The 241,152-nt window shown below is 31.2% G+C and overlaps 13 protein-coding genes and 1 long non-coding RNA gene across 27 annotated transcripts; 8 read left to right on the top strand and 6 right to left on the bottom strand.

Annotated features, from left to right (window-relative positions):
- Nucleotides 1-5,501: 5,501 nt before the first annotated feature.
- LOC126780291 (peptide transporter family 1) lies at nucleotides 5,502-34,258 on the bottom strand. Of its 2 annotated transcripts, none has more exons than XM_050504618.1 (13): nucleotides 34,010-34,258; nucleotides 15,716-15,794; nucleotides 13,626-13,767; nucleotides 13,058-13,144; nucleotides 12,710-12,984; nucleotides 11,606-11,688; nucleotides 11,249-11,413; nucleotides 10,481-10,606; nucleotides 10,238-10,360; nucleotides 9,821-10,155; nucleotides 7,682-7,901; nucleotides 6,437-6,673; nucleotides 5,502-5,744 (listed from the first exon to the last, which is right to left on the bottom strand). In XM_050504618.1, the coding sequence occupies exons 1-13, from the start codon at nucleotides 34,073-34,075 to the stop codon at nucleotides 5,586-5,588; spliced, it is 2,097 nt and encodes a 698-aa protein (XP_050360575.1). In that variant the 5' UTR covers nucleotides 34,076-34,258; the 3' UTR covers nucleotides 5,502-5,585. The 2 variants fall into 2 exon arrangements, with proteins under 2 accessions (XP_050360575.1, XP_050360576.1); XM_050504619.1 differs by lacking the exon at nucleotides 34,010-34,258 and adding an exon at nucleotides 28,671-28,822.
- On the top strand, nucleotides 7,956-9,830 carry LOC126780292 (esterase E4-like). The gene has a single exon (XM_050504620.1). The coding sequence runs from the start codon at nucleotides 8,034-8,036 to the stop codon at nucleotides 9,738-9,740; it is 1,707 nt and encodes a 568-aa protein (XP_050360577.1). The 5' UTR covers nucleotides 7,956-8,033; the 3' UTR covers nucleotides 9,741-9,830.
- LOC126780296 (odorant receptor 10a-like) lies at nucleotides 34,211-46,477 on the top strand. Of its 10 annotated transcripts, none has more exons than XM_050504631.1 (9): nucleotides 38,698-38,789; nucleotides 39,382-39,398; nucleotides 42,279-42,534; nucleotides 42,639-42,746; nucleotides 43,746-44,212; nucleotides 44,323-44,425; nucleotides 44,505-44,600; nucleotides 45,950-46,105; nucleotides 46,298-46,477. In XM_050504631.1, exons 2-9 carry the CDS (start codon nucleotides 39,394-39,396, stop codon nucleotides 46,346-46,348), a joined length of 1,242 nt encoding a protein of 413 aa, XP_050360588.1. In that variant the 5' UTR covers nucleotides 38,698-38,789; nucleotides 39,382-39,393; the 3' UTR covers nucleotides 46,349-46,477. The 10 variants fall into 10 exon arrangements, with proteins under 10 accessions (XP_050360587.1, XP_050360589.1, XP_050360588.1 ...); XM_050504638.1 differs by having other exon boundaries at nucleotides 38,699-38,789; nucleotides 42,279-42,305; nucleotides 42,722-42,746; XM_050504630.1 differs by lacking the exons at nucleotides 38,698-38,789; nucleotides 39,382-39,398 and adding an exon at nucleotides 34,211-34,243.
- Nucleotides 37,605-38,662, bottom strand: LOC126780311 (uncharacterized). Its single transcript, XR_007670475.1, has 2 exons — nucleotides 38,535-38,662; nucleotides 37,605-38,185 (listed from the first exon to the last, which is right to left on the bottom strand). It is a non-coding gene; the product is annotated as an uncharacterized LOC126780311 (long non-coding RNA).
- On the bottom strand, nucleotides 46,421-48,448 carry LOC126780305 (tissue factor pathway inhibitor-like). Of its 2 annotated transcripts, none has more exons than XM_050504654.1 (4): nucleotides 48,380-48,448; nucleotides 47,670-47,902; nucleotides 47,450-47,537; nucleotides 46,421-46,677 (listed from the first exon to the last, which is right to left on the bottom strand). In XM_050504654.1, the coding sequence occupies exons 1-4, from the start codon at nucleotides 48,412-48,414 to the stop codon at nucleotides 46,515-46,517; spliced, it is 519 nt and encodes a 172-aa protein (XP_050360611.1). In that variant the 5' UTR covers nucleotides 48,415-48,448; the 3' UTR covers nucleotides 46,421-46,514. The 2 variants fall into 2 exon arrangements, with proteins under 2 accessions (XP_050360611.1, XP_050360610.1); XM_050504653.1 differs by lacking the exon at nucleotides 48,380-48,448 and adding an exon at nucleotides 47,937-48,124 and having other exon boundaries at nucleotides 47,670-47,861.
- Nucleotides 48,449-48,740: 292 nt separating this feature from the next.
- Nucleotides 48,741-76,420, top strand: LOC126780293 (SPARC-related modular calcium-binding protein 1). The gene is made up of 12 exons (XM_050504622.1): nucleotides 48,741-49,125; nucleotides 51,267-51,444; nucleotides 52,045-52,263; nucleotides 68,151-68,204; nucleotides 69,135-69,337; nucleotides 71,248-71,374; nucleotides 71,835-71,903; nucleotides 72,799-72,905; nucleotides 73,522-73,714; nucleotides 74,937-75,030; nucleotides 75,271-75,527; nucleotides 75,663-76,420. The coding sequence occupies exons 1-12, from the start codon at nucleotides 49,045-49,047 to the stop codon at nucleotides 75,740-75,742; spliced, it is 1,662 nt and encodes a 553-aa protein (XP_050360579.1). The 5' UTR covers nucleotides 48,741-49,044; the 3' UTR covers nucleotides 75,743-76,420.
- A 101-nt stretch (nucleotides 76,421-76,521) lies between these two features.
- Nucleotides 76,522-86,560, bottom strand: LOC126780284 (uncharacterized). Of its 2 annotated transcripts, none has more exons than XM_050504605.1 (9): nucleotides 86,297-86,560; nucleotides 83,303-83,500; nucleotides 83,109-83,225; nucleotides 82,850-82,990; nucleotides 81,130-82,373; nucleotides 79,690-80,905; nucleotides 79,415-79,527; nucleotides 78,093-78,480; nucleotides 76,522-76,726 (listed from the first exon to the last, which is right to left on the bottom strand). In XM_050504605.1, the coding sequence occupies exons 1-9, from the start codon at nucleotides 86,454-86,456 to the stop codon at nucleotides 76,524-76,526; spliced, it is 3,780 nt and encodes a 1,259-aa protein (XP_050360562.1). In that variant the 5' UTR covers nucleotides 86,457-86,560; the 3' UTR covers nucleotides 76,522-76,523. The 2 variants fall into 2 exon arrangements, with proteins under 2 accessions (XP_050360562.1, XP_050360563.1); XM_050504606.1 differs by having other exon boundaries at nucleotides 86,490-86,539.
- Nucleotides 86,561-87,546: 986 nt separating this feature from the next.
- On the top strand, nucleotides 87,547-127,916 carry LOC126780288 (ubiquitin carboxyl-terminal hydrolase 35). The gene is made up of 12 exons (XM_050504615.1): nucleotides 87,547-87,985; nucleotides 89,751-89,914; nucleotides 90,690-90,842; nucleotides 104,588-104,811; nucleotides 105,170-105,328; nucleotides 107,569-107,739; nucleotides 109,747-109,934; nucleotides 114,368-114,547; nucleotides 124,544-124,681; nucleotides 125,055-125,122; nucleotides 125,344-125,743; nucleotides 125,833-127,916. The coding sequence occupies exons 2-12, from the start codon at nucleotides 89,758-89,760 to the stop codon at nucleotides 126,242-126,244; spliced, it is 2,250 nt and encodes a 749-aa protein (XP_050360572.1). The 5' UTR covers nucleotides 87,547-87,985; nucleotides 89,751-89,757; the 3' UTR covers nucleotides 126,245-127,916.
- Nucleotides 127,917-129,583: 1,667 nt separating this feature from the next.
- LOC126780304 (uncharacterized) lies at nucleotides 129,584-133,007 on the bottom strand. The gene is made up of 5 exons (XM_050504651.1): nucleotides 132,920-133,007; nucleotides 130,350-130,605; nucleotides 130,031-130,171; nucleotides 129,829-129,960; nucleotides 129,584-129,699 (listed from the first exon to the last, which is right to left on the bottom strand). Exons 2-5 carry the CDS (start codon nucleotides 130,602-130,604, stop codon nucleotides 129,616-129,618), a joined length of 612 nt encoding a protein of 203 aa, XP_050360608.1. The 5' UTR covers nucleotide 130,605; nucleotides 132,920-133,007; the 3' UTR covers nucleotides 129,584-129,615.
- Nucleotides 131,223-131,784, top strand: LOC126780308 (uncharacterized). Its single transcript, XM_050504657.1, has one exon. The coding sequence runs from the start codon at nucleotides 131,260-131,262 to the stop codon at nucleotides 131,758-131,760; it is 501 nt and encodes a 166-aa protein (XP_050360614.1). The 5' UTR covers nucleotides 131,223-131,259; the 3' UTR covers nucleotides 131,761-131,784.
- A 2,064-nt stretch (nucleotides 133,008-135,071) lies between the features above and the next one.
- On the top strand, nucleotides 135,072-135,913 carry LOC126780303 (cytochrome b-c1 complex subunit Rieske, mitochondrial-like). Its single transcript, XM_050504650.1, has one exon. It carries the CDS (start codon nucleotides 135,250-135,252, stop codon nucleotides 135,883-135,885), a length of 636 nt encoding a protein of 211 aa, XP_050360607.1. The 5' UTR covers nucleotides 135,072-135,249; the 3' UTR covers nucleotides 135,886-135,913.
- A 1,990-nt stretch (nucleotides 135,914-137,903) lies between these two features.
- Nucleotides 137,904-150,285, top strand: LOC126780289 (polypeptide N-acetylgalactosaminyltransferase 35A). 2 transcript variants are annotated; one of them, XM_050504617.1, is made up of 11 exons: nucleotides 137,904-138,184; nucleotides 138,612-138,791; nucleotides 139,310-139,445; nucleotides 139,559-139,991; nucleotides 140,185-140,425; nucleotides 140,995-141,140; nucleotides 143,302-143,454; nucleotides 144,845-145,062; nucleotides 146,217-146,346; nucleotides 147,131-147,265; nucleotides 149,488-150,285. In XM_050504617.1, exons 1-11 carry the CDS (start codon nucleotides 138,088-138,090, stop codon nucleotides 149,617-149,619), a joined length of 2,001 nt encoding a protein of 666 aa, XP_050360574.1. In that variant the 5' UTR covers nucleotides 137,904-138,087; the 3' UTR covers nucleotides 149,620-150,285. The 2 variants fall into 2 exon arrangements, with proteins under 2 accessions (XP_050360574.1, XP_050360573.1); XM_050504616.1 differs by having other exon boundaries at nucleotides 138,513-138,791.
- A 10,829-nt stretch (nucleotides 150,286-161,114) lies between these two features.
- Nucleotides 161,115-208,483, bottom strand: LOC126780294 (discoidin domain-containing receptor 2-like). Its single transcript, XM_050504623.1, has 16 exons — nucleotides 208,377-208,483; nucleotides 205,796-206,027; nucleotides 205,121-205,268; nucleotides 204,746-204,934; nucleotides 204,543-204,676; nucleotides 204,258-204,465; nucleotides 199,533-199,845; nucleotides 198,887-198,990; nucleotides 193,649-193,743; nucleotides 169,344-169,511; nucleotides 162,715-162,833; nucleotides 162,209-162,367; nucleotides 161,967-162,059; nucleotides 161,721-161,862; nucleotides 161,533-161,637; nucleotides 161,115-161,318 (listed from the first exon to the last, which is right to left on the bottom strand). The coding sequence occupies exons 1-16, from the start codon at nucleotides 208,481-208,483 to the stop codon at nucleotides 161,115-161,117; spliced, it is 2,520 nt and encodes an 839-aa protein (XP_050360580.1).
- Nucleotides 208,484-227,037: 18,554 nt separating this feature from the next.
- On the top strand, nucleotides 227,038-227,964 carry LOC126780299 (succinate dehydrogenase [ubiquinone] iron-sulfur subunit-like). Its single transcript, XM_050504646.1, has one exon. The coding sequence runs from the start codon at nucleotides 227,058-227,060 to the stop codon at nucleotides 227,934-227,936; it is 879 nt and encodes a 292-aa protein (XP_050360603.1). The 5' UTR covers nucleotides 227,038-227,057; the 3' UTR covers nucleotides 227,937-227,964.
- The last annotated feature ends 13,188 nt before the right edge of the window (nucleotides 227,965-241,152 follow it).

The raw sequence follows: 241,152 nt of genomic DNA, 5'->3' as shown, positions 1-241,152 counted from the left end.
GAAGGGAGAGTGTGCTTGACAGAAACCATAAAACGCCTAGCCAACATTGAATAGGTTCAAAGTAGGCGATGCTTATAATATTATTCTATAGCATACATACACTAATCGAGCTAAAAAATACTTAGTAATATTTAATATTACCTTTTATTACGAATATATAATATCATTATGGAATGTACAAATAACAAAATATAAATATGATTATATATATCATATATTAATATTAATAACTAGAAGCAGAATAAAAACAAAAAAAAATCAAACAAAGGTTATTTAATTCAAATTATAATTCGTAGAGTTAATATATAAATGGGTACTATTTAATAAACTAATAAGCAAGGATTTACTTTAAATTTCGAACTTACTCTTTTTTTATAAAATTGGTAGGCAGATTGGCAATAGCCGCCAAATACAATTGAATAGGTAAATAGTCACCACCACCTATAGAATAAAGAAAGTCTTAATAAAGTATTTGTAAAGAATATAAACCATCCATTACATCTCCAATGAACCACTAACCTTGGGAACCAAGTAGATTTTTAATACCTAAATTACCTACGTAATATATCGAAGTAAGATCAACAACTTTTATTTTTTACAGTTAATATTACAATAATACTCATGTTATTATTATTTTTAATTATAAGAGGTGAGACTTGAATTTATGAACTTGACTATGTTTTAGAGGATAAAGAGTGTAACAAAATAAAAAAGATTTGATAATCATTTAATTTGTGTGTATAGTTAATACTTTATATTACCTTACAAAATAAATATGCGAAAATAGAAACTTATTTATTTAGCTAGATGACTTTTATAATACGTTTTTCCATAAATATATTTTATATAATATAATTTTCATTAGTTTTTTATTTTACTTAAATAAAATAATGGGAGAGTCATTAATGAAAGGTTCTGCCTTTCACAAAGAATCGCCAGTTAGCATTGCTGACAAGAGCGTCAAAAGAGGTAAATTTTACGGTTGAACGTTGAACATTCCTACCTATTATCCGTAGCCTCTAAAATATTTTTTATTAATTTTAGTATAAAATTGTTATTATTATTACAGGATTTATCAATTGAAATTTAACCCTTATTTTTTATTTTATGGTTGATATTATGTTTAAATACAAACTGAATACAATTATGTACATAATAATTATATTAATGTATATTGAGAACTTAATTAACTATATACAAATAGAACTTAAATTATCATAACTAAAATAAATATTTTGAATACATTAAAAGAGTTCCCATGGCGTGCAGTTAACATTCGAATATATAAATTAGCATCCCTCGAGTACAAACAAGTAATTTTTGCAACGACTATAATTTGGTGCTAATTCCCATTCGGAAGTTGTGCCCTAGTCGACCCTGTAATTGATTTGTCGCGGCGAGGGTAGATGCTTTATATCTGCAAGTGGCGCGACACGCGACCACCATGCGACCCGACCACGCCCAGCGCCATCCGTTTCACGACCCTTCAGATTCTAGCTTCCATATCTTGTGCTATTAAACTAACCGAAGCATAAATTTCAACGGGATCATAAAATACATCGGCTTCTTTGAGCTGTTATTGTTTTCAATAGGAAATTTGTTTAAGAAGAAAAAGTAGGAAGTACAAATACAAAGATTTAGTTTTGAGTTGGAAGGCAAATGTTCAATAGGAGTGCTAAAAAAAGGGTTGCTACTTTACAAATACTATAATTAAAATGGATAAAATCTCAATTAAAATTCAGTATTATTAACAGATTCCTTTTTTTTCGAAATCAGATTGAATTATATACAAGGGATACTTGTTATTCAAATTTAAAAAACGCTCAAAATTTTTGTAGTCCCATGCGATTTATTAGAATTTATTTAGACCATTGATTTTGTAGAATAAGTTTAATTTAATTACGACAACAGTTTGAAATGTGGAATTGACTGGAATTATTTGATTAAAACTACAATAATTTAATTAATTTTTTAATATTTATTTAAAACATGCTACCCGTCCCGCCTTTGTACGAGTAGAATAAATGTTATAGGACAGACATGCAAAGAAGAAATCTTGTTTTTTGCACGCAGAACAACTGAATTTCAAAGTTTCATCACATGCGGATGTATAGTACATAGACGACAAACATACAAACATTTATATTCATATATAGATAGAAGAATAGGTATAGTTTAAGGAGTCATTTGATTATATCACTTTTATTACGAACATATTGCGCTCTTGTTGGTGCATAGGATCTCTATGGAACGTATTTTATTTATAAATTTAATTATTTAAAATTTATAAAACACTAAATGTGTAATCATGGATGTAGGAAAGAAATTGAATGTTAAATAATAAAACATAAGGGACTAATTAGTTTTTATAATTATCCTCCTGTGAAGTATAAAATCCCTGAGAAAAACGCAATTTTTCCTGCGCTTTAAAATAATATTATCTATGGCTGTCGAATCATCCTTCCGAAACGCTATTGTAAAGATAGTTGTGATTCTTTAGCGTTTACTTGGTGGTAGGGCTTTGTGCAAGCCCGTCTGGGTAGGTATAACCCACTCATCAGATACTCTACTACCAAACAAAAATACTTGGCATTGTTGTATTCCGGTTTGAAGAGTGAGTGAGCCAGTGTAACTATACGCTCAAGGGATATAACATCTTAGTTTCCGAATTTGGTGGCGCATTGGCAATGTAATGAACGGTTAAAATTTCTTATAGCACCAACGTCTATAGGCGTCGGTGACCACTTCGATCAGTTGAGCTAACCTGACCGTCCGCCGATTTATTGTATAATACCTGCAATACTGAAAGATTTACCAGATTATTTAAAGACCTTTAATAGGTGTTTCTTTAATTTTCTCTACTCAATTTTTTACTTTGCATTGACAGTAGATAATGATTTTTTTGAATCTAATTTTACTGAAATAGAGGCAGTTTAAACCGTCTCAGTCACCTATGACACAATTATTTTACTGCCTGGTGAGTGGGGGGGGGATCTATAGGCTCCAAGACCCTTTGAATAATCCGGAGCTTAAACAAAATCTAATTTTCTCATGACTATTAATTTTAATCCAACGATTAAAAAGAAATGCGTCATGCGTCTTTGGATATCGGCTCCAGTTAATTTATTTATTTGGCCGCATATGCTTGGTGGAGATCATCCGGTGAGTGCGTGCACGTGGGTTAGCTGTGCTTTGTGCCTTGCCGAGCGCACGGGCGCGCGGGTGGCGAGCTCGCCCGACACGTGACCTCACACGTGTCGCTCCAAGTGCTCGGAACATGTACTGACGCCTTCTTCCACAATGTTCCAAGCTCCACTTAATTAATCCGTGTCGAGTATTTCCACAACAAGTTTGTGAATGTCATATTCAACTATGTCAATAGATAGATGTATGTGTATGTGCTGTATTTGTGGTTATATATATATATTTTCTACCTAAACCTTTCTGAATTTTTACTTCATACGGTCTTTCATTCTTTCTTATCTGAATGTAGCAATCCTTTTTAAAAAACAAATAAACAATTATTATAAAATTTTAAATCGATACTATATATATATATATATATATATATATATATATATAAACACATACATATATATATAATATATGTATGTGTTTGCATGTGAGTTGTAACCGCAATTTATGGCTGTTAGTTTTAAGTGCTATGATAAGAAAATACCGAGATTAAAAGCGATTACAATATTTATTAGATTAATATAGATTATTTAAGATAACGTACTCGTAAAATAAACAGAAAATGTTCGAAAAAGTGTTTTGTCGAACTCCACCCAAAGTCACAGGCAAAAGCTACTGCAAATACCGTCTTATAAGGAACCACCCCTTACGCAGCAGGGGTTACTCTTTGAATAAACAAAACGAGAATATTTTTTTTAATACTAATCAGAAAATGTGAATAAATGTTTTTTTATAAGCAATCAGTAAAGTTTTAAGAAAAAGGATTTCATTTTTTAATGTTTTTGTCAGATTGCAAATCTCGATTTGTTTAGTGCTTGAAAACCATTATTGTCAATAGCCCAGAAACCAAATAGTCCCCTTTATTTAAACACCCCAACCCGTATTTGTCTGTCTGTTTGTTGTATTTAAGCATTTATTATACGCAATTATTAACAAGTCGCCTGCAGACTCGTGCGCTACGATGGCACCAGCATGTGCCTCTCAAACTCTAGTTACTTAATTTTTTTAAAACACACAAAATTAAATAAAAGGTCATATGAATTTTTAAAATTCACCAAAAAAAATAAATTTAGATTTAGCACTAAATAAATATTACTTGTTTATTTAATGCTTACACTTGATTTCATAATCATTTTTTTTTACTAAATACAAATTCTATATTTTTATATTGCTTCAATACTATATTAAAGAACTTTATTACAACGTTTTCAATATCAATTTAAGTAAAAATGAACACTAAAATTAATAATAAAAAGCAATATTTCCGAAAGTTTGGCACGGGCTGGCGCACAATTGAAAATAAAGCGGAACATGGAGGGTTAACCGACGTCACACGGCTCATCCCCACAGAGCTCCTACTACGCGATCCTATGGGAATAACACACAAATTATCCAAAACTAATTGTGTAATATGTTCACGCCATTTAACTAAACAGATTGGACATTATGGGTACATTTTTTTTAAAACAATATGATAAATTATTTATTTAGTATCGATTTAAAATTTTTATAATAATTGTTTATTTGTTTTTTAAAAAGGATTGCTACATTCAGATAAGAAAGAATGAAAGACCGTATGAAGTAAAAATTCAGAAAGGTTTAGGTAGAAAATATACAAATAGAAAGTTAGGTGTAACCATCGATCGAGCGATATAGAATCATTTATAATATATTAGAATGGCGTAGTATAATGGACATAGTTTATTGTGAGATCATGTCATTACCATTCGGTTAATTGCCTCGTGTAATTAGCTACATACCTAATTATTTGCCAATCGACTATTATGCGACCCTAATGTTATATGACAATGAAAGCGTATATACGTATATATACGAAAGTGTATTCAATTAATAACCCTCTGATATATCAGGGAAACTGAGATTGTAGGATACGATTTACACGATTGTTATTATCTAGAAAGCATGAAATAGATAAACTCCATCTATAAACAATTATGACTTTTTTCGTACTAAAAGAATATTTTATAGGGTTTTCGGAATTGAATAATCTAGTCCAAAAGAATAAAAAAAATTAAAATCATAATAAATCTGAGAATACAATTTATCTGAAGGTATTTCAAATTAGACTTCTGTTTATTTCTCCATCGTTTTAATTAACTCTTAAGAGCCGCTCAATCAGTCTTACGAGTTTACAGTAATTAATTTTTTCATTCTTAGAACGAATAAGCAATCCGATTTATTATACTTATTTAACTGTATTTGTGAATTTAGACCGACTGTCTTTTAGACCAATTGTCTTCTAAAATTATAATCATGGAGTTAAAATGTAAATTAAAATAGCCATATTTAATAACCTGATTTGTTCATTTTATTATATTAATAATTTATATAATTAAAATAATATTTATTTAACAATATATTATATAAACCTAGTTTTCTTTGCATATTTTATCCGGTAACTTTATTTCTTCGACGGTTAGGTCCTCAGTACTTGATTTCAGTTCCACGTATTTGTATTTTAAGGCCATAGTCATAAATATTAACATATCAAGTAACATAAGACCCGCAAATAAGAAAAATTCCTTCCACTGAAAAATAAACATGATTAATTGATGCAATATTTATATGAAAAAAATATTTATGCGATTATTGCTAATCGCAATTTATTTAGACACATAAAAATACAAAATAATTATGAATATATGAGGGTAGGTATTATGCATATTTTTTTATGTTATGTCATAGTAAAGGTGTTATGTACCTATATAAATATTTTGTTATAATTGTCATAAAAAATGTATTATTTTTAATTCGTAAATTTACGGATTACATGAACCGACGGGGTGGTGTTACGTTCCTATTTTTATTAATAAACACAATCTTTCTCACAACATAGTATTTGTAACGCTCTAAATCACGCTTAGGTTCAAATATCTATTCGCATAATAAGAGTTTTGATGCTGATTTCTATAAAATTACAATTTTGTAAATTAATAATATCCTGGGACATTATTCACATACGGCCATCTGATCCCAAACGAAGCAGAGCTTGTACTATGGAAACCAGATAACTGATATACTACATATATTACTTTTCTTTTGTAAATACATACTTATATAGACAATTAAACCCAGACTCAGGACAAACAGTCATGTTCATGCACACAAATGTTTGACCTGGGTGGGAATCGAACCCACAACCTTTAATAATTTATTAATTAACCACGCAAACCGGCTCGTTTAATCAAATCATGTCTTTAATTATAAAGTCTATATTTACCTGAGCGTTTAAAAAGTTTCCTTCAACAATTAAGACTACGATAAGATTGCCGAAAGCAACCGTAAGTAGCCAGACAGATTGTAGGACAGACTTCATACTAGCTGGTGCCTGCGTGAACGAGAACTGGAGCCCGGTCACCGAAAACATCACCTCGCCCATCGTCATTACCACGTATTGAGGAACTAACCACAATATGTGTACGCTGTTCGGAGGCGTTATGATCACCGCTTCGGCCATCTGTAATAGATTTCTTTTATAAATTGTAATTACAATATTTAGACAGATATATTCATATAGAACCTTAGATTATATGTAATACTTACATAAATAATATAACATAATTACGCAGTATTTGCATTTACACAAGTGGAAATTAAATCTTTATACATGGTTTATATTATTTTATTTAGTAGACGGCCAATCTCAAAGACTGGCTTAAGATATAATATCGCGTAAGTGGTTAAGTGGCGCAATCGTTGTTATGGACCCGAACCACTTTGTATTTCAGGATCTCCAGCCATTGAGATTGGCCAGCTTGGCCAAAATTTGGCCAGGATGACATTATTATTTAATTAAGATATTTTATTTTATTAATTTTATTCCGTTCTCTGTTTAGATATAATGACGGCTACAATCAGCGATTTATATTAATAAAATTATAATGTACAGGACGCAGAAGCCGAGATGGCCTAGTGGTTAGAATGCGTGAATCTTAGCCGATGATCGTGGGTTCAAACCCGGGCAAGCACTACTAAATATTCATGTGCTTAATTTGTGTTTATAATTCATCTCGTGCTTAACGGTGAAGGAAAACATCGTGAGAAACCTGCTTGTGTCTAATTTCATTGAAATTCTGTCACATGTGTATTCTACCAACCCGCATTGGAGTAGCGTGATGGAATAAGCTCCAAACCTTCTCCTCAAAATGGAAAGAAGGCCTTAGCCCAGCAGTGGGACATTAACAGGCTGTTAGTACTGTACAGGACGCGTTTATGTGTATACATATATAGCCTTAGTAAAAATTCAAAATATCAAATGCAGTGGGTTTCATAGAAAGGTTTGTATAATATTAAAAACTTCCAATATATCATTTTTAAAGTACTGAACGAGTTTCGAGTATACATATATGGTTTTATGAACAGACTTATTCAAATTTGATTGCGTCTTATTACGGAATGTAAGAATGAGATGGATAGCATTTTTGTTAATTAAATAAAATCATTATTCTAAAATTTTAACACTCACGTAAGACCCATTTCCTGTTTGGTAAAGAATAATAGTATACACAGCTCCTGCTTTAAATTGGAAGTCTGGTAACACCACAACACCATCTACCATAACGTCGTAAGTTCCTTTTTCTATAGATTTTTGTGTTCTGTCTTCGCTGTTTATAATTAATGACGTTCTATTCTTTTTATTGTTTTGGACGTTAATAGTCACGGGCGTATTAACGTTCGATAAAAATCTGTAATAAACAATTTGTGATTAATTTAATCTCAGCGATTCCAGGGCATTTCATAAACAAAAAATGTAAACATTGCATTTTAGTATATTTATTAAACGATAAGATTTTCAATTAAAAATATAACCCATAAAAATGTTGCAAGGATACTTTTTCTTACTTTTATTATTAGAAATAAGAACATTAAATGTAAAAGTACATGTAAAGCAAGGTACTTTAATAGGAAATAGGGAAATAACTGTTTTTGGTGAAAAGTTGTATTATGCATTTTATGGTGTGCCTTACGCTCAAGCCCCCGTTGGAAAATTGAGATTTGTAGATCCAAAGCCAATTAAACAATGGACAAAACAACTAGACGCCACTACGGAATACCGCGGAGCGTGTGCCCAAGGTCACATTGTACACAAACAAGGACAATATGGATTTGAAAATTGTTTATATCTGAATATTTATACACCAATTTTACCTAAATCTAAAAATGAAACTTTAAAGGCTGTAATCGTTTGGATTCATGGTTACGCATTCACTTCGAGCTTCAGTCACATACACGGACCCGATTTTTTAATTGAAAATGACGTATTATTCATTACTTTAACGCACAGAATAGGTGCATTCGGATTTTTGAAAGTTAACGAATCGGATTCTAATGCGAACATGGGGCTAAAAGATATTGTCATGGGTCTTAAATGGATCAAGAGAAATGTTGAACAATTTGGTGGCGATAGTAAGAACATAACGGTCATGGGAAGTGGCTCTGCGAGTACATTTCTGTCATTATTATTGACAACAAAACACAGAAATATATTTTCAAAAATGATTTTACAAAGCGGTTCGATATTCTCTCCTTCATTGTACCAAATCAATCGTGATTTAGAGAGGTCTAAATTAGAAAACGAAATAAAGAAAGCTGGGTTTAAGAATTTGAAATCTGTTCCAACAAATAATATTATTCAAGCGTATAGAAAAATATACAGTAGTATGGACTTGATAAATTCCCAAAGGCCTCTTATTCCCTTCATGCCCACCGTAGAAAAAGAATCCAATAGAGCATTAATTAAAATAAATGTTAATCAATTATACAATACTATTAAAAATTTAGATGTAAAAATCCCAATTCTTATTGGATTTACGAGTCAGGAAAGTATAACAGAATTAATACCGTTCATTCATAATCCACATCATTTAAATTTTTTTAAGTCGTTTTTCAAGTTTATGGTACCATATTCAATTGGTTGCAAGTACGAATACTCAACAAAGACGTACAGAGCAATTTCCCACGAAATAAGAAATCAATACTTCAGGCGTGGCATTTCAGAACACTCCATTAAAGACTTTTTAAAGTTTTCATCCGATCTTCAAAAATATCCGATATATAAATATATAAAATCAAGATTAAACTCTGAAAGTAAAATCTACGTTTATAAATTCAATTATGTTGGAAAATTTAATGTGGCTAAGGCAACTTCGTTATCTGGTTCGACTTTAAAAATAAATGGTGCAGCACACGGAGATGAAATTTGTTACATTCTAAAGTGCGACCCTCAATGGGAATCATATGTAAAATTGAAAAATGTCAGCTTTGATAAAGATAGAGAATTTATAAATCAGATTTCTAAAATGTGGGCAAATTTCGCAAAAACAGGGGATCCAACGCCTTTAAACGCTTATTCTAATTTCACTTGGCTACCGATGACATTAAAAGACGATAATGTTTTTCTTTTTGATAAAGTGAGCAGATTAACAGATTCTGTTCCAGAACAAAAAATGTATAATTTTTGGAACGAACTTTTTAATAAATATTATGCACCAGATAAATGTAAAACATTCAAAGAGGAACTGTAAGAATATTATATTAAATCATTTTTATTATAGTCGATTATAATTGCACAAAATTAATTAATAAATAATATTTTTGTTCTTACCTTACACTCACACCATCTATGGCTTTGTTATTGTTATCAGTGAAATTGTAGAACTCATCGGTAATGAAAAAGGAATTTGCTGTTTTCTCCTTCAAAGAGAAGGTTTTACTGAACGTTATGTTTTCACATTCAGTATTTTGCATTCCTCGAAGTGAGTATGGCAGTTGAATAATTTCATTGGCTTCAAAGTCAAGTTTTTCATACAATCCTAAAGCTCCAATTGTAGCGTGATGCGATGTATTACCATTAGTTATGTTTAATGCGAATTCACAATTATATCCGTTATAAATTCTTAGTTGTGCAAGACCTTCTGATACCGGAGTTCCATAAGTAGGCTGAAAAATTAATAACTTGTACATGGGATTTTTTGTAAATATTTAAACTTCAAAATATACCGCAAAATATAACGATACTAACCAGCAGGTTAAGTTCGACGACACCGGATATAATGAAAGCACAAGCAGCAAGAACTCCTCCCCAAATCATTTTGTGTAATGGTTTTCGTACTAATTTACACCATGTTAAAAAGGGGTATATTGCCTAAAAAATTACACATACATGATGTATATACATATACATTGTAAAAACACAATATTTTTTATTGTTCAAGTTTAATTATTGAATGATGTATTTAGTAAGACAATAAAATTCTATACTCACCACTTCGAAAAGCGGGATGAAGATTAAAATTAGCAGAGGATTGAGTACTTGCATTTGATCAGCCTTTAAAGTCCACCCAGCGATATCCTGTTCCATTCTGTCAGCTTGGAATGTCCATCTCGAACCCTAAATTTTTTAGATTAGAAATGTTGTTTAAAAGTCTTATTCTATTCAACGTTTTTTGATAATTAATTTAAGCGGAATATTAATAACTTCACATGTTTAAACTTGTTCCCAACGCTATTTGTATGGGTGAATTTGTAAAGCACCGTGTGAGGTGTAGGTATTTGAGAGTTATTTAGAGTGTTTGCTATATTCGCCGACCTAAGAACGTAATATTAAAAATGTGTGTTAATTTAACCACTTATATTACAAATATTAACTTTCATATAATTAAAATAAAATTAATTTTTCAAACAATTTATGTTAATTATTTATTATAGTTAATTTCAGTGAAAACTATTGAGGCCACCATTCAAAACTCCAAATGTTTTATACGAAATAAAATTTTGACGTATATCCCATAAAGCGTTTAATTGCTTTCCCTGTTTTTTTTAAATGAATATTCACGTCCAACGTGGCTTATGGCAAAAACATCAGAACAGTGTTTCAGACTGCGCTATTCATTGGGATATAACCCTGACATTTGGGCAACCAATGAAGCCGGAATAAAAAGCACTTATTGGCCACTATATACATTAATATATATATACATATTTATAACTCATAATACATTTTTTTAGTTAATTAACAATAATGTTAACTTACTTGTTGATCAAATAGTGCCCAAAACACTGGTAGTGGTATAAACAATACAAGTACTCGAAGTAGGGATTTGACGTCTTCGATGAGGTTTGAATCGTATTTGTCGTCAGCGTGGTCCAGCCAGTGCTCCCTCTTTTCTTTGCTCTTGTAGGACCTTACCACGCCGTGCTATGATAACAATTTTATACTGATATATAAATCTTAACTCTATACATAAAACAAACAAAAGAACATTTAGGTTTGTGAAGGTAGATAACATATTAGTAATATAATGACGTTAATTACTGATCAAATGTGACAGTGTTTCTGTATATTTTAGAGATTTCATATACTATGTGAACAAAATTTCTCAATTCTTACACCGATGCAAGACGAAACCTTCGCCAGAACGTTTCCTGTGGGAGTTTTCATGACGTACAATCTTTTACCGGCCACGAAAAATACTGAAAAATATATGAACTATATTATTAATTTATACAGGTAAATAAAAAACATGTATTACGTTAAACGATGACGATAACATTAAATAAACAAATATTAAACATATTTTAGCAACATTAATAATATTGTATGGTTTAGGTAAATTTCAATAAACCTAAAATAAAAATGAATAAACAATGTTGTTAAAGGTTATATTAAAAAGGACCACTTATGATAAATTTGCGAAATGAGATGTGAGTATATTTTATTTTGAGGCAACAGAATTAACGAATACATCAACATCGAATCTCATGTTATTAGAAGAGGAACTTAGTCGGTCTTATAAGTAAGTATACTGCTTAGTCGTGGTAGAATTGTATTCGTTCTAGAATTTCAGGACAGCAAACTTGTCTATGTATTAACTTGAATACAATTAATATACAGGGAAAACAACACGCGAAAACCTATTAATGCGACTTGATGTGCTTACTAATTTGTATCTGAAGTTATGCAATTATGTCTCTTTATTATTTTTTTCAACAGTTTTTTGATATGACGCGTAACCTGCTATTTTATATTGATAATACATACAATGCCCGCAACCTTAACGAAAGTGTCAACAACAGCTGTACAAAGTTTGAATTCAGTCGGATAAGCACCGCATAAGGACCAATATAATGTTTATAAATTAAATATTTTTTCATTTGCGGATTCTGGAATTTACTAATTTATCATATTTTGGCAAAAGCAACCAAAGAATGTTTCTTTATTATGTCAATGTATTCATTTGTAATTTGTAGTTATAAAGAAATGTGTTACAGAATAAAATTTTGAATTACTCGTTATTTTAAAGGATATCTAATTACTGTTTCATATCTCAAGTTGTAACTGACACTGATATTTTTGTTATTTTTTTCATATGCACTTTTTATATCATGATCATTACTTACATTTGACTAGCACAAATAGCTGTTTCATTTTTTATGAATATTTACATTAGTATATTAGTATATTAATATATTAGTATTGAAAATATATACTTACTTATAGAAACAATCATGAGAATACCAGGAACACCAAATGCCAATGAATAACAATCGTTATCGCCGAAGCAGTGTACATCTGCTCTTAGAATAGGCGTGAGGAAGGTGGATATCAAACTCCCCGCGTTGATGGCAAAATAGAATAGCGAGAAGAAATATCCCAAATATCTCTCTTGTTCTGGCAATTTGAATTGGTCTCCGCCGAAGGCCGATACACAGGGCTTAATACCGCCAGTGCCAAATGCTATTAGTAATAGAGCTATAATTGTGAATTCCCTAAAAAGATAAAATCATTGTATTATAAAAAATATTTTCAAATGATAGATTGATCAAAAGATAGATAACTCACAATTGCGGCAAATTTACTGGCGGCATGGCTGAGAGTGATATAAGGACGCTTCCCGTCGCGTACACCAAAGATAGATAAAATATTGTCCTAAAATAAAGGCATTTTATGTGTTATTTAAACGGAAAAACCTTTGATATTAACCAGTTACTATCTTTAGAATGCAAAATTAACAACCTAGTTAGGACAAGTTAGCCAATATAACAGGGCCTTGTAATAATACTATAACTAGCTATTAAAATATTCAAGAATAAACAACATTTATACATACATATAAATATTTAATGATTTTTTTTTTCTTTCCTTTTATGCGAATCTAAAAAAAAGCATAAAAGGTCTAACACGTATGAAAATATAATTATATATTGAAAATATATTGAAAATTTATTGAAAATTAACATATAACATCCCATCTTATGGCCTCCAATGGTAACATGACGGCTGATAGATTTTTCGCCGGGAGGTTTATCCTTGCCCCCATTCCACGCGGTCATGATATGTACAGTAGTAACTTATAATTTCGATTTGTGTATAATTATTTAAGTTCTTAAAAATATAGTTAATGGTTTACCTGAATCTTCCTAACCAACCGTCAGCAATCATGGCGCCGATTAGAGGAAAGAAGTATGCAAACATCGTGAATACATGGTATATGACAGTAGCACTGTCATCTCCGTACCCGAGTTTGTCCCGTAGATATAAGGACAAAATTGCTGCAAAAAATAATAATTTAATGAAATTGGGAAAGATTTACACTTTTAAGTCACTTTAAATATTCGTTTATATAAAAAGATTAAAAAGATACATTCTAGACGTTTAAATGAGGTTAAGTGCAAGGACAAAAAACAGATAAAGCAAGCTGCTTTGAATTTCATTTTGAAATTGAGAAGTCAGTTATCAGGTAACATATTCGAGTAGGTACATTGTTAATCCACGTGTAGAACACACGTATACACACATACTCATACGCCAATTTCACGTGGTATTTTAATAATCATCAGTTATTTCACTATACTGGTCTTAAATGTCGTAAAAATCTTTGAATAAATCTTTATATAAATTTATGTTGTTATTTGTAAATAAAATAATCAATTAAAATAAAACAGTCATCTTATCTTGGGATAAATTATCTCAATGATCATCGACGTGATTCGACAGAAAGTGTATTTATATAAAGCTTACATAGTTATCTTAAAAACCCGGATATTTGTTGAGTAATTGTCACATTCCGGCTAAAATGCATTCGTAGTTAAAATATATTAGACAATTTTGACCTTCGGTATGTAACTTTTTAAAACAAATTGGAATCACCAATAAATTGGATTACAATTAAAAACTTATGTATTCGTTTAATAATCAATCATATTCATAGAATATTAATCATTTTATTGTTTATGCTGCGAAGTATGAATAAAATTTAAAACAACTGTTTGAATATTTAGATCTCTTAAATAGTCTTAACGTAATTGTTTCGATATTCTGTAACGATTGTCGAAGTGCAAGAGAAATAGTTTACTTAATGAGTACATGTGTCTAAGTGAATGATTACTTCATTGTATTCTTGAAGATATATAATACATTTTTATACAAGTATCTTATGTCAAGATATTATTATTTATATAAATTCTATTGTCATTGTAATGACTACATTTCATTAGATAAACAAATCTTAGATCAGCAGTGCTATTCTGTAAGAAATCATTTTATTGCTCATCCGTGAAACGTAGACAATCGACTTATGGCGATATATTATTTTGATTGATATATTTTTGAAATGTAATTATTATGGTCTATTTCTCATAACACTTTTTGAAATTTCACGAACGTTTTCTGCGGTGAGTCTTGAGTTTGCTTTAATAGAATAGCCTACTGATTAAAATCATCAATTTTAGAATGTTTATAAACAATGACTGTTGAAAATAATGCTATATTTAATCTTTTTGTAATTATCGCAATTATCGCATTACTACACACTAACAATATATACTTTATATGTATATAACGACAATATGGCCTCACTATGAATCTTGCAATGATATTTGTCTGTTTTATGCACTTGAAGCGACGTGACTGACCGATAATATTAGGTCCTTACATATGAAATTGGCGTTTTGTACGGGAGAAATATAAAGTAAAAATTTTTTTTGTACCCGTACTCGTACTCTTAAATATACTGATATTTCATGTTTTCTAATTCTAACGCTAATTTCATATGTAAGGACCTAATATATAGTATATATATACTCTATAATATATTATAAATTGATAGCATTCCTTACGCTATTCAAACACCATATTTAAAATATTGTTATGATATGATCGGAATGTGAATAATATATTATTAACTGCGCACTGAAAAGCATTAGTTCATGTAGCATCTTTCTTTATTCTAGTATTAATTGAATTTATAAATACGTATACTTATTTATACAGTTCACAATATAGATGGTAGATTAGATAACAATAACAAAGCCAAAATGTTATACGACTTCTTAATTTTAAATCTATAAAACATTCTTGTTTTAAATTTTATTAAATTATTTTATTATGAACAAATAGAAATCTCGGAAACTAACTTAGTATATTTTGAAATTAATTTAGTTAATTATGCTATCTCTTATAAATTATGAAAATTTGTAAATGATATGATAAGCTACTTACTTCGCATTCCATAGTAAGAAAATCTCTCGCAAAACTCATTTGTGACGATGAACCCAACTGCCTTCGGATAGGGTAGATTCTGGAAAAAAGAAATACATTTAAACACACAATTTATAATGTAGCAAATTCTTATAATTTTTACGGTGTTTATTAGTTCGCCTGCTAATTTTGTATAAAAAGTATTTGAACTAAGAACATTTGTAAACTTATTATGTATGAAATAAAAAATACTGCGAAAAGCCAAGCCTCAAAATAGTATTTTAATCATAAATTGTCATATTCGGATAAATGAAGCCTGTTCCTCTGGCGTCGGGCAATATCTGCGGTGTTGGAACTCTTAATATGTTGATTCTGATCAATTTGGTCGTATTAAGCAATCTTCGAGCCCAGATAATATAATTGATTAACAAAGTCAAGTCATTAAGCCTATTGAGAAAATTATAAATATTCCTTTTACTCTCCAGATATCTTATACTTTTCTATTATGCACTTTCTATAGCTCTAAATAAAACTAATAATTTAAATACGAATTAAATAATGTAACTCTGGCTGTTTGTTACATTTATTCGCGTATTTAAATAGATAAGCGTGGAAGTAACCTGGGGTCAAGATGACCGCCGCAATGACATATTTATATTATATGATAAATGATTTATGGGAAAAATAAATTTGAGGCTGATGAAGTCGCGTGGAATATTATATAAGTGTACGACATAAATGTGAGAGGAGTAAAGAAGTATTCGTAAGGTTTTTTCGTTTTTATAAACATAGATTGTAAAGAAAACTGGTTACATTCAAATGACCAGAATGTTTTACAACTTTTTTACAGGTTTGTTGATTAAATTGTTGACCCATTCCGTTAAAATTATATTAAAGTTTTATTTATTCTTATGTTATACACTTACAATGCTATTCAAGAGTACGGATACGGTCACAATTTCATTATAAGTTTTCATTGTATAACAACGAGATATTGGTATTCTTAAACGTATCAAGTCGGAGAAAACTATTAACATTATCTAGGTGTTAGTTATTAGTATGATAATAAAACTCTCCAGTAAAACAAATATTCAAATTGGGATTTAAGCTATATTTCGAGGTGGTTATGATGTATGTATGCTATATTTAAAAATAAACATTTTTTGTAATTTTCTTTTGTTTTGGAAACATACAATTTTTGTTTTAATTATAAATAATAGTTACCTACTTACTTTAATTATATATCAATTAAGATTCTACTTCAAAAGTGATGCTTTCAATATTCGGTTACTACTCCGGTGTTCTATATATTCGACCAATTTTTTAATTCGCAATTCGAACAAATAGTAATCAATATTCGATCGAATCCCTAAACTTGTACAATCCATTAGATTTGAGTTAGTGATTATCTTTATTAAATTATAAAATTCTATGCTCTATATTTTTTGGTTTATACTGTTATTATTTTCTAATTATTAAAATAAGAAGGTTTTTTTTCAAATAAAACGATTATAAAAGTCTCCGCCTGTAAGCTCACTAGTAAGATAATAATATTTTATGGTAAATTTATTTGGTTATATTATTGTTAAGACTTCACCAAACAGGTACAACGTTCTTAAATTAATTCAAGGACTACTCTTACTATACTTACTATTATTTAGATATATGTATTTAATTGAAATCGTAACGTGGCCATAGAGTGCAATATAAATAAACCGCAACCGTAACCGTAACAGCCTGTGAATGTCCCACTGCTGGGCTAAAGGCCTCCTCTCCTCTTTTTGAGGAGAAGGTTTGGAGCTTATTCCACCACGCTGCTCCAATGCGGTTTGGTAGAATTCACATGTGGCAGAACTTCAGTGAAATTAGACACATGCAGGTTTCCTCACGATGTTTTCCTTCACCGTAAAGCACGAGATGAATTATAATCACAAATTAAGCACGTGAAAATTCAGTGGTGCTTGCCCGGGTTTGAACCAACGATCATCGGTTAAGATTCACGCGTTCTTACCACAGGGCCATCTCGGCTTATATATATAAATAAAACTCGTTAAAATTAACTAAGCTAGATGCATATTGCCATTACTATCTTATCTTCATCTTCAGATGACTGAATAAAATCAGATGGAATAATTTGACTTTAATCTGAACGGTCATTAGTCGACTATAATTGCGTCACATCGTCAGCAGTGATGAACATTAGATTATAGATTAAAGCCAAATTAATCAATTTGTCTTTGATCAGCCCTTCAGAGACCTGAGATAATACGTTTCTCTTTAAAAATTATGTTATCCGTCACATTTTCCCGCTTAAAATTATGTTTTTGTGTTTATTTTATTTACCGATAATGCGCACGTGTTTTTTTAATATGAAATAATGTATGTCAGATTGACTAAAAACTGTAAGAGTTCCGTGATCGGCTACGGAACCCTTAAATAGTAGACCCACAGTTAACGACAAAATAATAATGTTCAATTTAAACTAAGTACTTCAATGATTGAGTTATATATAGGCCATGTCTCAAATTCCTTAACTAATGCAAGCGATGTCTTTAACCGCTTCAAACTGGATCATAGTAAATGTGCCACTTGCCATGTATTAACTAAAAGTTTTTTTTATCTTACTGTGATAAATCATCTCGATTTAGACCATATCAATTTCGTCCATTACAAAATAAATTTGTCATTACTTACCAACTTATTTTGTATTTAAAGACATAATTATATTTAAATAATTATTTAATAAAAATATATATATTATATTATTAGCTTACCTTTAACTAAAATAATATATATATATATATATATATATATATATATATATATATAGGTATATAAATCTATTTGACAGTTTGAAGAAATAGCAGTAATCTCATAATTATTGATATTGTCACAGGTAATTATTATTAGGTTTTAAAAGTTGGCAACTATAGTGTCCTTACGTCTCACGGCATCACTGATTGCCGTTTCTTTGCGTTTCTTGTTCTGTTTCGATTTTTATATTCTCTTTTTGTATCGTTCATGGAACAAAAATAATCACTTAATTTGTTTCTTCATGTTTAATAGAACATTTAGGACGTCTGTCAAATTTATGCAATATCAAAAAAAACTGCGTCATTATAAAAAAAAATACACTTTGATATATTTTTAATAATGTGATACAAATGAAGACATAAATGGAAAATTAATCAAAGAGATGATTTTAAGTAATTGGTAGTTTTAAGTTTTTTTAAGCTGTAGATTTTTTTTTAAATCGGATTCGGATCTATTTTTGGAAACCATAAACTTAATGCTAAAGCATTAAGTTTATGGTTTAATTATAAAACGGCACATATTATTTTTATGCAGAAATAAAATACGGTATTTGCTAAAATACAAGTTTTGTAAGAATATAAAAATTGAGATATAACCAAAACATTATATAACAACAACTCGAATGAGGTCCTCATGAATTATTTATGTTCAAGTTGAACGATACGATAGTATTTAAATAATAATCAATGTATCGATCTTCAACTGAATTAGTACAGCTAATATTAATTATCGTTTGATATTAATTACGCAGAAACCTTAATGCATATTTATTTATAGGTCGAGTAGGTCATTCTCTTAGCATTTAATCCTCATATTTTAAAAGTATTCTAGGACAATTTAAGTGTTTTTGAGTGATGTGAAATTTTAAAAAGTAAATTGTTTTGTTTTTTATACCTCGTTTGAATGTGATAATAGTGTAAAAATATATTTAACTCATCGGATAAAAAGCGATAGCTATTGATACGATATCTACTTTTTTTAAAGTTAGTGTGGCAATACTTTGTATTTCTATGTTTGACCCAGATACATCGACTATTGCACAACTTATCCTTAAATGTTTTTACCAAATTGTTACAAATGGTACATAACTGAATGACAATTTCAACATTTTATCCTATAGAAGGCACAAACTTGGCGATGATCCGTTTGTGAATTTCCATTTTTATTCGTATGACGAAATTTTGACCATTTTAAGATAAAAACATAAAAACTTTTGCTTCATTAGTTTATGCAATATTATTCTCTTGAGCAATACCTTAATTTAGATTTTTTTTTTAATATTAATTCCGTTTCTATTTTTTGTTCTAATTTTTTTTAAGTTTTATTTGTGTTATATTTTAATATGTAATCGCTCGATTGTCATTTTATATGTTATAGAAGAATATTAATTAAAAAAAAAAAAAAACAATATATATTGTAGAAACAGGAAAAACTTTCATGGCATGTTATGTAGATTTTTAGTTTTTATTCATTAGGTTTAGTATTCAAATTTAATTATTATCATAAATAAAAAACGGTTACGCTGATGTAAATGAGTCGTAATTATGAACATCATTTTAAAATCAGAACGAACATTTATATAAATTAAGAAACCAAATATAACCTAAGCCACGGACTCAAATGTCTGTGAAAAAAATTGTAATTGAAATAATAAAAAAGAAACGTATAGTGAATAGAAAATAGCACGAGTCACAAAAAACGCGTATAATTAGTGTTTAAGAGGAAAACAAATTTTTTAAATTAAATTATCTTTATCTCGACATCAATAACACGTCTATGAAAAAGATCAACAACATCCTTCTTTACTTAAACGTTTTTACGTTTATTTACTAATCCCACTCCTATTTTACGTTATTTATTTTGAATAAGCTGTTATTATAACCGCAGTTATTTTTAAATATCAATTAATTTTTTATTACTAATATGTCTGCATTTAAAAAAAATCTGATCTTGTTTCTATGAGCACTCCAGATATCGATATACATTACATGCAAAAATAAACATTTTGAAACTTATAACCTCGGCAATTCTACGCTGATTCGTCTGTTAGAAGGAAAACAGAAATGAAGTTCCATTCGATCAAGTCGTTTTCACTGTCTCGACCGAGTAGGTATGTCAAGGCGAACTGATTCGTACAAAATGAGATTCTGTGAAGGTAATCACTGCAATGAGCAATCACTGTTAGGCATACAGCGTTTACTATGCATGACAACCGCTACGTTAGTGTTGCATTATTTTGATTTAGCTACACAACATTAAACTGCAAACTTAAGACCTAATTTAACAAAATTTGATTTGTTTTTTTCTTAGATTCATGCAAAACTTCTAATCCTATTGATACTGCATAGACATTATAATAGGTTTTAAAGTGAATATTTTTTGAGATGTAGATCTAGTACATACTTTATTATGTCAACGAGTAGGAGCAAAATGTCGGTCCTGCCGCGTTTTGGTTGCATACTTTTACTTAAACGTGAAAATTCCATTAATTCTGGCAGAATTATTGGTATATATTATGTTCATGTTTATCTAAAACAATAAATCCAGCAAACTGTTGATTATTTTTCTATCTATAAAATGTACTTAAAATAATTTTCATAGATAAAAATCAGTGCAGTACGAAAAATTTCTCAGTAGTATAATTGCTTTAAAAATTGCTTTGCTGTTTAATATTTTCACAATATTAAGAGTTCACTTGCAAATAAACTGTTAGCTAACTTAACTATTACTTGAATTAATTTTTAATTAACTTCACTAACTAAGATTGTTATAATAATACAGAACTTTGATTTTATGTTATGGGCAAAATTGCTTTTTTAAGCCCCACTACTGCGGACTTCACTGTAGGTCTTACTGTAGGTACGGTATTAAACTTTAAAATAGAAAACCCAATTGAGTTTGTTGCATGTATTTATGTTATTTTTGGAAGAAATAATGCGTTATTTATATAATATTTCGATATTCCTTGCGGTATTGGATTTGATCAACGCACTGTTGAAAGATTGATTGACAGATTGGTGCAATCGGTTGGCATGGGATTCAAGTATTAAGAATAATAATATTAATGTCTCATATTAAAATCCATAATATGAAGTCGTGGTTTGAAATAATAATTCCTAAACCTTCCTAAACGGAATATAGTAATCAGGGGCTCAATTAATAAATCAAACAGAATAAAACCAATCAATAAGAATAAAACCAGACCAGAGATTAACTGGTGGTAGGGCTTTGTGCAAGCTCGTCTGGGTAGATACCACTAATTCATCACATATTCTACCGCAAAACAGCAGTACTTGGTATTGTTGTGTTCCGGTTTGAAGGGTGAGTGAGCCAGTGTAATTACATGCACAAGAAACATAACATTTTAGTTCTCAAGGTTGGTGGCGCATTGGCGATGTAGGCAATGGTTAACATTTCGTACAATTTCAATGTCAATGGGCGTTGGTGACCACTTACCATCAGGTGGCCCATATCCGCCTACCTAAACTATAAAAAAAAAGATAGTGGGGGTCTTTTACCTATATCTTACAATCAAACACACTTGATAATATGAAAATAGCTAAGTATGACATAAATCCCAAAAATTGACTATTCATTTTACAAAAAATGAATAAAAAGTATAAATATTTTAAGCAAGAAACATTTTAAAATAGGTACTCACTCTTATTGATATTTGGATGTTGAACGCTCTCGAGATAAACATAACAACTCAATTTTTATCATCATATTTCAAGAGCTGTCATTGTACTTTCGGCCTTGAGACGAAGGAATTTACGGGAACCTCTTGTGAACTGATTGCCTTGTCTGTATTTCTTATTTTTTTATAAAATAATTGAATTACGTTCAATCAATAGAACAACTACATTTCATTTAATTGTAATTATTTTAATAGGTCACCAATCATTACTATTACTTTTTTTATAGTTACCACAGACGAAACACGTATATTTATGATATTACGAATACTTGAAAAGATTTTGCGTTAAGATAAATTTTGATTTTGAGTTTCTTATGTTCAAAATCAAAATTTATTTAAATAAGTTATTTAGAATCGTCATTTCACAAAATAAATTAAATTTAATACTACCTTCAGTTCGGAATATAGATTCTACCAAGAGATTTACTAAGATTCTATCTATCTGGCAAGAATCTTAGTTACTCTTATTCATAAAAATAATGTACGTAATATACATGGTTATAATCACATTCATCTTAAAAAAATCAACGAATACTATCTCCAAGCTGTTTTGTAATCTTAAACGGAATAATATGGCCTATTTGTTTTTTTCTAAACCGGAGCTTGAAGTGATCGTAGATGCAGGTGAAAATTCTTAGGAAGTTAAATTGTAATAAAAGTTTATCTGTAATAGTTTTTTATCTCTGTGTCTGCATCTATGAAAATGTCTTGATTTTCGGTTAATAAATTCATGCGTAACGTCAGTAGGTACATAGTAGTACGTCTTGTAGAATAGATGCATCAAACCAGTATGATTATATATGTATGTAAAGGTATATACGATATATATACGTGTTTTATTTTCTTTCCTCTACCCTAAGGTTGTCTGATGGAAGAGATCGCTGCCTTAGTGATAGTTGATAAGGCCGCCTTTTGTACATTTTCCTTGTCTGTATTCTATTCTGAGCCTCATTTGTGTACAAAAGAATTTGTATTGTATTGTATGATTATTATAATCGTATAATATAATATATTAGTATTGTAATATGTAAATCGTAGTAAGCAATAACATAAGAAAAATAACAGTTCGTATATGTAACTGAGCAAAGTGCGTATTTGTTACATCAATTGAATACTAGAAATAAAAATAAAAGAATCATTCCAAGCTTCCGTCTTAATAAAGTTAGTCAATAGTTTTCAGGGCTAGGTAAACGCAATTATAATAAAATTCCACAATCTTTACTTTGGTTGCCACAAAGCAGGCTTCAATTAGTTATAAGAAATAATCTTATTAGTAAAGACTGTTACTCTGTTACTAAATATGTGTGACAAAAATGCGTGGATTGAATGATCGCTGGATCTCGTGCAGGAACTAAGTCGAATAAATGTAATTGATACAAATTTGTATTTTTGTAAAAAAAGAGTAACTATTGAATTTATTTCTTATTTTGTAGAATAGGTAGGTAGACGAGCAAATGCGCCACCTGAAGGTAAGAAATGTTAACCATCGCTTACATCGCCAATGCGCCACCAACAATGGGAACCAAGATTTTATGTCCCTTGTGCCTGCTTTAAAGCTGGCTCACTCACCCTTCAAACCGGAATACAGCAATACCAAGTACTGCTGTTTTGCGGTAGAATATCTGATGAGTGGGTGGTATCTACCCAGACGAGCTTGCACATAGCCCTACCACCGAGAAGAACTGAGGTTCTTCTCAGTAGAATACACATTTCGAACCGGTGATAACGCTTGACGATTCATGAGTACTTGTAAAAGTCTATTTGAATACAAAATATTTTGATTTTTAAAGATCTCATATCCTCTTAGGGCCGACACACGTAAATGAATGTTGGTCAATTTAGTATTGCGATACGATTTACGACCGTACTGTGAGACAACTAGTTTCCTATGATCGTGAACATTGGTCGAATGTCTTGACTTGTCCGCTACAGAACGTAATAAATACATTGCTTTTAAGTTCCTATGAAAATTATATTATTATATGAAAAATACTAAACGCAGAAGATTCTGGAATGATCCAATTGAAAATGTAATGCATTTAAAAATAGTTGGATTACGATTATGAGCCTTTTTGTTTATTAAGTGCTTTAAATGCAATAAAGCATCATAAGGGATGAACATGCTGTGAGCTGTGTGAAAACGCAATGTAATGTGTGTTACGCGCTAAGATTGAAGTACCACCGCCAATACAAACGACGTTCTTATGACACGACCGGCAGCGTTGCTGATTTTGCCGTCGCGATGTTACACGTTGCATGGCCTTTACGTATGTCAGATCTTAAGGGAAAAGTTTGTAGCTTAATCTAACCACGCTTTAGAACTGCGTCTGTGTTGGACAAAGGAAATCAACAAAATATTGTCAGTAGAGTTTTCGATCACATTTGATATTAAATAATATCTAATATATTAGAATGTATCTTTCTTAATTTTTTCAATTACAACCGCAAGACAAGTGCCACATATGGTACTTCTTCTTTGTCCAAACCTTCTTCCCAGTTCAGCTCGGGTCGGGTATCTTTGTACGTCGGCGCCAGAGAGCTCTGTTTTGTGTGCCACATATGGCACAGTGTCGCGTTGAAACTTTTTTACAATAAATATATATATTGTAAAAAAGTAATATAAATATAATTTATTGTAAAAGTTTCAACGCAATCTAATGAACAATGCGTAAAAGCAAAGACGACGAACAAAAACAAGCATTCATTTTTATATAAGATATAACAATTATCCATAACAACGTCTTAGGAATTTGTGGAGTTCGCAGTCTGTTATCAACTTCACTATAAAGACTGCTTTTGTACGAAGTTATATTCGAAGTAGAAGCATAATTAAAATTCATGCAGCCATTACGCACCTCTACACTAATGATAATTAATCAGTGAATATCTTAATTTATGCCAGACCTCTGATATCGTAATAAATCATTTTTGTCATGCATATATTTTTTAAAGCGATACTCAACTACATTCTGGTATCAAATGTAAGTTTTATTAACTTTGAATTTTGATATTATAATACATGACAGATGACAAAGTAGTTGACTGCTTGTGATTGTTATTATCTCAGATAAAGACAAAAAGATAAAGTTACAAGAGTATTTCGTAAGGCTAGCAGTGAAAGATGATGATAATACATACGATAGATAATTCCACTTATCACAGAATCTTTGACACTCTATTTTATTTTTTAAGATTTATGTATTTATACCATTGCATTTATAAAAAAATATTCGAAAATCGGTTTCTTATAGAAATTAAAAAAATATATATATTTTATATATCCTTTGAAAGTACTATTCTATTTTCTAATTTGGTGTACAAATAATATTTCATACAAATTCTATTATGTAGTGAAACTTTGAAATGTATATCCGTAAAGGCGCTTCTCCAACTAGTCGATTGGTTTCGGGTATGACCGCTATGCCAATTTAGTGTCGCCCATAATCGATACGTGTTTTAATGTTACACAAACAACGAGCGCCACCAACAAGACGCTCGAGGCCGATCGATGCCTCGTTCGTTTAACTGTTCTCCAGTTTTATACAAAAACTACAACTACAATAAGTCAATATAATTGACAAATGCCGCTATTTATTTTCTGTGCGGAGCCAAATAATTTTCCCTCTTAAATTTTTTACTTAAGGGTAATTTGTTTTTGTAAATGTCTCGGTACATTTAAATATACAGTTGAATAAGGATTTCGTTCACAAAACGAAATAAACCGCAGGTTGAACTATTAAAAAATTTGAGATATCCATAGATTACAGAAGTTGCATATTTTTTGTTCAAAATTTTGTTATATATGTATATATTGAATGCAAAGTAGTATTCTTTATAAAGGGAAACTTGATTTTCGACCGTACCGTTACTTGCATCGTGACAACAAGTATTGTGTATTTTAAGTCAGCTACCGAATTTCCTTAAATTTAAAGTATGTATGTAAGTTATGTAAGTGTATATTGTACTCATCTTCGAACAATAGATATATATGCGTTATAATGTCATCGTTTGCCTGAAAATCGGCCGGCTCGACGTATATTTTTCTATAACTAACGATTTTCTTTTTCGTTTCGTACATTGACTTACTTATGATATCTCATTTATATATCTACATTATATATCTATCGCCTTCTACTCGCATCCAGCCAGCTTCGTAGACTATGGCCTAACAATTCTAATATTGAGGAGGCCCGTGACCAGCAGTGCTGATATAATATATATATAAGGCCATATGTACAACGTACTACAATTGCTATTCCAGTCTACAATTTTTCAATAAGAGTTTCTCTTTGTGATATTTGAATGATTTGCTAAGATTTCCTATAATTTGCGTCTTACGTTCTTTGTCAACATATCATATTTTATTTGAAGCATAAGAATAGAGCTAAAATTATAAAAAATGCATAGGTGAAATAAATTATATAATTAATTATAATTTTATTTTGCATATGCTCAAATACACATTTGAAATCTTACATCCGTAATAAAACCGTATATACATTGAGATGTTCCTGCGATACATATCTAACTTCCTTTGTTTCACAGTTTTGCAGAATTAATGTTCATTAGTAGTTTATTTATAAGTTATTAAATAAAAGAAATATTCATACACAAAAATAGTGAATCCAGTATGAAGAAGAATTATTTAAGAAATGTACTTTTGATTGTTTTTGATATTTCTGAATGATACAGTGACTGTAAGAGAGAGCGCACTGATTGACACATTCACTTCTAATCTAGATCAAAGTACGTTACGTAAGGTACATACATAATATTGTATTTTTATTAAGCTAAGCCGTAAAATTAGTACGACAAATAAAATTTCGTACCTTCACACTATCCCAGGATATCAGTATAAAAAAGTAAGTTGTAAATGTAACAGCCTGTAAATGTCCCACTGCTGGGCTAAGGCCTCCTCTTCCCTTTTTGAGGAGAAGGTTTGGAGCTTATTCCACCACGCTGCTCCATTGCGGGTTGGTGGAATACACATGTGGCAGAATTTCGATGAAATTAGACACATGCAGGTTTCCTCACGATGTGTTCCTTCACCGAAAAGCACAAGAAAAATTATAAACAGAAATTAAGCACATGATAATTCAGAGGTGCTTGCCCGGGTTTGAACCTACGTTTATCGGTTAAGATTCAGACATTCTTACCACGGGGCCATCTCGACTTTTAGATCAGTATTACAAAATTATAATTAATTTTATTTTCCCAAATGATAATACGTACCCAATATGTACGTATATTAGTAAGGTACGACATTAAGATAATTTATATTTTATATCTTTAGGAATTATGTACATTTCAAAATGTAAGTTTAACTATTCAAGTATGTATGTACCTATGTTGTTAAGATAAGTTAGAGAAGTAACTTTTTATTTAGAAGAAAAAAATATCGGGATCCTTAAGTTTTTATTGGATCACTGTATTTTTCCTTATCGAAATAAATAGCTTATTAAAATGTCCAAAATAAAATATTTTAATTTTAGCTTTACAAAGCAATAACATATAAATATTATGTAGCATTTGTGTTTGTTTGTATCAAATTAAGAATTATGATTATATTAAAATTAATTATTATTATTGTAAGTATTCGATTTAGTTTTTTTTACATATTAATGTATTTTATTTAAAGATTTCGTATTTCGCAAATTGCTTAAAACCTTTTCGCAAAGCAATGAAGTCTAAATAATTGACCTAGAAATCTCTTTAGGCACTAATAAACACCAAAAAATAAGAAGAACGTACCATAAATAAACTATTATCATGTTTTATAAGAATTATTTGAGCAAAATAATTTGCTTTTGAATTCAATTTATATTTATAATAAGTGTATTGATGTTGTTGTAATTCACAGGTACCTAAGAGATAAATGAGTATACGTTATATAAAATTCGTACAAGGACGTAATAAAATACTTTCGCCTGAGCTTGGTATATTAAATTTAATAACATTAAGTTAATTTTAAAGTAATTTAACATACAGAAAAATAATACAAGCTTTAAACGTGATCTCTTCTGTATATCTGGTACACGTAGGTAATAAATATATAAAATAATAAAAATTCGCATATTCTTAAAAATATAATAAATAACATACGAGTGTAGCAGTATTGCGTAGTATATTTAAATGTATTGATTTAAAATTAATAAAAAATGAATAAAATCTTACTAAGCAACTTTAAAAAATATAAAAACATGGCTACCTCCTTATTGTAGGTATTTTAATTTAATATTTTATTTTTTTAATTTATCTGTTTCGAACGATAATAAGGTAAGATTTGTAATGTGAACTTTAATAAATAAGTAAAAGATTAACTTTAATAAACGATGATAGATAGCGATGCATAAAAATAATAAATATCAGTACAAATATTCGAAAATGCATGAATGTTCTACTACAATCGTAACATTACAATGGACTAAGTATACAAAACGAAAGTTAATAAAATTTTATACGAACCCCGGACGTTTTATCAGCCATTATATCTTATTGTAAATTTCATAGAAACAAAAAACCTTTCACCGTTTATTTTGTAATGTCAGTTTATCAGGCGCGAAATATTATTGAACGTCACGTCTGCGACTGCGCAGACGAGCGCGCGAATAGTAGCCGCGAACACAACTAACTGACAGGTTACCATAATCATTATCGCGTGTCAATCGTACTCTGCGTTGAAGTTGGTCATTTGAAAACGATGGCTTACGTTTTATGAATCATGATATTCTTTAATGACGTGGTAAGAATTATTTCGACTTAGGATTTAACACACGAACAAACCAACGCTGACTTTTATTACGTCATTAATTACTGGGATTCCCCAATTTGAATTGTAACCTGAATTAAGTATGTATAAAAAGAGTTTCTTGATTTTGACGTTAATAGAAAAATATATTCGTATGTTATGGGATGTAATGAGTCCTTCTGACCGATTACGGCCACAGCGCGCGGCTTTGTCGAGGGAGTCTATAGCTAACTGCGCAGAACGTTGTATAATACACAAGTGTTTGCGCAGTACACAAATGCACTCTCTATTCCATCACTCTAATAATACGATAGACCGGCAATTTGACGTGAGCGCAAAGAGTTCAGGCGCAAATCCAACAGCTTTACAGTTAACATGCTTACCGAAGGATGGGAATATAAACACTGCGTTACTGTAATGTGATGATGCTGATGATTTTATTTCTAATTGATCCTCAATCACGTAAAAAAGGTAAAATTACGTGATCTCATTTTAACTCTAAAATAAAAAAAGGAATTTAGGTATCTAGGTATCTCAGGTAATAGTCCAACTGCTAGGGCGTCTCCTTAAAAGAAGAAAGGTTTTAAATTCCACCGCACTGTGCCAAGGCGGGTCCGGATATACATGTGGCTGAATATCATACGACATATGCAGGTTTCCTCACGATGTTCATGACTAGTGAGTAATGCGAGATGAATTATGAACTTTGATGAACACTCCCGGGTTTGAGCCAACGATCGTCAGTTAAGAATCATGTATTTTAACTACTAGACCATCTCGGTGCAGTCAATACATAATATAGTTCATTATGTCAAGACATTACTATTTTAAGTCAGGCACTCGCAAGCTGGCCGAATTTTTATATTTTTATTTTAATATATAATGTGATATATCATATGATTTAATAATATTATAATGTAATGTAATTAGTTTTATCAACAATTTTATTTATTTCCGTTTGGAGAATATATATTAAAATGCACTCAATTTGATTATGCTATGATGTGCATTAACCATAATTATGCTTTTGGAATATATTAAACAATTTTTTTAATAATATAAACATTATACGTACGTATATTGCATAAAAATGTTGTATATAATTAGTTTAATTAAATTGTGTTTTTATACCATCAGTATCACCGGAATAATAGTTAAAATTGGAGGAAATACATAAATGTTTCTAATGATATACCCTAACTTACTATAAATGAGGAAGAGAATTCGTTTTTTTTTATAGAATAGGAAGGCGGACGAGCATATGGGCCACCTGATGGTAAGTGGTCACCAAACGCCCTTAGACATTGGCATTGTAAGAAATGTTAACCATCGCTTACATCACCAAGGCGCCACCAACCTTGGGAACTAAGATGTTATGTCCCTTGAGCCTGTAATTACACTGGCTCACTCACCCTTCAAACCGGAACACAACAATACCAAGTACTGCTGTTTTGCGGTAGAATATCTGATGAATGGGTGGTACCTACCCAGACGAGCTTGCACAAAGCTCTACCACCAGTGAGTGAGTTTGTTTGTTATGCCTTCACCTTATAACTACTTAACCGATCATCGTGAAAATTTTGCATACACGTAACAAGAAAAGAAAAGCAGTTCATGTTACGAAAAACGGTAACATTAGCTTAATAACTATACGATCGTTTCATGTCAATTAAATTTGTGTAAATTCAGACAAAATAAGCAGGTGGCAGTTGGTGGTAGGTGATAGGTACCACCATTGGATATTATAATAGCGGGAGACCACTAAACAGTAATATTTAGTATTGTTGTGTTCAAGCTTGAAAGGTGAGTGAGCCAGTGTACCTCACACACATTCACAAGGGACATAACTTCTCAGTTACGAAGGCTGGTGTCGCATTGGCGATGTAAGGAAAATTATTAAGTTATTTGAACATCCAACTTATTATAATTTTAACATTTAATACTCAGTCACGAGAATTGGCATAGGTGAATTAAAATAACTAACTCTATTTATTTCGAAACGTTCCAAGTATAATTAGATGATCAACTTGTAAGTTTTATTATTTTATAAGTATGAGAATGTTCGTTTGTTCGTTTGAAAGTTTGTTCGTTTGAAAGTTCCAATAGCACACAAAGTACTAATCAAATACACAAAGAACTTTCACAACTCGGAGTTTCCGGATGACAATAACGCTATTTACAGTGTACGTGATACTAACGCACCGACTTCGCTCGCGATGAAAAATTATCCAAATTAGTAGATTTATTTTCCCGTTACCTACTTGTAACAGAAGACCTAAGAAATGCGTATCACCACCGCTTAAAGGGGGATCTTATGTTTGTTCTTAAAGGGATTGATTAGACAGAGTTCCATAAATGAGACAACATTAAGCAGACTTTAAGTATTTGCACGCGTCCCTCAAAGGACCACTGGAAGTTTTTAACGAAGGTCACCGGCAGTGAAGTTAAAGCCTCCCATAATTTTGTCTGAATATCTTAGGTTTCTTATAGTTCTGACTTGTGTATATCTGTGCTGGATCATCTTACATTCGTGCCACATTATAAGAGAAAAGGTCTTGAAAGACTACATTGGCTAATAAACTTCGCAAATACTTCATTATTTTTTAAAGATAAAAATAGATACTTGAGTTTTATTGAGTTAAAAATAGATACGCTATCGCAAACTTTTTTTGGACTTTTTATGAGGAGTAATACAGCTGTACGTTATTTTCGTGCAACTTAATTTATTCATGCAACGCACGCTGTGGAAACTTTCAAGGAGCCTAATTTTTTTAGACTCAGTAGACGATTACTATCATGACTTTTGCCGTTTTATATATATAATATGTAGTCTATGTCCATTTGAAAAAATAGGTTCGGTGATTACTCTCTATATAATATTAAAATCTATTAAAGACAAGCGAGTACAGCGAGTAGCTTGCACCGGCAGCCCCGACAGTAGAAGAGACTGTAGGGGTTTTCAAGCTGCTCTGTTAATGGGAGAATAAAATCCTCACGATAGTTTCTTAGATAAGCTGGGTTACTTTAGGTTATGACATAAAATATTTTCTGAGATAATAATACAATTAATTTTGTCAACGTAATCAAGATAATGCGACTTAACATATAAATAAACTACATTTACCTTTATAATAAAAAATAAATGCCAAAAAATATATTTTATAAAAAAATGTTACATTTGATTTGTATCGCTTATTCGGAAGGTAACGCATTTTAAATAGTGATTTTACGCCGACTGATTGCCATCATTTTCAATAGAACTCGAATGACTTATAAGTGAACCAAGTGTCAGCTGACGCACCCGTGGTGGGTTTGGCTGAGTGAGGATGGGAAATTGGTTGAAAAAAAAACAAAAAAAATAGTAATAGTACGTCGCCTGAAACTTTTTTCACGAATAGTTAACATCATACAGAGGTGAAAAAAAACGTCGTACTTTCAAATATTTAAGCAATCATATATATTAATTTTATATTTAAATATATGATTGAGATATGAAAAATAAATTGTATAATTAAATATGATATATAATTTCATTAAAATTATGATATATATTTAAATATACAATTTATCTTTCATATTTTTATAAAAGTTCATGCGACCAGCTGACGCATAAGCAATATGCAGCTGACGCTTTTGACGCTCTGTATGATGTTAACTATTCGTGAAAAAAGTTTCAATCGGCGTACTATTACTTTTTTTACCACTTTCACAACCTCCCACAGCCAAAACTACCGCTTCTTAGGCAGCTGTCAATTGGTTTATTTATTAGTTATATAAGATCAACTATCTATGTCAACATTAGCCGGTATACTGTGACTTTTGTATTTGCAACGCTCCTCCTGCAAACGCAACCTCCCGGACCATTATAGTAATGACTAGCACTTAACCCGCGTCTTTGCTCGCGTCCTATTCGAAAATCCAGTCAAACAGTATAAAAAGCCAAAATATGATAATTATGTCACATTTTAGCTGTAATAAAGTTTGAAGAATTAACTAATATTCACAACACACACAACCTTTCGTATTTATGATATTAGTGCGGTTATTATTATTCTCATCAGTATCAATCAAAACAATCAGACGAAAAGAAGACAGAACAACGACAGTTTTTTTTTTATATAGAATAGGAATGCGGACGAGCATATTCCACCTGATGGTAAGTGGTCACCAACGCCCATAGACAGTGGCATTGTAAGAAATGTTAACCATCGCTTACATCACCAATGCGCCACCAACCTTGGAAACTAAGATATTATGTCCCTTGTGCATGTAATTACACTGGCTCACTCACCCTTCAAACTATTGTGCTAGGATGCTATTAAGTATAATAGAAGGTCCACTCCGGAAAATCCGGACACTGTGATTCAAAAATTGACGTATTTAGCACACCGCATCTACGGAGTTATGACCGCAATATATATTATACCAAAAAACAAGACAAGTTTTTATAACAATACACAACCGATTTTTATTGAAATAAGAACTAAACGGCACCTTGAGAAACTTCTTTATCTTGTAATAATTCAGTTATTTCATTTTGTAATTTTTAGCCGTTTCAAAGTTTAGCCCGGACAAAGAGACAGAAAGACAGACAAAAATGAAAAAAAAATGATTGTTTTAGTTTCGGTAACCCGCAAATAGCATTATTAACTTTAAATGAAGCAGTTAGTTTGAAATTACAGATAGACACTTCAATTTTATTTATTTGTATAGATTTCATCGTGAACTCTACATTTTAATAAAAACAGTAAACCTGATTTATTATTTTTTATTTATATACAAACCATCGTTTATATATTTTTTTAATATTCATTATTTCAATTAAAAATTATTATCACGGGTACATTTTCTAAAAATTGCGCTTAAGTGATTGAGGTTAGGACGTTTTCGTGTTTTCAATGCAAAACTTCTTATCAAATTGATTATTTCCTATGTTATTATGTATATACAATTTTCTATAACATTTCTGTATAAAAAATATTTAAGATAAAAATCTTAAATATAAGTTAAGCAATATAATGCGAATATATAAAAATTAAAAACTATATGTACATACTTTTATTATTTTTCCTTGTTTCAGTAGACTGCACTCTGGCGATTCAAGGATATCGTCACACTTCATATTAACTGTTAATCAAAAACACTTTTAAAATCAGGACATAGTAAGTGTTGTAATGAGTTAGCGTAAGGTTAGATAAAGCCGTAATTTTAATGATAACTCTATTAATATATCGCCTCTCGTGTACACAGCCTGGAACGTAAGAATTCTTTCACGCAAAATGGCACGTAGGTATGTCTATTTAGAGCTGCAACTAATAATTATCCTATCGCGTTGTTCACTTAAAGTCATTCAGTTTTCATTGCCATGCGAAGTGTGTATTGCGTAATTGATCAATAAAAATGACTTATAGCTATTTTGTTAATTTGCGGGCAAAGGTTAAATGCATTCTGAAACTATTCATTTGCCATTTCTCCGAAATTCATTGTAAGACGTTTTAAGAAAGTGTACAAAAAAGTGATTATTTTCCATGTGTATATTCTTGTTTATAAATCTTATCAGCATTAAATGCATACAATGCATGTCATTGTATTCATGCAACGTGTCATGCATTTTTACAGTATAGTATGTTGACACTGAAAATAATATTTTATCATTTAAATATTTATTAGATATATCGGTACTTTTGAGCTAAATAGTAATAAGCAAAAATTTAAAACTAGCAACACTATCTATCACTCTGAAGTCTGAATCGTTCCTTTAGACTTAGAATGATTACTTAGACAATGGTTTCTGGTGAACCAGAAACAATTTAATTGTTTTTTCATATCTAAGATACATTATGTACATTCTCTATAAAACAATAAAAACACAGGGGCAAAAAATCGGACGTATTAAAACGTTTTACTAAGAAATTAATCATAAAAAATGTCTTTCGGAGGAATGATGTTTTTGAAAAATTTCCAAGATTTCTCTGTCTTGTTGTATTCTAGTGTCTCCGTTCCGTACAATTATATTACTATTACCATTTTCGCAGAGGAATTTGTAATAATATATTTCAATAATACATCTTATAATTAACTTCCCAGTGCGAGTTTTTGTAATGGCGGACCCATTTTCGGTGGATTCATTTTGTGAATACCGAATTTTGATATTTCAAGGTCACTAAAACTAAAGTCCATTGCTAAAATTTTTAAGAGGATGTGTTTTTAAGACGAGAAGGCGGACATCCTCGTTGGTGCATAGGTGCGATCGGAATTTTTTTTCGCCACGATTATCCCGAGAACCAAAAATTACATCGAGATGGGACCAATTACATTCGACGCAGAATTACATATCTAGCGGTAATTAGACTTAAGTATAATTGAGTCATTTTTTGTTGAGACTAAAAAAAGGTAAATTAGATGAATAGGCGATGTATTATGGTAAGGATAAATGAATATGACAGGAAAAATAGTTTTTACGAATAGCTAACAGAAAAAACACTTATGAGCAAGTAAAAAAATACGTGAATTGTTTATAATAAATCAAATTGTTATAAATAATTGAAAATTGAGTCAAAATAAATAAGTTTTTTGTCAGAAATCAATTATTCAGTGGCTATGAGGCTACAAACTATTTAAACTTAATATTGTTTATAACAAATCAAATTGTTATAAACAATTATAATTGAAAATGGAGTCAAAATATAAAATTGGGTTTCTTTTTGGCGGAAATCCAGTATTTAATGATAATGAGGCTGAAAGCTAATTCAATTAAATATTGTTTTAAAAATTAATTCATTCATTCATTTCCATTCTTACCACTGGGAAGTGTCGTGTGGACCACCTACGTCGTCATCGTGTCGCACCCAGACTACTTTTACTTAAAAATACATTTACCTTATAAAATAACACCGATTAAAAGTAAAATATAAAATTCATTTAATTAATAAAAAATATACTTTTAAAAAACTAGATTTCATTTATTCTATGAAAAAAATTGTACTTAGATTGATTCGAATATCGAGAAAAACAAATGTGTATGCAAAGATACAATTTGGCAAGTTGGAAAATGCGGATTTCTACCTAGGCCAGTGCCTTGTCACTGGCCTAGGGTCCCCACTAGCCGAGGAGCTCCGCCAAGCCAAAAATAATATAATTTTCCTCTAACCGCTTCGGAATGGGTGGCCTAAAATGTCAAAAGTCCTAAGGTCTTCGGATCTCTAAGTCACGGCATGTCGGTTGGGTGTAATTGGCCTAAAATGCAGATGTAATATAATAAGATATGATATGACAATCAGATAAAGTTAAATGCCTCTTAAAAAAAACTAACAAATGAGTTTCATGTTTATTCAATTACAAAATTCCAATTTTTGATCCAAAGATGCTTTAGAATCCTTATGAAGAATAATAAGGGTTTTTAAGTCCGAAAAACCATAAGTTAAATATTCTGTCAAATGCATAAGAGATTGTAATAAAAAAATGTACAAATTTGAAGACATCTTGTGGCAAAACATTAATTTTATTGATGATCCTAAAATATTTCCTAAGGATCTGGCAAGCATTGTACTAAGCAAATGTACCAATGGCCTACTTTTTCTAGTCGGGGAATCTTCTGAGCGATTTTGCATGATATTCGCAGACTGTGTTTTTATGAACAATAGTAACAACAGGCTCTTCTTGGTGCGGCCGGTATTAACTTTGTTGGATACGTTTGAGTGTAAACAGTTTTCTTCGTAAATGGATTAATAGTCTCTGATATAGCTTGATGTTTCACTTCCATATTAATTCGAGCAAATCTGTCTCCCTTTTCTTCTTCTTTCCTAATAAGAATGTAATAAGGACGAAAGTCATTTGAATACATATTTGTGAGGATTATTTGTGATTTTTTTATTTTTTTTCATTAATATAAATTCGAAATTTTATTACCTGACTTAAATGATGATACTTATCATGTGGTGTCTTTTTACTTTTTGAAACATACACATGAAAGAAAAGAGGTAGTATATTATACATCATACATAAAAGTTACTGAAATATATCTGAGATCTTATATAAATTAAATAAAACGTACTTAAATAAATAAATATTAAATTAAATAATCAAGCTTAATTTTAAAGAAATATAAGAAAGTTCCAAATTAATTATTTAGCGCTTGTAAATAAAACGAAACAATAAGCACGTTGTATGAATGAAAACCTTTTTAAAAAGAAATTTGTTTTTAATACATTGTTACATTATTCCAGACTGATTTCATAACAATACTAACCCTTATGTACTTTTATTTAAGACGATTTACATGACAATATAATAAGGCACGTGGAGGCTCAGTCCACGAGACGCAAATGAAACATTTTGCGTCAGAAGCGTTTAACTTCACCGCTATACCTAAGGTCATATTGTTGGCACCGATTTTCATTATTTCCACATAATATGTTGTTTATTAAACATAAGTTAGGACTCTAATAGTCATTTGTAGTTTTCATTTTGTGTATTTTTTTTTCGTTTGAATTTAATAATTAATATAAAATTGAAATAGGGCTGTATTTGAGGCCTATACAATCCTATTTCATACATGCCTTGAACTGGATAAGTAAATAAAATATATTTACGTTATACACAAATTGGATTTGCAAAACTAACATAAAACCCAGGATATTAAGTACACAAAATAAATTAAAGATATTTTTATAATAAATTAATGATTATATATAAATTATAAACACTCATGAATGAATAATATTTTTTCTGCAACGAGGGCGTAGGGTCGTAGATGAAGTATGAAAGATCAGCTTCAACTGGTGTAGAATTGTTTCGCGATAAGTCTTGTTATAAATCGAACTGTCGTTGATTTGCTGAAATATTTCTTGTATTTGAGGGGCCAATGTAGTTTTTGGTCTATCTAATGTCTTTTGAACTTTTCCAGGTATTTTATTTTGTGAAAACTTGCGATAGGCCTGTCAGGTAACAAATGACGTCCAATTAGTTATTTGTCGCGCTCAACTAGTGTAAACACACACCCCAAAAAGAAGAAAAAAAAACTTTGTGCACAATAGTCTGTTTATATGCTTTAGTCAAATGTGATGTAGTATATAAATGAAACAAAACCTAAATGGTTCCAAATTTTATAGTAATATTAATAAGGGGACGTGCTATTTATCAGTCGAACAATATATTTTCTTCTAGGAATGGGAACTTTAACGTATTTTCCTGAACCATCTTCTCCCATATCACGTGCATTGCATATAGAGCACTGTAAAAAATTTGTTTGAATATTTACATACGATTTTATCCGGCTTAATGCAGTAAATTAATTGTATAAGGCCATAATACGAGAAATTTCGATGTAAAGACAATCTCTCACTAAAACTTCCTTTTTAAATGATTTTTTCGTTAGTTTTGATTTTTAACAGCATACTTTAAATAGTTACATTAATTCTTTCAAGTTTTTTTAAACATTTATTATATTATAATTTTTGAATGAAAAGTTTTAAAACGCGAGTTTTCTATGCATATGGCCTACAACCAAAAAACAATATGTGTTATATTTTAATTTAATAGCAAACAAAATTTACGACTTTTTCAAGTGTAATAATACTTACAGCATCGGTGAAACAAAAGATTAAAAAAATAAGACCCCAATAATATATTCCAAATATCTTCATGCTGAATTGTAAATTAATACAAAAATACTTGTTATTTGTATTACACACGAAGTTTTATATTTTATTTTATGGGCAATAAAATATAAAAAAAAACATATTGTATTTTAGTACTAAAAATGTTTTACCTCTTTAAATATTTATATCAAAATCACTATTATTCAACTCGAAGGATAGGACAAAACGAATAAGTAGGTAGGTATTTTAGCCCACGATACGGTGATGATAATACGTAGCACGAAGTGCACTTTCTTCTTTGGTTTCTTCATAAGACTCGTTTGAGTAAAATCGACCAATTTTCCTTAGTCTATTTTGTGTGTTACATCACAATATCAGGATAACGAAAAAGATGATGAAGCAGGGCCCAGACTTAGATATCCAAGGCCGCTAGACACATTGACATTTGAAGACCCCCTATTCAAAACTGTTACATTAAAATTATATTATTTTTGGCTGATGGGGCTCCTAGGCCGACGGTTTACCAACATACTTTACTTTTGAATACTAAACAATTGTCCATTATATTTATTTTTAATTGTTCTCTATATTCTTAAATGAAAACCTTAATATTCTAGTATTACAATGTTTTGTTTTGAATTGTCAATAAGATAAAATAATTAACAAGTACTTAATTACAATTTTCGGAAGTATTCATATTGAGTATGAATTGTTAAAATATCGTCAAAACACAAATACAACGATATTGATGCGCGTTTTTATTAAATCGAATAGTCCAATTTGAGAAGCATTCGCAATCGCAATTTCATCATTTATTTTCTTATGCAAGACGCGGTTTCGCATGCGGTAAGTTAATAAAACATATAGTGCGTTTTCAACGCGTTTATTCAATCCCTAAAACGATATACTCATTTGTATAGGTAAGTTTGTTAAAAATAACAACACTTTTTAGACGACGAGTTTATTAGATGAAGTTGAAAATGAAGGGGTAGACGTGCGACATTTTAATTAAAGGGTCTCAAAATGATTTCACGTGCGTCTCTATAATAAGAATTGAAGGTATACTCCATGTTTGAAGTTTCTCCGTGTTATATTTTAAGCTGTGCGTGCGTGTCAATTATTCAGGACAAAGCTTTTTATACGTATTTACGGTTAAGGCGTTTATTGTTGTATTTTATTGAAATTATTGCTATTCACATTTTGGATATATATATTTAATAAGTATACATTTAATTTCAATAAATAACCAATAGTTAATTGTTATCTGTATTTTTATAAAAAAAAAATTAGTCAATTAAAAAAATATATTACTGATCACACCGGTTTTTTAAAAACAGTTCACATGATTATCATAGAATATGCAATATAAAATATACGTACGGTATAATATAAAAATGTTTCCGTTTGAATTGTCAGGGCTATCAACATTTTTTAAGTTTCGTATTATGTAATCATAATAATATAATCAACCAAAGTTTAATGGTATCATAATTTAATTAATATAATATTAATTATTAATACATATTCTAGTTTTTTTGAAAAAAAAAGACCACATCTTTTATTTAACAAACAGATTACTTCGCTATGTAAAGTCTTTCAAAAGAAAAACATATTCATTTTGATAAAAGTTCAAATGCAAAGATCGATTTATTTGTTAAAAAAACTACCGAACAAAGCTTGCGCTATTAAAAACAAACGTAAGTAGCTTTTTCTTTTGTTTACAATAGTAACTTTTATGTTGTATAAAATATTGCTATATAGAAGATAATGGCATATAGAATAAAAATTTACTATAACAGAAACTCAATTTGTTGTCATAAATTTCAGAAGGGTAGGTAAATAGTTTTTCCAATAAAAACTGTCAACTACAGTAAAATTGCATTAACATACTTAGTGGACTACGAAAATAATAAATAAATAATTTTGGTTGATGAAGGATTTCCCTGAGTCCTCTTTCCGCAAAACTATAAGTGATTTTATTTTTTAATTAAATATTAAAATATATATATTTTGTTTCGCTAACGTATCTCACAATCCTTTGGAAATATAACATTGAAGCTTATCGATAGTTAAGAACACATAAAACCAATTTAGTCTACCTTAATTCACTTGTCATTCGTAATAACATGCTTTTCTTCAATTTTCTGCTATTACTCCATCAAAAGAAAATAAACTGAAGTAATTTCAAATATAATAGGATAAATAGACCTCATATATTATATATATTCGGTGTGTATGTTAAGTACTTTTACTTTTAACGTTTTACTGACTTGTTTATTTAAAGAGAAAAAAAGGTATTAGGACAAAAACGTTTTTTGAATTGAAAAATCACTTAATATTAAAGCATTTTTTTTTTAAGTTGAAATAAATGTTTCTTTAACGTTATTATAATATAAATATATTATACTGATGAACAAACATTTGTTTTAAGTGGATTTTTTTTATATTTATGAAAAAAAAAATACGTTGAGGGTAAATATTGCTTGTTGAGTCAAAAGCTGTCTAAGGTTTGTCTAGTGAACGTTCTCAATCTAAAGAGGCGCACGGTAGAGTCTAAAATAAGATGGGGCATTTTTTTAGCGATGGAAGCGATCTTATGTAAGTTGATAACTTCTTAAGCTTTTATCAGTTAAATAAATAACTTTCAGAATCAGTTTTTCAGAATGACTTCAAAATAATCTCTATTAATTTATCTTAAAATATGATATGAATATTCAGAAAATACTGTTTTTTAAGCTGAACTAAATGTTTTAATTTATTTTCCATATAAGTATTGTATTGTATTTGTATAAAAAAGCTTATTAGACTAAATTTATTTCATATATTCGACAATTTTTAACCAATTTTAGTTTTTCTTTTTTTTATTAGATGTATTGATGATAGTAGATGTTAATTAAAATAATAATCTATTTTTAAGAAAAATACAGTCTAAAATCTTTTCATCGACATTTTTAAGCTTAAGTGTATATAATTTTTTGAATGTAATTTTTTGAAGAGTTTGTAATTATACACCTATAGACTTTCCTATACATTTTTATTTTTTGATATAATAATAATAATAATAATATCCTGGGACATTTTTCACACACGGCCATCTGATCCCAAATTAAGCTTGTACAAAGCTTGTGCTATGGAAACCAGACAACTGATATACTACATATACTACTTTTCTTTTGTAAATACTTACTTATATAGATAATTACACCCAGACTCAGGACAAACAGACATGTTCATGCACACAAATGTCTGTCCTGGGTGGGAATCGAACCCACAACCTTCGGCGTGAAACCAACCACGCCAACCGGCTCGCCATGATATAAATGATAATATTTAAATAAAGAATATTCTAAAATTATATTTTCTATGTGGTTAAATTATATTTCTTTGTGCAAATCTGGGTATCTATCATTCACTCATCAGATATTCTACCGCTAAACAGCAAAATTTAGTATTGTTGCGTTCCGGTTTAAAGGATGAGTGAGGCAGTGTAACTACAGGCACAAGGGACATAACATAACATCTTCGTTCCCAAGGTTGGTGGCACATTGGAGATGTAAGGAATGGTTAATTCTTCTTACATCGTCAATGTATGTGGGCGGTGGTGACCACTTAACATTAGGTGGCCATTTTGCCCGTCCGCCTACCTATAACATAAATATATTCATATACTGAAATATACTCATATACTATACACATGCAATTGCTTAATTAATTATCATATTTCAGCGGAGTTCAGAGAGTCCTGGATATAAGGTACATGAAAATATTACGACGTTGTCTAAAAACTCTTAGTGCATGGCCCAGTAAAGAAGTGGGAGAAAAAGGATCTAAGTATGATTATATAGCAAAATGGTATATAATCATATTAAACTTAATTTGTTTACCCCCTGGCTTGCTTTACATAAAAAAGCATTTCGGGGTAATCGACTTTCTTGAATTGGGTCACACTTATGTAACTGTTTTTATAAACATAACATCTTTGGTAAGTATCTGACGAAAGCATTAATTTAATAATTAAAGCATAAGCTGATTAATTTGTAATTGATTTGTACGTTACAATTGAACAATATGTAAATTTTTTTCTAGTTTCGTCTTTTATTGATATTTATGAAAAGCTACAATGATCTCGTGGGCGATTTCATTAATAAAATTCATTTATTTAACCACAGACACCGTTCTAAATTCGCAATGCTGGTAAGTTAAACTATTTATTTCATATACTTATGGATTTCATATGATTATTTCATATCATAAACATAATTTCGGTTAAATATTTTGATGCGAATTAAGTTTGAAAGGTCAGGTTCGCTTTGATAGTACAATCAATATTTTCTATAATAATTCTAAATGGTGACATTGTTTGGCGGTAAGGCTTTGTATAGGCCCGAATTCGAGGGTACCGCCTAATTTTCAATTATGATAACCGCCAAGCCAATAATTTCTTCTACTGGGTTCGAATTTTGAAGGGCGAGTCAACCAGCATAATAATGGCAGTCACGAGGAACATAACATCTTAGATCTTGTGGTTAGAGAGTTATTGACGTCGTGCCAGAAGTAGTTATAGTATGTTACTTACGTTTTTAGTGCACTTGCACTAAGGTATAGGAAGTTTCTAGCGTTCTATAAAAGAAAAATGCATAAAAATTTTTCAGAGTTTTGCATTCATTACATTTAGATTTAAGCATAATTAATAACTTTGATATACCTAATTATGACTAATAATTTTTTTAAACTCACTAGTTTTTCGAATATCCATAAATTTTAGTTAGTAGTTAGTTTTAGTTTATAAATATACGTTCAGTATATTTGTAAACTATAAACGTTCTCATATTATATATATTTACACATCTACATGTGGTAGATACAGGTGGAGGTAGGTACAGTAGAGTTTCGCAAAATTGTGTATATATTATGATAATATATACAAGAATTATTCATATTACATTATAAGATCTGTTTTACTATATAGACAATTTTAACCAAGGTCACTAACTGCTTCTGTCACTTAGAACAGTGTAATTTTATAAAGACAAATTTTTCGTCTGGGAATTGGGAAATATGATTTACTGGGGAAATGCTGCTAGCATTTTGTCACCATTCCACGCGGTAATGATTTGTATAGTAGCTTAATTTTAATTTATTGCTTACATAGTATAAACATATATGACATTGTTTAATTCGTTTATTTTTCAGACTCACATAAAAGTCCACAAAGCGTCCCAATTTTTTACGATGTACTTAAATACTATGGTATTAATTGGCATACTCCTATTCAACATTACACCGATATATAAAAACATATCGTCTGGTGCATTCGCCAATTACAAAACCGAAAATGTGTCATTCGAACACTCTGTCTATTTTGAACTTCCCTTTGATTATAAGCATAATATTAAAGGATACTTGGTTATATTCATTTTTGATTGGTATATGTCATTCGTTTGTTCCTCCTGCTTCTCAAACTTTGATCTTTTAATGTCATTAATGGTTTTCCATATCTGTGGGCATTTGTTGATACTAATTGACAGTCTCAAGAATTTTCGGAAACCTACTAAGATAGTGGTAAACAATATAGAATACGAATGGTATTCTGAAGAAGAAATGAAGCTTGTTTCTCGCGATTTGCGAAACATTACTATACATCATAATCTTATAGTTGAGTAAGTTTATACGGAAATTTTAATAGTATAGAAACACTAATGAATATGTACATAAACTAAATAAACCATAAATATGATTATATTTAAATAATATATAAATATTTTTTTAGATTTATAGAAAAAGTTTCGAAAACTTTTGGACCTATATTATATCTTTATTATATGTTTCATATTATAAATGGATGTGTATTGCTCTTGGAATGTTCTCAAATGGTAAGTAGATAACCTACCATGTACCTTATAACAAAATTGTGATATTGTAAGTTCATTATTTGCTCGCGCTTTGTTTCAGAGTGCGGAAGCTTTAGCTCGTTACGGTACTCTGACTTTCGTTGTTTTTCAACAATTAATTCAAATTTCAATTGTATTTGAGCTACTGGGAATATCGGTAAGAATTAATAACGATATTCTTTTATATGTATGTAACACAAAGAGACGAACTACTTAGCAATCCATGGCTTAACCGTGCGGATACCGAGTCCATCGTATTGCAGGGGAAGAAATACCGAGTAGTTCACGGGACTTGCGACCTAGATATTTGTTGAAAGCCAAATTTGGTAGATACCTTTTAGACACAAACACATCAGAGATTTTATATGGCGTTTCATTCGTATTCATTAAAAGAGTCCCATCAGATGAAGGGTCAAGTATTAAGTAAAGCTTGTTTTAAAAATTAACAGTCGAGCCTTCTTTTATAACGTTAATTTATCACTTGGCATTTTTAAATTAATCGCGTGCTCTATAGACTGCACTGGCTAGATAGCTGTAATTTTCGTTTTGTTGTAGAAAATATTTTAATATATATCGGTCCTCCTTTTTATTTCTCGAACCCAAACCGACTCTATTTACCTGTGCACCTGCCATACATTGTTTATGGATTTGGAGTCTTGAATCAAATTCAGTGGCACATTTGTCTTTTGGGAATTATGTGGATTTGCATTTTGGATTTTCCCAAGACAACATTTTGGTGACTCTAGGTTGTTTATAGACGACGGATTCTTTAACTACATCCCAGGACTATTTTTATCCCTAGAAACAATTTAGGGGTTATTTGAATGTCCCAAGCCAGAACTTCATTATTAACTTAAAGTATTAATATTTTTATTCAGCCTTATCAGCTTGTTTGGATTCTGCACAATCTACGGATACTGTCTTTGAATACATGAAATATTTTTATGTCATTGGCATTTACCTTTGTTAGTTATTTTTTCCGACGTCATATACAAGAAAAGGCCAAGTCAGGCGTGATGTACAATAGCTGTCGTATACCCACGTTTCTTTTTATATTGCTTAGTGGCTCTTGGTCACATTGAGGACATATTGCAAATTATTGATAACTACCACGAGGGATATGTAATATATACCCGATATTTTTATTTTTTATTAGTTTCACGATCGACATTCTTACTATTAAATCATATAAAGACCTACTTAAAATTAAAATTAGAATATTAATAGAACAAAATCTGATAGATATTTTGCTTTGTCTAATGATACACAGCAATGGACCTACTGCGCCCGCGCTCTTAATTTGATGCGATGGCAATTCGACACGACTGGATTCAGATCAGGCGCAGCACAGAAAGCACTGTTTGTTATAAATTCCGCGCTCCTGCTAAGAATTTCTTAGCAGATAAACCCATATTGGCATATTATTAATTAAAGAAATATATAAATATTAATTAAATATATTTATCTAGTAAATTGTTTACCTAATCAAAAAGTTCATAATTTTAGAGTGATAAGTTAATGAATGCTGTATACTCCGTACCTTGGGAATCTATGGACAATCCAAACAGAAAGAAAGTTTATATAATTCTTATGAGAAGTCAAAGATCACTCGCAATTAAAGCAGTAGACATGGTTGATGTTGGAGTACAAACTATGGCCTTGGTATGTTGTATATAAAAACTTCTTTTTAATCATCATTTTTTTAATTCTTTTACCAAAATTGATAAATAAATACATTATGGTTATTGCTTAACTAAAATAAAACGTTTTTTTTTTTGTTTTTAAATATATAATTTTTAATTATTTATGTCGTGTCAGTTGTGAGGTACCTACAAAATACATTTTTTTTACCAGATAATAAGAACATCGCTATCTTATTTTATAATGTTACGCACATTCGCTTGAGCTGACCCAAAGTGAAGATCGCAATCTAAAGGTGACAATTATCTTTCATCTTTAAACTGTAACATTTAACACTTTCTTCAATCTACATCACAATCACAATAAATATGTAATAAAATTTTAGAACACTTTTATATTGTTTTATTACTCAACATTAATATTGTATTGTTTAATGAATATCCTGAATAACTATTGGAATACAAGTTGTAAGCATATGACTTTTTTCATAGGTATTATTTGGAGGATTTAAACATGTTGAAATACATTCAATTCGACTCTGGAAGTTATTTTGGTTTCCTCCACACCCTGAATACAGCCGTCTCCTACAGGTTCTGTAAAACATTGTATCGATTACAATAGGACTGTATTATTTTGTATGCACTAAATGTACACACAGAATAATTATTTATTTTATATAAATGACACAACAAATAGAAACCAATGACTTTAATTAAAATAAATATATATTTCTTGTTTTTATTATAATGTATAGCAATGAAGTACGTAGTATAACACCAAATATATACAAGTTAGTAAAGAGCTACGGCGGAGAGGGGGCATGATGGTAAATGAGTAGTCAGCCTTCGTGTTGCCTCCCTAGGGATGCCAAAGCTAAATGTATAGCAACATTTTATTAATAATATTGTTAATATGAGAAAAATTAAAAGTAGCATAGTGTTATTCTCAGTATAATAGCAGCAGCTGAACCTAATGAGTGTTGTAGTTGTCTGTTTATTTTGCCATTTATTTTTGAGTAAAATGTCAACAATAAAATTAACCATGTAAACAGACACAGGTTTAACATTACTAATACCAACAAAATTACACAAAAAGGCCTATGTTATATGAAACAACTAATGCCTATTCATTGTTTCTATTCTGATTACCAAAAGTAAGTAAATAATTATTAATTTTAACCCTTTTAGCACGAAATACATACTGATTGCTATATATTATAATAAAAATAAGAAATATATATTTGTTTTAATTAAAGTCATCGGTTTCCATTTGTTGTGTCATACTAAATAGAAATAATTAAGTAGATGTGATTAAATTAAGGTGTAACATGTAATTGATATAATGCTACCTAACAGCACACCTTACTTAGTTAAGGGATCCCAAGACCAACGATTAAAGTACCCAAAGCAGCTTCCATATTCAAATGCGAGTGAACAAAAGTGTGGAATTACACCTGAAAAAATAAAATTACAAATATATAAACATACAACAAAAAATATAAAATTATCAAAATTGTAATATTTTAAATGATTTTTATATTCAGCTCTTACTGTTCAAGACTTTTCAAATAAGTATGTGGACTTACTATGAGAATTTGTTTTATTCAAATAGCAATAATTTTCGCAATCTTGTTTGGACTCAAATCTGTTACCATTACCCTGACAGCCTCCCCAGAAAAAACGGTAACATTTTGATTGACGCACATCAAAATACCATTGAATAATATCAGCTCTACATGGCCCGGTATCAGGACGAAGGAAACATGTTTTGTGACGAGCTAGAAAATTATTTATTCTTAGCTTATATGACCTTTTATTCCTGTAATAAAAAATAGTAATGTTATAACAACCACCTTTTAATGTTTGATCAAGTGTCAAGCAAATTTTTCTTTGATGAGGGTTTAGAGTAGATTGAAACTTGTAATATTTTGCCTTTCTCTGACATTTTATGAATGTGGTTAAAAGTATATAAGTAATCATTAATGAAAACAATAATTTACAACTTTCTCTAAATTTCATGATAAATAAAAAAACTTAAGTCTTATAAGTTTTCTTATTCACTAAAAATTTTTATTGCAAGCTATAAAGATTTTATTTATATTAAAAACCAAAGCGGTAAGATATAAGTATTTGAAATTTAGCTGTTTATTATTTGAGCTATCGAATATCAATTCAAACTTTGTTTGGTTAAAATAACCATTTATATATTTTTTTAAATAAATATTTTGTAACTGTAAATGCATAAGTATTTATAAATTCATGTTCAAAGTTCATTTCATTTGTCACTAAAACTAACCTTTGTTTAAAAAATAATTGTAAGTAAAAATACATAAGTATTCAGTGTTCGGTTATGTATAGATTAGTACTGAGGTGAGATGAATGATACTAGAATCTGGATCACTTAACTTAAGTTTGACATTGACAGTGTCACTTCTTAACGTTTAGAATTATTGTTTTGACGTTCTTATCTAATTTAGAGAAAAAAAAGTGTAAAATATTTTTTGATAAATATAGAAACATTACAGAAATATATTAAATTTTAAAATATTTATTTAAAAATATATTTAAAATATAATGATATAAATATAATGTTAAAAACTTAAGTCTTAAGGATAATTTATAAACGAAACGCTGTTCAGATATACGTTGGGTGGGGTGCGTGTGCGCTTTTTGCTCATGGTTAAGCGACCCGGCACCGGGATTTATCCTTATTGTACTTTATTCCGTTCGTAACTCTCTCTTTCACCTAACGCCTTTGCGACAGTTTTTTCCTTAAGCATTTGGTGCAAGAAATTTGTAGTTTTATTAAAATACTATGCCAAAATGAAAATAAAAAGGATTTTAACAGTTTTTTTCACTATTGAATCTTTAATATTGTTAAGTGAATGAGTGCTGTATATAAACATTAAAGCAAGATCATAACTTAAAATTGTTTAATAATATTATCACTAAATTGGCATTATGATTATCAATGATTTAGTTGTTCATATTATCTGTATTAATTATATTTATTATGTTACCGGCGCTGGCACCGAGGAGAAGGTAATAAACTTTTATACATTATTTAAATAATCTGAAATTATAAATATAAAAAAATATAATTACAATAAACTCAGCACATGCTGTGTATAACACGAACAATCAAGGCACCATTATCTTTATTATTGTTAATTTAAATTTAACTGCTTGATCTTGCTCTACGTGCAATTGATTGATGTGACAGGTTGCTCTACAATTATTGTACCTACTTATTCTTAGATATAATAATATATTTAATCATTCATATTTTATTTGATAAAATATGAATGAACTACCAATGTTGTACTGAACTGGTAGATCAATCATTTAAAATCACTATTACATAAGTCGATCAATTGTATCGATCTCGTAAAAAAAAACTGGATTTTTTTTATTAAAAAGATGATATTTTTGCATTTTAAATGTGTATTTCCTATGCAAGTTTATCTAGTATTCTGTAAAAGTTATTATCGGACACATTAGTACAATGTTATTTTTTCGAACAAATATTAATTTTCTTATAATTTTATATTATATAACATTTTAATGGTTCTTCATATAATTCGACTTTGATGATTATATAAATATAAATGTGTCCAATTATGCTCCAAAAGTAATGTTTTAAATTACAATAAGCTCGTCGCGAATTTTAATTATGTAATGTGAAATTCCTACCTTAACTACTCGAGTTATATTCCTTAAAGTTAGTTTAAAAATCAAAGTAATTACAGATAGTAATGTTTTTTCGAAGTCTTTCATCGATTGTTTAGCATAAAAATTAATTAAAATAAACATTAAAAAATACCTATAAATAATTGAAAATCTGAAAGATAAAATGAATACAGGCACAGACACATAGGAAATATCTTACAATAAAACAAATGCTTGCAGAATTCCTAATGAAGAGTCGAGGAATAAATACTGTATACTGGTTCAATACTTTATAGATACTTCTTGTTACACACACTTACCATTACAAATAGTGCCATTGCTTGTGCAATAACTTTTTTTATAATAACGAAAAAATATACGATAGCTGAAATTAAGTAGCTCTTTGTTAGATAACCATGTAACTATATCGCAACCTGCAGTTACAGTTAAGCAAAAATGGTTTAACCTCTGTTGCATCATCGTAAATTTAGTTCCTTTAAATATATATTATTAAATAATCTAAATATTAATTAAAAGCAAATATTCTTTCAAGACTGGTACTTTTTGTTTGCTAGATTAATTAATTATCTGCAAGTAAACTTCACGTCAAAAGTTAATTTGCATAAGTCAATATTTGTATTCACTGACATATGAATTTAATAATCATCTAATTATTTTAATGCCAATCTATTTACACAAGCGACATAAAACATACACAAATTAAAATCGATTCAAAGTATTGATTTAAACTTTTGTAGGGATGAAAACATAGTTATCGAATATTATAATTCCAATAATTATATATCCGATTACCTGCCAAGCAAAATTGGCAGCTAGCGATACATTCACTCAGGGGCTTTTGTTGTGAACGGAATATAAATGTTTATTTAATACAACCGTTATTTATTTAAGAGGAAAAATAAATATGAATTTATTCAATAATCCCTCTATCGAATATTGATTTCTATCATTTTTGACGTATGTACTTTACGTACCTACGTGCTTTTATAGTATATATGTAGAGTAAAATAACATTCATAATATTGTCAATAAAACTAACCAAATGCTCTTTACCGCGTTTGTAGTCTAGAATTTTATAGACTTTTCATAAAATTCCACGGTTCCCTCGTATATCGTCATCAACGTCCCTTAATTTGAAAAGAATAAACAAATGTTTCATTGCACAAAACGTTCGAAGGCGAAACAAGACATCATTAAATCACTTACATCTTTGGAGCGTTAACGTTGCTTGTTTATTTTTACACTTATCGAATGTTCTATTTAGAGCAACACTTTCACGAGTATTGTTTTTATCTAACTCCCGCTTACCTGGTAACTGTAAACCGCTTTAACAATACCTGTCCGACGGCCTATTATTATAAAAACCTTTGTAGCCAATGACTATAGTCGTATAGTTTCTGTGTGACAATGATATGTGCTTCGTTTTTAATATAAAAAATAAAAATCGAATATAGGTCTTATACAGGTTACGTAAGTCAATATGTATCTTATAGACAATCACCCAGAGCAGCGAAGCTTGTTATCACAGAGTTGCTGCATGTGAGGCGAACACAGGCAATAATCGAGCAGTCTGTGGAACCGACGGTCGAAATTACCCATCTAAATGTCATCTTATGAAAGCTCAATGTACTGGAGAAACGGTAACAATAGCACGTAGAGGCCCTTGTTCAGGTAAGTGATAAATTATCTACCCGTACATCTTCATACATCTTATATAAAAATTGTACGATTAGGTTACGGTTGTCGAAGCAAAAATATAAACATAAATACCATATTTAATGAATTTGCTTTATTATATGACTATACATACATATAAATAAACAATAACCCAGGAAAAGGTAGTGCTCTGTGTCTACTCGAATGGACAGGTAGCACGCACCACTTGTACATCATGTTATTAGTGTAGTGTATATTATAAATGTCAAGTGCAGACGAAATTTACGAGCACATGACCACTTTGTTACGATAATATCTACAACCAAAAAGCTATTATAGTATTTACAACACTTTCCAGCTTAAAAAAAACATACTTATAGTCTTATTGCAACATAATCATAAAGAAGACAAATGTGTTTCAAGCCCCCGAAAAAATAAGGCTAAAATTTATTTTATTAAAAAATGGAATCAAAATATACTTTACTTAAATAGTAATTTTATAATGTTAAATTAAATGTATCGCCCTATTTAAATGTAGCTACATAGTTAAGTACATAGTGCAGTTCTATCATTATTTAGTATATAATTTAATGATTATATATTTTTTCTTGCCAGAGGGACAATCTTCCTGCTTAACGGTGTTGCGTTACGCATTAAACGCGCAAGGAGGACGTCGGGCGGCGTTCGTGCCGCGGTGCCGCGCCGACGGCACATACGCGGCGGTGCAGTGCGCTGCCGCCGGTGCCGCTGCTGGATGCTGGTGCGTCACTCCTGATGGCAAACCTTTACCAGACACCTCCGTTAGAAACGGCAGGCCAGATTGCACCAGGACCGGTAAGTATATTTCGAAACGCTTTCAGGAACATAGCGAGAGAACTCCTCACATTGCCGATATTACTTTATTGTATACTATACACCCATATATAGTTCAAGACAGGGACTAATAGAGATCTTTTTTTTAATACTCAATGGTGCGGATCTAATACTTCATTATCGACATGACCAAAATCGCAATTTTTGCAGCACAATACTTCAGAATGTTTTTTTATTAAAATCGGAGAAGCTAACAAAACAAAAAAACTATAAGTCCGTAATTCTTAAGCTTTCACCCGACCGGAGTCGTTTTCAAACCTCGTAGAAAATATGTTTCGGTTTACTACCGTTCGAGACATGTTATAATAGTTTATGCTTATTAATATACACATAAACTTTCAAGTTTATTCTTTTTAACAGTAAATATGCCGACATTTGTAGTCGCTTATTCGTTATATGAATCTAACCTAATGCGCTGGTCGTGATCGAGGGGTGATTGCTACTCGCGTGTCCTCTAGAATAGACCCAGCCTGTTTGATACGATTAGTTGATTGAACAGATGAATGAATGCGAATAAAGATATTTGAACGATACAATTGTTCGGTATATTGTAATAAGTATAAAAACATACTGATGTTGTTTGTATTACAGTGACACTCCGACCGACCTCCGTTGCGAACTCAACCGCGCTATCTAATTTAACATTTTCTGCTTTACATTGAAAAATACAATAGATATTTTTGTCTGAAGTGCTTAAAGTTTTAACTAGTTACTTAACGATTTATTCTATCGAAAAAACTTGAACAAAATTTGTTTTGAATACAATAACTTTCTCGGATATACGATCAGACGCGGCAACTACTAACTGAATAGTTTTAACAAAAACTAATGCTAACTAAACTAAATTATTTACATTCGAATTATTCGATAGTTACAAGCAAGGATAAATAGTTTATGTTGTTTGAAATAATGGCAGAAAAAAAAAATGATATTGGACCCACATTTTATGTTGTTATTTAAAAATTATCGTTTTTTATCATATTATATTATTTTTTTACTTATAATAAAAATACATTTTATAATGTTTGATATAGAGTATACTATGTTATATGTAAGTACGTACGTAGTACGTTGCCTTGCAGCTAATGCTTATAAAACTTTCTATAACAGATTTGCGGAATAAATAAAATAAGAGAGAATATCAAAATAGCTTATTTAACAAAGATATTAATATATAATTGATATAGCGTGATATATTTTATAATATTTTTTTAAACAATTTTATTACCATAAACAAGCTTTCCTGAAATTTTACTATAATATTATATAATAGTAATCAATAGTACTCTAATAATTATAAAAATCAACATCAAAATTGCATGACAGAGTTTTTAACCTATTCATATATATAACGTATACTATTCTGTAATAAAAACAAGAATTCCTTAATTTTCATACGTAATACAAAAACATTATATGATTATTACATGGATATGATTGATGATAAAGTATATATCTGTAGTATCTTGAATTTACATTCAATTATCCTGTTACACGAAGATTACAAAGGTTCATAAGAACCTACTTGAATAAAGATCATTTTGATATTGATTTAAAAAAAAGTATCTGCTACGTTGGGGTAGCTAGCGAACAGCGTAGTAAGTAGCAGTGTAGTAATAAGTTCGTGGCACATTACACAGGTGAGCAATACTTTACCTAACTCTTATATTGCGACGGGACGCAAACTCATCACGTGCGGAGAGAGTTAGGTCCCAAGTCGGTTTTACTTTTCAAAGAACGGTAATTTTTCAATGTGAACGTCTTAACTTCGTAATATCACACTCGTGATTAGCTTTACAAGTTAATCACTAATACTTTAATTGGTATACAGTCCGAAACATTAGCGAATTTAAATATTTTCCAAGAATAGGCTTTTCGCCCTTATTTAGATTGCACAAAAAATAGTTTATATAGGTCTCATGTACAATGCAAAGGATGCAGGAAAAATTATTGGTAAGATTGATTTTTTATGGTCACGCTGCCTCAGTTGTAATAAACATAATTAAAAAAAAAATGGACCTTGAATTAACCGCCCCACAAATCTCAATCTCATCTCGGCTTAAGCCTCCTCAGTCTGATAAATCCACTAATTGCAAATGAAATACAAAGCTAATCTATAATATAATGAGTCAGTTTTATAGTTTAAAACAATGAAAATAATCAATCGATGTACAAAATAAAGTTTGTTTCCTAATATAAGTAAATTATTCTTAACATGTTTTTGTAAAAAGGTGAAAAAAAAGTTTAATCCACATTACTAAAATCTATTATTCTAGCCAAGTTTAAAAACATCTGTTCTTTTCAATACAAATTATAAATAATGTGCTCTCTTGCTTATAAACATTATTCCAGATGAAAGCCAATTGTTTATTTTATAAGAACATTTCCTTTGAACGTTTAAAATCGAAAAATTTCAATACGTTTCTTTTTAATGATATGATATATTAGATTATATACGCAATAATAAAGTGGTGAAAAGAACACTATTTGTGCATTACATTTTGTACGAAGTTAACCATTGGGTTAAAGATAATCTTGCGATGCGTTCGTTGCTTCTAATTTATTATCGTACATTCATAGACGAGAGCGCCAAATTTCTGCTTAGTATCTTTACACTGAAAAGTATTACCTGTTTATCCTATTTGAAATGAAGCAGATCCTATTTCTAATGTACATTATCTAGAAATAGCTTGTTAATGTATTATATATCACAAATGTATTAATTCCATTTACTCGCAAACAATGTAAATTGTTAACACTTATTAACTTTTAACAGCTTTGGTTAGTATATACTTAATTTTCTTCGTTTTTATATAGTATTATTATTTAATGTAATATTATTATTTAGTTGAACAATTCATGTTAGTAAATATATACTTCATTGCCATATTTGGCAAAAAATAAACTAAAATGAAAAACAAGCTATAAATTATATTATTTACATTTATATACACCATTAACCTGATTAATTTTACATTTATTTTATTAAATGAATTTAGAATAAAGGACTAACATTATAAAAACAAGAACATAGCTCATGTAGAACCCAAGAATATATATTTTTTTATATAAATTACACTTCAGTAGTCATAATAGAGCATTCATATAAAAATCTCCATTATAATTAATTACCTTTAAAAAATGTTCAACTTAACGGTTTTGGCTTTTTAATATTCGGATTTACATTAAAATTTATCAATCATTTCTTAAAACAACAAATTTACTCGCTGTGTTTTTTTATTATTTTATAAGGCGCGAGCTAGTGAGCAACATGATGCAAAGTGGTTAAATTCACCCATATACACTGGATCTTCGAGAAGTATATACCCTTACAATTTTTATGCGCAGCCAACCATAAGACCTAAGATGGTACACCCATGTGCCTATAATTAACTGACTCCACTCACCCTTCAAACGGAACGCAGAAGATAGTATTGATGTTAGGCGGTAGAATAATTGACATGAGGCACATGAGTGAGCCTCAACACGTGTGCATTATGAATTAAACTCAATTGTTATTATTTTAAACTATCTACCATTATTTATCAGATTAACCATCGAACTACAAATAATTCAACGCGTAATTCATTTATGAATTTTGATATAATAGGTACATTTGTGTTTAGCATTTATATAAAAAACTTCATTTGTTTTTATCATGAAAACCAATTAATTATAATGATGTTTAGACGGAGTTTGAAATAATTTTCATATTTTTACTAGATGTTCTAGAAATATACTATCAACCACCGAGTTAGACGACGAAGTCGCTTCACATCGAATGAATGCCTATTATTCAATCTTCTAGATCACTTGTCAATGTTAATAAAATAAGAAAACTCTCGAATTACAGTACATGATCTCTTTGAGTTCATGATATATCTAAATAAAAAATGCTCACCTTTTGTTTTTGGCTTGATTATTTTAAGTATAGATGTCAATGATAGCAGGAAGGTAATGTCATAATTCTGTATCACCGTGTATTTTTAGTTTTTAATAATCGGTAATGATCCTATAATAAATTAATGAATTAGATAAAAAATATATGGTGTATAAATTAATTTAATATTTTATCAATATTTGGAAAGTTTGTCGCATGGACCTAATATATATAATAGCTATTTAATAGCAGCTATGAAAATTGGCGCACAAAGTTCAAATCAATAACGGATTGAGGATTCTTAAAATGCCCGATCTCAAATAATTCTGTAAACGATATTATTTATAGGGACAAAAAGAATAATCCTTAATCAAAATTCTTTGATAGAATTGAGTGCAAATTTTAATCGCCACAGGTCTCAACTTATTGACCCACGCCAGTTTTTACCTGAGTTTATTTTTATAACAAACAATGTTTTTTTTTTTCATACTCTACGTTAAATAAAATGAGACTCGAATCACTTTATGCGAAGTTCCGACGATTTTTATCTTGAAATACGGAATGTTAGTTTGTGTTAAATAATAATTAAGCTTTTTGGATGTTCCATTATAAAGATAACCACAGATTTATACAGCCTTTTAAACTAACATTTTATTGAATTTTAGTATAAAATTTTATAACGATTTTCCAACATGTGCTGTCCATGTGAAATTTAGAACGTAATAAGTACGAATAATTTTCTTTAAGCTGTTCAAATTTGTCGAATCATAATAAAAGGTGCGGGTATAAGGAAGCTAGCTATTAGAGTAATCTGAAGACGTCGCGACGCCCTGTGTAGGCAGTAGTATCCTTTATATATGCTGTGTATATCATAATAGTAGCGCCCAAATAAAGTAAACATAACACATTTTCTCTGATATAAATACAAAACAAAGATAAAATAGTTAACAATGAAAGAATTATCTCTACAAATAGAGCTTCTGTCTTAATACAGAAATAAAAAAAAAAACTTTTATTTTAAATTTATGTATATGTACTAATAAGTGTCTAATTTCATCGAAATTCTGCCACATGTGTATTCCACCAACCCGCATTGGAGCAGCGTGGTGGAATAAGCTCCAAAACCTTCTCCTCAAAAAGGGAGAGGAGGCCTTAGCCCAGCAGTGGGACATTATAGGCTGTTACTAATACTAATAATATGTACTTTACTTGTGTAAAAAAGTAAATATAGAGTAATAATATTTATAATATTGGAATGTTACATTCTTAATGTTAATTATGGAATCTCGGTTTATATTTTTTTTACATTCCTGTTTATGGCAAAAACTAGAGTGCAAAGATCGGTTAGCTATAATAAAATTCTTCTTCTGGTTTCTACTTGTAGAAGCTTTATGCATTTTGGAAAATTACATTACAGGTCTGTGAAACGATCACAACGTTAATTGTACTTTAAAATAATTATTCGACTATATCTCGCTTAGTTACGAACATTTACTAAAAAGCTGTACGCAAATGTTAAGCTTAGAGGAAATAATTGTTTTTTAAATAATATTTCTTCTATTACTTCTCCTCTCTTCTTAAATATTTAAAATTTCAGAATACGCCACTACAAAAAAAAAAAAAGAATAAGTGACTAAGTATTTGTTAAAAAAAAAAACCGGAATTCTAAAAAAACAATTAAAAAACGATTGCAGTTCCGTACATTTGAAAGTTATTTTATTTGATATTAAATCCGTGTGTAGTAATAGTGATATTCCTATCAGTTCAATAAACCACGATATTATTACTCATATTCTTGACAAATTGTTTGAACTCACTCAAGAAATAACTAAATGGCATTATGTTGTTTGGCATTCTCGGCACGAGGGCGATGGTATCGAAGCGCATCCGTAATAAATAGCTTGACAGCGAGGAATATGAAACAACTTGATAAATAAATACTGCAAAGCATCCATAGATATCGTGTATTATACATGTTTTCGAATTAGATCATTCGATTGCCTATAAGTAAACAAATATATCTCCATAACAGATTAAATTAATAAAACAGAATAAGATCTTTTATTATCTAAACGACGTCAGACATTTTAAAACGAAATCAATTTCATATCGACAGAAAAGTGAAGAAGACAATAATCTACCTACATACAAAGCTTTGATAAAAGACAATGTTTGTGTTTGTATATATTTGATATTTAATTGTAATTTCTTAAAACTTATATTTAAAACGTTAAATGATATATAATAAAGTTATTCGTACTAGATTATTTATTCATGTATTATAAAAAGCAGGCGATATATTTAAGTTGAAAATTTGAAAGAACTTTATTTTCGTAATGTAGAGATCACAGGTAGAGGCGCCCATATAGGATTTAGTTTTATTTTAATTTTAAGGGTAATAGCCCCCTTAATTTTCAACTTTTTCCAATGATATCCTTCAAAATTCCTTAAAGATCATCAAGGTCACTTGCATTTTTGAAATTAGATAGCCGTAACTCATTAAACGTATATATACATACATATCATATGATATAACAGAATCCGACACAGTGGTTCGCACAATTTTTTACGACGGTGAGAAAGCGACTGCGCTTTAATATAATGTTAGACGTTAGTATTATATAAATGAATCGATTAAACATATAATATTCCTATCCATAGTTCGTTTTTAATATTGTTTTTAGTATAATTTTATTCGCGGCTAATAAATCCACTACTCGGATTCCTTAACCGCCAGTATCCCTTCTTACTATTATTTTGTTTCTTAAAAACAAACATGCTGTATTTATATAATTAAATTGTCTGAATCGAATTTGTATAATAGAAATAGGAATAAAAACGACATGCAATTTTAAAGTATAATAATTTTGATTTGAAGAAAGAGGAGAAACTAAATGACTCTAAACATTGCAATAGGCTTATTTAAATAAGGGTATCGCCTCTTAGTAACTTGTTGTGCAACTGGAATATTTCGAACAGTCAATATAAAGTCGTTAGGTAAATTAGTGATTATATTTAACTGGTGTAAAACACAATATATGTATCAGGTATAATATATACTGTTAAGCGATAGAACTTCCTTTAAACTCCCTCTTTGGAAACGTGAGTGCAGTCACTACGTTAGTAATATATATAAAGCTTTTTATTTCCGTCTTTGAGTATTTTTATTTAATTAATATTTATGATTCTTTTCTAGTTTCCTTTATAAATTAAAATGATGCCAATTTTGCGTGTAATTTGATAGTAGATATTTTTTATTTGTGTCTTTTATTATATATTTTTCAAACTTAGAGACAATTAATTTCTTTAATAAATTAAATTTTATTAATCATTTAAAATTACCTGTTTAATATTTAGTTATTATAATATACGGGTTTTGTCTTTATAATTTTACGCAATAATTTTAAACTGACATGACCTCATTAAAGTCGAACTATATTGATATAGTAAATAGTAATGTTACTTTAATATTTAATAATAAATTTAATCAATAAAACGATATTTAGTATACTTAGCTACACATAAAGCTTTATTCTCATTGAGAAGTTCTCTTGACCGATTTCGGCCATATACTAGCTTTCCCGTAAGAACTCTCAATGTTAAATACATTGATATCTCAATGTTTAATACATACATTGGACTCACACTCCTGTGATATTAAAAGCCGACTCACGTGTATCCTTAAAGTGTACACTTAACGTGTATCATTTAAATGTTTTTAATATTATGTCGTTACATATGAAATTAAGTGATTACAACAGAACGCTAATTTCATATGTAAGGACCTAATATTATCATAGTCAATGTCGCATATCGTTTCTGATATTTTAAGTTTCGAATTTGTTTTATAGTTCCATTGAACATTTGTTTCAACTTGTTTTGAAATGTCCCTGTGCAGTGTTAATGTATATTGACACCGTAATTCCGGTACGAAGGGTGAGCGAATGTTATTACAGGCACTCATGTAACAACAATTTTATTTTGCATTTGATGACGTATCTATTGGAATAATACACGAAGATGATACCTATGAAGTTTTGTGACGAAATATTAAATTAAATATTTATTTTTCTTAAGATCCATATAAGGACTTTTATTTCGATTCGATTGAAACGTTTAAATTTTATTATAATGAAACTAGTTCTTTTAAATTTATAAAGTAATATAATATATATAATAAATTAATACAGGAACTAATAAAAATGTTAATTTACATAACGCAATGCGCGTAAATAATATTCGCTGTAGTGTTTTAACGATGCAATACCGTTACGCAATATTGTACAAATGAATTAGACGAAGTTAAGTTCAAATATAGATTTGACTAAGGCTTAAAAATACCGGAACTTACCTATAAGTAGCAGTATTTTGATTAGACTAGATTACATTTTTCTAATTGGATTGTAAGTCTAGTAGGTACTATTTTGTAATCCTATTTTGGACCTTTTAATGAAGGTAGTACCTGATCCTGCTACTCTCGAAATTAGTAATTTAACCAAAGCAGATTTTTTACGGGGACTGTGTGATAACTTTGGAATATCGAAATAACGAAAAAAAAAATACTAGCTAACCATTTCGACAAAGATGAGAACAGATGTACTCGTAATAATGGTTTTATACTAAACAAAATATTGAAGCAATCATTGACATTTTACCATTTATTAAATTTAAAAAAAATTACCGTGTTTTTTTTATAAAATATATACTTATGACGTTATGGACTTTGTTAGAGATACTTAAAAGATCAACGAAAATGACATATAAAGTTTTCGTATATTTACTTGTAGTTGGCAACGTCCGCTTGAAAAGCGAATATTAATTTTCTCCTAAATTACTTATATAATAACCTATATCTTCAAAATAAAAACATTTTGTATAACCTATGTGACCATACCATATATACCGTGTCCGTTCTAAAACAGCAATCTTTCATAATGTGAAAATTCTAAATCAATCGTATTGTTTTCTTTGTGTAATCGAAAAAACAAACAAACAAAACTACCTGTCTGTATACATTTTATGTTCTTAGGAAGTCAACTAAACATAATGAGCACATTTTATGATGAAATTTAAATTAATAATATATTATTAAGATTGTGTACACACTTACGGGCCAAATCACCATGCAGTAATTTATAAAATTACTTGGATTTATTTCCCTTTAAATATTATAATATTAGGTCCTTACATATGAAATTGGCGTTTTGTACGGGAGGAATATAAAGTCATTTTTTTTTTTGTAAAATATATTTAATTAATCAAAGCTTGCACCTTTGTTATATATGCACTTTTGCCATCTCATAGGTACTTCACTGATCCCTTCACTAAAAAAACCATGGGGGCGAGAATCAATAAACTCTTTGAAGGCGGTTTGGACTGCCGCATCGGAGTTGAATTTTTTTCCTTGTTGTGCAAATTCCGGAAAAAATGGTAATCTGTTGAGCAAGGTTCGGGGAGTACGGTGGATGTCGCAGACATTCCAATTGTAGCTCATCTAACTTAGTGTTTGTTTGTTGTGCAGTGTGTGGTCTTGCGTTGTTGTGAAGCAGCAGTGGCCTAGAGCGATTGACCAATCTCGGTTGCTTAGCAGCTAGTTCTTCCTTCATGGTTTGCAGTTGCTGACAATAGATATCTGCCGTAAGCGTTTGGCTAGATTTTAGAAAGCTGTAGTGAACGACACCGGCGCTAGACCACCAAACACTCACAAGTAACTTTTTCTGAGTCAATTTTCGTTAAGGGCAGGATTTGGCTGGGTCTCCAGGGTTCAGCCATTGCGACGAGCGCTTCCGATTACCGTACAGTATCCACTTTTCATCACAAGTAATGATTCGATTTAAAATCCCTTCATTATTGTGTCGGTTGAGCAAAGTAACACAGCAGTCGACGCATGTTTGCAAGTTCGATTCGCTCAATTCATGAGGTAGCCATCGTTCAAGTTTTTTTACTTTCCCGATTAGCTTCAAGTGGATTAATATAGTTTTATCACTTACCCCGAAGCCTGCAGCTATCTCTGGAGTGCTTTGTGATGATGGATCCGCTTCAACCAAAAACGTACCGTATTTTTGATTTATTTCATTTCTGTTTATTTCACCACTCATAAAATTGAATTCAAATAAACAACCGTTATTTATTATAATTTATTTACAATTGTATATCGAATTATTTTTTACATTTTAACCAGTTATATGCCGGCACGATAGCCGTTTATATTATTACCCCAGTCGCATTAGGGCCAGACGTTTGTTCACAAGCAATTACACGTTGATTAGCACTTATTTACTGGAATGTGCAGATTCTGATTTTAGGAGTTTAGCTTTTCTATAAATAGAAGTAAAGACGTAAGTAGCTTGCAGATTTTAAAGCTACTACAGTTACTGGATGTATAAAATTAATAAATAGGGAAAATTATCACTATTGTCTATTCATAAAGAAAATTTAAAATCGTTTTAACGTGTGATTTTTTTTAAAGTTTTGATTTACTGAGTAATTTGTGTTGATGCCTGAAGTGCCTTCATCTGCCCTGACATACTTTTGATAAAATCATCAATAAAACTTTGAGTCATGAGATTTCATTCTTTTTTGCAAGTTTAAGGTATATTAAGTATGGTAGTACTAGATTCCTTTGTTTAATTTGTCTTCAGAGTTGTCGAGTGCGATCAATTTAAGGTCTGGGGCTCGCTGGTCACTGCTTCTCGATTTCTTCATCTTTATATGTATTCTTAATCTATCTTTGTTGTTTGGGGCCGACGCCAACAGACATAAAAATACAGTTAGTACTAATTATTATGAGGCATAAAATATTCAAACAGTCTGTTCTAGAACTATCTACATACCGTTATGCGGTTCTGATCCTTAATCGTAATAACTGCTGGGCTACTATGATTAAGGATCAATAATTGTATGGGGGGCATGAGAGCACGCACGGAACTGCATACCACAGCACATGGATAACCGCAGAACGATACGTAGATAGTTCTAGAATAGACTGTGATCCCTTACGATTATTGATCCTTAATCATAAGTCTCTCTTTTAACAATCTCTGCCTGAGCTTTTTCCCTTGACCCTTCCAAAGTTCGACTTCTAGATACAAAATTTACTAGCAAGATTAGATATAGATCGATGTACTCGATTACCAAGAGTAAGTTAAGGTAAGACCCAGGGTAAAGTCGGAAGTTATGAATGTCTCCTTTCTAATGGCATTCACTTTTACGTCTTACTCGTCACATCATAAGAAGTGGAACTAGGATTTCTTTGCGTAGAGTTCACAATAAACCTGTCGTCTTCGTCGTTGTTATTTAGCGACCTTGCCCTTTGAGTCTCGTATATTATTTAGTCTACCGGTGTCATTTTATTAGTTATATCAAATTGAGTCAAGTGATATCAATGTAACACGACAAAAAAAAATTTCAATTAATTTTCTATAATAACAGCTAAACGGTCACTGTTTTGTTCTAATACGCACTAATTAAATTAACACACTCGAAAAAAATACAAATTGCTTAATTGTTAAACAGGCTGGAATAAATGACCAGTTCGTAATAAGAACATAATTGTCAGATACTATTCTAATTTGATTCTGTAATGTCTGTTCGATAATATCTTAACCAATGAACCGATTTCAATAATTCTTTCACCATTAGAAGCCTTCTTTATTCAGAAGTTGCATAGGCTATATTTTATTATATATAATATATAATTACACCACTACCAACACATACAATTTACATTTATAATCTCACCTTAAACAGTTTCTATAGTATACTGGTGGTAGGGCTTTGTGCAAGCTCGCCTGGGTAGGTACCACCCACTCATCAGATATTCTACCGCAAAACAGCAGTACTAGTTATTGTTGTGTTCCGGTTTGGAGGGTAAGTGAGCCAGTGTAATTACAGGCACAAGGGACATAAAATCTTAGTTCCCAAGGTTGGTGGCGCATTGGCTATGTAAGCGATGGTTGACATTTCTTACAATGCCAATGTTTATAGGCGTTTGGTGACCACTTACCATCAGGTGGCCCATATGCTCGTCCGCCTTCCTATTCTATAAAAAAAAAGTATGAGCACAGGTAATATAGTACTATGCTAGGTATGAGTATAATCCTAATCACCTAATACTGTAGGGATAATATTTAATAATAATTAACATTGTATGTCTGTTCGTTGATACATACTTACAATATTAAATAAGCTCTGTTTTGCTTTGTTTACTGAGAGCTGGCCTGTGTATTATTTTGTTTTACTATGTTTAAGCAGCACCCAAACAAGCTAGCTGACAAGGCTTACGGGTGTCACGAATAAAAATAAATATTAATATTTTGTTGTTATCAATAAATATTTATTAGCAAATCTTATTTCAGATATAATTATCTGTATTGCACAAACTGCATACATATATACATGTTCAAAGATTGTGAGTTTTGCTTGCAAAGAAAAAAAAAGTTTTAGACATTTTTGGTAACAAACCTGTAAGTTATATATGAAGAACACTCAGACATACCAGTGGAACTGACACTAAAAACAAAAAAAAAATTATAATTGTTTCCTGACTCAAATGAAGGCGCTGACAGAAGTGGACAGTAGAGCATAAAATGATTTTATTATTTCACAAGATCTTAATATTCGTAAACGTTAGTTTATTTATGAATGTTATTTATTCAAATAGGTCGCTCGGCATTTACGATTCAATTACATTTATAACATGTAATTCTGTTACTTCCAGAGAAAATACATTAGCTATGTAATAAATAAGTGTAATGTTATTTATAGTAAAACAATTGTTATTCTTAGTAGAGTATATTATTATTTTAGTCTCTTTGTTTCAAACGTTACTTCACAGGCGTTTTATTATGAACTATTACGTTTAAAACTACTCATATTAATAACATGTCCATTTGAGAATTCACAAGAACCAATTAAAATGTAATCTTAACTCAGCAGAGTGAATAAAACTTAGGTTAATATCATAACCAGAGAGGGGGATTCAAATTCTATTTGACACATACATTATAAGTGCGTCTGTGTTAGAGCAGGTTTCTTAGAAACGACGGTCCGTGTCAGACAGCTCGACGCCGTATCACAATGGAGTCAGGTTTTTTGCTCCCGTAAAGGCAAAGTGTCTCTTCCATAAGGTTAAAGAAAAAAACTACCCAGACATCGTTTAATAGGTCTGTTCGGTCATCTTGCGCTTCTTTGATGTTTTATATTTAGCTAAGTCATCTACCTGCCCTTCGTTAACTAATCCAGATAACACATAACGTAGCTTGTGACGACACATGCTTACAACATTGTAAGCATGGCGTTAATTAAAGCTAACTTGTACAACAGCAAAACGAATATAAAATGTAAATGTGACTTAAGCATAGGGACCGACATAAAGTTTTAGTTTATACAGCAAAACATATTAGGTATCAAATAAGTATTGTAATTGAAAGATATATTAATAATTCAAGAAACTGTTACTAACAAAATGTTTCGAAGGGACATAAGCAAGCTCCCGGTGGTTTATATTAAAGAATCCTGACGCCGGGATGTCTGGGCGTTAGCTGTACACACACTATTCGGTTTTTACCCTTACATTCAAACACAATACCTTTTGTTGATTTAACGGACAAGATAAAACAATATATTTTGAACGTTAGTAGGAAGTTTTAAAATTAAAAAAAAGACAAAAGACTATAAATTTTTGGGATCGTCTTATTAAACTACGATTTACTTTTAATATTTATTATAAAAGGTAGATATTGTCAATACCTTTCCTTATCAAATGTCGATTGATAACAATATATCAAAAAGTATATAAAAAAATTTATTGTATAATGTATATATTATATATATATATATTATAATTACGTCTATTTCAATTCAGAAATTGGTAAATATATATTTTATATAATATATACCTGAATCATTCCTTAGGTTTTAAACACTAGGTTACTATATTAAAAAATAATATATTAGATAATTAATACAATGAATCGAGATAAACATCATGACCAGGCGGATGGAATGGATAAAAAAATCAAATTCTTACTATTTCATTTTAAATGTTGTTACAAAGTCAAAAAATATGTAATCGACTGTATACCAAACATTGCTATAGTATTTACAACAAAACTTAAATTATTGTTTATCATCTCTTTAATATATAACAAATTCTCCGCACAATCGAAATATCGTTTGTTGTAATTGATTTAAAGTATTAAGGTCTTAGGAAATAAAGTACACAATTACAATCATGTTAAGCACTGCCTTATTTGGGTTATAGTTCATCCACGATATATACAATTTATTAGAAAAATTACAATTCATATAATTATTAATCCTATAATTTTAAATGTACCATATCACTCCAAATGGTTTTGCTTAAACAATATTACTTATCTTTTATTAATTCGAAAACTACAGAAAGCACACACAAATAAAGCTATTTGGCCATCGTTCAATTAAAAATTTATGGAGACAGCATAGGCATTCGCAGGGAGCTCGTTCGTTACCGGTTTTCGTATTGACTAATGCTGTACATCACTGCCATTTGGACCGGTTGTGTAGACGGTGCTCCCCCGCCTCTCCCCTGCAGGATACCGCACACTTGCGTCAAGTATCGGTACAGAGTCTATACCACACGCGAGCCACATGTTGCTAGATGCTGATGCACGCCACTTTCGGTCAGTCACGAAATCTAAAGTTCCCACAACGAATGCCATTTTAACGGCATCATCAATCGTGCTTCAATTTTTTTTTACATTTAAAATACTGATATTTAAAGTTTGGATACAAGACGTTAAAATGATTTTTCTAATCTAATCTTAATTTCTTTTTAATATAGAACTAAAATGTCTCCGACAAATTGAGTAACTAAAGTAGCAACTATCCAATTCCTGTTGCTACGACTCGCGCGGTTCCAAGTCGGCTCAATTGCACCATAAGGATGGAATAATTTAAAATTTAAAAGGGCCACACACTAACGAAGATTAATTTTGAAGCAATTTTAAGACAATTTTAGGTCACGTAGTACGTGCGACACTCTCATCCTTTTTAAACTTTGACGCTAATATTTTTATATTCATGAAAAATATTTATAAGTAGGTAATCATTATTTTTTTGGTATTTTATATATTTGCTTGTTAAAGCTGCGATTAGAAAATTTTGTATGTGGTTATTATGAAATAATTTCTTCTAGTTCTGCTATTTTACGTCAAAGTTGATATATTGAATTGATATTATGATGAATTTTGATATCCTAACGATTGTTGACAAGCGTTTTAGAGACATACTAAATATGGTAGAGTTGTAGAGATAAGAGCGGTAGTAACTACTCCTAGCCTACTCAACTGTAATTATTGGCGGTAAGGACATAATAACATAGTTGATAGCACATCAACAAGGTCAGAAAATGTATTATTTAAGTCTAGAATCTTATAAATGCGAAAGTCTATTTGTTGCCTCATCACGACTAAGGCACTGAACCGATCGTAATCAAATTAAAAGCGGAAAAAGCTGAAAACCTTTAACTTTTGTCTAAGCAGTGGCAAAACAAATGAAGACATGTGTTGATGAAGTTGATAAGTCACGCATTTGTAATTTTATAAAATGAGCTTCAAAGTTTCAATTATTATTTTGCGAATATTTAAATTTATGTGTGATAGATTGTGTTGTAGTGATTTATATTCTCGGTGAAAACTTTGAAAACTTACAAAAAAATATTTATTAATAAAAAATATAAAAAACACCTTATTATGTCGGTTCATGTAATCAGTAAAGGCACAAATAGAAAACTAACGAAACTAATACTATACGAAGAAAAAATGTTTCATATCACTTTTATCCTGTCTTTAAATATTTTATGGTTCTATTTATTACTACTATATCTTAACCAAATATACGTTAAAAATTTAAGTCAAGTCAGTGCGTTTCGTCTATTGTTTCGTCATAATCAGTAACTAGATGTTGATATTTTTTTTTCTTACAGGAAAATCTCAAACAAAACGAAGGTCATCAGTTCGGGGGCAGCGAAACAAAAGGAGTAAGTTCTCGTACTACCGACATATTTACATAAGTTTAGGGCATAACAAGCTATAGAGCTAAGATAAGCATAATTCGTGTTTTTGTCATTTTATGTACGCACATATAACACAAGGAAAATGTTTGATTACATTTCGTAAATCGCATTCATGTTTTAAATTATGCATATGTATAAAAATGCCACACGAACGTTAACGTAAATCTCTAAGTATATTGAATAGATCACGTTCAATCTTGAAATGCAGAATTACCATTGACTTTCATCGCATTTTTAGGAATCCTGTTATAAATGCACATATATTAAAAATATCGATGGCACGATCGGCACGCGATGTATTTCTATTATCACGCTCCAGCGGCATTAGGACCGTGCTTGTTCTACATCACCTTCCTATTTAAATACATATGTACTGGTAAATAAAGCAACAATTGTCCAAACAATTGTCCACTAGACATTGTCCTATGTGTAGTTAGACGACGATCGGTAGCCTAGAATCTAAATGGTTATTTTAGATGAGGATACCGTTAGTGTTCTGAAAACCTTAATTCACACCTAAAGAATTATACTCAGACATCGGTTCTTAGTATTATTTTTATTTCCGGTCCTATTTTATCGAAGATAGAGGATTGATTGTTAATTAATCTCTTAAAAGAAAATTTCTAATATAATATTGGAAGATTTTATTCGCGTCCATTTGAGGTCAAACGTCGCATAAATTATAAAATATGTGTAATATTAAAAATTAAACGATCTCGAAAAATAAAAATACTGTTTATCTTCTACGTTTATAAAGACCTGGATAAATAATGACTATGCGTTGTTTTTTATAAATTTACTTATGTATATACATAAGTAAATTTATAAAAAACTATTCGGACTATATAAGTAGTAGACGACAGTAGTAGAGTGATTATTGAAAACGTATTTTAGGTTGCACTAGAATTGACCGTGCTCAGTTCAATGGGAATCTGATAAAAATATTCAGTGGAGAATATGACCGGGCGCGGTCTGATCAAGGGGCCGTCGCGGATCCCCGAACTGTTGCTGACTGGAAATTCAAGGAACTCGATCGGGATAGGGGTGGCACACTACAGAAGTCCGAATATCGAGGGTTACGGCGACTTATTAAAAAGGTAAATATTTACAAATACACTTAAGTACAAATGTAACTTAATTAATATGATATTTAGAATAAATAATACAAATATATACAAATAAATAAAATAGACGTGTGTAGGTTAACATGCATATTTGCGAGTTACCAGCCATAATTTTTTTTGGGTATAATTCCATATAATTATAGGCTAATACAAATTTTTAAGGATTTTTGTCACAAACTAATTAATATTCACCCTATGTGTAGGTTTTTCTAAGTTAAATGACTTTTAGGTTGTTAACAAAATAATATCATATTAATAATATTGATGTATATTTGGGTTCAACATAGACGCGAAGTCAATTACACACGCTCCTAAAATATCAACAAAATCTAAGCGTTCAATTCGACAGTTCGATTTACTTTTTACGAACTTGACAGAAGCATATTTCGAAATTTTCGATAAAAATAAAATATAGTTTAAACCGCGTTGTGATGTATGTTCATACATATTAAATAGAAACCTAAATGTATGTAAAAATCATTAAGGCAAAGTTGCAAATGAAACATTTTTTAAATTCGAATTTTAATAACTTGTGTGCACGAATGAGCACCAATCCATTGAAAGATGAAATTAGTCTAAATATATTGAAATAATGCTAATGTACATAATCACAAAGCCGTGTAAGCAATGATGTTAACAAGGACCGCTATTGTTTGTTGTTTCATAAATAAAACGGTTTTCTGTCTATTAATGTCGTTTTAAGTGGTCTACTGTTTTTACGATGCTAAAATAGAACACAAGTATGAATGGTTCAAGATAAAAACTAGTCGGACATATTATCGTATTCGCTATTAACAAATATTATACGTATGTGTGGTAAAAAGGGGTAACGGTTATTATGCGGATACTAATATTCTATATTATAAATGCATAAATTTTTGAAATAGCCGTGACTCCTCATTGGTTAGAAGACTTAGAGAATCTTAACCAATGTTTCCGAGTTCAAATCTCGGCTAGCACTACTGAATTTTCATGTGCATACACTGTGTTTATAATTATCAATCTCGTGCTCGGCGGTGGAGGTAAACATCGTGAGGTAACCTGCAGATATGGCAGATGAAAATCTGCCACGTTTATCAATCCGCATTGGAGTATACCATGTGGAATAAACCAAAGTCCTTCTCTTCAAATGAATGTCTCAATAATTATAAAATTATTGAAAAAAGGCTAAACTATAAAGAAAATTTGTACCTAAAATATAAGACACTTCGCTATCTAACTGGTATTAGAATGTCACCATTACAGAACATAATTTATAATTAAATCAAATCGGGTAGCTATTTAAACATTGTAACGAGCGTAACTGCCGAGTTTATTCTATATAGTCTAATTGATATTACCTAGACACCTAATATTATATATTTAGAAATACCGTGCCGAGTCGTTCCCAACAGAGTAAAATATTCAAAACATGGGCGTTGAAAGATAATAAACGATTTTTGTGTTGGGAACGCATCTGTCTAAACCATCAGTATATTTAGTTCAACAAACCGTAATGACGGGAAATGAAACAAGGATATCAATCGGTGGGCTATAAAAGTGTGCCAAATCCATTGGAAGATCTTGCAATGAAATAAAACATACTACACCGATCCCCGAAATGTAATACGGCAAATGATACAATCAGAAATACGATATTAGTATTGTACTACTGACTATAGTTCTACAGCTTCGAATACTTGTCTAGCTACTGCAGCTGAGTAGATATAATATGTAGGTACTTGTCTGTGTTTTTACCAAAGCATAAAATATTCATAATGAAACCCGACTTAATGATGGAAGGTTTATAATCAAATATATTTCAGGAAATAATCATAATGAACGCACTTGGCTCTCGGGACACGGCAACTTGTCTATTGTATGTGATTTATTTTGATTGTAAGGTGGTAAAGCCGAAGAGATGCGCTCGGGCGTGGACACGCGGTTGTGACGCGGACGGCGACAGCGAGATAGCGCGCGCGGAGTGGACCGCCTGCCTGCTGGCCAATCCCGAACCACCCGCACCGGACTGTAAGTTCCTTTACACGAAAAACAAGACAATAAACTAAATTTTAGTCTAGTCTAGTTTGAAAATTAAGTCTAAGCTATAATTAGCTAAAAGGCTTTATCAATATACCTATGCATGATTTTGAAATGCCTTGCTTATGATAAGCCGGTTGGCGTGGTTGGTAGATACTTGCCTTTCATGCCGAAGGTTTTGGGTTCGATTTTGTGAGCATGAACATGTCTGTTTGTCCTGAGTCTGGGTGTAATTATATATAAGTATGTATTTACAAAAAGAAGAGTAGTATATGTAGTATATCAGTTGTCTGGTTTCCATAGTAGAAGCTCTGCTTAATTTGCGATCAGATGGCCGTGTGTGAATAATGTCCCAGGATATTATTATTATTATATAAATATATGCGAATATGTGCGCAAACATAATAATAATATATAGTCTCTCTCCGTTTCTTCATGTCGTTGAATGCAGACGACGATAGCGGACCAGAGCCGGAGCCAGACTATAACGAAGAGGAGCCGCCGCCGGACCCGAGTTCTGGTAATTGTGACTTTTAATCGATAAACTGCAGAACTACTGTATCTACATCATACTACTAAATCATTTAGGCATAGAGTAGAATAAAAGTAAACCGGCAGATTATAATGGAGCCTTTACCGTGGACCTACAAAAAGCGTCAGGCTTAATTTTTTTATCGTCAGACTCCAAATAGGTGGACCCATTGGTGATCCAATTCCCGAAAAAATTATAACCAATAAAGAAAAAGCATAATACTTTTCCTAGAAATTATATTACTTTAATATTATTATATATATTTTTAAACTCTGAGCTAAGAATACGCGATAAGGGAATCCAATCAACATTTTATGAATAATTAATATTGACCTAAAATGAACACTTGAAAAGATGATTCGATGAGAACTTAATTTACAACACAATGATTAAAATTCTTAGACATATTACTCACGAATAAATTTCATTGGAATTATGAGTCAGTACTCCGCTAATAAAACTTACAGGATTCATACAATATCTTAGAATAAAAATCGGTTTGTTTTGTTTGCCTAAATTTCACATCACACAACTTTCTTTTTAACCACCACAATGTGGGTGTTGGATATATATTATACATGTCACAACGATAAAAGTTGGGTTTGACGGAAATGAACCCGGGATCTTTGGTCATGTTTCATTTGTCTTACCGACAGTTCAGGATTTATGTCTAGGCCTAGAAGACACCGACCTAGGGCTCCCACAACGCCAAAAATGATATAATTTTACTTTAACCGCTTCGGAATGGGAGGACCTCAAATGTCAAAGTGCCGAAGCGCCTTGTTGTCCGGGCTGCTTTCCGACTGAGCCATTTCGTCTATAACTAAATGAAACCCAGTTTAAGTTGAGCACATAGCGTAACGACTATCCGGTATGTCGACAGTGCTACCGGGCATTATGAGGAACTCGTTTGCACCGGACGGCTCCGTCGCCAGGGAAGACGAAGCGAACGACTGCCTCACGGACCGCCAGGCCGTGTTAGATGAACAGGTAAGCAGACCTCGTGATTGAACGCGCTTTATAATTAATTCATTGTTTTTAACCGGTCGTTGCCTCCATTTTGCAGATCTCGAGACACTCCAGCATATTTGCAGAATTATTTTAATATTTATAATTTAAGGCTAAGCGATAATTTATTGAAGCAATTGCGATGGTAATTTTATGACCTAAAGCGATTTTTAATCTGTATTGTGCTGCTTATACTTTATGATTTCTAAATATACATTTATAAGTCGGTCACATGTGTGGCCACTGCTTTTTATTAATATCGACATACAGATAATTGCATAGCCTTATAAATACATGTTATGATTTTATGCATTTTCCTGCAAGTTGTATTTTATTACTTCTATGTCAATCATATGTTCATACATATCTTAATAATGCTGGCCTTGTTTATGTAGTTAAGATTACTTTATTTGATGAACAAATTTATTATGTTAGTTAATTCATTTTCAATTGTTTTCTTGGCAACGAAAAAGTTATTAAAAATATATAAAAGCGAACCATATAAAACAACAATTTTTTGTGATAAATTATAACATGTAATCGTATTTTTTGTAGGTTAACTCTCAGACAGTTCATAGTTGGTGTTTATTTCGTATAGAAAGCGGGTAGTGCTGTGCTCTATGTACCAGAGTGCATGGGCGACGGTCGGTACGCCAGGGCGCAATGCTACCGCTCTACCGGGTACTGCTGGTGCGTACATCAGGATACCGGAAAGCCTATACCGGGTTCCTCTGTTAAAGACAAGAAACCCGACTGCGATGCAGCGCCACAACACGCTAGCCCTATGAGAGGTTCGCCATGAAATATTACTTAACTTTGTAGCAACGTAATGTTTTTCCGTCAAGATATTCTCAGTAGCAGCCTGGACCGTAAAGCCGTTGGACCTGCGCCTGAATTATATTTTAAATATACATACATATTACATATTTCAAAACGCTTTGCGTTATCATACATTATATAATGGGTAAATAGGAAGATTTTATCTAACACATTCGAGGTAGTTTTGACACCATTTCAGGTACGTATTCAAAGACACCATTAACAAGTAAGTGTGTAAGAAAGACTTGATTAGGTTTCGTAAAAGCCGACAAATGGTATTTTTTATGATGAGCACATTGACCAGTACCATCACCACTAGGGTAGGAATTAAACAGTAAAAAAGAGTTTTACAGCGGCCGTAAAAATGTGTATAATATGTCATTAATGCATATAGGAAGAGAGGTGCTGATGACTGAAATGAAACTAAGACATAAGAAAAAAAACACATGTTTTTTTATGAATTCCAATTAAAGTTTTGCACTAAACTAGTAAAATATATATAAAGCGATAACATTTTTTTTCTCTCAACAATGTCAACTTTACCAATAAAAGTTGTTTAGCGGGCGATTAGTTAAACAATGTCGTTTCTTCTTTCATATGTCAAATCAATACAGAAAGAGAATCCATTGTCTAACTAAACAGCCATTCATAAACGTTTGCAAGCCATGTCGCGAATCTACTTTTATATAATCGATGGTAAAATACGCGTGTATTGCGTTTACAAATGACAATATTGCGTGACAACTGTTAACGTTTAAAACATTCTATCTAACATCAAAAGCTACTTAAACTATTACAATGAAGGGACTCTAGCTTATTATACTAATGAATAATAAATATTTCTAAATACAAAATGTATGATTCACTAAAGAAACATATTACACTATAAAAATGTACTATCTAGTAAATTGTATAAAATCAGACTTTTGTTTAATATATACCCCTATTGAGAAGTAAAGTACTGAAATATGGCTGTTAAAACAATTTAAAACTTAAAACATAATCATCATCGTTAAATCTGTTATTCATTCAAACTATCCGTTTGAAATATTCCTTCATCCAGCAGTATTGTAAAACAATTTACTATACACAATTAACTAATTGCAATGTTTCTATAACTACAAATGATAAACAACTATATTCACAATCAACATACAACATTTGTATATATTTTATTAAGTATGTCGTTTTAAGGTTGCCCTGAACCTATGAAAAGCAATTTTCTGCGCGATCTGTTGGGCTTCTTCACATCGAAAATGACAACATCGATCAACGGTACTGGACCGGGGTGAGATATAATCCACTATGCGATTCGGTTACAGATTAAAAAAAATACCAATAATATATTTAACTAACTAGTATTTAAAACATTAAGTAAATATTGCACAACATCTAACATCATTTTCCAAAACACAATATGGTATAAATGCTTGTTATATAAAACAAAACGTATCAATATTATAATAATAACAAAGTACATAATTATCCTAATGGACAGTTTCTAATATTTAAGTCTGAATTTTAATAGAGATATGGTGAAATGGGGAGCCTCGAAAGAGGAACAGGCGGCAACTTGGACCTACGTAATGTTAGACAAGGATAAAAATAAAGCTCTGGAAAGACGAGAGTGGAAGGCTTTCCATCAGCTCATATCGAACGTCGAGCCTCTGAGGAGATGCGGGCGTAAACTACCACGATACTGCGATGTAAACCACGATTCAAAAATCAGTATTACCGAATGGATGGCTTGCTTGGAAGTCAATCAAGTATCTCATGGACATACGAGTAAGCGATTTAGCTATATATATATATATTCGAATTTTGAAAGTCACATTTAGAACAGCATCTCTTAATATTAAACACACTATATATAGCACAACAACGAATTAGCTAGATTAAATATTAACTTCTTTTTTTCAGCTGAAGCCACGAAAATGCCGCCTAATCCGAGGAGAAAAGGACCAAATCCTTTAGAATCGATTCTCAAAGCGGACGACTAGAGAAGGGGAATTTTATAAAAGAAATTCTCTTTGTTTCTTTCAGATTACGTTTTTCAGTTCATGAAACTGTTATACGTGGGGGGGGGGAGGGGTGTTAATCTCCGACAAACCCAGTGAAGTGCATATAGAGTTTGTGCAGAAATTTAAGGAGCCTGGTCAGTGACTGAACTATAAAAAGATTATTAAACTAATTTATTATACAATTTTATGTTATGTCTCATAGTCTTGCAACTCGTATTGTTCCAAGATGTGATCATGTTAACGTCGGCTCGACTGCCTTCACAGCAGTGACTTGCTTTCAAGTCGCCTTACGTTAAATTGTGTAATTAGTTTTATCATTAAATACTTGGTATTATATATGTAATTATTTTATCGCACCGTGTTCGGTTATACTTGGTTTATTATTAATGTGTCTATTTTACATTTCAATATTATGTCGAACGATCTTTCATTATGTTTAATGCTATATTTGCAAGATTGAACGACGGATATAATAGTCTTATTTGTATTTAAAAATGTATGACTAACTTTAATATTAACATTCCTCCTTATGAGGACCTGTATTAAGTTTAATATTTATAAAACATTTAGTCAGTATAAATTGTAAGAGCTATGTGATATTTTTTTTTCATTTCTATTACTATTGCTAAATAAATATTTAGTATTTGATGTGTCGTTTTATCGTCTGCTCGATGACAACTGTTTTTGTTATATTAATAACTTATTATAAAAAAAGCACAGCGATTGGTTAACAACCATATTTTGCAAAGTATAATTATTCTTATTTGGAAGGTGTGTTGGCTATAATTATGTTTTTCTTGTATTCATCGATGGTTTCTGTAAGAATTCTCTGAAAGATGCTTTCAAACACCTGGTTCTTGACGATCACTTCATCGTTGTGTAGAGAGGTCCACTCGGGTTCACACCGCCGCCACTCCGCGAATAATATATCATCGATATGATCCGAACGCCTTGCCCCTACGCCTGTAAATAGAAAGAAAAACGATTAATCGATGATTATAGAAATATACATGAAAACTTGTTGTCTCTGTACAAACGTAAATTTATGTATGTTTGAATGAATAAAAAAGCCTATTTCTTAATTTATAAAACAGACTTATTTTATTGTAAATGAGAATGTTGTGATCTAACATACATAAAAAACATAAATATATAATATAAAGCTTTTAAAATTATTTTAGTTCAAAAGTAGTAGTCACAATAATTTGTCACAAAAAAAGAATTATAAATATCATTTGTTTAATATTGTGATGACGCACTTCCATAACTACTATGCATTTTTATTTATTTTAAAAGTATTATATAATAAAACATATATATATAGTAACAGCCTGTTAATGTCCCACTGCTGGGCTAAGGCCTCCCCTCCCTTTTGAGAAGAAGGTTTGGAGCTTATTCCACCACGCTGCTCCAATGCGGGTTGGTAGAATACACATGTGGCATAATTTCAATGAAATTAGGCACATGCAGGTTTCCTCACGATGTTTTCCTTCACCGTCAAGCACGAGATGAATTATAAACACAAATTAAGCACATGAAAATTCAGTGGTGCTTGCCCGGGTTTGAACCCACGATCATCGGTTAAGATGCACGCGTTCTAACCACTAGGCCATCTCGGCTAAAACATACAAATATTATATTTAATTTTTAACGACCCTATTATCATTGCTCTAAATCATTTGGATAATGGAGGAATATGAAGTAGTTTTAATTATATTTAAAAGAAATAGCTAAATAAATTTTATAATATTGTTACGGCCGTGGTATCTTTAGAGTTCAATATGTAATTTGTAAAAACGTATAGTTTTAATATTGTGGCGGCATTTCATTGCCCACAAGTTCGTAATATAAAAAAAATATTAATGGGTCATCATTAGAAAAATAAACAGCAGTGAAATAGTATTAGCAAATACATACCCCCCCACCTCATGTGGGGGAAACACATAAATGTGTTTTTCCAGCGAGAGAAAAAAAAAAATGTGGACAAACTTGATGTTAACTCTGGTGGTCATTTTAATTGAAATATGCCAAGCAATATTAGTAAAATAACCGTTAAAGTATACTATGTACGTATGATAAATGTATGACGTAGATTTCAAGCCATGGTGGGAGCCATTGTAAAACAACAAAAGAGATATCTAAAGACTATACATCATTTTGCATTGTTTTATAAAGTATATCTATGACATCTGCGTGAAGTCTTACAGTTGATTTCACAGAAATATATTAATAGGCATGTAGTCACAAATATGCTTACTTAATATATTAAACAATCAAAACAGCTGATGTTGGAATATTTTACTTCTAATACAATATGCATAGTTATTACCTGATACAACAGTCGGGGCCACACTTGACAACACTTCTTTGAGATCTTGAGCCGTCTTTTGAGCTAATTTTTCTGGATCAGGCTGCGGTTTTACCGACATAAAGTTATTTGTGTCCCAATATTTTTCACTCTTTTGCAGTTTCTGTTGTTGTACCGACTCTCGACAATAGTCTCTTAAGAATATTTCATAGGGATCCGGACCGATCGTTGCGCTTTCAGATTTTGTAACCAGCTCGTTTACTTTTTGTTCGGTTTCTTCATCAAAAACAAACTTTCGTGGATGTTTCGGTGCTCGAGGTTCGATAGGGGGCGTGTATGGCGGAGGAGGTTTGTCAGGTATCTCGCGGACCGCAAGTAGCTGGCATTGTTGTTGTTCTAACGCTTTTATCTAAAAAAAAATATAACAAGTATTTCAAACGAAACATTTTGAAAGTCATATTATATATAGAATTTACGATACCTTTTAAATATATTTAAGTTACATTTGTAAAACTAAAATAACAAATAGCCTGTAAATGTCCTACTGCTGGACCAATGCCTCCTCCCTTCCTTTTTGAGAAGGCTTGGAGATTATTCTACCAGCATACTTCAAATTGGATCGGTAGATACATACATTCTTATCCAAAACATACAAATTTCGTCACGACGTTTTCCTTCACCGCCAGCACGAGGTGAATTATAAGCGTAAATTACTCATGATAAAATTCAATGGTGCTTGCCCGGGTTAAAAACAATTATATACGGTTAAGATTCAGTTGTTACCATTGCGCCATCTCGGCTCACATCCGTCAACTTATCAATATATTTGATACAGCAATCATCAATAAATAAAATCCACCGTTCGTTTTTATTAATCAATTTTACATTTTAATAAATGTAAAATAAATAAATAAATGGTCCACTTTTATACATTCATGAAAATAAGCGTAAAATAAGTTGCTAAAATCGGTGTAGTATTTCTTAAGAACTAACCACTTTGAACAATTTACAATGCGAGCGTGTAATTCAGAACCTCAAACACATCATGATGATTGTTAATTTTGCCGTGTAGATTGTCTATGTGACATGAACAAAAGAACATATATCTGCTAAGATCACCAACAAATAGTGTCAGAATACCACATTTTTAGATAGAACACTGACCGTATTGGCAGATTATTCGACTTATGCAGCAGCTCTTTTCTAGGAGAAAATTACGATGAAAACAAGTCAACTGATCTTTATTCTCATTACATACCGAAGCTACTTATCCTTACGGAAAAATGACGTCGCATTTTATTTATGTAAGTTATAGCGTTATTTAAATAATAAATTAGTCTTGCCTCTCTTTCAATGGCCAACTGTTGACGACGCAATTCTTCGGCTTCATACAGGACGGGAGAATTGAGAGAAGAGATACTCGTGCTCAAAGACTGGCTGCTGGAACTGCTCTCACCTTTAAACAATCCAAATGTAGAATATTAAAGATATTATATATATATTATTGTAATAAATGCACAATGTAAACCAATATATTAGCCAGGCTCTATTGGATAATATAATTCGATAAATTATATTCTATATATATTTAAGAAAAAAAATAAGAAATAGTACATACCATTATCAACAGTAGCCGTAATCGATGACTTCTGTGATACCCAATTCGCCACTTCTGGGGCAACATCTTCGCTGACATCCGCGGCTCCAGCGGGTACGGGCAAGGGACCTGAGACACTCACATTCACCTCTTCTCGTTCCTTTGGTGATTGTGTCCCAACAGAGACCATAATCGGCTCACATGTGCACGACTCGTCCACCAATGAAATTTTACTCGATACCTCTACTACGACTTCACCACTTTGGTCGTTGTACGTTTTTTCGTCAGATTCGCTTTCCTCCGTTTTCGATACATTAATTTCAACGACCGCATCTTTGTTCCCTTCAATCGCGTTAATAAAATTGCAATCCAAGCAATTCTCTATTGATTTATCGTCCTCTGCGAGATCTTTGTATATCTGATCGAATTCTTCTACAAGGCTCCGAGCCGTTGACGGTGTATACGGCCTGTCTAAATCATGATTTTTAATTTGCTCGATAAGATGTCCAATTACGCTATCGTCGCTTAAATTCAAATGAGGTATGTTGTTAGTGTGTACCATATTATTTAACGCTTCCTTATTTACTTCGTACTGTTTTCCACTACTGAAGATTTGTGGAAGGAAATCACGAAAGAGAATGTTAAGATAGCCACCGTCGACTATGACAAAATTATCATCTGCCGCATCAATCGACTGGTCGACTTGAAGCAGTGTTGGTATTACTTCTCCTGTTTGGACGCATTTTTCAACGCTCGTGGTGTTTGTTGCCATGTTCGATAACAGCACTGGTGTGTATGACTTCGTTCGAGATGTTGTGCTGTCGTCACATCCGCTGCTAGACAGTTCGAAACATTTCAATGGAGCCAAGTTACGATCGGCTGAGATGCTTCGTTTTACTTTCTTCTTACCCAATATAATTTGTTCTACCTCGACAGTGTTCCTCAATTTGAGTTTGATATTCTTTTTAGTCTTCATAAGTGCCAATTTTCGTTTCTCTGATAATGTCAGCAGAGCTTTGCGCATCCGTTGCATTTCACCACACTCATGTTGCAACTTTAGTAAGGCACCACGTTGCTTCTTCTTTAATGTCGATATATCTATATTATCTTGCTTCTTTTTATTTTCCAGCCATATAATTTGAGATTTTGTAAAGTCTTTCAAAGCATCCTCTCGCTTCTTTAAAACAGATAAGAGATTTTTGGCTCGCCTTTGCTCATCACGAATGAGTAAATTGAGCTGTAATGTACAAATATATTCATTTTAAAGATAATATTCCGGACAATTACTAAAATAAATTGTAACAATTAGTTAATGGCTATTAAATTACATTACACAGTACAGTTACTAGACATAAACTAGAAACCGACTCGTCTCGCAAGGAAGACAATAGTATTCTCATTAGCTGATAACAAATGATGGTCATTCCATAATTGTTTACAGATAAAAAGAGTAACACTTACCAAACAAAGACTCCTTGATGCCATTGTTTCGGTATCGTCGACGTCATTTTCAAACTCTGTTAGAAATGATCCATACTCGAAGTTTTTTAATTCATGGCTAGTGTTTATCCAATTTTCGACTTCCTTGTCGGTAATGCATTTATCGGAAAGCGAACAACTCTCTAAATACTGTAAGGACTCAAAAAATGAATCGATGAAATTGAGCTCCCGTTGGAACTGCTCACATATAAAGTCACTTCGTAATAAGCTGTCACTAACTTTTATTGTGCTAATTATGTCGGACGGTTTCACTAATTTATCGTTGTCAAAGATGTATGAACTATTAATTGAGGTCATATCGTTTGAATATTCTACGTCATCGTGTGATTTGTTCTCCGCCCAGCTGTGACCAAGTTCCTCACAATTATCACTATGATCCTTATTTTTTATTTCATTCTTGTATACCGAAACGACATTCAGAGGAAAAGGACTACAGGATAGATGTGATTGTAATACTGCATTATTCCCAACAACATGAAAATCTATTTTCTGCCTTGTTGTACATGTTAATGTTGCTCTACTAATTATATAAGAGGTACTTTTGTGAAAGCAAGAATCATTAATTTCTTGTTCGCTTTTATGCGAATTCGTATCAATAAAGGATACCTCAGACGCATTTGTGTTAATCATATCATATATTTTCTTATTGTCTTCTTTGGGTATATCGGTTTTAGTATAAGTTAAACTAACATTTGGTATGTCAAGACTATCAAATGTTTTATTTTCTTTAAAACAGTGGTTCACAAAGTCTTCATACGTTTCGGTAACTCGGTCTATCTTGTTTGTTACTATATCAGTTCCGACGCTAATGTCTTTATATGTAGTATTATTTAGTGCTTGGATAGAAGAATGTATATTGTTTAATGTTTTTTCAGTGTTATTTATTGACTCTTGAGAAATTTCAGTGGCTACATCTAGTCTCACTATATTTTCGTCGAGTGGCACTTGAATTATTGTTACCGGTTTACTTTTTCCTTTTTTATCGTTTAAAAGTGTAATACGATTGTGATATAATTTAGTTGAGGATCGACTTGATCTAGTTCTGTCAGAAACCGTTTTTTTGGGTGGTACTTTGTGTACATTATCATCTTTATATTTGTTCTTCATAATAGATACTTCTTTTTCGTTTTCGTGTGAGGTTACCATCTTTTTACTTAAACTTAATTTAGGTGATAAAATGGCATTTTTGTTACTTCGTGCCGGTTCTGGAAATAAAAATATTATGTATTCATTATAATAACCAATACATTTACAGGCACCATCGATTTAAATTAAAAAATAATAATAACGAAAATAATTATAAACTCTTTATGTAAATTTATTTTATAATGACGGTAGCATGGCATCCACTTTATTTTTTTTTTCATTTCGAACTACAATTATATGTTTATACAAAATATATTTTATACATATAAGATTTTTTTGGTAGAGGTCCTCTGTCAATTTTTTTTTTTTTTAGAGTATGAAGGGGGACGAGCATATGGGCCACCTGATGGTAAGTGGTCACCAAACGCCCTTAGACATTGGCATTGTAAGAAATGTCAACCATCGCTTACATAGCCAATGCGCCACCAACCTTGGGAACTAAGATTTTATGTCCCTTGTGCCTGTAATTAATATTTTTTTTAAATAATGTGTAATAAATGCACACAATTATAATCCCAACTTTACCGTTACATACCAAAACATTTATTCTTAACATAATCTTGGATTTCACTATCTCCTTTTGAGTATTTATATTTGTTCCCCAGTTTAGAGTCCACTGTTCCTTTTTTATTAATGACTATATTGTTTTTAATTGTAGACTTATTATCTTTAGGATCTGAAAACAAATAAAAGAAGTAACATATTCTCTTTGTAACCATATAAACTTATTTAGCTGCTTTTGAAAAAAATATTACATATACAATAAGCAGCACCTAAAGTTAGCGTTTTCATACTTTTAGCACTAGGAGTTAATCTTGATACTTTTCTCTGAGACAATTGCTTCTCTTCCATAATATCAGTTTCAACTGCTCTATGTATATAATTTTTAAAAGATTTTCTTATTTCTTGAGCTGTAAGAATATAAAAAAATGTCATTACATTATATATATATTAATCCATGTAATATTTCAAAATTACAAATACATACAAAATTTTGGGTGAAGGCTATTGTCATCATCTTCTTTTATAGTGATTATTTTTCGTTTACACATGTCAGATGTCATCGTCCTCGGCACCACTGCAACTTCTGATCTTAAAGATCTCCGTGTATCAACCCTTGGTTCTTCAATTGTAATAATACGGCGAAACCTTGGATGCGATGTGTATTGTGGAGGAGAACATGATGCTACAAATGAGATAACCTTTTAATAACCTTTAAAATTAAAAATATAAATAGTTATACAAATAACAAAGAAAAAATGGTAAAAGATTTTAAAAATAGGTTATTATACATATTGGGTATATTCCTAAATGCACCTTAATGTCGCTCCTGTGAATTCAAATACTAACTGTAAGGTAGAAATAAAAACCTTTTAAGCTCTAAGAGTCACATACACTAGCTAACTATCAAGTGAAGTAGTGAATCTCATCCTTACCGCTATTATAAATTTTATAGACTAACATTCAATGAAATTTATTAAAACATTGTTTTTATATTATATTTTTTGCAAGTCATGCTCAGAAATAGGATAGAACAATAAACTTAAAACCAAAAAGGGTTCAGTAATAATTTTTATGAACCTAAAATATAATATATATTAGCAAGATTTTCTACTCTTCGTGTTGAATGACCAATTTTACTTTCCATATTAATAGTTTAATTTAATTTATCATATTCAAAGCTTAATTAAAGTTGAAAAAATATACTGCCTATTCTATCAAATCCAACTTAGAGGTTTTCCCCCAAATTTGGGAGGGAACAAGGTGTCCAGGGGTTTTTAGGGGGTACATATAAGCCTCCAACACAACCAACAAACTAAACCAAATATAAACTGGAAGTGTGGCTAGAACTGAAACATAAACAACTATAATATACTGAGATTGAAATAATAGCTCAACGGTTAGCATGCTTGTACAACATGTAAGGCTTCGATTTCTGGTCACTGAATGAAGAATAAAAATCATTTAATTTCACTGTTATCATTATTAATATTATTAGGTCATTTATTAATGTATGTAAATGTGTAAAATGCACCCGCATAAATACTACAGCTATTTTATACTACTTGAATGCATTTTTAATTTCTATTTGAAATTACCTCCCAAACCGAGTGTACATCAAAAAAATTTGCAGTTCTTAATCAATATTTAGGGGAATTTGAAGTTGGTCTTATGGGGAATATTCTGTAGGAGTTGGCATCATTGATTGGTATTGGCGGGGCATAGCGAGCTGATATATAAAATATAATATGTATTATTTAATTTGTAATACTGATATTACGACTTGAGTTATAGCACGGTTAAAGAGTGAACATTACACATATGATTCGTTAAATGAAATTAACATAAAAAAAATATCTTCTTGCCAAGTAAATTGTTTATAATATTAAATAAAAGTTGCTTTAGGTCACATAATGTTTCTTAATACACATCTCAAAGGTTATAGTCACCATAATGCTATTCTATATATTCAAATAATTATTAAATTGAAGCCAATACTATGCTATGTTTGGTTTAGGCTAATGAGGTAATTTACAAAACAGACTGGGGGACATTGCTATTATGAAGCAAATAATTCTTGATTTTCGGTTGATTCTAGTCAACAATTCAGTTTTAGTAGAATGTAATATCTTAGATTTGACAGATCAAAGTTTTACTGTTCCGGGTATATATTGATGGCATAAAACTTAAGCTTGTTTTTGACTGTTTATTATTATTACTGTTATTCCCTTTCCCATAAAGGTAAATAGGTCTTTGTGTGATGCGAACTAAAGAATCTGGAGAGTCTTGTTGGATAGATACACATAATGATGATAATTTACAAAATCTAATGAGCATCCTTACTCAGGGTCAAAATGAGCAAGTGGTCTAACAAATCTTAAATATTTATTTTGTTCAGATCTTTGAACAAAAGCAACGCACATTGGAACCAACCATTTTTGGGTAAAAAGACGAGTTTTCATAACTTTAGTTATTGGGTAGGATGTAAGCATTGACAGGTTTATTTATTATGTTTCTGAGGTGACTATATCTAAGCGCACTGTCCTTTCAAATATAGTTAGAATAAACAATTCTTGCTGTTTAAGAAAAAGTTTCTATGCTAAATATATTATGTACACTTTAGTTTTATCAATAAGGTTGGAGCAATTCTAACCCTCTCGAAAACAAGTTTTTTTTTTTTTTTTTCATTTTAACCAGCTTGAAACAATTTCTATATCACTATTTTGCATTGATTGCCTCGTTGGTCTAGTGGCTGCATGTAAGGCCCCAGACCTGGAGGTCCTGGGTTCAAATCACAGGTTGTGCCGATAAGATAAGTTATTGACCTTGTCGGCCGAAAATTTCCAGTAGCAGCCGGGTGTCTAAAAGTTAGAAATGTGTACACTACTGTTTCTCTGAAAGCAGGTACAGTCTAATGACTGAATTCCATCAGGTTGTGCCCATAAATCTTAAGGTTATAGACTATATAACATAACACTGACCTACAGTAGAGGAGCTGTAATATTTAACATGAGTAAAACTGGGCAGATCAGCTAATAACAATTATTATCAAACACTTTTAAAGTCTGTCAAAGCAAAGTAATATCTTGCAATCACTTTTTTTTAAATTGTGCAACATTTATTAAGTCATTTATTTTAATAAACAAACTTATATTCATTATAATACTGTAATAAGGTACTTCGCTTACTATGAATATAATTTATGAGAAATATAAAATATATGTTAGTTCCTTTGTTTAATGAAGTGTATTTGTACACATTTCACTCTCTTTTATAAACATCAATAATTAATAGTTTTTGTAAGTTTAATTATTGTATCTTATTTTAAGACAATAGTTTGTTTGTTCTTTTAAATAATTTATTATTACATATTTAATACCAAACAGCTACATGTCAAAACGCTGTTTTTAAAACCAAACTGTCTGGAGCTTTCTAATAGTATTTGTGATACATAAACAATATTATTTACAAATAATCTTACCGTTAGTACTTTTGGCGGCGTCTGGTAGTCGCGCGTATTTAATGACTGATTTTTTCGGTTTCTTTTGGGTTAAAGGAAATGCGAGACTTTCAATTTTTAAATAAAGATCAAACAATTTATCGACTTCGACATTACTTCTTTTAGATGTGGAATCGTCCATTATCCTTTAAATTGTTATATTTGATCTACTTACCATGTTAATTTTTAGATTAGGGAAAATTAATATTGATACGGTATTTAAAAAACTTTTAATTTTTTTTATAATAAATTGTTTCGATCCATACTAAAAAATTTCAATTTTTTTGCTGTCAGATTTTTATTTTTTAATACCTACACTTATCTATATTGTCTACGTCTGCTGTCTTATTATACATAGCTTAAAAAACCCATCATAGAGTAATACCGACAAGATTATTTTCTTCCAATTTAAGCTATGGTGATTTATTTTTGACTAAAAAAATACAAATTTTAGATTCATTGGCTTAATATTGCCTAAGTTAGAATATTATTCACACCAAGCCATACTGATAATTGCTTGTCGATTATAAAAGTTTCCTTAGAAAATATGAGTGAACTATCAGAGCGTGCGGTGCTTGTGTTAAGCATGAAAAATTAATATAAGTTTAAAATAGCTAAAAATCGCTTGTAATCCTAAACTACATCAGAGGAATGAAATCGTTTTCTAAATCACCATGTGTAGAGACAAATCAGCTTTTTGCAATAATTAAATATGGATAATATTTAATTGTTGCAAAAAGCTGATCCTCCTGCTAACTTGAACTATTACAAAATATACTGATACGATTCAGATCATTATTTTTTAGCACGTTGGCCTGTATATTATAAATTATTCAATTTAAAAATAGAATTCTATATTGTAAATTTTAACACAGAATGAAAACTACATAGATAATCAGGTCTTGAATATATTTTGTTTGTTTAATAGCGTTACTGCCTATGTTCTTAAAATAAGTTATTCTAAGGAAATAATAAGTATTTATGATCTTTTAGTAAAATATAAAATCAGTTAAATTATTGGGGATTTAAGCTATTTATTACGGCATTTTATTATATCGTAAGAACTTAGAATTACCGGGATATTAATATTAAAATAAAGTATAAGCAGATCCTGCGTTCTTATTTTCTCAGCTTCATTTTAATATTTGACCATAGCCAATAAGGAATAAGCGTCAGAGACAACAAAAGATTGAAGTGTAATTAAGTGCGAAGTCAGACGAAGTTATGACATTTAGTTTCCAAGAAAGATTTTGAGACGTTCTTAAAACATATTTTTTTCATTGAAATATTAATACCCTGGTGCGTAACTTAGTTCGGGGTTAAAGTTGTTTATATTACCTATCTTATTTTTAACATTAATGTCTTGATCTATGTTCTTAACCGCATATAATATGTAACTAATCTATATTGTTATACATATAGTACAACGAAGTCACTAAGTGGTTAGTTGTCGGATCTTTTGTTGTCGAAATAAAAGGTTTTGTTTTTGTAAAAGTAAACCAGTGGTTAATTAATGTCGGATACTTTATATATGTGTAAAATGTTATCCTTGGGACATAAATATAAAAGATAGTGGTGAATAAAGACTGTGAAGTACTTTTTTTTCTATATTGACTGGAATGTGATACGTGCGTAGCTATTTTATTTTTTCCTTGGTGTATTCAATAAAATGTAAGTATTTATTGATGTTTTGTAAAATTTAATAGTTTTTACGATGTGTATGCTTTGAGGTAGCCATTTTATGTCCTGTAATGGAATCTGGAATATATATACATAGTTATAAATAGTAACGACCTAGATGGCAAATGCGCATGTTATGAAGACTCGGTGCAGTCGCTACCTGTATGTCAGCGCGTACACATTCCTTTTTTGCTTCTCCCCAGAAGTGTTTTTATTTTGAATTGTTTACTTATTTTAAATATTGAAAAAATATTTTGAAATTGAAAAGCTTTGTTAAGCTTAAAAAAGACTTGTGTTTTAATAAAATCTATTAAGAAAAGTGGAAGATGGTGAGAGCAAGGCGTTCAAAGTAAGATTATAATTTATTTAAAAGTTTTCTTTAGATTTGTGTGTTTTTTAAATACCCAATGTGTTTCTTATACATTTTTTTATTATTAATTTCATAGAATATTCATATTTCAAGATATAAAAGCAGTTTTATAAAAAAGTTCTAAGTTTTCAATATCAGAATAACACATATTTTTCCATCTTTTCAGAAAAGAATAAGTGCTATGATTTGTACTATATGACAATATTTTTCAAATTCTAAAGGTTTGCTTACAATAAGTAGTAAACATTATTTTTTGATACTTTTTGCTAATAGTTGATGAAAGATTAGGAATTGAACTTGTAGAAGCTAATTCATTGACTTTTCATCTTATACATTTTATATAAAATAGTGATTGAATGCTGCTTTAATTACAAAAAGTTCATAGATTTTGTATTACCGTTTTCATAAAGCTTGCTATTTCAATTTATTCTAGTCGTTTTAAAACCACAAGTGAATATTTTAAACTTACTAAAACATTTTTATTTATTATTTTTATTTTCCATCTTTACCATCAAATACTTTACATGTGTTATTCATTTTACACATTACATATATTTAATTTTAAGCTGCAAAAATTCCTTTTTTATTTAGCTTAATTAAATTATTTACAAATTAAAACTGCTGTCTCTTATTTTTATAATACAAGGTGTGAAATAGTAATAGAATGTATAATGCCTTTTTTGTCCTTCGATGGTTATGTTAAACTACAATGAGCATATACTTAATCTAATTTAGACTTTGTGTCTAATATATGAAGTTAGGTGTAGGTATTTTTCTTCAAAAATCCAGCATTACAATTCAAACTAAATGAAATCTGTGCACTTAATTATTGCATTAAACAAGTACAATTAATATATGTGGAAATAATATTAATATTAATTTGAATAGTTTTTTTATTCTTTTTATTTCTTATTCTTCTTGGTCTGATTATGTAATACTTATTAGTTTTATACATTTAAATATTCATGTTTTAGTAAAACATCATTCTTTTAACTCAACTTTTTTATTGTAGGTACATTAATAGTTATTTACATTTTTATTTTTGATAACTTTAATTTAAAGTGCTCTTTTTTAATGTTTTATCAAAGTAAAGAAACTTTTACAGCTATTTAAAAAAAAATACCAATGAGATTGCTTCAAAATAAAGCTTGAACCTTCATCTACAATATTAGGCAAAATATTGACTATGAGCATATATGTTAGTGTTTTGTAGATATATCATTAATAAATAAGTATGAATGCCTGATTAGATTGTTTTTTTTTTTTATAAAAAATATAAATATATAACATTTTGTAATATTTAATGTCAAACTATACCTACATATAAAATTTATTATGTATTTGTGATAATTGCTTATATAATATCTCTTTAATGTTTGTATACAGAAAAAAGATGGCCGTCAAAAAACATGAGTTAGTTGCTGACAACCGAAATCAACCAGATTTGGCTGCACTAGCGCAGTACTTTCAAATGATGAATGAACAACCTAATTACTTGCCTCCACCACAAGAACTTGTAAAACATTGTCAAGATATTGTAAAATGCCTCTGTAAGTATTTTTTCTTTGTAATATTATATCATATAAATGTTATTGACGACATCGGCCTCGAAATTATTTTTTAAGTGTACAACTATTGGAATTTGTTTTAGTTTACTTTAGGAAAAGACAAATTTATAAAATCTGAAGCAATAATATTATATTAAAGTAATATCAACAATTATTCATCTTTTCTTCTATAAAACAGCTTAGACTAGTTATTTTACAAATCTGTCATGTCCGTTCGTTGTGAAGCTACAATCAAGTTATTATCTTTAATTATTGTTTATGCTTATTTCATTCAGCAATTCACTTGATAGCATAGCGGTGGTAAATTTTAATTATAGTAAAAACAGTTGAAATAGTTTTAGTATTGAATATATTTTTTTCATGACTTCAAGATAAGTAGGTGTACACTCAAATTATTGAGAGTATTAAAAATGATGGTTTGATGGAAATTGTGAGTATTGTTCTTAGTGTAAATAGTTTCTAACTCAACATCTTTAATTCTATCTTTGAAATAGTAATATCATAGACATTTTTGATGTATATTTAAAGTTAATAATATAACGATAAACATATGCATGCACTTATCCTTAATATATCAATTAATAATCTATGCATTTCATTATAGTTTTCAAAGAGTGCATTAATACAGTTTTATAAAACAGCCAATACATTTTTCTATTGCTTAAAATATCATTTAGTTTGATGGCTGTGATCCATTTTCTTTATTGTAACGAGGTAAAGCTAGTGTAGATTAATGTATTATAAAATTTTTAAACAGCGCGCACCGCGGGCTCCGTGGAACAACTGTGGCAAATGCTTCAGCCAGTAGAACAGTTCTTACTTCGCGTTGTAACGACGGTGCACGGTGATGTTCGTCACGAGATTTTCACAGCTATCCTCGACAAGTTCTACTCGTACATTTCTGATCCACGTGAGTATTACTTCTGTTTACAATGGTTCTTTAAACCAACATAAACTGAACAGACAAATATATATTTATTTTAAATTTCTTTGATGCTCATTATTTAAAAAACAGGATTTAAATACAATCCATACAAAAATATTGAGATATTTAATTTATATATGTTTATTAATATTTTGGTCTATCATTACGATAAAATTAATTACCTATAAAACGAATTTTCATATAATAATAGACGTTGTTACAAGTTGGATTTTGCTATTTGACCTGTGGTATATATTTATTGTAGTTTTTGTGGGTTATTTTGGTTTATATCTTCAGCGTATCGGTTTCGGAGAGATTTATTTTTGTTATTTTCAAACAGCTTAAAACATTTCACATCTTTCAGTCCAACTAACGTTACAATATTTTTGATAGTTTATTATATATATTATAGTTGAAAAAGGGTACCTCCAACTTTGCACATAAATAATTCGAATTTGAATTGGAGTAGCGTTCTATTTCAGCACGGTTCTCACCTTCTCCTCGAACGGAGAGGAGGCCTTAGCCCAGCATTGGGACATTTACAGGCTGTTACTTTACCTTTAATTTATTACAATGACGCTAATACATGAAAGTGCAATGATAACGAGAACTATTGGATAAACATTCACAACCGTTATATGAGATTTTAATTTTAAGGGAATCTAATAGGATCATTATCTATGCTGGAACAAACGAGAACGAAGAATGGTATAGTTAGTATAACTAGGCTTTGTAAATTATTACTAAAATATATCAAGCTTGTGCTTGAAAACAGAAGAGATTATGGATACGTATTTTATCCGAAGAGAGAGTAGAAGAAAATAACTATTCCAGGGATACAAGATCCAGGCAAAGAAAAAGTGTAAACGACCACCTAGACTACGTAGCAACTCAAATATAAAGTAATACTTTCAAAGCAGTGTGATAGACCAAGTTGGAACGAGGTCACCTCAAGCTGAACCAGCGCAGATTTTTAAGAAAAAAAAATACACGAAAATATAACAAAAATCTTTATATGTTCATACTAATTTAGATATTTATAGTATATATAGTATAGTTATAATATTATTGTAAGAAACAAAACTGCATGCAATATAAATAAACGCAATAACATATTTAATAACATTGGAAAACACGTCGTCCGAAGAGGCTGATCAAATGTTCGAAGATGTCATCAAAATATACACCAAAAAGTATAAGTCTTTTGTAGTTTTTTTTTTCATATGGACGGACTAAATAAAGGGACAAACTATGAAACTTTCCAAACGAAGATTACAACTTTTACAAAAAAAAAGATCTTTTCGAAAAGGAATAACTGAGTAGTTTTTGTAAAAAATACACAGAAGTATAAGAGTGGTTTATAATTAATATAACAGACAATGAAATAACATCTCAAGACATCAGGCCGCACGCAACAGGCATTTATGGAACCTTGTTACTAATTAAATGTATAAATTTTAATCCATAATTTGAAAAAAGGGACCGTCCGCTACTTCTTAGCGGACAAAATTCATTTATCGACATATTTTTAACAAGACTTATACGGCGAGCAAGTCCAGCGTACAGTTCACACACGACAAAGTTTTACAAAAAGCTCGTATAACTAAAGTATGAAAAGCGTATTTAGTTTCGTAGAATGCGAAATACAACAATAAAAAATGTAGTATCTGGGAAAAGTCCTTGCACGGATCGGATACCTAATGAAGGCATTGTCTACGCTGCACGTTTATTTTAAACAACCCTTCACTGCTATTCAATAAAATTTCATAGGAATAAAGCGTACCTTAACAAAAGAAGAAATCTAAAATAATAATTTTATTAAACCAGACAATTCAACCGACGATTCAAACTATATACCACTAAGCTTCGTACTCTGTTCTACGAGATTTTCCGCATATTTTATAAGAAGTAGAACCGCCTTAATTCAACTAAATCCAAACAATGAAATATGCAGGTTTTTACAGCAGATTTGACACTATTGATCATATATGCCTTTGAGAACAACAATAGAAAAGAAATGTAATTTGTTTTATTGGCATTCGTTGATATCAACAAAGTTGTTGACTTCCTGCATCATAAAGCGATTTAAAGCGATTTTGGCAGAATAAATCACAATCTTAGCACATGCTAATTATGCTCACAAAAAATAAGTCAAAAATAAGTGAGGTGTCAGTTAACCTCAGACAGCATGTAAAGTCTTTTACCTGATCTTCCTCCGAATATATTATATTGCAGTGTCGTCGCAAAGTTAGCAAACACAGATACAGAGTGCATCTGATGATAATTAAAATGAATGATAAAGACGTTCAAATAATTTTTGCCGCGGTCCTGTCTGAAAAGAAGTTTTTAATTGCTTACTTAAAATTGCATTCTGCATTTGTTAGATGTATAATGAATTGATTAGACAAATAAGTTAGTTTTTTTTTAATAAAATATTTGACAAATATTATTATATTATTATTTTATTGCTGAAATCATTATTTGTTGTTAAAATATGTGGTTAGGAAGCTGGCGAGCATTTTTGCATATGATTTGCTCATGTTTCATATCGATATTAATTAAAGATCAGATCAATACGAACTGATTTTGTCCAGTTAATCAATGTCCAACGTCATTGCGTTTATGAATTATAGCACTTCAATTTGTGAAAATAAAAAAGGGTACTAAATTATTAGGCCTCCTCTCCTCAAAAAGGGAGAGGAGGCCTTAGCCCAGCAGCGGGACATTTACATGCTGTTACTTATACTAAATTATTTGCATTCATACATGCTCTCTGAGGCCAGTCAACATAATCTTGGAAACAATATGAGGCTAACATTCACAATTCTGCTCTGACCAAAACATAAGCTCTAAGTCATTTGCTGGTTCAAGTTGCGTCCATTCGATTTAGATTCCTCCACCATTTTTTGTGAAGCGATGTAAATTGACAACTCGAACGCAACATACTGGCAGGCCATTTTTCTGTGATATTTCACAATGTCTATAAACGAATAATTCAAGTCAGTACGTATGCATATCATATATATTTTTTTAATCTTGAGAAATAGATTACTAAAAAAGTCAGAGCTTCTCCGATTTTCGTAGTTTTTATAAATTGTGTTTACGTCACTTTTTCTAGAAATTGCTGTTATGTTTAGCGTACATACATACATTATCCAATATATATAGAGAAGTGTCATCCAATATTTAAATATCTTCAAATTTACATAGTAAATAATCTTGGGTCCAATTTATAAATTGCATGAATAGGCTTCTTCTGCAGATCAAAAATCGTATTAATATCGGCTTCATTGCCTCAGAGTAGAATGCTTTAAGATATTAAAGTACAGTGTATGTACACTGTAATATTTCTGTAATATTTCTGATGTCAGTTCTGATGTCAGAATGACTGTACGAAGTGACAGATCAGCGTTAAAATTTTACCAAGATTCGGTATCTATTGTACCATTTAAGTAGTTCTGCTTAAATAATTGGTACCGATGATGTTATAAAATAAATTTAATTTAAAAATGTAAATCAAAATACGAAATCAAGAAAATATAAAAGACAACATTTAGTATTCCGATTATCGATAGTAAAATAAAGAACTACATTTGACTGATTAAAAAAATATGAATCCGTGCGTTTAGTAAAAAAAAAAATGTTATTTTCCAAAATAATTAAACCTGGATTTCTGCGAATGAAATCACAATTTTTTGAGTTCGTGATTTCATTTTAACATTTTTTATTATTATTATTAGTACATTGGTACTAAGATGGGACTATAGTCACTGGGGTCCGAAGAACTAATTGATTTAAAAATAATAAGTGTTTTAGTATACTTAATTAGGTCAGGAAAAACGTCACTAAAATACAATTATTCGGGTTAAAGAAACTTTATTCTCATCAAGAAACACATTCACTAACATGATAACACAATATTACTACAACAATTGTATAGCGGCACGGCAAAGCAGCATGTATACATAATATTATTAAATGATTAAAAAAAAATACAATTTCGAAGAGGGTATCTGGGAAAACCTGGCATTATTGTCGATACACTGGTCTTATTGCAAATACACGGATTAGGTACAGCTAGGAAGTGGTATGAGTGAGTGAGAATTTATGTATTTATTATTAATTTTATTTTATTTATTGATTTTTTATTGCTACTTTTTATACTATTAAATTTAATAAATTATTTTACATTATTATACAATTTATTCCATATTATGTATTTGTGTTATTTTATATTGCTTTGAATATATATTTTTAATAGTCTCTTAAACTGGAAGCATTCTTTTTGCTTCTTTAATATTTTTTGGTAAATTATTAAATCGTTTTGCTCCGTCAAACATAATATTTTTCTTCCCATAGTTAGGAGTACGAGGTTTTGATAGTTTTATGTTGTATGTATGTAGCGTTTCTTAATTTTATTCTTTGTGATTGATGGTTTTTTCCAAATTTTTTTTGATTAGTATGCAAATAAAGTAATTGTAAGTTTGAGCGACATTCATTGTTTTTGTATCTTTGTAATTCTTTTAAGTTGATGTAAAAAAGTCGTAATTAAAAAGTTTTTTTACTAATTTCTTCTGTTTAACTTGTAATTGCGCTAAGGTTGTTGGGGCAGATGTACCCCAGATTTCTATTAAATAGTCTAAATGTGGTTTGATTAGGGAGTTATAAATCGTATACTTTATTTGGCGTGGAAGACATCTAGTAATATTTCTTATAATTCCGTTTAATGATGTTAATCTGCTTTTAATTTTGGCAAGGTGTGGTTTCCAAGTTAGGTGGCTATCTAAAATAATCCTAAGTACTTTTCTTCTCCTACTTTATTTATAACTTGATTATTTATTATTAATGGCTTGTGGTGTGCTATTTTCTTATTTTTTGCTGAAAAAAATTATATAATTTGTTTTAGTAGTCTTTATTGTTAGTAAGTTATATCGGAACCAGATATTTAAATTATTAAAAGTGTTTTTTTTTTTTAATTGGAGGATACGTGATCATCGTGATAATGGTATTGGTAGTGGCTGTTTCTCTAGTACAGTAATCTGGATTGATATTCAAAATGTTATATCCATTTTCTTGTAAGATTTCTTTATAGGACATAGTCAAGTTATCTGAGCTTAAAAGGTTAAAGTTGAAGTCTCCAATGACGATACCTCTCTCCCTGTGATTCAGCTGGTAACTGTAAGTATCGAGAAAGTTTTTAGCAATTGTCAATATTGGTTTTCTGTATATAACTCCGATATCCAGAGAATAATTCTTAAGATGTACCCAGAGGTAATGATTGACATCCAAGCATTTTTTTTGATTAAATAATGATTTATGTTCTTCTGTATCAAAAGAGAAATCTCACCACCTCGTGCATTACACCGGTGATTACAAATAGTGTATATAACCAGCTATTTGGAGTCTTTTAGCTTAATTGTTTGATTTGATCCACGTTTCTGTCACAACAATTACATCGAAAGGATTTCTAAATGACTAAATTACATATTTTAATTCATCTAATTTGGTTGAAATCTTGGAAGAAATCTAATAGGTTATTTGCTACTTAGGACATTTTCATAAGAATCAGTAATCTGGTAGGACATAGTGTTATCTAAAGGTGAAATATATTTATTGTTTTTGTTAGCTTCTAATTTTCTTAGTTTTTTGGTGCAGAATTAATGATTTTAGGAACTTTATATATTTTATAATAAGATGCTTATTGCCTTTGTCGTGTTCGTATTTTAGTTTCTTTTGTAAGTCTTTTAATTGTTTTTGCTGTAAAGGTGTCTGATCAGAAAATATATTTTTAAATCAGTTGGACTTTTCTTATTGCGTAATAGGGTTAATGTTGTTTCTTTTGATGTAAATTTTATTTTAATAGGACGGTTATATTTTATATCACTTACTTGTGTTTCAATTACAGTAATATCATCCGTGATTTTTTCGATTAAGTCTTTTTGACTGTTACTTATAGATGTTAATGTTGACATAACATTAGACATTTGTTGCCGTATTTCACTCAATTCATCTCTTATATGGTCATTGTGTTCATAATGCTTCCGTTTGCTGCGAAATGTTGTTTATTTTTGAATACAGTTACTAGATAAAGTGTAATTACATCAATTATTAAATTAACTTATTATATATATAATAAGACCAGTTGTATATTTTATTAGCGCTTTACCCGCGGTTTCGCTCGCGTCATAATTCGAAATAGCTAAATATCCATTTCCGTAGTCTTTCTACAAAAATATAGGATTCTTATACAAACTTTCATGCACTGAATATATTTATTCGTGTTATTATGTTATTTTTTTAAAAATTCTTCCTTATTGCTAACCTCCTGTCTGAAAGGAACCACCACCGGGTATGCAAATTTTCATAGCGCTAGCCCCATCAGCTTGAGCTATTTGTTGATATGTCAGTCAGTTATTCTTTTATATGTATGGATAAGTTCATACAACCTCGATCGCACACAATCCTTAAAAAATCTTATTCTTAAAGTTCCGTCCAAGCAGATTGCCTATAGAACTTGTTACTTGAGGTTTAAAATTCAAATTTCGTTTCGTTTATACATTTGTATTTTCTTATATATTTGTCTTTTAATTTTGACCATCTGTATCCCCCTTACCGCATTTTTAATCTCATATCCTTTATCCAGAGGCTTTCTGGACGAGATCGCTCTTTTAACGATGTTCTCATCGTTTATAAATATGTTTTTAGGTTACTATTTTATTAAGCATTAAATATTCTCTATTATATCCTACAACTTTTAATTTCATAATAATAATGCTGTTATTATCTTACTTTTAAATTTATATAAATTATAAATATTTTTAAAATAACCAGAATATACTCATTTGGCGCTAATTTATTCAATATTTTTTTAATTAATGGACGATGTCACCTAAAAGCCTGTCCTTTAATAAAATACATTTTTCAAAGTCTGGTAATAACTATACGATTTCAATAGATAGTTGATGTTGTTAAAATTGTGAACGACGCTCTCTCTTCGTCAATAACTAAAGGTCAATTGATTTTTGCCAAATATAAGCTTTTAAGTTATTTCTAACTTTTTCACTATTAGCTCATGATGCTAGATCCAAAGCCATTTTCATGAGAGGTCATGAAAATGCCTTTGAATCTATTACAAATCGATTTGTTCGCCTTCCGATTCGAATAAATCTATGCCAAGCTCTTGCGACGAATGATGATTAATTTAAATGATTATTTATTAATTTAATTGATTAACATAAAATATTTTCATCAAATTTCAATTAGATTATTTTTTAAAGTTACGTGATTTCCGATGTCCCAAAAAGATTTTGTATTGTCGATCATTAACTATAGTACCAAATTATAAATTTAACGTTAATATATATTTTTTTTGCATTGATCCTGTTAACTTGATAGATTGTTGATTTGGTGGTAACGCTTTGTGCAAGCATGTGGTTAGGTAACACCCACTCATCATATATTCTACCGCCAAACAGTATTGTTATTTTTTCGGAAATTCACCATTTGTTTGTGTCTACTATTTGTATTTTGGCGATACATTACAGATTGAAGTTGGTTATGTAAACTAGAAGAAAAAAGTGTGAGCTCTATATTTGAAAACCGAAACTTATTTTTTATAAATAATGAAAAACCATATTTAGTTTAAAAGCTTACATCTTACATAAATAATATTGAAATAAATCTAAATTAATTAAATGTAAAAAATAATACTAAGCTTTATATGTTAAATCTTAATTTTGAATTTTTTTCGTTAAATATGTAAGTTCTCATCCTTAAAAACCTTTTCATAATATTAACGATTAGAATATTGATAAATAAAAAAAATAATGAATAAAATAAAGGCGTTTTCTCTGCCACTACTATTATTTGAAAACAGGAATTTCTGATGAACCATTTAAAATTGCTACGAATTTTTTTTTATTGTTATTGAATCTATGTTATTTTTTTCAATTTCTTTTCTCTAGCAACAATTTAATGTTTACTTACAAAAAAAACTAGGGACCTAAACTGTATTTATTTTATTCTAACAATTATATAGATCAATACTATATCAATTATAAATTTAAATGTTGAAACAAAACGTTTGCTTTAAATGATCACGAACACAACATAGGTTCACAGGTAACGATTATTTAATAAAAAAAGGTAATATTTTTAAATCTGAACTAGCTATTTATCCGCATTCAACAGTAATTTGAAATTGACTCCGAATGCTTTACGTTTTGATTACGCTTTAAATAAATATTGCAACATCAATACGATGGCTTACGCAAACATAACTAAAACTGTATTGAAAATCATGCCAAATGAATAAAATCACATTTCGGCATATTTCATAAAAACGAAGAAATGAATATGATAATTTTGGTCATTATGCAGTTTCACAATTGGACGTAGGGAAATATGAGATTTCGCTGGGACAGGAATTATTGAATAATAGCCGATGACCGATGACGTAGGTACTTAGCCAATTTCAGAAATAAAGGTAGCAGATTCAGATTTGAAAAATTATTTATTAAATTAATTAATGTTTGTATGGTATATGCCACGTATTCATCAGTTCTTCGATTACCAATCAGCAATAGTTTGTATTGCTGTATTTCTTATTGAGTTTCTTAATATAATTAAATAAGGATATAACATTTTTGACCCCATTGCGGCGCATATACGGAATAAGGAATAATTAATATTTTGTGTCTGTGTGTGGGTTTTGGCCACTTATTATAAGGAAATAATACATTTCTATCTTTAAAACCTAAATTTCAATCATAACCTTAACTACTGATTTCAAGCCCGGGTTTACGCGTATTTCGTACAAAATAACATCAAAATGGTTTGACTTAAAAGTGTAATAGATATATAGACAGAGTTACTTACTATTTACATTTATAAAATTAGCATGCATTATTGTGGATAATACAAAGATAAAACATATTTTTAATAGCACTCCATCAAAACCTAAATGATGATAATAATATACACATAACAACAGCACGGCACGGGTCTCTTCTCATTATGGGAACAGTTAGCCGATAGGCCGGTCTCTTCTCTAAATTATCGCCGTTTCCTAATAAATAAATTTGTTATATATATATATATATATATATATATATATATATATATACTAAAGATAAACATAACCATTGAAAAATAATAATACCTAAAAGTTATCGTATACGTTAAAAGCAGTTTCGATTAAACGATGGCAGGTGGTCATAGAATGACACGCCGTTGCAGCCACGGCTCCAGCTAGTATCAGTATATATAAATTTATATTCCTATATTTTTTTAGTGTTTATGTATATATATAAAGATATCGTATATTATATATGCAGAATATTCGGGATTTCGGCAAAATAAAAAACCGAGCGAAATTCGATCACACGTGATACTAGTCCAAACTGATTTGGAATAGGATAACTATCGAATTTTTATTAAAATGTATGAATACCGATCGTGTCATTTTTTCCGACGCGGCGTACAATGACGTCAGGCAATGCTTTAGTGGTGTGCACAAAGAAGATAACATATTTTATAAAATTTCATTATTATTTATAAATTAATTAATAAATAATTATAATATATTTCCTGATTTGATTTCCTAATATTTACATTACAAATGTAAAAGTCCAAAATAACATATTTATTGAATGATACTTTTGTTTGAAAATGCATTTACACATTCCTCCCATTGTAATCAGGAAGATGCGTTAAGTACCAGAATACCCATTAAAAACCGCTTTAAGCCATGGTGAGATGTCATGGGATCGCTTGTTTGACAACGTTGTCAGGGTTTTCAAGGCATACAGAGCTATTACCGTGGACCGATTCGCTCTGAATCCGAATAGCGCCTCAGATATACCTAACCCTGCATCCTCGAGGTGTCAAATATGACGAGTTTCGATTTTTTTCGAAGAGCTTGTCAGTCTTATTTATCAGTACCCAAGTTCAGCAAGACCATTAGCCCTCTTTCCACGACTTATAGAACTGTCGGATTTGAAAACTCATATCAAAGAAGTTCTGTTCAGAGTCATGGTCATAAAACTTATGATTTGTAATTTTCCATTCAGGCTAAATAAATGAATATTCAATCCTTTACTGTCAGCGCTATGATCATTTCGTTTTTGAAATTTACATCATTAATACAATTACTGCTCAGCCAGTGATTTTAAAATCAATTAATAAGTATTTTTTTAATCTATGACTAAATATTAAATAAATAAACTATTTGTAAAAATATATTACACTATACTTAAGTAATAGGTTGTTGAATAGAATGAGTGGGTGAACTGTCTGGAACTGTTAATTGAATTAGATTTATAGAATATGAAACTAGAAATGAATTGGAAAAAATAATTATTATATTTTATTTGATTGATACCTATCGGCGACTTATATTGATAAATATTAATATTGTGAATTAAAATACCGATTTCTCTTTTCAATTACAGGAATATATAAATATAGAATAAAAGCCCATTCAAGTAAGTTTAACTTTTAACCAATGTTGATTATATATATAAATATAATAAAGTATATTTTTGTTTGGTAAATTATCTATGATAGACGGATATATTTTATAGACAATAAACGATACCTGTCTGTATAAAAAAAAATATCAGAATAATTTATGAGGTTTTCTGTTAATGAAAATAAAACGATTTTTGAATAAACGCAGGAAAAATAAGGCCCATAGCGAGTGGTGAGACTTATTAGAGCAATGTTGATTCATAGACCGTTTTGCCTTGATTTCATTTTCAATATTTATGTAATTGGCCACCAGACGGTGGAGAGTACACCTTCACTCAAATACACTGGTGCTGCAAGAAGTAAAAATCTCGAAGTAATCAAATAGTATTAAATTTTGAAATTTATTCTTTCGTGTACAACACTATATGACTAGTGAGACATCGCCATAGATCGGAAAAATTACACGCTCAGTTTTCATAAATTTTAATAAGTTGGCTTCTATTTAACCTATTCCAAAATTGTATCATGCTCAATTCATATTCTACAGTTAAGCAATATTGTGTCTGTTTCTGAATTAGGAAAATAGGAATATATGTACTATATGAATAATTTGTGATTATCCTTAATCATCGATCTTTCGTCAATTTTCATTTTTAAGAGGTCTTCCATTTTTGTTTATGAATATATAAAATAATAATGGACGGTTTTATTTTTGTTATTCCTTGGTTGCGATTTTCATATGCTGTTTACAAAAGAGAAAAGATGTTCTAACACCTTGATGACAGCATAAACTGCGGTAGGTTTGCGGTAGCTTTGTCATGATCAAGAACCAGAATGTTGTGTCCTCATAAGATATGTCTTGACGTGTTTCGTGTATAAGTACAAACATGTACCATTACATTTTGGCCGTTTTTTCTTATAGTCGTCATATGTTGGCTTTAGTATAAGGTACCCTGGATATTTTATATATTATATCAATATATAGGACCCAAATCTTCGCCAATCACGACTCTTTTTCAACTGGTATCAGATACTAAAAATTTATTCCTCGACATAAACAAAATATTTTGTTTTATTCTTAAATAAAACTTTTAATCTGAGTTGGTTATATATATTTTTTAATTCGTATTATTTAATTCGTTTTTATAATATTAAAGAAATTTTAACGCGATTAATTACAATTGCAATTACATATTTGTACCATTATTTGTAGTAGATCTCCGTTTGTAAATCATTTATCATAAATTTGTACTAATCTGGCTCGGCGAGAAAAATTAAACATCATCAATGCGCCACCAACCTAGAGAACTGATATGGTGTCTCCTTTGTGCTTGTCACTGTGTCACTAACTCTTCAAATCGAAACACAAAAATATTATGTAATGCTACTAATAGAAAATGTGATTTGTGGATAGTGCTAAATATAATAATAGAATAACTCATATAAGTATGGGGTACTGCAGCTAAAACACACTTAAAACAAATTGAAACGTGTCAAAACAAAATAGTCAAACGACTGTTCCATTACCACCACCTAACTCCGACGGAAAAGACAAGTAAACTAAAGTAATGACGCTATCACAAATATATAAATATAAAACTTGCATATTAATAAATAAATTATTAAATAAAAATATTCAATCCAAATTAAAACTTACAAGAAAAGGACCGAAACACAAAAACGTATAACTAGACGTAAGAACAATATTTGCTTAAGACTGTCCCTACTATGGAACTACGGAAGAAAAAATATATTATACGAAGGAGTTGAACTATTTAACAAATTACCTAACGATATTAAAGGAATTCAGTCCTTTACTTTATATAAAAAAGCAATAAAACACTACATATCGGAAATTTCTCTGAGTTTTAAATAAATAAATAATTATTTAAGAATAAAATGTGTATGTATATATATATATATATATATATATATATATATATATATATATATATATATATATTTAGTCACGTCACTAATAGAGGAACCTGAAATGGCGATCCTCAAAAAACACAGCTTATCTGAAAGATCATCAATTTCTGTGTAAGAAGAACCACTGCAGCATTTTCCAAACAGTGGAGAAAGTGGTTGCTGCAGCGATTCAGTTTTGTCAGCGATCACCCGGTTCCTCTCGATTTGTACTGACTGAATACGCGTGCTACGGTCACGTACGAATAATTTTACGTGTCGTTGATTGTTTAAACAAATATTGATACTAAAAAGTTTTAAATAGTTAATTCATATAAAAATACATTATACAATATACCGTGGAATGGTAATGAAATAGGGATGAGGGTAATTAAGAAAGAAGATTGGTTATTCAAGTAACTTGACCATTTTATCAATATATAACTTTTACTCCAGAAGTATGACAACATGATGTATCAACAACATGAGGTGTAAAAAAACTACTAATTAAAATATTACTCTTAATTAAAATTCTTATTTTTAGAAGCTATTCACGCCAACTATAAACGTCAGATGCGTTCTAACGCACTTTTCTTTGTTCCTATGCATACTTCTGGTTCCGTTTTTAACTCTTACTCCGTTATTCTTATTTGTTTTTTTGAGGAGTTCTTTTTTTTTTTTTATAGAATAGGAAGGCAGACGAGCATATGGGCCACCTGATGGTAAGTGGTCACCAACGCTCTTAGACATTGGCATTGTAAGAAATGTCAACCATCGCTTACATATCCAATGCGCCACCAACCTTGGGAACTAAGATTTTATGTCCCTTGTGCCTGTAATTACACTGGCTCACTCACCCTTCAAACCGGAACACAACTATATCAAGTATTGCTGTTTTGCGGTAGAATATCTGATGAGTGGGTGGTACCTACCCAGACGAGCTTGCACAAAGCCCTACCACCAGTATTTCAGTACAGTTCGATCATATTAGAAACCTAGGTAAGCAGCGTCGCTTATAATATTGCTGCCACTGATAAGGCCAATGAGGGGGTTCGCAGCACTGCATTTTCGTATACCTATTACGAGGAATAGACAAAACTTGGGAGTCTTATCATTTTAGAAATCGGATTTTTTAAAGTGTTGCCAGGTTTTTCGCATCGCAGCATCACCATTTCCTGTTCTCCCATTAATGACGTGACTACTTATATGTAATATATCATCTGTGAATCTTATCGAACTAGGTTAAGTTTCGTGGGCTCTTAGACTATATTATGTGTGTTAATTATTCTATGAAAAGTGTTTGCTCATGGAGCATAGTTGTACCTATACCTTCGTAACTTTTTTTATCGTAGAATCAGACGCTTGCCCAGCTACTGCAGCTGTTCTTATAGTTATCGATGAATCTGATGAAGAATCAGCTTTGTCCGCTGCTCGTTGGTTGGTTCAGCAACGTGAAAACGGACCAGCCGGAGCTGGTCTCCGGGCCGCATTATCGTGCCTCTTCCGCTGGCTGTATGAATGGCACGGTACACCCGCTCTTGGAAACTGGTTGATTGCATACATCAAGGCTTTAGAGGTAAGTGCCTATATCATACAATAATATAATAATAGTATTTATAAATAAAATGCTTTAAATAAGGCTCGGGAGTTTAATGTAGTAGATATTAGTTTACTACACTATAACGATCCGCTTTTTCTACTTGTTGCTTCACTCTTCTTCTCGCACAAATTGTTAAAACGATGGAATCGTTTTAAAATTGTTCAAATATTATTTCCCCTTTGTAAAGCACTCGAGTTTCTTATACCGTGTATTTTAATAATGCAAACCTCTTGAAAAAAAATCCTTTTGTAATTTATTTTATATTAAGTTTAAAATTTGCTATTCTTAGAAAATCGAAGTAGAACTAATGTATTATATTTTCCTTCCTAATTAGGAGAATGAGCGATTCGACGTTCTTATAGAGACGAGCGTAGATAATGTCGCTAAACTGTTTTCATCAATGGCGAACCCTGCGCCACTACAGCAGAAGGCGGCAGACGCTATTTTTCACGTCCTCGCTTCATTACGCGAATCAACAGAGGCTTTTGATAGGGTAAGTCTTAATTAAGTCGCATCACTACACGTTTCATAAATAAAATGCAGACATTTTACAATTAAGATCATAGAAACTCACAGGGTTAATTCCATTGTATGTGTATAATAAAAAAAATAATGAAGCATGTATACAGGAGAGAATTTCACTTTTTTTTGTAAAACCTGTTTTATTTTTCTGTCATTGTATTTATCTGCAATCCAGTAATTTTAGTTAATTTCTATATATTAGATGGGGCTCATGCTTCTGTATTTTACGAGTAGCATTTAACAAGTTGTGACGACTGCTTGATTTTTATAAATAAACGGCCATTATAAATAATTTCGCTTCAATTTTTTATCGTTCTGCTGAAATTTAGTGTGATTGCGGGTGCAGGTGTTTTCCTTCACTGCCGAGCATGTCAGAACAAAGATTTGCTATCTTAGCTCTGTCAAGCAGTGGATCTTACACAAAGTTCAGTCAAATACGGACAGAGGTGCTGCACTTTTCATGTGGTATATTCGTTTTTATATATATTGTATTTTGTGACATACCTTTGTCGTGATTGACGATAAGTATATTATTAGCCATGTCCTATTTTAAATGCATAATAAACAAAAAAAATAACATTTTGTTTCGTGAACGTGAATCTATAAGTCTAAGTCAAATCTAATAATCAATCACGACCAAAAAGTTGACGAAATCGCACAATGTAAATCGCAACGGAACGTGTCACAATTGAAAAGAAACGTAGCACAATGAAATTATTAGTTGTGTAAGTAGACGAATTTTTGTGTATGTACTTTACGAGGAAAAATAAATATTAAGCAAAAAAAAAAATCCAAATCTATTAAATAATTTTTCGTATTTTAGGTTTCCCTTTTTACTTTTCATTTCTTCAAAATTTTCTAGATTTTCTTTTTTTAATCCTGCAATATTCTGCAAAATATTAATAACTATATATTTAAAAAGTTTTTTGGAAACATAACTTTAGAAATATCCATTGTGACACGTCGCACAATTTAGTGCCACTAATCGCACAACTGGACAAAAATCTCCACGACCATAACATGAAAATTGATACAGTGTAAAAATTTAACCATTATTCGAATACTTCTTACATACCTTTGAATATAACATTAAATAAGGATGGAATATAGTTTATTTTTTTTTAGAAAATCGTTATAATATGCTAAAAAAATTACCTGAAGTTTTGAAAAATTAACGACGCCAACAAAATACACTGAGGAAATACTGAAGTGTCAAAAAAAAGTCCGCGTTGCTACACTAAACAGTCAAGAAAATTCTATCATAAGTTTAGAGGTTTTTAAATTATCCTTTCGCGCAACAGGAATGTTACAACGGATTTTTTTTTTTGGGACGTATTGTAATAACTGGTAAAAACTATTAATAACGAATATTATTACGGCTTTATTGTTATAAAATAACAGGTTCTAGCATATTTAAAAAAAAAAAAACAGGAGCAAAAATATTCCCTATGCAGTCCGCATAGGCCATTCGTTTACTAAGTGACCTAAATAGATACCAAGTTTATGTTTATATTTTTTAAGAAGAATTAAAGCAATTAAGTCGGTAATTTGGTGAATTACATCGTAAATAATGTATTTTTACAGTATCAAGATATGTCGAAAACTACTTTTTGAAATGTTTTATACTCTATTTTTTGTTAATAAACAGGCGGACACTGCTGTATGTGTGTAATGTGTGTATTTGTCGAAATTTTGGTCCTCACCCTTACTTACCCCTTCATCGCTTAAACTAAAGAGAACATAAAATAAAATTCTACAACTCTTGTATTTATTACAATACAAGAAGTTATGTCAAAGCGATTATGGAAAGCTGCTTTGTAACAAGTGTTGAAAGGAAAAGATTTAAACGACCAGAGCATACTGTATTTTATTTAGAAAAGATTTCCGTCTGTTATATAAATACGACATTTCGTATGTCTTTCATACGTCTTATATTGAACAACCAGTGAAAAGAATTCAGAGTCAAGGAGGGCAGGCAAATGGCCGACTTTATGCTAAGCTATGACCTCCGCCTGTATGGCTTGTAACATATGAACATATATAACATATGAGTATCGATCGTCAATACAAAGTATCGATGTTTGGAATAATGGATGAGCGGGTGGTTACTACCATCCGGGCTGACTTGTTTGTACTTACCCGTCGCGTTTGCTACTATGATGAGATGATGATTTTTATCGTTAATATTTTCTTTACATTTTAATCCATTAGATTTCATCCCATGTTGGTGACGTCCTTGTTAACCTCGCCGCGGACAGTGGTCAATGGAGTCGACAGCTCCTTCAAAATTTGGTCGACATTCTAACTGCTATGGTCGACGGTATTATGGAATCTCTCAAGGGTGACGCACAAGATCTGTTTCGCGACAAGTACGCCGACGTGGTAAGTTATATTAAGTTGTGTCATTCATATTACTACCCGTCTCGATATTGCAAGCGCAAAATAAATATCCCGTGATTCGCCAACTGGTGTATTCAACCCGTAAAGTGCTAATGCATCTTATATGCCCACGTATTTTTTCATATGGTGTATTTAAATATCTCGAATTGCAAAGTGTAAAAGGCATTACTTACCGACATAAAATGTTATTTATTTTATATGTTATATGTTTTGATAAGGATTGATACTTTGTGACACTCGAATAAAACTAAATATCTCGTATATTTTTTCCACATTTCTAATATAAAAACAGTTACTGGCATTTATAACATAATCTCCGTGATTAGATAAATAGTTTGAGCAGTATTCGCCTCAAAAGTTGAAAGAAAGAAACCGTCAATTTTCTTTTCGACTACGTAGTCGTAATGAGTAAGTCTTGAAAAGCTTACAACATAAAAACTAGCTTTATAGTTTACAATGATGAAATGAAATAAGAAGATTTTTATCAAGTGGATTAGTACAGCTCACTAACCAAAACAACAAACAAAACCTACATATATATATAATTGTTATATGTAATTGTAGAATAGATTTATATATTACTACTAGTAAATAGTACTTTTTTACAAAAAAAGGAAAAAATAATTATTTTAAATATTGGTAATGTAATTTTATTTTGGGATAAAATCAATTATAATTCAATGTAGGCGGAAATAAAATCTTTCATTTACATCAGGGTACTTTTCATGTAAAATGCTGACAAAACTGTAGAAGTTTAAACAAAGAAGTATAAATTGCTATTCAAATTTTCTAATTAAAAGCAGACGTTACTCGTTACGAAAATATAAAAGAAAATGTTTTAAAAAAATAGTTTGTCGTGTGCAGTAAGATGTATTAAGCACTCGGTAGAATGGCTAGGTACGAATCGAGTGATCAATTAACTTTAGACCTGCTAATCGTATTATAATATTTGATTAAAATATATTAATATATCTTGAGTTAAACCTCAATAATGCCCGAGCGCAATTGATGCGGGTGGCTAACTTGATGAAATAACAAAATATATACTTTGAATAGTTACATATATTAACTAAAGGAATAATTTCAAGCTCTCGAAGAGGTTTGGAAAATAGGTCAAGCTCTGTTCCTAACAGGATTTTTGTCATGAACAGCTTCGTTACTATTCTTATTATAAATAATCGTTCGACGAAAATATACAATATTTTTTCGATTCATTTACCATTTTACTCTAAAGAAACAAAAGTATTAAATGTATCATTAAACTAACGCGTCATGTAATTTAGTATTTCGTACAAAATAAATATTCATTAAATTTCCAATATGTTAAAAATAAAATACTCTTACATAAAAAAAAGTCCCCTTGCATATAACAGGCACGACGAACTCGTTAATGAATTTGTGGTTTGGTTGAAAATATTCGGTATAAACAGAAGGATGCAATACATACACAAAATAGAAAAACGTGTTGTACTTGTTTGTCGAATATTAATTAATGTTCTATGTCAAATATTTGCTATTGTAACTGTTAAATGGTTTCTATGGTCCGGTTGGTTTAGTATAGCAGAGTTATTAAATCGGGAGTAATTCGAGAGTTCAATTATTACCACTCGCGCTGAATTATCCTCGCGTTTTCAATGTCCAGTCTATACATCTAAAGCACTCTAATGAAAATTACATTTAGTGATTTTACATTTGGAAGATTAAAATGATTTGATACTAGTTGCTGCGCCCGTGACTTCGCTTGCCGCGAACGGCGATTGTCGGAGATAATGTATCTATTATCCAATAGGAATAAACCGTTACAGCGGCAATTTTCATTTAAATCCATCAAGTGATTTCCGTGTTGTGCATGCAAAGACAAATGGTGACATCTAAACGAATTGATAATTCTGTATTTAGCTTTGTGTTGACTGCGCAGACTAAGCTTAATCTGCGGTGAAATAATTTGATTTAGTACACCAGACGTAGTAATAGATTCGTTTTTCGTAGATTCTTTGCTTGGAACGGCATATGGCGTCTCGCGCGAGCAGCTTTTTGCAACTATCGCCTTGGCGCACTCGTAACGTGTGTCTCCCGGCTGTAAATCCCCATATACCGATGAGGAAGGTGGGCCTTCTCAACCTTGGCAACACATGCTACATGAACAGCGTGATGCAAGCTCTACTTGTCGCTAGGCAGTAAGTAATATACTTTTATAATTATTTTCTATTTTTATCATCGTGCAGAGAGTCGACATTTTTATTTTTATATGTACAGGATACAGGATTTCAAGCTTCCGTCCGTTCCGTTTTTGCGACTTAAGTTGCGTGGATGGTTATTTATATATAGCATTATTGGTACAAAAATATAAATGTACCAATGTACGTGCGAACGTTAAAAAGGGGAGCGCATTTTTTTAAAATGACGTTATTATGTTGTTGTTAATGTTATCAAAATAAACAAAATAATGTGTTAATTCGAATGGTACTAGTACTAGATACGTCTTCAAAGTATTTTATTACATTGTATGTAGTTTCTTCCCGCAACACAACGCAACGCTATTGTAACCATTACGTTCAATTACAACAGACAATTACAAACATTACAAAAACTATATTTAATAATTCATTTGAAATGAGACGTGTATGCAAACTAATAAAAGTAGCAACCTGTGAATATCCTACTGCTGAACCAAGGCGTCCACTTCTTTGAGTAAAATTTTTAGACGTAATTTCTCAATTGAATACACATTCAACAGAATTTTTAGGGAAATTAGACATATATGTTTCCTCATGACGTTTTTCTTCACCGCAGGCAACGAGAAGAATCATAAAAATAAATTGAATCACATGAAAATTCAGTAGTGCTTGCCTGGATTTGAACCCGCAATCATCATTTATGACTCACCTTTTCTGACCACTGGGCCATCTCGGCCTTTTAACAGCAATAGAAATTCAAATTTATTTATGACCGTGAACCTAAAAGGTGCAACCGATCTCCTTTATTGTGTGCGAGTGATATTGCATGAGTTCAGCCGCCGTTGATAATAATCTTTTCTCAATTGGCACGGGTTCATGTAAGTGACATTAACATGAAAACAATCAAATAATACAACTGTAAAACATAGGACTATGTATGCGCATATATAGATATGCGCATACATAGTCCTATGTTTTTAAATAGTTGTTTATATATTTTAAATTTCCTATCCATTTAGGAGAACAGCTCTAGGAAATTAAGCTAAAAATATATCTCTATTTGCATAAAATGTCAAAGGAAATGATTTTTCTATTTTTATTAACTGTAGTTGATATTGATTTCTCTCTTCACCTCGTTCATCCATTATATTGTTAACCTTAGCATACTACGAAATGTTATTGAAATTAATGAATTTATATGATTTGAACTACTTTATTTGATCCGTAGAACATATTCTACGCGTTTAAAAATATGCTAGTCTAATTTTTTTATGTTACTCTATGAAATCCTGCTACCTTAAAGCTACTACAATTATTGTCTAAGTTATTAAAAACCTGTCAGAAACACTTAACCGCAGCTATGTTCCTACTGAACTTTACTTTTTTACACGATTCTTTTCTCATTCTCTCGGTGATATTTGTCAAGCTGCGGTAATGTAATTTTATTTTATGGTTGCGTCTGCGTCAAAATGAAATTATTTTCGACGGCGCCATTTTAATAACTTGCCGTTGTATGAGTGCAACCGGATGCGAATAAAACTGTGTAAACGCTATGGTGATCGATTTAGTCAATGTTTCGTACGAATATATTGGAGGTAAATGCCTGAGGCTTAGCTTTGTTTCTCTGTATGTTGCCGTATAAAATAAACGTTTCATTAATTTAACCGAAATTGCAATTGCCCTTTGTGATATGTCAATATAGTGTGCATTTCTATTGACACTAACTTTTTTGTAACTTCTATTGAATTATTTTACTAGGAAGCAAGATTATATATTGAGCAAGGTATTTTATTGGAGCAAGAATAAAAGTTATAATTCCATTATAAAAAGTATTTTTTTAATAAATGGTGTGGGTTGAATCTAGTGAAGCTTCCATATACTAACACATTTGTATCTAGAGATTTATGTATTCAGAGCAAAATAGAAGTAAATAGGTAAACATTTAAAAATTAACAAAATCTTGTATAGGTATAAATTTTCTTTAAATTGAATTTGTTGTTTCATAAGGTGTTACCATAAACGTAGAAACAAAAATAAATTAAAAAAAAAAAAACATATTTAATAAAATATTGATATTTTAAAATATATGTAGAGGAACAATACGAAATATTGTTATCTTCTATTATTCGTTGATTTTAATGTGAAAGATAATTATTATATATTTAATTATTAAATATATAACTTGACATTTGAAAACCTATCTTATCTCAATAATAGAAGATCGGTTTATAAAACAACTAAAAGTTTAATAAGACGATTTAGTTTCTTGTAAATACGCTGCGTAACTTGACAAGCCTCGAATCTTTCAATATTACACCGGTATAGTGTTTGATCATAGACTGTTGCTTAGGAAACCTCATGAGCGATTATTAACCAGTTATATGGTAATCTGGTAAATAAAATTTTTGTTCTATTTGCCTGGGATTGTTAATATACATTGATACATAAAAACTTTATTATTATAGAAATTATTTTAATAGATATGAATCTACTAACAAGCAGTTAATGTTTAACGAGACAATATATTGTTGAGAAAAGCTATCTGAGCTATAACTAAATTCGATTTACTCGAGTCAAGGAACAGAAACGGAGAGGATAAAAACGCCTTTTTAAATATAACTTAAAATGGTCATCATGGTATTAAGTTTCTATTCCATTCACTGAGAATTTCAAATATTAATAAAAATTATATATATAAAAAAAAACAATTTATAATATAAGATAAATAAAATTGGCAATAAGTGTAATTGCATCCGATCAAAGTCGGACTGAGACGCTATTAAATAAATAAGGAGTATTGGAATGAAGTGAAACGTTGAAGTATCTTGTTAATAGCTTTGCCATGACATATAGCTTTAGTAATTACTTTCACAATTATTATGACAAAATTAAAGCATATTTTAATTGTATTTTATTTCTGAAATGATATTGCATATATATAATTGCATCAAAGCGTCTATGATCGTATAAATAAATACCGTGTTACATACATCGATCGATGATTCAATACTAGTGCAGTCGTTATATACGAATAGTTACCTTGCCACTGAAATTATTGTGCGAATATAAGCGAATTGTTATTTCATTTTCAATTTCTAATTTTAACTTTGCTCACATTATGTTCCCATTTTTATAATTAATTGATTTATAAAATCGCAATCTAATTTTTGTAATAAAAATGGCGTAGACAGAAATTAGAATTGCTATCATCACACTGAAATCGTACAATTGCAATACAGTCCACAAACTGCATACAAAGCAGCAATCCATTCAAATGCCCTTTTAAACTTTCATCTCAGCGGCATTCGATTTTATTATATCCTGAAGCCATTCAATGGATCCCTGAGTTCTATGCTTTCTGATGAATTAATTGTTGAAGTTGCTTTGCGACTTAGTCTATGATCTATTTCCTCCGTTATATTGTAAATGAAACTCGACTTTTATTATATTGCTTATAATTTTATTGCATGCGATATTTTTTTATAATATTATATTCTTTTTTTATGTTGCTCCGTGATGTTTTGCTTTGCGATTTTCATTTATTGATTTAAGATTTGCTTAAATTGAGCGAAATTTAATTTTTGTGTTATTTGCTTTGGAAATCAATCAAATTATTATTATTATTATTAAATCATGTGAAGACAGAGCCAGTAAATATTTTATTGGGTGGAAACCCTTCCTGTAACCTGTCATGAACTAGTCGAAACATGTTCATTGCATTGCTTCACTGCGTATTGACAGATTTTATATGTCTCAGAATTACTTGCGACGTGAGATTTTTCTCACTGTTAGGTATTTCATAAATCCCGAGACCACGAGATTAATCGTTAAATATAATAATTGAGGCTTAATCGTAATACGTTTGTGTTCTGTTTATACGTGCTACTTATATTGATTGACTTTTTAATTATATTGTCTTATAATACAAGCGAAAACTATTTGAGATATGAAATAATATTATTTCCTAATCCCAACGTTGTCTATTTTGAATAAATATAATATATAACTTGTATTATGTAGATTTGTTATACTAGTCATCTCAGTAGCTCAACAGTGACAAGAAAAGTGGACAACGAACATGTAAGCATTGACTGCCTTCGACTGTGCAACAAAAGTATTTTAGAGTAAATAATGCACAAGGAATAGCGGAAGTGGGCTGAATGTAAATGTGCATACCGCTTCGCGATCGAAAAACAAGATTGTAATTGTGTTTCGTCTTTTATCTTCACCGTTTACTTTGAATTTAATTTAAATATCTTTTTGTGCGAATGAAAATGTATCGTGTTCATTTTCATAGTTATATAAAGGGCCTTCGTTAAATCAATGTGATGTTCAACGGCATGTTTTTCAGTATTATTTAGTAATTTAAATACCTACGAATAAGCTAATCTTAGCTAGATCAGCTACTATAATCGAATTCATTCTCCATTCAGGTTTAGTACTCACGTTGTGCTAAAGATGACAGCGGTGCCGTACTGGGCGAAGATGAGCGTTCTCTTTGCTGAGATGATGCACTCCATCTCGACTAAGCTGAATCCGTCTGATTTCTTCAGTGTCGTAAAACCTCCCTTCTTCACCAGGGACAATCAACACGACAGCTCGGAATTCTTGGGGTAAGTATCTCTATTCATTCTGTTACTTTGAAATTGAGTTTGTTTTTTTTTTGTTTTGAGACTTTTGGTTTTTCTTTTAGATAATTTGAAGGTTTTTTGCTTGAAAACAAAATATAGTAAATAAGGTATAGCATCTCTACAGTCAGCGTGCGACGTCGGGACTCACAAGCAATTCCTAGCATGTAACGTATTTTTAGTTCAGCCTATTATTTAATTTATTATTATTTTTTAAATATTGTTTTTATAATAAACGATTCAATAATTAGGGAAGGCCGGCAGATATCTCAAAATCTAACAAAACATTTTTTTTTTTGTGTGAATATTTTGCACTGTGTGATTTGAGTGTGTTCAGTGATTGAGTTTTAATGCATTCGAGTCACTAGCTATCCACCCGCGGGTGGCCTCGTGTACATTATTATACTATTTTTTTAGAATAATAGTAATCCCCATTTTAAGGAATTTACTAATATTAGAAATTTTAGTATTTTACCTCTCCAATTAAACACGTAGCTTGTGCAATTTCTGGGAATTGTGACTATAGCCCAAGGTTCGAACCTGGGGCTTGTTTGCGGTTCGTAAGCCGTAGCGCTATTGGTCCTTATATGGTTCTGTTTTACCTTTATATTTTTGTTTTTGTATTTTTAAGAACGTTAGATAAGTATTTTAATTAAAATTAATTCTTATGCTTGCTTGCTTGAGCTTGCTTATATTTAATTATTTACCTTAATTTAAAAAATAAATAAATGATCTAGTATCTACAATAGAAGGCGCACTATACAGCTCACGCTCTATCGTTTGGCGTGTGGTCCGGGAGGTAGCGTTGCATTTTAGGCAGTGATTTTAAGCCGATCGATTGTCATCATTTTTAATAGAACTCGAGTGACTAATAAGTGATCAGCTGACGCACCAACGGTGGACTTTATTTTTGCTATTTTTTTTACAAGTTCATGCGACCAGCCGATGCATAACGCCCCCTCCACGACGCAGCTGACGATTATTTTCCAGCTTAGTATTATGTTAACTATTCATGAGAAAAGTTTCAGGCGGCGTCTTATTACTTTTTTTTAATTTTTTTTTCACCACTTTCGCACCCTCCCACAACCAAACCCACCGCTACTTGGGCAGCTGACGATCGGTTCGCTTATTAGCTATATAAGATCAACTATCGTTGTCAACATCAGCCGGCATACTACGACTTTTGTAAATGCAATGCTTTCTTTCGGACCAGTGGTTTGGCGCTCAAAAATTTGGCATAGGTCCTACCTCCAGAAGTGCTCGCGCAGTACTGAATTCGAACGCCTAACGCATCGCATTTTGTAGATTTTAGACGTTGTAATAACCCTTTTTTAAATTAATTAGAATTTTTTTCAATAATTAAAAAATATATATTCTTTATGAAGTAAGTGTCTTTATAATGTCAATTTTTTAAGTAAGTGTCTTTTAATGTGTTTTTTATAGTTAAATCATACAAATATCAAAATTTTGAGGCCGCTATGGACTAAATCTCAGTTTAAAATATAGTATCGTATTTTCTATTCAAATGGGTCAGCACTGTAGTTCAATTTACGAACTCAAAAAAGTGCATTTGCGTATTTTACGTAAAACTTGCTTTGGACTTTTGAGTTTGTATAAATAGCTAAACCCATTGATAAAATAGAGGCCACTATGATCTATTCTAATAACTGTTCTTCATTATTCAATAAGTTCAAAATTTCAGTCTTTTAGTTTCTCAGAATAAGAACAGTAAAGTTAACCGTTAATTGAAAAATAGCGGTTGAAATGTAAATGTGCCCTTTTAAGTTGTTATCGATTCAAAGGACAATGCCTGGTTTCTAGCATTAGTCATCCTCTGTATAAAAGGAATCTAAGGAATTTCATGTATTAGGAGCAGTCATAAATGCCATTGGTAGTTAAGTTAGGCCTTGAAAGTCAGTACTTTTGTGGAAAATTAACCCACCAGCATTCTCTAGGAGGGTTGCCTTCAGGACGATGGTCTGCCTGAAAAAGTCTCAATGTTGTTTTTCTTGTTATATGTTATGGTAATATACTGCGGCAACCTCAAACGTATGGTAAATGCCAGGGAATTAATGATGAAAGAGGCCGAGAGGGCTATATTTAAAATGCATTTATTTTATTTTATTAAATATTACAAAAGAATTAAGAGGTATATATAACACGTGAATTTGAGATAAAGAATAATATTAACTGATATATCGATTAAACGAATGTGAAAAATTTATGCTATGTAAAAATTATTATCATGATATTGAATATACACTTCCGTTAGAGCTGGGATGACATGTTTCACGGTAGCATGCGCAAGCGATCCCGTGGCGCTCCTCGTTAAGACGGAAAGAGTACCGCTGGTTTTTTAGTGGGTGTTCCGATGTTCGGAGCGCACTCGGCGCCTTGGACACCGGCGAGCTCCACATGCGCCCCCATTGTTGCCGTGGGGTAAACGTGTAATGCGTTTTTCCAACGATACAAATAAAAATAAAAATAGGTGACATGTTGAAGGCATTATCCCATGTAAAAAAATCATTTTTAAGATTATGAATATATTAAATTCAATAATAATCTTTAATTTTCATTAAACAGTTATAAAAACATTTTATAAAAAATAACTTTAACTCCTTTAATGCAAGTTTATATTTTTATCGTATATTCTTTTCATTTTTCGATATAAATATAAGGAACTTTATTAATTTCCGTAACAATTGTATTAAATTCATTGTCTTCTACTCGACCTGACAGCCCTAAGATAAAGAAATAAAAAAATGCCCTAAAAACCCCCTTTTACTATCGAACGGCCAAGCAACCGCGACCAAAGCGCCATAGGTACACAGTGGATTCTCTGCCTACGTACGAAGCGCTTTGAATCTACAATCATCGTTCGCACTGCGAAACAGTGGAATGCTTTGCCCGAGTCTGTATTTCCTGATAGGTACAATGTTGGTGTCTTCAAATCCAAAATTAACAGGTTTCTTCCAGGCAAGTTACATCCTAGACTGTGTCGATGCTTAACATCAGGCAAGTCAACGATCAAACGCTGGCCTATTAAGTGTAAAAATAAAATAAAAAAATGCCTTGACCAATTAGAAGACTTTTCTTCTTCTTCTTTTCTTCTTCAGAGTACTAGAGTACTTTTGTAGTTACCGTTGTTAAAAATTACATATTCTTAACACTAGTATGTATTTCCACCAATTATCAATTTGTATTACTCGCGAATAACAGTGTGCTATTTATCATTATCTGATTGCGCGATATAAATATTTTTGCTTTGATAATAGTGAATACAAATTTCTAACTCAAAATTAGCTTGACTGAAGTGTTCATTTAATAAATAAAAGAAGGTAATTTAGAAATTTAAGACTAGTGCAATTACTGAAATCTTGATGAAACATTTATTATTTTAAAATAGATCATGACTTTAAGACGGGAGGACTTCACTAAGCTAATTGATATTGATAACTGGCCCGAGTTCAAAAACTAATATATAGGATTTCTACGATTTAACTGATATTGATATGTGTGATGAGTACAACGAGTTTAAAAACTAATTTAGATTACTTGATGCGTACTACTTGGAAAGGCAATTAATTGAACCGTAACAGCCTGTGAATGTCCCACTGCTGGGCTAAAGGCCTCCCCTCCTCTTTTTGAGGAGAAGGTTTGGAGCTTATTCCACCACGCTGCTCTAATGCGGGTTGTAATAACGGATGCTCCAATAACGGATCAAAATTGAAACAGACTATAGTTAGTCTATAAGTTAATTTCAATAAGAACATATTTTTTGATTATGTATGTTGATAGATAGACGACGCTTGCATGACCGACCAAAACTAGACCGTGACTCATCTGACGTGATATCTAGATCATTATTTTTGAAACTGATTATATAATATTCAAACAAAATAACTTTATCATCACTTATACTTCTTTCGCTATCGGTTCCATAGCTATTGTGTTTTATTGCACATTATTAAAGGAAGTCACGTTAAAGTTAATTTTCGTCAAATAGATATTTTTAACTTATATGATGAAATTTGTTAAATCTGGAATGATTTCAACGCAGGATAAGTTAAAAAATTTGGATTTTGTAATATTAGATTTTCATTTGTCAAAAAGGCAGATGCTAAATGTTTCAATCCCAATGCAATATCTCCCAACGGTTTTAACGTATAATGTAAAAGTTGCACGTCAAAACAACTGATCGATGTTGTCGAAAATGTTACTGTTAGCTTTTATATCCGATATGAAATACAATTGAATTTAAAGGCTTATTATTTCGAATGAACCGAGTAATATAATTAGTTCCATGTATTCATTCGTTAATTAGTTGCATCATTCGGGTTCTCTATTTAACATACGATCTTTCTTTAAACATGTCATTAAATGTTGAATAAATAAATAATATTACATATTTTCATTTCAAGAGAAATATAGGTTTCCTAAGGCATAGCTTTTCCTTCTTAAACTGTGGAATTGCCAGCCAGTCAGTCAATTCTTGTCATACTAGAGCATCTTTTTTATTTAGTCATGCATAAAACTTTGAAACATGAGCTTCCATTCTTCGACAAATGCAATATTGAGCCCTCTTATATCGCTAGTACTAGATTTCTGTTTAACTTGACTTCCGAATTTACGAGGGGAGGCTTAGACGAATGTAAGGGTCGGGTAAGGTATAGGAATACTTATTTGTTACCATCGTCATTGGATACTTATAATACATTAAAATCATATTAATATCATATTTTAATCCTATGATGTATTTCGTTTACTCAGTACTTTTTTGAGCTGCCGCTGCATAATTGGTTAAACATTGATATAGCAACGGATTATAACTGGAAATAAGCCAAGTCCTCCACTTTCTTCATTGACTCGAAGCAAGAGTCCACGTAATGGTTAAAAGTGTACACTAACCTCAGAGTTAGGTGGGGTTAGAGAGAAGTCTACACCGGAGGGCTCTTGCGACGTGGCGCGACCGTATCTGTGAAGAACGGTACACACGCAAACGCGTCGTTGGAGCGATCCTGCCAGCATTCGAAGCCTGGATGAGACGAAAGCGACGAGCCACCTTCCGACTTACGCAGGTAATGACCGGTCACGGTTGTTTTGGAGAATACCTGTGTAAGATCGGACGCGAATCGACGGCGATGTGTCACCACTGTGGCTCAGACGGGGACACCGCTCAGCATACGTTGGAAGTGTGCCCCGCGTGGAGTGCGGAAAGAGAGATCCTGGTCCGTGAAGTCGGACAAGACCTGTCCCTGCGAGCAATCGTGTCGGCGATGCTTCGCAGGGAATCGGCGTGGAGGGCCGTAGCCTCCTTCTGTGAGACCGTCATGGTTCAAAAGGAGACGGCGGAGCGGGAACGGGAAAGGGCCGATCCTGCTTGGCGGAGACGACGACGGCGTCGTCTCGGCCCTCCCATAGCCCAGACGCCCGGGGTTTAAAAGATAGGGCGTAACTCACCTCACGTGTCCTATTTCAGACGGCCCTGTGGAGGACGGCAGCCGTGATGGCCTCGCGCTGCCGTACGCACTAGCGAGGAGTGCGAGGGGGCGAAATTCGCCCCCTGATGAGAGCTCCGCCGAGCCACGAGTGGAGCAAAGCACGGGAGAGGCCGCGGATGCGTTATATCAACACGATCCCGCAGCCTCTCCGATCCGTGCTGAGGACGGCCATCGCAGTGGTTGTAGTGGGTAAGAATCCCACATAACCCGGTTCCACCCCCATAGGACCCGGGTACCTTTCTGAAGGTTTCCACTGCGAGAAAAAAAAAGAGAGAAATCTAAGGTATCAAAATTGGCTGGAAAGGATTTTTAGGACTATAAATAAAATTTAATTAGTTTTAATAAAAAAGGGTACTGCAATAACCAGAGAATACTATGCTTGAATATAATAAACACTAAACAGGGCATCAAAGGCGAAAGATGTTTTGCTTTTGTAAGAAAACGCGCTCGTTTACAAGTGTAAAGTTACAATGGCTGCTACAAATATAACCCGTATTCGTTCTCCTGAACTATTTGTTCTTTAGCAAGGAAGTATGCTGGATGCCTATTTCAGTCGCATTAAACATTTTTCTTATTATTTGTTGGTCACCATTACTTTTCGAACTACTCCGAGAAGACTTCCTAAGTAATTAAGAACTCAAGTTACTCAAGAAGGAAGGTAAAGTGCGATTTCTTAGACCAGTGCTCACAATAAATCTGTTGTCCTTTGGCGTTGTTACATATTAACAGCTTTGTTCTTTAAGCTTCGTAAAATCTCTGGTTAAGTATTCAGTACGTCATACATAGAAATTCTGAACGAATTTAGTTTCTTGATGAAAAAAAAAATACTTGCCTGGAATTTGCAAAACAACAAATATCAATCAACACATACGAAGCTTATAAATAACTAACGACTGAATGAAATTTGATTAGTTAATTATTAAATCAATAATAAAATATTACAAGTAATATGATAACTATTACCTGAATTAAATCTCTAAAAATTCAAATCTACCAATATACATGTAATTGTTTATTTTTTTTTTAAATATTTATACTTAATCATTTAATGCAGGTATTTATTACTAGTACCGAATGATTCCAAAATATAAATTATAAACTAGTTTCGGTTCCTAAAAAGGTTTTTAAATAACTGTTACCAGCTTACAAAGTTTTACAGCGAAATATTTTATGCCATTCGCGAAGTAATAATGTTAAATCATATTACGCAGAAATACACATAGACATCTTTTAAAATACGTTCAAAGAAATCTTGATAAAAGAATCGTTCACGGGTAAAAATGACATAGCTATGAGCACATAGCTTCATTCTGTAATATAAATCCTACTTAAATGTATAAATTACAAGTGTAGGCTTAAGAAAGACAGAGAGTTCAGTTGGGTTCTCACGAAACTTTTCAAGTAAAAGTTTGACAGGCGATGTCAAAAAAATATCGGATGTCTTTACTATGTCTTAATAGCGTCATATATTATATTAGATATATTATACCTAGTGAGGATGCGGGGGGGGGGGGGCGAGATTACTTTCGGCCCACGAGGAGAACGGCCCACCGCCGCGTCACGAGCGGAGCACTGTACGGGAAAGGCCGCGGATGCGTTATATCAACACGATCTCGCAGTCTCTCCGATCCGTGTCGAGGACGGCCATCGCAGTGGTTTTAGTGGGTAAGAATCCCACATAACGCGGTTCACCCCATGAGAGTCCGGTATCTTTATGAAGTCTACCAATGCGTGAAAAAAAGTGGCTAGCTTGGTATGGTCAGACAGCGAGTGGGATGGGACAGTAACGCGATGTGACAAGTTGTAATATACTAGTTCGTATGGAAGACATCACCAGCACTAGCACCGTCGCACTCACGTCAATTCGCGCTGCGCTCCGGTTGTATTGTACACGCAAGCAAAACCGCTTCCACATTAGAATCACTTGACATTTTGTTTCGAAATGCTCCAGAAGTCACGCCATGACCGGCGGGGCAGCCGAAGCGATGCTGACGCTACCGTCACGTCAGCAGTGTGACATCCACGCCGCGCTGCAGTCACGCGAACGTCGCGTCACCGCCCCGCCTGGTCCGATCTCTAACCAGGCCTTAAGGCCGCAGACCTAGATAGCCCAGACAAGACTGAAACAGACAGACAGAGAAAAAAAAGAGAAAATATATATTATACAGGGATATCTTAAATATCTTATTTTTGCTGCAATTACTTTCATAATTTACTTACTAACACAGTTTGACACAAAAAAAGTAACCGTTAAATTTATCTTGAATGTGGAAAGTAAATCCTTAAAATTAAATAAATCTACACTAAAACTAAACATCTAAATTAAAATGTCTACCAGAATTGAAATATTAATGATTGCACGATGTTTCCTATGTCGTTATAGTTTATATCAACGCAACACAGTGCAAGTTGACCGTTAATTTCAAAATTATTGTAAAACTGCAGCAATTTAAAAAAAAGCTTCTTAAATCACCATGTCTCGTTCTTCCATTAAAACTAAAATTGTGAACTAAGTGAACCTCGATAAAGGTCCACGTGTTGTTTCCACTGAACCATCTCTTATATTTACATTTAACACTTTAGTTGATGTTAGTAACTAATGTAGCCTGTAATAGTAGATTCGAATGAAAATTCATAACTATACATATATAAATGTAAGTTTAAGATAATAAAACATTATCACAGCATATTTATTTATAATTATTAATTATATATTATTAAAAGCTGAGATGGCCTAGTGGTTAGAACGCGTGAATCTTAACCGACGATCGTGGGTTCAAACCCGGGCAAGCACCACTGAATTTTCATGCGCTTAATTTGTGATTATAATTCATATCGTGCTTGCCGGTGAAGGAAAACATCGTGAGGAAACCTGCATGTGTCTAATTTCATTGAAATTATGCCAGATGTGTATTCTACCAACCCGCATTGGAGCAGCGTGGTGGAATAAGCCCCAAAACCTTCTTTTCAAAGAAGGGAGAGGAGGCCTTAGCCCAGCGGTGGGACATTAACAGGCTGTTACTGTACTGTATATTATATAAGAGAATGGGCTTCCACTAGTGAAATTAAAAATGCGATATATAAGTTAAGCAACAGCAAAACATTGCGGTGCATCGTACACTGCACTGTGGCCGGTGCCGCACCGTAGACTAGGGTCCCCGCCCTTAGCCTTTGAATGATTGTGTATTGAAGATTATTGTTCGTAATTAAAAAAATCAAAGAAAGTTATATTAGTAAATATTATAGTAAAGACTTAAAAACACAGGGATCATTTTCGGTATCTGGCCTAAAAAATATATTTGATATTGTGTGTCATATGTACGGCATTAGCGCCAATTAACGCATATATTTCCTCGTCATAAACAAAAGAAGAAAAAAAGTAAATTTTATTTTAAGACATAGTTAAATTTGAACAGTAAAAATATTGATGGTCATACTAAATGATTACATTTCAAAATTTGTTTTCTAAACGTTTGTTTGTGTATATTTTGTTTGTTGTTAACAAAGTTTTTTAATTTCTAAAAATTAAATGAATATCCATTTTGTAAGTAAATTATAAATAATTTATTAATATAATGAATGAAACATAAAGGTAATCTAAATTAAAACTCTTTTTAAGATAATTTCATAGGTTAAATATGAGAGTTTAAAATATTAAATATCGACCACCATTCTAAGTTCATTCATAATAAATATTCTTGTTATGAAGTCATTATCGAGCGATGTTTAGTGAATTACTTATATCTAATGTGGCTGTTTCTAAATGTTTTCTATTACGTGCACCTAATTAAATTTTCATTTTATATGATGGATTGTGCCAATAATATAACAGCCTCTACTAGGTAACATAAATAACATTACTATTGATTAATGTTTATTAAAGTCGCAACTTCTAAATGATAAGACTTATGAATTTATTTCTTTATTTTTATTTGCAAGCCTCGTGGCTAAATAAAACCCATTCGGGAACAATAGAAACGGATACATATACATTTTTCATATGTATTGCTTAAATATACTCATTCAACTTTCTTATTTTATTACTAGGTTTAAACGATAACAGTTTTATTGGTGGTATTTCATATATTACTGATACGCCATAAAACTTACTGATTAGAACGGAAAAAAAACTAAACTATTTAAAACTACGTTATAAAAATTTGATTTGATCAAGCCGGTTGGCGTGGTTGGTAGATTGCCTTTTCACGCCGAAGGTTGTGGGTTCGATTCCCACCCAGGACAGGCATTTGTGTGCATGAACATGTCTGTTTGTCCTGAGTCTGGGTGTAATTATCTATATAGGTATGTATTTACAAAAGAAAAGTAGTATATGTAGTATATCAGTTGTCTGGTTTCCATAGCACAAGCTTTGTACAAGCTTAATTTGAGATCAGATGGCCGTGTGTGAAAAATGTCCCAGGATATTATTATTATTATTATAAAAATATAGATTAAAAAATGAGATTCCTATTCATTACAGATATTTGTTCGAGTTGCTGCAGTCCTACGAGCATTGCTCCGACCGAAATTACGATTACACCCGGCCGCCCGTGCTCAACGGTGCCAGCCGCCTGCGCATGATTCATCCGCATGTTCAGCAACACTCCCAAAATTCTGGGTATATGTTCTGTTATTCTGTAGATAAAAATATCCTCGTGCACGCGCTCGTTTTCGTCATGCATACTGCAATTCTTGAAGACAAAAGTCTTCAACGAGTGCGTCTTATCGGTTATGATCTACGATGCCGCGACATGGAAACTGACTGATGAATGTGAAGTGTTTCTAAAGGTGTGTTGTTTTTTTTACGATACAACGAGTCTAAATATATTAAAGTTGATGATACGATTATACTTGATTCCAAAAAAGCCTATTTTATATAATTTATAACAATTTCTCTTAATATATTTGTTCAAAGATAGGCGTCGAGGTAAATTAAAAAGTTTTCAATGTAACTCTCAACTGAGTACTGAATTGAATTTTATTTATTTCAGCGATGATCTTGCTGAATCAAGCCATAGTCGTCGGTCTCTTTCGCCGAGGCCCGGTAGTAGCGCTGCTGGTATGTTTAATTATTTATAGTTATTTTTTAAACCGGAAGTTTGGGCTATGTGAACTTGGCACCCGACTTTTGAAAATCGATTTTTTTATTTTTGATTCTTATAGATATTCGTATGTAGTTGATTGTAGTAAATTTTTCGATATATTTAATCGATTTTCAAAAGTCGGGTGCCAAGTTCACACAGCCGGAAATTTGGATCCAAACGTGTTTCTTGTTCTCAGGATCTAGTTCAAGTGGCTACAAGCGCAGCTCTGGCGACCTAGAGGTGTTGGTTCCACCAAAGAAACGTTTTCGTATGAGCGATGCTACGTTTCTACGCCGTGACTCCTTCATTGATAACATGTTTGGAGGCGTCCTGCTGACACGTGTCGAATGTACCGTGTGCCACGCATCATCTCTGTCACGTGACGTGTTTAGAGACCTCCAATTAGCTTTTCCCGAAAAACCAGAAGGCTGGCAACACAGTGTCCAGAGTCTATTGGAGTATTATTGCTCTAAGGAAAGCCTCTCCGGTGATAACAAATATGAATGTCGCGATTGTGGTGGTCATCAGGATGCAGAGAGGAGCGTGCTTATTGAGACCACGCCAAAATATCTCATTCTGGTTCTCAAGAACTTCAAGTAAGTTATTCCTTAACAGCTATCGGTAATGCCCGTGCATACCATCAATCAACCCACAACTCCAATTTAAAATGTTTATAAATCCACAGATTCGATTCAAAGCTGCAAGTGCAGACGAAACTGATGCACACCATGTATCACAACCAATCGGTAACCTTGCCGACGGTCCGTTCACAGGCGGTACATTCCGTATACAACCTATTCGCCGCCGTGATCCACGCTGGAACCACTCTGGATTCTGGTCATTACTTCACTCTCGCTAAAGATAACGATCAATGGCACAAGTACAATGATGACGAGGTTACATTTGCTGATGAGGGCCAATTGAACGGTCTTAATCGTTCTAGTACGCCCTACATACTTTTCTATAGGCGCACTGATATCGAGGAAGGCACGGCTCCTTCTCTAGAAGAGATGCCGCCTAAACTTCAGGAATTGGTCATGGCTAATAATAAGCATTATGTTGATAGTGTGCGCAAAATACGTCTTACGCGTCCATGACGGTTAAGATCCGATAAATTCATCGACTTTTCGGTGCTGGATTACGTAGAATCTGAATAAAGACCAAGGTCTTTTAGAGTTATTAGATATATTATTTTGCATTATATTTGAAAGCTATGCCGTATTGTTTATTTATAATATATTTACTGTTATTTTTTGTTATTTATATGAAGTAGTCTAGTATTTAACGAAAACATCATTTACAAAGCTGGTACTATAACTGTCACAAAGTATTACGAATCATTCAAGATAATTAATTCGTTTATGATATAGCTACGACAAAGCATTTTTTAAATGATGCTTCGAATGATGTTATACAATGAGAATTTTATATATTAATTGATTTAATTAATCTACAAATTAACTTTCTTTCGTACAAGCGAACGTTATACGATATTTATGAATATTCACGTTTGTAACTTAACTGTAATAGCTATTGTTAACTCATTTCCGTATGCACTATTACTTATTATATAATATATTAACAATTTTGAATATCTACTCGTTGAAAAGTATTAATTGTCACTTTCTTTGAAATTTAATAATGTAAATGTGTGACGTTTGTAGGTTTTGATTCCCGGGCAAGTGTGATTTTGTAATTCATAAGTATGAAATAAGTTTTATCAGCATCATGTATGACAGCAACAATTATTGCCTTTATATAAGTTGATTTTTTTTTGCAATTAGTTAATTATTAGTTATAAATTAATATTTTATTCTCCTCATTCATATATATAATTTATTATGGAATGATATATAATTCCAAAAATGAACTAAAAAGAACGACCGTAATTTGCATTCTCGAAATAATAAGTATACAAAATATGTTATATATGGATTTTAACTGTAAAATGTTTTTTATACACAATTTTTGTCTTGTATTTTAATATGTATCCATTGATGAGTTGAAAGATGTAAATATGTAAATATATATTATACCACACACAACCTGATAACAGACAAGGGCTGTATATTTATATATGATTATATATATCGTATATCATAATTATTACAAAATATGATTTTGGATTTTATTTTTAATTTAAAGCTTTAATTTAAAAAAATATATAATATTTGATTTTAAGGATGTTTGTATGTGTGTAGTAGCATATATTTATTAAAAAAAAAAAACTTAAAATTTGATGAGAATCTTAATCTAGCAGATAACTCTATATGTCTGACTCTTATGTATTAATCATTCTAAATTTTATTGATTGAATAATCTAAATAATATATAATCATTAATTCTGTGGCAAGTTTTTGTGTTGATAAAGTATAAGGTAATGTAACCTTTGTAGAATAGAAGTTAATGAAATATTAGAGAATGAAAATTTAAAATTAACTTTTATTTTTTAATCCTTGTCATTAATAAAATGCGTGATCAATATATCACTCTCTCTGTCATACTCGTTTCAAATTCAATCTATTGTCGTATATGACAAAGTTACAAATTTACGCCATGTACGCAGATTTAAAAATTTTCAAAAATATATTTTCTTCAATATTGGAATTGAAAAATTTGAATATCAGATTTTTATCTTTTTCTTCATATTATAAAATATTAAAGTAGGTATTAATAATGATAGTATAAGTAATTATATGTTATCACTGCTTATAGAAAGTTAAGTACGTATTTAATGTATATAACACGTAACATCAAGTTTAAAAAAAAAACTTAATATGCATTTTATTTTAAAGTAACTTAATATATATATATATATATATATATATATATATATATATATATATTGTATGTATTAACTTATTAATATATCGTAAGTATTTCACATACTGAAAAGAGTCATATTAACCTATGTAAGGCGGTTTAAAATAAAATATGGTGCAAATAGACATTATTTACAAGCGATGAGATATTTTCACATTTTAATTAGTAAGATAATTTCATTGTCTTGTGAATTTCGTTTATAATAATTTTATTTAACGCCTTGGTATAATGACTAAAAAGTTACTACTAGTTTCATACATATTATAAATGCATATAAACTGAAGCATACATATAATTTGATAAGTGGTCAAACGTTATATATATTGACTATTGTTTATACCTTTATTTATACTTTATGTATGTATTTGTTTTTGTATATGTTATAAAGTATATAAAGTATTCAGATTTAAAATACTATACATTCTGCTTTTAACTTTGATTTATTTGCAAAGGAAAAAATAATTGAATATTATTTCAAAGTGATTAATATAGACACGATTTGTATCAAAAATGATGTTTATATAAAAAGTTAAAAGAACCTTTTTTTTATTAACCTATTCGCTAATCACAGCAGCTCGCCGTGTCTAAGCACTTTAAAATCTCTCATTTACGGGCAAGATACGGGTATGTACAGGCGGACGGACGGACTATCGGTCTCTGTATTGATTGAAAAATGTTCAAATCTATTAAGTTACATGAAGTATTTCGTGAATACTTTTATTTTTTGTATAGATTTGCATAGTATGCATAAATATACATATGTAATAACGATGTTTTAATTTTTTTTTTCTGTAAATCTACTTATTTCATATTTAATTCTAGTATATGAAAAGGGTTACGATATTATTTAGAGTTCTATGTAATTAGATAATAAATCTCTGTGTTATTCTAAATGTTATTAAAATATGTTTTATCGTGAATAAATAAAATTATCCCAAAAAAACATATATATTTGTACATTTTTCGGTTTACCTGCTTGTTCCGTTTCAACGATGCATCCCAACTATTGTTAACTGGCTGACGCGCATCCACGTGATGAGTCACAAAATATAAATGTGTAAGTACCCACTTAAACATAGATTTCTTAAGATAATTCAAATACAATGGCGACATTTACCAATGTGTTATTAATTTTGAGCAAATTTTGTTTAGTTTTTTAGTAAATTGAACTTATAACTTTTAGTCATTTTGATACATTTGTATCATTTTTTATCCCTTTGTAAATTAAATTTTGAATATTGCGGAAACCCATATCTATAGATTTAGAATAATTTTTCAGATTTCGTTGTACACGCATTAAATAATTGATTAATTATCTTTCTTTTACGTTTTTTTTTCAATCTGACATACACGGTCTGTGGTCATAAATTAACAATAGATTAATATGAATATATTTAGGTGATGGGTCTCGTTATTCATTGAATATATTTAAAATAATACATGTCATTACTAAAATCGCATTAAAAGAAATACTAGAACTCACAGAAAAATAGGTCTACGACATCACAACGGATCGTGTTGGCACAAGTTTTTCGTATTTCATATAAGAAATATGTACTCTTGCTAATATTTACGTGGCCCATAATAGGTATGTAAAAAAAAAACGATGTATCTAATTTATATACATTTTACTTTAAAACTTATTCTATAAACCTATCAATTTACCACCAAGATTGTTTAACTTCTCTGAAGCAGCGCGTGTGATGCTTCTTATTATTTTACTAGGAACCTGCAGACGAAGATAATATGATATTAATTTTATTTATTTATTACATCAAGCGCAAACAAGAGCAGTAACCGATATTTTAAATATTAACATAAAATGATATAGTCTAAGTATTGATACGTAAAAACTGACCTCCAGAATGGAATTGAAAAAATTCGAAATTCCTTCAGCACCTCCAACAATAGCTCGACCAGCGTTACGAAATTTATCTCCATCGTTTCCATACTTGTCTTCTTCCCTGATCGTATCCACTATGGGCTTAGGCTGTAAAAATATATACATTATGTAGACATTTTATAATTACAACGCTCTAACATTATTTCCTAAACCAAACCTGAAGAAAGCCGGCTACAATATTCTGTGCATTTTCTTTAATCGACAATGTTTTGCTACCATAACCTTCAGTTTCTAACAAGGCGCTTTCCAGTTTTGTAACAGGAGGTGAAAAAAATCCGGCGTCATTTACAGATCCAACCTGAAATCGTATTTTAATTTTTATATCATTATAATTAAAAATGAGAAATTGAAAGAAATAAGGTTTAATGTCTATTACGAGATAGTAAGAAATATTTTTTACTGCAATTTCCACTAAGGATTTTACGTATCATTTTTAATTAAAAAAATCTTAATTATTTCGTCCAATAAATACTCACGACTGGATATTCTGGGCTAATTTTGTTACCCAATATGTTGAACACCGGTCCTTTTGTTAAAAGATTTCCAGCAGATGATTTGTCATTGTTTGTATTGGAAACAGGGTGATTCTCTGGTTCTAAAGGTTGTGTTAATGGAACATTTGAAGCTGATCGCGGTTGGTCGTAAACTGGCAAGTCGATTCGAATTGGTTCATCCACAGGTATCGACATGACCCCTGCTAGGCCCAGTAATACATATAGAATTCTTGACATCCTTAAATTAATGCAACGTAATAAAATTAAAAAACATTTGTCTGAGACTAAAAATTGTGATATTATTGTTATATTTATGTTTTAATATCGAGCCGAGATGGTAGCCCAGTAGTTAGAATGCGTGTATCTTAACAGATGATCGCGGGCTCTAATCCGGCAAGGACAGCAAATATTTATGTGCGTGAAGGTAAACATCGTGAGCAAACCTGCATGTGTCTAATTTCATAGAAATTTTGCCACTTTGTATGCAGCAACCCGTATTGGAGCAACGTGGTAGAATAGCTCCAAACCCTGTCATCAATAGGAGCGTAAGCATCAGCCCAGTGGAACATTGAGGCTGTTACTTTACTTTTATGAATTTATTGTTTATTACGATAAAATTACTTAATAATATGTAGGTACCCACAGGATTAAGTATGTACTGTGGACTGATGTCATCTGTCCTAAGCTTATATTAATATAATCAACTAATCGAATGCAAATATTTATAAACCAAAATAACACTATTGTTTATTATTATAATTTCCTAAAAGAGTTATTATATGTGGAAATATTGTCAGCAAATAGTTAATATTTTTTTATTACCTGTCTGTCAAAAAATAACGAAACGTACTTTAAACCAGCATATTTTTTTTTAAATTAAAATCAAACCAAAATGAATATGCCCGAAGTGACTAGATGTTTCGGTACTTTTCCTCCAAAATACGCAACTTATTTGATCGCCCTATTTGGCCTAGGTTCCGGAGGGGTCGGTTTGGCAGGAATAATACTCTACGGTATAATAGAAAATGCGTTATTAGTTTACATACTAGGACGCCGACCGAGAGTGGATGAAACTTTAAAAAAAGCTGTATTATTAACGATTGGCTTGTCATCTTTACTACTGACGGTAGGGAATGCCCTTTTATTTGTGGGTGCAACTTCTCAATCCCGAGGAGCGTTATCTGTAGGCGTCTGGACTTTATTGGCAATGTGTTTACTTCTCATATTTGGGGCTATAAGTGCCCCTGTATCATGTTTCTTCATTAAAAACGCATGTATAATAAAGAAAATATCTACTGTCACCATGGTTCTAACTTCCATTGTTTTGACAATATTTATCGAGGTATGGCTTTACTTTTTGGTGGTCGCCCATAACTATTTAATTCAATTATGAAGTGCCTTAGTATGAGAAATTTATACAGTGACATATTAAATGTAAATTATATAATACAAATTTAAGAGACAGATTATTAAATTATACTTATTTATATAACCACTTTGTATTCATTTGATTATTGAATAATAAACTAGCTGACCCCGGCAGTTTGTCTACTCTCGTACTAACCACGGGAACACCGTACTATTTTTCATCCTCTATTACTACTACTATTATGAAAGAAATTTTGCAAAAACTCTAATAATCTACATCTCAATCTTAATATTATCTACATTTCCAACTTAAATATTGAAGAAGTTGCACACAAAGCTTTATCCCATTTTTTATAAAAAGTAGCCTTGTCCTTCCTTTCTTGGGGTTCAAGCATACTGTACCGAATTTAATCAAGATTTATTATTATTATATATTAATATTAATTTATTCAAGAATTATTTTATCAGTGGAAGTGTAACAGACATACATGAATATATATAATATAAATATGACAGAATTACTGTCACATTTATAATACTAGTATAGATTATTATAGGTCCTTTTGTTTAGGATGCCGACTAATTTTTGGATAAATAAAAACAAATATTATTAAGGTCATGCATAATTTAACATCCTGTGCAGATATTCCGAAAGATAACGATTAAGTAATCTGACAAGAAATTGCAACTCAGATGAGTAGTTATGAGTATTTATATTTAAAAGAATACTTCAATATTGCAGTCAATAGGGATATTAATAATGATTATTACAATTTAGATAATATATAGATAACTACGTAGCTAGGTATTACGATCGTATTTTAATATGGGTTATTAATATTTTTTTAATTACATTATAAATATTACAAATAAAAAAATATTAAATTTGTAACAATTGATAAAATATTATAGTACATATTCAATACGGATAATTTAGGAATTAAAGTAATAAATCTTTCTATATTTACATGAATACTAAGATTTTATAGTACGATACCTTTTTAGTTTTAATCACACAAAATCGCGGTCTTAACCTAATTTTATGTACTGTGAATTAAAACAGTTACACTTCATAAAGATATAAACTTATAAAATATGCCAAAACTTATAAAGAAGACTAAGAAAAAAGAATACAAAACAAATCGCACGTCCAATTAATTATTAAATAATAACTCAGCACTCACTTGCTTGCCGCGGCTTGTTAGACACTTACTACAAACACGTCGAGCTCTATTAAGACATCTACTTTCACGAGTTACGTCAGAGAGCCTTGGCACCGCCGAATGCAGTATGTGTTTACGGGTCGCACATAAGCTTAAACTTGATTATGAAACTGTTTTGTTGAATATTTATTCAAATTTATAATTGTTAATTGTAATCTACCACATTATTACCATACCCTAAGTTTAAATAGTATGACTTAATAAACTGCCAAATAATTCGTTGCGCTCGCGAATTCGTCTAAAGTGTACATTCATTATTGTGTTGTAAGTGTACATTCATTCATTAACTTAAGTATGTTATGAAAATTAAGCTTCCGTGATAGTGTTTGTGCACAAAGGTGTGCACAAAGGTGTGCACAAACACTAGTACACTCTCATAACTGAAAAGCCGGCTAATCCAACACATCCATGAGAGCCGAGGCATAGCACCTTTGGCTTTACAAGCTCTCTGAGGTCTAGGTACTAGACATTTCCGGTCTGCGACTGAGACTTTGTCAACAAAAAAAAACAATAAGTTTTTGTTGTCCGACACTGGAATCTAACCCAGTAAGGGCTCAAATTCCAGAGTCTGTCTCAGGGTCTGCGGCCTTAAGACCTGGTTAGAGATCGGACCAGGCGGGGCGGTGACGAGACGTTCGCGTGACTGCAGCGCGGCGTGGATGTCACACTGTGGGCGTGACGCTAGCGTCAGCATCGCTTCGGCTGCCCCGCTAGTCATGGCGTGATTTCTGGAGCATTTTGACACAAAAGATTAAGTGATTCTAATGTGGAAGCGGTTGTTTTTGCGCTGCGCTCCGGTTGTATTGTACGACAGGGCTTTGTGATGTCTTCCATATGACTAGTATATTATAACTGTTCACGTCGCGTTAGCGTCCCATTCCACTGTCCGACCATTTTAAGCTAACCACTAGACACGAGGCTAATTTTATTACAATTGAGTCAACTTACAGTTATTCTAAACAGTTTTTAAAGTAGCCAAACAAGTTAAGACATTTTTTTGTAGAATAAAAAATCAGTGTCATCTATTTCTTATACTGAACATTATTTTATTGAATTTTTCTTATCGAATTAGTTTTTTTTTTTTTTATATGCCCCGGGATGGCAAATGACTCTACTCCACCTGATGGTAAATGGTAGTAGAGTCCAAACGCGACGACGGCCAGTACTGTCGGGAAGAATGTTCTGTACTAGCCGTCCCCGCCTTGCCGGCCCGCAAGATGCCTCCTCACGCCTCGTTTGAAGGAACCCGGGTTGTAAGAGGAGGGGAACACGTGAGCTGGTAAGGAATTCCATTTTTTGGTAGTGCGACAAAGAAAGGAGTTGCCAAATTTCTTTGTGCGCGATGGAATTGATGTCACAGTTAGGCGGTGACATCGAGAACCAGCTCGCGTGGACTTAAGAAGGAAGGGGGAAGCAGGAATTAGAGAGAATAATTCCTCAGAGCACTCGCCGTGATACAGTCGATAGAAAGCGCTCAGTGCTGCTATCTCGCGACGCAATTGTAAAGGTTCAAGGGTGTTTGTGACCTTTACGTCGCCAATAATGCGTACTGCACGTTGCTGCAACCGGTCCAAGGCCTCCAGTAGGTACTTAGCGGAGCCATCCCAAAGGTGCGAGCAATATTCAACGCAAGACCGTACCTGTGTTTTGTATAACAGGCCCAGTTATTGTGGCGTGAAAACACGCCGCACCTTGTTCAGAACTCCGAGTTTCCGTGAAGCTGTTTTTATAATAGCCTATTTAATAATTAATTAATTTTAATTAGTTAAGAAAATATAGTTTATTTCGATTAAATTATTGGAATTATTTTAGATGACTCAAACAAATGTTTGTTTGATGATACTATCTATCTATTTTATCTATGTTTTAACTATAAGTCGCAGTTACACTATACTAACAGTACGTAAAAAACTTATCAAAGAGAGTAAAAAGTTTCACGTAGGGACCCCTACATGAAACTTTTTATGATGACATTATAAAAATGACAATGTAAAAAAAACATGACATTACTGAAATGGTCAAAGTTATTTTGTTATGTTATGGCGCTGTTAGAGTTCAATTAATAAAATATCGTATATATTTTAAAGAAAATGAACTTTATGAATAGTTGCAGTATAGCAAAATGTAGAAGAGTTTTTTGGAAATATTCATGTAACGGCGATTCTCAATTCAAACATTTATATTTGTTAAAGACTTTGGTTAATAAAAAAGAAGTATTCTTAAACAATTCATCTCCGATAATACAGAGAACAGATTTTCAGTTACAATTGGTTCCTTTTCCTACTAGATTAATGTTTTGGAATCAGGTTCGATTTCAAAAAGATTGTCCCAAGCTACACCGTGATATTCAGTATCCTAGTTTCGATGACTATAGAAAAGAAAAGTTTAAGGATCTGAAACACACAAAATGGCATTCTGGTGATGAAAAACATGGATACACCTATGTTACTGGTTTATTTGGTTTACTATGTGGAATGTATGGATTAAAGTCGGAATTAGTGCACTTTTTATCAAGTATGTCAGCACCAGCCGATGTTTTGGCTATGGCTACAATAGAAGTAGACATTAAAAATATCGCACCAGGCATGTGTTCTTCTTATAAGTGGCGTGGGAAACCTCTCTTTATTAAACATAGAACTGAGGGTGAAATATTAGCAGAAGCGAATACACCTTTTTCAGCTTTAAAAGATCCTGAGAGTCCTGAACAGCGTACCATAAAACCAGAATGGTTAGTAGTTATTGGAATTTGTACACACTTGGGTTGTGTTCCCGTGCCTAACTCGGGTGACTGGGCCGGTGGATTTTATTGCCCTTGTCATGGAAGCCATTATGATAATGTTGGAAGAGCACGAAAGGGACCAGCTCCTCTTAATTTAGAAGTGCCTCCTTATATATTTCTTTCTGATACTGTTGTGTTGGTAGGTTAGTTATTTTAATACATTACCAATGTTAACATTTTCTATAACCCTTTTTGAATGATATGATTATGTTCGAACATATCTCAGGCGAATGTCATACCTAAGTTGAAAATAGAAGAAAAATATATGCATATTTTTCAGAACTCAACATTTTATTTACAGATAAAAGGTAATTTTGTAAAATATAACAAAATGATATTTTTGTGTTTTACTACCTTAATATTGACTATTAATAACATAGGCTAAGCACAAAAACTTCATTTTGTCATTTTAAAATTTAAATTTTTGTACGTTACAATATCTCAAAAATAAAATAATGACATTGTATTTCGAGAACTGTTACGCAAAACACAACCAATTGGAAGCACCATACGAGATCTTTCTCATCGCCCTTATTTCTTGTCAGTTTAAGTCCAACTATTATATAATACAATATATAATAGTTGCGTAGTATTATAACGTAGCTGACAAAAAGGACATAATAATTATGTCCCATATATTATGTTTATCAGGGTAAGGTAAAAATGTTTTAGTTATTGAGAGAATCGAAGCAAAAAAGCGGTCTATTTATTACATTACGTATAACATAAGTATGATATAAGTAGTATTACGTCGATGGTTATTTATTTTTAAACAATTGATTCGATGGCTTATGTAGCAATTAGCCAGTACTAGGTTAAAAACACTAAGAAACGTCTAATACATGTGGAGCAAGTGTCTCATTTTCATTTTTTTCAATGTAAGCTAAAGTTAAGCAAATAATTAACCGAAGACATCAATGATTAATACAATCTTTGGCGAGGCCTAAAACTCATTATTTAACAAAAATACTGTATGAATGTCCGCATTTGGGAATGATGGTCCAAATCAAACTAGGAATGAATAAGATCCATGCAGCTTACATTTACGGCTCTGCATTATCGTGAGACGCAGTTGTGAAAATTAAAAAAAAACCTATCATATCCATTGTTCATGGTTCTAGATGTGTGCATTTGATTTATCACGACTACCTGAAAACGAAAAAATTGGCAGACATTTTGCTCATTGATTATGGATTTGGAAAACAGATTAAAATCCAAATATTTGAAATAGTTTCCATCGATTGCTTATATTTAACATTAATTGTTTCCATACATTTTTGTATTGTTGACAAAGCAGAGGTTTATTTATAAATAAACTCGGAATAATAAAGTATGCTAATCTAAGAAATTAGAATTATCCTAGAAGGCAGAACAAGCCAGGACTGGACTTAAACATATAGCATTTTCAACCCGTTGATTGTATAGATCAAAATTAAAGCATTTTGTGTTTAAATAATACGTTTAAGTTCTCAGTTAATAAAAAACATATTTAATTAATTAATATAAAAAAGTTAAAAAAAAAACGATTTTATCTTTTTCCTAAGAGGGCTCAATAGAGAGGGCACGAGATGTGAAATCTTAGAGACGTTTTTGACTGTTCAAAATAGGTCCTGCAAAGCTAAGAGCAAGTTATGTTAACAGGAGGAATGTCGCAATCAATCTATATTTTGAACGATAATTATTATTTACAATGAACGTGATATTTTCAATCTATGGATATCTGTATAATAAAAAATATATATTTATTGTACAGAACACAGAAATCAATTATTTATACACAGCGCTGAAACAGTATCATATTTCACGCGTGTATAGTTTATACTATTATATATACTGAAATGATGTGTATAGAATCGTATTATACTCAATATACCTTGGTAATTGGTTTAAGTAAATAATAAAGCAGTGCATTGCCAACCATACGCGTTGCTCATATTACACATATTGTTTACGGCAGCGTGTCTTAATATATTAATTAATTTAATTTCTGCTGAATTGTCGTTAATATGATTTAAGATTTATGATTTCTTTGAAATTATTGATAGTGTGAACTGTGACTATAATAGACTATAAATATGACAAATTTAAATGTCATCTGTCAGGTGCTTAAACTTCAATTGTCAAATTTATTAAAAGAGACAAAACGGCTTGCCAACAACCAACAAGTGTTGTTTTATTGAGTGATTAAAATATTGTAACTCTAACTAAACTAATTACGTACGACATTGAGAGAAAATATTTAAAAATCTTCAAAAAATGTAATATTGAAATGAAATAAACTTTTATTTTCATATTAAGTTTAAAATAAAATACAAAATTAATAATTTTACGTCTTAAAAAAAGCAAAAAAATGAGTAAAATGAATAATTCATTTTTATGGGGGATAATTTTTGCGTCTGCAACATGGAGTGTATCATTATATTTATATTGGTTACTTAATATGAGTGGTAAGTAGTAGTTTTTTTTTTAATTACGTTACAATTTAAATTTTTGGAGACATGGATCCGTATCTATGTAGTTAATTATTCAACATACATTTAAGAAACTAAAAAATGCTAGTTAAAATATGTCTATCACCTAATAATATTTGTTACTGATTAAAATAATATATACATTATATTGTAATATAATGTATTTATGAAAATATTCATATAATTTGAATAACAAAAATATATACAACATATAGTAATTTTAGAAAAATACATAATATTTTAACTCATTCTTAATTCAACTCATTAATTAGGACTTAAATTCTACTATACCTAATGGTTTTAGGTGAAAATGTTGTTAATCTTAAAAAGGACAGGTTACATTATCATCTTGTTAACAAAGAAGAGAAGGATCGTATAAAAAACAATGATAAATCTATTGCAGCTTTGGAGGGCAAGAATCTATTGTATGATAGCCCTAAAGAGAACATTGCTAACTATATGGATAAAAAGTGGAAACATCAAAAGGAGATGTCTGATTATTATAGAAGGAAGGTAATGTTGAAAGAGAAATTTACAAAACAGCTTGGATTAAAAAATAAGGCATTACCAGATAAAAGCTTAGGTAAGTTATTATATAAATTATATAATTGTTGATATTCATGCAAATACATTTTGGTGAACTATGTTTGAACTTAAAAAAGTAATAGTCTGTAAATATCCCTCTGTCGGGTAAAGGGGTCCTCTTTCTTGGAGAGTGTTATGAGCTTGTTACACCATATTGCTCTAATGCAGTTTGGGCAGTGGGTATTTGAACTTGAAACATAAAATAATGTTTATGATTGTATTCAAAGTTTTCACACACTGTTAACCAGTTGAAACTTTGTAATTGTTGTGGAACCTGTGATAATGTTTCTGGTGTAATATTGTCAACAGCTCTAGTGGTGTGAAAGTCCCCCTGGATGATTGTCTATAAAAATATTTATAGAGCATTGCAAAGTATTTTTTTTCATATTTTCTTGTTACATTTATTACTTAAAGTTACAGATTATATACTTAAGTATTGTAAAGATTGTAATCAATTTTAATGATATGAATAAGCTGTACAAAATACTACCAAAAATAATTGTGTTTCTGTTTTAGAAAATCAATTTGGGTTGATACATAATGCGGATGATGTTAAAATTCGAGAAAATGGTTACAATTTGCATGCATTTAACACTCTCGTCTCACAAAGAATTGGGAATCATAGAGGATTACCAGATACAAGAAATAAATTGTACGATTTTAGTGTAAACTTTATTATTTGCAATGAATATTGTCCTGATTGCTATTTCTTTTCATAGTTTTATTGTTAAACTACTTTTAAACTTTGTATTCTACTTATTTTAGATGCCGATTACAAAAACATCCTTCAAAATTACCTAAAGCATCCATAATTATTTGTTTTTATAATGAACATTTTGAAACACTCATAAGATCCGTCCACTCCATCTTAGATCGCACTGATCAGAAGCTCCTCAAGGAAATAATATTAGTTGATGATTATAGTGATATAGTAGGTCTACATGATGAAGTAAAAAAAGCAGTTGATGAATTAAACAGCAAGGTAAAGAAAGAAGAAGAATTCCTGGACACGAATAACCTTGATGGCGACAATATTATAGACTACATCAATGACGACAATAATAATATTTTGGATTTAAAGAAATCTACAGATTCAAATAAAAAGTTGAAAGGTTTGAATATACAGTTACTTAAAACTAGTAAAAGAGAAGGTCTCATCCGAGCTAGACTATATGGAGCCGATAATAGTATTGGAGATGTAAGTATTTATACTAACATTATAGAAAGTTTGCCATTATATACCTCATATTTATTAACTGTTATCAAATAATTTTAAAATTATATATAATTATATAATATATATAATATAATATATATAATTTATAGTTTAGTGTAAAACTGTATGGTTTATCATGTAAATAATGTATAAGAAAACAAATGTATGTTTATAGGTTTTGGTATTCTTGGATTCACATATTGAAGTGAACGTAGACTGGTTGCCTCCTCTTCTAACAAGATTGTCAGAAGGTGTTGATGGTGTTAATGTAAGGTATTCACCACGGGCTGTTACTCCAGTCATTGATGTTATTAATGCTGATACGTTTGAATATACCTCAAGTCCATTAGTCAGAGGAGGTTTCAATTGGGGATTACATTTCAAATGGGATAACCTACCTAAAGGAACCTTAAAAAGTAAGGACTAAAAACGACACTTTATGCTTGTTAATAAAAATCACCTTTGATAAAATATTATGTTAGTAAAATGTAACTGCCTCTAAACACGCCCATGTCTAATAAAGGTGACCACTTTCCAGTGGCTCATTTACTAATCTACTTTCTCACTATGAATAATAGTTATTGTGTTCCGCTTGGCTCTAATTATACCTCATAATTATTTTTGTTTGAAAAAGTGCGTCTTTTAGATACATAAACTGCTGAAATAAACTCACTATTATTTACAATATTATTGCTATGAAGAAAGGTATATATTGATATTAAAAAATTGTTGTTTATTTTTCAATTCAATTATTTTCTGATAAAAAATATAATCACTTAATTAAAGAAACAAATTATATATTATTAATCACAAGTGCTAATGTGAACTTTATAATTACATGTCTTACGTATATAATTTTATAAATAATATGTCATTGAGTCATCACTTTATCACTTTAAACATGTATTTCAAGAACGATAACCAGTTTAATTTATTGTTATTTATATTTGTCACATACTCATAACTAAGAATTTATTGATTTCAGATGAAGAAGATTTTGTAAAGCCAATACGATCTCCAACGATGGCAGGTGGTCTGTTCGCTATATATCGGGAATATTTCAATAACATTGGCAAATATGACTCTGGCATGAATATTTGGGGAGGTGAAAACTTAGAGATATCTTTTCGTGTATGTATAATTTTATTATATGTTTTTATTACAAATATCAATTTGAAAATAAGAATTCTATTTTCAAACTATATTTGTTAGTCGAGAAATTTCTGTTCAGTAACATATGAAGGATTATTTTCTTATTAAGCTTTAACCTCTTAGCATAGGGGTCAGTAGTGGTTGATTGCTTAAGAGGACGCAATTTACTGTCACTTAGGTTTGTTGATTGTAGTCTTAAACAACTTTGGATGGCTATCAATAAAGTAAGTCCATATGCTGTTAAACTAAACATTTATTCTATTGTTAATGTCGAGAACTTTTAGTGCAAATAATGTTATAAAATAATCTGTAAAGTGTTATAAATTCGAAACAAAGTATAATGCTTTGCTTGTTATCTTATTTCGACTAAACCACTGTAGAGATTGTATGAAAAAGTACATATTGTGTATTTGATTGTGAAATCTAGTCAAGTCACTTAAATACGGAGGGTGTATAAATAACGGAAATAACGAATCTATAAGAAATATAAATTTGACACGGATGGAGTATAATATAATAAATAAATATTGGGTCAGTAATTTCGAAAACAAGTTAAACTATATTCTTAAGTACTCAGTAAAAAAAATCTTCAATGTATTCTTAAACCCGTAAAATTTAGGCGTGTAAATGTCTAGAGTTGGATTTTTATGAGCAAACGTATCGATATAGTTTTTTTTTGTAAGAGGGTCCAACAACACCTGATGAAAAGTCACTACCACCACCCATGGACATCTACAACATCCGAGGTCTTGTAGGTGCGTTCCCTTTAAGGAATGAGTACGTTCTTTTCTTGAACGTTGATATATCATATCGATTCGGATAAGTCGCCGGCGAAAGGTGGTCCCATATAATGATAGTGTGAGGCAGGAAATGCCTTAAAAATCGCGCTCTTGTGGATTTCCAGACATTGAGGTGGTGAGGATGGAATTTTGAGTTCTGGCGCAATGTCCGGTAGTGAAATTCAGCAGCTGGGACTAATCCAAACAATTCCTCAGAACATTCCCCGTGATATATGCGATAGAGGATGAGAGAGATGATAGAGTGGCTCAACGTCTCCACACTGTTCCAAAGGATCGAGCCGGTCCGTTTCTTGATTGTCGACAATTCGAACTGGTCTACGTTGAATACAGTCAAAACAAGAAGCTAGTACTGGGGAGCTCCCGCCCAGAGATGAGAGCAGTACTCTTTATGAGGCCGAATTTGCGCCTTGTAGAGTTTTAGGCGATGAGCCGACGTTAAGTTCTGCCTCGCCTTGTTAAGAATATCAAGCTTATTAGAGGCCAATTTGGCTTTACCTTCCAATTGACCGCGGAACTGAATAACGTTCGAAATCTTGACTTCAAGTATCGCGATACTGGCTGTGGCAGCGAGGGGAGTATTCACAAATGAGGAGAAATGACAAAAGGTGACTTTTTAGCAGTCAACGCGCCCAACTCGAGTCTTATTAGGGTTGAATTGGACTAAGATAAGTTGGCCCAGTCTGAGACTTTGGCAGCAGTGAATGTTGCTGATTTGGAACATGTCATTGATATATAGAAGAAACGGAGTAGCACGCAGCCTTGTAAACACCAGAATTGACAAATTTTAAGTGAGAGCATGCGCCGTCGACAACGACCTTGATGCTCCGATCTGTTTAAAACTGGTGATCCAGATGCATAATTTTATGGAAGGACTGTAGGAAGGAAGCTTCGAAAGAAGCGCTTTATGCTATACCCGATCAAAGGCTTTTGCTATGTCCAGACTGACTGCTAATGCTCCCCCCTTGGACTCAACTGCTTCAGCCCCTCTGTGAGTCAGGTAAACTAGAAGATCACCGGCTGAGCGACCCCGATGGAAATCGTACTGGCGGTTCCTAATTAGCTGGTGCTCCTAGGTACCGCAGGAACAGGCAGTTTATTACTGACTCCATTATCTTAAAGAACAAGGAGGTGATGGCAATAGGCCAATAGTTTGTGAGATCAGAGCGATTGCCTTTTTAGAAATCGGGTGAAGTGTTTTACGAACTGCACTTTGTCAGAATTTAATTTAAGGAATTGTGGTATCACACCGCAAAATTGTCGGGGGTGACTTTTCAGTCTATAGGTGATTGATCAGATATCATTCCGGATATTTTTATTGGGAAATTTTAATTTGTTTTCAGATATGGATGTGCGGTGGTATCTTGGAATTAATACCGTGTAGTCGAGTTGGTCACGTGTTTCGTAAACGGAGACCTTATGGCTTTGGCGAAAAGGAAGACTTTATGTTGCATAACTCGATGCGTATGGCCCGAGTTTGGATGGACGACTATGTGGTAAGACATTGAATCATTTTTATACCGATAATTTAATCAGCGGTAATCGTAGGTTTTTTTTTTAGAAAATTCCCATAAATATTTAGCAACATGTACAATGTGTCAAATTAACTTTGTTCAACACAATTACAAAAAGAAAAGAAAAACAATTATATTTAAATGAAGACTATATTCATAGTGACTAGTATTTCTCTAGCAAGAAGTGTAAACGATTACTTCCTAACTGGCCTGGCTGGCAACGAAATCTATGTGCTACGTCCCTTGCACCAGTAATTTTAATGACTTACGCACTCTTTAAATCGAAACACAAGTTTTGATCTTTACTACCTTATAATGTAGACATTACTTCTTATATAGTTATAAAGATAGATGATTAATCAATTATTTATTGATTTTGCATAATTTCAAAGGTAAATGGACCAACTGAAATGTAGTGCTGAGTTTTCTACCCCGCTATATGTGATGTGGCTCCTCTAAGAATTCCTTTAACAAGTTGGTTTGACATTTTGCCCCACCCGGTGCTTTGTTGTTTTATACGTATTAGAGAGCTAATCTAATCTCTCAAAGACTAATATCCAAATGGGTCAATTTCATATAGGCGGGTGCTTGTTTTCGCGAAGAGTTACATTGATGTCCGTAGTACTTCCCAATATAACTTTCCCTAAAGTCTCAACGATCTTTTTGGATAGGGCTCATATAACTTCAGCGTAGTTGGTTAGTTGGGTCTCCATCGGGAACGACTGTCGTGGTCGGAACGGTCAGGGCGATATCATCAGTTAGCATAGCTTCTGTTATTATTTGCACATTACTTCGTGTCATTATAATTTTTATTTTCTTCTATATAAGAACAATGTACAGTGTCATAATGTTTAATTGCGTTTTTTTAATGTTTCTTTTATGTTTTTTAGTTTTTACTTAACTATTTCAACTTCTATTGTTGCTAATGTTTTTAGTGAGCATTGGATACAAGCAATCATTAAATTTTCTTTAATAATAATTGATTATGAAGCCAGTACCCGTTTGCTTTCCTTTATCCAGACTCGAATGGTGCAGGGAAAATGTAGATGTAATCAAAAACTTTCATTTTAACTTGTGTTTGAGATTTAAAGTATTTAAACATAATCATTATTTGAACATAACATAATGTGAATATATTAATATTCAGATTTCTTCTACATCGATTACAATGGTATCTTTCATGAGAGCTAATCATATTGGAAGGAAATAATCCTACACGTCTGAGCTGTTTTTCGGCTCATGGACAACTCCGTGATCGTACACATTGTTTTCAAATTTATAAAATATAGTATGAATATTAGGTCGATCATATAAGCGTATAGGTACATATAGGTACTTTTATACTTAAAAAGAACTAATTTACTTTTTTCAGAATAAAGTAATTGAGCAAAACCCGTCAGCCGCGCATGTGTCTATAGGCGATATATCCGAACGAATTGCACTACGAAAGAATCTCGGATGCAAATCCTTCAAATGGTATCTCGATAATGTGTACCCGGAACTTGAAATTGGTGAAAATTCTGCATCTAGAAAGAAGATAGCCGCGTTGAACGATCCAGAGAAGAATAAATTTCAACCCTGGCACTCTAGGTAAATAGTCAGCACATATTTACATAGCTGATTAGTAAAAAGGAAGTTATTTTTTTTTTAATTTATAATATAGGTAGGCAAATGGACAGATGCGCCACATGACGGAAAGTTGTCACCACAACTCGTAGGCATTGTCGCCGTGATATTAAATATTCCGACTATGTTAAAATTAAGTATTTAAATATGTTACAAATACATAAACTGAACACAGTAATCAGTATCAGTAACAGCCTGTGAATGTCCCACTGCTGGGCTAAGGCCTCCTCTCCCTTTTTTGAGGAGAAGGTTTAGAGCTTATTCCACCACGCTGCTCTAATGCGGGTCAGTGGAATACACATGTGGCAGAGTTTCAGTGAAATTAGACACATGTAGGTTTCCTCACGATGTTTTCCTTCACCGTCAAGCAAGAGATGAATTATAAACATAAATTAAGCACATGAAAATTCAGTGGTGCTTGCCCGGGTTTGAACCCACGATCATCAGTTAAGATTCATGCGTTCTTACCACTGGGCCAAACACTAAAGTTGTCTTGACCATATTTTCATACGATCCGGAACTTACGCCGTTTACTGATTCAGCGCTCGGCACGGTACTGGTTGACCATCGTTTGATTATTATTTTTTCACTACTATGACTGGTTCACATATTCCAGTACAGTAATCCAGCGAAATAATCCAGCCCAGTGCTGAACTGGCTAATGTCGAGCATATTATTCCAAGCTTTAAAGCTCTTGAAGCGGTAACATTACAAACAAGGATTACAAGAGAAAGTTAAAAAAAAGTTTAGTGTGAATAAGATGAAACTTGCGATTGAAGTGCGAAAGCGATTTTGTTACCCTTCACGTCTTAACTACTTAACCGATCACCATGAAATTTTGCATACACGCTGTCCGGGGTATAAAAACAAAAAAAGGAGCCTTCACAGGCGGGCAAAGCCACACGCGGAAAATATTTAGTCGTAATAAAACAGAGCTTGATATAATTTATATTGTTTCTTCACCAATGCAAACATTATTTTTTTCATAAGAAGATAATGAACTAGATCATAAATAGATTTATTTATGATTTTTTTTGTTTAGTTGTTTGTATTTTCATTAGATATTAACATTAACATTACAGTGTTTTAAATTATTATTATTTTTTTGTAACTTTCAGAAAACGTAATTACACGGATTCGTTTCAAATTCGTTTAAAGAATACTTCTCTATGCATACAAAGTGCAAAGGATATCAAAAGCAGAGGCAGCGGATTAGTTCTTGCTAATTGTATAAGGACCCTCAACCAGGTAATAATTTAATATTCAGAAATCGACATTGTAACACAAACTCTTAATTTAAATGTTTAAATTTCATAGAGGAAAGATTATCTTCTTTTATATTTAAGATTATTAAGGCTTATTTATAACATCATAGAAATCGTTATACTTCGGAAAATGTAATAATATCTATCGGAAAATAAATACCTATTTGTTTAGTAACTAAGTAATTTCGAAGAGTCTCCAGCAAAAACATCTTAGCTATATACTAGCGTTCGTCCAGTATTCGAATTTAATCCATAAAATCATTATTAGGACATTATCATTATTTTATTATTTGATAACACTAAAGCTCATCAATATCTACTAAAAATCGATTTTTCAGAGGTTCATATTAAAAATAGAAGAGAAAAAGTTTCTAAAAGAAGAGGAGAAAAACAGTTGTTTTGTTTCTGCCTATTTATATATAGATCTTACGATGAATTTGTAAGTTGCTGCTTAGTGCTCGGCATTATTGGCAATGCCACTTCAAACACTTAACGCTTTCCTTATGTGTACATTGATAGTTATATGCAACGACATACGATCTTACTTAAATCGGACAAATGGTATATAAGAATACATACGGGAAAAATAAGGAGATTTATATATATATATATATATATATATATATATATATATATATATATATATATATATATATATATATATATATATATATATATATATATATATATTTCCTGATATAATCTGTATAAAAAAGCAATTCTATGCAACATTTCTAATTTCTCATTATATTTTTGCGTTCTTACAGATTTGGTTCGAGACCGACCGCAATGAGCTGATTCTAGGCCGCTTCCTGTGTCTTGATGCTGTTAGCAATGTGTCACCTGTCATTGGTAAATGTCACGAACTTGGAGGTACACAAGAGTGGAAACACAAGGGAACGGTAAGAGATGTTATATCATAAATGTATATATTTATAGAATAGGTAGGCGGACGATCTTATGGGTCACCTGATGGTGTGTGGTCCATCGCTTACATCGTCAATGCGCCACCAACTTTGGGAACTAAGATGTTATGTCCCTTGTTTATGTAATTACACTGGCTCACTCACCCTTCCACCCGGAACACAACAATACCAAGTACTGCTGTTTTGCGCTAGAATATCCGATGAGCGGGTGGTACCTACTCAGACGAGATTGCAAAAAGCCCTACCACCAGTAATACCACCAGTGAAATATATTTATTATATACCTTGTAATTACATTGTATCACAATTTTACAATTTAAACGGAAAACAACAATAATAAGTGTAGTTAAAATAGTAAGTTACAACACGATAAACAACAATAGTAAGTTACAACACGATAGCATCAACACCCAAATAATATGAATATCAGCACTCTTTATACTTTATGTTATATCAGAACTGCTAGGCGTGCGCCCTTTCTCAGTATGAGAAAGTTGGCTAACGTAAACTTCTCACTCTTCTCTCATACTTCGATAACTCTCAGACATACAAGTTTCCTTACAATGTATTCTTTCTTCGTTAAATACAGCGAAAACACTAATTAATCTAGTCATGTCAACTTCGAAAAGTCAGAAGTGGGTGCCGTAGTTTCGAACTATCGTAGTAGTCCAATAGTCTTATCACCAGACTACCACTGCTTCCTAATAATTTAAATATTCTATATCTACAATTCATGCAGTTGTTATATGGTTTCAATACTAATAATTTGCGTAAAAAACTGAACCCCAAACTGGTGAAGCCGCAGAAAAAACAGGAAAATGACACAAAAAAATAACAAGCGAAATATTTATCAAAATATAATCCCGGCAATGATGATTTAGTTGCAAGTACAATAATGTTAGTTAGTTGTTAGGAATTCTGAATAGAGATCGACTGCCTCGTTGGGCTAGTGGCTATATGTAAGGCGGCAGACTCAGAGGTCCTGGGTTTAATACCCAGGTCGGGCAACTAAAAAGTTATTGGGTTTTTCTGTCAGAAAATTCTCAGTAGCAGCCTGGAGTCTGGAAGTTGCAAGTGTGTACACTCCCGTGCCTCGGAAAGCACGTAAACCCGTTGGTCCAGCGCCTGTCGTGTCGGATTGCTGTCCCATCGGGTTATAAGATTTAGGGAATAGAGAGTGCACCTGTGTTTGCGCACACACTTGTGCACTATAATATTTCCTGCGTAGTTGGCTAATCTCTCTTGAGATTGGCCGCCGTAGCCGTAATCGGTCTGGAATAGAAATGGCGTTTGTGCTTCGAATCTAAAGTAGTTTCGAAATAGCTGCAGTATCACTGCCGCTAACATTTTTCCTGTCTTAAATTAGCTCTAAGTAAAAGAAATACAATATAGATATATTTCGATGATTCTTTCTTTCCTCATCAATGTTTATCGGCGGTTGTGACCACTTAACGTTAGGTGACCCATGTGCCCATCTTCTTCTCTTCTGACGAAGACATATTCACTTCTTTGATCTGTTCCATACCCTTGTAACTAGCTTATATTTTCTATTGGTGTCTCTAATAATTTAAGGTTCTAATTATTTAAGGTCTAAATACTTAATGTTCAAGGATCACATCCCATTCGCTCGATATTTTTGTCAAAAATTCTTCCGGTAATCATAAAGTTTGACAATTAGCCTTTTTATGTTGAAAATAAAAACAATCGGATTGTTACAATAAATAGATTTGCTAATCGGGAATTAAAATAAGAACAATCTTTTTATAAACTATTTTTACGCAATTGTAAAGTATCATGGAATATCGTCCAAACATCAGCTTTTTTTTATATTCGCCGGGAGGGCAAATGACTCTACTCCACCTGATGGTAAGTGGTAGTAGAGTCCACTAGCCGCCTTCGCCTTGCCGGCCCGCAAGATGCCTCTTCACGCCTCGTTTGAAGGAACCCGGGTTGTAAGAGGAGGGGAACACGTGAGCTGGAGAATTGAATTTCTATCAAGAGAAATCTGTTTCCGACTTATAATATATATCAAATATATTGCTATTTTGGCAAAAGTTGATTATCAAAAATTTACTTGATCAAGCTACACATACGTCTCTCTCGTGACGACAACGATTGACTTATGCACACATTCGCTTATAAACTCTTTTCTATGAAAGAAATTTTAGTATTAACACTGAATTTTACATTATTTACAGGCTGGAAGTCCGATTTACAATACAGCGGCTGGAATGTGTCTTGGTGTGGAAGGGGCGTATCGCAACGAACCCATACTCTTAGTGATCTGCGACAACCAGCCAACAAATCAATGGGACTTCGTCAGATCATAAAGCATAACAAGGGGAGCAAATGAGAAACATGTCATCGACTGGATTCAAAATAATTCTAATTCTTTCACTTATATAAACTAAAATAGCTTAAAATATTTGTGAAACAGACCACTCTATGAGTTTAAATCAACATTTCTATAAGAACATATTTTTTATTCAAATTTTACTTATTATCTAAGATGTTGTAAATTTTGTCTAACAGTGAAAAAAAAACATTTAGAGTTATTCGGTGATTTATATATAATTGTGTGTAACAAGTACAAACTATATTCATCTGTACTACGCAGGGAATAAGGCTTCAATTGCTATTTATATAATTAAAATGGTAATATTAATTACAATAACATACGAATCTTACGAATAAACGTTGTACGGCGGTCGTTAGTTACAGAATACTTTGTCTTAGTGATTCATCATTATATACAAGGTTTATTAGTAAGGCCGTAAATAATATTAATAAGTAGCGATAGAGTCCAGTACAGATTATTCAAATAAGACTAAAAAGCTGGAAAGATTATTTCTCTAAGGTTGTATGCAGTTTTTTTTATTTTTGTCTCGTATATTTATATTGTTAACTACTACGCTTAAAAAGTGGCAACTGAATTTTTAAACTTGTCGATCTTAGTGAGTTCATAAATTTATAATATAGTTATATATTATAAGACTAAAAAAAAATTGAGCCAATTATAAATCTTTTTTCCTGAGATTTTTAACAATTAAGTGTAAAGATTTTGTGTACTATTAGGTATTTTTGTTTATTATATTTTTAGTGTTAACTAATACGTTTAAAAAATGGCAACTGATCCTATTTTATTTTCGTTAAATTATATTTATAAAAAAAAAAAACTTTATGTAATCTTATTCTAAGTGAATAATGTTTAATAATTAAAAATCAAACGTAATAGGTTTCATATGTTGTCATTTAAACTCAAGTATGATATGATTTTCGAAGTTATCCGTTATAATGAAAGTAAGTACTTTTAAGAAACGAATGATATTTTCCGGTCGCCGTTTCACCGGCGTGTATGCAAAATTTGATGATCGGTTTAGTAGTTAACGTGTGGAAGTGTAACAAACAAACGAATAAACAAACTCACTTTCGCATTTATATTAGTTAAGATCTACGTAATTTGCCCTTTAAGCAGCTAAGTTTCTTCGCTTAAAATGCAACTATAAGAGACAGATGTTGTTTTGTTATGGTTTAAGTACATAGTTTGCTATTAAGCTATGGTTAGATGCTCAAATAATTTCAAAAGTAATAGTTAGACACTGCAGCTACTTTAAACTAAAATATATATGCATTTTTAGTTATTATTATATATTATTTTAAAAATTTCTAATGGGAATCAAAATACTTCATCAATCAATCAAAATACTTTCATATGAATTCCCTAGTTAAGTTTCTAGTTTCCAAGTGCTATATGTTTGTTTTAAATCTTATTCATAATTTTAAACTCTAATTAAAAATAGTCAAAGATAGAGTAATAACTTCCCGTACTTTTATTTTAATACGATAATTATTTCGTATGACATCGTTTTTGAGGCATCCTTGTTGGTCTAGTGGCTAGACCACTATGGGCGCAGATCCCGAGGTCCTGGGTTCAAATCACAGTGTGGTCCAATAAAATATTATTGGGTTTTTCTGTCGAAGAATATCAGTAGCAGTCCGGAGTTTGAAAAGTTGGAAGTGTATGCACTCCCGTATCTCCCGTATATGCGTGTCCCTTCCTTCGTTGGAGTGCACCTGTGTCTGCGCCCCACCCCCTTGTTCATTATATTATACCTGTGCAGTTGGCTAAACTCTATAACGATAACGTTTTTTTCCAATGATTTACCTCACTGTATGGCATCTAAAAGACATTTTAAAAATTAACCAAGATATTTGTTTCAATTCTGAAATTAAAATTTTAATTAGCATTTATGTATTGCTAAATATTGAAAACTGTTCTTTCGATTTAATCTCTTGTCCCTAGTCATCATTTATATTATTAAATAATTTACAAAAAAAACTAATGCAAATTTTAGTAAGTAAAAACATTTTTATATACTTCAGTTTCTACATGTAGGATTCTCATGCGTTGTTGATTTTATAAAACAAGTTAAAAGTGATTATAGCGTAATGGCAAAGTTTTGTAACAATATACTCTATCTAGATTTAATTAAATTTAATTTCTATAAAGGCAAAGTATGCAACTATATATTATGAACCTCAAACCGGTAATAACTTATTCCAATCTCAAAAGTATGTGTAGGGATAAAGAAATCTTGGGTTTACATATTCCATGTTATTTGCGAATATATAAATCTACTTATGTTTATATCCACTTTAATTTTACTCCCAAAGCTACGATAACGGCTACGACGATTTTCTACGACGATTTAAGATTTTTATTAGAAATAGATACCAGTGTTTTTTTTTAGTAAGTAGGAAAATGAAAAAATGATTTCCGTTACGTCACGTTATGTCACGCATACCCTTTTAATATAAAACTTAATAATATTATATAAAACTTTTAATATATAATATTATAAAGTAATCTTTGCAGTTTCACCCTCTTTAAATTAGGCGATTGACGAGAAAAGCATAAATTTCATACTGCAAACAAAAAATAAGGTAAAGGATAAACTAAATTGCAAATACCATTTATTAAGATTTTTAAAGATTACTTCATAAATTTTTTTTTTTTTTATATAAGAAATATTTTTAATGATAAATGATATCGTCCAGCAATACAGTGCCATATGTGATATATAGACGAATCTCTCATTAAAACGTAGAATGTTATGTCTCAAGTACTTAAGGTGCATGTTTAGGGCCTTAAGCGAAGTCGTATGTCACTAGAAATAACGAGGGCTCTTTTAATTCTTACTGAAAATTTTCCTTTACGACTCATATATACTTTTTTCTTTTGTTACACTGAACATAATATTTTTTAATATGATATTTTTCATTATTACGTTATAGCCCAATAAGTATAATTTCGTCACGTTAATAAAACGCAAAAGCAATAATTTTTAAATTAAAAAATAATTCTATATATTATATTGTCTAACCTTTTGTAATATACTTGTCAATTTATTAATATTTTATGGTTATAAGAACCATTAGAAAGGACATTATTCTGTAACAAGTTCCGAAACAATATATGTTTCCAATTAGATTAAGTAAAGGAGTAATTAGGACAAGAATTCTCGTATAGATTATTATGTTGCTGTAGAATTTTATTTTATCAAACACTATTGTTCGAAAGAAATTTAAAGACTGTAAAAGGTTTATGGTAAAATCCGTATGGTAGGATGATAATGCTCGTACGGCTGATTTGGTCGAGTGGTTAGTTAGTTAAATCCTTGGTCTGAATCTCTTGATCTGCCCGGAGTTTGGCAGCGTTATTCGTGCCGTCCTTCGGAATTATTGTAGGGAAGGGAGAGTGCTTTATTGGTGCACATACTTGAACATTATTAAATTTTCCGCGCAGTATGCAGTCAGTACGCAGTAATGAATAATTTTGTAAGAACAAACTCGAAACTCACTTCAGAAAACGGTCGTGAAATGTCAAATACTGATATTCGATATTGATCGTTATAATCGTAACATTTCAAGAATAGAACATAAAAAAAGTATATCACCAGAAGATAGTTGTCAATATTTCACGGGTGAGTTATGAAGTGAGTCTTTACAGCCAAGCACTGCAGGTGAATATTCTCGGTTAAGAGAAAAACAATATTACATAAAAACCGGTGATGGCTTTCATTTTGTAGTATTATAAGTATTGACTATCTATAATAAATTACTTAAGTATATTACTAATATCTATAAAGTATATTTTTAAAACATACTTTTAACAATGTTTTTTTTTTATTAATTTGTATACAATTTATTTTTTGATCATTTATTTTATAGTATTGTTTTTGTAATATAAGGATATTTTTGTTATATTATTTTCATATATTTTCACTACTCTATGAAAATAATTCAATTTTCTCAGTAATTAAACAGATGTGCTTTTCAAGTGTAGTTTTGTTTTCGTTACATTAAATGCAATATATTTTAATAAATGGAAACAAAAATATGTATATTATGTAATTTAAATAAAGAAATATATTTGATAAGGAATTTGATTGTGCTTAGATTTATTTATTAATTTTACTGAAAAACGAAACTTTTTTTTATAACGAATATTTCAGCATTCTCGTTTTTCAGATATTTGACTCAGTAAACTTTTGAATTGTCTTTAAAAATCTGCTAATATAATTGCTAGCCCGTAATAAAGTGAATAAGTTATACTTGGAGGGGTAGACGAATGATAATTATTTAAAATTATACTAGCACTTTCTACCGGTTTTACCCGCGTTTTATTTGATTATACACACGATAAGGACGTGAACATACACATAATAATGAAGAAGAAAATATGTTAGAGACTATACAAGATCTAGCAACGATCCACAATTACGGAACAGACACGCATAATTTTATGTTTTTTTTTCCGAAATTATTTGTCTATGGATATACTGAAATTTTAGGTGTTCTATTTAAAATGTAGATTAAAAAACAAAATGTTTAATGTTGTTTATGACTTTACTTCTAAATGCAATTTTTTCATTAAAAAATTTAATTTTTTTATTTCTTTGTTCATCATTTTCATAAAATATTTATTCATAAAATATCATGGGATCGGTCATCTAAAAATAGTAAAAAATCGCTTTAATGATTGTCTATTATTTTTTTAAAGACATTCTAGATAACTTATAAAATTGATACATTATGTAATAAATACAAAAGGTGTAAAGTTTGATTACTTTAAAAGTACTTGTATCAATGTCATCTCGAAGATGATTAAACAATATAATTATATTATATAAATATTTTTTTTATCATATTTTAGTGATTGCAACATACAGTGCGAGTTATCTTTATTATCTATGCTGTATTTCATAGTTTTAAATAATTATATAATGATTAATATTTTTAGTATCCGTCCTTGTGGCAGGGTCAATTTCTTCAGTATCTACCATTAATTAGAATTTTGATTCAGTTTTAAAAGGAGTTTGCTTTCATCGAATTGATAACATTTTATTTTAATTAAAACTCGTTTTTCATTGTACCATTTAGATACTGATAATAGATACTGTGGAATGGCCTTCGTTTGTCTTATAATTATACGCACAATATACGCACATAATTTAAGTGTAGAGATTTGTTTATAATTAAAATGAAATATACACTATATTACTGGTAAGTGTACGGATTTGATTATATTTAGAATAAAATATACATTGTATGTTATTCGCCAGGGCAATCATTATATTTAATAAAGATTTAGTCGAATATATTTTTCATTTTTATTCCCTCGAGGTTTCATTCATCATGAAATAAATAATAAAACAACCATATTTTGATATGTTATTCAACATTTATTAACATTTAAAATGACATAAAAAGAAGGCATTCCGCCTAAAAGTCTTTGATTAATTATGATGTACCTACAGAATTGATTTCATTTATAGAGTGACAAAATGTAGACGATGAAATGATTTATATTCTCTTCGTGTTAAAAATCAATTTCGAATATAATGTTAAGTTTAATTGTACAATAAATATGTATGTTTTTCTTAAAATAAATATTATGCTCTAAATGTACAATTTTATATATAGAATGAAAAGATAGATTCACAAGCAGTATAGTTATTTCGTAGTGCAATAATTCTATGCTGATTTTCAAGCTGTTCAACGGCAGTGTTTGCTGTCTTGTAGTAATTCACATTTTACAGGATGTACTTATACGTACACCTCACTTAAGGTAACTTTGAATGCATTGGAAGGTTCGAGAATACATAGCATTGAACACTGCATCTCACTTCGTCAAAATGATTATGAGTTACATTAAATATTATTTTTTCAAGTGACGTATCGCCTGTTGTGAAAACATCTTTGTACAATAGAAAATAGATTAGAATAAATATGACGATATGTATTGAAGGTATGATATATATCATGATTATGATCATGTTCTAAAACTTTTATATACCTATAAATATGCAAAATTATATTATAATTTTCCCAATAATTATCATTATAATGTTTAAATGGAAATGATAAAAAGAAAAAGTAATTAAAAACAGATAAATTTTATCGACCGTAAGATGTATATATATCTTTAACACGAACCAAGAATACAAAGTAATAATTTATTCAGGCTAAACGCCGCAAACGCGCGTGTATGTATCATTGCACCGCACGGGCGGCTGTGGGGGCTGGAAGGGATGACGATTGTGATATTCCATTTATTATAAGTTAAATTTCAATTTCTATAATATGATAAGGGCTTTTTCCTACTCTTTACTTTCCTCGCCACGTTCAGTTTGCTTAACAACCAAAATTCTTTAGCGCGCATTTTGGTTGTGAGAGGAGGCCGTAGCAGGGCTCGCGGCCCGGTCTGTGCTGTATTTATAATTTTTTGAATTATTTGCACGTTCCTTTTTAGGTATATTTAATTAAATATAAAACGCGTAGTGATGGCTACATTTCAGATGATATCCGACTATATTTAAACTGAGCAAATTGGGCGATTATATAATCCGTGTATGCGAATTGGTCCCAACGCTGTAAAGGAGTCATCGCATATGCCCCGGCCTGTCTCATGTTGCATTAAATACATGACCGTATTTTGATATCACATACTCTTCTTTGAAAACTCCTCTACATTTACACACCAAAATTTCATAATTTTATAACTTGAACAAATTTTAATCTAATCTGGGGAGAAAAGTGACGAATCGTAAGTTATGATGATATGACAATAAAGTGATCTTATTATCAATTCATTATAAATATGTTGATTATTTAAATTCCGCATGGTCCTACAATATATAAGTACGTTCGTGGGATGACTAGGAAACATAGATAATCAACTGCGGTACAACTAGTTTCAGAAACTACAGCAAGAAATATTCAGTAATATTAAAATTTAGTTTGAATTAAATTTAACACTTTAGTAGTGCCAATAATGCACGTCAAAGTTACAATTCATTATTAATAATATCATGAAAATGAACATCGAACATTTACATGCAATATAATATACGTTCAAAAACTGGTCGGTTGTTAAATATAAGCATTTACAGCTATAAATACAGACAAACATATATATTATTGGATGAAATTTAGAGAATACGACATCGAAATCCAGTTTCTAAACGGTCAGTAACCGAATTATTAATTAAATTATTAGATTTTTTTTTTAACATTCGTTGTTGACAACCCACATAACTCCGATCCGACACGTCTGATCAAATACGATAGATAAACATTTATTATTATAATTTTAACTCTATCAAATGAAATACACTTTTGCAGGACGCTCTTACACTAAAGATTCCTTAGCTTACCTGTTTTCTTTAATTAAAAAACATGGTAAGACATTAAGTGGGTAGAGCCAGCAATGACCAAGAGGCGACTAAATACTATCAGGATATACAATGTTTAGGGTAACGAACGATCAAGCCAGCAACTAAGCTCAACATTGAATATCATATTATGTTTCTTAAATAATAATATTTTCACATAAGTATAATAAAAACACATATAATTATATCAGGATATACAATGTTTAGGGTAACGAACGATCAAGCCAGCAACTAAGCTCAACATTGAATATCATATTATGTTTCTTAAATAATGATATTTTCACATAAGTATAATAAAAACACATATAATTATATCTGTTTTAAAACATGACATTATACTAATTATTGTTATCTATAGTTTATATATCATTTTTCAGTTTAATATCTCTTATTTATCTAAAGGAATAAATTAGACATCAATCATAATAATGAATATGGAGTATTGACAACTATGATACCATGCAATAAATATCCATATGCAATTAATTATCCTAATTATTTCGTATACGCAATAATATCTTAAGGTACTTATGTTTCCGAATCATTAAATTATTATCATTAAAAAGCATTTTTGCAGTGCATACGTATCTATGTATACCCTATTCCAATCGGAGTGGGAATAAGGGTAAACAAACCTTAGATTTACAAATTGCATGAGATTGTCTAATTGTTCTGCTGTATTATGCACTATAAAGAATTTTTGATTAATTTACCTTTATTTGTAATACAACACTATTCCGCTTAACTAGTTAGAATCACATTAATTTAACTTTAGAAGTTCCGATTACAACTTCAAGGACAATGATTCCACCAATGATTTCGCGTCAATTGATATCGGTGTCTAATGATATCGATGTCAAAGTTGTTAATTAGGTTTATTCCTGTTGTGGTTGGAATAGGCTATAAATTTATATTTCTTCTTAAAGTAAAGAGGCCATCATTGTAGCTGTCATTCTTGTGCACTTGGCCTATCTAGATTTATATATCTGGATGCACTTCATAGCTTATTACTAAGACAATTATTTTAATATTCTTTATTTTTATGATAAAGAATAAATATCCTAATAGTTAATATATTTTACTAAATATCTTTTCATAAAAACATTGTAATGTTACCTTTAACAATATTTTTATAATGACTATTACCGATATCTTTTTATTTAACTATTTTTTCTATATTGCAAGCACATGAGTATAAGCATCGAGACAACGCTCCGATTCTACTAGTATGCTTGCATTTTCTTAGCGAAGTAATATCTATGAATCATTAACTAAATTGGACACTTAACGCAAAAAGTGCCTAACCATGATGAATCTAAATATGACAACTAATGGGAAGAATTAAGGTGATCCGCAATATTGATGCTGCCAATTCACATTAACCTTCCATTTCTTAATAACTAGGTATTACGAATACGTATGGGCACTACAGATTAAATTTTCATTGTTTTCTTATAAATATCAGACAGTCTTAACTTGTCTAATAATATCCTGGTCAGTAATCAAAATTTTTAAAATTAGACCGAACGCATCGTTTTAAATTTGCTTCCAATATCAATTATGTTTTGATTTTTATTTCTATTAACTAATACCAAGAAAATTCAAAGTGCCCATTTTGGAAAGTTCACATTTGCGTTAAATGTTCTTCTAGGCAAACCAAACAAACAACACAGTAATATAAAAAAAATTGTTGCAGGATTTCCTCAACTGCAATCTTATTTACAAATTTCCAATGATTAATGTCTTTAATATTATGCAGCCTTCTTTATTAAGAGGATCTTTCCTCTTAATAAAGATATATAGAATATAGAAATATAAAAACATAAAAATACGCAATCGTGAAAGTTGAACATTAGATAATTAAAAAATAAGTAAATAAATATCCTGTCAAAGAAGAATTTCATTCTCTCAATTATTACCTATTCGTATAATCTAAAATCTCATTATTTTTAAGATCTCATTATTTATATGTATGTATATTATATTTTAAACATTCTAAATGTAGTTTTAAGACTAGTATCTACATAAATCGCCATTCGTAAGAATAAACGAAAATTTAAAGTAAACAGATAAAAACATAAAATAAATAACCAATTTAGAAGTAGAGACTGCAACATATCAATGACTTATATTACTGTATTAATTGCTAAAGTTTAAAACTTACTTTTATTGTACAGCTAATCAGGGATATTGCTTCCTACGAGAATCTCACGTAATCGTCCTCCGATCCGTCTTCATAATGACGAATATAAATATAAATAAAAATATAATAAAACCTAATATAACTAATGAGCACATTTAAAGCTTTAAAATATGTATATCCTGTAGTTTCTGGGATCGGTTGTCGATGTTTGTTAGTTGTACCTAATGCCAATGAGACAGTATAATTTATCGATCAATTTCTATCAGATACCGATCCCTTCCGATAGTAAATGCGTTTATACCTCTTGTCACGTGTCTGGCTCTCAATAATCAAAGGGATACATTATTATTATAAACTTTTTATTAAATTTAAACAGTAATCACTCCGTTTCGTCGTGCCTTTATTTATTAAGAACAACTTCGAACGCATTAGTTTCTAAACGACAAATAGGCTGTTGTGCGCCTTATCTTCTGGTCAAATGCACGTAAGAACGATGTAATTTCTCGATGAATTGGAGTTAATGACTTATAATACTGACGACATTCATTTATGTATTAGTAATGTATCCTTAAAACTATGACACATTTATTATCTATTTAATAAGACCAGGGGCTGGTTTTAAGAAATTCGGTTTGTATCAATTACAAGTCGATCACACAGACTCCGCATATATGGACAAGTATACGATCCCATCATAAATCGCAGAGCTTGTAAGTATAAACCATTAGTGCCTGGTCGAAGAAAACAAGAAGCATAGGAGCCTCTAGGGCATATGTATATTGCCCTTGAAGCTTTTTAGCTTCATGAAGTATATAGGTAACCTTAACATATAAAACAGATTAAAAAAATAGGAGTTAGATTTGGATATAGATACTATAGAGCATAGACTGATTTTATATTGGATTTATATTATTCACGTGGAATATGTTTTAAATATAACTAGAAAATATTCCTAAAACATGAGGTAAACTGATGTTTGAAAATTTGACGACATAAATCCATATAAAACCAGTTTATGAACTAGATCACTTTTGTAATGTACGCTAATGAAAAAAGTCACTCATTTAAAGGCTTGAGAAAAGGTAAATAGTTTAGCGTGCATTACAACAATGTTCTCAATTAAAGGGTTGCCATAAAGGCGGTGATAGTGGAAGATCGTGGGAACACGAGGCAAAGGGCGCTAGGGATAGTCTGGAATGGAAAGCGATACCGATGTTCTGACAACACGTATTTTGTGTACTTTGAGTATCTTTTGAAGATATTATCAGTACCACCGATATCTTCACAGTATGTGGTTTCTCGAACTTCAATTTCTTAATTATTTATCTATCTACGGCATATGCCATCATTGCATACTATCATTCAATATATCTATTTTATACAACTTTCTTTGCAAGCCACAACATGCCTAAAAATATCGACAGACCGGTTAAATTACGGGGTCTATCGATATTTTATGAGATCCATTACAATCTATCCCAAGAGAATATACTTAATATTAAATATATCTGTTTACTTGCTAATGCTACGCAATATAAGAAAGGTGACCAAAAAAAGATGTAGCATATGCAAGTTAACATTTAAAATTTATGCTAAAGTGGTTTCACACCAGACTATAAGGTGTACATGTAAGATTAAGTGACTTATAATGTAAATATTACTATTAATACTGCCCGAATTCCTATCACATTATTTACGCAGTCTGTTATCAATTTCTTGGATTTGACGATCCCTTGGGCTCAAAATTAAATAACTCTAGAGTAAGATTTTAAATCTAAACACCTTAACACTAGGGAAATTTTCAAAGCTCATACGAAACTGTACGTTAGTCCATCAAACTTCACAATACAAATAATTATTAAGTCTATTAATGTCTTTGAACGCACTACCCGCAATATTCTGTCAAAATACAGCTTTCCGTTTTATTGTAACAGTTATAGAAGAGCTAACGATGTGTAGGAGGCTTATGGCCGTAAGTCATACGATCGAGGAATCTATGCAGGTCATGGAAGCGTGGCCGTTGGTTCGGCTCACGTCGCCAACACTCGTGCATCAGGTCATAGAGTTCGCGGCGACAGCGTGGTAACGGCGCTGCCGGCACGCGAGCTCCACGGGCTCCATAACGCCAATCACTGGCGTTAGTCACCACCTATAGATCGTAGAGTATACGTGTTTCATTACAAGTAGTCGTTAGGATCCTTACTATTATCGTAACCTATAGCAAGACCTTTAATCAAATATAAATATTAGTAATTACTAAAAAGTGTGTTATATAATTATGTTAGTTAATGCTTGTCGAGTAAAATGAAAAAAATACGATGTAAACAGAACTAAAATGGTACATATTATTTCTGAGTAAAAACCTGATCGTCGTTCATTTCCTCGAAGGGTTTTGCTAAGCAATAAGTAAGCACCTCCCATACTGTTACACCAAATGACCAAACATCACTAGCTGGTGAGTAGATACCCTAAAAATATATATATTTATTTACCATTACATAATTAAAAAGAAAATGTATACGTTTAAAATATGAAGTAAAATATAATTTACCATCAGCAAACTTTCCCAAGCCATCCAACGTAACGGTATGCGCGATCCATCAGCCATTAAGTGGTAGTCGCCAATAAATTCTTCGCAAAACATGGCGTAGTCTGCTACTTTAATGCGCAGACCGTCGCTTACTGTTACGTTTCTAGAAGAAAGAATAACTTTTAGTTTATATTTCTCAGGTATGTTTTTCGATTAAGGTTAAAAATTTTGATATTTTTTTTTATGTTGATTGTAATTTTTTATTACCTTGCTGCGAGGTCTCGGTGTACTAGTTCGAACGATTCTAGATACTTCATGCCGCTCGCAATCTGGCAGCATACGCGGATTAAGCTCCCGTAACTGTGTTCAGCAAACAAATTGAAATATTGTACCAAAAGTAGATATAACATTATTTTTATGAGCAAATATATTTTATAGTTTGGTAGACGCAAATAATCTGCAAAATATTGTAATATTAATAAATGTTGGTGTTAGAAGAAATTTGTAACCTCAATCTGCGTTCCATCTTCAAGATCGTTGGTAGTGGTATTGCGTCCCCGCGGTCGAGTGCCGCGCATGGAGGTTCTAGCAGGCTCAATCCAAGCACGCGTGCGAGTTGTGGATGCTTCAGGCCTGCCCCCCATGTAGCTTCGCGGGCAAACGCAGCCCTAAAACAACAATACATTTATTCTGGATAATATATTTAAAAACTTATATATATATATATATAAGTTTTTATTTAACTATATATAACTGATATATATATATATATATATATATATATATATATATATATATATATATATATTTAACTTTATATATTTATAAACATTTATATTTAACTTTATGTATTTATTACATGGATATTTTGAGTTTTTTTAGTTTGAGACGACTAATTTCGAGATCGATTTTATAGAATAATACCTGATTAGATTTTTATTTTAATGAACTCAAATATTTATCATAAATATGATTGAGTAATAATGAAGTATTATGTGACAAATTTTATTCGTACTTGACATCGCTATGGCACCCGCGCCACAAAGTCTTCACCACAACAAGACGCCGGCGATTGCCAGTGGGCAATTCCTCGTCGGTCAGTTCGTCGATGCCGTCCGTCTCGCAAATCTGGAGCTGCATAATTAAAAACGCTAAAGGCATCCGCATAGATTTTTACTTTTCGCCACATTTAGACAACATTGATACATCGAAAGCAATATATAAATACATACACACATACATACATACATACATACATACATACATACATTCATACATACATATATACATAATGTATTCATATAAAAAAACAATAAAAACATTGAATAGACAGACATAACAACCCCTGCCTAACAACAAATAATAATTTTTTTTTTTTTATAGAATAGGAAGGCGGACGAGCATATGGGCCACCTGATGGTAAGTGGTCACCAACGCTCTTAGACATTGGCATTGTAAGAAATGTCAACCATCGCTTACATATCCAATGCGCCACCAACCTTGGGAACTAAGATTTTATGTCCCTTGTGCCTGTAATTACACTGGCTCACTCACCCTTCAAACCGGAACACAACAATATCAAGTATTGCTGTTTTGCGGTAGAATATCTGATGAGTGGGTGGTACCTACCCAGACGAGCTTGCACAAAGCCCTACCACCAGTAAAAATATCTACCAAATAATCAACACTTATAAGCTAAAATATAAAGAAAACAAAATTAAATAACCACTATAAAATTAAAGAGAAAGGATTAAAAATTTACATTCTTATTCCACGTCACGATGGGAGTTCTCGAGGAAATAGTTCGTGAGAATTTCCTGTATATTTCACAAAAGCCTACTTTGGCCCAGTTTCTAAGTTTACCGAGCATGGAAAATGGCTTTGCGTTTAACGGATTTGCAGATCTTGAGAAAAATCTTGCTTAAAATCAAGGTGTTAAGGCTTCGATAGAGCTGGACCCGGAGTAGATCACTCAGCTCATTATTTACTAAAAGTAAAGCAATTTATAAGCACACAACATTTTATACTTATCATATATTATAAGGGATGAATAGAATATAGGTATGTAGAATATGTAGGCTCTTAAAAGCACGTTAGAATTGTCATCTTACAAGATAATTTAAATGTACTACCGGTTAAAATGCATTAAAGTGTAAAATAACTGTAAGAATGTGATTTCCTAGTGAAAATAATAGGTACGAATCTTAAACAATAATTTTAAGCAAAGTTATAAATTAAAGTTTATTCCATCACGCCACTGCACTGTACACACTGAACTATTTCGTCTCTAGAAAATCATTATGATTAGTCTGCCTGACCTTTCTTAGTTAGTATTTTCTCCTTTCTTACTAATATGCAATTAAATTTAAATTTCCTGCATGAAAATAAATGATTACGAAGAACACGATTTTTATTATCGAATCTTGCATTATCTTATATAGAAATAAATATATGTTATTTATAATATTTTTTATAGAAGCTATGTTAATTAATTGTTATTTTTGCAAATTTATGATTTTATGTATTTTCTATTCATCCCCTAAGACACATTTAAAGCATGGAACATAATATCATGCAGGCATTTGAAAAACATATTCTGTCCAATTGGTTATTCACCATTTGACAGATTGTGAATAATAAACGGCGCGGCTTGTGTTTCTTATTAAATAAAAAATAATTTTCCCGCTTTGTTAGCTTTTATTACAGTTTTGCAGGTTTTTATTGGAAGTAATAGCGTTGGGGTTAATACATATTAAGACCGTTTTTTGTATATTATTATATGAAAGTTTTAAAATATCGAAACAAAATATTGTCAAGTACAGTGGATAGGACTATACGATTAATATCGGATTTGGAAAAAGTTTCGGCTCGTTATCAGACAGAAGTTTCATGTCGAAAGACTCAAATAGAACTTGTAAATGTTTATTTAGTATTTGATGTACAAAACCCTCAATGTAAATCTATTGGCTTATTTTCAAAATAGGTATAAATTATTTAATTGGTATTTGACATGCGAGGTTTTGTCTATACTGATTTATTTATGCATAAAACGTTTATTTTCGATTTATTTATTTTCACCGAATGCACTCGATCGCGTCATTATATGCCATAGAATGTAACTATACCTATTAAGCAGGACAATTATCTTGTTTTGTTTTGTAAAAACTGATAAATTTACGGTAAGATAAGGCTTTTACATATTTCTCTTAATACGCGTTTTATAGTTAAAGTTTCCGTAATTTGAAACAGCTACCTTTTAAGGTAGATGTCAAATAGTGATTAACCAAGTGCACAAAATTATATAATTTATTATGAAAAATGCACTTACGTTCGGGAATATTGAGAGGAATATGATTATGTGATTCATTCATTATAGGAAAGTTTTGTTTAAAAGTTAATAGTTTTTCTTGTGTGGACGGCGGACCGCAGACCTATAAAAAAGGAAAAACATTTGATAGAATTTAATTCGTTTACAATTCTAATAAATTATTACAACATTGTTAATTTGTGGTACAATTATATAATTATTTAGACGTAAAAATTGCCACATATTATGCAAACGTACAAAAAGAGAATCGATATACTCTTTACTCTTTTTGTTTCTATTCAATTTGTAGTTTTTCATATTAAATATGTTTGTTCTGTCAACTATGATTGTTTTTAGCAAAACCTTCTTATTTTAATTGATTAATGCATTTACTTAAATTAAATGAGCGTTTATTGTATTAACAGTACCACAATTTATTTGTATAGAAATATTTATTTCCCATTTTGTGATCGATAAACAATTACAAAATGTCGAGTCACCAAAAGTTACTAGATTAATTAGTCAAAATGATATGTGATGTGGTTCACATTCATAATTTACTATTGTTTGATGTATTCTACACTTTTACGTAACGCGTTTAGTGCAAGAGTATTTTTGGCTTTTGTTTGCTATGAGTGATTATTACAAGATGAGTACACAATCAACAATTATAAATTATATATACTTTATAGCTTAACATTTGCATTTTTATTTTGAACAGTTACCGCTAATATTTGTTATTTTTATAAATCGCTAGAATTATGTAAGAAATAAAATGAATGAAGTTCATAATCTTAAACCTTTTACTTTTTAAACAGATTCCTTTTAATATGATGAGAAATGAGATTGACGCGATCTTTAATTAATTATCTGTGTGGCGAACAAATATTAGATATATCGTAAATAATATGGTAAAAATATAAAATAAACGTCCATGGCTATTAAGGCGAGGGAGAATCGGGTGGTCGGTGGCGGGCGCCCGAGTGTGAGCAGATTGCATTTTCTTGCTACGGCCAGTAATCAATTTTTATGAGCATTTTTGTAGCCCCGTGCTCTCCGTTCCCCTCCTTCCAGCGAAGCTGATGTGCAAACTTTCCCCTCGCAACACGCCACGGGCGTAAACTAACTCGCCTTCACAATTATTACCTCTCCGGAATTTAATCTAGTGAAATTTAATTTAGTTTACAGAAGTTTCGACGGAATCCCGCTTTACAAGTATTGTTTTAAGCCTCGACTATCATACAGGATGACAAATATCTATGGAACACATAAATACGCGGTACCCCTAAGTTTGTAAGAACTTTGAAGCCGTGTTTCTGAGTTTAATTAATTTTGCTCTAGACGGAGATCTCTTGGCTGGACGGTACCTGTGATAGTTTCAGAATACGATTTTAGATTTACTAAATTAAATGAATTTTATTATTATTGTATAATAAGTTTTTATTTTACTTTAACACCAAAAATATAAGTTATAATTGTTTCGTAGTTACAACTTTTTTATTTAGTAATTATTTTTAAGTAGTTTTTAATATTGAAAAGCCTTAACTTACCGATTTTATTTTCACAGGTTTGAGGTATTATATATGAGGTATGAGGTTTATCTTCAGAAGTTTGAGAAGGTTTTTAAAAACAATACAATTTTTACGTAGGTACGTAAAGAGTCAGCGCCCAGCAGATATGGTACAAAGAGGGCATTGCACATTGAGCAGAACTGGCAAATGATCTTTACCCAGCAATGGAGACTGTTTGCAGACTACTATTACGTTTAGCAAATTAGCGAGAAAGTACGAAAACTAAAGCTGAAAAATTGCTAAAAAAATTAAGTTCTTAAATTGTCCTATCCAGAATCGTCGAATCATTTATTGACAGCATTTATAGTGCATAAATTATAAACTGCACAGTACGTTATGTGTATTTACCGTAGCTTAATATATTATTACAATAGCAGGATTGGCGTCCTCGACCTGTTCACATCGGAGAAAACGATTTGTATTATTACTCTTAATTAATCGCGGACACGAGCTGCGCGATAGATATGAGCCCATCTCGCCGTTCATCGATAATATGTTCAGCATGCTACATAAATATGTAGTATATATGTTGCATTATATAAATCTGTAACCTTCCGATGTAGAAAGGAATAGGAATAACTACCATTATTGTTTAAAAAGAAATGGTTTAAGCATGTAAATTTTTAAGAAAAATTGTGAATATTTGGTATATATATATGTATAAAGAAAAAATAATTCGCAGATGCCTATAATAAAAAAATATAAAATGAATACTGAATACAATAGAAAGAATAATTTATATTGATGAGTTAAAATGACGAAGTTATAAAATAAATACAAATTAGAATTAAATTTTAAACCGCCGAGTCACTGCGTTGTTACCAGTTTTTAGTTCACAATCTAATATGTAATTTTTTTATAATAGTGAATTAAAATATAAAGATATAATAAGATGCAAATCGTATTGAATTTGGATTAATCCATTATTTTACATCGACAAGTTTTATATTATTTCAAGTAAAACTAAAATTATACAAGAAAATATATAATATATTCAGATATATTTACGAAATAAAAATATTGTTGCGCAGAATGGGTAGATGATTTTTATGATTTTAAGTATTGGTATAATAAAATTAATGAAAACGAGAAATGATAAAGAGATAATTTATAATTAGTTAATTGACAAATTAAAATATTTTATTATACTTAGAGATCAACCGAGCGTTTTTAAGGGTTTGGGATTGTATGTATGTGTTCTTTTGCTTGTGAATGTTTCTTTCGCCTCGCATATTGGAGAATACCATGAAGACCTTATTCAGAATTGCTTTAATTCAATTTAACAGTTTTCTTTTTTTACTAAACTCCGTAAAAAACAATAACTGAAAGTGTCTGCGAACCACATCGCAAACTTGTTAATTTGAAATTTTGTAATTATTTAGTATGATCACATAAGAAACCATTTAAATAGGCATATCATGTTCAATACCACATTGATGTTTGACATTTTTTTTATTATATAGAATTAATGTTTTTCTTTTAATAATGTTTTTTGTCATGTACAACGTTGTTCATGTATTTGTTTATGTATGTTTATTGCGTTGTTACTAAGAGTAAGCTAAATAATGTGAAAAGTTTGCTTATAAAATAGATAAGTAGGAGGAGTTACACCGTATATAGACGATCACATACGTCATTCTTATATATTACAAGGTGAAACATAATGCGCTTAAAATATTCCTTTATATTAATGTTTTTATAAAATAATTAACGATAGAATATATAATATTTGTTAATATATTGATAAAAACTTTTTAGTATTTATGTCAAAATGTAAAAAGAGACAAACTGCTAGATAAGCTATGAAATTATAAAAATGCTGTTGTCAATTTAAAAAATAAAACTTTAAATTTAATAGTTGTGTGTATGCTATTTTAAAAAATACAATAAAAATATTCAAGTATGGAAGATTTTTTTAAAAATATTAAAAGTAAATTGACGATAGAAAACGTAGTTGAGCTTGTAGAGGACGGTACGTTCGTATTGTTTTTAACTATCTGTATGGTTGATTTTGACAAAAAACTCATTTCTTCGCATATTTCAGGTAAGGTTATTGACGATGACTTAAAAGAAAACGTAAAATGTGATGTTGAACATGTTGATTCTAATTTTATGAAAATTACATCAAAAATAAGTGATATAAGACAGGTAGCTCAGCAAGAGGCGTCTTCTTCAGACGACAGCAAAGTCAAGGAATCTGATCCCACAAATTCCACATTACAGGAAGAAAACTCTAATCAGATTCAACAAGATAAGAAGAAACCTCGCAACGCAGACCTCACTTTCTTTTTTTAGTAATTATTAAATCTTGACTTCATCAGCTTCATTACTAAATATTGATTTAATAAAATTTTATAAATAAAGACTAAAATATTTTACCAGCCTGTACTATTAATGATTTCTTATACTATATTATTATAAATATATGTACTTATATATAATATCAATCGTTACCATATTTAACCTGTTGTCTGTCCAAGCTGTAACACTAATTGTACATATATTCGCAACTGTATTTTATTATCATGACACATTTAAGTGATAATAATAAATTCATTGATACTTTGATACAATCGCAAATGACAGCAATAATATATAATACGATCAAAGCTGCCATAAGTCTACATATGTAAATTAATTCATTTGCTGCATTCCGAAGTATTTGTGGCTGTACTTGGGATTTATTGTTTAATCGTAAGTGTGAATACCGTGTAAATAACTTCCTGAAAGAAAGTATTCTTATTAATAAATAATGTGAGTACTTACAGTGCCATGAGGACCTTCACCAAGAAAGGTTACAGGTCTCATACGACCTCGTGGAAAATCCAACAACGGCGCAACTCCAATTGGGGGCTCTGCTTCTGGTAGCTTAATCGAAGTGAACAGGCCAGGGGGTGGTCGATCGCGCCTGTATGTGCGCTCATCGGGATACGCCTGCAAACAATGGTTAAGGTAAATATTTGATATCAGAGAGGGAACCACTCGAAACAAAAGAAATAATTCATATGATATTTTAGGTTACAACACAATTATATTATTATTAGTATTTGTATTTTTGATTTAATTATTCGGGGAAGACTTGATTGGTACATGATTTTTTTTAATGTGATAATAATTTTTGTGTATGTCGTAACAGTTTGTCTTCGTAAGATTAAATAAATAAATAAACACGTGAGCGATTATTTCTCGAACAATCTTATTACTCGGTTTTAATTACTTTATTTGCCATAATCGGTTAAATACATATTTGTTACTAAAAAATACGACGCCATGACATTTATATTTATTTCTTAAGTAACCTTATTTCACAAGTAAAAGGTAACACAGTACATTAAAATATACGTAGAAATAATAAACTAAAAGTGTTTAAATTTGTGTGTAAATTTAATTGTATTTAAAAGATTATTTTTTATAGTTGAGGGTTCAACGACCTTTAAAGCGAAAAGCGCAAGAATCGAAAACTTTTATTTTATTCTTTTTTGTCTGTAGAGGAGTTTGAATTATATTTTAAATTTAAAAGTTATCTCAAATTACGTGCTACGAACAAATAAATGTTTGATGATTATTTTAAAAGAAAACACGCAAGCAGAGTTGGTTTATGTTAAAGAGATAATGATAAAACAGCTCACATAAAGTAGATTATTTTTGATAATGATATTTTTTTATATGAAACTGTGAATTTGGAAATATACTGTATCTAAGAGTTATTAAGTATTTCCATGCTTCTGAAAAAAAGCATATCTGTACAGTATGGCTGTCCCAGTCCCAGTCTATTTCTGGCTCCAATAAGTTGAAGCTAGATTTTTTTTTGGTAAAATAATCATTGATAAATAAAATAATTATAATTATTATAGCATTATCGTTGGCACATGTAATCTGATTATTTGGAGCGGATGAGCCTTTTCGATACTTTACGATCCATTACAGTCAATGTAAAGCTTAAAGAGCTGCCATAGCAACATATGCTGTATTTATCTCACAAACACTTAGATATACTGAAATATACACGATGGTGTATCGTAAATTATATAGTAAATTTAAGCATAGCGGAGCTAAAATATTCTTATTTTATGTTTTCAATTGAGTATGATTTTTGGAAATAATTCTACTATCAATAGCGAGTGCAAGAATCATAGTCATGAATATATCATTAATATGTATTCAATTCAACCCAATTTCGATAAAAGTTTAAATGATACAGTATTTTATGTGTATGGGATATTAAATTATTTCCATAAGATTGTCGTCACCGACCGATATCCATTATCATACTATTATTTACACTATTGTTAAATAATAATAGCATGCCGCCTAAGCCTTTCAAAGCTATAGTAAAACATTAACAAAACACGGTACGTAGTTCGGTAGGTAAGTCGCTCAACTAATGCCGTCCTTACCCATTTATCATTTTGCAAACAACCGTATAATATCCCTAATGAGTAAAATCCAAGCATACCTTGGGCAATACCATTAATATTACAAACCTCCAGCCTTTCCCCTTTATAGATGCTTACCTTAGCTACGTTGAATGTGTGCTATGCCGAGTTTTGGAGTTAATAATTTTGCGGCTTTGCCTTTTTAAATTTTCTTTCATCAGAATTCTTTTGATATTGTTTATGCAAAGCTTCAATGTAAAGTTTTATCTCCTTGAGTAAACAGATGTGCTATTCTAGCTATATAATATTCTAACTAGCTATTCCTCCTGATCGTACAGGCTTATTGAGGCTTTATCCGAAAAATATATTTAAATATATTTAATTAACAAATAGTATATATCTGGTAGTATTGACTTTTCTTAATCAGTTTATATAATTATGTATACCCTAGCAATATGAAAGTCGCAAGATTCGATCCTGAACTCCCGTATCATTGTCGTACCCACTCCACCCTCTAAATTGGAGGGTAAGCTAGGAATATTATTAACTCATAGCATTGCTACTTAATTAAAGATTCCCTAGGAATTCGCGTATATTGGTGATTTTCTCTTTATTTTAACTATCCTTTATTTTAACTTATCTCAAAATATTTGGTGGATATCTTTATTTAACAATCATGTAAAATCTCAAATGTCAAATTGATAATTTTTAAATCTGAACCACGAAATTATGCAATGAAAGCCTCATCCGAAAATTAATATGACTTGTAATGATATGCCCAAATTAAACGGCAATTTTACTCAAATACATTGTTTAATTCACCATTGTCACACCCCTAGCTGCCGAGGGGAGTGGGGCGAGTAGGGGTTGTTTCGGAACATGTGACATATTCACGTGCCACTCGGGTGTACTTACGGTAGGTAGTACTGCGGCTACGCGGTACCGTATGTTACATGTAATGAAGTGCCAGCTAAAAGATTCTATAAGCGGTAAAATAATGCATTACAATAAATTATATTTAATGTTTATTTAAGTAATACAATGTTTTAGTGTTTTATGTACAATATTTATATTTTTAAGCTTTCTATATAAATATTTAAACTTCATGTTTCAAATGTTAGTTTTTTTTTCATAAAATGGCTAATGGTTAAAAATGCTAAAAGGTATTCTCTTTCAGACAACCTTAACTCGATTATAGTATAAAGTAGAGCAAAAAAAAATCTTCACACGAGAGTATAAAAATAAGCACAGCTATTTAATTAAAAAAATAATGAAAATATATTTAAAAGGAAAACTAAAGTAGGATGGAGATGTATAATTAAAAACGTAAAGGTATTATTTTGATAAGTGTCAGTTTATCTATCTTTATGTAAGCGAAATATCATTGACTCGTCATGAAATCTCCGAAACTATAGGTCCGATTGACTTGAATTTTAGGCCTAGTGGTTAGAACGCGTGAATCTTAACCGACGATCATGGGTTCAAACCCGGGCAAGCACCACTGAATTTTCATGTGCTTAATTTGTGATTATAAGTCATCTCGTGCTTGACGGTGAAGAAAAACATCCTGCATGCAGGAAACCTGCATGTGTCTAATTTCATTGAAATTATGCCACATGTGTATTCTCCTCATCAAAAAGGAGAGGAGGCCCAGCAGTGGGACAGTAACAGGCTATTACTGTTACTCCTTTAGGGACGTCGACGCGTACTGAGAAAGGATTTTTGATAATTTCGATCAATCAGGGACAATGGGAAGGGTAAATTGTATGAATTTTACCCGTACGATGTCGGGACGGGCAGCTAGTAAGTAATAACTGTAAAAATAGTTGATATTATTAAATAAGGGTAAAATCATTTCGGTAAATTAAATTCTTTAGAGGGTTTCATTTAATGCATTTGTATTTATGTGACTAACAATGATTACAAGAGTATTTCATTTCGAGACTCGTTGGGGTCGCTTACTGTAGAAAGTAAACGTAATAACGTCGGTGAAGGAGTTTATTTTAATATAGTTTGGCACATTTAACAGCACAAATGAAACCGAGGCTAACGAATAAATAAACAACACTGTCTGAAAAACAAGTTTTCGATCCCATTTTTTTAAAATGTAATTGACCACAAAAACTTAATATTAATTAACATCAATTTGCATTTCTGATCAGACCTCATCTGATTGAGATTGTTTTTTTCATACGTACATACGATGGGCGCTCGTATCGAGCCAATATGACGAGATGAAACTTTGCAATCCTATACATACGCGTTCGTAACGATTGAACCGTTGAAGTTGGCGGAAGCCTAACAATATCGCGTCCTATTAAGGTGCCTATCAAAATACTTATACATCAATTTACCATTTATCTTACAGTCTAGAATTCTACTCTTCATAAGATTATAAGATCATGACAAATATACTAAGCAAAATATATACTATAGTTAGTTTGCCAATCACCAAGGTATGTTAACTGCTTTTTTCGTCTAGTGGAATGTATAGGCGAATGGCGATGGTGAACGACTAATGATCTGATTAGTGAGTGAAAAGTGCAAGTCGAGTAGACAAGTTCAACTAGAGAAGGAAAATAAGCCCTCCCTTATTTTCCTTCTCTAGTTGAACTTGTCATAGTTTCGAAGGAGTCGGCTAAGTGCATTGGCCGCCGGATGAGAAACAAATCGGGTTGTGATAGTTATGACAAGTTTCAACCTTCCCATTAAGGAGAGTTCGACCTAATGCACGTGGAGTAGCTAGAGAGGGGCTACTAATAGTAAATTGATCCCATAGTCTCTACTATCCGTGCAGGGGTTGGCTAACTCAGGTGTTTTAGGGGGTAAAAATCTCGCACAGCCCGGATTCCTCTCAGGGAGCTGGATACCCTCTGAATGCTTCCACTATAAAAATAAAAGGTGTCTAGCACATAGCCCGCAGATCTCGAGGTCCTTGCTTACAGCGGGTTGGGCCAGTAAAAAATTTTTTTTTTTTTTTTGTAGAATTCTAATTAGCACTCCGCTGTCTGGTTTTTAGCAGTGCTTACATTCCCGTGACTCGTAAAACTTGTAAAGCTGTTGGTCCTACGCCTTAATTATATCTGGTAGTATCGGATTTGACACACCATCGGATATTTAAATTCTTATTCTCATTGTGTATGTGATCTTCTTTAATTCTGGAGTTGTGCTTTAATTTGATAAAGAATTCCAACAATGTTAAGCTAATAGTGAGTGCTAACTAAAATAATTTTGTAATAGTTAAATATAAAGTTTTCACAAGCACTACAATCAATGTCTATTGATAGATATTAATGAAATTGATAGGGAACGTCTTTCTATACTCAACAATTGAATAAGCGATTAAGTTATACCTATTTTACATTGGTAGAAGTTAGATAGTGAAATTTGTCTGCGATCATTGTGACTACGGTAGCTGAAACTTCAAGAAACTAGAGTAATTAAACAAAGTGTTGTACCTCAGCGAATACCCCGGCGATGCTAAAAAACAAGTTCTAGCATTTCTACGGCACTAAGTTATTTCATTAGCATAAAATTTGAATTGGATCTTAGAACCTACTATTAACTAACAATGCGAAACATGTATGTGAGACTATTTTTTATATAAATTGCCGTATATATAAACTTCCGTCGCTACTATATTTCTGTTGGTTGCTGCACTAACTAGCAACTAGGTCATCTTCATGCTATTTATGTATTTTATTTATGAGGTCATTATTGAAATAATAATCAAATATTTATTAGAGTTAAAAATGTGTGAGAAACATAAAACATTAGGTAATATACAAAACTACTTCCCCCGAGAAACGGCGAGACGCGTTTCCATAAAATAGTTTATAATAATATCTCCGCCTCCGCCCTCGTGAATATTTTATAGGTGGAATGAAAGAGACGGCCATATAACCCATTACTACGATATGGCTTTACCAAGTTGATGTATTGCAGCTTTCTAGAAGTTTATATTGGCATGTTTCATTTCAAATATTATAAGAAAATTTATTGAACTTTAAGAATATTTAAATAAACCTTTTATCACTTTTTGTTATATTATTCGTTGGATGTTTGTAATATATAAAATAACAGTATAATTAGAGGGAATATTAATAAATGTTATTTTCCAAAAATGTCAAACAAGACAAGATGATATCTGTATATCGCTGCATGTGTAATGATATGATTTTATCTTCAACGATGTTGTAATTTTTTTTTTAAATAACAAGTCATAAGTTAAAAAATAAGTTTATAAAATGAAGCAGGCAATCGTTTCGCTTTAATACATAAACGTTAACCGCCAAGTCGAGTACACATATGCTGGTGCTTAAACCGCGTACTCCACTACAGCGTAATTAAAAATTAAGCACCACCGAGTCCCAGGTGTTCTTCAGCAAAATGCATTAATTAAGATCGCCGGGAAAAACCTTAAACAAACTCTCTAGTGGTACACTAATTACCTTAGTTACGCTATACTGGCCGCATACTGTTGTAGCGAGGTATTCCCGTTATAAAGCCTACAGTTCAAGGTCGAGGGGAAGGAAAGTAACCTGGACTGCGTTAATTAACTTTGGGGGTTTGACCTTTTTATACTTACTATGTTGACTTAAGACGTTTCGTAATTAGTGTTTTCTAGTTTTTCGTAAATATTGATATTGCCACATAACAATGTAATTGAATAAAATAAATGATTGTTAAATCTTTAAAGCCGAAGATAATTGCTACAAGCGGATCACGTAGTTGTAAAAATAATAGAGAATCGGAATATTATGCTTACGACTAGAAATTTTCAAAGAGTATAAAACCGTTGAAGAAGTTTTAAGCCTAGACATGATAAATACTTTTATTGTTTGTTTTATACTTTTTTTTTATAGAATAGGAAGGCGGACGAGCATATGGGCCACCTGATGATAAGAGGTCACCAACGCCCATAAACATTGGCATTGTAAGAAATGTTAACCATCGCTTACGTCACCAATGTGCCACCAACCTTGGAAACTAAGATGTTAAGTTCCTTGTGCCTGTAATTACATTGGCTCACTCATCCTTCAAACCGGAACACAACAATACCAAGGATTGCTGTTTTGCGGTAGAATATCTGATGAGTGGGTGGTACCTAACCGGACGAGCTTGCACAGAGTTCTACCACCAGTAACTTTATTTGTATATCTATATATTTTTTGACTATTCTTTAATAATTTGGAAAAAATATATCGTTTTGAATGCAAAAATGGACGAGATATCAAATGTTATAAAATTTAATTAAGTATGAAAAAAAATATTTTATGTACTGCATAAGATATTGATTGAAATTTCGAAGTCTCTATATTAAGTATCGTTGCTTTTAGAATGCATGACACTGCATAAAATTCCTGTATATTATACATCACTCTGTTCGATGTAAGTACATTATCTGCATAGGTGAATTAGTTTACCAGAGGAACACGAGTAGCAGTGGTATACAAGATGGAGGACGCCGAACACGATACATGTAATTACCTGACATCCTCTCAAAACAAGCTCGAGGGACGGAGCGTCGTAAATCAATTCCGTGACAAAGGTTCTGTTATGTCAAAAGAAGTCAAATTACACGTAATTATTGTTAAATTGATATTAGTACGAGCTTATAATTAGTATAATAATTTGATAGTAATATGGTTCAGGAATAACTGCCTTAAGAAACATCTTACATTCGCAGTGTTCATTATATACAGCCGGTAAATATTAAGGAAAAAGGTATGTAGCTTATTTCACCACGCTGTTCCAATGTTTCTCGGTGCATATGTGACATAGTTTTATTAGCATTTATCATCATAATATTTTCATTCGTCGCAAAGTACGAGATGAATTATACGCAAAAAATAAGTACATAATCAGCGGTCTTTACTCGGTTTTGAATCCGCAATCCTCGATCACATGTTCTAACCACTGTAACTTACTATATAATTTTCAGTTCTTAATTTATTTTTCTTTGAAATATCTATTTAAAAGAACGTTGAACTTACGTGCAACAAAGAAACATTTCAAGAAACAGAAAGGAGTGATAAATATTTAGATTGCGTGTTCAAAAAAACACAAAAGAAAGACGACCCACCCTTAGCGAAATCCTTGAACGGACAGCTAACATACGTAGTTTGTACAAACTCCCAGTGTCATTATAAAATACGAGCCGCAACGTGGATTCACTCTGAGAAATGGCGGATGGGCTCGCAAACACCTGGTACCCAGAATCATAGAGCTACGAACTCCTTTACTGTAGTCATTGCTCGTTTTTGAAAGTCGAAAGTCACTAGAATAAATTTATTACTCTCCCCGAAGTGAATAGGACACTTTTTTAAAACAGTTACCTCGTAAAATGGCTGATTTTTACATATATTACAGGAGATTCGGTAAAACGGATAGGACTTTCAGAATATTTATGGGAATTCCTTTTTTAACTACTAGATTTTAAATAATCTCTATTCATCTTGCAAACAATATGGAGTCAATCGTAATACTTTTTGCATCTTTATATAATTGACGTAACAAAAAAAGCAAAAGTCTTCTCTTCTTACCGTTTTGAGAAGGTTTATAAACAATACTTATATCACTACACTGATATGTATATGATAAGTGTTGCATTATAGATGCAAACGAAACACAAAAGGCAAAATTTTGATCGGCCCAGACACTATTATGACACTATATCATAAAATATTTTTTTCTCAATATATTGATGTTTATTTTGCATATTTTTTTAAATAAAATTGTTCTAATTTGAAAACGAAAGTGCGGTATTGCGTATATGTTAATATTTGTTTAAAACTAGAACTTCCACTGACTATTGTTTCAGGGTTGATAGGCAGTATAATAATCAAATTCAAGTATTATTAAAACAAAATTATTTAAAAAAATAAATAAAACACTGTTTTATTTTACAAAGTGCTTCGAAGAAAAAGTTATTTTGTTCTAAAGAAGCTCAAAGCTTTGAGCCTTTATCGTATACCCTTTTAATCATCTTGTTATCACGTTAGCGCACCTGGCTTAGAAATAGTGTATGAAATTAATTTATATTCAAAATTGTGTTTTAGGTAGTGCACCGTAAATCATAAAGCCCCTTGTATAGTGGAATTCACTACTTTACAATTAATTTTCGACGGCCTTTACACGCCTCACACGCCGCATACTGATTTAATTTGCATCAAAATATATGAAAACAATTACTTAGTACTGTGGTCCCTAACGTTAAATTTGTATGTTATTAATTTGACGTCCATTTCATAAAATGCAATCGCTGTTTACGGAGTATCGACATTTTAATTAAATTTGGCAGAATACTAATCAAAGCGATGACGTCTAAATTTATAATGTGGAAACGAGTCATGTTCGCAATTTGTAAATTATTTAAATTATTTTCATATTGAATTATGTTTGCTCATGTCGCTCACCTTATGGTTCAGAAGTGCAGATTGCATTTATATTACGATCATTGATTTAAAAGTGGTTTTCGCAGTTGGTTGGGCTTCTTGCTGACCCGTCTGGGTGGATATCAGCCATTCATCAAACTTTATTCTCCCACTTAACATCAATATTTTATACTGCTGTGTTTGAAAGGTGATGACATCATCATAGATTTTACTTTTTGCAATACCACCAATTGTGGGTGATGATGACAAGTTACAAGCACGTGGTCAGTTTGCTTAACCGCCTTCCTAAATAAATAATAATCCAAATGGCATAGAACAAATTTATTTTTCTCATTATTTGTTAAGTTAAATCCATAATGAGATTGTGAATATGTTTGCATGTACATTTTTAATACAATACATTAGTAAACATATATATATGTATGTATACATCTAAAGAAAAATATTGAAACGTAATGAAATACATTGCAAGGTATAGGTGAGGTTGAAACAAATAAAGCATGAGATATACATATTTTTAAATGGGCATATTGCCAAGTTTTATTTGATATGCTGCCATACCTGTTTTTTTTCGTTTCGTGTGACCTCGCATTTATAATGAGTACAGCCCAGTAATAAAAGCTTTATTTAAAATAGGTAACCAGTTTTGTCATAATACTTTTTTTTAAATGTGTTATGTTATATTTATTCTGAGAGTTATTTAAAAGTTAAAAAGATCGTACTTTTAATTATATCTTCTTCCATTACATTTGTGTTTATATACAGTAATTCTAGTCAGGCAAATATAAAAGTATAGATTATGTCTGACAAAAAATATCGAAAGCAGCCTGAAATTAGAAACTGACAGCTTCTGCTCCTCGTAAAGCACATAAAGTCGTTGCTATTGCGCCTATCTCGCTCCGATATCGGATTGTGAGAGTGAGTAAATGGAGAGTAAACTCTACTATTCTACTTTACTAGTAAAATAGTACTTAGTAGCATTCTTAATATTTTTTTGTTTTGTAATAGTGTCCATTATATGCATAGTTTCATGTCACGTAAATAATTTAAATTTTAAGCTTCAAATCACAGGTTCTCCTATTGCTTCTAAAACGCTCTGAATCTTCTGGTATAAGTTTTATTTATATATATGTATTCGTTCAGCTTTGTCTGTTTGCAATTACAAAAAAGTCTCGTCATTTATTAGTATAGATAGATTAACATTTAACATTGTGTTAGAATAATCTTTCTAACACAAGGTAATTGAGACTTCGGAACTGAGGAACATGAAAAAAAAAACAAGGCAACTTAACTCTTATCCAGTGAGACAACTATACTAAAACAAACCCCTCCAAGCATTGGCCCTTATGTTAGGGTTGTGATCTTAAAATGTTATGAACTAGGCCAAAATACTTAAGAGAAGATAGTCTTATTTTAGAATGTCATAGGATAGGAAGTCGAAAAAGCAACCAAATAATATTGATAGTAATTATGTAATTTGTATGACCAATTTAGTTGTCTTTCTATTAAAAAAGACGCAATTATAGTAGAATGATTATAAGGCGTAAAAGAACAATTCTGATACTTTAAGAGGTCCAGAGCACTTCCTAAGAATTAGATTAATCTGCAACAATACATCCTACTAAGCAATACCGTTGCACAACCCTAGCATACTATTAATGTGAATATGTATCTTATAATCAAGATAATCTATTTTTTTAAGGTTGTTAAGTGAAAATACTTCAACGACTTTTGTATATATGTTTATATAATATATAAAATCGCGTAAATTTTAAATGCTTAGCAAAGGCGTACTCTCCTGATAGCGAGAAGGTTTGGAGCTTATTTTACTAGCCTGCTGCGTACGGGTTCGACGAATATGTAGTAGAATTTGATTTGATAATAATTAAATGTTTAATCGCGATCATTTGCTTGCCTATTTTTGCATCCGCAGCTTTCAGATAAAATCCATTTAACATATAATATATTCAATATGTAGTTATATAGCTACAATATAATATTTTATAGCATAACATGACATTTATTCTTGATGTTTTTAGAGTAAGTTAGTAAAAGATATCATAGCAGTAAGACTGTACTAAATCAAAAAGCTTTAACAAAAGTTATTTTAATTAAAATATTGTTCACTTTTTATTTTAATAGTGTTACTAAATTATAGAAAAATATATTCAAAAATTAAAATAAAAATGCACTAAACACATGACATGATGATCTGTATTAAAATATCCCATCGAAATGAAACTTTATCATGATGTCGGCTATATTTAAATAATAACTAACTAAATAAAAATTGAGTGGTCGGGGAGAGCCGTCAGGAACGAAATTCATAGCGATATTTTTTCAACTCAAAAAGTTTTTTAAAATGTAGATTTTTATTGATTATATTTAAGATAATAATGTCCTCCAGGCTGATTTCGGCCATTTCAGCCAATCTCAAGAGAGATTAGTCCACTGAAAAGGACATATTAATAGGAATATTAAGTAAAATAGGAAATTTTAAGTGCACAAGTGTGTACGCAAACAAAAAAAAAACGTGCGTGTGACACTCTTTATTCCCTAACTCTCATATCCGATGGCGGCAATCCGACACGCCCGGAGAGAGTTTAGGCGCAGAACCAAAGCTTTACCCAGTTCCAACTTCTAGACTCCGGGCTGCTATTGACAGAAAAGCTCAATAACATTTTATTGGCCCGACCTGGGATTTGAGCCCAGGACCTCTAGGTCTGCGGCCTTACAACTAGCTACTAGACAAAAGAGGCAACGATATTTAGGTTTAGTTTTTATATTTGCATTAATCTATGAAATAATTTTGTGATAAAAAAGCCGGGATGGCCCAGTGGTAAGAACGCGTGAATCTTAACCGATGATCTTGGGTTCAAACCCGGGCAAGCACCACTGAATTTTCATGTGCTTTATTTGTGATTATAATTCATCTCGTGCTTTACCTGCATGTATCTAATTTTAGTGAAATTCTGTCACATGTGTATTCCACCAACCTGCACTGGAGCAGCGTGGTGGAATAAGCTCCAAACCTTCTCCTAAAAAAAGGGAGAGGAGGCCTTTAGCCCAGCAGTGGGACATTCGCAGGCTTTTTCTATGAAATAATTTTAATATTACTTATATATTATAATATAATATTAAGAAAAAGAGGAAAACTGTTTTAGTATCTTGTTTATTTATTCAGTCTCTTGGAAGTTTAGATTAATTTAACATATCTATTTTATATTAATGAATTTTGATAGTTATACAAGAAAAAAAAATATTTTCTTATATTTCACAACTTTTCAATTTACAAGTAAAAGGTTTTTATTATATAAAATAGCTTAAATTTCTGCTAAGTACCAAAATGCTAAATAAAAAAAAACGATATTTTTATTGCTTGGAGCGCCATCTACGAACATACGATGTATATAGTTATTAAGAAAGATCGTGCCATTACAACGTAGTACCCATTATTGCCGCCACATATATCACGATATTATTGAATTTTATAAAACTTTAAAAACATTATACATCCATTATTATCCATGACCTTTTCTTGATGATTTATAGTTCTTTTCTCTTATTTTAAGTATTTTTTAAAAGATTGAATATATTTTTTTCGCATTAATTTTATTCATGTTTTGAATTTTGCATGAACATAAAACTTTTAACTAATTTTACTTTTGTTCACACATCAACCGTATATAATAGAAAGAGACAGATAATAAATGGAAAGAGAGGAAAGGTTTTCGATATGTGACGATTTCTGCCATTAGGTCGTTAATGAAATTGATATTTACTAATAAGATACCCATTTACAGAAAAGATAAATATTTCGTTTTATATTACTATGATATTGTTTAATTTCACGATTACTAACAATCTATGTATGAATTCAAGAACGCAGGTGGTGTTTCGTTACAAATTAATTTTATTTCGAAACTGAAACTCGCCAATTTGTAATGAGTTCCAAAACTTTAATTAATATTTTGTTTGTCCACTTTTATGGTCGCTCATGGCTTACACTGGTAGCACATTTTTAAAGGAAACTTTATAAAAAAAATTGAGAATATAAAATTCCAATAAAGTTTTATACAAGGATATATAGATAACTTTTAAACATTCAAAAATCATATGAAGGATGAGCGTTATGAAATATAAATCATATAATTATCGCCTTGTTATATTAAGCTATAATGTATTAAAATGATAATTTTAATGTATCAATACGAAGCCGTGTTATTAAGCATTGTTGCACGGGAATTAATTCCTTAAAAGGTCCTCGCCACTGGCAAAGATTTGTATTGTATTGAAAGGTAGGGGAGCGTTATATGTTTCGATTATAATTTCTCTGGCTTCGTTTGAATTTAAAAATATTCCCGGTTTCGCTACTGTTTTTCTGTCCCACTAGATTTTTTGTTGAGCAATAAATCTCGTTTTCGAACATGTAACGTATTTTACATTTTGAAGGTTTTGCTATGAAAATACGTACATCCTACAAAGTGATGAATATGCTATGAAAATAAAATTATTACTGACATAGAAAATAAAATCTATGTTCGGCTAACAGTCTAAGGCAAAGGCTGTAAAATATAAAAAAATATACCCTCTTCACAAGTCGTCTGGTTAATTAGAAACATCGAAATTGACGCTTATTGAAATAAGCTATAATTCAAGTAGTCAAATAAATAAAAACAAAAGTTTCGTTATTAAAATAAATATATTTTATTTCTTGTTTTTACTAATATTCCTATTACCCCTTTAATAAATCGTACAATTATCAGTCGGGACGACAGTAACCCCTCTCGGATTAAGGTTATATTATTAAGGTAAGGACATTAACATCGGTAGGCGGCCCGTCTACCATTGCGCTATTGAGGCTTAAATTATATAAAAAAAAATTATATATATACTATAAAAAAATTTATTACAATAATATTTACGAACAAAGTTTTATAGTACATGTGCCACGCACACGCAAGTAAGACACGGGTTAAACAGCACACGCGAGTGTAAATAATATTTTTATATATATTATTTTTTACTTTCACATAAATATTATTTTTTTTGTTTTTTTTTTTTGTAAGACAAACGTAACGCGTAAGAAACGAGCAAGTTTTGCAAAGTCGTAATCCACCCGTTTTAAGTGTCATTTTTTCCAGCTCTTCAGTCTTGGGAAACAAACGTAAGGAGAGCATTATACCTGCATCGTGTGAAAAAACTTTACTTCACATTTCACTGAAAATGCAACTGTTTATGCAGCGTTCCTAGACTATCGCAGAGTATTATCGCAGAAATAATGTAAAATTTGAATTTAAATTACCCCTTAAGCCCCAAAATAGGATAACAAAACTAAAAAAAAATATATATATATATATCGCACGGATTCATTTAATACGTCTCGTCATCGTCTCATTGCCTCCGACGATGACGGGAATCTTGAAATCCAATTAATTAATATTGTTTCATTAAATTTAATTTAAACGAGAAAATTGAACAATCATAATTAAATTCATAAGAAATATTATAAGAGTAAACTAAATTAATTAATTAGTTAATTTATCAATTAATTAGTTTCATTTTCATCTGTAAATATTTTATTAGTAGTTTTTCTCGCGAATCCTATTCTAATTCTGAGAAACTGTAAATATGTCTTCCTATATATGACGATGTCCTCCTGACCGATTTCGGCCACGGCGGTCAACCACAAATAAGACTAGGAAACTGAGCAGGACGTATTATAGTGCACACAGGTGTACTCTTTATTCCTTCACTTTCATAATGTGATGGGACGGCAATTTGATAATTTTGATTTCGGACAGATTATCCGGGAGGAGAAGGCGGAGTATTCACACTTCCAGATTCCGGGCTACAACTGAGACAGACAGACCAAATTAATTTTTTATCGGCCTGACCTGGGGTTAGCACCCAGGACCTCGGGGTCTGCGGCCTTATAACCACTAGACCAAAGAGGTAGTCTCCGTATATCAGTCATACAATAATAGCATAGTATAGTGTGATTAATTGCTCTCGCACATTCAATGAATTATATTTATTTAAATAACACGCAGACGCAAGACACGATGTTTTAGCCAAATTCTAATAATTATGTACGCTAACAACGTACCCGGTTTGGGTAACTTAATTAGCTGATTTTCTTCTATGCTAAGTTATGTAATGCGTAGAATATTAATAAATTACATTTTCTTTAATTTAAGTCGTAAGATAATAATTATATTCGTAATGTATTTATTATGTTAATTTACTATTATTTTTTTTATAGAGTGACATTAGCTACTTAATATTTCGTAAAAATATTTTGCTAATACGGGTAAGCAGATTGTGATGAAATTTGTTATGAAGGTATCTTATATTTTAAAATAATACTTGGGACATTTTTAAATCACAGAAAACTACGTGACTTCTGTTAAATTATTATTTACCGCAGTTCTGTAATCACACTAAAAGTATAGTACACACAGTAGTAGGCCGTGATATATTGATAATACTTTGAGTTTTACATTTTGGAATTAAGCGAATAAATTATTTCGTAAAAAAGCACGTCTGCAATGTTATTGCATATAGGGAGAAGGCTTTACGTATACTTCCATAATTCAAGGCCGTGAGAGGTATGTTTAAGACGTAAAGCATTTTTGTTTCGAGTTTATCCTAGGATTTAACTAAACCTTTTTAAAATTTAACCGTACTCGTAACCGTACCATAACCGCCTGTAAATGTACCACTGCTGGGCTAAGGCCTCCTCTCCCTTAATTTGAGAAGGTTTGGCGTTTATTCCACCACGCTGCTCCAATGCGGGTTGGTCGAAAACACATGTGGTAGGATTTCAGTGAAATTAGACACATGCAGGTTTCCTCACGATGTTTTCCTTCACCGTTCAGCACGAGATGAATTATAATCACAATATATATAGTAAATAAATAGTAAATAAGTTATAATTTATGCTTAAGGCCTTTAGTTGACTAAACAGATACTATTTGTGCAAACAGTTAATTTTTTTCCCAAATCTTGAACCAAAGTGTCATTTACCATAACAATAATTACTTAGTGTGAAAATTGTTTGGTATATCATAATAAAAACGTGCCGCATAACGCAGTACATTATGTTTCTCATAACAAACTTAATAAATTGTGAATTTTTTCGGAAAAAATCTTGTCTTCGTTATTTTTATTATTTTCAGAATACATTCGTATTTGTATTACAGCAAAGAATATACGCAGTGAGTAATATTTAAAGCGCTTCTAAAAGCTGTATTAAAATATGGTCTGAAATAATAATGTATGTATATTATGTATGTATATTATTTTTATGCGTATTAAAAAATAAATACTGTTAATATAATTAATATCAAATTTTTCATTAATTAAATTATTTTAAATTAAGGTTTTTGCTGGCAACATTATTCAAAAATAAAACTTTAGTATGAAAAATGCATAAAATTTAACAATAACGTTGGCATTATGTAGATGCCAGCATTTCTGATTTGAATCTACTTGAGTAGGACTAAGTAGCTTGGAGTTGTGACCTCAGAGCGAAGGGCTGCCACCGGTGAGTACTCTTCAATTCTTTTCAACTTCCATATCTCCTCAATAGAAATGGGAAGAGAAATCTATAAACTAGAAACGTTCTTAGGTTCTGTAACAATATTTCAATATTTTAGTCAGCAAAATGTTAATTTTGATGAAATCGAGGGATTTCATTGATATTTTTATAACATACTTTCATATTCGCATATGAAATGTATTGTTACTTTATTTATTACAATTCAAAACGTAGTTGTTTTCGTTGCCCACGTGGTTTCATAGTCTAAAAAAATTCTTAATAAATCTAACGCAAAAAAATTTTTCAAATCATCCGTTAGAACTTGGAACAAGGCGTTCAAACAATGATCACCTTTACCTTTTAATATCAGTACAGATTTGAGGTAAATAAAAACTCAACGCCATTAACTGCCGTGTCGACTTCGCACGAGTTGAATTAAAAGTGCCATGACATTTTTGCAAATAATGAGATAAATTTTTTTTTAACAACAATCAGGTCGCACGAGACGATTTATCCACCCGTACTGCGTTAATACGTCTTACTGCACGCACGAACTACTTTATGTTCAGGCATTTATATTCAAATATTTTTTTCATATATCCGAAAGAATTGGCTTATATTACAAAAAGCAAACGATAATTTTTATTTATAACGCTTAAATTTTTTCTGACTAAAATTAACATTTTTTTATCCACTATATCATTATAAATATTGATATATACTGGTATTTATCAATATCATATATTGGACGTTGTGTCTGTAGAAATTTTGAGATATACAAATTTTGCATAATATAAAGCTTATATATATATATATAAATTACATCTCAACAACAAACATATTATGTAAAATCTGAAGCTGTATACTATTGTAATCGTAATGAAACTATTCATATCAATCAGTTTAGAATCGTTTCTCGAATCTATATTTTTATCTAAACAAAACAGGTAAGCAGACTGGCAAATAGGCTACCTGCTGGTAAGTGGTGCTCCCTTCCATCGCCAATAGGAAATAAGATGAATTTGCCCTTGTGAATGGCACACTCAAATCTGTCAAACCGAAAAACATTTATACTAAGTATTGCAGTATTGCTGTTTGGTGGAAGAATATGTGATGGGTGTGGTGGTACCTAATCAGATGGACTTGCAGAAAGCTCTACCATTAAGAAAAGATCTTTATAATTTAATTAGCGTATGTCTTATTAAAGGTTAACGTCACGTTACATTTCATTAAAATAATTGTATAATGGTGTATTATCTTTGTTATGTGTTAATATAAAAAAATTCTTCATTTAATTTATTTTAGCATTAGAATTTATCATTCTCATTCATTCATCTTTAATTAAAAGTATTGTTGTTATAGTATTGTATTGCTGGATATTGCAGGTTCGAGTTCCGATTTAAATACGATAACAATTAAGGGCCAGGTGACAACCCTAATAACGGGCTTTATGCTTTAGACGCTCATTGTCTTTGACGGCGCGATAAACGGTACAAAGTAAGTCATTAGATAGAATGGTCAGATAGCTATGATAAATTAATAATACAATTAATGCTATTTCAATGCCGTGATTAGATTAAAAGTATTTGTGATTGCATTCTCATTAATTGGGTCTTAGAGTAAGATTTATTAAGTCCTTTCTGATTTTAAGTGTTGTTTGCTCATTTATCAGTTTTGAGGAATACATTTTAATCCATGATATGATTATATAAATGAATAAAGTTTATGAGTAATTTTTAATGTCAATAATATTGGAGAATAAATCGTAAACAGATAAGTATTATATTTAAAAATTAAAAAAAATATATATTGCAATTGTTATTGTAATAATATTACTAAACATATAAATTACGTATTGTAAAAATTAAAATGTTTTAATAATATGACTAAGATCAGACGTATGAATGAATATAAAAAAAATGCAATTACAGCAAGAAGGTGGCAACTCCGTATTGCGAATGCTTTCGTATAAGTATAACATTTATCAAAAACGCCAGCACAACTCCATCTAACAGGTCCAGCGTAATTATGAATAAAAACATGTATAATTTTTTTTTTATGAAGAATACTTCCAACGAACGGAACTGATACAATAAGTTAAACTGAATTCAGTCTTTAAATAGCACGAGATCATATTATCATTCGTCATTTTGTTCATTTCTTTGTGTAAAGAAATACTTTACTAAGATTGTCATGTCTTCTATATACTTAAACTTTGTCTTTTAAATTATGTCATTTGGACAAATATTTTAAAAGTTACGACGGTGACAATGTGAACGCCCGCCGCGCATAGCACCAAGCGAGGGCAGACGTCGTTGATGATTGTGTCTGTTTTGCGATATTCAAGGCGCTAGCGATTTGTTAAAGACGCACTGTACCTGTATTTAAAGTAATAGGTAGGTATTGGAAGGTTTTTTGTGGTTAGTTACACTTACAACCAGTTATTTAGTTTTTATTTAAATTACATAGATTTTTTGTTTTGTTTATAATAAAAGCTAATTACAGTAAAACTGCGAAACTTACTTACTAAGTTTACTTAAAATATTAAATTGTTAAATATTAAACTTAAATAATTACTATTAATACATATAATAAATCTGTAAATGATCGCTGTCTGTACATTGAAGAATAATAAATAAAAGAAAATAAACATTAAGGTAAGGTTCATTATAACTTTTTATATGGTAATCAACTTTCTTCTAAGATAATGCATTATTTGCATATGAAAGATATCGAGATAAGACCGAAAACAGACATAGACAGTTTTTATTACTTTTTATAGTTTTGACATATTATCATAACGGGTAGTACATACATACGTATTTATTTTCTTGAATAAATACTAATATCCTACGAAAATAAAACTAAAAATGTTGTATAAACTGAAATATTATAAGACTGCTTTTAGGGATTTTTTTAAGTTATACGCGGGTGAAACTTCTGGCATAGCTAGTTAATATGTAATTAGCACTTCACAAATATAACCACTGTTTGTACTTGATATTATATCAGCGCTTCTGGATAGGTCCGTCGTATCCGAGTGTTGTTCTGTTTGATCATACGCAATGAACAGCAACAGATTACTGAACAGATTTAACAATATGGTCAAATGTTCTGTGTGCCTCTATAATTATAGGTCGCATGTGAAGCGCACCCGACATTGTAGCCAGTGTGAAATAATAATCAATTAGTTTCGGAACCCAAGGGGATTATGTTTGTGCAGCAGTATCCAATTACTTGTTCTGTACGACCTATGTGACACACGCGTTACATCAATGTTACTATAACAGACAAAATATCAACGGACACAAACGTTGGAAGGAACGGAGATTAAGTCGTAAAGTGATATTACTGGCTTTAGATTTCACCTTCAATCTCTTCCTGTTATGTAACTTTGTCATACACTTTATTCATTGACTAAAATATTTATAAAACTCATAAAATAGTTTTGTTATTTATGAGTTGTTAGTTTTTTTTTGTTTTTCATAATTTAATACAAATGATCATTGCTTTTTTGTGTAATGTGCTATATAAAATAAATGAATGTTTATAATAATATCACATGAAATTGAGACATTCTTCAGAATTTTTTTTCTTTTATTTATTTTATCATTATCGTATCATAGTATTATAAAATATACTGTAGTCGATCAACCATGGTCGTGATAATTACTAAAGAAGGTAAACTGAGTTTTTACTTTATAGGTATACAAAGTAAAACTCATTTTAAACACCAGTCGACCATGTATTTCATAAATGCGTACATAAATAATTAACACTATCCACAATTTGATTAGCACGCTGAGAACATTTCTGAACAATACATGCCTCGGGGCATCGTGTCTGTTGTCCGAATCTAGTGTGATGGTCTGTGTGATCCCTATTTTCATTATAATATCCCTACGAATGCTATTCAGGACCTTTGATGCTGTGCGGTAGGTAGTTAGTAAATCTATTCAGTGCTGCAGGCGAGCTCAAAGCATGTTCAGGGGTTGAATATTACTAGTACATTCTATTGTTTGTGAAACATGAGGAGAGAGAGGTTTTGAGTATGTTGATAAAATAATTAAATTAGTCAGAAGGGAATTCTGTCTGTAAGTGATTGATTTTACACTATAAAACTCTCGCTTAACGCCATATCGAGGCAAAATAAATATATTTTATATAAAATAAGCTTAATAAAAATATGTTATGCGCAGCTCAACCTACAGTTATTTTAATTTTATGCCTATAGCGTTTATAATGGATAAGGGATTGACCTTTTGCTTTATTTACACTTTTTATATTATTTTGCAACAATAAATATTTAACTATACAAGTCCGCCTTAGCTTTATGGTTATATAAGATATTTAAGTTTAAAAAAACTTATATTTGACACCGGTATTGCGATTCTGTAAGAAGTCACTTCATTACTCAATCGTGAAATGTTGACAAGCGCCTTATGGTGATATACTATCTTGAAATGTTATAATTATTATGGTCAATGTTGCATATCTCTTTTTGACATTTCACGACCAATTTCTGTGGTGAGTTTCGAGTTTGTTCTTACAGAATAGTTAAATGTAAAAATGGAATAATTAAAAGCGTATTTTATTATTTTATTTTAATTTCTACTTTAGTTTGTATTTCAGTGATTAAAAAGGAATGTTTCTAATTTGCAGGTGAAAAGTGTTGGCTACGATGTCTCGTTATGTAAATTTAAAGTGCGAGCAATGTTTAAGCGAATTTGATTTAAACTTGTTCATGCAATGGGTTTGGCCGCTAAAACCCTTTGAATAATGACGCTTGAATTTGAACTACACGAAACATTGGATGTGTTTGTATCCTCGTTGGTGTGATTCGTTCAATTAAACTGCGAAACAGTAGTTTTCAATTATGGTCTTTATTTTCTAGGCGATAAGATTTTTTGATAAGTTTGCATCATCATCAACCTCGAGGTACTATGTGATATACAGCGTTGTTGCAATTTGAGTTTGTGATGTGGTTTTACTAATCTGTTTAGTTACTTCGGTTGGGTATACTGTAGCGATTGGAATATGTTTTCAGACAATTAAATTAAGGTAAACACTTCAGGCACTTTATAACATGAAAATAAATTTTACAACTGAAAGGCTTTATATATGAAAAAAAAATTGCGAATGGAATATTGGTCTTTAAAACAACAGTATTTGTTGTCTATATTGCATAGCCGTCACTCAACATATAAAATAACTGAAATTGTTTATTCGATTTAGAGAAGAAACTACAGTTTTTTAATTCAAAATATTAAATCAGAAATAAAAGATTAACAATAAAATATTCAAAGTAAAAAATCCATTTATGCTTAATACGGCAAACAATGGCGTTCGTTATAAATTAACGATCAATTGGTATGTTTGGTGCGCAGTGGGCGGCGAATCCTGCGGGAAATCAGGGTACAGGCACGAGAGTACATTAGAATACAATACTTTACATCCTCTACAACAACTGCGATTGTTTTTTAAATAGTAAAATCTAATTTCATATTGAAAACTAGAGACTTATTTCCCAACAATTATACAGAAAGGTACTAATCAGTTTTATTATATTTCTGGTTGCTATGCATAGTTAGACCTGACTCAGTGGCTTGTAAGGAAATTAAGTCAACAGCCTTACTTAATAAACGGACTGCCTAACGCAAAAATACTTTTGCGAATTGGACTCTTAGACCTTGAGCACGGCTCCAGATCTAAGTGCGTATCTTGCCGTTTCAGCCCTGTATCAAAATTTGATGGGGAGCCCTTAACTGCAGCGATATCTTTTTTTCACGCGTATATAGCGCCTTGACCGTCAATGAGTTTTTTTAAATGTGTAGTGTGTGTAAATCTTTTCATTTCCCGAGAAATTTGCGTACGGATTTAGAGTTCAAGTGAGATTTTGGATAACATTTTACGAATTTTTGCTTATTCGGGTTCGAGGGCCTGTAAGGGCCCCTGTAGCTAGGGAGCTCCGTATCTTGATACGGCTGATACGGCGGTAGCTATGCGCCTGATCCTGAGATTAGCGTGTTCAAACAATCAATCGAACTGTTCGGCTTTATATGTTAGTATGGATTAAGTCAATTTATTATCTACATACCACAATATTTACAATATTAAGTAAGGGTTCATTGTATTGTGTTGTTGGTTCATTTGATTACCAAAGGGGCTTTAATATGATGTGGTTTTAGCTGACGTGTCGTGGCGTAACTACGTAGCTCTCTCTAGCTATCTCTAGCGAGATAAAAGCTACCATGAACATCATGTAGTGGACTTACCTAGATTCAAGATTTTGTGTATAACAAACAGAACTAACAATCTGGACAAAGTACTACGTGTAAGTAAGTAAATAAGCTAATGCTGTCTGTACCAACATTTTGACTCTACAAATTAAACATTACCTTCCACCTTAAAGGTGTTAAGTATGAAAGAACTAGCAGAATGTTTAATTTATGCCAAAATGTCTACTCCAGTTTCTTTTAGATTGCTGTATTGTAAGATAGCTTGAGATAAGTTAGTAATAGAGGAGAGTAAAAGTACATTGTTAGATTACCTGTATAAAGTTAGTGGATACATGTGATAGGATCGAACTTTGCGAGACAACAGCATTGAATGTCGAACAATTTGATTTTGAATCATTAAGCTTGACTCACTGCAGGCGTTTTCTTAAATATTAAACCATGCAGAACCATAGTAAATATGATAAGAGAACATAAATTTTACAGTGTTAAATTAAAATCGAGCAACGTTAATACTCTCTGTCCATGTTTGAACTTATATTATCAGTTATTTTGACTAGTCGTTGAAACCACATTATAAAAGATTGAAGAAAAAAAGACAAAAGTTGTTGCTGTACAAGACCTTAAATGCTCCAGGCAAAAATAGATAAATAACAATGGAACGGTAATCAGCTGATGGATGATGAGCTAAATATATTTGCTTTTTTGGGAGCAGGATTCACTAAAATTTGGTACATACATTCTACTTGAAAAAATTGTATTTATAAAATTTAATTTTTTAATTTTCAACCCTGCAAGCATTTCCGTGACAGGGATTATAATTTGATTCCAAATTGGAAACTTGATTAGATGTGGTTCTAATTATTACAGCGAGTGACTACAGAGTTAGCATTGATCATCGCTGTGTAATGTGTATACATACATTGCGCCATTCTAGGAATGTAGGAATATTTACTGTTTTTAGATGGTTTATCTGTACTAATAATATATCTGCGAAAGTAACTCTGTTATGCTTTCAAGGCTAAACCACTGAATCGATTTTCATTATATTTTGTATGATCATAGGGTATTTTTATGCTTAACACCTGCAATCACTATAACTACTAATTTATGACTTACCTTCTTTGAATAGGGTGGGTAAGTAAAATTACAACCCATAGTGTTCCATTGCTGGGGAAAGGCCTCTTCTCCTGTTAAGGAGATGGATTGCAACTAATTCCATAGCGATGCTCAAATGCGGTTTGGCAGTTTACACATGCAGCAGAATTTCATTCGACACATGCAGGTTTCCTTACGATATATTCCTAATGCCGAGCACGAGATAACTTATTATAATTATAAATGCATCGAAGTGGGCGGTTAAAATCACATTACTTTTTACAATAACACTATTTATATTACATTAAAGACTACTTTTGAGATGTAGAAATATATAAGAAGTAAAGTATAATTATCTTCCTTAACGAATATTTTTCTAAAATAAGTAAATATATAAATTTTAAATGGAAATAAGACTTGCATGATGGATGATATCTGTAGCCGCGTAGAAGGTTTCGTGTGGATCCGGTCGCTTCATCATGTAGGGCCGCGGGAATTCCGGGTCTTCGCAAATTTCTGTTAACAATGAAAACGGTCAATAAAATATACCAAGTAAATATTATAGTAGAGCTTTGTGGGTCTGGGTACCACCCGTCTTGGTACCACCTACTCATCACATATTCTACCGCCAAACAACAATACTTTGTATAGTTGTGTTCCTGTTGAAAGAGTAAGCCACTGGTTCACTTACCCAAACACAGGTAACTACAGGCACGAGCACATCTTAGTTCACAAGGTTGCTGTGGCATATTGGTGGCGTATGATGTGGAAAATTTTTCTTATGGCACCAATTTCTATGGGCGGTGGTATCCATTTAGGCAGGTCAGGTTTATATGTTAAAAATGTTATGTTACAGCATCTCATGATATAATTAATTAGTTAGTAAGGAGCGGTAAATGTTCGATACGTTATACCTGTAGCTATAATTACTTATTGTAATTATTGAATGTACTGTAGAGAACTTAACAAGACCGCAACTTTGTATTGCTGTACTCTTCGTCTGAAGGTTGAGTGAGTCAGTGCAATTACAAGCATTAGAAACATAACATCTTAGTTGGAAACTAATATGTCGGTAGCGTTTAATTGGTATAATGTGATGCAAATGTATATGGACAGTGATCATTTATCATAAGGTAAACCATTTGCCGATCTGTATTAAATATTACTGATTTACTAAAACAAGATCAATTTTTGCGATCTGCTCATAAAAGAAAACTTTTAATTTTATTAAATTTCAAAATATTGAAACGCGTCAAAAGAGCAAAATAAAATCATGAATACTGTTAAAATTTAATGTACATAACGTTGCAATTTGTTTTAAATGGTGTTCAAGCACAAGGCTGAGACTGTACCCTATTATCGTTTACTAAAGGCGCGTCATCTTTTCAATAGGACGTCTGAACAATATCTGTCTTTCAGAACGGATGTCCGGACGCTGTAACGAGCGCAACCTGAAATACCTTTGTGTCTAATACAAGTGGTATTATGTTGCATTTGGGGAGGCAGCTCATCCTTTCGTTATTATATTAAAAGGCACAACAAAAAGCCCTTTGTGTCTTAGAATATTGCTTTTTATTTATGTGAAATTATCGATTGTTATTTAATCGAACCTATTATGATAGATGTTAGATGTTTCATTTTTTTTTTCTTTTCTATTTTAAAATTTATCATCGTATGTGTAACAAACTGACGCGATCGTGCAGACGAGGGATCGTTATTATTTAACTAATGATGTTGGCAGTGATTTAAGGATTATTTTATATTTCTTAAAATAAAATTGATTTTTAAAATGATCCACTCACAAGACTTGTAACGAAAATATAATAGTTAAAAACTTTATTATCTGTGCATCAAAACCAAAATATGTTTTATGTTTTTTAATGATATAATTTTAATTTAAAAATATGTGTTTGGTTTTTAAGTAAAAATAAATGCATTATATTATTATAATATTTATTTCAAACATAATATACGATACAAATTATTTTTTTTATTTTTAGTTGAAGAGTAAAGCATTTAAATAAACTATAAAAAATCTCTTTAAGGTATTTTCCATATTGTAACATAGCAAATGGTTAATTGAATGAGACTGTTAGGTTGGTAAGAGTTATCAAATAATCTCAAAGTGAAATTTCCGTATAAATTAGGAAGAGGAAATTATACGATTCATGGAATTAAAGTACAAGTTGCAAGTAGAAAATGAAACAAACCTGTGTCAAGGGCTTTTGAAACGGAAACGAGTGTAGTGGAGAGTGGAATGGAGTGTTGTGGGTGAGCTAACTGGAGCCGCGGGAATACTTAGGACAAGACAATACGCAGATAGAAAAAATAAAATTATGCTAATTGGAAAAAAACTACGTTATTTATTGAAGCGTAATCACTTTTTTTTTAATAAAAATTAATAAAATAAAATTGACGCGGCGAAATTGAAGATATTATAAGATAGTACAAAAATTGTTAATCGATTACGATAAACGCGCGGTACATCTCATTGCTCAAATCTCAATTAATTTGCCGGTTTATATTTTCTTTTTATACATACAACATTCTCATCTATTTATTAAACAACTTCCGGAATTATTTATTATTAGTATAAGTGAAATGTTCGTTGGACCGTATAAAGTTTTTTGTAACTGTAATAGTTTTGGTCAAGTTGCCACTAATATAAACTGATGAAAAACTAATGAAATATTGAATAATGTTACCCGAAGTAAACGTTTTTATCCTATCACTGGATATGATAAATCCTAAAAATGAATTTAGTTACTGTAATTACCCATTTGTATAGCGATAGGAGTAAATGAATTCGTGCGTAAACTTTTAATTTGTTATTTTGTCTATTAAATTATTAAAATTATTTACGTAATTTGTTTTTTTTTTATTTACAAACAGACAAATAAAATTCTATAAAGATTTTTGTATATAAATTGTAATAGTTACTTTATTCCTTTTATTTGTATTGATGAGTGAACATAATAATATAATAATTATAATCAAATATATTATCTGATTTATTTAAAACGTTTTGTACGTTTTTATATAAATTAGCTTGTATATAATGTTTGGTTTCAAACATTCTGCACCGGACATCAAAGGGAACGCTACCCTTCGTAATAAAGAGGAACATCCATGTGAATATATCTCGCGAATTTTGTTTTGAAATTAACCTCCGATAAGATTAATAGCAAAATATTTCCATAATATATATATGTTTTTGAAAACACGTCTGTCAGGTCACTTAAGAAAAATGATATTTACATATAATGTGTTTTTGTAATGTATATTCTGTATAATGTTATGTTTTATTTTATCATATATTAGGACCCGCCGCAGTTTTATATTAAGTTTTAAGAATTATGGTGCCGTGGACTATTATTAGGAATTTTATCTATGTAAGAAGCATGTGTATGATTTCAGGCTTCCCTTTTTTTTCTAACTTAACAAATATCATCATAGTAGTAGCAAATTTGTATATAATGTACATAAATTATATAACAACGTCTTCCCCGTTACGCATTTTACTTAGTGATGATAACATAATGAAAATCCTCAAAGTAGTGTCTGAAATAAGAACGTGAAGTTGATTATTTATTGTTATATTTATATAAAGATGTATGTATTTATGATTAAGTATGAATGTAAGTAAAATCAAACGAGAACGAGTCGAGATGATTTAATGGTCTGAGCACGTGAAGTTTAAATGGACGATAGCGGGTTCAAACTCGTGCAAGCACCACTGATTTTTCAATTTGTATTTACAATTAACAAAGTTCTCGGCGGTGCGGGAAAATATCCTGAAGAAATCTGCATGCATTGGATGAAAATACTAATTCGAGTTAACTTGAGGTCCAGCAATGCAGTGTAGCTAATATAAGTCTACAGTTTTGTTTCATATGGAAAGGCGGACAAATTGGCCAGTGGAGAGTACAGCAGTAAATACTTCTTGAAAAAATGTTTTATGAAGAAAAGTATTTAAATGTTTGAGTATTTTTATTTATTTACTACGGACGTTTACTAATTATAAAAGTGTGTTGTGTTGTTAAACGTTCATTTTGCAGATAAGATTAAAAAAAACAGTTCAAGTTGGGATAGCGAATGAAAACCTAATAATATTTTACCCTTATATTAATTATTTTCAAATTTTGTGCTTGAAATATATTTGATGTATTGTAATTTATTATAATAATTTTGTGTGTCGTTCAACTTGTAATAATAAATATCGATCGTCTTATTATAAGATTTAACTAAAAGTTTCGATGATTTAAAATATAATGACATTCTTTTTATACCTAATATCTTTAAAAAACCAGACGAAGCCGCGTCCGAAAACTAGTACATAATAAAATATATTTATTCAAGCTATTGTCTAATATAATTTATTTATACAATTTATTTGAATTAAATATGATACAGCGGTGAACTTGTTTACAGATTCGGTTAAGCCTAAGTATCATTTTTAATCTGAATCACAAACACTGTTATTTATTCACATTAAGCTTATATTAGCAGTACGAACGATTTGGTTAAATATTTTAATTTGAATTAAATTTGTGTACGAAGATTTAAGGGAATAAAAATCGCTTTTCAGATGGTTAAAGTGATGTTGAACGTTGATGGCTTTTTAAATTGGATTACTAGAAAAACGCTTGGAATGCGTAATACTATCATGGTTGTATTAATATCTTGTTAAGATTTACTACTGTCAGTAGTTTAATAACCGTTCGTGTCGTATTACATCTCATGAGTTTAATATATAATATGAATAATTTGAATTATAAGACTGTATATTAACGTTCATGTTACAACCCACAGGAAGTACGGTACGGTAGTACGGTAGGAAGTTCGGTAGTAACAGGTGAAACTGCGCGGAGCAGCTAGTCTTCTTCTAGAAAATTAAAAATTAATGATCGTATATTTATCCTCTCTACGTTCCTAAATCATTCACATGATTGTGATAAAACTTCGATGAGTTGTTTTGCGTATGCTCGACAAGGTTCCAAGACAAAAATTAAGTTTTTTTTTGTACGTCCTTGAATATATACGTTGTATGTAGACTGCCTCGTTGGTCTAGTGGCTACACGTAAGGCCGGAGGTCCTGAGTTCAAATCCCAGGTCGGGCCAATAAAAAGTTATTGAGATGTTCTAACGAAATTTTTCAGTGACCGTCCGGAGACTGGAAGTTGGAAGTGTGTACACTCCCGTGCCTGGGAAAGCGTGTAAAGCCGTTGGCCCTGTGCCTAAACTCTTTCCAGTCGTATCGGATTGCCGTCCCATCGGATTATGACAGTTAGGGAATAGAAACTGCATCTGTGCTTGCGCACAAACTTGTGCACTATAATATGGCCTGTGCATTTTGGATAATCTCTCTTGAGATTGACCGCTGTGGTCTAATATGGTGTGGAGGATTTATACATTTTATATGTACGTAGACCTATACAGGACGATATAGACGGGATAGCGATTAAAAAAATACGTGTTTAATGATATATCCTACTAAATATTTGTTAAGTGATTCCATTTTACCATTATATATTTACAGGGAATTTCTAAATTCGAAAGACCATTTTTCAATTATCAACTGCCTTCATTTTATTCAAGTGGATCGTTGTAAATTTAAGTGGACCAGAGAAAATAACGCGCTAACTAAGATTAAACTTACCATTGTATTCGTTTTGGTCATGCATGCTTATTTTCTCACGCTGGCCCATTGTCTCCCTCCAAATGTTGTAGGGTTCCCTGTAATCTTCATCGACGATTGTCGGACTGTAGAGAAATATACTTCTTTAATTCACTTTAATATATGTGAATTAATATTTCGCATGATCGCATTTAAATGTATATAACAAAGCTTTGATGGAATGTACAAGACAAGCTGTCAGTGTCTATATAATATATGTTAACCACATACATAAACTACAAATTTAAATCTATGTAGCCTTGGTTGTAGTAAACTAGTTATTATTATTACTTTGGCACTTATAATTAAACTTTTAGTTATTCTATATTTTGCATTGGTTTTTTTCTGTTGAAAATTCTTAGTAGCAGGTCGGAATCTGGAAGTTGGAAGTATGTACTCTCTCGTGTCTCAAAGACCACGTAAAGCCGATGGTCCTGCGCCTGAACTCTTTCCGGTCGTGTTGGGTTACCATTCCATCGGATTATGAGTAAATCTATGCACTATAACATGTCCCGCGCTTTTGATTAATCTTCCTAGAGATAGGCCGCTGTGGCCGAAATCAATCCGAACAACATAATTTTTGTACTAATAAAAATAATAAACTCACAAATACAGAAAAACGTAATACCGTAACATATGTATTGGTGGACAATTCGCGAGAGCTAAAGCGAGCCTCGGAGCCCTTCGGTTGTTCCTTGCATTAGTGTTTCTTAGCATCGGGCAAAAGGGTCGTTGAAAAAAATTTATTATCATTTCTCTAGTTCTCTTCACAACTAGAACGACTATTATCGCAATCAGTAGCAAGCCTCCGATAACAGCACCGCACGTCCAGCCTATAGGTAATGAGAATGACGAGTCCCTTTTCTTTCGAGATGATGGAGAATCGTCGGAACGGTAGTACTCTTCCAGAAATTCAGCAGAGGAATTCACAATTGTTGGGACTGAAAAGAAGATACATTATTATTTACCTAGAAGCTCCTATTTTTTCATACTAACATTTGTTATATAAATTGTACCAGGTTAAGTTTTAGGATTCCAATGTATTCGTTAGTTCCAAATTGTAAGACTGCGGCAATAGTTCAAGTTGCATTGGATTAAGTAACTTGCCTTTAACGTTTAGACTAGGTAATTAACATTAAGTAACGAGCTTTTTACTTATTTTAAAGATTCATTGAAGATGAGATTTCGCAATCTTTGAAATTACTCAAGAGATTAATTCATTTTTAGTCTTTAAGTAAAGGATCAAAGGTAGCTTAAATAGATGTTTTAAGATTACCGGCAAAAGACTTATAACTCAGCCTATTGAATGTAGGCAAACAATTCTGCCTTAGGCTAAGACAAAGCCGGGAAATGAATAGGTGTCGAGCGCAGAGCTAATTGTTGTTTCACAAAGGAGTAGGAGCTAAGTTGGGTGAGGCAAGGTTTTGTGCTCAGCCGGTCGCCGGGACGAAGTCTGATTATTTGAATTATGTAGTTGATACTATGGAATTCGCAAATATTTCAAAGTTACACTACACCATACAATTTTTATTTTTACAGTAATTTAATAACTTTATCCATAATTATTAAATTATTCGTTGGTTTTTTATAGTGTGCTGTTTTATCAACACGAGCGTATTTCGTTCAATTTGTTTTAGTCATTAAGAGTATTGTTACTAACAAGTGAATCCGAAGTTATTTAATCTAATAAAAACATACATAAGCATACTAACTGATTTAAATTGCTAACAGCTCAAACGTGGTGGAGGAAGTAAGGCAAGCTCGCTAGTTAGTGTGTCAAACTAATATAACAAGGGCTAAGCCTAAAGAGAGGTGAGGGGTATGGCGCAGCGCCAGTTTTGTTCTGACTGGATGCCAAGAGTCACTTGATACTCTTCTAATTTCTAATTGTACACAGAATCCGTATGTCAGTAGGTCAATGTATGTAGCGTAACTAAAAGTCGCTCATTTGATAATAACTATTTTAAAATAAATAATAACAAATTGTATTTAATTTTACAATTTACATAAATACGACTATTACGCTTGAACAAATGCATTAGTTTATGAATTTATAATGTATGTATTTACTTTTATTCATATAATATGATGACACTAATACTTCGAAAATGTCCCACTGCTGGGCAAAGATCCCATGTCCTCTTAGACAGATTTTTTGGGAGTTTTTACCACCGCACAATATCTATACTTAATATGATATCCTTCACCGCCGCAAATTAAGTATTTGAAAACTTATTGTTGGTTGTCCGGACTTTAATTCGTGATCTTTTGTTAAGATCTACGCACATGTCTATCCAATGGGTCATCTCGTTTCAAAATTATGTAACATTTTGTAATAATTAATTTCCAGAACGCTATATTATTTTATGGAGCGATCGACGGATAGCCAAAAATTTATATATTAACCACAACACTAACGCACCGGCATCGTGGCTGGCCACAGAATTCTTTTGAAAATTTCAAATATAACGTTACAATTTAATATCGTCGAATAATTCTTTATGCAATGACAAGTTATGGAACACAATTAATAGGTTTTTAATAACCTAAGTAAAAAAAAACAACTTTAAAGTTAAACGGCTTAATTTGACAAGAAAAAAAATCACGATGTAAATAACACACTAAAAGCTAAAAAATAAATAGGTAGGTCCTATGTACCAGTCGTACAACTCTCTTCTCATCATTATATGGCATTGATCAGACCAAAATAAAATCGCGGTGTTGAAAACGCATATAATTTTTAGCCACCACACAGATACGAAACTCCTCGACACTATACGCAATCTTAACTTGGGCGAGAGATCCATGTTTGAATCACGATACCAATTTAACGAAGTTCTTTGTTTTGAATAGATGCCTAGATTTCAGTTTTAATGTATACTGTGTCAAACCCCATCATATGATACTCAATACCTATATTAAGGGAATTGAAACGAATCCGCCAGTCTGTATCTTCGGCCATCTTAGATTTTTAATTTTACATAGTGTACTGAATTCTAATACTTAAGCCCGATCATTTGATAACCATATTGAAGGGGTTGTGAAAACAAAACAAGTAATCTGCCATTTTGTACCGGCAGCCATGTTAGTATTGTAATTTTTCATGGTGTACTGTATTCTACTGGTCAAGACCGTTCATTTGAAAGCCATATTGATTGGATTGGGGGAAAATATGTAATCCGTAATTTTGTGGCGGCGGCCATTTTGAATTTATTTACAATTACACTGTTTATATTTAATGGTATTCAATCAGATCAATCGGTCAAAAGGAAAGGGATACATATTCATTTACTAAAGACCAAGAGTCAAACAACAAATTAAGTTCATCTAAATAAAACCGCTTAAAAATATATAGAGTCTTCAATAGGGTGGGTGTAATAGGGATAGAACGAAATATATACGATTATTGTTCACAGTAAATCACATACTATGTTTAGCTTTCCGTAATTAGAGCCATTGTGAGTCTAAATTAGCGAAGATTACTGGGACGACGAGTCGGGTCGAAGGTTAAACTACACTAGTAATTTTAAGCTGTTAACTGTTAAATTTTAAACTTTTTTAAAATTTAAAACATACTAAACCCTAAACTGGAATACAATTAGTTGAATAAATAAAATTATAATTGTTTTAATATAATGATGTAAAAAATATAAAATAATTAGTATAGTGTTTTACTATACAAATTATAATCAAATAAAGATAAATACGTATTAACTTTATTTCACCCTTATAAAGTTTTAATAGTTATTGATTTAACATCGCCAATTCATGATCGGTAGTTTAAAACTGAAATAAAATCATGTTTGGGTGTATTTATCTCTTGATTCATTAAAAGTGATGAACATGAGAGTGATGTGAATCGCTCTGATTCGAAATTGAACTTTTGCAAAATACAAAATCAATTACGGATAACCGGACTTCAATACGAACATTTAATAAAAAATACTAAAATTTTCCAGGCATCGCACAAAAACAATGAAATATTTTTTTGAAGTCGTTTTGCGTAAACGATTTCAAAATTATATACCACTCGTATACGACCACCATCCCAATAGTGAGGCATTATAGGAGATTAAGCTCTAAGCATTTTCCTAAAAAGAAGAAGCTTTTGCCTTGTATAGAGACCTTGACCGGCTGTTACTTTTTTGTTTTTTATACGAAGATAATTAGATGCATGTTTTACAATGTAGCTGCTTTGAATATTGGTCATAAATGATACTTTTGCTTGGTCAATTATCTGTTTAGGCTAATAAACATATTATAACCGAACTTGATTCAGCGTTTCGGAAACTGGCGATTACGACAAAAAAGTATGTAAAATAAGAGTTTGGCGGTGTTCTTCTGTATTTTCTATTTAAAGTAATGATAAAGAAAATATCATATATGATATAGAAAAATAAATAAAGTCAGATTAGGGAACTGATAATGGTGCTTATCAAACTAACAATGTAAAAATAGAAGTAAAGGTATAAGTTGCCATGGCAAATAGCAGTAAATAAAAAGTAAATAATTTTCTAACCGACAGTTTCTGAAACGTTGATCAATGACAGATTAACTCATCTGATCAAATAATTAACGATCATTCGGCTCGTATTGCGTCATCGGTTATCATCGACCAATTATCATCCGGATTAAAGTAAAATTAATTTATCAAACTGTGAGCAGCATTTAAGAAATAAGAGGTGACAGTGAGGAATTGACATGCTTCATAAATTGTATCCAATTAGTTATGAAAGGGTGTGAGTAATAAGCAGACCTTGGCAAATGTAAGAAGAATACCACACAGAAAATACGAAGGTAGCCGGATCAAAGATATCATTTAATTACAATTTCCTTATTAAGTGGTTAGATTTATCACTTAAATGGCAATTTCTTGAAAGGAGCTGTAGATTAATTAGGGCAAGATAATAATTTGTGATTTACTTTATAGCACTTGGGCCAGATAAGAATAAAATTATAGTATGAAATGCGATGCACTTTATACTCATAGAATGGATAATACTTTATTATAAAACTTGTTCTATATAAATAAAAACAATTACAAGTAAATATTTACTTTTATTGGAACAAGCAGCTGAAATCAAATTAAAAACGACCCTTTCGTGTCAAGCAAATTTATTTTAAAGGAGGACAAAATATATTTAATAAACTATTTTCTATTTATTAATTGTTGTAAATATATTGAATTGAGTGTTTATTGAGTCACACAGAAGTGAAATTAATTAATTTCACTTTGATTGAATATATTTAATTTTGTACTTGTTTATTTTATAAAGATTATTTTATTTATTGGCCTTAATATTGGTTAATAAGGAATTAAAGTGATAAATTAAATCTGACATAAGATCCGTACCTGAAGTGAAGGTAACCTCGCTAAGCAATATCCATTCGTGTTGAAATTTCAATTTGAACATTATGTGTTTCGCTGTACGATTCTCCAGGTCGATGTGAATTATACGAGCGTGTTCTGAGACTCTATCTTGCTTCGGTTCATTTGAAATATAGTCCTCTTGCCAACGTTCTCCTTCGAGAGAGAAATATACTTCGGCTTCTTTGAATAGCTGTTAATAAAAATGTATCAATGAATGTTATTTTCAAACATTGAATCCCTTTAAACATATATGAAAAATTTTTGTACCTGTACGTCTTTGGTAAACATGTTGTTTGTATGTATATCCACACAATGGAATAATCTATAATTGCTGAAGTTAAATGTTAGTTTAACTTCGTTGTCGACTAACATAGTTTTATTCCACCCGACCCATCGAGTGCCTGAAAATATATAATTTGTTAGTCGTGTAAAGCATATCGTCTATAAAGGAAATTTGGCATATTTAATACCTTGTGTGTCCATTGGGTCAGGTAATTCAAAATCATTGGGACCAATAAATGAATCGGTCAATTGGCCAAGACCGTCTATTAGCCTGCCATTACGCATAACCCCATCATATGAAAGATCTTCAAACCGCGCACCGCCTGTCATCGATTGCATATCTCCACCTTTTGGAGCGGAGTACGCAATAAGAGCCTCTGTAGAAATAACATTTCAATGAATAATACCGCCAAAAGGCGGAATCGTTCGCTAGGCTTTTACCTTATTTACAAGATTTAATTCATAGCATAGCAGTATAAAGTGATCTGTTGCAAAACGTAATTCGCAGTGCATCAGGTCCCAGGACATCGCCAGCAATTAAATCTTACGCTTGTTGTACCTACGTTTCCAACGGCAGCCATATATCTCAACTCTCATGCAGGCAGTCCTAGGATGTGAGGCATATGGGTAAAATCGAACTATAGATGCAACAAACGGGGCTTCCAAAGCAGTTTTCTGCGGTGTGTAAGTGTTAACATTTCCAGGTAATTGCTGTAAAAATAATAATTATGTAGACTAGAAGAATAGATAAAATATTTTTTCTGTTAGATTGACGATTTATTGAGAAAGCTTACAGGCTTACAGTATATCATCATGGTACTGTTCACGGGGGCAAAGCTGTATAAGGTTTAAGGTGATATAAGGATATGTGACAATTATAGGCTATCTTATAATTTAAGAGATCAAATAATATATATTTTTTTGAAAATTAATAAAATGAAGCATCTATTGGCATAACTTAGCAAAATGTTGTTTCCTGGATTCTTAAGTTTGTAGCGCCCGTTTTTTACCTGTCCTGTTTTTATATAAATGTATACATATGTCACGTTCACTTACCAATAACCATCAGTGTAACAACAATACAAACGAAATAATAAGCTTTGATTTAACAGAACTTAAAACAAACAACAATATATACCGTATAAATATTTAATTATTAATATGTATCAAAAGTTTCAGTTTTAATAAAAGTGAAGTAATATCAAAGAAAAATCGAGCAAGAAGAAAGAAAAACTTACTCGGTTGCCGTTAAAATCCTTATATTTGACCCAGCGCTTGAGGGCGTCCCTCCAGTACTCAACGGCGTAACTCTCCACGAACTCCACTCCAATGGAGTTGGCGAATCTACCTTGAGACTCGGTAGCCGTGATCATGTATTCAGCATTCAGATCTAACTCAAGAAATTGTCGACTACGCGATGAGATCAGTCCATTAGGGCACCAAGCACCACCCCGTATTTCAGTTCTTATCCTGTTTTTAAGAAATATTTCATATATTTTTTTAGGATACTTCAACCGTCATGTTTATTGTACTGAAATACGATGGCTCTATTATATCTAGCATGAAAATCTTTTTATCTCTAAGCGATGGAATGAAGTGTGTTTTAATTTAGTAGCAAATGCAAAATTCTTTGCAAGATTTCATTTTATATACTATTCACAGAAAAATTCCTCAGGAATAAGATATTTAGACCTGGTAATGCCAGTAAATTCATGATACAAATTTTTACTTTTTGTCTTGTGCTTTGACTAAGTTTTCGAATAAAATACTAATTATGTTTGCTCTTTACTATTTTAATTATTGTGTTAAGCATTAAAAGCTAATTATGATTATTAATCTGAATTAAAATGTATACTACTATTTTCTTGTTATACCGTCGTCAGTTTTGTCTCTTATTTAATTTACTTATTCTTCATAAAGTTCCCTAATACAAAGTTGTGCAAAGAGACATTAATTTAAATATAGTACTATGGTCATAATATATATAATACTAATAAAATAGTGTACCGGCGCTTAGTGCTTGACATGTCAACAGATGGAGATTTGAGACTGGTGATTGCAGACGTTTAATTTGAATATCTATACTGCAATCTCATCAAAGGTACACAGAAACAAAGCGAGGTGAAGCTTAAATTAAAATGGCGTTTACGGAGTGCCTTTTGACCCTCTCAGAACTGACACCAGTGAGATTACTTTGGCACATTAACTCCTTATACTATGTTATCTTTGAAGATTCAAGACCCAAAAGGATATTATAGGATGACATTCGCTACGAATTCATATGAAAATTTAATTTTCAGTTACCGAATCTCTCTAACGAGCGCTGAGTTTTCGTTCTATTGTCTCGCACCGAGCTTATGCGGGCTTACAGGCCGAATGTGAAACCCTCTGGTAATTGTTTGAGCTAAGTATGAACGTTTTGTGGTCGGCGGATTCCCAATTATTGTAACAACTCCGCTGTATCATAGCGCTTTGTTGCTGTCAGACAATGGCCATTTAAATACAGCTATCGATTCCGCGGCAATTTGTTTGGCGCTTCGACATTACAACTTCAAATTACGTTGAACAAATTATAGTTAAAGTTTTTCGAAACTATTTTATGTCACTTATACAGAAACATTGATTAATTTTATGTTATAATGTTTTAAAACTGAACCATAACTATATTTCTTATGTTATTTTCATTTTTAAGATTGTTATTTTAACAAAATAATAATGTAATTTATAGATGAATAAATTCAACAATTAAGTTCAGTAATGATTATTTATTTATTTGTAATAATGTATCTTGAAATTATTATTTTAACTACTAATCCCGTTCACGAGCCGGTTGGCGTGGTTGGTTGATACTTGCCTTTCGCGGTGTAGATCGTGGGTTCGATTCCCACCCAGGACAGACATTTGTGTGTTTAAACATGTCTATTTGTCCTGAGTCTGAGTGTATGTATTTACAAAAGGAAAGTAGTATATGTAGTATATCAGTTGTCTGGTTTCCATACTACGAGCTCTGCTTAGTTTGGGATCGGATGGCCGTGTGAGTAATGTCCTAATAATAATTTTATGTAAGTCCTTATTATTTTCTTGTGATGTCATTATATCAGATTAGTCGTGGCTATCCTAAGAGCTTAAAAAGGTATTTTTGTTTAGCGTATTTGTTAATCAGACACGCGAGTACCTTAACCACCCGTATGGTGGCTGATAGCCAACCCAACACCAAAAGCATTGCCGATTACAGTTAGCACCGACCTCAAATAATCGGGCTAAGCGTATGATGATTTATATTAAATAGCTTTTATATAAAACATCGTTAATGTGTTCCGCAGTTATAGTTTGTCATTAAGCGTTGCTCTTAGTATCTGTACTCCTCTTTGGGGCATTTCATTGGAGTTGTCTATTTGCGGATGCTTACATAATGATGCATTTATCACGAACGTCGACAACAGTCGTGAACCACTACAGACATTGTCAGCTTGTAAATTAAGGTGGCTTTATTGTGCTCAAGTTCTACCACCTCTGTTTATCAAGCGATTGTATAAGTATTCTGGTATTATAAATAACCGTGACTTCGATGATCACTGAAACTAACTTTTGAGTCCACAGGACTATTAAGTAATGCTTGTTGTATAGACTAAATAAATAATTATCATGTACTAAATGTTTGCGCTTATATACTGTTAATGGATACTTGAGGCAGAGTAGTCGTTTGGAAGACATTATCTTGGTGCTAATAATAAATGTCCTACTAATTTGTTACCAATAATATGCGGGAAGTAACATTTATTAATATTAAAACTTTGCTTGTTAAAACCGTAATTTTACCTCGAGCTCAGTGGAGATACGCTCTGATCGTAGCTGGAACTGGCAGCGAGGGACTCATTTGATATCATGCCATTTTCCATACCCAGAGGTACTTCACAGCTGCCCATTTCAGCTGCAAAAAAAAAGTATTGTATTAAGGATGTCTCTATGTTTATTTTGTTGTCCTAAAAATATAATTTATAGCTAAATAAATAAGATCAAAAAATTTTTCAATTTTTTTATCTGACACAAGGTTTTTTGTTAATTCATTCTTGGATGAGAATTATTACAAGAGGAAGATAAATAATTTTATTATATACGAAATTTTGCTTAAATATTTTATAATGCATAAAACATGTGATGCTTAAAGAAAATATTATGAAAAAGATAAGATAAATATCACTGTATCCAACTTTATCCTTATCATTGCTGTGGTATGTTCGTGTTTAGAGGAGGAAAGGAGAGGCCAAACAAATTCTTGTTTATTTTCTTTCTTTTAATAAAACGAAAATACAATACACGATCTCGGTGAGGCACAAAGGCACACATTCTAATTTTGTTTTGCGGACAGCGTTATTTTATCATAAGCATGCTTACATTGCGTTACTTATATCTCTTAACAATAAAACACATTTCATGGCCTTTATATTTACCGCTTTAATAATGTTTTATAAAAATATAAATTACTGGGATTCTTAAAAATTTATAATAATATCAGCGTGGTTTTATGTATTTTAAAGCTACGTATTATAGTACATTTTAGAGTTAGAGTTTATTGTAAGTAATTCTTACGCGCATTTTCGTAGTTCTTTGTTATCAGAGGATTATACATATGACAGGGGACTTGTCTTAATCATACATACAGACAGACATCCTGAGTGATGCGCGTCTAATCCACATCCTAGCGACAAGTGATATATCACATGAACAAATTACGCGAAACGGGTGTAACCGGAGAAAAACAATTTATTACAAAGACAAATGAGCCGCGAGACCGCTGTCAAGGTGATTTTAATTATAATGTAATTCAGCTGCGCTCACATTTTATATTTTACATTAATCAAAATTATATAACTTGAATTTATCACCATCGTAACATGTGTAGAAAGTTATTATTGAAATTTAATACAAAAACTTAATCACGCTTAAGTGATTAAAAGTCTGAAAATGATAAATTTATTCTTCTATTGAGTTTCATCAATTGTTATTATATTTTTTTTCTATCTTTACATAATTACGGATTTTCAAGAGTACATTAGCAGAGTTGTTATCTAAAATCAAAAGAAATAAAAGTCAAAGTAAGCTTTAGAGCTTACTTAGAAATTATTTTCTAATGATGTTGGAAATGAAAGCTACAGAAAATGTAAAAAATATATTTTTGTCTGTTGGAAACCAGATCTCATCAAGTCACTTTAATTATGGAACATATTTTTCTTTATATCAGCTCAAATCCAAGCTTAAAGCGTATTTTATTCTGTGTTTATTTTTCTTCTTTGTAACCGCAATTAACCGTCACGTGTACTATCGGTTTATATAATTTACTATAAATTACGTAGTATATATAAGCTAAGTAATTCAACTCTTTTTGGTAATGATTTTTGGCAAGGTAACTTCAAAAATGAACTAAGTTACCTCATTTTCACTTATCGATAATTATACTTTCCAAATAAAATAATCGTAGGGAAATCTAACAGAGAATTAAGTCTAAATTGCAGCGCTCCCTGAGGCGAGCTAAAACTTGCTACCTCATTACATTAATTGCTTGTCGCAAAAGAGAATAACTATTAAAAATTCGATGTTTTAGACTCCACCAAGTTCGCTTGGATAGCATTGTTAATATTTAATTCAGCTGAGACGCCGAGCCTAATACTCTAATTTAAAATTCTTGGGAAACTTAATATTTAAGAGGGTCTGCCCCCCTGGAGTTGAAAATCTACTAACGATATTTTATAAGCTGTGAGTATGCGCAGCTATTCGCTTTAGAAAGGTGCGTGACTATGACGGTGTTTCGGAGGTATGGAAATCTGTCGGCAGTGGAGCGCTAACAGCAGGAATAAAGCACACTCGTATGAATTTATTTGAAGGTTCTGGGTAGGGGCAAGCCTTGCACGCCCAGTGGTACATAAATTTTCCGCTGGTACCGCATCGGAACCGCAGTAGCTACAACGATCGCCGTGTCTCGTACGTGCTACAATGGCAAATAAAATGTTTAAAGGATAGCACATTTTAAACATAAGTTTCTCGTGTAAGAAGTAAAGCTTAAAATATTTTACAAAGTTACTATGTAATTAAATATTTCACCTGCTATTACAAAGAAAGATGACAATTTGAACTTCCCTGTTATATGTAGTTTGATTAAGAAGTGGAATGTTGGTTTTTTTCTGTAGTTCATAGAACACGTGTCGCTGTTTATCTTTATAAAAGAAAGACTACCGTGCGAAACAATTTTTGTAGAGGTTTCGAAAATTTTCCTTCTTAAACTATAATTTAAGTAAAATATTTAGTATAATTTTTGAAGGAAATAAAATTTGTTATATTTTATGAATCGGTTAAAGATTTTTATTACTCTATTACATTGCATTGCAGTGGTTGATCTGTATTAATTGCTACGATATAGTTACCGGTTTCATACAGTTCATCTCTAACGAGTGAGTTAAGCTACTCATATGGGATTGCCATTGATCATTTAATTTTAATCCACATTAAATAAAAAGCTACAATAAATATTTTGCAGATAAATACTTTATATTGGAATGTATATATAAATTATTCGATTAGTTGTGGTGTAATTATCATTCAAATTATTTTAACAAGATCAAAATAATGATGACATAGTTATTAATTGCAATGACATTTAGAGGTTGAATACATCCAATTCATATTTAATGAAATAGCTTCAAAGTAGATAAATATTTTTATACATCTATGTTAAATACATTTGTGAATAAATGAAAATCGCAAATTGAAAGTAACGTGATCATACTCAAGTATTAAGTATTTCAAGCTGTGCTGCTTAATTACTTATTTAAAACTATCACCTATGGGTATCACCGACCCACCATATAACCTACTATTTATTATACCGCTTACCGTGTTTCGATTTAAAAAATGGGTATTTGTATCTACAAATACTGAAGTTAAAATTGTTATCTTTCTTTCTGTTCATTTCCGTTAATAGCGACGCATTGACCATATAAGAAGTGGTTATACTTCTTAAGGTGCTAGTATCTATGTGATCTTATCGAAATATTGAATTACAAATACATCACGAATAAGGAACTGCTAAGGAAATATATAAAACTTAACGCTAGTACACCGCGAGAATTACAGCATGCGAAAATAAAAATATTCATCGTTTTTTTTAAATCTTCTGGGTGTGTACGTTACACAGGTAGCCTCAATAATGCTGAGATCAGTGATCTTTATAAATTTTAAATACAATATTTCCTTACCTTACCGTTAATTTTTATGGGTTATTGTTTGTTTTTTAAATAGTTTATTAACGCTGAATAGCTAATAAAAAAAGTAACAATATCATCATCATATTCTATGATTACACTTAGATTAAATACGTGTACTCTTTATAGCAGTTTAAATAATATTAAGTATTCTAGCGAGACGCTAGACGTGATAGTAAATGGAATAATAGTTATATTTCAAATGAACTTATATTAAAATGCGAGTTTTTAATTTAAAATGATTAGCCCGTGTTACATAACGAACTAACGTTTGCAATTAGGCGATGAAACAAAATGAACAAGTTGTTGAAACTGAAACATACGGCGCTATTTATCTCAGTTCAAACAAGAGTTACGGATTTAGATTATTAACAGTGTCTAGTTAACTCCAGAACATTTTGTGTTGTTACGTTTAATGTGCGATCTACTCCGCTTATATTTTACACTACAGATGACAGAGCTTTTGGAATGCAAATTGATACGGTATTTATAAAATAGATGGAATAGAATAGGTTTAGATCCGAATTGGACTTTATATTGTAATTTTGTATTTAATATTTGCACTAATAAATACCAATATATTATTTTGTATAAAAGCCCAGAATTGCAATACTGTTTACGTCATAACGTAACGTAATTTAATGTTTAATTTTTATAAAAGTTTTCGGTTCTATTTCAATATTAGTATATTCTGGGCAGAGAGTAAATAATTATTATAAGCCCAGAGCCTTTACAGCCGCACTTGTGAACACAAAATATGGTTCGTAACGTAGCCCCGCTCGTTTTAGACATTAGGAAGAAATTAATGACGTAGCACGGGTATCTCGCCACTCAGACAGACGTACAGAATGCTCATTACATCTCTCCAATACGAGTCGTCTGCAAATGCTCTCCAAAGAAAATTATTGTTAAACTCACAAAAATATACTCATCGAACATTATTATATTAAATTGATTGAAATTCAAAACATATCAAATCCAATTATTTTCTCGCAGCGTTGCTTCTAATTTAACATGTTAGACTTTTTCGCCCAATTTAACGTTTAAGTAGTCTGAGTTTTATGAGTCTACTGAATTGCCAGATATCGAATTATGATATAAATTTTTCATGTTAATATGTATAAAAATAATGATGTTGGAAATATGAGATTGTAATCAAATCTAATATAAGGAAAATTAAGTTTTGTTTATTTCTTGTTTCAGATTTACTCAAAATTTGCTTATTCGATAGACATGGAATTTTCACTCTTTAATTTAAAAACATTTAACAGTTATGTAGTTATTATGAGATATAGTAATGTTTGAAAACATAGTCGTCATGAGAACATTTCTGTCGAAAACTGGCAAGACTACTTCATATATCAACCATTTCTTTTAATCTTTAGAAAATTCTGCACTTACGATTTACGGGAAGTAACTAGACATTATCATTATTATTATTAATGTTTCTTTTTTTTTTTTTATAGAATAGGAAGGTGGACGAGCATATGGGCCACCTGATGGTAAGTGGTCACCAAACGCCCTTAGACATTGGCATTGTAAGAAATGTCAACCATCGCTTATAGCCAATGCGCCACCAACCTTGGGAACTAAGATGTTATGTCCCTTGTGCCTGTAATTACACTGGCTCACTCACCCTTCAAACGTTATAATAACAACTTTTAGTTCATATATTGGTTACAATATTTCACTGTTCATATTTAATGAGTTAATGTACAATATTTTATATATAGTATTTCATATACCACCAAATTTATTTTCGTAATTACATAGCTTGAAGCTATATCACGTTGAAGGAAGTCCGAAACGATCAGATTTAATAATGTGAATCCACCATTAAATAGCAACTCCTCAGTGATTTATTATAAGACACATAACTTCAAGACAGAAGGTTGAAACTTTTGAAGGGTATCCGTAACTACCCTCCCTAGGACTGTAATTGTTTTGTTTACGGTTGCCGTCCGCATTGTTTGCCTTTAAGATGAGAATTAAACCTAACTGTAATTGTTCATGGTAACATCTATTGCCGACGGGCTAATATCCTTTATGACTTTACGAATAAATTGAATTCTGTTCTGGGCATGTGTTTAAAGTTATCTGCCTGAAATGTTTTTTAAATGAATTATTTCTAGTGGTTACTATCATCATCGGATTTGTGCAGGAACGAATGGGTGTGTATCACTAACGCTCCAATTATTCTACTTGTCTTCTAGGAATTGTCGGATACGCGTATGTTATGTATAAAAACCATTTTTTAAATTTTCTCAGTAATATAATATGTTCCTTGATAGCTGAACTTGAGGTAATTTATAACGCATTTTTTTTACTTATAAGTTTCAAACTTAATGTCCCACTACTTGATTGGTTCTTTTAAAGGAGAAGGTTTCACCCACCACGCAGTTCCACCCCGGTTTGGGGGCACCAACCTATGCTAGAAATTCGTTCGACTCGACCAAATTTCCTTTCAATACCTCAATATATATAAAATCAGATTGCTTGTGCAGATTTCAATACGTCATCTCTGTTTGAGACTCATGTTTTCACAGTAGACTGTGCAATAAAAAATAAATTAAATTTTTAAATGATTGTAAAGAAAAACAAGTTTGTACATTTGTTTAGAAAACAAATAATGTGTACGCGTTCAATCAAGGTATTTGCTATCACTTTTGCAGTGTGTTTTTTAAGCTCTTTTATTGGAATTGAAAAAATAGTGCACTAAAATATAGAAAACATTCTTTTGTGTACCGGTTTGTTGACCAAATACGAGTAGATTTCGGCTTAGCTTCCGTAGTTCAATGCGATAACGGGAAGCGTTTGGATTTTTTGTAATATTTTGAAAGTGTTTACTCGCAAAAAAAGTTTTTGAATAAAAATATTTCCGAAAACATTAAAAGCAAACATTAGCTGTATGTGAGTTATTTTTAGGTGTTATTTTAAGCGCTTTTTGTGCTATTTGGTTTAAAATATACACAAAATAGCTATGCCATATACAATTTTAATAATTTGATTTTAAACTAGTTAGGATTCTATAATCAACAAGTTATTTTAAAATTTTGATACACTCATACCTTGTTTATTATCTTTTAATTGTTATATCAAGGATTTTGTATTAACGTTGGGCAATGTGTTAATATCACAATGCGTTTTGTCAGCGTTAAAAAAATGCGTTAATATCACTATATTTTTTAGAAGTCCTACTACTCTGGGACCCCCCGACGTTCTCTATCAGATTAGTTAAATGCGAATCTATTCATTATTTATAAAGCGTTACAGCTAATCAATTAATAGTTACAAATAATCTTAGTTTTTTAGTTCCAGTCCAGTACTGGGTGCAGAATCAGGTCATGCTTTTTATAAAAATGTATTAACCATGTAAAATTTCAACTAAGTAGGGTTAAGAAAACATGATTTTATTCAGCTTGCAAGACTTATAAATTCTAATTAACAAACATTGTAAGTTTTACAATCATTTTTATTCATAAATTCTATAACTAAATTACATTGCAAGTTATATAAAAGCTTGTAATAAAAATCTTACTACGATCGTTGATAAATTAATTTTACATATATTTATTATTTATTATTGAACGGATACAAAATATTTAATATATAATTGATTTATTTTGCTATGGTAAAAATAAAATATTGTTATATAATTCAATCTGAAAGGGACCTGGCACAGAAAATTTTATCAAATGTTTTATAAATATTTAAGCGGGTAACTTTATCGTTGCTTTTATAGAGATAATATATGTAAATGGATATACAAAATTGTTACCAGACATACAGAGTAATAGATGACTTTCAATATATTCATTTGGCGATATTCAATTGCTATGTCCAATATCTATCTTACGAGTATATACTACTAAGATGTTTGCATAGATGGTCAGTTTATGATCATCAGAGGAAGTTTACTCAATATTACCAATCAGCGACTATTTGCTTTACACAAGCTCCAAATTAGGTCTTTGGTTTTGCTAAATCTATCTTATCCTATTATAATTATAAGCTCGACTATTTAATATAATATGGTCGCTTCTCTTATTGATGAATACCACGTTTTGTATGAAAATATGAAAAATTGCGTTTTTCTACTCTACGGTATTTAGCGAAACAATATCTCATTTATTTTTAAAGGGTGGATAATGTGACGGTATAATTTGGTCGATATTATTACGCTACCAAAAACAACATTAAGAGTTAGAGCATTAACATATTTTCACTTTTTTTTTGTAATTTAAACTATATAGTTTTACTGACTTGATCTATATAATTGTACTGATTTAGTTTGCTTAAAATTGTGTTAAAAATGTTTTTTTTTTACGTAAACCATAAGTTTTACATGAACCATAGTTAAGTTCCCTCAGGTATTGTGCTTTGATACCACTACCATTTCAACAAATGGTTATCAATGGCTCTGGTTTTTTTCCGTTTCTTAAGAAAGCTTGGTGTACTGGCTTGGGTTAATCTTAAGATGAAATTGTTTTTATTATATAACATATTATATTAAATATAATTACAAATATAATAAATACGGAAGTTTGTACGTTTAACTCTAAGTTTGTGTCACGGACTTGACTTATAACATATTCTTTATTAATATATTGTAGCATAAAATATGAAATAGGTTATTTATATTAAAAAATTTGATTATGATTTCATTCGACAATCCCAGTGAACGGTTAAAAGTTTGTTATTAGATTTAGCAGACAACATACTATCCTAACTGATAATATAAGTGGGTAACTGAGTTTGTTTGTTTCGCTTTCACATCTTAACTACTCAACCGATAATCATGAAATTTGCATACATGTTGAAATTTGCATACAGAAAAGGACATACTAACCTAAAATCTGACCCCTCTTACACGCTGGTGAAGAAGCAGAAGAAAATAATTAGTTTGATATAAATCAATTAAAATACATGACTGTAATATTTTCGGAAAGTTGATTTCAACATGTTTCAGAAGTGTGTTGTTATGTCGTTATTTGCAGCGTTGCGTTGATTATTTATTCACAAAAGTTAAGGCTATTCGCTTTTATGTTTATTATACATTTAATTGAATCGGAATAACTGAATTGTATTAATAACAGAGTAACGCTTTCGCCCCGCGCCCGCTGTAAATTATTTTAATAAAATTTGGTACGAATAAAGCTGGCTTTAAGAAAATATTCTTAATTTATGTAGTGCACATTATTTATTTTGACTGCCTCGCAGCTGGTTTGGTAAGAAAACTGCATATCTCGAGGTTCTTGGTTCGAATCAATAATGTCAATGCCGAGTTGGGCAAATTTTTGTTAGAATATTCTTATCCTGAAAAGCTTGGAAGTTGGCAGTGTTTCCCGCGCTACATAATGTTTTGCACATGAGTTATCTCTGGTTGTGTCGGATTGCCGTCCAATCGGATAATCAGAGTGAGAGATTGGAAAGTGCAACTGTTCTTGCGCATATACTCAGCATTATTATTATTATTTCAATTAATTTTTAAGAATAAAACAACGCATTTCATGTGTTATATGTTTATCTAAGCGATCTAATCACTATGATCTTACAATACTCTCACTGTTATAATAGGGAAGTGTTATAAATGTTTTTAATATGTATCATCTATTGACGTGCCGCGGTAAGAATGATCCGTATCGGCATACGGGACGGCAAACAGCATGACCCTCTTTTATGCCGCCATGCCACCTCTCCGTTGCTATATCATTATTTTAAATGTTATAATATATTTATAAGATTACACAAAATATACTAAATTGATAAGATTATAAATTATAAGATTACAAATAATATTTTATATGAATATAATTTGAACATACTCTTCCTGAAGGAATATGCGAATTATGGAATATTAGGTTAAATTCTTGTAGTTGATTATGAAGTAGGTATATGTGGTTATATCTATTTATATTGAAATCTTAATAACTTATTAAATAGTTAGAAAACTTGCTTCGTTACGGTTTGTTAAAGTGACTTGGCGGGTTTACTTGGCATCTGTTCAAGCACATTGCAGAGAGGCGAATAAGTTGAATTCAGTTATTTAAAAAAAACAATGCGATTCAAACTTTTCTCTTTGTAATTAAATAGTTGTTCCCTTTATTTTCCTTGGAAAACTTTTATATTTTTTTAGCAAGTGACATTATTAATATAATGTAACTCGATTTACTAATAAAAATCCATAGAACACACTTTGTAAATCAAAATATATCATAATATAATGTAATCATAATATATATATATATATAAGTAAAAAACTTATATGAATATTTTGATAAAAATGAGAAAGTAAATATTTTTCAGCGTAAAAGTTTGAAGTGTGCTGGAATTTTATCACATTAATAACTTGGCTTCAATGTAGAGATAATTTCGTTAAGCCAGTAACGATTATTCGAGTACACGTGTTTAATCTCATATGCGAGCCGGCTCCCCGAAATAAAAATAATGCAAGGTAGTCGTATGTTAGAGTGAGCTCGAATACCTTGCTCTTGCGAGCACAATTTGTCACTGTCTTCGCCAATTTCCTGTTGTAACTAGTTTTTTTCTGTACGAAGCGTAAATTTAATTCACCGCTTTGTTGGAGCAGTTTGAAGCTGTATATGGTGTTGCCAGTTCCTGAAATGTATGCGTGATTTCGTTGTGGTAGCAGAAAACAGGATTTCATGTTTTTGTAATTTTATAGAATGAGAAAAACTTATGTTTTCGGAATGACAATCGATTTCGAAATAAAAATGTTTACGGTTCAACTAATGTTTAAGCTTTATCGAATAAATGGTGGAAATACTTTGGGGGAGGGCTTACTCCAGCAATGGACGTTTTCCATCTGATATGATGATGATGATGATGATGATGATGACTATCTAGTTTCTGCGGCTTTGATTATTTGTTTGAACTAGTTAATCTCAGGACCTACTATTGCGATTCGAAAAAAACTGTTGCGTAAGATAGTTCGGTTATTAAAGAAGGTTACATATTTTATATTAAAATTTTGCTACAATCCACGGAAACAAGTAATTTCTAAGTTCAGAAAATCGCGCGAAACAGCGAGTAGTGTAATAATATAACGAAGCACTTAAATAGAAGCATAAATCATTTACACTCTTGCAATATAACCGATAAAAATAGTTATTCATCTATTTTGATAGATACCGATGTAAACATTGAATCGTTTGAAATACTCGTTATTAAATAGTAATAAGAATAAGTTTTAAAATAATGTTTTCTTTGAATAGAAAGTTAAACGGTTTTCTTTGTAAAATTTGTAATAAAAATATCGCAAGGACTGAAAGGTTATGAGGGGCGTGAAATAGAGTTCTTGTTATTTCATAGAAGCTTGTTTTACAGACCTCATTGCTGCATGAGCAGCTAACCCTTAAATTCAAAGAATCGGCCACACGTTATTATAGAGTCGGCAAGTCCTTTCTTTCTCGTATGAAATATTTTACTACATATTCGGTTTAGTTTTAGTTTTGAATATATTGGATTGTTTGAGTTAACAATTGAATAAAAGTCGTCGTTGTAAGGAGTTTCACTATATAAATAATTATACAAGCCTTACCAATGTTATACATCAGAAAATGTGTTTGTTTATTTGTTCGTTTGTAACGCCAAACAACTCTGCCAATCATAATGAAATTATGCATTATATATTATGGTACCTAAAATCTACCCTCTTCACACGCAGGCGAAAAAGTTGGTGAAAAATAGTTTTATCTAAAACTCTATAAGAACTCGGCAAGTGTAATTCTGCCTATGTATATATACCGCTTATTATGATTATCGATTCTACAGTATAGAATTTTACGTATAGCCGCGCCATTTAGCGGTAGTTTATAACAAAGTGGGTGGTTTAAAAACCTTTTCCTCGAATACAATATATTTGCCAACCTTCACGGTGATCGGTCAAACGTTGTCAAAGTTACTTAATATATATATATATGACATACATCATCCATTTCTATTCATAAAATATTATAAAATTACATATCAAGCGTAGTTCCATCACGTTTGTTTTTTGTATTTAAGTATTTTCGTATTTGGGCGGAGTGTAGTATTTCAAGTGCCATTATCAACATGCCTGTCACGTACAGCGGTTGATTTGAATGGTCATAAAAATTGTTTTCACATTAACCACGACAATTTAAATTTTCCTTCCCTATAAACCCTTCCGATAAAATACACATTGTAATTCAAAATCGATATTATCTTAATTATAGCAGCATTTAGTGTATAATTTTATAATTAATCGGTGACGATCGATATTATTCCTAAAATTAAGTCTATGTAAGGGTGAAAAATTATTTATACTTTTTAACTTCAAAAGTTTCTCCAACGTTCTGTAATTTTGTATTCGGACTCGTGTAATAATGGATATTATACGGTTAGTCTTCGTACGTATCGCGGTCGGTCCGGTTCACGTAATACGGAAAACTTGAGGAAAATTGGAAATAGGTGCGCCGCTCTCTGAGCATTTTGAATGCTGCGGTTATGTTCCTGAAATACAAAGTATGTGAACTTTTTCCAAAGCATACGATATCGAATTTCGTTGCGAAATTGAACTTCAAATTATGGCAAATATTACTTCAATGTGAACTTATTCTTTTATTTTTCAAATATATAATTTGGATGTAGTTTCGTTTGTAATAGGACGTCATATAATTATCTGTTTAGTATGAGAATATCCGGTTTCAAAGTATTAATTTGTTAAGTATTAACGTGTTGTATAATATATTCTTTCTTATTACATCTTATCTGTTTAAGTTTCCTACTTGTGGTAGGGTTTTGTGCAAGCTCCTCTGGGTAGGTGACACCCAGGATATTCAACCGCAAAACAGCAGTACTCGATATTGTTGTGTTCCGGTTTTGAAGGGTGAGTGAGCCAGTGTAATTACAGGCACAAGGGACATAAAATCTTAGTTTCCAAGGTTGGTGGCGCATTGGCTATGTAAGCGATGGTTGACATTTCTTAGAATGCCAATGTCTAAGGGCGTTGGTTACCACTTACCATCAGGAGGATGCTCGTCCGCCTTCAAAAAAAAAAGAAAAAGATAAGCTGTCCACGACTCACAAATGTCATTTACCACCTTGGTAATATTTAGATATACGGACAAATAAGGAAGTGAAAATAAATAATCGCTTTTTACATTGGCCCATCTATCTAATAAACCTAATATTGGTTCGATACGCGCTCAAGAGGCGTGAAATGACGACCCGCTCCCCTCGTCTTCATAAGGGGGAGTCTCTCACCGTCTTAATTTGACCTTTGCAATTTTTCAGTTTTAGAGAACTTTATAAAATTGTTATACATTGTTAACTTTAATAAATAATAATGTCATGCGGGTACGTAACGGGTTATATCATAATAACGAATATTTTATAACTTCAGTTTATTTTCACTATGCCTCTAAAGCGTAAGGATTCTGAAATTAAAATACTTGAAAGGCAAATATGTCGATTGCTTTAACTCAGCGCATTCCCTCGATGACCGGGGAGTTACACTCTCGAATTACTTTCCTACTTTGTCGGCAACAACAATTTGGATGTTTTCACGTTTTGGCCCATTCCTTAAGGCTACCCCTTGGAAACTATGCGCTTAACGGATACGATGCAATGTTTCCTATTCAAGACGCGCTTGACGTTTGAAGAATACTATCGCATGTTCCAACATTGCTTGCTACGTTACGTCTGTCTTTTTGTCTCACAAAAAAAAATAAGTTATAGTGAAAAATAAAATGGCGTAAATCATTTTAAAATATATTTTTTGTCTATAGACAAGCTTTAGAATAGACGGATTATGCAGGCTCAATTCTATCTCCAACTCGCAGTAGAAAGTTTTCCTTTAGTAGTTAAAAGATATTCGCTCTTTTGTTCTCTGTTCTTTACTAATTGAATATTATAGTTACAGAAGATATATATTATTTGGGTTTTAGATCTCCTGATGGTCCCACGGCAAGATTTCTGCGTGACTCAGTTTCAAGTACTATTAGATTTGCAGAGAGGTCATTAAGAGTTCTTAGTTCTTGGCGAAATTAACGTTGCCTCTTCAAGTAGATTAGAATGGGTATTGTTATGTTTTATAGGGCGTTGAAATTATTCTTTTTTAATGGAAAGGGAAATGGAAATAGTATTCCCTTCCATTTAAGGCAACTTTATACGTTTCACTCAAAAACTATGAATCCATTTGATATGAAATTCATCCATCCAGCCAAACATGGGTTATTGAATTTTACTTACTGTGATCAAAAGACCGCGGGTCAACTGTGGTCGTAATGGCTGGGGTGGTGTGCTCGTCATCATCGTCGTACATCGGAGTTGTGGATGTTGTAGTGGTTTTAGTCGTTGTAGTCCGGCGTAGCTTGCGTCGGCGTTCCTGTTTTCTTTGACCGGCCCCGGAGTTCCGTATTGGCATAACAGTCGTGCGCTTTGGAAGCTTCACCGCATCCAAGGAGCGACTTTCCGAGCCACCATCGGCAAGGGCGAGCGCCACCAGCGAGACGGCAGTCAACCGAATCACCAGTGGCGCTAGAGTCCACATTTTGGCTGAAACAAAAATTTAATGTTAATATAGTTGAGCTTTAATGAATTGATAATTAATATTTCGAACATGTGTGATATTCAATAACAAATTGGAAATTAATATTTCATTTTAAATTGACATTTCTATAATAATGTTTATTATAAATTAAATATTATAATGGTTACAAAACCGAAAAATAAAACTCTATTCTGAGAGTACCGTTGCATTATATATTCATAAACATTCGTATATATTGTAACAAGGCACTATAAGGTTGTCGAACGTATCTACCGTATAATAGAAAAGTGCCTTTGCAAATGGAGCCGCGTCGCTATGAACCTTACTGTAGCACCTCTCATCGTTCTTCCTAGATTTTATGGCACAGTGCTATAAAGCTGGTTGTTCCTTATTGTTTTTCTTTCGTGTAGAATAAACTTTATTCAAAATTGAATGCTCAAGAAAGGAAACCTAAATCAGGTTGTTCCTTTTTCTTTTAATTACGAAGAATGTAACTCTATGTTTAGCGAAAGCTTGTCTTATGTGTGTTATCTACTATAAAATTATTTGTGTACCAAGAATATGATTTTTATTCATAAAACCTACGAAGCAAAATAAAAATTTATGGCAGAAGTGTGTCAGAAACAAATTTACTTTGTAGCAATCAATGACATATTTTTTTTCATTGAATTTTTTTTCGAAGAGGCGGCGTATTTAGCCTGTGTATATTATATCATACATGTATCAAAAAATATTCGACCAATTTTTTGAGCATGAAATTAATTCGTGATTGTATTTTTTGTATTTCAGCTGTTAGTGTTTTAAAGAATATAAGCCACTTCTTACCCTATTTCCTATCTAAATGAAATGAATCTAAAGCCTATTCCATTAAAGAAGGAGTATAGGTAAATAAACCTTAAATTTACATATTACATGCGATTCGGTAATTGTACTGCTATGTAATGCACTACAAACAGTTATTGATGAATATAACTTCGTTTATAATATAACACTATTATATATGGATATATTTATATATGGATATAAGTAGTTATATATATATAATATTTTACTTTTGGTTCGATAATAACTTCGCCGATATTCAAAAAGCGATTTGTTAACGAATCTACTCGTATAATCTCGACCAATCTTATCGTACCAATTCAATGTCAAAGTAGTTTATTTGTCTTTACTACATTTGTGATTTGGATAGACTATAATATGTTATGAGTCTTGTGGCCGTAATTACTCTGGCACGCTCACCATTGAAACCAAAGCACAGCGCATACACAAACAGCAATACAAAGTATTGCGGTTTGGCGTTAGTTTTGCTGGTGCACCTACGTGAAGTCCTACTGGCAGAGATTTTGCAATATTTTCATATTTTTATATACCTCAAAATAATTAATTTTATATATATTTTTTACAATAAAATAGCTATAATGCACTCTTTGACATGAAATATTTTATTGTGGTTTAATAGTAAAGTAATTGTTTTTTAATATATTTTGTTACTCTGTTTTCGTCTCAGTGTAGGTCAAAGAAAAGAAAAAGATTTATTTTCATAGACTATTCTTGGGTTTCACAATATACTTTTATTCCTCGGAAAAACAGAAAGCCAGAGCAGTTCGGGGATTATTTTTTCAACGTTTTAAAATAAACAAAATTTAAGTGTATGAAATAAAAATGTGTTCGCGTAGTTTTTCGGCTTAACTTCTTAATAATTATAAAATAAAATATATAGTTTAAAAAAAATAAAAATAGTAACAACTTTAACAGCTGTTTAATTAGTGAAAGATTAATTTTCAAGCTATCACTATTACACGGATACTTTACTATATTACAAAGGTTAAAACATAAAAACAAAACCGTTGATATATTTAATAAAATTCTATATATTTGGTACGTTTCAGAAAATGAAAGGACACATTGTGTTATGAAATGAAAATTATTTGTATGATATTTATTCCAAGGCTTAAACAAATAAGCCTTTTAATGTTTACATTATCAAAGGTATCTATTATTTAAATTTTACGCTTATAACTTCAGACTGTGGCATTTAATTTTGATAAATTTGAATTTTGTCTTTTCATAATATCATAAATAATAGCAGTTATTATTTGTATCTATACAAGTTGATCTTACCTTGTTGGTCCGATGCGTTTCTGTAAAATTTATCCTATTTAGCCGAAAAATTGTACAGATGTTGCTATGCCAGAAGCCTTCATGCAAGTACATATTATACCTTGATAAACATGATGAATAATACTAATATTATCATCAATGTACGATATATGGAAGCACGTTTTCTTGCATTACTTGGAGGTACCACACACTCATCAGATGTTCAACCGCACAGCGGAACACGGTTGGTGGCGCATTGGCGAATAAGGTACGGTTAATATTCTTACATCGCCTGTATCTTTTTTTAAGATCCTCCACACTGATTTAGGCCAAGGCACCCAATCTCAAGAGAGATTTTATAAGGTGTTTGCGCAAACACAGGTCCACTGCCTATCTCCTAACTCTCATAATTCGACACGGACCAACGGCTTTACGTGCTTTCTTAGGCACGGGAGTGTACACACTTCCAATTTTTAGACTCCGGACTTTTATTGGTCTGACTGATCCCAGATTTGAACGCAGGACATTTGCCGGCGCCTACCTATGTCATAAGAAAACGCGTGTCATGATGAATTACTGCTTACAAAATTAATTTAAAAAAAATATTAATGAATGTGTATTTTTGTTTGTTTCTTAAATAAAAAGTATCGAATAACAATGATTGAATCTTCAATGAAACTAATTTACCGGCTGAAGTAATGTTACATAAATTGTCGTTTATTTGATTACATTTAAAGTCGTATACTATAACCAACATATCAGTCAGATCATTGTGCCGGTAAGCCGAGCGGGCAATAATAACTTTGACAGTTATAACCTCGCAGAATGCTTACATTGCGTCTAACTCGGCGTTTAACAAAGTTTGACACTTCTGATCTTCTAACTATAGCTTGCCACAAAACTTTAAATGCCGACGATAAATTTTGATACTAGATAATTAATAATTGCTATTAAATACGGTTTTGAAATATTGAGGAATAAGTTGGACAACAATCACGGTGTACTCTGAAAGTTAACCAATATTATACACCAAAGCTTTAATATAGCATATAGTATTACTGAAATTTCATGCATCATCATATATTAATAAAGCTATTTTGCATAAAAATATTGTTATTTTATGCCAGGATGTAAATTTAAGTATAATATTTAATACGAGCTTCGAACTGATAATTCGTATTCATAATGGACACGCACGGATAAACTGTCATTTCAACGGATATTAAAACAACGTTAAATGTCTAAAACCATAGACGTATTATTTTCAATCGAAGAACAGTGCGTTCTAGATCCTTTATAATATTAGTTCTATGTGCTACAAGAAACTTTGTTTGTAACTAAGCGAAGCTGAGCTGAGCCTCTATGGGGATGCTTTTTACCATGTACTATGTACATAATTAAGATATACATAATACAAAACTGAGCATGAGGCCAGCTGCGTTTTATACTGTTATTTACAATAAAAACGAAGAAAATGGTTTAAGAAAAATGCTTATATTATTATAAAAATAAAATGTATCAGTTAGATTAAACATTTAATTAAACCACCTAATAAAGTTTTATTGCAGGGTTTAGAAAAATCTTTTGTCATTTTTAAATTATGGGGTATGATCAAGCAGCGGATCATTAACATATGGCTACTCTATTTTAAAAAGAATAGTTTTTAGGGTATTTAAGAGACACATTTATGTATGTGAGTGGATGTAATATTAAATGAGTGGGTAGTACCTACGCAGAAAAGCTTGCACAAATTATAAAATTAAATTCACGGCTATTAATATTAGTACTTGAAACAGCTTCATACATTGTGTTAGTAACAGAAATGGAATGCATTAAGTATTGTTTAAAAAGCAATCTTAACTTGGTTCATTTCTATTTAAATTCATATGAAACTTATATTTACGCTTCAAAACTAAGCCCCAACTACAACAGCTTCTTGTAGTTATATTTAACAATAATTTATTTTAAAGACTATGTATATGTTATGTACATTTTGCATAAAGCATCTTTTACATTTGTTACGATGAATAAAGGTGATTTATATTCGAAACATAAAAATGAACGTTTAAGAACTTTTTTTCTCAATTATATATCCAGATTTCTATTTTTTACCTTTTATTCTTTTGCTTTTACTTGGGTGTAGGTGGTGGTAGGGCTTCGGCAAGCTCGTCAGGGTAGGTCTCATCTACTCATTAGGTATTCTAACGCCAAAAACAAGTATTTAGTATTGTTGAGTTCCTTGGTTTGAAGGAGGAATGAGCCAGTGTAACTAAAGGCTAACACCTTATTTCCCAAGGTTAATAACGTATTGGGAATTGTTAATATTTGTGCACCGCCAATGTCCACTGTACTGTGGTGACCACTTACAATCAGGTGCCCCATTAGCCAGACCCCCTACCTATTTCATAAAACAAAAAATCAAAGGACTTTATTTGATATGTAACGTGTAATATATAACCTACCGGAAGATTAATTTGACAAATGAAAATATATGAAAAAGAATCATGTCAAAATGTCAATAACATTTTTGATTAATTATTGCATTTACAAGTTTTAAATACGAAAACTACCAAAGCCAATAGAGTAATCAAATAAAACTTAAAAATGAAAATTTTCCGAAAAATATTATGTAACAAGAATTTAGAATCACGCCTATCATTACAGGAGTTTTATTCGACAGAAAAAAAGGTAACGCCACCCAAACCTAAACAACCTGTTGATCCACGAAGAATTTTCAAAGTGTACCGGTTTGGAGGTATTCTCAGCAAGGAAAAACCTAAATTGATAAATTATGATCTGGATGTTAGCAGATGTGGAAGAATGGTTTTAGATGCTCTTATTAAAATTAAGGACATGGATCCAACACTTGTTTTTCGAAGATCCTGTCGAGAAGGCATTTGTGGTTCTTGTGCTATTAACCTACAAGGAACCAACTGTCTCGCTTGCATCACACCTATTCCACCAGACAAAGTAATAACCATACATCCGATTCCACACATGTATGTAATTAGGGATCTGGTGGTAGATATGACACATTTTTTCGACGCTTACAATAGCATACGGCCTTACCTAATACGACAAAATAGGGGACCGATAGGAAAATATCAATATGCTCAAAGCATTAATGATAATTCGAAGCTGGTGGGATTATATGAATGTGTCCTTTGTTCTTGCTGCGCTACAGCCTGTCCTAGCTATTGGTGGAATGGACGAAGGTTTATGGGCCCTGCTACATTACTCCATGCCTATAGGTGGATTATTGATTCGCGCGATGAAGACACAGAACAAAGATTGCATGAATTGAGAGATGACTTCAAAGCTTTTCGTTGCCACACAATTATGAACTGCACTCTCGCCTGTCCTAAAGGGCTGCACCCTGCTTTAGCTATTGCTAAATTAAAGAGATTAATAGCAGGACTTGACAAGAAGCCGTTCTCGGAAATCAATGCTATGATACATTCAGAATCTGGGTCTAAGTGTTGAGATTTTTTTAGTTAGTTTATTAATTTCCAGCTGCTACTAATATTATTGATTTATTTCATATTATAATGTATATTATTTTATGTAAAAAATTTTAAAACCCAAATGTAATAAATAACCGCTAAATATAATATGTTTTTTTTATAAAGTATATATTTAAAAGATATATATTACATGCATTTGCTACAACTCTTTTCTTCAGTATTTTTTTTGTAAAAAATACACATACAGTTACATAATTTATGAATTAAGTTAAGTAAATTTATGTACTGGAATATTTCTTTTTACAGATTATATTAATTTATGATATATTTTATCCCTTTTAAGAGTAGCTTCCGACTATTATTTCATTTTTACATGAAAGGACGTAACTTCTCAGTAAAACTCCTATCCAATGTCATCATCTAGCGATCAAAGGAATTTATAAAAGTCAATTTAAAATAAAATTGTACCGATTTTGTCCATTTGATAACAATTTTAGGTAAATTTCTGCTTTAATGTGTTCGCTGAATGCTTTCGAGTTTCACATCGTATGTATCGAGAATTTTCTTTCGTCATTGCGTATATCGCTCATCGTGACGAGAAATCAGAAGACAAATATGAAAGTTAGTATTTATAGAGCCAAGAAGCAGGACTTGATATAAGCTAACTTTTTCAGTGCCTGCCGTGCCAGGATACCCCTTTCTCGATTTATGACCTTATCGTGCATTTGAATAAGTTTACCATAAAAATAGGCGTTCTGTGGCCAGGAACTTTAGCAATAAAATGCAAATGGTGACACTGGTGACACCTATACGTTACCAATGTTTGTGTTTACTTAGTTTTGTATGGATACAACAAGTATATATTAAAGTGAACCGTTATATTTCACGTATGGCGCATTAATCGTAAATTTTAATTATTTCGATTTAGATTTTTTATAAGTGATATACAGCAGTAATGACACTTAGTGACTTTATGATAAACATTAACATTCTCTTTACCTATGTGAATTTCATATAACTTATAAATTACATAAGTAATAAACCATTAAACACGAAGACAAAAAAAGATGAATTATAAAAAAAAAATTGAAATTCATAAATTAACAAAAATGTCTCAATTCTGTAATGTAACGCAAAATTAAATTTAAATTTATACTATGTCGTAAAAATGAAGAATTTTAATTTAGCGAGAGACGTAAAGCGTTTTAATAAGTTAAAATTCTAACCGTGGAATCTTTGATATCTCACAGTTATGTTATATAAAGGTTTTCTCCTAATATTTAGTTTCCACTTTATGTACTTGATGAGTTCTTTAATATAATCTAGTAATACTTTGTAAGTTTAATTATTACGTCTGCTAGTTAGAGCTGTATGCTTTAAGTTGGATCTAAAGGGAAAAAGCGTTGAATTTACCCTCATTGTTGTGTGTTTCTATTGTTCGTGTTGAAGCCTACAAAAAACAGAAAATATACCAACCACATAGTTAACCTATGTTAATTAAAATAAAATATATCTGACTAGTTCAAATGTTTCATAAATTAATTGCTAATTAGATTGTATATAGATAGGTTATGCATAAATGTACTTATTATCAGTTGATTTAAAATTTAAATATATCGAAGACAGTTATATTTAATACAGATATAAATAATTTATAGTTGATATTATAGGTAAGAACTATATACAATGGTTAAAAAGATCGACTTATTAGTTTCTTATTGGTTAAAGAAAAATAAAAATTATTGGTTAAATCTACTTTATTTATATATAATCGATACAAGTTAATATGTCTTATATACATAAAATAAAATATAAGGAGACAAGAAGGTCTTCACGATTATTTAAAAAAATGTCTGTAACAATTTTTAGGTTATAATTGAGATAGGAGGAAAAAATTAAAGGTGTATTACTAAATGAAAAAAGTTAATTAACTAAAAGCCAGTTCCAAGGCTGCTGGATAAGAAAAAAAAAATATTGAACCAATATAAGAACAAAGAAGAATTCGAAATATAATGGAATATTCATTAATTATTATTAAATAATTCTAATTGGAGCTCTTTATATTATATTGTTAATTAATTTTCTCGTTATTAAGTTATAATTGAAAATACTATTTTTTGTGTATCGTCATCATAGTGTAGTAATGAGCACACTAATAAATATGTTTAAATAAAATATTTATTTATATACTATGAAGTTTGAAGAATATTTTTTCAATATATTTTTAATTTAGTAAGGTTTATCAGATTGGTTATAAAAGTCTATTTAAATATTTATGGCCATACTTAAGAGTATTAATTTGAGTATGCTTATAATCACTAAAAAGGCACATGAATCGTGAAACTTAAATGTTATCACGTCTGAATCCAAAAGTAGATCAGAGTATATAGAAAGAGAGAGAGAGAGCACTATGGATAGAGTACAAAAGGTTATAAATTTACTTGTAAAAATGTGCCGTAAAACTTTATCCATGTGAAGTATAAACTTAATACGCTATTTTATGCTATTTATAGATCAGTTTACACTCAGTTTATATATCAATAACAAACTCTCTTTCAAATCTCAAGTAGTTTATATAGAAAAAGAAAACTATTAATGCAAACTGCATTGAAAACTAATATTAATTTTCTAAAATAAGAATATTTAAAAACAGTAAAGTGCGTTACATGACACTGAAAATTTAATTAGAGTTTGAGTTTTTGTGACACTCAGTGAATGGTCGATTTCATTTTAATATAGCCCAAAACCTTTATATAAACCGAGTTACACTTTCGAAGTTTTGTAATTACCGTTTTAAATATTGCCTGAAAATGAGAGCGATGAACAGCAAACTTCGGTTTTGGTTAGGCACATTTCCTGTTAGCGGTTAAAACTTTTTGATGGTCCTTGTCAAGGCTGCGACGAAAAAGGCCCGGCCGTGTATGTAATTAAGGTCCATTGTGACAAGTTTTCTCTGATGTGGTTTTAAAAGCAATCTGCAATACCTATACAAATCCCTCTGTATAACAAATTAAGCCAGAAGAAGTAGAGCTACCGATCCTACTCTATAAAATGAATTCCAAATTTACATTTGTTTTAAGTGTGAAATTGTTTATTGATAATAGTATTATAATATATATGTAAAGAAATAGTTGTATCTATATTTCTTTAATGTTTGATAAGTTTGCATTGATACTGGCCTTTAAGTTTTGTGTAATAGTTTATATATGATATTAAAAAAAAGTTAGAAATGACATTTAACAAAAGATTTGATGTTTGAAAAATATTTATTTAGTAATAAAAGTAATAAGGAATTGAGAAGAAAAACGGAATAATAAACTTTAAATGTCGTTTCTTTGGATACAAAGCAACCTCAAGTTTATTTATTTCTAATCCTTAAGATAATAAAATAATATAAAAAATTTGTGTTTAAAATATTCAAATGTTTCTTTTCAACATAAATATGGGTTGAAAATAAAGAATTCTAAAATCAGGACAATTATAATAACAGTAATGTCCTTTGTTGTAATATCAATAAGTATATTAAAAAAAAATGTTTGTTTTAATTTCAGGCATTTAAAAAGTATAATTTATAATGTAAACCGATAATCCATTTATAAACTTCAAGATTTAGAAGTTCCTTATATAAATAAACGTGAAGTGTACGTCGATTTCTCAAGAATGAACCTCGAAATTGGATCGAGATTTCGGAATTTTAGAACGGACTCAGCCAGAGCGTGGTAACCTAATTTTATGGTTCGCCTTCGGAATGGCATCGTCTCGACGTGTCGTGACGCTCGGCGAAAGCGATTAGATTCGTTCGGATATAGAAAATTAGGTAATACGACAGCCAACAATCTGGCGTGCCAAACATCTAATAAAACATCTTACGCGAATATTACCTTGACGCTATCAAACGAATAAGATATTTTTAAATATATTGATATAAAAGTATCAAAATACTGTAATTTATTTTATATAAATAGACTAAGGAAATACATGGATGCATTTTTTCTTTATGGCCACGGACCTGTAATCTTTATAGATAGATTGTATTAAAATCTATTAGTAGTTTATAAAAACTACTAATAGGTTTTAATACGAATGAAAAAATCTGTTCGGCAAAAGCAGTTTGGCAATGTTCTGTTTACTGACACATGTTTTACAGACAAATCACACGTTTATCTTTAAGCCCCTACCGGTATTACGTCCGCATGACCGAGCACGAAAGATTGACATTGCGCTTAAAACGCACTCGTTGAGTTTTATTTAACACATTGAAGTGCAATGTAGCGCGAATACTCAAGCCTAGAGGCGTTTGAACGTGTGGTAGGAACAGAGTTTTAAAATTGGGAGGTATAATAGAGACAGCTAGCTCCCTGAACATGAAGCGAATGTATTCGAGTAACACAAAAGCGAACGGTTTTCCTTATTTTCCTAGAGTCTCCCCATTTTTCGCAGGATGACGTCCACATGGGATGTGAACGCTACATGGTTTTTAACTTACCCAACATTTCTCTCTTCCAGGTGTTCCAACACTTTAATGCAATTCTCGAGTTCAAAAATAAATGAAAAAGTTTTGTTTTTACGTTTTTATTTCCCTTTCACTAAATTAGAATCCTCGCTCCGCTCTTGAATTGAGAAAAAAAAACGACAAGCTGTTTTCTTTATTTACAAATCTCAATTGTTACTGTTGGAGTAAGAATTTCAACTGAATAAATCATATAAAATACCATAATTTAGTAAGATAAAAATATATCATTGATTTTATTTTTATTGTAAGGTATTTGAATATTTGAATTGTAAAAAATATTTAATATAAATTAAAGTGAAAACTATTTATTCGTTATAAATATAGTGAAAGAATGTTACAAGTTACTATTAATACTAGACTTAACTTAATCTTGATGATTAAGAAAAAATATGTTAACAATATTTTATCCGTAGTGCAAGTGCTTTTTTAATGTTGGTTATATGAAACAAACTACAAAAATGGAAATAAATATTAAGTAAATTTAACATACCAATATTCGTTTTAATATTGTATATTAAATGATATATATTAAGTCGCAATAATTAATTATTAATGCTCAAATAATTACTCATGATTAGTGACGATAATTTTATATATGATCATAATTACATAGTGACAATTAATAAATAAAAATATACAACTTTTTCTTTTTACTTTATTATCTACTACGTTTCAACTTCTACTACGTTTACTATTTAAGTAGTAATATCATTTGTTACAGTAAATTGAATATATTGCTGCATAAGAATAAATAAAAGACTTTCCTACGTATCGTTCCTAATTGCAAGAGTTGATAGAATTGGATAAAAAATACTAGAGTGTACAGTAAACAAACGAAAGTTACTTAACTCTTCTACAAATAACATCAAACGCGACTTGAAACTCTATCTGCACTAAATAAATTCCACTTTACACCATTTTATTATATTACTTTTTATGTTATTTTTTGTTTAATCATGCACATGAGAGTTAAGATTACCCGGACTAGCCACTGAGTTTTTATTTGCTTAATTTGAGGAAACTTGCACATGTCGGGTGAAATGATGTATATCAGCCGGAAAGAGCTGACTATACTTTGTGCATCATCTAAATCAATGATTTATTTCTTATATTTTAATTTCATCAAATAAATGCTCCTAAGTGTGAAGTCGTAACGATTCTGAATTCGTTCTAAGTGCAACTTTATTTCATCAATTTTAATTACTGCACGGGTGGAAGGCCTCTATAATTTGATTAGGCAATTTCAAGTTGGAAATTTCACTCCGCCCTCTATGGATACTTTCATATAAGTGCATATATGCATATTACTTACATAATATTTTCTTGATTTAGCAACGACATGGAGCAACTTTTTTCTACTAGAAATTATACATTCGATATCATGGAATAAATATCAGTATATAAATTAAATATAATTAAAATGTATGTTTTTGAGTAATAATTATATTTAAACTCTGAATGAAGTTCTTAGAATACAAAAAAGTTTTTAAGACAAATTGAAGACTTCCGTATAAATGACGTCAAGCCATAGTGCGTGCAAGTTGTGGATTACAATTTAAAAGTAGTTGTTTTAAGTTAGAATGCGTCTTTCGGAAAATTAAAAATATCTGTAATGAACTTACGAGAATTGGTAGCAATTCACTAAAACTTCAGATGTTCAACTTTTAAATTTAGGTAGTATTTTATAATTATTCTGAATATGCAACAAAATTGATATAACATTACTGACTGCCTAATGTCGAGAACCTGTAATAACTAGACATAAGCGGATAGAAATAGTACACTTTATTTAAATAAAATACTTTATAAACTAAATATTGGCAAAGAGATAAAATAACTTTTTACAAATTTGGTAGATTCATGAAAATTATCATTTGATAATATTGTCATTTAAACGTCACAGCTATCAATAGGACGAGACTCAGCAGGTAAATCAGTACCAGGACCCTCACATTAAATTCATTAATTTATTAAATAAGCTAAACTCGTAACAAATCTCTGTTGTTTCTTTCCGCTTGCCAAAACCATTGTTTCTAGGTGTAAAATTCGAACACTTGTCTTCTTTTGTTATTTATTTTCTATTAGAGCGGTTTTCAAGTTAAGTTTCCGTCGGTGCGCTGTTTGTTTACGTAGTTTACATTTTGTATCTTTAGCAGCTTGCGCTTACAGTTTTACGATAGCATACAAAGATGAAAATTGTAAAATATCTTGTTGCAACAAAATTATAGTTTATTCAAATTTTGATCAAGTCAATTAAGATCTAAGTAACATAAATGGATTGTCAAAAAAATAATCTAATAGCATTTATGACATCTTGCAAAAGTGAATTGAACGATTCCACTCGGAGTTTAGATCGCGTCTTATTGAATTATAGCTCGGTAGGACGTGACTAAGCTCCGCCCGTGATCGGGCCATCGGCGCTCGATGTTTGCTCGACTCCTGTACATGTGCTGACTTTAATCGATTCTCGAGCGATTCTTGTCGCGTGCTAGCCGCGCGCCCGTGCGTGCTTTCCTACTGAATTTATTATTTTATTTAACAAACAAAAAAATAACTGAGAAATTAAGCGACGAGATTTTACAACTAATAAGGTCGAATGAAAAACGTGGTGAAAAAATTCAATGTTAAAAGAGAAAGGTAAAATGTATAATCTACGAAATTTAATTTCACGATGGCCCTTCACCTATTCAGAAATGAGACACAATAAGCGAAAGGGTTTCTTTTCAGGCACCTCGACTCTAAAAAATTGAGGTAATGGAACGTGAATAACAATTCGGCCCTCTGGGGGCCATGATTCGGAAGGTGGGCGGGGAGATAGATTGATGGTACCCGTTTGTAGCATCTGTCGTTTAAGTGAACATCGATTATAGATACACCTTCTTGTTTCTTTGTTTGGGAAGCTACGTTTGACTTGTGCTATCATTTTTGCCGGCTTGAGGGATTAATTTTGTGATATTTAACAAATTATAGGCTTAAATTTTCTTTAGACCGGCTTATTTGCGATGAGAAGGCACAAGTTCCGGTTTGAAATGAATGTTCCTGTCTCTCTGGAATGGTTGTAGCAGATCTGTTTTGAATACTAATACCCTTTTATACATTAGCTAAACATTACATTCGCTAAAGAAATAACGGTGTTGGCACTATTGTTTGGTGGTACACGATTTTTCTTTTTACGTTGCCTGCACTTGATTTAATAAGCGGTCACTAACTATAGTTATTTTATAAACAAGTCGCATCTAGCAGAAAATGAAAATTAATATAATTAAGGGTGATATTAAAATGTATTTTTTGTGTTCATAAGTCGATTCTTTATTCCAAATTTAATAACAATTTTATTCTAACAGTTATTTTTAATTATTTCCAATTTATAATTATAAATTACATAAATGCCAATAGTGGTGTATGTCTGAGTTATATGTATAAGAAAGTTCTCTATCATTATGTGTATGCATTTTAATCCATGTCTAAAAGTCATATAAAGTTTTTTTTATAAAGAATAGCAAAATAATTGACAGGCTTACATGCTTCTAGAATAGAAAGTGTTCACTTCTTCGTAAGTATTGTAAGAATGAAACATTCTATATAATATATTCAAAATGTATATACTATCAATGCATTATCAAACACTATCAAATATGTTGTGTTACTTGAGCATGTAATAAGTGACTCACCGTTTAAACACAATAAACAAAATACCATAAACTTATGAATGCGTGATATCTCGACTGCTTTGCACGAAGTCGGTTACATTTAGTTTTTACCCAAGGTAAGGGGATAAACAACGACCTACATCCACATAAAACGTTTACACAAAATGAAGTTGTGGCCCGAGATAAGTAAAATTTTGCAGAGATTTTCACAAAACATCTGACTTTCTTCAACTGATATTTAAAATCGTATCATCGTTCATAAATAAAAAGACTCATAACAATAAACGGCCTTTTACGACTTATCTTATTCTGACATAATTGATTTTACCTTTGAAAGAGGGACAAATTTATTATAGATATGCAACGAATCATCTCCATCAATCAATATTTATAAGTATAGTAAATATTGAAGGGGCTTATATAATTGTATTTTATACATTTTTTTTTATCATTTATTAACAAAATATTTATTAAGTTTTTTTTTCTTCTAAGCTTATGACATTGATTTTAAATTGCACGCTTATTGTCTTGAAATAGTAGTGTGTGTAGTGTTAAAAGAAATACACTTTTGTATCGTTTTGTATGCACGGTCGTTTTGAAAGAAAATGGAGATACAATATTTTATTATTATTTTATTTCTAAGCTGTGCATTAAAGCTTTGAAAATGTCATGTAACGTGCACTTATATTTTCCACTTTACAATCCAATGCAGTGCACGAATGTTTTATAGATCGCTGCATTCCGTATTGCAGTTAGTTACATAACACTTCTTTATCAATATTTCATTGTCAATTTATTGTTTTTCAACCTTACATTTAACACTAAAGAGATTTTGAAAATATATCTAACTGTTGTTATTTTGAATTCTCAAACATATTATTATAAATGTTTGTAAGAGATTTTACTAAATACATATTTATCTTTTGTATGATAAGTTTGTGTTCAAGTTAAAGTTCGTTTGTCTGGTTCAACGCAAGACTGCGGTTACGCGCAACTTAATATGCATTATCAGTAAATTCATTCGTCTTATGATTCGCCGAGCTTTATTAATTTTAACCTTTAATACATAAATAGATTGTACTCGACCTGTGATTAAACACTAATATCCTTATAATTACATTTGAATTACTTCAACAACATTTATTTGAGGTATCTTATTTAACTTGAAATATATTCATGTTCGTCTAAATGGAACGCTTAATTACTTTTCCGCCAAAAAGTAATACTGTTGAAACCAAGGTGAGCCAGTGAAATTAAAGATACAAGCATTTTAGATGACGTTGTTGGCGGTGTAATGCCAGTGTAAGTGAACTATACTTCTTACAGTGCTAGTTTATGGATTAGTAACCACTCAACATCTACAGGTAATAGATTTATTTGCCTTCGGAAAAAAAGATTAAGTGATGTTAGTATTTTCAGCATCATTTATGTTTTAAGTTCACTGCATTTAACACTTCACATCATACTACATATGTATACATACTGTCTAAAAACGCAAAGCTAGATTGTTATTATTGCTTCTTTCTTTCTGTTTGTGTAAAAATCGGGAAATCGTCTATTGAAAGTCCTTATAGATTCCTTCAACTCAATTTCCTCGGTCGCTTCTTGGACAATTACATCGAGCTCTTAAAGCTTTATTGAAGCAAAGTTGAGATAAACATTTCTATTTTATTGTACACTTATTCGTTTTATATGTATTAGATTGTTTTAATCGACTCGTTGGTGTAATGGCTCATCATAAGATCACAGATCTTACGGTCCTGGATTCAAACCATGGGTAGGGCCAATGCAATGTTATTGGGATTTATTGTCATGAATTTCTCAATAACTGGAGTATGTAAGTTGCCAGTGTTTTCACACCCACTACAGAAAATACTTAAAAACGTAGGTTACCTTAATTATTACCGGTCGTGTCAGAATTGCAGTCTCAACGGATTTTTGGACTGAGGTAATGGAGAGTGTACTTGTGTTTACGCACACACTCGTGAAATATAATATTGTCTTGGCTAGTCTCCCTTTATAATGACTGTCATTGCCAAAATTGGTCAGGAGGGTATTACTAGTATTTTTGTTACAGACATTCTCTTCTATAAAAAATCAGACGTTGAATTCTAACAACAGATTTACGAAAATAATTTGTAGACTTTATATTACATTTAAATTTTAAATAAATAAATGGGTAACTATAACAAGAAAATACGGTTTCAAAGAGTTTTGGCAAGACTTAACTCAAAAGTCGGTGCTACGCGTCCTGATAGTAAATAAGGATCATAGGATTATTGGAACCGAGTTATTCACTTCGCGAGTAGGGTAGTACCATGAAAATTGATGCGATATGCTTAGTTGTATTTAGATTTAATATATTTTGAAATTTATAACTTTTTATCATTTTAAATTGTATCTATTGGTGACGCAATATAGCCTGAATTATATCTTGCTACGAACACTTGTATGAGTATTCTATTACTCTTTATACGATAACCTCAATGGTCTAATAGCTTTAAAGGCTGCTGACCCTGAGGTTCTGGGTTCAATTATTTTGGTTGGGCAATTAAAATTCATTATATTTTTTGTAAAGCAATTTTCTGCACCATTTCAGTTTGGAAGTTTGATAGCTTATAACACTGTGTTAAGCCGTTGGTCCTCCGCCTGAACCCACTCTGATTGTGTTGGATTTCCATTACGCAGGATTATTAGAATGAGGGATTAACAGTGCACTTGTATTTGTATACAGTCTTGAAGACTATAATATATCCTATGTAGCTTCTTTGAGAATTATTGTGGTGACTGAAATCGGTCAGGAGTTACTTATTATTACGGTATAAAATAAAAAAACCTGGAAGGTAGGTAGAATATTTACAATTTACATTTTTTTGATTGAAATTTGGTCTATGAATCTAAGACATTTTATGATTAATTCTAGTACTCAGTGGAAGTGAAAAATCAGCACGCTGACAATACATCCAGCAATGGCGCCCCTCGTAATGCGATTAACGATTGTGAAATAAATCATTATAGTCATATAAAAAATAAATACTTATGTCAGTTATATTCGAATCCCATTAGAATCTTAGTGCTAGCTGGTCTAGGTAGGTGCAACCCACTCATTAATTTGTTTGCCGTTTATCGTAATAATTTGAATTGCTGTATTCTGTTTGAAAAGTCTGGATACTAGCGAGATAACGTTTAATTTGCATCTTAGCGGCATTTATTTGTTCTTACACTACCATATTGCTAATATCTAGATATTGGTTGGTTCTCACTGTTACCAAAATACGATTCAGTTGAATCACATATTTGTAGAGTTTGGTAAATAGATAAAAATGATTTTGGTAAATGGCTTTCATCGATTAAATTTTAAAGATACTGAAATATTTTCGGTAGAAGATTTCCCAGCCTCTTAAACTTTTAATACATAAAATACATAGAAAAAGTAGTACTCATGTCTTATAATAATATCGAAAAAGTATTGTTTCCACGGGAAACTTAATAGTCATTACATATAAATCTTAAGAAGACGTTTCCAGCATTAACAATATAAAGTACTGTTATTGAAGTAAAATGCAGCGGTTTCCTTTAATAAGATGATTTAATCTCTCCTCTTTAATATAATCCCAGAGAGGCGAAGTTGCAGAAATAAGTTCCGAAGATTTGTTCCATGAATTCTTCTGTTTAACTAAAGTATGAAACTGGTACAATTATTTGTTCAGTTAAAGCGCCTTGAGACCGTTATTGAGCTAATTATAGTATTTAAGCAGATAAGTTTTAACTTATAAGTTTAATATTGTTTGTTTTGAATGCAAAATATGGTGATGTGGTTTTCATTACAGTTAAACTGCGCCACCTCATCTTAACCCTTAGGTGTTTGCCTTAAGCGCCATCCATGAATACCACCGACACTTAGCGCTTTCTATCCTTATGGTGGCTAAAGCCGAGCAGATTTAATCTCAAAATTTTATATCACTATGCACTAATCCCAAATAAATATGGTAAGTGTAAAAACCTACGAATTATATTTCGCAGGATTTTTTGGTATAGGCTTGCCTTGTCGCTGGACAATGGACTAAATGATATTTTTATATCTATATTTGAAATGCTATAAATTGTATTTGTAATAAATAAAATTATTCGTAAATAAGGGTTCGTAATATAAACTAAAATAAATAAACATTTGTCTACATAAAAAAAGAAAAGGCGATTCTACACCGTTGAACTCATTTCTATTAAAGCGCACAATCAATTGAACGGAGAAGTTTCGAGGGCCGTGAGGTTACGTTGAAACTTCGTGAATTATTACTCCAAAATTGTCGCTAAATTTTTAATTTAAAAAAACGTTGGAATTTTATACTTTACTTCATAAATTTTTAAGTATAATTCAAACTGCACTTTTAATTTATTACCAACGTGCAATCATCGTGGTTGTAATTCAATAATTTATTCTACCTAAGGTCATGTCAATGTCAGCTTTGTAAAAATAGTTGTAAATTATCGAATAACATTCAATCATATTTTATAATTAATCTTAAGTTTATATTATTAATTAGATTTAGCTGTATTTTGTTATATTTATTGAAAACAATAAACTATATGTACATATATTATAAAATGTACACGTGGACAATGCCATAAGATATATTGCCGAGAAATGTCTTCAAAACTTAAAAAAAGCACATGAGCTTGAATACAAAATCAAAAGTTCAATATGCTCTGAAATTCATATTATATATTACGCAAAAAAGGAAATTTTGTGCCACTTAAGCACTTGAGCAGCTTTAGCGTCTGCACCGGCTTTACGAGACGTGATCTAAATATGAGATTCCCATTGTGTATTTACACCGGTTGCATTTCTCACAAGAAAACATCAAGATTGACTACATTAAGATGTATTTTTTGGTATTACTCCACGCCTTAGCCGGTGACGATGGCAAGGCCTGATGATTTATTATGTCGAGAGAAATGTCATAGAACATCATATCGATAGACATGAGCAGCGCTTATTTGACATATTATAAATCAGATGAATACCCTTTTTCAATTGTTATTAACTAGATTAACGAGGCAGCAGTCAGTAA

This window comes from Nymphalis io, chromosome Z (assembly GCF_905147045.1).
Source record: "Nymphalis io chromosome Z, ilAglIoxx1.1, whole genome shotgun sequence".
In the NCBI taxonomy this organism is placed as follows: domain Eukaryota; kingdom Metazoa; phylum Arthropoda; class Insecta; order Lepidoptera; family Nymphalidae; genus Nymphalis; species Nymphalis io.
Note: the sequence above shows the minus strand (reverse complement) of the source record. Positions and strands in the feature narration are given on the sequence as shown.

What these genes read in the sequence shown, in the direction of transcription:
- LOC126780294 (XM_050504623.1), bottom strand. Translation starts at nt 208,483, where the DNA reads ATGGGCAGCTGTGAAGTACCTCTGGGTATGGAAAATGGCATGATATCA. An exon ending in AGGATTTTAACGGCAACCGA is followed by an intron (nt 205,269 to 205,795) that starts GTAAGTTTTTCT and finishes TTATTTTTACAG; the next exon opens with CAATTACCTGGAAATGTTAA. An exon ending in GGGTGCCATAGCGATGTCAA is followed by an intron (nt 162,368 to 162,714) that starts GTACGAATAAAA and finishes TTGTTGTTTTAG; the next exon opens with GGCTGCGTTTGCCCGCGAAG.
- LOC126780299 (XM_050504646.1), top strand. Translation starts at nt 227,058, where the DNA reads ATGAAAATTTTCCGAAAAATATTATGTAACAAGAATTTAGAATCACGC.
- LOC126780303 (XM_050504650.1), top strand. Translation starts at nt 135,250, where the DNA reads ATGTTTTGGAATCAGGTTCGATTTCAAAAAGATTGTCCCAAGCTACAC.
- LOC126780291 (XM_050504618.1), bottom strand. Translation starts at nt 34,075, where the DNA reads ATGAAGTGTGACGATATCCTTGAATCGCCAGAGTGCAGTCTACTGAAA. An exon ending in CCAGTAAATTTGCCGCAATT is followed by an intron (nt 12,985 to 13,057) that starts GTGAGTTATCTA and finishes TTATCTTTTTAG; the next exon opens with GGAATTCACAATTATAGCTC. An exon ending in TCATCCCGCTTTTCGAAGTG is followed by an intron (nt 10,361 to 10,480) that starts GTGAGTATAGAA and finishes GTAATTTTTTAG; the next exon opens with GCAATATACCCCTTTTTAAC.
- LOC126780293 (XM_050504622.1), top strand. Translation starts at nt 49,045, where the DNA reads ATGATTATCAATGATTTAGTTGTTCATATTATCTGTATTAATTATATT. An exon ending in ACGTAGAGGCCCTTGTTCAG is followed by an intron (nt 51,445 to 52,044) that starts GTAAGTGATAAA and finishes TTTTCTTGCCAG; the next exon opens with AGGGACAATCTTCCTGCTTA. An exon ending in ATCAACGGTACTGGACCGGG is followed by an intron (nt 75,031 to 75,270) that starts GTGAGATATAAT and finishes GAATTTTAATAG; the next exon opens with AGATATGGTGAAATGGGGAG.
- LOC126780304 (XM_050504651.1), bottom strand. Translation starts at nt 130,604, where the DNA reads ATGTCAAGAATTCTATATGTATTACTGGGCCTAGCAGGGGTCATGTCG. An exon ending in TTAGCCCAGAATATCCAGTC is followed by an intron (nt 130,172 to 130,349) that starts GTGAGTATTTAT and finishes ATACGATTTCAG; the next exon opens with GTTGGATCTGTAAATGACGC. An exon ending in TTGTAGCCGGCTTTCTTCAG is followed by an intron (nt 129,961 to 130,030) that starts GTTTGGTTTAGG and finishes ATATTTTTACAG; the next exon opens with CCTAAGCCCATAGTGGATAC.
- LOC126780289 (XM_050504616.1), top strand. Translation starts at nt 138,088, where the DNA reads ATGAGTAAAATGAATAATTCATTTTTATGGGGGATAATTTTTGCGTCT. An exon ending in ATTACCAGATAAAAGCTTAG is followed by an intron (nt 138,792 to 139,309) that starts GTAAGTTATTAT and finishes TTTCTGTTTTAG; the next exon opens with AAAATCAATTTGGGTTGATA. An exon ending in AGTGGAAACACAAGGGAACG is followed by an intron (nt 147,266 to 149,487) that starts GTAAGAGATGTT and finishes CATTATTTACAG; the next exon opens with GCTGGAAGTCCGATTTACAA.
- LOC126780296 (XM_050504629.1), top strand. Translation starts at nt 41,116, where the DNA reads ATGGGGCATTTTTTTAGCGATGGAAGCGATCTTAT. An exon ending in GTTCTAAATTCGCAATGCTG is followed by an intron (nt 42,747 to 43,745) that starts GTAAGTTAAACT and finishes TTTATTTTTCAG; the next exon opens with ACTCACATAAAAGTCCACAA. An exon ending in TCTTGGAATGTTCTCAAATG is followed by an intron (nt 44,426 to 44,504) that starts GTAAGTAGATAA and finishes GCTTTGTTTCAG; the next exon opens with AGTGCGGAAGCTTTAGCTCG.
- LOC126780292 (XM_050504620.1), top strand. Translation starts at nt 8,034, where the DNA reads ATGTTGCAAGGATACTTTTTCTTACTTTTATTATTAGAAATAAGAACA.
- LOC126780284 (XM_050504605.1), bottom strand. Translation starts at nt 86,456, where the DNA reads ATGGACGATTCCACATCTAAAAGAAGTAATGTCGAAGTCGATAAATTG. An exon ending in TAGCCTTCACCCAAAATTTT is followed by an intron (nt 83,226 to 83,302) that starts GTATGTATTTGT and finishes ATATTCTTACAG; the next exon opens with CTCAAGAAATAAGAAAATCT. An exon ending in GGCCCCGACTGTTGTATCAG is followed by an intron (nt 76,727 to 78,092) that starts GTAATAACTATG and finishes TTCTATTTACAG; the next exon opens with GCGTAGGGGCAAGGCGTTCG.
- LOC126780288 (XM_050504615.1), top strand. Translation starts at nt 89,758, where the DNA reads ATGGCCGTCAAAAAACATGAGTTAGTTGCTGACAACCGAAATCAACCA. An exon ending in GACAGCTCGGAATTCTTGGG is followed by an intron (nt 114,548 to 124,543) that starts GTAAGTATCTCT and finishes TATTCATTACAG; the next exon opens with ATATTTGTTCGAGTTGCTGC. An exon ending in CAACACTCCCAAAATTCTGG is followed by an intron (nt 124,682 to 125,054) that starts GTATATGTTCTG and finishes TATTTATTTCAG; the next exon opens with CGATGATCTTGCTGAATCAA.
- LOC126780305 (XM_050504653.1), bottom strand. Translation starts at nt 48,102, where the DNA reads ATGAAATTTAGAGAAAGTTGTAAATTATTGTTTTCATTAATGATTACT. An exon ending in GAATAAAACAAATTCTCATA is followed by an intron (nt 47,538 to 47,669) that starts GTAAGTCCACAT and finishes TTATTTTTTCAG; the next exon opens with GTGTAATTCCACACTTTTGT. An exon ending in TCTTGGGATCCCTTAACTAA is followed by an intron (nt 46,678 to 47,449) that starts GTAAGGTGTGCT and finishes AATGTTTTACAG; the next exon opens with AACCTGTAGGAGACGGCTGT.
- LOC126780308 (XM_050504657.1), top strand. Translation starts at nt 131,260, where the DNA reads ATGAATATGCCCGAAGTGACTAGATGTTTCGGTACTTTTCCTCCAAAA.